Source organism: Ovis aries, chromosome 3 (assembly GCF_016772045.2).
Source record: "Ovis aries strain OAR_USU_Benz2616 breed Rambouillet chromosome 3, ARS-UI_Ramb_v3.0, whole genome shotgun sequence".
NCBI classification, from domain to species: domain Eukaryota; kingdom Metazoa; phylum Chordata; class Mammalia; order Artiodactyla; family Bovidae; genus Ovis; species Ovis aries.
In genome coordinates this window covers 200881446-201124023 of record NC_056056.1, presented here as the reverse complement: position 1 = coordinate 201124023, position 242578 = coordinate 200881446, and the positions used below count along the sequence as shown (strand labels likewise).

The following is a 242578-nucleotide window of genomic DNA, read 5'->3' as shown; positions in this document are numbered from 1 at the left end:
CAAGAAGATTTATGTTCTCTTGTTTTATATTTCTTTTATTTTTAGTATATAACCTCATGATTGTAATGATCTCATAATGGGAATCTGTATATATGACTCCTTCCTGATTAGAGGCAGTGTCATTTCCTCTGGGCATCTCTAGTGCTTCGGAAAGTGTGTGAATAAAGAATAAACGATGTACTTGTTGATTGAAACAATGAATGATTGGTTAGATTAATCAGCAGGTAGAATAGCTAAAGCGCCCATAAACATGTCATTGAGGATATATGGGGGAAGATTAAAATACAATAAAACTAAGTGGAGTTTTGGGGTGGCAAGTCTAGAATATGAGCAAGAAAGAAAATTGCCCAATTGGTGAGTTCATGTTCAAGTATTTGTCATTAGCCAAGACAATTAAGAATGAACTATTATGAAAATTATTCCTTTTTGGTTGCTTATAGAAGACAAAGAGAAAGCTAATGAACTCTACTATACCAACCTCATTTCTTATTATAGAATTTTAAATATTGATAGATTTGTAATTTGCTGAGCATCTATTTTATAATTGAGCACTATGTGTTAAATTATAATACATAATTTGTTATAATTGAGCCTCTATTTGTAATATATTGAGCACTAGTGTACTATATTCTGTGCTAAGGACAGAATCAAATTATAGAAATAAATATTAACCACCCCACATTAATTTCTAATTATTTACAAAAACTTCCTGTTAACTTTTTTGTCTTCTCCACTGTAGTAGAGATTTCTTAAAGACAGGCAAAGTAATATAGGTCTGGAACACACTCATTGCTAAATAAATACTGAATGAATAGATTAAGCATCACGGTTTACTAATGATATTAAAAAAAAAAAACCTCACTATCCATTTGTCAGTCTGCTTTTGCTTTGCAGAACACATTTACATTTATCCAATCATTTAGCCTCCTCAACTGATTTGAATTACAGTTATTATCATTTTGGAGATGAGAAAACTGACTAACACTTATTCCAAGTAACAAGCAAGTAAGCAGGAGTAACTGGACGTAAGCCCAGATTCTTCAAAAAACACGAGCAGCTTTTTTTTTTTTTTTTAATTGCACTCTGTGGCCTTCATGAGGGTTTGGCTCACAGTAAAAAACTAAGTAACAGGGATACAACAGGTTGAAAGGTACAACTGGAAGCGCTTGTTCTGGCAGAGAACAACTGAAAAAAAAGATGTTTGCGCCATTCTCTCGTGACTTACACAGTTTAAAGTATATTTTCCGAGTTTTTAATATACACGATAAAGTAACATGCTATAGTCTTTTTCGAAAACCTTGCCCTAGCTCTTTTAACTTTCACCCACCTATTTCCTTCCTTCTTTACTGAGGCTCATAGAGGGCGCTCACAAAGTGCTACTCACCGGTTGAGCGATGCGCCACTCAAAAAACACACCTCACTGCAACTAAAGGGCGCAGCGCCACCACCTCAGACTAGCTTCTCTTTTCCACGGCAGGAGGCGGGGCCAATATTTCTCATTCAAATAAAAACCCTGGAGATTTGCATGGGGAACAGCTAATCCGGGAGCCTATTGGCTGAAAGCACGGCGGGCGTGGCCAATATTACGACCACGGAGCCCCGCCTACAATAATTTGCATAACGGCCCCGGCGCGTGCAAGGGAGAAGCGGGTTTGTTTTTGAATCTGCGGAGGCGGCGGCGGAGGCAGCGGCGGCGCGGCGAGTGGGGAGCGCGAGACTGAGGCGGCAGCGGTGGGGACGGCTGCGCGGGACGACTCTGTAGGACGGAACTTGGTTCCTCCTGCCTCATCTCCCGCCCCGAAAGGTATATGTGAGTCCCAGGGGCTGTTATAACCACATTTTGTTAAATTACTATTGTATTTCTTAAGAGTCAAGACCGCATTATGGCGGCTGCGGGAGTTGTGTTTGCGCCTGCGCGGTTGCGGAGCTGCGGGCGGGCGCTGCATGGGAGCACGTGATCTTGCGGGGTCGGGCTCTAGCTGCAGTTGTGCAGCTGGCGGGGCGGTGGCTGCGCAAGCGCAATATTCATTTTCAAGATCTAATGTTCTTGGACGCCATTCGGGTTCTAGATTTAATTTTTTTTCATTCTTGAGGGGTTTCGTTTTGTTACACGGGAATTTCTATATTTTTCAAAGAAAACGTTTCTCTTATGCTGTATTCCTGTAGCGACCTGAGAGTTTTTTTGTGTGTGTGTATTTCTCCTATTTTCTGAGAAGCTGTGGACTTAATTTTGTGTAAAAATGATTGTCCATTTGTGGTTCTCGATTTTAATTTCACTTTAAGTGTATTGCTGGATTCACGTTTATATTTAGGGAGCTAAAGATCAGCACCTAGTGGTGTTCTCACGGGAAGTGCAATTATTTGAACTGCATATTTGCAAATACATTTTTAACCCTATCCTTACCAGTTCTATTATGGAATGTTTTCAAAATAGGAACAGTTTGAGGTTTGGAAATATGAGAGGGAGGGGACATTGAAAGAATCTATATAATGTTTTAAAAAGAAATCTTAATCTCCTTAAGTGTTTATATTTTTTTAAATAATTGGATCTTCAGTCGGTGGAGTTTTAATCAGTGGTGTGCCTCTGACCTTGCTTGCATTTTTTCTATTTTTGATTGCATGTCTAGTACTGCTTCAGTTAGATTATATTTGTTACTTTGACTTTTAAAATTGTAATGATATGTAAAATATAACTCAAACTCGGTAAATTTTCCTGATAAAGAATTCTACAAAGAACTCCCAACTACCCTGAGGCCTTTATGAGGAGATTGTGAATCATCAATAAATCAGTTGATTAAAAAAACAGCCTGCTATATATAAATGTGTGTAAGATACAGTTTGTGTTTGGTTTTTAAAGTTGTCTGTTCCTGGTTTTAGTTTCTTAAAGTATCCTGATTATTTTAGTTTAAAATGGTAGTGTCACTATATTTAAATCTTAGGTAAGCCTTTGGGAGAAGTTTTATACGATTTAATAGAATTCTACCATTGTGCAAATTATTTCTTACTGGCCTGAAAACTTGTAAATGGTTGTCATAAATGTCATCTTTGTCTTGTATATGCAACAACTGTTTTCTTGGTTATGTAACTCTTAAATTAGTCACTTGTCAAATGAAGAAGTGGCTGTCGCTTTATAATCTTCGTTGGTTTAGGGACTTTATTGCCTACAGGTACTGTTAATAAGATTTAAATAGATGTAGTTGAAAGGAATACTTTTGGTTGATGGGTTTTTTAAAAAATGACATCACACAGGGCATAGAATGCAGTGATAGAAATAATTCTTTTTTTCTGAACAGAGTACTTGTTGTTGTGATATAATTTTTGAACCTCCAAGTCTTTTACACAGAAATATATTTAGAGGGCAGTTGTGTGATTTTTTTTTCCCCCCTTTTATGCTTCCAGGTTGATTACCCAGCACACCCCTTCCATCTCCAGATATAATTTCAAATATTTAAGAGTTGAAACATGTTTTTTTCTGTGTCTGTGTATGCGTACATAGTTAGGTTAAGAAAAGAACTTCTGTCTAGAACATGTTTCATTCTGCACTTCTCAGAAAAGTGAAATATTTTGTTTTATATATTTAAACTTATGTTTTCATTTGCATATACAAATGATTGCCTCAGGTTAATGTTGAAGCTTACAAGAGGCACTTGACAACACTGAAGAACATAACGAACTAGGTAAATATGTATTGGTAAGACAGTTTTGCTGTTTTGTAGTGATGGGCACATTGGTTAGAAAGGCAAGTATAGTTCTATAAACTTAAACTAAGAATAATGTACTGTTTGAACGTCTAATATTTTTTGTTCATTAGTACTCTGAATAACAGGCATGATTTGGAATTTAAGTTACTATTAAGATTGAATAAATACTGAATTAATTCTGTTACTGGGAGTCAATTAAAATCCTTTTAGATTTGTACATTTTAAACAAAAAATTCAGGAAAAAAAGATTTGAATACTTAAGCCAAAGCCATTAAAGTTTTTTTCTTTAAATTGTGATTTTAATATTGATATTTAAAACTTTTTACTTGTTTTAGCACGTTTAGAAGGTGTCAAAAGTTAATTAGAAATAAACACACTAAATGTTTTTGTGACTTTCCTATTTATTGATTGATCAATTAGTTTATCTTTTGGATCATAATTTCATTCCTGCCCCTTAACCTAAGCACATGCGTACACACATACTGCCGTATTGTGGCTATTTACTTTCCTGGTGGCTCAGTGGAAAAGAATCCGCTTGCAATGCAGGAGATGTATAGGAGACATGGGTTTGATCCCTGAGTCGGGAAGATCCCATGGAGGAGGAAACACATTCCAGTATTCTTGCCAGGGAAATTCCATAGAAAGAGAAGCCTGGCAGGCTACAGTCCATGGGATTGCAAAGAGTTGGACACAACTGAGCATGCACACACAACCTATTGTTATATTGTGGATATTTATCCATTTCATTGTTCTTTAGAAGTATGTTTTTCAAAAATGATTGCATGATATTCATTTTGTGAAAATATCCTAAATTATCAAATGTTCTTGAAACACATTTTTAAACAGCCACAAAATACCAGTGTTTTTAATAAGAATGTACTAAGACTTTCCTTATTGAATATTTTGTTCATTTTGCGTTTCTCTATTATAAATAAAGTTACAGTGAATATGTTGTACATGAATCAGAGTCTGTATCTTATTTCTTTGAAATTGCTGTTTCAAAGGGCTTTTAAAATAATTTACAAAATAGATAAAAACTTAGTTTTTTTGAAAAGCATTTCCCACGCCACCATGATTTTGGTGGTTGAGAAACAGCAGCTTATTTACTTTTTTTCCTGGTAACTAGTGAAATTGAACTTATAAACATTTAATATATATGCAACTTTCTCATTTTTCTTGACTTTGCTGTTTGAGGATATTTTGTGTATCTTTTTTTGGGGTAAATGTTAATATTTTTCTTATTTGTAACAGTTATTTGTGAATATGAAAATTGCTTTTCATATTTTTTGCAGTTTTTTTGTTTTTTTCCAGTTAAATTTTTTAAAACAATTGCTATGGGCTTCCAGGTGGAACAGTGGTAAAGAATCCACTTGCCAATGCAGGAGACACAAGGGATATGGGTTCAATTCCTGGGTTGGGAAGATCCCTTGGAGTAGCAGTGGCAACCCACTCCAGTATTTCTTGCCTAGAATGTTACATGGATGGAAGAACCTGGCTGTCTACAATCTATTGGTTTGCAGATTTGGACATGGTGTTACCTACTTAGAATTGTTGTATTTTAATGTAGTGATATGCACTGCTTTTTATTTATTATTTTTCCAAGACTTCTCTGCATAAAAAATACTACTTGTTATAAGAGGAACTAAATGATTGATCTGTTTATTTTTTCCAGGTGTTTTAATTATCTTAAAAAATAGGTTTGCATCTGCATAGAGTTTATTTTGACATTGGGTAAAGATGGGTTGCTAGTTTCAATCTTTTCCAAATATCTAATTTTCTTTGAATTTTGTGTCGGTGATTCATTTCTTATTGCTTTAAGATGCTTCTTTGACCATAGCTTGCTAGGTTTGAGCTGTCAGTTCTGCTTCATTTACTAGGGCTATTTAATTAGGCCCATTGACCTTTGGGGGATCTATAGATAGGTTTGAAAACTTGCATGGGTTCCATGATATACACAGTTTTATGTGAGTGAACATAATTTGCAAGTTTTTCTGGGGAGAGAGTTGCAGTTTTTTCAGCTTCTCACGGAAATAGTTTATGTAAAATTTAAAAGCAGGTTAACAGCACTGTAACTGGGACTTGTTTATGTAGCAGTACTGCTTTGTTTTGTCTGCTGTAGTGCTATAGACTATATAAATATATGGAGGGACAGTACATAGCATTCCTTTTCATAATTTTCTAAGTGAGTTTTCCCTGCCTTTGTAATAAATTTGGCAAAGTTTTAAAACAGCCAAATATTTAAAGTTTTGTTTAGAGTTGCATGAAACCTAAATTAGGTTAATTTACATCTTTATACAGTTTTTTTAAAAATTCATGAATATGATGCATTTCCTGTAGATCCCACAAAAATATACTGTTTTTAGGAACTCTAGGAAAAATTGTGGTACTTGTTACTTTTTATTAAGGTGTTACTTTACTGGTTTCCTATAATGGTATAATGTTAATAGGGATGCTAAGGTAGAGGATGTAGGATTTCATTTTCATTTTTAGTCTGCTTTAGGATATAACATCATGTTAATAGTGCAGGTATGAAGTTAGAAGTAAGAGAAATAGCTTGCTGAGGTAAAGTGTTCTACAATATTTAAAAACAATTTTTCTTCTTTGTTTAACATAGACTTTTTTTTTTTAATGGGAAAATTTTGAAACGTTATCTGATTCATTTTTGGGTCAGCATGGAGCCTAGTAAATAATATGTAATAAAGATGAAAATTTTTTCTTTTAAATCTCTTTGGTAACATTAAATATTTCTCTCATAAGGATGTTTCCCTAATTATTAGCATAAATTAATTCTCTATTAAATCTATTCTTTCTGCTGATTGCAGTGAAAAATATAATATTGTGTATTTCAGTTGTAATTCTTTTAATAATATTTTTATAATAAGTACAGGAAAGACTATAAAATAATTGCCAAAATATTTATGTTGAATATAGTGAAACTTGAAAATTCATGTCATGTGTGTAAAGGAGAAATCAAGGAAATAGAGATAAAAATCAAATGGTAAAATATCGGCTTTTAAAAATGAATCTAGGACTAGTTAGAAATCATGTTAAGGTACTAAATTACTTATCTTCAGTATTTTCTTTTTAATGAGAAATTTTGTCTTTGGGTATTTTTCAAGCAAATCCACTTCTAGAAGTTTGCATATTTTTACTTCTTTGCGTATGATCTTTGCTCTTACTTGAGAATTTTTCCTAGTTCTCAATATTATGATTCTTATGTTTCCAGACTATAGTAGATAAGTTGCAGTAAATTAAAGAGTCTGCCTACAGTGCTGGAGACACAGGAGACATGGGTTTGATCTCTGGGTCAGGAAGATCCCCTGGAGAAGGCACTGGCAACCCACGCCAGTATTCTTGCCTGAAAAATCTCACGGACAGAGCAGCCTGATGGGCTACAGGCCAAGAGGTCTCAAAGAGTTGGGTGCAACTGAGCAACTAAGCACACAGCACAGTAGAAAATTAGGGAGAGGAGAGAAACACTACTAGAAAATTCCATATGGATAGGGTCAGGAAGTGATGGCTGGCATTTTGATTGTGAATTGGGATTAGGTATCAAGTGTGAGAACAAAAATTTGCAAAGTTAGTTTTGAGGTTATTTCGCTTGGGAATTGTTACTCCTAGAGGCAAATCATTTATTTATAGAGTGTTCATTATGGTAACTAAGGATCTTATTAACAGTTCTGAATTATAGAGGGTCTCTAATGATGTTAAATTTGTTCAAGAAGGCGAAGAGGTTTAGATGTTATTTGGCTTAAAAAGACTTCTATTACTTTAAGTTTTGAGGTATAGGGAAAATTCATATATTATCATACCTCGTTATTCAAAGGAGTCACATGCAGAAAGAAGTTTGAGAGTAAAGATCTTAGTTTCGAGTTCATAACAGCTGTGAGGCATTATAGGGAAAAATTGGGTGATGTTTTAACAGTAAATTATAAGTATCATTGAGTAATTCTGGGAGTATTGTCCTTAGTTTCCTGTTGTATGCAGAAATTGTTTATCCATTAGTGGAGCTTCTCTTTTCAAATTCTTGCCCATTTGATCTTGTTATGTTCTTTAGAGATTGCAAGACTAGAAATTACTTCTCAGTATTCTTTCTCAGACTGTCATGCCATCTAGGGAGTAACTTCAGTGTCTTTTCTGTCATTATAGTTTTCTTCAAAACAGAAAAGTGAATTCCAAAGTTAAACTATGTTTATATATGCTTCAAGTTGTACGGTGAAATCCATTTTGTATTGGAGACAGTATGAGTGCTGGGCAGCATTTTCAGTGTTTTTAAGTGCTGCAAAATGAGAAAACCAGGGTATTAGTATTGATTTATAATGGAATGTTTCCAGGTTTGAATTTTGATCTTTGGGTTTTTCAATCTTTAAGAGAATGACTAGGACATCTCATTGGTCCCCCTCCTAAAAAATGTGGCTGGCCTAAGAGAACAGTTGATTGTGTGTACTTGACAGTCTTTATATAATAATTGGACTTATATAAACATAAATGTCTGGGAAATGAAGATGATCTATTAACTTTACTGTCAGAAATACTTTATTCGCATCTGCAATTTTTCATTGTTCAGAATATTATTAAAAAGTTTTGTGTTATTTTGTATCAGATAACTATGAATAACTGGCTTTATCCCTTTTAGTTTGGGAGGGAGGGCGAGCCCCTTTCTGTGATGATGATGTGAGGTAGTAGTGTCATTATGTCCAACTGTATAATCCTTTCTCCCTCTCTTTGTTGTTTGTGTAACCCTATGCTACTTTGTGAAACATTGTTTTGGTAGGTACCCAGGAGTTATGTGTATGGCTCTTTTACATTCTAATAGAGAGCTTGAATGGGATGTAAAAATGAAGGTTCTTGGAACTGAAAGAGCTGTGAAAGAATCTCTCCTTGAGTCAGTAATTGTCAACGATGATGTCTTCCATTTTGTAGAAGAGTAAACTTCGATGTTAGGAAAAGATTCTGCTCTTTTGAGGACCAGGGACAAAAGAAAGAGAGATTGGTGAAACAATAATGAATGACTTTACTGCTTCAGCGCTTTCTCAGTTAAGACTTTTCAGCTTAGGTGTGTACCTGCCCTGTTGCCCTTATTAGATTAAATGTCTAAAGAAAAGGAATAAATGGGGAAATGAATGGAAAAGAGGCTGCTTTTTGAATCTCCTTTGTTTTCTTTTGGGGCTTCCCTGGTGGCTCAGAGGTTAAAGCGTCTGCCTGCAATGCGGGAGACCTGGGTTCTATCCCTGGGTCGAGAATATCCCCTGGAGAAGGAAATGGCAACCCACTCCAGTATTCTTGCCTGGAGAATCCCATGGATGGAGGAACTTGGTGGGCTACAGTCCACGGGGTTGCAAAGAGTCGGACACGGCTGAGCGACTTCACTTTCACTTTCACTTTTGTTTTCTTTTAGGTAGTAAATGTCAGGAGTTGTTGGAGTACAGTACAGGCTAAACTTTATCAGAAACTGTTAGTATTCAGGATAATGAATGTTTATTTCTCTTATAAAGTAATACAGAGGAAAACTTCAGGTGTGTAAGTGGCTTTGGCTTAATATTTGTGGTTTTCGTATGTCGAACATGGTTTCTAGGTTGAACATGGATGATTTCACCAGCCAGGGGCAAAGGAGAAAGAATGATGGGAGTGCACAATCATTCTTTTGAGAGCCTCATATGGATGTGGCATATATCGGTTTGATTCATGTTTTATGGGTCTGTATGTAATCATTGGAACATACATAGCTGGGAGAGGAAGGCTGGGAAATGTAGTATCTGGCTGGACAACCATTCATTCAGCTAAAGTTAGAAAATTTTATAAAAGAAGGAAAGAAATGGATATTAGAGAAGTTAGCATTTTCTGCTACTAAAGGAAGCTGGAGAAATGGTCTCTGATTCATAATTTGATATTGAAAACTGACTCTGTTTTAAAACTTAAATCCAGTTATAACTCTCTATAGCTTCCTTTGAAGGGCTTCCCTGATTGTTCAGTGGGTAAAGAATCTACCTGTAATGCAGGAGACACAAGAAACATGGGTTTGATCCGTGGGTTGGGAAGATCCCCTGGAGGAGGGCCTGGTAACCCACGCCAGTATTCTTGCTGAGAGAATCCCATGGACTGAGGAAGCTGGTGGACTGCAGTCCAAAGCTTCGCAGAGAGTCAGATGTGCCTGACTGTAAATACACATGCACTTGCACACACATCTTCCTTTGAAATGAAATTTTGAGAGCTTTACAGTCATGATTCCTGACTGAAGTTCTAGTTACTATGAATATCTTATTAGGTAGAATTCTTTCTCTTTCTACTTGCCTCTGAAGCCATTAAATCATGATGAGTTTTGTAAGAACTCAATGTAATATCTTTGAATCTTGCCAGTTTACTTACTTTAAAAGGATGAAAGACTGTAGGTAAACTCTGAGTGACTGTTTGAACTGCTTCTTTTAGCTTCAAAGTTGAGTTTATGTTTGAATTATCCAGATACTATTTTTCTTCCTTTACAACTATATAAGTAAACTATACTTTTTTCAAGATAGAAAATGTCATTTTTGAGGGCTTTGTAATATATACAGGTAAAAATAATTGTGGCCATAAATTCTTTGCTTTCAGGTAAAACGTAACTGGTAAGTAATAAGTAAGTAAGGAGAAGGCAATGGCACCCCACTCCAGTACTCTTGCCTGGAAAATCCCAGGGGTGGAGGAGCCTGGTAGGCTGCAGTCCATGGGGTCTCTAAGAGTCGGACATGACTGAGCGAATTCACTTTCACTTTTCACTTTCATGCATTGGAGAAGGAAATGGCAACCCAGTCCAGTGTTCTTGCCTGGAGAATCCCAGGGACGGGGGAATCTGGTGGGCTTCCGTCTATGGGGTCACACAGAGTTGGACACGACTGCAGTGACTTAGCAGCAGCAGCAGCAATAAGTAAGTAAGTCAAAGTAGTTGTTTACAGATGATAAATATAACAATAGATATTTGTGTGAGGCACAAAAAGTGGGATTCTGTTAGATGGAGGTCAAGGAAACCTTAGAAGAATTGTATTTTAAAGGAAGAATTAGAAGGATATTCTTAGTAAAGGGTATTCAAAATCTCAGAGGTGGGAAAGTAGTATGTTTAGGGGAATATACTCACAATGTGCCTAATAAAGGATATTGTTATCCTGAGCTAGGAGTCTCTAATTTCTCTTTTTACTTTGCTCTACTTTGTATCTCTTTTAAAGGCTTTTATTCCTTTCAACTTTTATGTTTATAATTACTTCTGTAGAACTTTATAAGCGTCCTGCAGTGAGGAATTTTATCTTATTGATGTATTTGACAAGTATCACATTTTAAAGACAGATCACTTTTAATTAGGTATAAGACTTTTATTAAAATTATAAAGTTGCTTTCCACAATACCTACCTTATTATTCACTAAATATTTGCTTATTGAAAGAACAGAACCCTTTTGTTTTAGGTGCCAAATAAAAAGGAGGTAAGGGGGCGAAGAAGGTATTTTAACTCCTTTCATTTAACTCATGATAATCCACAGATGTCAGAACGTTTCAGAGAATAATTAACCTTGACGTTTCAAACCCACTGGATGAATTGTCAAAAGATTTGACAGACACTTTGCATCTGGGAAATTATAAATAGTGAAATAACTGGGAAAAATAAACTTCAGTTTCATTCATTAAGAAATAGAAAAAAATTTAAAAAACACTTTTGCTTACCTATTAGTTAGTTCTTAAAATATAAATCTGAAGGACAGATGTATGCAAATTAATAAGAGCTTGATGAAAAGGTAGAATGACTTAATTTTATGTTGTTTGTGTGATGTCTTCTTCCCCCTAAAACTTAAGTGATATAATAGTTGGAAGATTAAAAATACCAAGCAAATTAAGAAGAAAAAGCAAGGAATTTTCCTAAAACCATTTAGTAATATAGTGAAATGGAACGTATAATAATTTTGTCTTGGAGTCTGGCCAGCTAATGTCTCAGAGCAGTATTTCTTACACATAAAATGGTAATACCACCTACCAGGTAGGCTTATTTTGAGGATTAAATGAGATTAGTTATATAAAATGCTTAGCAATTGTTGCTGACATACTTTTCAGATTTGACTTCAATCAGTTGATGAATCTTTTAGGAAGACATGAATATTTACTAAGAGGCAACCATGAGCAGCTTTAGAGAGCCCGTGGAAACAGTGTCAGATTTTATTTTGGGGGGCTCCAAAATCACTGCAGATGGTGATTGCAGCCATGAAATTAAAAGACGCTTACTCCTTGGAAGGAAAGTTACGACCAGCCTAGGTAGCATATTCAAAAGCAAGACATTACTTTGCCAACAAAGGTCTATCTAGTCAAGGCTATGGTTTTTCCAGTAGTCATGTATGGATGTGAAAGTTGGACTATGAAGAAAGCTGAGCACCAAAGAATTGATGCTTTTGAACTGTGGTGTTGGAGAAGACTCTTGAGAGTCCCTTGGACTGCAAGGAGATCCAACCAGTTAATTCTAAAGGAGATCAGTCCTGGGTGTTCTTTGGAAGGAATGATGCTAAAGCTGAAACTCCAGGACTTTGGCCACCTCATGCAAAGAGTTGACTCATTGGAAAAGACTCTGATGCTGGGAGGGATTGGGGAGGAGAAGGGGACGACAGAGGATGAGATGGCTGGATGGCATCCACCGACTCGATGGACATGAGTTTGAATGAATTCCAGGAGTTGGCGATGGACAGGGAGGCCTGGCGTGCTGTGATTCATGGGGTCGCAAAGAGTCAGACATGACTGAGCAACTGAACTGAACTGAACTGAACTGAAGTACAAGGAGGTATATAGAAAATGACAGTATTCTTGATTACTACAGTTAGAACTTTAAAAGTGTTTAAAAAACAACTTAAAAGAGTAAGTTTGATACTACCACTCCCTAGTAGGAAAGAAAAGTAGTTTATTTGCGAAGGTTTGTGAGAGAGTCCAGATTTAGGACTTATTCATTAAATTAAAACAAAAACAAACAGAAAACACCACTAGAATATTTAAAGAATAAAAGTCTTTCAGGGATATTGAATTCACCAGCCTCATGATGAAAAAGCAGCCATTTTCTCACATTAGTTATTTATCTTCAAGGTTTATCATAATTCTTCAGACTCTTGTCATTGTCAAAGTTAGAAATGAAGTCATTTATTTCGGGGGCTAGGTCCATACAGAATTAGCCTGTTTTCTTTTTGTAATTTTAGGGTGCAGTGTGATCCCTCACCACTTATTTACCTTGCTGGACATGCTGATTTAAAATTGAGGCAAAACAAAGTGTCAGGTTTTCTTCCATAACACTTCCTGTGACCAAGTTTCTACTCCATAAGGCATAGACTTGACCATATAAGTTTGTTTAATGATTTTTTGATTCTTTATTTTATTTTGATGTTTTACTTAACTATTTTATTGATCTAACGAAGTACTGTTAAGTATAGAAGGGCTTCCTTTTATCTGCTTAACAAAACTATATATGTTTGATATGAATTAACTTGTCTAGTTTTATAAAGTATAATAATTTACTTATTTATTTGCTTGATTACAAGATTAGGAGCTAAGAGCCATCTAATTTATTTCAGTGAGTTTTCACCTGGAGTACTTAAAGCTGTACTGTGTCATGGTTCTTTAAGATTCCCACATTTTTCCTTGTCTGTCAACAAGTGATATTCTTTATTCCTCTGAGCTGGGAATCCATTAAGTTATAAAAGACATACTATAATGATTTCCTGTGAAGACCTACAAGGTATCATTTCTACGCTTGAGGTGCAGTACTTGTTCCCTGTCATAGTTAATTAAAAGAGATTTGTTTTTAAATATCACCTGTCTCTGTGGTCATGGTTACAAATTTGATTTATCCAGTTTTATCCTGGAAGGAAGGAAAACAAATTCTTATTGAAACTATGTATGTGAATTCATATAAAGTAGAGAGACTCAGTTATGCTACTTTATACAAGATTTAATCATTCTTCTAAGTAGTTTTTAAATAAGGCCAATCAGTATATTTAGTATTTTTCTATAGAATTGTGCTTAAAATAACCTGATGGTTTATTAACTTACAACCTATATTAAGATCTTTCATAGAATATTTTTTTCTCCTGAATTCTGAGGGTATTGGATCAAGAGACTATTTAAATAATCATTTCTACAAAATATATCTTAAATTAAGAGTTAAAGATAGATTAAGAAGATAGTGCTTTTCTTATATGACCATTAAAAATAAAACGTTAACTGCAATTAGTTAGCTACAGTGTAAACTAAATTAAACTTTAGTCCTAGGTAATTCTTACTCTCCGTTCTATGGTTAAGTAATCTACTTACATAAATTTGTCTACATTGAACTAATAGAATTGTGGAAATCCTGACTCATTTTCTTGATACAGTTATGACAGAAGTTGATCATGAAGATAACTTTATACTAGGATGTGTGTATCCATGAATCTCATCTGTATAAAAGTTGAGATGTAGTCCAGTCTAACTGGGCAACCCTACAGACTGTAGCCTGCCAGGCTCCTCTGTCCATGGGATTCTCCAGGCAAGAATACTGAAGTGTGTCACCATTCCCTTTTCCAGGGGATCTTCCCCATCCAGGGACCGAACCCACTTCTCTTGTGTCTCCTGCATTGGCAGGTGGGTTCTTTACCACTAGCGTCACCTGGGAAGCCTGATAGTACAATTGGTACAGTTCTTTACTAAGGACTTTTTGATGTTTGTTAAAAAGACACCCCTCCTCCCCTACCCATCCAGCTTCAGTGGCAGGAAGGATCACGATTCATTTTTGTTTCTTAATTCTCATTGCTCTGGGCTGCCTACTCACTTTCTATATCTGGTACACTACTTTCATCCTTAAAATTTTATTCACCATTGTGGGGATTTCTCTCACCCCTCTTTTGTGTAGGTCTTTTGTTTTCTGTGTGCTATATTTCTTTATTGATTTACTCTGTCATTAGGAGGAGTGGACCATATTCTCTAGTAGCTTTTTGAGAAAGCATATATGGGAAATATGTTTCTTGAGACCATGTGTGTCTGAAAATTGTCATTTTATATTTTTAATGCTTGATTGATAGTTTGGCTAGGTATACAAGGCTAGGTTGGAAATCATTTTATTTTAGAATTCTAAAGGCACTCCATTATCTTCTTGCTTCCGTTACCACTGAGAAATCTGAGGCCATTCTTATTTTTGATTTTTTTTCCCCTCAATGGAAGCATTTAGAATCTGTTATTACTTTCCAGGTGTTCTGAAATTTCACTTTAATTCCTTGATATTGATCTGTTTATTATTGTGTCCTGGAATTCATCAGTCCCTTTCAGTTTAGCAGCTGTTGTCTTTCAATACTGGAATTTTTCTTAAATGATTTTACTGGTGATATCTTCTGCTATTCTATCATTCCAAGGTGAATTTTCGGGTAGATACTCACATTTTCTTTTCTCTCCTGTTTACAACTTTGTCTTTTTGCTCAGGTAGATTTTTTTTTATCATGAGGTCCTTCTGTTGAGTTTTTCTTTTTATCACGTTCTTAATTTCTGTTGTTTGTTCCTTGCCTGTAGTAGTCTATTCTTGACACATGAATGCAGCATCTTTTAATATATGTGGATATTAATTTATTTTTGAAGTGTTCTCCCTGTGTAGTCTCTGGCTATGTGTTTTATTTTTTGTTTGTTTGTCTTCCATATTAGACTTTTCCTAGTTGTCTTTCTTTTCCTTGCCTGACTGTATAATATATTGTGGCAGAGTAAAAAGTTGATTAGAATATCTAAATTTGTCAGTTTTAGACTTCATTATGGGCTGGTCTGGATGGGCTGTTTTTGGAGAGTTCCCAAGACCTAAGGTCTTGTGTCCTGTGCTTGTTAAATACCCTTAGAAAGTAGTCTTTCATTTTCATACATGGAGAGTAAGGATATTATTGCCAGCATTCTGGAAGATAAATGGAGGAAGAGGATTGGGTTGTCTTCAGTGAGCATTCAGTCCCTCTCTTTTTCATATGCTACTCTCAGTTTTTTAAAAAAAGTTTTTATTTTATGTTGGGGTATAGCTGATTAACAATGGTGTGACAGTTTCAGGTGGATAGCAAAGGGACTCAACCATATATATACATGTATTCATTCTCCCCCAAACTCCACTTCCATCTAGGCTGCCACATAACATGGGCTGTGCTGTGGTTAAGCTCAGTCATGCTTGACTCTTTGCGGCCCTATGTACTGTTACCCGCCAGGCTCCTCTGTCCATGGGGATTCTCCAGGTAAGAATACTAGAGTGGGTTGCCATGCTCTCCATCAGGGGATTTTCCCAACCCAAGGATTGAGCCCAGGTCTCCTGCCTTGCGGACAGATTCTTTACCGTCTGAGCCACCAGAGAAGCCCAAGAATACCAGAGTGGGTAGCCTGTCTCTTCTACAGGGAATCTTCCTGACCCAGGAGTCAAACTGGGGTTTCCTGCTTTGCAGGCAGATTCTTTACTAGATGAGTTACTACTCTCCTTTTAAACTGTGGATGTTGTTTTCAGATCTTTACTAGGATTGGGGAGAGCAGGTATTCAGTAGAATGTGGGAAGGACATCTAGAGATTTCACTGCTTCACAAACAGCTTTCACTAATATTCTTGTTTTTAGTCATGCCATCTTACTATTTGCTTCCTTCACCTCAATTTCCAAAGTGCTTAGTTATTCTGGTTTCTACGTCTTTTGAAGTTTCTGCCATGTAAATCAAACTGGTTCCTAACTTATTCCTTACGCAACTTAGAATGTAGTGTTTTGGGAACTGCTTAGTTAGTTACCAGTGATTCTGCTTATTTTCCAATTCCCAGAAATCTTTGTAGCTATTGTCCCTCTTACTTTTCTCTTTGTACTTGAGAATTCATGCCTTGAAAAAATACCTCCAATGTAGGTTAATGGGATTTGAGTGAGTGAAGTTAGGTGTTTTCAGTTTACCATCTTAATAACCATCTAATGTTACTTTTAATGTTGATAGTAACCTGTGTAATTAAAGTATATTAACAAAATTAATAAAAATGTATTTTATACTTAATACAGTGAAGCCATTTGTTTAGGTTCCATGGAAGTTTCAACATTCTACATATGCAGAGTTTTCTAATAGTATGATATGTGATACATTAAAAGTATAGTAGTTGACTAAAGTTAATTCTCTTATGGTTCTTTTTCATTACTACTTGTGTGACCCCTGGCAAATGATTATATTCTGTAGTCATTAAGTGTTTGAGATTATAGTACCATTATTTTACATGTTCATAGTAAGAGTGAAATGAGAGTGCTTGTTTTACTTAGGAAAAGGGTAGAACATTGAGTAGTCATGGAGATGTTTACCTTACATTAGAAATGCCTTCCAAATGTGTTTGCTTTTGCAAATTAACATTAATTGGGTTTATTAAGACTCTCTACCTAAAACAAGTTGATTATAATCTCTGACATTATATAATCAAGTTGTACTCTTTCTTAGTAGTATTGAAATTTTTGAAAGTAGATAATATGATTATATTTGTAATTTTTTGTAGACTTTTTTTTCCCAGAATTCAGCTATTCTAAGCATATGTTATCTCCTGTATAGTACCTATTTAAAAAAAAAAAACACACACACTTCAAAAACTGAAAAATGCTCTACAAAAGATATTTTTTCCACCTTGGATTTTGAGGTGCAGAGTTTTTTAAGTTGACAGTTAAAAACTTAGCTGACATATTCTCCTTCCTAGAGAATAAGAGTTGAGATCCTAAAAATGAAGGTTCTTAAAGATGTAAAATTTTCACAAATTTTTGTGAAAGAAATGAAAACACAGGGAATTACCCTGGATATGTTCGAGTGCCTCCTGGTTTGTAGTCTATGGGAACTTGAGTAGAATTTGTATCCTGCTGTTGTGTGTAAAGTTGTGTAAGTCTTTTAATTATGTTAAATTGGTTCATAGTGCTTGTCAGGTCTACTATATCCTACTTTTCTGTCTATGCTGTTAATTTTTGAGAGTTTGATATTGAAACTCCAGCTAAAAATCTTCATTTACTTAAAATAATTGTAATATATAATGGAACTGTATATAACTTATGTTCTGTATTTTCCAAGTCTCTTGTAAATGTCTTATAGTACTTTCATAATTTAAAAAACAAGAAAAGAGAAAGACAGGTACCATGAGATCGCACTTATATATGGGCTTTGAAATTTGTCACAGATGAACATATCTACAAAACAGAAACAGACACATAGACATTGAGAACAGACTTGTGGTCGCCAAGGGAGTAGGGTGGGGTAGGGGAGGGATTGGGAGTTTGGGATTAGTAGATGCAGACTGCGTGTTATATAGGGAATGGATAAACAACAAGGTCCTACTGTGTAGCACAGGAAACTGTATTCAGTATGCTGTGAAAAACCATAATGGAAGAGAATATGAAGTTGTATATGTGTATGACAGTCACTTTGCTGTACAGTAGAAACTAACACAATGCTGTCAATCAGCTATACTTCAATAAAATGCATTTTAAAAAAATTTAAAAACACAAGGAATTAATCCCAACTCACCAAATATGGAGCAAATAAAAACTGTGTTTCACACTATGGAAGTGAGTGGAAAATGAATTAGGTTCTGATTTCTGTCCTGTAAGGACTCATATGTAAAGATGTCAATGACAAAAGATGCTGAGTATGTTGGTACGTATAAAAGATCTTGAGAGAGCCAAGTACACTTGGTTTGGGGTTTGTGCATAATAAGGGGAAAGGAGAGCAAAAAAAGGATTGTCAGTGATAAGATAATTTAGGTTGAATTATGAATAGGATTTATTGGGTAAACCAGCATAGTTTTTTTGGGATAAGGAGTGAAACTGGCAATGACACCAGTTCTCTGAGTAGCAGCCTAACCATTATTCTAAGTTGTTTACGTGCTGCACAGAAACAGAACCCATGTGGGAAGGGATGGACAAAGCTCAAGTAGGCAGGCTGAATGTAGTCTAGAATATATTTTAGCTATTAGCACTTTCATGAAGTTATTTAATCTCTGAGCCTGTTTCCTCAATCACAAATTGGAGAAAAACCTACTTTGTAGGGTTAGTGTGAGAATTACTTTAAACAATGTATATAAAACTTACATGAAATCTTGATTTATGTTAATATACTTTTCTACTCCTTGTCTTCTAAAGTCCCTTGCATGTAGACAATCAATATATTTATTGATTCGACTCAAAGTGTCTTGGGATAATAGAATGCAAATACATTGGTGGTAAATTGGTTGTAGTGGCTGGAGGAGGATTGGTATAAGGCGGGAACTTAGATTATGTTTCTTATTTTGAAATCTAAATTAGGTGAAAAGATAGCTCTTAAAGGCAATAAGAGCTATTGGGAAGATCCCCTACAGGAGGGCATGGCAACCCGCTCCAGTGTTCTTAACCTGGAGAATCCCTATGGACAGAGGAGTCTGGCAGGCTGCATACAGTCCCGGGGATCACAAAGAGTGGGACACAAGTAAGCGACTAAGCACAAATAGCCAATAGCCAGCAGCTTAGCTTGCTCTGGAAAGCTTAGATTGAGAAAAAAGTACTTAGTATTTCCATTGGAAAGGTATTTGGCAAGACATAGGAGGTTTAAGGAGTGCGGGGGAGCACCCTACACTTGAAGGTATGTTACATAATGTAAATCTTTGTAGAACAAGCTTCCAAAAGAATCTGCTGCTTGAATATCAACTGCTGTTCATAAGGCAGCTCAAACTGTTTTGGTTGGTTGTTTTGCCATTAACCTTAGCCACATTCTGGTGCTACAGTAATGTCTGTCCTGTTAGAATCTTTCCCAGTTTACCAATTTCTTGCTTTTAACAAATAGATCTGAGCCACCCTCAGAGAATCCATTATATTTTTGAAGAATTAATGTGGCTTGGATCAAATATTAATATCGACTTTTCTTCCCCTAATGCACTACTTAAAGCAGTTTACATTGTCTGACTAATCTCATGGAGGATAAATAAGGACTTTTAAAAAGCAGAATGTTTGTTTTTAACCTTTAATATGGTCAATTTCAAATGTATACAGAAATAGAATGAAATAATGAGCTCCATGTGCCTATCACTCAGCTTATGCAATCATTAGTTTTGGGGGCCAATCTCCTTTTGGCTAATCCCTACCACACCCTTAGCAAGTTTTCATAAATACCTACCTTTAGTGGTGGAGAGAGACAAGAGAGCACAAGGCAGCTAAATTTAGGAAGGTAAACCAAGTAAGAGAAAAGGAAAAGATGGATTTCCTAGCTGATGTGAGTTATCAAGCAAACAGGTTCTTTCTGTGCTTTTGTCCTTTTTCTTTTAATGGTTGGTTATGAGATGGCTGGATGGCATCACTGACTTGATGGACGTGAGTCTGAGTGAACTCCGGGAGTTGGTGATGGACAGGGAGGCCTGGCGTGCTGCGATTCATGGGGTCGCAAAGAGTCGAACACGACTGAGCGACTGAACTGGACTGGAATGCTAAAAACGAATTCTTGTTGTTAATATACCCACTTTCAGACTGAATTTTACCCTTTTGTTCTTCCTATTTGTTTTTTCTCCTGAGGGTGTCTACATTCTTTATTTTTATTTGCTTTTCATCCATGTCAAAATGTTGAGAGGTCTGTGCCAGGGCATGAAATTAAATTTGCCCTGGGACCAACCACTCACCTGGAGATGTCTTTGTGACCATCTGGTCTACAGACTAGAAGAAATTTTTTTTACCTTTATTGCAGGTTACACAAAATAAGCTTTGTTGCCATTTTAGCTGTAAAGTCTCTAGTCCTCCCCAGTACTTACTTAAAATTATTGTCAAGAGTCAAAAATCTGATTGCAAGGTTTAACCATTGGCTAGATTTGAGCACTTTGGAGCTTAGATTCTATGGGAAAATCTTTAACTAGCTTTCTATAAGTTGAAATTGATTATTCGGATTTAAAAAACTTAATTTTCTAGGAATTATAAAAATTGGCACTCTTTTCATGTAAAAAGTACTATAAAAGAGTTAAAAAAAAAAGACCTTGAGCAGAGTTTGACTTCTTTTTTTTTTTTTTCTGGACTGAAATGGAGGCTTTCTTTCAAGCGAATTCCCTGATGTTTGCTGTGTGTGATTTGGCTCTATCTCTGTAACTGCTAATATGTGGCATGGACTTTCAGCTGTTTGGGATCAGGATGTACCCAAACTCTGTATTGCAAGTCGGGATCTGCAGGCATTATGTTACACAACTGGCGTGCTGCCTTCTGTTCTCTGTGTTCTGAGTAGCTGCATTGTTTGTTGCATTAGCTGTTGTTAGTGTTCACTTTCCTGCAGGCTGACATAGTGGGAGGGGCTTTGTTTGATACATAGCTGAGTTTCCACTGTGTGAGTTCTTGAGTGCACATTGCAGCCATCTTAATTACACTTTAGTGCAACTGAGACAGTGCAGCTGTCTCAAAATGGCTGCTTACCTAGTCTTTGTAACTGCTTAGGCAGCCACTATGCCACTAAGGAGACCTGTCACTTGCATCAGGACCAGAGGTAAGAACCAATTACTCTTTATCTCTGAACATTTTAATTAAAAAATATTTGCATTTTACTAAGTTTATATAGGAAGGTGAACTTAGAGCTTGCTTGTTAAGAAGTTGAAATGTTTGCTGATAGAACCTATAAGATTCTTTTATGGAAACAGTACATAGCATAGTGAGGTCAAAGGTTAAATTCCTGTAATTTCTCACCATCTTATGTTCTGTCGTTACCAGAACATTTGATCACCACAGTAGTGCTTTTCTTGCTCTGATTAACTTCATGTTCCCTTTATGTTGGAAAATTCAGTGTGCTTGTTATTTATTTGTAGAAACAAAGAACAATATATTATCTCACATTTTTTTTTAAAAGAAGCCATAAATAAGTCTTGTTTTGCAAGAAAATTGTGATTTTTCTAAGTTTGTATGTGTGTATCTGTTTTGGAGGTATTGTTTGGTTGCTTTCTGGGAAGAATGTTAATTTTCTGGATATAAATCACAGTTACAAAAATTTAAAAAAATTTTTAGCACTGTTACTTTTTTTGTACTGTGCATTCCAGTTCTTTATTATTATTATTATGCTGCCTCCTCCCGGCCACTCAGTTCTTTCACAGTTTTGAAGAACTGAGTTTCGAGCTAACTTTTTATCATTATATTTTTTGCTTAAATTGACATTCAGATTCAGATTTTAAATTTAGAAATAGCTCACATTTTCTAGGTCTGGATACCCTTTTTCTTTGTACCTAATATATTCTTATGCAACAGGACTGAAGTAAGTCTCAGTTTTTTAGTTAATTAAGTGATATTAAGTGTGTCCAGTTTAACTTAGTTAAAATCTGTAGTATACTTAAACTAAGACTCAGTAACTTTGTTAATTTAGTTTCAAAATTTTCAAACGGCTTTTTTAACGTTGTTCTGAAGTAGAAAACTTTATTGAGATATTGTAAGTCGGTAGTGACCCAGAAAGTAGAAGAATTAAATTTTTGTTACTGTATTATTTCAGATAGCAGAACAGTTATTTATAATTAAAGCACTGATACTTAAATCGCAGTACGTAATTTTTTTTTCTAAATGATATAGTGCATCCCTCTATCTTTATTATTAAGAGTATTATGAATATATCCCTGACTAATATGACATAGAACAGTAAGTTTTGAACTTTCTAAATACAGCAGCTTCTAAAAAATAGCAACTTTTTGCACCTTAAATTGTTATGAAGAATCCTAGCATATAAAAGGGATATATGAATGGTGTATTTATTGTGTAAGTATTTTATAATGTAAACTTATGACATTTACTTATTATAAACTTAATAAAATGAGAACAATTAGGCTGTTATGATAAAAATGAAAGTTTGAAACCAGATCATGTATGACAATTATGGTCTTTAGGATCTAGGTCACCTATTTGTAGACATCTAGGTGCTAAGGGACTGTGGAATTCAGCTTGAAAAGTATTCTAGAACATACATCCTTCATTTCTTTTCTGATATACAAATTTTCATGAAAGTAGTGTGTAAGACTTATATTTGCATGATTTAACAGTTTAAAATTGCTGCCTTGCCCTGAAATTGTTTTTACTTGTTCTTATTTTTAAACTTTTTTAGCAACATTATTGTTTTTCCTAGCTTAATCAGTATTTATTCAGTGGCCTAAAATGTATTTGGGATCATTAGCTCAGTTTTATCAACAGCTGCAGTATGTTCGTTTTATGTATTAATTTCTTTGTAAAGTTATTAGGACTTATTTTGTGTGCCGTAATAAATTCTCATAATCTGAACATTTCTTTTTGTAAATGTACATATGAGCTTGCCTGTGAAAAAGTAAAAGAGCTACGAATCCAATATGTGTGACAAATCCAATAGATGTGAGCGATTCTATCCATTGTGCATTTCATTTCAGTAAGGTTTTGCCCTAGAGTATGAAATAGGAAAGTGAATGTGCTATGACTCTAATCATTCTTATTTTTTTGGCTTCTTATAGTACAAACAGCTCACTGTATTTCAAAAATTGCATATGATGTAAACCAGCTACTTGGTTTTATATTCTTTATTGCTGGAGAGAAACTGACTAGGTTGAAATTATTGATCAATTTCTGTTAACCTTCAGAGTAGGGCCTCAAGGAAAGTTTAATGATCCATTCTTCTTGCCTTCTATTGTGGACTATAAAATTTACATCCATCTTACCCTCCACAAGATGAATCCACTGATTATTACTTAGACAAGAGGAAACACCAATACACTGTGGTTACTCATTTCTGATTCTTTCAGTGCCGTGTTGTACTTTTGCAGCTATGAACATAAGCAACTATAAACATAAACTTGACCTCACTGGGATTATTACTTTTAGGATTGGTGACAGTTTTTAAATTTTCTATGCTGAATTCCATGTTAGCTATTATGCTCAATAATTGAGGGCATAATAAATCTGGGTGCTGGGTAATTAATGTGTTATATTATTATTTTGTCACTTTTTGCCCTCCTCATTTGTTTATCCCTTTTCACAAGCCATTTTGCTAGCATAAATCTTCGAGAGAAATGTTGAGGTAGCAGAAAGAACATTGACCAAGAGTTCAAACCTATATTTGAATTATACTTTTGCTACCTTTTTCTTATATTGGCTAACTTACATTTTTTGACTCTCATTTCCTTATGTATGAAATGGAAGAAAAAATCCTATCTATTTGGCAAGGATATGTTGGCGATTTACATAATGTTTTTGAATAATACCAGAAAATACTCCACAAATATCTAGCATACTAACTTTCCTGTAGTACTTGAATGCTCTTCAGTTTCTTTTCTCAGGTGTCATATACCATATCAAATACGATTGGATCAGGGAAAGTGTTATGTTTAGAAAGAATGGGAAATTTCTCATAGAACTCATGCTCAGAAGTGGTAACTAACACCATTGTATCCACCTGGTAATTGATATGTTCATATTTGTACTCCTGGGTCCTCTCTGTTGAATAAATTAGCCTTCCTTTGCTGTATGTGGGTAGTGGCAGATGTATTTATTAAGTCAAGCCAATATAGAATGTTGTCATTGCAGAAATTAGAGTAGGAGAATGTTTCGGTTCCAGTCTGGCTGAGTAGTCCACACATGCGGTGAGAAAATAACTTTTTCTAAAGAGATAACTTGAATTCAGGGCCTAAGAGTTTTATGTTTCAGTACAGATGAGAGTCCTTACAGTATGTATAGCTCTGTTTCAGTGGCCACAAACTGGCAGCGAGCATACTTCTTTAATGTTTTAACCACTGCTGTATTTCTCTAATACTTAAAGCTGCCAGATTTTACACAAAAATCTGCATGTCTCATCTTTTAGAAAACAGAATATTGGGTCATGCTAGAAATGTATTTTGCTTGAGAAAAATAATCTACATTTGAGTACATAGTCTCCTTCAGATAAGGCCTCCTCCTCACAGCTGGTCCTCTTCGTTGATTCACATTACCTTCTGGGCTCCTGTGAGCTGTTCCTTTTAAATCCCTATCCTGCTTACTTCACAGATTGTTGGCAGCCATTAATATCTAAAATACAGCTTCTCATCTAGAAGAAAGTAAACATAAGTAAGATCTAACCTACTTCATGTGGTAGGAGACATAGCATATGTAAAATCAGCTTACTGTTTAGAAGATACGACACATTTGTCTTGTCCTGGATTTTATATTAGAGTACCATGGTTACTGATTGAAGGAGATCCACTGACATCAGCAAAAAGTGACATTCATTTGAAAGTTAAGTGGTTAAAAAATACAAACTAGGAACATGTTCCTCAAAGTCTTTTAATGTGATAATAAATTCTCTTTACATGTTATCACTGTATTAAATCTATTACTATACTTATTTGTTATATCATTACTGATGTTTTTAATGATGATATTGAATAAACAATGTTAAATTATATTCACAATGTGCAATTTTCTGAACAGGTAAATGGAATGAACTTTATAAAAGAGTTTTGCTTAAATTGATTAAGAAATACTACTACTAAGTCACTTCAGTCATGTCCGACTCTCTGCGACCCCATAGACGGCAGCCCACCAGACTCCCCCGTCCCTGGGATTCTCCAGGCAAGAACACTGGAGTGGGTTGCCATTTCCTTCTCCAGTAAGAAATATTAACACTTAAAATATATAAGTTCCTAATAGAAAGTTCTCTTCACTGTACTAGACTAATTTCGTAGGCCATTATATATACTTGTTTTTGTTAATATTTTACTTCCATATATAAAAGATTTACCATCTCAGCTATGTGAAGACTTCCTTGATGATCCATGAAACATGGTAGTGTATAATTGTGATCTGATGTGAATTTGAATTCCACGTTTTCCAGTGTAACCCAGCTTCTTAGTGTTCATGTAATGCCATGACATTGGTAACTGCAGTGATGTGCTAGAAGAATGTTACTCATTTTTAGAAAGTGAGTTTCAAGTTAGAAAGCTTTAGGGAAAGTTGAAAATCCAGTTAACTTGCACAGGAAACATTGATTGACTCCCTAGTTTTCCCACTTCTTACCCTCCTGAAAGAGAAAGTCATTTGGAAGAAAGAATAAAGTTTATTCACATAAGGGATTTTTAATAAATTGCTCAGGTTAGAACTTTCACTGAGTGTTCTCTATTAGTAATTTGTAAGTCTGTTATTGGACATTAACGTGAAAGTATGGAAATAATGAAAATAGTGTTTACTCAATAAATCTTTGAATTTAATGAGAAGGGGGAGTTTAACACCAGAAAAAAAGTCTAGAGTTGCTTCTGCATCTGAGGGTGTCTACCTTCTCTGCTGAAGTAAACCAGACAGTACTGCCCAGAGGAGTCATCTGACTGATGTTTTTTTTTTGTTTGTTTTTTTGCTGACATACAAGCATCATGGTATGAAGAGCAGAAAGTATTAGTGTAGAAGGCAGGAAGTGATTGTTTTCGTGCTGCTAGTGAGTAGTTACATAGTTTGGATAAATTATTTAAGCTCTAGATGCCATTTTGTGACCATTAAATGAGGAAGGTGGTTGGACTACGGATAAGAATATGAACTTTAGCATCAAACGGTCAGGGTGAATTCATGTTCGTCCACTCATTTGTTAGAATAGTGCTCAGAGTATCAATATAATGCCTATTTAGAGTAAGTGCTCAATTGGTCCTATTCATTATTTTTTATGGGATGGAGGCTATTTGTTTTCAGAATTACAGTTTTCTTTAAAATGGGGATAAAGTACCATATAAAGTTGATACTGGGATTTAAATGGGCAAAACAAAGTACCTAGTGTAGTGTATGATGCAAATAAAGTATGAGTAAGATCCGTTCCTTGTTCCTCACAAGGTTCCCTCCAGCAATTGTTTTGCTCTGTGTTTCTTTTTTTAATCATTATGAGATTGAGAAGTCTGGGGTACTAGGTACTCTAGAAAAGGGTTTAGGGAGAGAGGATTGTTAGGGCCCTGGCTGATACACAGTAACAATGCCCAAGAGCAAGGTGTTTAAATCTCAGATTGAAGACCTTCAAGAGCCCAAAGGGGACAAAACAAAGAGTTTTTATTTGTGCTAGGGCAGCATGATACAGTGAAACAAAAATGTACTGTGAAATGATCAGTTGAATCAACAAATTTAATAAATATTTATTATGCCCCTCTTAATTTGCCAGGTACTATTTTGATGGCTGGAATACAAGATCACTTGCTCTCAAGGAGTTTACATTGGGGCAGGGAAAAAAGGAACATAGAAGTAAATATGAGATGCTCAACTGAAAATGCTGGAGCTGGGATGGGGTAGTGACTAGCTGGGTGAACCCTACTCAAAATGTGTTCTGTGAGTCAGTTCAGGGTCAGTTATCAGTTAATCTGTCCCTGGTCCTCCATTAGATAACTAAAATTAAGAATGTCTAGAAAATTTTACATCAATCTAAGAAAATAATTTTATATCATATCAAAGAATAAAAGTCATATATTTTATATGCTTCCTTCACCCCCAGATAACTCATCTTCATTGTGTTTTACAAGAGTACTAATCTGTAATGGATTAGAAATAAAACCTTGATTCTTTACCATTGTTAGTTTGAGAAACATTGTTTCTCAGTTTTAATTTTACTGTGGTAACTTCCATTCTTGACACTTAGATAAGCAGGCTGCAGAAAATTTGAGCTTCTTATGATTAATTAATTCACTGTTGAGATTAATTTATTTTGCTTTAAAAAACAGTCTCTACTTGTTATTAACATTATATTTTATGCTGAACTAAAGGACTTTAGGTCCTTTGATTTTAAAGTACATTTATTCAAAGAGTTGGGTGTATAAAGTAGAAAGAGAGAGGGAGGAATCAAAATTAAAACTGGAATGAATACAATACTTGGATGATTTCTGACTCTGAGATTTTATGATCAATTGTTCTTTTGGTATAAAATCTTTCCTCCCACCAAGTGTTAACTTGCACAGTGTCTGCTATATGAAGTCACACGATGTTATGTATTTGTCCCTGTCCCTTCATATGATGCTGGTGGAGCACAGATCCTAAGAGGGGAATATAGTTGTTTTTTTAGAAAATCTGCTACTGCTTATCAGAGATAATATGGGTAACATTTAGGATTATCTACGTATTAGAAGTCTACCAATTCCTGTTTTTATATAGCTTTATCATTTCCTTTAGAGCCTTATTTATTGCACAGTAGGGATAATTTAAGACCTGTGTTTTAAGACAACTGAACATAAGATTAAAAAAATAAGGAACATATTTTGGATAACCCTTAGTTAGCATATTAAATGGACTTCCCTGGTGGCTCAGATGGTAAGGAATCTCCCTGCAGTGCGGGAGACCTGGGTTCAATCGCTGGGTCAGGAAGATCCCTTGGAGAAAGGAATGGCAACCCATTCCCCTATTCTTGCCTAGAGAATTACAGGGACAGAGGCTATATAATCCATCGTGTCGCAGAGTCAGACATGACTTGAGTGACTAGCACTTTCATAGATAATGACTCAATTCTTACCCAGTCAGATCTGATCTATTAAAACAGTACATAAGTGATTTAAGTTCAAAAAGAATATGTCACACAAAATATGTTCTTATGTAGATACTTGTAATGTAACATGCCTAAGTGTTGATATTGAGTGCATACTTTTGTAATATTCACCAGTGGTAAGTATGTCGAATAATTTAAACATCGTAATAGTGACACTTGAAGATGTATTATCTTATTATCTGGTAAAACATAAAGCAATATGATTCTAAGAACACGTCTATTTAATGATCATTTACTATTTAAGTGATTAATTAAAACTTGAGAGGCAGCTGTAGAGTAAAATAAGGACAGCTTTTAGCTAATATGAATTATAATTTATATTTTTAATGATTGTTAAAGTAGCAATCATTGGATTTATGTAATCGTGTTGATCTATGCCACAAATTAAGGCTTTTGAATATCTCTGGAGGTGAAAAATATTTTTGATGTAGTGGGGTTAGAATTTCAGTTATATAAGAACTCTAAGTTGGTTTTTTCTTATTACCTGGATTTTAATCATGTTAGTAAATAGATAACTAGATATATTCTAGAACCAGTCAGTGCCTGTTGGGGAACAAATGGGGGAGGTTTACTCAGCAGTATTCTTCAGTTTGGTCATCAAATGTGGACTGCTTTATGTAAATTGTTCTTACTGGCGCCAGCTAGCTGTAACTGCAGTCTGGCTGTGCTAGGGCAGCAAATAATATGTGTCATGGATTTTCTGTTTGGAATGTATAAGAATGCAGCCTTTTGGACTGAAAGAACAGAGTTGATGCCTTAGAATAGGAGTACTGAGACCTCCACAATTGCCAGTGAATAAGTGAAATAGTAGGAAGCTATAAGCCTTTTAAGTTTCTGTTCTGCGTTTATAGATTTGTACCTATTGATACTATTGGGTAATATGTGGGAGGTACTTAACTGCACACAGTTGCTGCAGACCTAATAGTTGGCAGCATAGAAAGCTATACAAAAGAATTCTGATTCTAGGCATTTTCACTTGCAACAGTCCTTTGGAAGATGTACGTTGAGTGTTCTGTGAGCTTCACTGACATGCTGTCTGATGTTTTCTGGCTTTTGTGGTTGATAGGATGTTTGCTGCACAAACTACACAACAGATGTGAACCACTGAAAGGAGTTTTAGTATGTAGCCAATCTACTGTATTCCTATTTTTTTTTAAATGAATATGTACCAAACAAGGAATTAAGGCTCTAAAAAAGCTGATCTAGAAATCTGCATTAGCTTTTATGCTTATACAAATGAACTGAGTAGCAGTGGTTAACAGAAGAGGAAGTCTTTTTCACAGTATCAAGCTGCCCACAGGTAAGAGATTCAGGTCCTTTTTCTATGATAACTCTTCTCCCTCCCCTACCTCCTCAGGCCTTATCTCTGTCTCTCTCTCACCTTTGGGAAGTTTTTTGTTTTTAGTTTTATTAGTACCAAGATTACTAGATTGTTTACTGTTAATTTTCAGGAGATTCTGAATGTCATGTTTGGATTTGATTTCTTAAAAATATTGTCATCTTCTCTAATTTATCTCAGGTTTAAATTGAAATTAACAGTAGGCTTCATATATGAGTATTATTCATGCATACAATATGTTCTTATTACATAGAAATCAGCTTTAGGTCTCTTCATAGTCCTGTTACTGTGTTCTCAGTTGTAGTGACACCAACTGGTACATAAAGAGCTATGACTTTTTGTAACCTTACTAAACATGAAGTTTTAGTTTAAATGTACCCCCTTTGACTTCAGAATCAGAATGCTTATGTTTTCACAAGTGACTCATTAACATACATTAGGTAATGTATGTTTATACATTTAACATGGTCAAGTGTTCCCTACCACCTTTATCATTTCCATTTCCACATATTTAAATTCATCACCATTTTATGATGTGAATTTAAGAATCTAAAACTAACAAGAATGTGTTAATTAGAAATTCTGTTGAGTCTAATATTTTATTTCTTAAGCTCGGTGAAAGGTACATGAGCATTTATTATTATTTTTTTGTGTGTCTGAAAAATTGCATACAAAAAATCTCACTGAAATAAAAATAAAGAACTATATAAAATAATGAACATGGTAACTGTTATTGTAAGTCAGGCATAACAGAGGCAACTCAGCATGCATGAAAAGATACGAAGATTTATGTTTATAAAGAAATGCATACTGATATATCAGTATTGTTCAGTTGCTAAGTCTTGTCAGACTCTTTGTGACACCATGGATTGCAGCGTGCCTTCTCCTGTCCTTCACTCTTTCACACTGTATCAGTATGGCCAATGATAAGATATATTACAGATTGATATAATAGTTTTAGAGGGATGAGAGTGGGGAGGTAAGAAAGTTGAATGAAGCTAAGAGGGGGTAGTGAGGCTAGTTTAGAGAAATGGAGGGAAGGAATTGGAGTAGGCAGTTCTCTGCCTTTGCATTCTTTTCTGAGAGTTAAATAGCAGGTTCTTTCTGCAACCTGAAAGTGCTAGCTTTAGTTGGGACTTCAGTTCTCTAGATGAAGGGTAGTTGGTCCTTTATTACTGTATAGTTGAATACTTAAAATCTAGAGGTCAACTGTGATAAAAGGCACACTCATGTTTTAGGGGCCTGAACTATTTCCCGTTGCCCTTTGACTGTATTGCTTGGGATTTTAAAAATGATTGTTTTAATATATGTTCTGTTGAAGTATAGAAATGTATATTTGTGGATATATTTCCTCCAAGTAAAGAATTTCACTAGAGTTGGAGAAATGGTGATAGTAGAAATTATATCAATTTTGAATAATGTACTTGAGGTTCAGTGGAAGAATGAGGCTGGATGTGTTCTCTTGGTGTAGAGAGCACAGCTGGGAAATGTTTTCAGACTTCTCTTTGAGGCAATGTTTGGGAGAATGTTGGGCTAGGAAGACAGTGGAGATAGACTGGTTTATATATGTATGTAGATAAAGAGGCAAGGAGTTGTTAAACCAAAACTGAGGCATTTATTGATTACTATTAGAGTTCGGGGTCACAGCAAAGAAAGATGATGGAAAATAGGAGTATTCTGTCTATAGAGAAGAAAACCTAATAAGAGGCATATAAGACAAAAATAAAGGACATGAGCATAATAAAGATGTGCAGTCTTTGAGACTGTTAAGCTTGAGTGTGCATGATCCAAAAATCTAGGGAATGAAATTTGAAGTTTTAGTTTTGGTGTTCCTCTTAGGCAACAACTTTTGTTTAGCAAGCAGTGTAGACTTAGAAGATCTTCGAAGTGAAACGGACGAGAGTAATCTAACATCACACCTTGCACTGGAATCTACTGTTTGTTATTTCTGATAGGTAGTTATCTGGCTTCTGCATCAACATTTCTAATGGCAGAAAAGAAAGGCTCTAATTTTATAAGGCAGTTCCTTCTTTTGTTGGGCATCCAAAACAATAAACGTTTGCAGATTTTGAGACAAAATTGGCCTTTCATTGTTTTGTTCCTGCCCTCTACCTTGTGTCTGTCTCTTTCTCTGTGTATCTCTCTGTAATTTTTACATGACAAATCTGCACTATTTAAAGAAAGCCATTGAAATTATCTTGTGTTTTCTAGGCTAAATGTCCACCACTTTTCTGACGTTTGCTCATATACTGCATTACTCTAGGTCATTCTTCAGCCTGGTCATCCTCTTGTTTATTCTACTGTTTTTATTTTTTTAATATAAATTTATTTTAATTGGAGGCTAATTACTTTACAATATTGTATTGGTTTTGCCATACATCAACATGAATCCGACACGGGTATACACGTGTTCCCCATCCTGAACCCCCTCCCACCTCCCTCCCCATACCATCCCTCTGGGTCATCCCAGTGCACCGGCTCCGAGCATCCTGTATCCGGCATCGAACTTGGACTGGCGATTCATTTCACATATGATATTATACATGTTTCAATGCTATTCTCCCAAATCATCCCACCCTCGCTAGTATTCTACTGTATTTAAAATTCTCTTTTTATCTGTGATGCTCATAAGTAAATACATTACTAAAAAGAATGTTCTTTTTTTCTGACAGTGTACTTCTGTTCTCCAGTTTTAAGTTTGCATTGACATTTTTGGCAGCCACTTTCCACTGCTGAATTTTATTGAGTTTGCAATAAGTTAAAATCCCTTAGTCTTTTTCATGTATTCCATTGATAACATGTAATATACTTAAATATTTGAACCAAGTATATTATCTTATAATTATATTTTCTTAATTTCTAATGTGGTTTATTATGCTTTCTTTCGATTTTCCTTGCTTGTTTTCCCCCTTTAGGAAGTCTTTGAAAGAGCTGGTTTTAGATTTCATTGATTGCTTGCTGTTTTATTGAGTTTCCCATTATAATTTTCAATTTTTATTATAGTTACTTTCTTTGGGTTTATAACTTTTACTAGCATTTTTGAGTTTGTGCTTCTTTATTAATATATGCATTTAGGTTTTCTCCTGAGTGTCATTTTAGTTGAATTCCCTGGGTGGTATTTTGTTAATACTTTGTTGTTTATATTGTTTTACCACTGACTGCTCCTTAATCTAAAGTTTGTTTGTTTTTTTTTTAATTTATAAGAAGATAACTTTCCCTCTCATTTCATTATTGTTTATCTAACTGTGTTAAGTTATGGCTAGAGAATGTGGCCTTGTGTGAATTATTTTGGAGGGGTTGGTCTTTGAATTTATTAATATTCCCTTGTCACCATATGCACAGTCAATATTGATGTATAGTTGATTTTTGTTCATAAAAATTTGTATTCTGGGGTTTTTGGATATACAGTTCTATTTACTTTTTTACTGAGAGACTTCACTTCTTCACTTCAGCATGTTAGTTGAGAAATGCATTTTTAATATTGTTTTTTTCATCTGTAGCATTTAGAAAGAAGTGTCTATCTTTCTGGATTTATTAGTTTTTCCTTAAATTTTTAAAAATACATTTTTGGTTTATGTGATTTGAAGTGGTATTATTTAGGTACATCAGACATAATGTTTCTAGTGGATTGTACCTTTCATTGATTAGAAATACCTTCTTTGTTCCATTACTGGATTTTAAATTTGAATTTGTTTCATATGTTACAGGTATGTTTTATACATATGCTGACCTTTTTTTTTGGTTGGCATTTGCCTCATGTATCATTTTTACCTGTTAGTTTTCAACCTTTCTATGCTATTTTATTATAAGGTAATACATAGCACATATTTATTTGATGATATTTTTGTCATTTTACCCAGTTTGAAGCCTAAGTAACTTTTAGATTGATCATTTTCTTTATTCCTTTGTTCCCTATTCGACAATCTTAAAGTCCATTAATTCCCATTTTGTAATCATCTTGTGTTTTGTTCCAGAATATTTGTTTTAAAGATGGTCGGTCCTCAATTATTTTAGTCTGCTCATGAGTTTTACTTGTTTTGTGGAGCATTGCTATTTATCTGAGTTATCTGAGTTTCTTCCTAGGGTCTTTTGCTGTCTTCTATCTGTAAGTATATCTTTATATATGTTAGCAATAATCTATTAACTCAGTCTTTGCTCATGAGTAATATTTTTATTTTTCCTATCCTTGTTGATTTTCTGGCAATAGGATTCTAGGCTAAAAATAACTGTCCCCCTGAGCTTTGGGGATATTATTGTTTTATTTTAGCATTTAATATTGCTGATGACAAGTCTGATGTCAGTTTAATTTTTATTCCTTTGTAGTTAAAATGATGTTTAAAAAATTCTGAGTTATTAGTATTTCTTCATATGGGTTTTCTGAAATCTTAACATAGTATGTCTATCTAAGTGTTAAAAAAAATTAATTTAGTCTGTTTTGGTAATTAGTTTTTCTTTGGAAAACTTTTTTTTTTTAGGTCTGTGAAGTTTTTTTCTTACTTTTCTCCTTTTGTCCCCCCTCAGTTCCTTTTTTCTATAATTCCTCTTGGATGAAAGTTGTTGCTTCTGGGTATATCCCTCATATCTCTTAGCTTTCTGTTTGCCCTTTGTATAATCTCTACCTCTGCCTGCCCTGAAATTTTTAATTGATTGTACTCTTCTTTGTGCTTGAGAGTTCCTATTTTACTTTGGGTATATGCTGACCCAGGTGATTATGAGGGAGCTGTTGCTTGCTGCTCATGGCATAAGCTGGGAATTTGTGGTTTCAGTGGTAGCCTTCTTTCCCTGTCTCTTCTGGAGCTTAGTGTCTATGTGAGTCACTACCCTGTCTACATTCATAAATGTCACTGCTGCCTTGGTTTAGCATTAGCATGAAAGAGATTGGGAAAAGTGGAATAAGCTTAACTGTTAAGATAAATCACACAAATATGTTGTCATTTGAAAATTGAAACTGATATATCAGGTCTAAGTAAAAGTTTATATCTGTTGTCTTCTCCTCAAGGGAACTGCTATAACTAGTTTGGCATTTATCCTTCTAGACTTTGAAATATCATTTATATGCATATATAAATGTTTATAAATATATTATTTTTCATTTTAAAGCATAATTGTGTAAAATTTTGAATACTTATTGACTACTTATATGTCTAAGAATTTTCTATTTATGTCACTCTCTATAACATTTTTATGAAGGCAGGCATTATAATAGTCTCAGTTTCATAGATAAAGATACTGAGGCAAGGAGAGGATAAGTATCTTGGACAGGTTATTTAAGAAGGAAATGATCATACCCGTATTCAAAGAGGTATGTCTGATTTCAAAGTTTATACTGTTAAGTACGTTGCATTCTGTAGCTACTTGTATACTTAATATTCACACCAATAAAAAGTATCTACTGTGTTCTTAATTTCTCTTATTGTTCTTTATTCTTTAGTGGATCTTCCAGTATTTTTTAACTATTAGGGATTGATTATTAATTTGTTTGTTTGCTATTATAGTACAGCAGTAGATATCCTGATACATTACCTTTTAAAAATATATTATTAGTAATACTTAAGATGGATATCTCAAAGTATTCTTTGGTGTGTGAAAGTGCAAGTGGCTCAGTCTTGTCAGATTCCTTGGGACCCCATGGACTGTAGCCCACCAGGCTCCTCTGTCCATGAGATTCTCAAGGCAAGAACACTGGAGTGCATTGCTGTTCCCTTTTCCAGGGGATCTTCCCGACCCAGGGATCTAACCCCGGTCTCTTGCTCTGCAGGCAGACTCTTTACTATCTGAGCCACTAGGGAAGCCCTTTGGTGTATCAAAGTGATACACAGTTCTGCTTATTTGCCCCTGAAAATATTTATGACACTGAAGTCTTATATCAGCAGTGTATGATGCTACTCATTGCTGTATATTATCGCTAACAATATTCTTTACTGTCTGAGCCACCATGAATCCCAAGTAGTTGCCAATCTGATGTAAACAAAGTATTTTCTCTTTGTTTTGTCTTTTTCTAATTATTATGGAAGTTGAATATTTTTTCTTATGTTCCTTTTATGAATTGCTTATTTGATTTTTTTTTTTTTTTGTCCTTTTGAGTTTTTTGTCTTTTTAATTCGCTAATACTCTCTTATTCTGGTACTAATCCTATTACCACTGTGCTTTTCTTTTTTTTGAACTGGGGGCTCTGCTACCACAGCTGCGCAGTAGGCCTGCTTCCTAGCCCCAGGTGACAAGCTCTGCCTATTTGGCTGTGCAGCCACTAGGCTGGCAGGCTGCTGCCCACTAATTGGCATGCCCTTGGTGCGAGGCACCCCAACTAAGTGCACTGTCCTCCCCAGAAGAGAAGCCGAGATTGGTGCCCACGGAAGACCGGCAGGTGGAGGAAAGGAAGGAGGAGGCCTAGCACTTGAGAAGGGCTGGGTGCGAGCCCGCCATGCTCTTTAGGTTTCAAGTGTTTCTTGAAACTTGTGGTTACGTGTTACTTTTCTGTGCCTTTGATATTTCTCTACATTGAGTCATATACCCAGCATAGTTCTAATATTTCACATACTTTCATAATTTTGTCAGGCTTTTTCTTATATGTTGATGTTTCTAGATACCTTTTTTCTTGCTAATCTGAATTAAATGTTTTGTTCTTTATATCTTCTCTGAGGTCTTACTCTTTTTGTTAAGATTTCTAGAACAGTAAATGTATGAGTATAGTACCACACTTTTTGTTTTTGCCTTTTATGGAAATGTCTGTCATGTTTTACTACTAAATATGAAGTTTCCTATTGGTTTGAAGTTGCCATTATCAGCTAAACAAGCAGTCTTTATGTTCTTAATTTTCATTTTTACCAGTGAATGAGTCAGGGAACATACTCAATGCCTTTCCAGTTTCTGTTGAAAGATGACAGTTAATTTTTAGGATGTTAATACATATCTGAATATGCTTAATTTTTAAGTTATTAGAGGTGTTTAAAATGTTTAAAAAGTGCAGTTGAGGATAGAAAATTCTTTTCATTTAGTAGTTAGCCACGCCTGTAGGGATAGAGTGCTTCTAATGAGAATGTATAATTTTTTGTTTCTGGGCCTTAAAGATCTAATAGGAAGTCTCAGTCATTTCATAGAGACTGCCCTCCTAGTTTCTCCAAGAACTGTTCTCTGCACACTATATTATTGAGAGAGTTGTTATTGCCATTAACAGTGACCTAGCTAATCACATGTCTTCTCCAGTAGAATAACTTTAGAATGTGTATTCCAACATTTAAAGGATGATAAAAAAATTTTATAGTGAACTATGATAAATATTTAAAAATACCAAAGTAAGGTCTTTGATCTGAATTTGTGAACCCTTGAAAAGAACTTGGTGGCTTATTGCATTTATGATTGTATTTATTTGGGTTTCCCTCCCCAACCCCTTCCTTTTCCTTTTCTTTCATTTTCTTTCTTTCTTTCTTTTTTTTTTTTTTTAAATTCTGGAGGCTCTAGGCTCAGTTAAATATTTTAATGTGGCAGACAGCCAGATTTCCAATAGTCCTGAACTCAGCATGTTGCTGTTGCTTAGCAACTACTTGTGAAGTCTTGTGGATATAACTGAATTATAAGTAGGGTTATGGGCAGAAGTGCAATTGAGATTGGTAAGAAAGGAATGCTCTTCCCCCCACCCTGCCCCCATCCCCCCCCCATTTGAATTTGAGTTATTCTTTATGCAGAGTCAGTTTTCAGAAATCTGGCTCATAAAAACTGGGTGTACTAACCCTATCAGGAAGACAGTAAGGCTTTGTAGAGGTCTTGTTTGTAATTACACATTTGAAAGTCTGTTTTTATTATTAGGATTAAATAGTCTATACCAGAGAGATAGCAGTAAATGGAAAATAAAGTACTTCTCCTAATTTTCATGGTTATTCACATAGAAAAGTTTCTACAGATTGTATTACTGCCTATATTTCTTTTCTACATTTATGTTAAAATTTACATGTGTAACAAATTTTTGGTTATATTTCTATAAAAGTTTTTAATCACATTGTTTCTTTAGTGTCTTAAAAACTGTCCTATAATAGTGACCATGTAGGCATTTGATAAATACACAAGTACTCTAAGCTATCTTTGCCATTTCTCAGTAGAGCAATGGGTTTTCGAGTGGAATTTATTAAAATTTTATTTAAGAGTCAAAATTTAAGGATCCTCTCAGTCCTTTGTTTTCCATTCATTCCAGATGGAAAACTTTAGACCTAAAGGTCTTGAATGATTTATCCAAGCCAACTCTCTCCAATCTGTTTTTTTCTGCAGTATTATCTTCTACTGATGCAGATCTAAAAACCTTTTTTTTTTTGCACTCATATTTCATCAGTTTATACAAAGTTTAATTGTAGTCTGTAATTTAAAGTAAAAAATTCAGTAGCAAGCACAACTAATATGAGCAGATTTAAATAAGAACAGAAGAACATGAGATCTCAGTAATACGGTCATCAGTCAATATGTTTATAGAATGGGTGGAAAACATTGGCTTCCTTGGTCTAATGGTTAGTAGGAGAGAGATTAAGAGTTTCCAAAGTATAATATTTTGGTGAGATTTGCAGATTTTTTAGGTTCTAACAGAAAACAAAGTGATAATCCTTAGTTTTTGGTAAAGGAACTGTGTTTTCTTAAAATATATCACAAGATTTTTGTAGTAGCTTCTGATAGCCCAACTTGTGAAGAAAGTAAGCTTTTTAGGAACATTTGCCTAATGCGAGTAGATTATATTCTCATGCATTGTTTGCCAGGGAGATTTCAGAGTGGGCATGTAATTTTTCTTTTTTTTTTTTGCTCCCTGGAAGAGTGCTGATCCATTCTGAGTTGTATGCCAAAGAGAGATCTTGTTATCAAAAGCAAAAGTTTTTTTTAAATTCTAACAGAAGAAAAACATAGATTTGCAAATAAGATCAATTCAAAAAGTTACAGTAAACATAATTTTAGTTAAAGCTATTCAGTGATAATATACTAGCAAATATTGCTTTGCTACAGAAGAGAAAAATTATAGGTACAGAGAAGAATTTGAGTTTCCTCTTTGAAATGAAAGATTAGGTTTATTTTTTTAATTTAGTTATGTTTGTTGTTAGAGTTAAACTTCTGTACACATAGGCTATGGCCACAGAATATTTGGTTGTCAGATGACATTTTGAATTCCTGTGGGTTGTAGGAGGGCAGGGTCTAGAGATGGGTAAGAGTATAGAGAGATTGAGGAGGGTGACATTTCTGGCATGTATCTAAACTTCTCTAGAGCATTTACTTGCTGTACTAATTTTTAACACTAAGGTGCCATTAATAGTTCAGTCCTCCCAAAATTCCAATTGGCGTGTGGTAAAATGTTTACTTTGAATAATCAGCAAATTTCATGCTTTTTCTGTTCTCTTGAAATATAAAATTGGTGTCAGTAAAACTAAAACATATAATAACTGCTTTAAATAATTTTAAGGAAATATGAAGTGCTAAGATATATATTTAAAGTGATCATTTGACTTACATATCTGGAATTGTAAAATACTTTTTCCCATTTGTGCCTTGTTATCAAATTTCAACCCATTTGTTACATTCTTCTTCTCTAATTATAACTCATAGGTTAATTCATATCTTTTCTTTTGATGAGGATCATAGTTTGTTCAGGTAAGTAAACAAGATGAATTTACATTTAAGATTTAAATTGTCTTAAAGATGTGGATACAGTTCTAAGTTAGATCTGAATATCCAAGTCACACGTGAATACAACATTAAGAAAAATAAGTAAAACAATAAGCTAAGTTACCTTTCATTCAGACCACTGCTTAAAATAATAATATTCATGTTTTTAAATGCTTGGTTAAACTTAATTTTAGAATCTAGCTACTCTTAAAAGGATATACTACCAATGGATTGCTTTTCTGATGTATTTTCATCCTTTACTGGAGCTCTTTTTGTTACTTAAAACTGTTCTGCATTTTTATGTCTTAAACACATTGTTTATAAGCTTTATTAAAAATAAGTCTTTTATATGTAATTTTCATAATGAAGTTTTTAGACTTTACTAATATCAAATACATGAATTCCTTTTTTGACCAAAGAAAACATTTTAAAAGTTAATTTACCACTTTATTAAAACATAATGGAGGCTTTGAGATATTTAAAACATGAACTTTGATAGGCCACATTTGTTTTAATATAATTTGATTGTAACCAACCTTTCATTTCAACAGCTATAATTTAAATTCTTGAAAATAAAGATTTTTTTCCCATTTTACTTTTTCTCTTTATTTTCCTTTTATTTAGTTATTTTTAATTTTGGTCATTCTTTAGTAGCTCATGAGCTTCATAGTTAATTATATTAGACTTCACATTGCTTGGCATCGTTATGATTCTTCAGAGTAAATGTGTTATATACATACAAGCATGCATACTAAGCATAATTGGGGCTTCCCTGGTGGCTCAGATGATAAAGAATCTGCCTGCAATGTAGGAGACCTGGGTTTGATCCCTAAGACAAGAAGATCCCTTGGAGAAGGAAACAGCAGCCCATTCCAGTATTCTTGCCTGAAGAATTCCAGGAACAGAGGAACCTGATGGGCTACAGTCCATGGGGTTGCAAAGAGTTGGACACCACTGAGTGACTAATGCTGAGAGAGACTGAAGTATAATTAGGTTGGAAAGTTAGAATGATGGCAAACATTTCTTTTATTTGGGTGACAGAAACGTGTTGTCAACTTTAATGTTATCCCATGTTAGACAAAACTGAAAAACCAAACATAGCGGTATTGTAAACATTAAATATTTATATGTTTAACTTTAACTTGACATGAGTAACAAGATTGTTTTCCTCAGGAATTGTTTTAGTTTGATTGAAAAAAGTTATTGAATGTTGACTGTGTGGAAAGCACTATATGTTGGAACAAGTTTGTGTCAAAAAAAATAAGGCCTAATCCCCACCTGTTTAGAGATCTGCTTTGATTAATATTTAATCTTTGTATTCTTAATACATAGTAAAATCTTTTACCCTTAAGTAAGATTCTCAAATGATTGCAGGGGAAAAGTGTTAGAAAAAAAATGCAGCACTATTCATATTTTGATAGATTTTAGAAGTTTAGAGATGTAAGAACTATGATTAAAGTGTTAACCTTTTCTCCTGAAAAAAGAACACTTAAATATTTAGGTACATATATACATGTGTGTATATATAAGTAAAATAGTATGGACAATGGCATGTAACTTGAAATTGGTCCATTAATTTAGCTTAGAATTCATTTTTCTTTAATTGCCACTTAGTAAGGAAAAGTTCCAAATTAATATTCTAGATGATGAAATGCAAGGTACATAATTTTCCCCAGGAAAATAAAGTGTTTTTGCTAGTGGTTTTCCTCTTATATTCACATCTATTCTGGGATTCATACCAGCATATTGTTTCTATTTTTAGGCTGTTGCCAGGCAGATAAAAAATTTCTCCTTTTAGGATTGCCCACTTTCTAGTTTTCTGATTGGTTACATGAACCTGCTTTCTTTAGCCAACCACAGTGACTATGCAAATTGTATTTCAGTTTCTGTTGCAGTGAGAGAACTGATAAGATGGCTGCAGGGTTTTCCTTTGGGGTATGTTTATTATTCTAAAGAGGATTTTCATCATTATGTAATAATAAGCAAAAGTAGATCTTTTTCAAAATAGTATTTTACTTTTTGAAATGTGAAATCAACTAATTAAACAAGTTTTATAAGCCTTGAAAAATGCCTCTTCTGTCAGATTAGGTTAATTTTAATGGAGTTCTGTATTGAACCTTGTTAGAGGCAGCATTTTGTGTCAGTGGGTAAATGTTACTTTTTGTTAGTAAATAAACATCCTGACTTCTCAAAGGAAGGTTGACTTCTGTGTAAACCTGATGTATGTGAACATGCCAACATGTTAGTGTGTAATTCTGTCAGATATTCTAGATTACTACCTTTGCTTTATAAAATAATTTCATTGTTTCGCTTAAGAATCATTTTTTATTTTAGTTATATGTATATAGCCCATTATTCTTTTAGTCAGTGTTCACTAAGTGTACATTATATTCCAGACACTGTGTAGCTTATTAATATTATTCCTGGGTATTTAGTTTATGTTTTATTCTTTTGTTAAATGACCTGTGAAGTACGTCATAGTGATACCAGCAGATTTTTAAGATATTCTCTGACAGCAAAACTTGGGCATTTAAAATGTATTAATCTTATACTAAATACTTGATGAGATGTGCCAAAGTATTTCATAAAATAGATATAAATGTAGGTATTAATAGTCCATTTATAATATTTTAAATATTGAAGTATAGTTGACTTACGGTTTTACATTAGTTTCAGGTATAAAGTGTGATTCAGTGTTATTATAGGTTACATACCATACAAAGTTACTACAGTTTTACTGACTGTATTCTCTGTGCTGTGACATTCTTTCCCTGTGACTTATTTATTTTATAACTGGTAGTTTGTACCTCCTGATCCCCTCCACCTGTTTCACTCATTCCCCACATTACCTCCCTGAATAATTATTTCTATAAAGATACATGTAACGTACTGGTAAATACAGTGGCAAGACACTTCATACTGAATAAAGACAGCACTGGTAAACTGTGACAAAGCATTATGTAACACCAGAAAGTTCAGTAAATAAATCTTGTTTATAAGCAAGTTTATCATTAATGACATGTAAGGCCTGTTGGTTATAATGCCAGTTTATAGTAAAAGAGAATGCTCCTGTTTCAGTTAAGACTCCCTAGTCCTTTTGGAAAAGGCAGTTGATTGCATTTTCTGTGTATAGGATACTTGATTCATGTATGTACCTGGAGTGTTCATTTGCACCATGCTCAGTACTGTTTTCTTGTTGGTAAAATTTGTTTTGTTCTTTTATCTTCTCATGCCCATTATTACATCCTGTGAGATAAACATACTACAGAATTATGTCCCATTTAGGACAGGGGGAAAAGAATAACTGGCTTATCTGAGAGGAACACATGGAGAACAAGGTTGTTGTTTTTTTCTACATATTGCCTTTTATAGAAGTATACTGGTGTAATTACAGGTATACTTGTTGACCTAGAAGTGTTAATTTCCTAAAGTGGGAACCAATACTCAGTTCTTTTTGTTTTTGTTGCTTTGTCTATGTTGAAAGTGTGACTCAGTAAAAGTCATAGGTTGAAAACAAATGAAAAATTATTCAACTCTAGTTTTGCTGTTAAAAAAAAATCACAGGCTTATTGAAATGTAATTCACATGCCATACAATCCACATGATTAAAGTATACAACTCATTGGTTTTTAAAACATTCACACAGTTGTGTAACCATCACTACAATTAATTTTAGAATGTTTTTTATTACATTATAAAGAAATCTTGTATCCGTCAGGAGCCATTCCTCATTTCTTCCCCAACCCCCAGTACTAGCCAGCTACTTATCTGCTTTCTGTCTTTATAGATTTGCCTATAAATAAAATTACTCAGTGTGTCGCCTTTTGTGATAGGCTTCTGTCACTCGGCATGTTTTCAGGGTTTATTCATGAAGTAACATTTATCAGTACTTCATTCCTTTTTATAGCCAGATAATATTTCATTTTAATGGATATACCACATTTTATTTATCAGTTACTGGACTATGCTGGACTATGGCTGTTATGAATAGAACACTTTTAGGAGGTTATCAGAAGTGCTTCTGTGAGTATTTATGTACAAGTGTTTGCATGGACGTGATTTTATTTCTTGTTGATATGTATACCTAGGAGTAGAATTGCTAGATTATTATAGCAGTACTGTTGAAGAAGTGCCAGCCTCTTTTCCAAAGCACCTGCTCCACTTTACAGCCCCATCAGCTGTATGAGGATTCCAATTTCTCTCCATCTTTTGCTAACACTTGTTATTTTCTGCTTTGGTTATAACCATTGTGTTGTGTGTGAAGTGTTAATTATGGTTTTGATTGGCATTTCTCTAATGACTAATGATTTTGAGCATCTTTTTATGTTTGTTGCTTATTGGCTTATCTTTGGAGAAATATCTGTTCAAGTCTTTTGCTCATTTTTAAATTGGGTTGTTTTATTATTATTGAGTCATAGCAGTTTTTATATAGTCTAATAGATACAAGTCTCTTTTCAGGTATATTTACACATGTTTCCTCCCATTGTGTGAGTTATCTTTTCACTATCTTGATGGTGACTTTTGCAGCACAAAAATTTTTAATTTTTATGAGGTGCTGTTTTTTTTTTTTTTCCGTTGTTAATCTTGGGACATATATAAGAAATCATTGACTGTTCTAAGGTCATGTAGATTTATATCTGTTTTCTTTTAAGATTAAAAATTTTAGCCATTAGATTTAGGTCTTTGACCCATTTGGAGTTAGTCTTTATTTATGGTATGAGATAGGGGTCAAAAGTCATTATTTTGCATGTGGCTATTCAGTTGTTTCTGCACTATCTATCTGTTGAAAACACTGTTTGTTCCTCATTGAATGGTCTTAGCACTCTTGTCAAAAATTATTTAACCATAAATGTGAGGGTATATATTTTGACTGTTCTAATCCATTGCTGGAAGAAGCACAAGCGGGAATCAAGATTGCTGGGAGAAATATCAATAATCTCAGATACGCAGATGACACCACCTTTATGGCAGAAAGTGAAGAGAAACTAAAAAGCCTCTTGATGAAAGTGAAAGCGGAGAGTGAAAAAGTTGGCTTAAAGCTCAACATTCAGAAAACGAAGATCATGGCATCTGGTCCCATCACTTCATGGCAAATAGATGGGGAAACAGTGGAAACACTGTCAGACTTTATTTTGGGGGGCTCCAAAATCACTGCAGATGGTGATTGCAGCCATGAAATTAAAAGATGCTTACTCCTTGGAAGGAAAGTTATGAGCAGCCTAGATAGCATATTGAAAAGCAGAGACATTACTTTGTTGACTAAGGTCCGTCTAGTCAAGGCTATGGTTTTTCCAGTAGTCATGTGTGGATGTGAGAGTTGGACTGTGAAGAAAGCTGAGTGCCAAAGAATTGATGCTTTTGAACTGTGGTATTGGAGAAGACTCTTGAGAGTCCCTCGGACTGCAAGGGGATCCAACCAGTCTATCCTAAAGGAGATCAGTCTTGGGTGTTCTTTGGAAGGAATGATGCTAAAACTGAAGCTCCAGTACTTTGGCCACCTGATGCAAAGAGTTGACTCATTGGAAAAGATTCTGATGTTGGGAGGGACTAGGGGCAGGAGGAGAAGGGGACGACAGAGGATGAGGTGGCTGGATGGCATCACGGACTCAATGGACGTGAGTTTGAGTGAACTCTGGGAGTTGGTGATGGACAGGGAGGCCTGGCGTGCTGCAGTTCGTGGGATTGTAAAGAGTCAGACACAACTGAGCAACTGAGCTGAACTGAACTGATTCCACTGCTCTCTATGTCTGTCCTTCTGCTAGTAGTGCATGCTCAGTTGATAAGTTGTGTCTGACTCTTTGCAACCCCATGGACTGTAGCCCACCAGGCTCCTCTGTCCATGGGATTTTCCAGGCAAGAATACTGGAGTAGGTTGCCATCTCCTCCTCCAGGGGATCTTCCTAGCCTAAGGATCAAACCTGCATCTCCTGCATTGGCAGGTGGATTCTTTACCACTGAGGTACCTGGGAAGCCCCAGTAGTACCACACTGTAAAGATTACTGTAGCTTTATAGTAAGTTTTGAAAATGTGAAGTGTGAGTCTTTCACTGTCTCTCCCCCCGACCCCCACCCCATATTGGCTATTTGGAATTTCTTGCATTTCCATGAGTTTTGGAATCAGCTTGTCAGTTTCTGCAAAGAAGATAGTTGAGATTTTGATAGGGCTTTGCCTTGAATCAGTCTATCAATTTTGAGAGTAGTGACGTGTTAATGTTAAGACTTCTGATTCAAGAGTATAAGATGTCCTGTTTATTTAGGTCTTTAATTTCTTCAACACTTTGTAATTTTTTAGAGTATTGGTTTTGTACTTTTTGTTAAATTTACTTTTTATGCTCTTGTAAATGGAACTGTTTTCTTGATTTCTTTCTGAAATTGTTTTTTGCAAGTGTTTTTTATTATATTTTTCAATATATTGATTTTATATGTTGCAACCTTCTAGACTCATTTACTGGTTCCAGTAAAATTTTTGATGGATTTCTTAGGATTATCTGTACATAGGATTTTATCATCTGCAAATTGAGACAGTTTCACTTTTTTCCTTTCAAGGTGCATGACCTTTATTTCATTTTCTTGCCTAATCGTCCTGGCTAGAACCTCTAGTCAGTGCCTAACAGCAGTAGTAAGAACAGACATTTTGTGTTGTTTCTGATCTTAGGGTGAAAGCTTTCTGTCTTTGTCAATTAAGTATGTTATACTAAGTTGCTTCAGTCGTGTCCGACTCTGTGTGACCCCATAGACGGCAGCCCACTAGGCTCCCCTGTCCCTGGGATTCTCCAGGCAAGAACACTGGAGTGGGTTGCCATTTTAGCTATGGGTTTTTCTTAGATGCTCTTTATCAGATTGAGGAAATTCCCTGTGGTTTGTTGAGCTAGTTCTATTGTTACTTGCTTGGATGACTTAATGAAAAGTTACTTTTAAAAAGATACTTGGATGTTTAAGAGCTTCTTGGTAATAATGTTGGAGCTAATATGTGAACCAGTCTGTAGGCTGATGAAATTGAGGGTGTAACAGTCAGAACTCATTCACTGTGTGAACAGGCCTTAGCGATTATATTAAATGACTTTTCCATTTTCAAAGAGAGAAGAAAATAGTGGCAAATACAGCATAGTTTATTGCTTATTGTTTTGAACACTAGAAGACCCCCATGGTTGCAAAATTTAAAGGATGAAATGCGTAAGAAGTGTACATATGCAAAGAAAGCAATTTCATGCTGAATCAAGTGTCTTTTTACTTTACTAAGTTAATTATTATCCATGTAATGAATGATAGTAGTGTGGCTATTGATGTATTATTTCAGATGTAAAGTTGAACTTGTATAACTTGTCACTTAAATGGGAAAAAATATGCCTTGGTATAGGGTCTGACATATAATTACCCCTTGATAAGTGTCAGTTTCTTTATTCCTTTAAGGAGGGTTGTTTCATTAATAAAATGGGGAGTTTATAATATAGAAAAAAGTATAAGACATACCTGGGAATAATGAACATCAGATTGAAGATTATGCTTATCTTTGAGTTAAGGAGTTGGGATGGGGAAGGAGTAGCATGCTATCTGATAGTATTATACAGGAGGCTTTGTTTTTAATTTCTAATCTGGATGATGGGTACACATATGTTCATTTTATTAGAGGTTATATCTTGCTGCATGTTCTCTGTATTTAATAACGAAAAATTAATTATAAAAGAACATCAGTATAGCTAGACTTTAGTAAAATTATTCAAAATTTAAGCTAGAATCAAACTTAGCAAGCATCTAGTCTAACCTCCTCAGTTTTAGTGTTGAGCGACATGAAATCAGGAGAGTTTGGGTGATTTATCCTGTGACAACTATTATGCTAATGTTGGGACACAGAATAGATTTGGTTTTGTTAGTTTAGAAATCTTTGTTTTGCCGAGCTTTTATAATAATGTATTTTGAGTTATGGTGGATTATATGTGCATGCATGCTCAGTTGTGTCTGACTCTGCAACCCCATGTACTATAGCTTCCCAGGCTCCTCTGTGTATGGAATTTTCCAGGCAAGAATACTGGAGTAGATTGCCATTTCCTACTCCAACGGGTAAATTATATAGTTCACTGTTATTCTTGTTTTGGTAAGATTACCTATCCCTGCATTTTGCCATGTGACCTGAAATGTTTCCCCATGAGAGCTTTTTTCTCTCTACCCTCTTAACTTGGGTTTAGCCAATGGGCTGTGAGTGAAAGTGGCATATAATGTGTCTACGAAAAAGCTTTAAAATCTATTCTATATTGTATGGTTCTGTCATTGTGGGCTTTTTTTACTCAGTTATTATGGGCTTTTCTCTATGCCACAAGACCTGGAATTGTGGGGGCTGGGGAAGCATTTGCTGCTTCTTCAGCTGATGACCTAGAATGAAGAAGATTGTTAGTTATTAGCCAGTAAAAAAACATCTTTTTCCTTACTGCTTTATTACCTAGTGAAAGCTGACTGACACAGAAAGTAAGCTCTCCGTCCTTTCTCCTTAGATTGAGTTGATAAGAAAAGTAAGTGCTATTTCCTATCATTTGAAGGATTTACATCTTTCATCGTGCCCTCCTAAATCATTCTGGGTATTTTAATTCATCCAAGTAAAGTGTGAAAAATTTTTGACAAGTGGTTCTTAAATTCTTGAGGAAATAAAATACATAGCCATCTGTAACTTTACTCATTGCTGCCCAGGTGGAGTTTGATGAGTTGGATAAGCCAGTGGGCCCTGACAGATAACTGGCTAATTTTCTGAGGGGATGTAATTTAATAAGTCTGTTCCATAGTTGAGTTTGTTGGATCAGGTCAATTAATTTGACTTTGCATATGTAACAGAATGATCCCCGAAATACACTGGAAGAAGTTATTTTAAGGTATCTTGCATTTGCATTTTTTCATGTAGACTATTCTAGTATTCTTCGAAATAATATCAGTGAATGCAACAAATTAGACTGTAGTGACTGTTCTGATGTGCTTATTAATCAATATTGATTTGCTCTTGCTTTGTCCAAGGGATTGTTGGTAAAGCAAACTTCTGTTTCCTTTATTGCTGATTAGTTCTAAACATTTAGTTAAGGGATATCCTGTTATATGTTTTGATATCTCAGCTGATATCATGAGGTTGCCGAGAGGCTGAAGGGGTTATTTGTTGCATCAAATATTATTAGCTTGTGAAACCATACCAAACTCATGAATATTATTAGATAAGGAACGGATTTCCACCAGTTAAAGTTTCCTTTTTTTTTTTTTTAAATGCAGTAGTGGTTTTTTTGCAATTGAGGGAAGAACCACAGCATAGTAGAATTGAAGAATTCTGAACTGTAAGGGATTCTGGATTCTCAAGTAAATATTGCCAGTGCTTTGTGAGTGACTTCAAGAGAAGTTTGGAAACAAGATGAAAATCCTTGTGGAAGTTTTAATAGGAGTAGTGATTATGTTTTACTACAGTTTTAGAAAAATAGTTATTGACAAAGTTGACAAGATATCTAGTATTTAAGATAAAAATTTAGAAACTATATTAAATCTGCACAGATAAATATCAAGAGGATGAATCATTTCACTTGCAGTTTCACCAGTCTTCCCTAATGAACAGTAAACAGTATGCAGATTATTAACATTTACTATGCAGCAGAGTGATTATTCTTTATGATTTTATTTTCAGGACTATTGCAGAATTCTCAAGTAAAATTTAGAAGTCCAGAGTAAAATCATGCAGTTCTCAATTGAGAATAGCATTCTTAGCACAGTAACTTAGTTGCATTTCTACAGAGGCTAGGAATCCTCAGCATAAAGTGATTATTTATGAGTAAGCCATCATTAGTCAAGCCTACTGACTAATGTTTGTTTAATCCATTTAACATAAACTCAAATCTGAAAAATTATTTTCAGCATCCCGTTTTTCAGAATAATGTTATAGTACTATCAGTTAAAAGCATGAGTTTAATTGGAGTATCTTTAACTGTCAAAGATAGAAATGTCAAGTCCACTTAAATGGCTTTGCTTAGCATTTTGCAAGTTTTTGCTAAAATTTTATTTTAAAATATATTTCATCACATATCCATACTTTGAATTAATATAGTGTTTATGTGTCTGTGCGCTTTGACCCAACAGTTTTGGTACTTCCTGTTGTTTTGTTAGTTAAAGCAGTTCTTGGAAAGCAGTAGTATAGATCCTTGTTTATTTAATCAGGAAAACCCTGCTATGGACCTGTTATTGAAATAAGAATCTGGGGGTATGTTACAAATATGTGTCAATTTCATCGTTCACCTTTAATTTTACCCCGTTTGGATTCTTGGTAGAGCACTTGCCCTCATCTGCTTCCCTTGTTGCCGGGCAAGGTTTGTGATGCTGATGTCTGATTGGTCTAGGCAGCTATGGCTTTAAGCCAATCAAACAGTGAATTTCAGTTCTCTCACAAGACTGAAGCATTCAAGCAGCTGCTGATTTATTTTTCCTATGGTGAGATTATATAAACTAAGAGTATGGCTGCAGCAAGCTCCCTCTTGGGTATGTTTGAAAAATTACAAGGTTCATCTGTAATTGAAAGAGAAAAAATGAAGTTTATTTTAAAAACTTACTACTAAAAATCTCATAGGTAGTGAATTTGAGAAAAAATATTCTGATGACAGATTTCCTGTTTTTATTTTATAATTTTATATTTAAAGGACTAGAATGATGTCATAAAGAAAAAAATTTCCCTTCAATTTATACGAATATTTATTATGTAGTATATATATTTGCTTTACTTCTTTAAAAGGGGAAAGCTCATAACCTTTTTGTAACCTGCTGCCAAAGGCAGTTAAGGTGAAAAGAATATAGTAATTGTACTTACAACACTTAATACAGGTTATTAAGAATCACATTTTAATTTCATTAAATGAATCAGACTAAGTCAGTTCAGTGCAGTAGACAACAAAACACTTTATAATGATACCCATAGTTAACCTTTGGGTCCAGAATACAATTAACTTTTGGAATTGGAAATCTATAACGATAGGAATAGATGGGTATGAAAATAATCTTGTTAGTTATTTGGATTTAAGATTTTGCTGGATTTTTAGTATAAATGTTTTATATACGTTAAAGACTATGGAATTTTAAAAAGAAATTTACAGTTGAATCTTGCAGATTCCAACCCATTGTGTAGAGACGTATGTTCTTGTTATGTATTGTCCATATTTGACTCATTCCCCAGGTAGGGCATGGATTTATATTTCTGGAAACATTCTTTAAATGAAGATAAATAAGATTTACACCTTTTATCCTATTTTATTTATGTGGTATATTTTGTGTATATTATAAGTTTAGAATTTTATGCAATTATGTTCTAGATTGCTTTTATCAGACAAAAGAACCTCACTGAAGTGTTGCAAATCCAGGTTTTAACTATATTTTTCTGACCTTATTGTCTGTCTCCTGTTGCTGGGCAGGAATCAGAATGCTGGCTGCTGATTGGCTGAGTTTGTGAACGGCTCTTGAACAGCCACTTAAATTCTTGAGCTTTTTGAGCAGGCAGATTGTAGGCTAAGACATTACAGCTTTGGGTAATACTTCTCTCTGTTGTTTCATAGCTATAATCTCTTTGCTAGAAAAAAGAGTGTGAAAGGAATAGGTGGAGGGGGATGAAGCAGAGAAGAAAATAATGGTTTCACTTAAAGAAGAGGCTTATTGGGCTTTCCTTAAAAATAATTTATCCAAAATTTGAAAAAAAAAAAAAAATCCCAAGCCATAGAGACTTATTTGCAGGTAACACACCCTTCTTGATTATTTAAATATAATTCCTTTAGTAAAGGTGAAATTCTTGTTAATGCTGTAGAAAAAAAAAATTTTTTTTTAAGTGGTGATATTTCCCCACAGTTCTTGAATCTGAACATTAAGGACTTAAAACATTTTTTTCTTACTATCTTTCTTATGAAAAATGTTTTCAGGAGAAAGTAGTTCATTACATTTTACACATTTACTTCTAGATATGGCAGACACTCTGCTGTAAAATATAAGTGCTTTTCCTATGAAAATAAATTGCAGTCCTGTGAGAGCTTCATAACTGTAGTGTTGCCACCTAAAAAAGTAGTATTTCTTTTGTAGTATAGTTTTGTGAATGATATGTCAGTTCCAGATGACGATATTTAAAATGATCTTTAGAAATGTTTTGTTCCAGTCATATAGTAATGGAGACTTGTTTGCAGGTAACACACCCTTCTCTCCTGTGTCTTTCTTAAATATACATTGTTTATGCAAAATAGATTTTAAAAAACTTACTGCTGGTTGGTTTGCATAGATATGGCTGAACTAGTTTGAACTGGTTGTTCATGCTACTTCCTTCTTGCTTTGTTATTTATTATATTTACTTAGAACCCTTAAAAAATCTTGTAAATGGCTGTAGTGTGCGCCCTTGTGGGTATAGATGGTAGTTATTCTGTAATTCTTTGTATAGTCTTTTATTTTACTGTATTGATGGCAATTTTGTTGATAAAACCAGCTTGCTTTGATAGCATTTATTTTTATTAAATGTTACTTGGTGGCAGTTAACATTGATCAAACATGATGAGTGCATGGTAGACTTTCTAATTCATATACAAACTACCAAAAATATTTAAGAGAAACTTGTTTCAGATTCTGTATGCCTAAAAACATCCTGAATATCCATAGACAATTACAATAATATTTGTTGAGTGCCAAGTGCCTTCCAAACACTTAATGTATAGAATCTCATAATCATTAGTGCAACCTCTGTGTCAGGTACTGATATTCCCTTTTTAAGGTGGCTGATATTAAACAATGAAATGCTAGGTAACTTGCCCTGTGTCACATAGTAAGTACATAGGAGAGTTAGAACTCAAGCACATGTTTCTGTTGGCAGAATTCATGTTCTTACTGGAATTACTAAAAATTACGAAAATATGGTTTTTAAAAAGGAAGAATGTTTGTTTTTAACGCATCTGGCAACAGCGACCAGTTATGTATATAACAACTGAGAAATGTGGCTGTTACAATGTCAAAATCCAGAAGAACTGCAGTTCAGTATTTGAAAATATTTAAAGGGTAACCACACCCCTAGTACTATAAATTTAATCATTTTTATGTTTGGAGTCAGCAAGGAAAATGTCTACAAAACTTGCATTGTATCTTCTTTGCAGAATATTTTTCAATAAGTGTGAGTTTAAAATGGATTGTAGGTGGCGAAAATTTTGAAGTTAAATTGTAGCTGCATTTAATAATCCTTAAAAATAGTGCTATGATAATTTTGCTTTGACGTTTCTTCTCATTTTAAGGTAATTTTTATAAATAGTTTTACTCAGCTGTATAACCTAAAAACCTACGAAGACTAAGAAATATAAGTAGTTGGCTTACAGTAAGAGTATGAATGCAGATTTTATACTGCAATCTAGAAGTGCTGTGACAAAATGGTTGGTTCTCAAGCTTTATTGGCCTCCAGCAAATAGGCTGGGCCATAGTTTTGTGCCTTTCAGCTAGAGGAACGATGGGATATCAGGAACATACCTGTAAATGAAAAGTTGGGTTTATTATTTGTTGCAGTGAGAGAGAATACTCACTATGGGGGAAACTGAGGCATATCAGTAGGAGGATATTAGAAAAAAACCTGGTAAAGGGTTTATTTATAGTATAGGTTGTGTTTTGCAGGAAGGGTTTGAGGCAGGAGACTTTACTCTGGATTAGGTACTATCGGAAAGTGGTGGGGTGAGGGGAGGAGCAGTTCTATGCTCAGTAACTATCTCAGTAACTGTTTTCTGTAAGGAAGACAAACTACAGTGAGGATAAAACTGCAAGTGATTAAAAAAAGTGTAACCATCACTTATTTAGTCAAGAGGGGAAGATATTTTATAATTTATGTGTTGCTGGGTTGCACAGTGACCTTGTCTAATTTAAATGCTGAGGTGGTTATGTCCAACATGGCTTAGCTATAAGCATCAGATCAATTTATAATAACACTGAGCTTTGAACCTTAAATTCCTGGATTTCAGAGCTGCTTTTTTCCCTTCTCCAAGCAAGTATATCCTAGCATCATTCGTACTAGTAATGGTGATATTTAGTGAATATCCATTTAAAAGCAATATTCATGATTCCTGTATATCTTAGTCCTTAAAAGGATGTTTGTTTTATTCCACTGTAGAGTGGCAACATTGTCTTTTTCTAGGACCAAATCTGAACTGGCCAGATGTTAACCCACAGAGAAACATGGATAGAGAACATCCTTATCTTAGTTCTGATCTATTTTACCTTTAAGTATGATATTTGCAATTTTCTTTTGTAGATAACCTGTATTAGATTTTAGTTGTTTACTTCTGTTAGATTTCTGAGAGCTTAATTATGACTCAGTTTTGAATTTTGTAGAATGAATATTCTGTGTTGAGATGATCTGTTGTTTATTTTTACCTTCTGTTTATGTGGTAAATCACATTGCTTGAAAAAGATTTTTTTTTTTTCTTAAATAACAGAATTGTATTGTCTTACATTTCTGGCAGTTAGAAGTCTGAAATTAAGGTGTTGAGGGGGCCATGCCCTCACTGATGAAGCTAAGGAAGGATCTGTTCCATATTTCTCTCCTAGCCGTGTTCTCATGTGTATGTGTCTGTGTCCAGATTTTCCCCTTTTAATAAGTGCACTCATCATATGGAATTAGGACCCAACCTAATGACCTCATTTTAACTTTATTATCTCTGCAAAGACCCCTATTCAAATAAGGTTACAATTTGAGAAATTATGTCTTAGGGTGCTAATTTATTTTTTTCAAGTGGACATCTTCATTAGGCCTAAAATCTGCAGTGCTCAGTGACTTACTTGTAAATCTACAGTGCTTCATTTTTTTATTAATGAAATCGACTTTATATATATATATATATGTGTGTGTGTGTGTATTTTAAAGAGCTTATTCACATAGTTGCATGTTACTACCTTTTAAAGAAATAAACTTTTAAATAACTCACAGATGAAAGAAGAAATCACAATGGGAATTAGAAAATATTTTAATAGAACGGTGAAAAATATGACACATTAAAACGTGAGATGCAGCTAAAGCAGCGCTTAGAGGGAAATTTATAGCTTTACATGAATACATTATAAAAAAGAGGAAAGATTTAATTTAATGCGTAATATTTAGCATGTTGTGGAACTGCCAGACTGTTTTTCCAAAGCAGCTGTACCATTTTACAGTCCCATTGCCATTGGATGAGAGTTTCAATTTGCTCACATTCTTAACTGACACTCATTATTTCTTTTGATAATAGCCATCCTGGTGTGTGTGAGATGTTACCTCATTTTGGTTTTGATTTGCATTTCTCTGATGACTAAATGATGTGAGGCATCTGTTTATGTTAATTGCTTATTGTCTTTTTTTATATCTTTCAGAGAAATGTCTGTTCAATTTTGTTGCCCATTTTTAAGTTTTTTTTTTGTTGTTGTTGATTGCAATAGTATTTTCATTTTCCAGATGTAAGTCTCTTATCAGATATATTATTTGCAAATATATGATTTGCAAATACAGTTGACCCTTGAAAAATGTAGGAACTAGGGGTGCTGAACCCCTGTACAGTTGAAAATCCTCATGTAACTTTATAGTTAGCCCTTTGTACCTGCAGGTTCAACCAACAGTGGGTCAGGTAGTAGTATAGTATGTATGTATCAAAAAAAATTCCAAGTTTAAGAGGACCCCTGAAGTTCAAACCACATTTGTTCAAGGGTTAACTGTATTTTCTTCTATTGTGAGTTGTCTTTTCACTTTCTAGATAGTAATCTGTTATTAATATGTTAATAGTTATTTATATATTTCTGGTTACAAATGTAATATTTTTTTATGTTCCTTAATTCTCCTTTCTTTTTTCCCCTACCTCTATACCTCTCCCCCATTCCTCTACTGCTTTCATTCTCTTATTATTCCTATGACAACTACCTTTTACTTCATGTACTTTTTTAACGCTCTCTCCTCCATACTCTGTGAATCCATTAGCTTACTGAGAATGAAAACTAGAAATTAGTCACTTTCCCCCTAACATTGCCTGGTAATTGATCTCTTATGAACTGTACCTATTATCAATTTTATGTTATATAAATTCAATAAATATAAAAATTAATACACAGTATTATAATTAGCATAAATAAGTATGCTTTCTATAATTACTTTAAAATTACATAAAGTGGTGCTTGCTTCTAAGATCAATTTGCAATAAGTCTATATTTAGGTGGCTTTGGTTTCAATTGTTAAACTCTTTCTTTTTTTTTTTTTTCTTTTTTTAAAGATTCAAAATGGATAGTATAGAAGAACCTCAAAAAAAAGTCTTTAAGGCTCGAAAAACAATGAGAGTGAGTGATCGTCAGCAACTTGAAGCAGTGTACAAGGTCAAGGAAGAACTATTGAAAACTGATGTCAAGCTGTTAAATGGCAACCATGAAAATGGAGATTTGGACCCAACCTCACCTTTGGAAAATATGGACTATCTTAATGACAAGGAAGAGGTGAATGGCATTGAGGATCTTTGTTTTGACCCTGAAAAAAGCAAAGCAGAATGGAAAGAAACACCCTGTACCTTAAATGTTCATGTAAAAAGCAAGCAGGATGATGACTTAAAGTGTGAACCTTTGTCTGCCAATAATGTAAGTCCAGATCTAGCCTCTAAACTGACTGCTGAACCATCTTCTGGTGATCCAGCTTCTGATCTGGCTACTGGAGGTCTGGGGTCTGGAGATTCTGTCTCTGGAGACCTGGCCTCTGAAACATTAACCTCTGGTGATCCTGCTTCTGGTGACCCTATCTCTGGAGATCTTGCCTCTGGTGAAACAGTCTCCAGTGAACTGGTCTCCAGTGAGCCAGTTTCTAATGAACTGGTCTCCAGTGAACCAGTCCCTGGTGAGTCAGTCTCCACTGAACCAGTCTCCAATGATTCAGCGTGTGATGATCTGGCCTCTCATGATCTTGCCTCTGAATCACTGGCCTCTGATGATCCAGGCTCTGGTGATCTGACTTCTAGTGATCCAGCTTTTGGTGATTCAGCCTCTGGTAATCCAGCCTCTGACGAACCAACTTCTGAGACAGCCTTTGACCCCACCTTTGACCCAAGTTCGGTACCAGCCTGTGAACCAGTTCCTGAAACTGATAGTACAGAGCCCAATAGCAATAATGGTGATGATTTTCTTCAACAAAATAGAGACAATGAAAAGTTAGATCAAGTTTTCTCATTTGATGAGAAAAATAAAGCTGATAGTAATAGTGATGCTGATGCAGAAGCTCTTGAAACAGATGATACAATTATTTGTTCAGATCTGTCTCCTGAAAAGAAGTTAGAAGAAGATACAATCACAGAATCTGCTCTTGGAGAGGAGGCTATATCTAGCAGTGTGGAGATTGACCACAGTGAAAAGAATGAAGAAGAAAATTCTGCAGACCTTATAGAAACCATTAGTGAAGATGTTATAAAAGATGACAAAAATGAGAATATCCTAGAAAATACAGATTCTATGGAGACAGATGAAATCATTCCTATTTTGGAAAAGCTTGCACCTGCTGAAGATGAACTCACTTGCTTTTCTAAAGCTTCTCTCCTTCCAATTGATGAGTCAAATCCAGATTTGGAAGAAAAGATGGAAGGTTCTTTTGGTTCACCATCTAAACAAGAAAGTAGTGAGAGCTTGCCAAAAGAAGCCTTCTTGGTCCTCTCTGATGAAGAGGATATCTCGGGTGAAAAGGATGAGTCTGAAGTTATATCACAAAATGAGACATGCTCTCCAGGTTAGCCTATTATTTATCTTTTAAAGATTTTGATTAGCTTTAATAAACTGCTTAGTTAAACATTCTCATAAAGTTTTAAGTTTCTTTTAGTTACGGAGGAAGTTGAGAATGGTGGTAACTAGAATATGCTCTTTGGAGAAGGCGATGGCACCCCACTCCAGTACTCTTGCCTGGAAAACCCCATGGATGGAGGAGCCTGGAAGGCTGCAGTCCATGGGGTCGCTAAGAGTCGGACATGACTGAGCAACTTCACTTTCACTTTTCACTTTCATGCATTGGAGAAGGAAATGGCAACCCACTCCAGTGTTCTTGCCTGGAGAATCCCAGGGACGGGGGAGCCTCGTGGGCTGCCGTCTAAGGGGTCGCACAGAGTCGGACAGGACTGAAGCGACTTAGCAGCAGCAGCAGCAGCAGCAGCAGCAGAATACTCTCTAAACTTGACAGGTTCTTAACTTCACAGAATTCAGAATTAACAAAGATGCACTCTGAGAGCAGCATTATGTAAAGTTCTGAGAAGGGAGATTAAAAAACGTAGAAAATATTACACTTGCTCATAAGAATCTTGTAGACTGGAAATAGAGATAAGATGGACCAATATAACACTGTGATATAACAATTTCCAGTACATAATTAATCAAAATTCTAAAAGTTGTTCTTGCTATCATTTACCAACTGAATAATTTTGAATCTATTATAAAAGCCTACATTTAATTTATTTTTTTCAAGTGTGACAAATTCCATTTTACAATTTTCCAATTGAAATCTGATTTTTTTAATATTCTTTGTCCAGGGAATGATACCATCATTGCTGGAATTCAGAAACCTGGAGGCATAATTATGTTTGATAAAGACTATCCATTTGCTTCCTAAGCATTCTAGATTCTACCTAATGTTTGATTCATTTTCTAAATGATCATTTTCTATTAACTTAAATCTCATTTGATTATGTTCCTCTCTTTGGTTAGATCCCTATTACTTTTAGGATCATTTCAGACTCCTTGTATAAAAACTGTATAAACTTCATGATTTGGTCAATGCTTGTCTTGTTATTGCTAGAGAAAAAGGGAGAATGAGAAAATCCTACTTTGCTTTCATGGTCAAACTCAAGCATCATTCCCATGTGAAACTTTCTCAGTTACTTTCAGACTGGCATGAGTACCTTTATGTTTCCATTGTGTCACATTCTCTTAGCCTTAGAGCCCTGTGAGTGGAGTGACCTTGTAATAAGAAACACAGCATTTGGTTTTAGTTTGTTTGAAGGAAAAAAAGAGGCAAGACACAGGATTCCCCCACCCCACCCCAGTATATCATACTTACATTTCTTTTGGAGATAGAAACTTTCCCCTTATTAAAGGTGACTTTATTTCCAAAGAGCATTCATTCATTTATTAAACCTGTATATATAGAAAGGCCAGGTTCTTCTTGGCTTGGTGATTTAAAGGTAAAATTTATTACTTGCCCTGAGGATTCTGACAAGAATTAAACCACAGGCCATTAAATACAAGGTTGTGAATACAGTAATAATGTTAAATTGGTAGGCTGGGAGTTTAGAGGAGAGTAACTTTATGAGATATAGATGTATTCAGGGAAGCACTTTCCTTTCACTATCTGTGTAACATAGAGTTTTAATGAAGATAATCCCTCTTAATTGCAATTCCATCCTACTTGCTCAGGTCAAAGATCTTGGAACGATTCTTTTTTTGTTTGGTTCATGTTCCATACCCAGTCTGTCAGGAAATCCTGTTGTTGCTGCCTGCACAATAGGTCTAGAATGTAGTCTCTTCACATCATCTTCACTGCTATCACTTCTGCTCTGAGCCATCATAATCAGGCCAAAATAATGCTTGGGTCACAGGTAGTGCTCAGTAAATGTTTGTGGAATTAAGTAAGTAATTCATAATATAAGAAATATAAGAATATTTTAAGTAATATAAAGAAAAGTATGTCATGGAGGACCTTGCATATAATGCCGAAACATACTAACACTGGGGAACCATTGAATGAGTTCAAGGAGAGGAGAATAACATGATCAAATTTACATTTTGGAAAGATAATAAGTAACAGTGTTTAGGGTGAACGTCACTCATTTCTCAGCTAGTATAGAGAGAGTAGTATTAAAAGTACCTTTTGTTAGTGAATATAAGAAAGAGCAAATTGAAGCTTTAATGGGTTTATACGTTTTACCTTTATTCCAGAATCTAGACTATTGGAGACTATCCCTCCCACACAGTGCTGTTAAATGCAGCAAGATGAATATTAAGCTACCCCTATTGCATACTTTGAAAATTCAGAGTTGGGTTTATTTTTGGTTACTTACTTTTAGACTTTTATTTGGTTGTATGCTGTTAACAGAGTAAGTTTAGTAATAGATTTAATTTCTTAGCTAGTAACTGAACTTTTATTTTCTGTCCCTGGATCCAAAGGAAATTTTGTTATTGTAGATTAAAGTATAGTTTCTTATCTGTTCTTTGTTCTTTTTATGTGGTGGTAGAATCTGTTTCATGTCGTATTTGTTGCTGTTCATCTGTCGAGGTATTACTTTCTTCAGATTCTTTATTCTTGACTACTTTTTAGTATTTTCAGAACACAGAATTGTAAATCTGGCTTTTCCCTCTAAGTACTAATGCTTGTGGCTGTACTAGTAGGAAAACATAAAACTCTTATTATTTCAGACACTTCTTTAGCAAATTTGTTTTAAATGTAGCAGTTGTGATGTATATTAGCATCAATAAAAAATAATGAATGATATCAGAAAGCAAATAGAAAAGCTGTTTCAGGTTTACAAGATAGAAAAACCTAACAAATGATTGCAGCTATTCCTACTGTATAATAACTGATACTAAATGTTTAGAATCATAGTCTGTGTAAAAAGACTAGGAAAAGAAAGGTTTCTCTGTGGGAACATTACAGCAACACTAGAGGAGGTATACACATTAGTTGTACCTTTCATGTATTTTCCACACTATACTCTCCTGGAGCTACTGTTCCATCTTTCCTGTCCTTCAGTGCCACTCTTCAGGTTACGTTAACAAAGCTAGCACAGTTTCATCTCTTCCTATTTACTCTCTAACTTAGTTGAATTGTGATTTCCATGTTGCACAGAGTCGGACATGACTGAAATAACTTAGCAGCAGCAGCCTCCTACTTAATTTTTCTCAGTGGAGTGACGTTGATGCTCCTGTTGTTGAATCCAGGGACATCCTTTTTTTAAATTTTATTCTCATACTTAAATGATCTCTTAATAACAATCCCTCCCTCTTGAGATTTTCCTTAGCTTTCAAGCTACTGCATTCTCAAATTTTTCCTCCGTTTTTGCCTTTATCATTCTGTTTCTTATGGAGAAATGAAAGGGAGAGCTCTTCTGACTACTTGGCTTTTTAAAATTCTTTAAACATTGTTATTTCTTAATATTTTTGAGGAGAATAATCTGTTTTAGAGTAAATAAGATTTTATACTAAGTTCTGACATAATTTCCTTCCAGATATTATTTCATATTTTAAAAATATCTGATTGATTTATTTTTCCCTCTTTGCTGAATCCTTAAGATAAATTCAGTTCGGTTCAGTCACACAGTCATGTCCGACTCTTTGCAACCCTATGGACTGCAGCACGCCAGGCTTCCCTGTCCATCACCAACTCCCGGAGGTTACTCAGACTCATGTCCATCGAGTTGGTGATGCCATCCACCATCTCATCTTCAGTTAATTTATTTATAAATTAATCTCATCCTAATTTATAAGATAAATTAAGTGATCATAAATGCTAATCAGGATAATTGCATGGGAATAGAATTTAAGATTTCTAATTTTGCTTTAGGGAAAGTGATAGAATTGCCATGGTTTAGGCAGTTAAAATTATTGTTAATTTGTTTTCACTGTTTACTGTATTCAGCTAAAATTCTTTATTATCTCAGCCCATTAATATTCATACCTATTCGGATTTTCTTTATGGAACCTCATATTCCTATACATTGGTGTGGAAGTTGCAGCATTTTTTTATCAAGAAGTTGAGGAAGATCAAAGATAAAACAAGTTTTGGAAAGGGAAATGTGAGAGTAAGGTCAGATTTAAATGGCTGTTGTTGCCCATGTTAGGGCAGAGGCTTGGACTGTCTAGGAATAATTAGGAGTAGATACATTACCATATGGCTGGAGTAGGAAATGGCATCCCACTCCAGTATTCTTGATTGGAAAATTCCATGGACAGAGGAGCATGGCAGACTGCGCTTCTTGAGTTCTCAGAGATTTGGACATGACTAAGCATGCACACATAGATAATGTCTATATGATCATATAGACATTAGTTGATGTCCAGTCAGAGTTGAAATCAGCTCAGAGTGAGTATAAGTGAGTGAGAGGAGGTCCAAGAACTGAGCTCTTTGTAGTCCAGTGATTAGAGACTGGGGAGATGAGAAAGAACCAGCAAAGAGTACCAAGAAAGAGCTTCAGCTAGAAAGAAAATTAGGAGATTTTGTTGTCTTAGAAAGTCAAGTAAAGAATGTTCTGAGAAGGAAGGAAGAACTAGCTCTATGTATGTATCAAATGCTGCTGTTTGTTTAGTTAAGGTGGAAGAGAAATATTTAATGACCTGGAAATCATCTGTCACCTTGACAAGGGGTAGTGGAGTTGAAAGCCTATTTGAATTTCAGAGAGAAAGGAAGAATTGAAGATAATAGAATGTAACTTTGCCCCCCAGTTTTGCTTTAAAAGGGAGTGCAAAAACTTACTGTGGAAGATACATTATTTGGAAATTTGTATTAGTTAAATGAAGCCTTTAAAAATGTTCTGGAAAATATATTTTACCAGTAATACCACATTTTTCTGACATTTAATATGTCTTGTGAGATTGACCTTTACATTGGCTATTTATGTTCCTGCTGCTGCTGCTGCTAAGTCACTTCAGTCGTGTCTGACTCTGTGCGACCCCATAGACGGCAGCCCACCAGGCTCCCCCGTCCCTGGGATTCTCCAGGCAAGAACACTGGAGTAGGTTGCCATTCCTTCTCCAGTGCATGAAGGTGAAAAGTGAAAGTGAAGTTGCTCAGTCGTGTCCAACTCTTTGCGACTCCATGGACTGCAGCCCACCAGGCTCCTCCATCCATGGGGTTTTCCAGGCAAGAGTACTGGAGTGGGGTGCCATCGCCTTCTCCGATTTATGTTCCTAGTATCTATAAATTGCTTGTTTTATCTTCTTTGCCCAATTTTTTTTTGTGTGTGTGGATTATATTGTCTGTAGTTAGTCTGTAGGAACTTTTTGTTTTAAGTGTTTCTCATAGGGCCATTCATCTAAGGTGGGGAGTTGGCAGACTATGACTGATAAGCCCTAACTGTTTTGGTTAATAAAGTTCTGTTGGAACATAGCCACATCTATTTGTTTATGTGCTACATATTTTTTTATCAGTAGTTCCCATGGTAAGTACAGAATCGACCAGTTGTGTCAGAGACCATAGAGCCCACAAGATTGAAAATACTTATGTTTTGACCATTTACAGAAAATGTTTGTCAGGTCTGACCCAGGGCAATGGTTTTCTCCATATTTTTTTGGAATAAAGTTCTATTCCATGTAATTCTAAAAATGGGGAAGTAACCCCTGATATAAATTGTGTCTTCTTATCCTCTACAACACAGTTTTCTACCATAATTTAAGTGAATTATATTAAAGATAACTCTCATCAGAAAGATTTGTCTCAGCTCTTTCCCAAGGTTTTTAGGATTACCAAAATTACAAGTTTTGGTACCTGCTCTTAATTTACTGTCTCATGTGGTTGAAAGAAAAGAATACCACAGATGGAAATGCATATGAAAGCATGTCAATATATGAGGCTATACTCAAGATGGGAGAGATTACAGCAGAAATTGTGGATGAGGACAGCTTCTAAAAATCAAAAACAGTCTTAACCTAAGTATTTGGATAAGTTTTAGGAATCCCAGAACCTACTCTAAGTTATATATAAACCTGTCTGTGTACATAGGCTTTTGATTATTATTCTGAGTTGATGCAAGTTCACTTAGATTCTGTCTAGGCTTTGTGAACAATAACAACAAAAAAAATTAAAGGAGTCAGACACAACTGAGCAACTTTCACAACATGTAATCAACATTTTAAAATAAGGTATTCTTCTTTTTCTTACAAAGTCCTCAAAATCCAGTTTGTGTTTTACTCCTGCAGTCTCAGTTTGGACTCGCCACATTTGAAGTGCTCAGTAGCCACGTGTGGCTAGTGGCTCTGCTACTGGATAATACTGAAGAGCCCGTCCCCTGAGAACCCTCAAGTTCATAACAGTATGGTTTTTTCTCCCTGGGTTATTGCCTTTTCCAAATTCACTGACTTCAGAGTGTCAATAAGGTGCCTGTGAGCGTTCAACCGAACATACTTTATAATAAACTATAACTCCAAAAGAAAGATAGGGCCTTACTCCTTTCTGTAGATACTGTTAATACCATTTTTTTTAATCCCAAATTCTTTATTAAGTCAAACGCGAGCCTAAATTTTAATTATCTTTGGCTATGTTTAAGTCCTAATAAGTGTTTAAGTAGTGAGAATATAGTCACATCTTCTAAACATATCTGGAAAATGGGAATTGGATGATAAGAGGAGTTTTTTGAATAAAATCAAGGAATTGCAAGCTCAGCTTGACATCTCTCTCAGAGAAGAGGGAGAGTAACATACACATAAGAGAGGCAGACCAAACCAGGCCAGTTTACTCTGCTGTTTTCTGACCGATTGAAGTTACAAGGCTAATTTTGTCCTTTGGTGGTATGATGGTTTGCTGAATAAAGACTAGGTAAATCTTAATCTTAAGCAACCCAGTTACTCTGGAAACTAGGAAACTATGGGAGTCACCACCCTTAGTATTAAAGACAGGAAAACTTGGAAAAGTAAATATAGTAAATGCTTTGTAATGAGTGTGTAGTCTGCAAGGGAGCAAAACAAAACTTTCATTTCATTGAACTGAGGTTCAGGGGTGAAATCTTAAAAACATTTCTCATGAGCATAGGGTGGTAAATGGGAAGTTAATTTTCTAATACTCATGTTAAAGTTTAAAAATAGTCTCAGTAATCTTTGTATATATTGTATCAACATTCTTGTTTTACTACTGTCACATTTTACAGATTTATTGTTTTAATATCTTAGTGTGAAAAATATTGTAATAGATTCATCAATGATCCTCATCTTTGCCTATTTTCACCTAAAAATTCTTTTTTTTTTTTTTTTTTAACCTCAGCTTCTACTTAGTATTATTGCCTGGAGAATTCCATGGACAAAGGAGCCTGGTGGGCTATAGTCAGTCCATGGGATCACAAGTTGGACACAACTGAGCGACTAACACACATACACACACTACTCAGGGCTGTTGAAACTAAAATCCTGGTGTTTGAAGCAGAAATGCTTTATCAGAATCTTTATATAGTGCTATATGCACATCATTGCTTATTTAATTTTGGTTGCAGTATATGATGAAATATGGCATGTTTTATTGAAGCTAAAGGATATAAGGGAGAAAAATAGAACCCAAGTTTATTAGTGATTAGTTCTTCTCCCCTAAATGTTTAAGTTAGTTGAGGAGCTATAAATTGATTGACCAAAGGCCATTCCTGGTGCCTCTGGAATTTTCTTTGTTATAACATTGCAGTTATATAGATATCTTTATAAATACTTTTTGGTCGCATTCTTTAATTGTTAGCTTTTATATGCCTCTTGTGAAAATTACTTGTGCTACATGGCTTCAGTCATGTTCTATTCTTTGTGAAGCCAGCCAGGCTCTTCTGTCCATGAGATTCTCCAGGCAAGAATACTGGAGTGGGCTGTCATTGCCTTCTCTGAATACTGTTTATAGTGTAGGATTATTTGGAGGATAAGAAGTAATGTATGTCAAGCACCTAGCTAATTTAGTTGTTGGCACTGGTATTGAAGTAGCTAATACTTTTCAGTAAAACTTTTTTTTAATCTATAGGATAAAAGATATCTTTAGGATAGACTTCACCTGTCCATAACCATTAAAATAGTGATTCAGCCTATCTGGTCAAAAATATTAGGTGTTTTGAGTTTGTCAGTAATTTGTGATTTTTTTTTTTGTATTTTTTTGTAATTAGTCACAACTAATGCTTTAGTTTTAATAACTGAATATAAAGGAGTCTAAATGCACTGTAGTAGCTGTTTTCACATCTATTGATGATGGTAAAGTATTAAGATATTTTGTTTTAAAATCGATATTTTTTTTTTCCATGTTAAGAGTTTATTATATACTTGCAAGAACATTTAAAGCTAGACTTGGTCATTGATTTCCACCGGTTCGTGCTCCTTTTTTTATTCCCAATATTTTACATTTTGAGACTGATTTCATAAAATATCATTAGCTGCATAATTATACCAAAAATGTAAATTATTATGAACTGTTGATAAATTATATTGGAAGAAATTTTCCTTTTCTATTTTTGTTACAGAACAAATAGAAAGCAATGAAAAGGACAGCAAACCTGAGGAGGAAGAGCAAGTAATACGTGAAGATGAAAGACCTTCTGAGAAAAGTAAGCATGTACAAGCAAACCTGAAATTGTTTTAAAAGTTGTTTCTGCTTTTAAGGCTGTAGAAAATACTCTTCTGTCCATGAAATGATTGTAAAATTTTTCAGTTTAAGTAAGCCATAGTAAAATCATTTTGTTGATGGTTAACTCAACTATCTTTGAAGGTGTTAATTATTTCATGTGCTTTATTGTTTTGCTTATTCTTTCCATTGTTCCATAAGAAAGATTTAAGCTTACTATTTAGTAAGGTACTATCTGAATATCTTGAGAGAAGTTTAGATTTTCTTTTAGGTCATGGGCCTATAGGAATTTTATCTGAGGTGATATGGCAAATGAAAGTAGGTATCTCAGTTTATTTAAAGTTCTTAAGCTTTGTGGGAAGGGGAAAACAGTGTTACTGAATGTCATTAGGTTTACGGAAAGATCACTGGACCAGAAGTCAAGAAATTGGTATTCTGTAACTCTCTGTCTTACTGCTCTCCATCTGTGCCTGTATAAGTTATAATACAAGAGAAGTTGTGGAATAGAATTGGACTCTAAATCAGGCATGTAGACATGGACATAGGGTGAGGTAGAGAGGAAGATGTATGGTCACATACTGCCATTTTTCTTTAATAAGTGTGGAGATTTTAATATTTTCCTTCTTACATATTCAAAAAGAAACCAGATAAAACTTGCTTATGATTTCATGAGTGTTGTCAGTATTTAAAGCAAATTTCTAAGTGAAGGTCTTTGAATATTTATTATTTACCAAATTACTTTCCTAATAACATTAATTTTATTATTTTTATCAATATATATTTGCAATTTCTTAAGATATGTTAAGAATAACTGTTGATATGTTATTTTCCTAAGGCTAATGATCAAGGAAGAATTTTTCCTAAATTTAGTGAGGAAAAAATTTTACTGAGGGGAAAGAATTAAGTACTTAAAGCTATGCACAGTTGTAGAAGTATGCGATGTGAGAATGCATACTGAGAAATCTGTGACTTGTGAATGAATGCTCTATTTTGTCAGAATTCATATTGTATATAGAATTTATTAAAAGGAATGAATTTAAGATGATCTCATATTGTTAGTTCATCTTCCATCCTAATGGGAAGATTTTGAGGAAAGAATGTTCTTTGTTCATGTTGTTCGTCCATTTGCTTATTTAGCCATTAGGAAGTTCTAGCCAAGAGGAAGTTAGCATATTGAAAATCACTTCAAGTTTAAAGCTAAAAGCTATCTACTAACTTTTCTGATCACAAAAGCAAATGATTGAGAATCCTGTTTTGTAGATAGAAACAATATTTTCCTGAGGGTGGAAAATAAACATTAAAGTCTATCTGTAATAAAAGCATCTGACTGGTGTTTAATAAAAACATCTACTTTTTCTTCTCAGGTGAATTCTTTAGAAGAAAACGTTCTAAGTCAGAGGACATGGACAATATACAGTCCAAACGCCGGCGATACTTGGAAGAGGAATATGAGGCAGAATTTCAAGTAAAGATTACAGCCAAAGGAGATATAAACCAGAAGCTACAAAAGGTGTTAGAGATTATAAGTTAAAACCATATTAAATAAAAGGCACCACCATCTTTATTCTTCTAGGTTTTTGACTTTACTCTGTATTTTATTGACATATTCAGATTTCTCATAGAAACAAAGAACTTGAAGCATGCTGCGATTCATGGGGTCGCAAAGAGTCGGACACGACTAAGCGATTGAACTGAACTGAACTGGGCTTATTACCCTTAATTTAATTCTAAAATTCCTTGTGACTCTTTTGAAGCTGAATTGTTTTTGTTTTTCTAAAGATATGATAATAATCATCAAAATGGGAGAGAAATTATGACTTCTTATTTGCTTTATACAAAACTGAGCATCAGTTTTCAGCTTTTTTTTCCTTCTACACTCCATTCTAGTAGGAACATTAGAGTCTCATATGTTAACAATTTTAGCTTTTATAATTTTTTTCATAAGCTGGTTTCATGACTATAAGTCCCTGCGTTCTAAGCTCTTTGTTATGTATTTTAGGCTTAGTATTTAAAAATGGTATAAACAAGGCTCTGGAAGGACTAGGGAAAAGGAATATTTAAAGTATAGGCATTGGAAGCTTCTCACTATATGTATTAGACTAGAGATAGAAATAATGAAAATATGAAGTATTTAATATATTTTTCAAAATGTGTTCATAAATGTTGACAAATCTTTTTTTTAAGAGAAGAATAGGAGACGTGGGTGAAATTAATTTTTCGAATTTTACAGATTTAATGGTGAAATTATAAATAACCTAGGCCATGTTCTTCTACTCAAAGTGTAAATATCCCCATTAGAGAAAGGAACAGAGAGACAGTAAAAAAGTGGCTTTTTTTCTCTCGGATCTTTTTATCATATGGTGATAATAATACCAGTTTAGTCTTTCTTTTAGAGCTATTAGAAATATGAAGATAGCTATGTGAAAGGATTTTGAAAACATCTGTGTATACTGAGGGTTTACTCCTCTAGGAAAGTGTTACTTGATTGTGGTCCGTGGATACACAACATGTGTCCTCTCTATGGGTCCATAATGAGATAAATATAAAAAATGTGAGTAAATTTCGTAGTGTAATGAGATTCTTAGTGTCTGCTAAAAATATCACCTATAACAGATTAGAAAATATTAAAATCTGGTCCTTCACCTTGTTTCCTAAATCACAATAGAGGGTATGGGAGGAAAACATTAAAACTTCAATTTCAAATTGTTTTAAAAATTTCACCCTCTGGAAATTTTCTATTTTTAGTACATTTTATTCTGTTATAGTAGATATTCTATATAGGCAGAAGTAGAGGATTTCAACAGATATCATTGTGTTATGGATGCCAGTATTTTTTTTAAACAAACTAGCTAATGTATTAGTACTGTCTTATTAGTACTTCAGAATATTTACTGTTTGCTGCTTGCTTGAAATTCCTTTTTTGTAACAAAGAAATATATATTTTTAGGTTGTACAGTGGTTACTGGAAGAAAAATTGTGTGCACTGCAGTGTGCTGTATTTGATAAGACATTGGCAGAATTGAAAACACGAGTGGAAAAGATTGAGTGTAACAAGAGGCATAAAACAGTTCTTGCTGAACTACAGGTTTGTACAGTAAATTGCATATCCACATGTCATCATATTCATAACTCACTTTCTGGTATATGTTTTCCAAGTTGACAATAAAGTATATTTAACTTCTAAGTATTAGGAATAAAAGGAATCTCTATTAGTTTGCTCAGGCTGCCATTAAAAAAAATACCATCAACTGGGTGACTTCCAAAACAGAAATGTAGTGTGTCATAGTTTTGGAGGCTAAAAGCCCAAGGTCAAGCTGCCACCAGGCTGTAAGAAAGAATTGTTCCATTTGTCTCCTCTAGCTTCCTACGGTTTACTGACAATCTTGGGCATTTCTTGTCTTGTGGAAGTATCATTGTGATTTCTGGCTCCATCTTCACATAGTGCTTGTGTCTGTATGTGTGTCTGCTTCCAAATTCCCCCCTTTTCTAGGGATACTAGTCACTCTGGATGAGGACCCACACTATTCTAGTATGACCTCATCTTAACTATAGTTGACTTTTGGACAGTGTAAGGGTTAGAGGTGCTGTCCCCACTGCCTGCAGTTGAAAATCTGTGTACTGGTACCTGCCTCAGAAAATGAAGAAATTCATAAATGACTCACCCACCTCAGTGAACAGTTCAGTTAGAATCAGAACTCAAACCCTAGTTCCTTTGATTTCAGTTATGGTGATCTCTAATTGAACACAGACTCTCACTCAATGTAAAGATCTGTAGAATGAAAATATGAATAGTATATTTATTGAAAAAAATTTCCATGTATAATTGGACCAGAAGCTGAATATAGATATATTCAATAAAAGATTCAACTCCATGTTGTTCAAGGGTCAACTGTAATTACCTCTATAGTTACCTATTTCCAGATAAGCTTGTGTTCTGATACTTGGGGTTCAGACTTCAACATACTTTTGAGATGTGTATCAACCCATGCCAAGCCTCAGAAATCATCTTAGTAGTGCATCTTCAGTGTTTTTTCAGTCAGTGAAGAGAGGCTGGCATCATCTAAATGCTGTTAAGTACTAAATAATGTTTGCTGTGATTCTTTTTATATTAATCTATTTCCTCCAATGAATTTTATTTTTAAAGACATTAGTTTGTTGGTCTGTGTTTATGAATGATTGCTACTTTTAATTTTTTATTGAATATATCTATATTCAGCTTCTGGTTAGTTGAAATGGGCACATGGTAGCATGCGTTAGTAATTAATTTGATTCCAAGATTAAGAAACTGGGAAATTTCATCAGTACATTCATTCTATCAGAAGAGAATGTGTGGTTTCTATTTGGTATAGGTTGTCTGAAATACAAGCATTGTCTCAGATGCTGACTTGAAAACCACTTATAGAGCCTTAAATAAGGGAGAAGTGGTTCATGACAATAAAGTTGCACAGTTGAAAGCAAATTGCAAGCAACTGTGACTAGATTTTAGGAATTATATATCTCAGCCAACAAGTTTAATTTTTTAAAATTTCATATTGTAAATTTTATTTAAAGTGAGACTTTGTTAATAATAAGGTAATTGTATAGTTATTTTATAATTCATCATTTAGGACAACACTATTTCTGTTTCTTACCTTTAGCGGGTCCTTATATAGTTAGTGATAGTGTTGTCTAATCATTACATTTTATTTTACTAGTACTATTTAGAATGTTGAATTAGAACCGAAAATGTTGGAAGATTTAAGAGAATAATTTCATTCATAGTTTGTTATCATTCCCATAGCTGCATCTATGATTTTGTGCTTTTAGAACCTGAGATTTTAACTCTCATATTTTTAAGCTACAAGTCTGTCTTTAACTTTTAATAAGACTTTGCACTTGAATATTTCTTTGTAGCCTTAGAATCTTAATCTTTCCAACATCAAACCAATCATCTTCTCCACAAATAAGTCATGTTGTGGAGTTTGCACATTGTTCCCCTTACTCAAAATTCTTGAATTCTTAGAAAAATCTTCAAGGAATACCTTCCCATTGTTCCTTTTATTCACAGTTTTTCAGTTCTTGGAAACTGATTCCTCTGTATCACTTCACATATACACAATGAGTTGCCAAATTAAAACTTTTTAAATTTCTTATAAAAGTCTGTCTTTTATATCTTTTAACTTTCTACAAGGCCATCATTACCCAGTTCCTTGATTATAATAGCAGCCTTTTACATGACCACTTTGGTACTGCTTTTTACGTCTTTACTGGTCCTTCTCAAGCATTGTATTCATCTTTCTAAAATGCTGCTTGTTAATTCTCTTCTGTTCTTTACATATTTTGGATATTGAATACTTTGAAGTACATGATTTATGACTATTTCACCCACTCTGTAAGTTTTCTTTTCACTTTCCTCTCTTGATAATGTCTTTTAATGCACAGAAATTTTACATTTTGATGAAGTCTTGTAGGCAGCGTAGAGTTGGGTCATGATTTATTATCCACTTTGCCAATCTCTGCCTTTTAATTGAAGAGTTTTTCATCTCTTTACCTTTAGTTACTGGTAAAGAAAGATTTAGTCCTACCATTTTACTTGTCTTTCACCTTTTTTGTTCCTTAATTCCTACATTATTACCTTCTTTTGTGATTTTTTTCTAGTGAACCATTTTAACTCTCTTCATTTTTCTCTTTCTATAAAGTTTTTACTTTTTCCTTAGTGATCACTCTGGAGGTTAAACTTAACCTCTTGAATTAATACCTATTATACAAAAAAGTATACAAAACTTTTCTTTCACAGTCTTGTCCTCCCATCTCTCTGGTGAATTTCTTAAATTTCAGTTATTGTACTTCCAGCTGCAGAATTTATACTTGTTTAAAAATATATAATATCTGTCTCTTTACTCATATTCTCTCTATTGGACATTTTTTTCCTTTTTTTTTTTTCCAAGTTCTTTCTCAATAGTATCCTTTAGTTTTTTTTAATAGATTTAAAACCGTTTATTTAAAGTCTTTGTCTAGTAAGTTCTATGCCTGAGCTATATTTCTGTTAATTTTTCTTTCTGTGACTAAACCATACTTTCTTATTTCTTTGTATATGTTCTAATTTGTTCATTGTTACTGTTTAAATGAATATTTTGAGTATTGCAATGTGACAATTCAGAAAATCAGATTTTCCCCTTCTATCCAGGGTTTGCTATTGCTACCTGTTGTTATTTGCTTGATTAGTGGGTTTTTTAAACAATTTTTGGAGAGTATATATTCATTATTGTGTATGGTCACTGAAGTCTGTGTTTTGTTAACTTAGTGGTCAGCTGATATTTTGACAGTTAACTTAAATGCTCAGACAGTAAGGAATCCACCTGCAATGCAGGAGACCTGGGTTCAATCCCTGGGTTGGGAAGATCCCCTGAAGAAGGGAACAGCTCACTCCAGTATTCTGGCCTGGAGAATTCCATGGACAGAGTAGCCTGGCAGGCTACAGTCCATGGGGTAGCAGAGTCAGACATGACTGAGCAACTTTCACTTAAATGCCTGGAGCCTAAAAAAGTAAAAAGATTACTGTCTCAAATCTTTGCAGATTAACATTGGGGGACTTGTTCAACACTTAGGTTAGACCATTTACAACCTGTTTTATCACACTTGCCTTATTCTTCTCTTCCTGCTTGCATAGATTCTGAAGGCTAGTCTGAGGTGACAGCTTAGGGTCTTTTCAGGCCACTTGTGAGCTAGCATTCTGTCCTGAACATTCAGATAGTCTTCTCAATTTCCTGAGATGGATGAGAGCTTTTAAAGCCCCCTTCTGCCATGTGTCTTCTTTCCCAACCTTTTCCATCTCGGACATTTCTTTTCTTTTTTTTAATACTTTTTATTTTATGTTGGAGTATAACTGATTAATACTGTTGTGTTAGTTTCAGGTGGACAGCAGAAGGACTCAGGTATATATATATATCTGTTATTCTCTCCCAAACGCTTCTCCCATCCAGGCTGTCACGTAACACTGAGCAGAGTTCCTTGTGCTCTCCAGTAGGACCTTGTTGGTTATCCATTTTAAATAGTAGCAATATGTACATGTCTGTCCCAAACTCCCTAAGCCTTTCCCATATCCCTTCCCACTGGCAATCATAAGTTCTTTCTCTAAGTCTGTAATTCAGTTTCTGTTTTGTAAATGTTGATTTGTATTATTTCTTTTTGGATTCTGCTTGTAAGAGATGTCATACAATATTTCTCCTCCTCCGTCTGACTTTACTCTGTATGAAAATCTCTAGGTCCATCCATGTGGCTTCAATTGGCATTATAACATTCATTTTTATGGCTGAGTAATACTCTGTTGTATACGTGTACCAGATCTTCTTTATCCACTTCTCCCTCAGTGGACATTTAGGTTGCTTCCATGTCCTGACTGTTGTAAATAGTGCTGCATTGAACATTGGGGTGACTGTGTCTTTTTGAATTATGGCTTTCTCTGAGTATATGCCCAGTAGTGGGATTGCTGGGTCATATGGTAGTTCTATTTTTAGGTTTTTTAAGGAACTTCCATGCTGTTCTCCAGGCTTCCCTTGTGGCTCCGCTGGTAAAGAATCTGCCTGCAATTAGGAAGACCTGGGTTCGATCCCTGGATTAGTTTAGGAAGATCCCCTGGAGAAGGGAAAGGCTACACACTCCAGTATTCTGGCCTGGAGAATTCCATGGACGGTATAGTCCATGTGGTCACAAAGAGTTGGACATGACTGAGCGACTTACACACACATAGATACCATTCTCTGCAGTGGCTGTATCAATTTACATTCACATGAAGAGTGTGAGGGATTTCCTTTTCTCCACACCTTCTCCAGTGTTTGTTGTCTGTAGATATTTTTTGATGACTGTTCTGAGCAATGTGAGGTAATATCTCATTGTAGTTTTGATTTGTGTTTCTCTAATAATTGGTGATGTTGAACATCTTTTCATGTGTTTTTTGTCCATCTGTATGTCTTTTTTTGAGAAACGTCTATTTAGGTCTTCTGCCCATTTTTTGATTGGTATTTTTTTTGTTTTGATATTGAGCTGGATAAGCTGTTTTTGTATTTTGGAGATTAATCCTTCATCAATTGCTTCATTTGAGAATATTTTTTCCCATCCATGTCTTTTCATCTTATTTATGGTTTCCTTTGCTGTGCAAAATCTTTTAAGTTTAATTAGTCCCATTTGTTTATTTATTTATTTTTCATTATTCCAGGAGATGGGTCAAAAAAGATCTTGCTGCTATTTATCTGCCAGTAGGTTAATTTTTGAAAAGAAGCATTTGAGTACTGTAGATGTAGCTTCCCTTGTGGCTCAGCTGGTCAAGAATCCACCTGCAATGCAGAAGATCTGGATTTGATTTCTGGGTTGGAAAGATCCCCTGGAGAAGGGAAAGTCTACCCACTCCAGTGCTCTGGCCTAGAGAATTCCAGACTCATATGTACTATTGGTTAGGGATCTTCTGTGATTTATAGATATGTTTACTATTAATATATAATTCTCAGTGAGAAAATTAAGTGTGGTCCCAATTATTTTAAATAATAAATGCAAGCACATATGTTCAGAAATATGCTGGTTTGTGAGCAAGGAGGAAAAAAGCCAATCCTCTAAAACCAAGAGTGTTTACTTTGAGTTTTGAAGTCAAGGATTATACAACAACTTGTCTTATTTTCTTGCTGTTGACTGGCTTCTGAGAACCCTATTACCCATAGATTTCTTATTATGTATGCACAGGTTCCTTTTTGATACTATAATGCCATTTGATTTCTGTCTCGTTTTTGCTTTTTTTAGGCGAAGATAGCCAGGTTAACCAAACGCTTTGGAGCAGCCAAAGAAGATCTTAAGAAAAGACAAGAAGTAAGAATTTCTATTCTTGCATAGTTGATATTTAGCTTTAAGTGGTAAACTTAGGAGGTGCTGACCTAGAAGGAAACAAGTCTGAAATTTTCTTTCATATTATGTACTTCCTGCATGTTGTTTCTGGAACTTCTGCTCTAGAACTAGTCATTAACCTTTTCTAATCCTCACTGTTTTCATATGAACATCAGTACATGTAATATGTATATGTAAGGCATTCTTGAAATTCTTGAAATATCCATCTTTAAAATTAAGCTTTGGGGATTTGCCTTACCATGTTTCTCTCTGGTATACCTTGGAGATACTGTGGGTTCAGTTCCAGACCACTGTAGTAAAGCAATTATTGTGATAAAGCAAGCCACAAGTTTGTTTAAAAAAAAAATCATTAAAGAAAAAAATACATAAATGTTACGTTAATTCTATAGTCTATTAAGTGAGCAGTGGTATTATGTCTGAAAAATCATTTAGATACGTTTTAATATACATACCTTAATTAAAAAATGCAAAACATAAAATAATTGCAGTAGCATCAGAGATCACTGGCCACAGATCGCTATAGACTGTAACACGGTCTCCCTAGTGGCTACATGGTAAAGAATCTACCTGCCAGTGCAGAAGATGCGGGTTTGATCCCTAGGTCAAGAAGGAAATGGCAATCCACTGCAGTATTCTTGCCCGGGATAGCACATAGACGGAGGAGCCTGGTAAGCTACAGACCATGGGATCACAGAGAGTCAGACACAACTTAGTGACTAAAATAACAACAAATAGCAGGATAATAATAATGAAGAAGTTTGAAATATTACCAGAATTACCAAAATGTAACACAGAGACTCGAAGTGAGGAAATGCTATTGGAAAAATAGTACCAAGCTTGACGCATGTTGCTGTAAACCTTCAGTTTTTAAAAAATGCAGTATCTGTGAGGTGCATAAAGCAAGGTATGCCTGTATTTGCCACTGTGGTAGTTTTAGTCTATTATGTCCTACAAAATAATTCAGTATTACACGGCCTCAAGTAGCCCAGTTCTCCTCTTCCTTTCTTCCTCCATGTAGTTTAGTCCAGGTGTTGTAGCATAGCACAAACTGTGGTCTGTAATTACACTTTGCTTTCTGTTGTTTCCTTAGTTATTCTGTAATATGGATTTTTAGTATAGCATTGTACATTGCAGTATTGTTTTTAGTTGAATTTCTTTTCCTCTTTTTTTCATTTGAGCAAGTTATATTTCTTTGTGTCTTGATAACTTTATTGCCTGGTACATAGTAATTTCCAGTAGTAGTTTTTTTCAGTAGTAGTCATTATTCCTATAGATATTTCTGTCTTGAATCATTTTCATATCTTCTTTACTTGACTTTTTAAAACAACTCATTTTGAAATGATAGATACATAAGAAATTGCAACAATAACACACAGACTCCTATGAACCCTTCACTCAGCCTCACTCATTGGTGAAATCTATACCCATAGTACATTATCAAAACCAAGAAATTAGTACAGTTCTATCAGATAGTTTTGTAGACTTTATCAGTTTGCTTCAGTTTTTACATAAATTAATTCTGTATATCTGTGTGTTTCTCTGCAATTTGATCTCATGTATAGATTTATGTAACCTGCCACCACAGTTCAAGATACAGTCCCTTAACACACAGGGACACCCTCCTGCCTCTCTTTTACAGTTTCAACCTTGCCTTTACCCTACCCTTACCTCCTGTATTCTGGCAGCTACAAATCTGTTCTGCATCTTTATATTCTTTGAACTTAATTTTTTAAGCTCTGACTTATCTTTTCTTGAACAACTGACAGTTGTTTACACAGGCTAATCATCAAATCCTTAATTTGGCCCCAGCCCATGGGGTCGCTAAGAGTCGGACACGACTGAGCAACTTCACTTTCGCTTTTTACTTTCATGCATTGGAGAAAGAAATGGCAACCCACTCCAGTATTCTTGCCTGGAGAATCCCAGGGATGGCAGAGCCTGGTGGGCTGCCTTCTATGGGGTCGCACAGAGTTGGACACGACTGAAGCGACTTAGCAGCAGCAGCAACAAAGATTTTTTTATTATGGTCTTCACTGATGTAATTACTTTTCTGATTTTAAACTCGAGTTTCTTAGCTTTAAGAAAAGGTGGTTTCTTTTTTTTGTCACACTATAAAAGCTATTTTTTCTATTAGAAAATTGGTATAAACCTTTATTTGCTATGCCTGAACTAAACATAGGGGTTTGAAATTTTTCCATTGTTTTTTTACAATATGATTTTCCATTTTTTTCTTTTCAGCCTGTGTCTGAACTAAGTAGTGTTGCCCACCTTGTACTTTTCCAGTGTTTGTGCATATCACATTTATTATCAGAACTGTTTTCCAGGTCTTACTTGTTTAGTTAAAGGAGATAGGCAGAGACCTTAAGATATACAGATGAAAATATTACGATCGCTGAAAAGTTTGTCTTGAAGAGCTACAGTAAGTATGGAAAGAAGGACAAAGACTGTGTAATTCCTAAAGATTGGAATAGATTAATTTGAACAGTTAGTATGTGTGGCACTTGAAGAAAATGTTAAGGTAGTATTCAGTCTTTTAAATTGTGTTACTTCTTTTAGTTTGTAAGGCCAGTTTTAATTTTCAAAACTTGGATATCTTTCTCACTCATTCTTATTACTGTTTTCTTCTTGTGAGAGATATTTCTAGAGAAATGTCAAAAGATTTTGTTCTTCCATCTTTTAATTTCCTTTAATTATGGTTTCCACTATAATTTTACATCTGTCTTTCTAGGCTTTAAAAACAAGACACAAAAGAATATTGAGAACTTTATCCCCCTTACCAAAATAACTAAACAAGCAATACCACTTCAGATTCTTTTCTTCTGTTTAGATTTGCTCCTTGGTCCTCTGATATTAATCAGTTAATAGCAAATCCCACTATTCAGATTTGTCTTTAAACATTTTCTGTTACTTTCTGAAAGAAAAGAAAATCCTCATAAGCAGTTTGCTATTAAGACCATATTCATGTTTAATCTATTTTAGGGCTTTATGACTGATATCTTTAACTTTCATCCTTTCTATCTTTTTTTTTTACTATAAAAGAAATATCAAGATACTTCTCTTCTTTATGGAAATCAGTGACATATAATTGATTCTCAAATTTTAGATTTAATCTAAATCCTCCATTTCAATTTTTTATTAAAAATAATTCTTTTTATTTTAAATGTGATAAAAACTTAACATAAAATTTACCATTTTAAATTCTACAATTCAGTAGTGTTAACTGTATTCACATTGTTGTGTAACATATCTCTAGGAATTTTTCATCTTGTAATACTAAGACCTCCATAGAACAACTACCATTTCGCCTCCCCTTTAGCCCCTGGAAATGATCATTCTACTTTGTTTCCATGGTTTTGACTTCTGTAGATATCTCATAAGTGCAGTCACACAGTATTTGCTTTGTTTATCTTATTTCACAAAGCATTATGTTCTCAAGGTTCATCTGGGTTGTTGCATATGACAGGATTTCCTTTTTTAAGGCTAACACTTCATTGTATGTATATACCACATTTTCTTTATCCATTTATTTATTGATGGATATTTGGGCTGGTTTCAACTTCTGGCTCTTACAAATAATGCTGCAATGACGTTGGTGTGCAGATACCTCTTTGAAGTCAAAGTTTTGGATATTTCTACCCAGAAGTGAAATTGCTGGGTCATTTGGTTATTCTGTTATTTTTTGAGGAGCCTCCATATAGTTTTCTTTTGCAGTCACATCACTGCTAACGTCACATTTAGGGCTTCCCAGGTAGCTCAGTCAGTAAAGAGTCTTGCCTTCAGTGCTGGAGACCCCAGTTCGATCCCTGGGTCTGAAAGATCCCCTGGAGAAGGAAATAGCAAACCACTCCAGTATTCCTGCCAGAAAATCCCATGGAAGAGGAGCCTGGTGGGCTGCAGTCCATGGCTTGCAAAGAGTTGTGCGCAACTGAACAAGTAACACTGAGGAACTGAGCAATCACATCATTTACATTCCCATCAGCATGGCACAAGGGTTCCAATTTTTGTATATTTTTGGGAACAGTTTTTTTTCCCCCTCTTTTTGTGATAGTGTCCACCCTAATGGATGTGAGGCCTTATCTCATTGTGGTTTTGATTTGCGTTTCTCTGCTTAGTGATGTTGAGCATCTTTTCACATGCTTATTTGCATATTTTCTTTGGAGAAATGTTTATTCAGATCCTTTGGCCATTGGTAAATCTGGTTACTTATCTTTTAGTTGTTAAGATGTAGTTCTTTTTATGTTCTGGATATTAACACCTTACCAGTTACATGATTTGTAATTATTCTCTGTCACTACGTAGGTGTCCTTTTCACTCTGTTGATTGTTTCCTTTCATGTGCAGAAGATTTTAAGTTTGATGTAATCTTCTTTGTCTTGTTAATGCTTTTGTTACCTTTTCTTTGATCCAAGAAATCATTGCCAAATCCACTATCATGAAGCTTTCCTCTGTGTTTTCTCTTAAGAATTTCATAGTTTTAGGTTTTTTGTTTTAGGTCTTTAATCCATTTGGATTAAATCCTATATATGATTTAATGGTCTGACTTCATTCTTTTGCATTTGGATATCCAGTTTTCACGCAGATTGTCAAAAGACTGTTCTTTCCCCATTGTGTAGCCTTTACACCCTTGTAGAAGGCAATGGGAGCCCACTCCAGTACTCTTGCCTGGAAAATCCTGTGGGCGGAGGAGCCTGGTGGGCTGCAGTCCATGGGGTTGCTATGAGTTGGACACGACTGAGCAATTTCACTTTCACTTTTCACTTTCATGCATTGGAGAAGGAAATGGCAACCCACTCCAGTGTTCTTGCCTGGAGAATCCCAGGGACGGGGCAGCCTGGTGGGCTGCCATCTATGGGGTCACACAGAGTCGGACATGACTGAAGCAACTTAACAACAGCAGAACATCATTTGAGTGTATGCATTAAGAGTTTATTTCTGGGGTCAGTATTCTGTTTCACATTTCTATGTGTCTGTCTGCATTCCAGCAGCATACTGTTTGGATTACTATAGCTTTGTAACATGTTTTAAAATTAGAAGTACAAGCTTTCAACTTTTTTTCTAAGATTGTTTTGGTAATTCAGAGTTTCTTGAGCTTTCATTTGAATTTTAGGATGCCTTTTCCTATTTTTGAAAAAAATGACGAATTTTGATTGAGATTGCATTGAAACTTTTGACTACTTTGGGTAGGATGGACATTTTAATAATACTATAGATTTTTTTAATGATGGCCATTCTGACGGGTGTGAGATGATATCTCATTATAGTTTTGATTTGCACGTCTCTAAGTTTACAACTGTTTTAAACTGGAAATAAATTCAGGTCACTTTTTCCCTCCCACCACTTCGTTGATATCATACATTATATCTTTTTGTATTGTGTGTATGTTAACATAGATTTACAATTATATTTTATACTTAAATTCTATATTAGAATTAGATGGGATTTCTGTTCCCACTTTCTAGTAATGCAGTATTCTGTATTTATTTTTGCATTTACCTTTACCAGAGAGCTTTATATTTTCCTTTGCTTTCAGGTTGCTGGCTAGTGTCCTTTGATTTCTGCTTGAAGGACTCCATGTAACATTTCTTGTATGGTGGATTTAGTGCTGTGAAATGCACTCAGCTTTGTATATACTATGAAAATCTTAATTTTGCCTTCATTTTTGCAATGATAGTATTGCTGGTTATGATATTCTTGCTTGGCAGTATTTTTCTTTTAGCACTTGAATATATCATTCCACTCCCTTGTGGCCTGTTAGGTTTCTTCTGAGAAAAAAGCACTGATAATCTTAAGGGAGCAGCCTTAAATGTGATGTATCCCTTTTCTCTTGCTACTTTTACAATCTTTGTGACTTTTCACAGCTTGACTATAATGTTTCTTAGTGTGGGTCTCTTTGAGTTGGAAGTCTTTCACCTTCTTGAATTGTCAGTTTTCTTTCTTAAGTTTGGGAAGATTTTGGCCTTTACTTAAGTAGGTTTTCTGCCTATTTTCTTTCTTTCTATTCATGTTCTCTCATATTTGTATATTGGCCCACTTGATGGTGTCTAATAAATCTCTTAGTCTGTCTTTACCTTTTTTTCATTCACTTTTTCTGTTTGATTGTCTTAACTCAATAATTTTAAATGATTTATCTTCAGGTTTGCTGATTCTTTCTTCTGCTTGATACAGTCTGGTTTTTATCCCTTCTAGTAAATGTTTAAATTCAGTTGTTGTAGTGTTCAGCTCCAGAATTTCTGTTGGTTCTCTTCTGAAGTTTCATTTTCCTCTTGCTTTGTTTTCTAATTTCATTTAGTTTTCTTTCTGTGTTCTTTTCTGTCTCATTGAGCATCTTAATGATAGTCATTTTGAATTCTTTGTTGGATAGTTCCTAGATCTGTTTCTTTAAGGTTAGTTTCTGGAGATTAATTTCATAGATTGGTCCATATTTCTCTGGTTTTTTTTTTTTTTTGGTATGTTTCCCTTTTGTTGAAATTAAGCATTTGAAAAAGTACACTTCCCATCTTTTTGGAATATCTTTGTACAGATGAAGACCTTTACTAGTTGGTCCAGTTAGATACCTCTGATCTCCTTTCAAACCTTTTTTCAGAGATGGCATTTTCTTGGAGTTTGTGTGTGTATCTCCAATCTGTAGAGTTTTGTCTGGTTCTGTTTGGGAACTTCCCATCCCCGACCTGGTATATGCCTTTCAAATTGCTGCTGCTTTAGCAAACCATTATATTGGAGTTACCCCTGCTGTCTCTGTATATTACTGCCAGTTTCCTGGTTTAGTACCAGGCCGAGAGGTTTGCCTTTCTTCTAATCTACCACTCAAGACACCCAATGTGTGCTGCTTCCAAGTTGGGTGAGACTGAAGCCAGTACCTTGATCAGTGTCCCCCGAAAGTCAGAGTGTTGCATGCAAATTCCAGTGTTTCTTTCCTGAAGAAGAAGAGGACACTTGTTGGGATTTTTTTTCCTTTTTCTTTTCTGTTTTACCACACTGTGTAAGGAAGGAGGTGGGATATGGTGAAGTGCAACAGACTTTCCTACCTTCTTCTATTGATCTCCTTGGGGCTTACTCTCAGTTCAGTTCAGTTCAGTTCAGTTCAGTTGCTCAGTCGTGTCCGACTCTTTGCGACCCCATGAATCACGGCATGCCAGGCCTCCCTGTCCATCACCAACTCCCAGAGTTCACTCAGACTCACGTCCTTCGAGTCAGTGATGCCCTCCAGCCATCTCATCCTCTGTCGTCCCCTTCTCCTCCTGCCCCCAATCCCTCCCAGCATCAGAGTCTTTTCCAATGAGTCAACTCTTCGCATGAGGTGGCCAAAGTACTAGAGTTTCAGCTTTAGCATCATTCCTTCCAAAGAAATCCCAGGGCTGATCTCCTTTAGAATGGATTGGTTGGATCTTCTTGCAGTCCAAGGGACTTTCAAGAGTCTTCTCCAACACCACAGTTCAAAAGCATCAATTCTTTGGTGCTCAGCCTTCTTCACAGTCCAACTCTTGCATCCATACATGACCACTAGAAAAACCATAGTCTTGAGAGTAAGTGTCTTTTAATTTCATGGCTGCAGTCACCATTTGCATTGATTTTGGAGCCCCAAAAAATAAAGTCTGACACTGTTTCCACTGTTTCCCATCTATTTACCATGAAGTGATGGGACCAGATGCCATGATCTTCATTTTCTGAATGGTGAGCTTTAAGCCAGCTTTCTCACTCTCCACTTTCACTTTCTCATTTAGGGTGCTCTAATCTCTCAGCAGGTTTCTTGACTTCTTACAAGTGAAATTTGATCCTTAAGTTATTAAGTCATTGTTTTCGTAAGGGAAGGAATCTATAGGATTTTCAGTTCTGCCATCTTGCTGATATTACCACACTGTAGTGTTTAAGGTCCGCCATCCAGTGACACTAAGCCATACTTGACTTATTTATACTTATTTATTATGCTTATACTCCTCCTTTTGTATTTTTTCCCTCTGAAATCTTTACCTTCATTTTAAGTGTTTTGAGTGTACTGATTACTCAAAGACTTATTAGAAGATGCAGCTCTTTCCCCTAAAATTTTTTTAAAACTTTTCCCAATGATGCTACAATGTTACTTTCATTTGCTTTTCTAGATATTTCAAAAGTTTCTGTGTCAGAGCAGTTTATCTTTTTTTCCTCCTCTACACAGATAAAATCATTCTTTTATCCTAAAAATGTAGCAAAATATATTTGTTGTTGAGAAGAGTGATTAGTGGCATCTGCTTGATGTGATTCTGTTTATCACCTTTTGTTTAATATGTATTATTTATTATATTTAATTAAGACTGGAGTGGACTTATTTTTCTCAATTTAAGAAACCGATGATGATAGTGGCGTTATAATGGAGGCCCAAATAATGGTAATTAGTATATAAATGTTACAACTCTATTTCTGTAGTCCCTGTTTTGGAGGATGGAAAAAGGCTTAGTTTGTTCTGAAGTTTAGAATTGGAGCATCTTTTTATGAAATTATAAGTCACATAGTGACAAGTAGTTTTTTTTTTAAACAAAAATTATAAAAAGAATTTTGATATTTGACCTAGGATACCACTTAATTGGTAATCATTTACTTCTCAGGATAAACAAATATTTTCCTTGTTTCTTGCGTTTCTGCTTGTAATCTGGTGCTTCCTCTGCCAGGTATTTAGTAGGCATTCACTAGACGTTTATTGAATGAGTATCTAGTTATTCTGTAGATTCAGATTGTTAATGCTTACTGAACACTTTTAGCATATAAACTATTTTTACATTCTTTATTTACTCGTAAAAAACTGAGGTCTGGGAATTATCCACTTTTCGTATGATAAGTAGTTGTGACAATAGACTAATTTGTGTAAGCACTTTAATATGTACCAATGCCAAGGTTTAATGTTTTTTTCCTTAGTAAGATTTTCTCCTGTACTATAGAAATAACTTGAAATTCATGTTTCAGTGTCCATACATAAAATCTTATTCAAACACAACCATGCTTATTCACTTACATATCATCTATGGCTAATTTCTGTGCTACAGTGGCAGAGCTGAGTAGCTGCAAAGCCTAAGATATTTACGATCTGGCCCTTTATAAAGTTCACAGACTCCTGATCTAATACCATTAATTCCCTAATCCTTTTATTTTACACCTACAAAAAGGCTTAAATTTTGCAACAGATTTGTAAGTAAGTGGCAAGAAACATAGGTTTCTAAGTCTTGTTTCATAGAATAGTGATGATTAATTTACACATTTTGGTCATCATATGCCCTATTTCCACAGTAAAGCAGTCAGTTCTGCCATTTCTAAAGGGATCTTATGAGGTAACAGTATTTATAACCATTCTTAGATAATAAGCTGAGAGAAGGCATTGGCAGCCCACTCCAATACTCTTGCCTGGAAAATCCCGTGGATGGAGGGCCTGGTAGGCTACAGTCCATGGGGTTGCTAAGAGCCAGACATGACTGAGCGACTTCACTTTCACTTTTCACTTTCACTTTCACTTTTGATGCATTGGAGAAGGAAATGGCAACTCACTCCAGTGTTCTTGCCTGGAGAATCCCAGGGACAGGGGAGCTTGGTGGGCTGCCATCTCTGGGGTCACACAGAGTCGGACATGACTTAAACGACTTAGCAGCAGCATAGAAATAACAGATAACATATTAACAAAGCACTTAGAGGACTGAAAGATTCCTTGTGAATTGGGCTTTATTTTACCTTGGTTATTTTTCTCCTCAGAACCCACCAAACCCACCTGTATCACCAGGAAAGTCTGTAGTTGATGTCATCAGCAATAACAGTGTGCCCTACAGGTGAGAATTGTAAACAGGCTGTTTATCAAGTTTTTCATTAAGAGAACAAGGTTCTGATTTTCTTTATTGTGCAGAAAGATCTTAGAATGTGATACTATATATTTTTGTAGAGAAAAAGTGTTTGGTATACTGTATTAAGTATATTTGCTTCTTTTTGCTTTGCTCTAATTGTTCTCCTATGGATATTGATTTTGCTCGTTTTTTTATAAGGCTTTCTTTTGTCATTGCAGATTTCTTTAACCACTTGTGCTAAATAGTATTACCTTAAGTATTTGAGAAATTCTTTGGTCAGAGTTGACAAAAGCTAATGTGTGCAGATATTCAGATCCATATTTGGTTTTCAGGTTAAAGTATTGAGGACATAGAATATAAAAGGAAGACTCTTCCCTAATGCCCTATACCCCAGCATTCCAGTGTTTTCATACCAGCTTTGCTTCACTGCATTCACTCCCAGTTTAGTGCTTTAAATTAATATCCAAGTCTAGCTACCCTTTCTCCCTATGCACCACTGCTTTCTGTATGCATAAGTAGATATCCCCTAGAATGGCATGTCCAGTGACTATTTGTGTGTGTATCTATTTCATAGAAATACAAACACAGTGAGACAGATGTTGGAGTCCAAAAGAAATATAAGTGAGAGTGCACCGCCATCTTTTCAAACCCCTGTGAATACAGGTAATATTCTTAACACCGAAATACATTTTGTTAGGAATTAAAGGCTTTTGTTCTCTTTTCTTACACACTTTTGAGCTTGAAATGGACTAAGAAACTGAATACAGTTATGTAAAATTGAGTGCTAAGAGCAAAATTTTGTTTAAAAAGTAGGATCACAGATGTGCATAAAAATACAGAAATTCAGATTTCTGCTGTAGTGATTGAGTGTTGACAACTTTTGAGTGTTGACATCCCTGTATAATCTTAAAAATTATCAAGAATCTACAGAGTTTTGCTGATGTGGGTATATTAATTGATATTTACTGTGGTAGAAATTAAAACATATAATTTTTCAATGTTTATTAATTCAATTAAAAATAATTGCAAACCTATATTTTGTACCATTATATACAGTCCAGTATTCTTGCCTGGGAAATCTCATGGACAGAGGAGCCTGGTGGGCTACAGTCCATTTGGTCACAGAAGAGTTGGGCATGATTTAGCAATTAAACAACAGAATTACACACCATAAGTAGCAAGTCTTGGTGAAAAGTAACTCTTTTCCAAAATTAAAAATATTAGCAAAAAGAGTATTATTATATTAAATTTTTATGTCTCTTTTATACTTCACTTAAAACATTAAGATGGCCAAACACACCTGGATTCTCATATCTGTGTCTGCGTTCAATCTGTTGCAGTTTGTTGTTTTAGTTGAAATATGTGAAGAAAATTCAGCCTCATACAAATGCGTAGTTGGAAAAAGCCTAGAGAGAATGTGGGTATTATTCTTTGACACAGCAAGTAGTGGTTTCTTAAAGGTTAGTTGCAAAGTGAAATCAGAAATCACACCAAGAAGTGTTTGTAAATTTCTCACTAAATTCTTTTATCTGTCTTGTACTTAGATGGGTCTTTTACTAATATCATTCATTGATCACTTGGAAAATATTCACCGAGTTTTCTAAGTCTTCCAAACACGGGTACATTTCATTAATAAATTTTTTTTAAATTGTATTTATTTACTTTGTTATCAGTTATTCTCAGAAGAGCCTTTAAAGATTTGGGAAGCTAACCATGCTCTCAGGGTCGCAGGCAGATGTATTTTCCCAAGTTCTAAGTTTGGTTTTTTTTTTTTAACTCAGATTTTACTGTTGCCAATCTATACTGTTCATTGTTTTCTTTGAAGTCTCTGCCTTATTTGGTTTATTTTCAAGAAAAAATTTGCCAGATACCCAAGTGAATAATCATAGTATGTTTATAACTCAGTCTTTCAAGTAAAAGTGGTATTCCATCAAATAGGCTGTGAGCTCAGCTTACAGCTCAGCCAGTTGTCCGAGCACTTTTCCTTGAGCCAGTCAGCCTTATTTGGTATGCAGCAGTAATGCTTTATGTGTGCCTGTGATTTTGGAAAGACTTTACAAATCAGTGAGAAGGAGACTTGGTCATTGATTTTTATTAAACCTGCTCAAATGAGAAGACACACAAATGGCTGAACTAAAAAAACTAAAACTCCAGTGACCAACATTTTTATTTACTCTGCTCTTTGTTGTCAGCTCCTTAATTCTTCTCCTATCTTCCCTATGTTATTTTCCATATCGCATAATGTCAATAGAACGTTAATAGAGGTAGTAGCCTCTCCTCACTAGTTCCTCCCAGGGAATTCAGTAAAATTGGATCCGCAGGTACAGGTTTCACTTTATCCATATCGTAAACTATCATCACTAAGTCTACCTATTATGAATTTATGATAATCTTTCTAGATATTCTATTTGAGTTTATATATTGCCAGTGTTCTAAGGCATTTTTAATGTACTTTCAAAATTGTCTTTACAATTTTGCCTAGTTTTCACTGTTTTTCAGTTGTATTTCCCGCTAGTTACTCTGAAGTAAGTTGCTCATTTTCAGAGACTCTTCATACAGAGATAGCAGTCCTCCATCTTAATGATAAAATGTGCTATTTTCATAATGTACCAAATGTAGATGCAGAAATCATTCTGCAAATAATCTAAGAATTCAAGGATTTAAATCGAAAGATATGAGAGACTACTGTGTATGTTGCAGTACATCAAATTTGTATTATATTATTTTAGCTGATAAAGATGGCTATTTAAACTGAAACTTCTCTTTTTTTTTTATAGTATCTTCAACCAATCTTGTCACTCCTCCAACGGTTGTCAGTAGTCAACCTAAATTGCAGCCTCCAGTGACTTCAGGTTCTCTGACAGCCACATCAGTTCTTCCTGCACCCAACACAGCTACAGTAGTTGCTTCAACTCAGGTGCCTAGTGGAAATCCCCAACCTACAATCTCTTTACAGTCTTTACCAGTGATTTTACATGTACCTGTTGCTGTATCCTCCCAGCCTCAGCTCCTCCAGAGCCATCCAGGGACTTTAGTGACCAATCAACCATCAGGCAACGTTGAATTCATTTCTGTACAAAGCCCACCTACAGTGAGTGGTCTTACCAAAAATCCAGTGTCTTTGCCATCTTTGCCAAACCCGAAACCAAACAACGTTCCTTCTGTGCCCAGTCCTAGTATTCAAAGGAATTCTCCTGCCAGTGCTGCACCATTAGGAACAACACTTGCTGTACAGGCTGTTCCAACAGCACACTCTATTGTACAAGCCACCAGGACTTCTTTACCTACAGTAGGCCCATCAGGACTCTATAGTCCATCAAATAATCGAGGTCCTATACAGATGAAAATTCCAATTTCTGCTTTTAGTACTTCATCTCCTGCAGAACAGAGCAGCACTACCACCACAAGAATTGGTAAGTCAACATGTGGATTTAATAATAGAAATGCAAACTTGTTAATAGTCTGTAGATAATTGAATTTGTGTGTGTATGTAGTTGACTAACATTATTAGAAGACAGAGTGAATAGAATTTCACAGATACTATTTTAGTTACCCAAGAGGAATGATGTTGTTAAGGTTGGATCTGAGAGTTTGAGTGAGAAGTTACCATTTGTAATTCATCTTTTACTAGTTTTCCTAACCTGGGCAAATTTTTCATTTTGGCTTTGTAGCAAGCATTGTGAATTACTTTTATAATACATTTTGCAGATATCCTAAATATACAGAAAACAGTATGTTGTAAAGTATCTAAGTGACATAATATATGCTAATAAAAGGAAAATAACAACCACACATCTCTAGTGAAAGTGTTAGTCGCTCAGTCATGTCCAACTCTGTGTGACCCCATGGACTGTAGCCTGCTAGGTTCTTCTATCCATGGAATTCTCCAGGTGAGAATACTGGAGTGGTACTCACTTGGGCAGCAGATATACTAAAATTAGAATGATACAGAGAAGATTAATATGACCCTGCACAAGGATGACACGCAAATTCGTGAAGTGTTCCATATTTTTTGTTCATGTTTGGCAGAAACCAACAAAATTCTGTAAAGCAATTATCCTTCAATTTAAAAATAAATGAATTAAAAAAAAAGAATAGTGGAGTGGGTTGCCATTCCCTTCTCCAGGGGATCTTCCCAACCCAGGGATCAAACTTCAGTCTCCTGCATTGAAGGCAGATTCTTTACCATCTGAGACACTAGGGAAGCCCCTGCCCATTACCCCGTTTGGGAAAATCCTTTGTGCGTTCTTCACGCCTATCTTCCAAATTTGGATGGTTTTATACTAGGTCTTTCCCTCTTTAATTTACTGCAGAACATTTCCTTGCTTCTTGTTTTCCCTTATATGTTTTCCCATATGGCATATTTTACATGATTATGTTTGTATATTTATATATACTTTGAAGTATTACAAAAAGGAGGACTTGATTGTTCCTGATTTAAAATCTGTAGATCTCTGTCTTCCTTGTTCTTAGAAAGCATAGATTATATATACATTCTTGAACTTGCTTATTCTTCATTTCTGATTTTATATTTATCCCCACTACTTTTGGAAAGACAGGATAGAGTACCTGGGCATCATGTATATAGTGAAATTGTTGTAGTAGCTGTCCTGTTGATATAGTTGATCTTGAAATATATTAAAAAAAATTATAAAGTATAAAGTTACTTTTTATAGGTGAGATATACAGGGCTTGTTTTTTTAATTTCTTATGTGGTCTTCAGTAGAGTACACTTGTCTTCTGAGTATATATTCTCATAAAATAGAGTTTCATAGAGTTACTGAGAATAAGTGAATGGTAGATAAAAATTCATACTGGAATGAAGCTGAATATCACCCTCAGACAATTAACATCTGGGATATAAGATTAAATCTGAAATTTCAAATACAGTTATTATTAGTATTTAAAATTAAATATTTGCATGGTACAGTAATGATATTTATTAGCATTATCTGCTGTCACAACATTCCTTAGATGCTTACTTTAAACTGAGTTCAGTGAATGAGCAAGATTTTGGGGGGGCATTACATTTCTTCTAATCATTACTATTTTTTACCATGTTAGGTGGAAGATGATTATCATGGACATTGTTTTCTGTGATTTTGGAGTTTTTCTTTTTTATGAAATTTTGAGCTTAGTTGACGTTGTTTTTAAATCATGGTTACAAGATAAGGTAAATTCTTAAATATACAACTTTCCCTGAAAGACCATAGCCTGAAAAGAAGTAAATAACTTGAGAGATTACTCTGTCTAATGTCATGATTGCAAGTTCCCTAAATACTTGTACAGTATCAGAATTATGAGCTCATTGGTAAAGTATCCACCTGTCAATGCAGGTAACACAGGAGATGGAGGTTTGATCCCAGGGTCAGAAAAATCCCCTAGAGGAGGAAATGGCAACCCATTCCAGTATTCTTCCTAGGAGAATCACACGGACAGAGAAGCCTGGTGGCTGCAGTCCATAGGGTTGCAAATAATTGGACCTGACTAAGCATACACACACACATCAGAATTATAATTCAATTTCATTATCCTGTTAACATTGTAGGAACATTTGTTGACCCAAAGGGTGTGTTTTTCCCAAAATTATCTAGCTTAATGTGCTTTATTAGTTGTAATGTCAGTCTGTTTCTGTTTAATTTCTTGACTGTCATTAATTATTTTTGTATATAAAATTAATAATTTTAGTAATTATTACTAGTTTTGTGATATTGCATTTATATGTAAGACTTTATATTTTAACATATATTTAACACATATACTTTAATACATAAATTATATTATGGAGATCTTCATTTTGAGTTCTATTTGGAATGCTTACATATATTTGAAATTATTAGATATTAACCAAAAATATTAATTATAAGCTTGGCTTTGTTTACCATGTTACTTAGAAGGAGGTCCTATGAGATGATATATTCTCTGATTATATATAATTTTAAGGATTCCATAAATGGTATAAAAGTAGGCATTTAGCTATTGAGACTTGCAAAAACCTAAGCCGAGGTCAAATAGTAATTGGCTGAATATGAAGGTTAAAACTAAACTTTAATAAATCCATAAAGTGTTAAATTAATTAGTTATTTAATTAAAACTTTTTGAAACCTATGCTTATGTAAGTTCTATTTCAGTTCGGTTCAGTTCAGTCACTCAGTTGTGTCCGACTCTTTGTGACTCCATGAAGTGCAGCACGCCAGGCCTCCCTGTCCATCACCAACTCCTGGAGTCCACCCAAATCCATGTCCATTGAGTTGATGATGCCATCCAACCATCTCATCCTCTGTTGTCCCCTTCTCCTCCTGCCCTCAATCTTTCCCAGCATCAGGGTCTTTTCAAATGAGTCAGCTCTTCGCATCAGTTGGCCAAAGTATTGGAGTTTCAGCTTCAACATCAGTCCTTCCAGTGGACACCCAGGACTGATCTCCTTTAGCATGGACTGATTGGATCTCCTTGTAGTCCAAGGGACTCTCAAGAGTCTTTTCCACACCACAGTTCAAAAGCATCAATTCTTTGGCGCTCAGCTTTTCTTTGTAGTCTAACTCTTACATCCATACATGACCACTGGAAAAACCATAGCCTGGACTAGACAGACCTTTGTTGGCGGAGTAATGTCTCTGCTTTTTAATGCTGTCTACATAATGTATAACTAGACATTATGCATTTGTATATATTTATATACCTATATCTCCATAGAGTAAGTCAATATTTTTAATAAAGTATAAAATAAAAGTTCTAAGGATTACTTGGAAATTTAGAGACCAAATTATAGCTTATCTCATTCGTTCATTGGAGAAGGAAATGGCAACCCACTCCAGTATTCTTGCCTGGAGAGTCCTGTGGACAGAGGAGCCTGGTGGGCTGCTGTCCATAGAGTCATACAGAGTTGGACACAACTGAAGTGACTTATCATGCATGCATTCATTCATAAAACATTGAACGCCTGTTTTGTTCTCAAATCATGCAGACACACAGATATGCACAAAATAGTCCCTATTCTAACTAAACTCATAGTCAAATAGGGAACTTAAATAATTATAAATGTGATGAATGTAAATTATGCAGGTTTCTGTGAGAGGATATGGGCGTTCTGGGAAGGTAGGAGAATGGAGTGAATGGCAGGATGGTGGGAAGTAGAGTTTTAAAGGATTTTTACAGAGAGGAAGGAGTGTGACATCCACGAACACTGGCTACAGGAGGGGTGAAAATGGAGTTACAGGCACTTGGGAATGCTCTAGATGAAAGATAGGGTTGTAAAAATGACCTAAAATTTTTGTTTTTACATTCCACTTATTTTCATTCAGTTATCCAGCACCTACCAATGTACACTACTAATGCACTCCTGTAAAATGCACGTGCAAATAATGCATGTCTGCTTTATGATGCTCATAATGTCCTGTGCACATATGCACATCTGTTTTTTGATGCTGGTGAAAATTCAGTGTTGGTTAAAAGTGACAGTGTCTTTTAAGAATAAAGAGACAGAGATGTTTCTTATATGATAGGAAGAGTTTGGTGTACAATTTTTGACTTTATGTCCTGCCAATTTTATTGCTTGATAGATTGATTTGTAACTTTTTACTTTCAAAATTCATCTGAAGTAGTAAAAGAAAACAAAAGATACAGTGAAACTATAAAATGTTACATTGAGAATCAAGACAAAAATCTAATAAAAGGGTAGGAGAAGTTAATGAAAAATCTAGGATAAAGAATATTATTACAGCTTTATGAATAATTAACTTAGTGTCCTGAGACAATTAAGTCAAAGAGAGAATCATGCTGGATAAGAAAACTCTCATATTTATCAGTATTTGTGTGTGTGTGTGTGTGTTTAGAAATAAAACCTTTCATTAATCAGTTTAAATCTTTCCTGAATCTTGAGAATAATTGTATGAGGATAAGTCCACAGAAAATTCCATGTTCAGAGGAGTCTGGTGGGCTACAGCCCATGGGTTGCAAGAGTCAGACATGACTTTGAAACTCCCTCACCTGCTTTGGTTCTTGACTTACCTTTTATTTTCACTTGAGAATGTGTTTTAAATCCAAATGAATGACACTGCATACATATTTTTAAAAATTGATAGTAAACTGCTTATGTTTTGCTAATGTCTTGAGTGTGTGTTAATACTCGCATATCAGTAACCTGGAATTAATTTTTTTTTATTAAGTAGTATTTTTAAGAAGTACTATTTTTAAAAAATTTGTTTTATTAAGTAGTATTTAAAAAGCTTTGCAGTCCAGAAATGAAGCTGATTCATTGTAAATGAAGTAATTTTAAGATATTAAAGATATGTATATGTATTTTTAAGTTACATCAGTTCAGTGCAGTGCAGTTGCTCAGTTGTGTCCGACTCTTTGCGACCTCATGAATTGCAGCACGCCAGGCCTCCCTGTCCATCACCAACTCCCGGAGTTCACTCAGACTCACGTCCATCGAGTCCGTGATGCCATCCAGCCATCTCATCCTCTGTCGTCCCCTTCTCCTTCTGCCCCCAATCCCTCCTAGCATCAGAGTCTTTTCCATTGAGTCAGCTCTTCACATGAGGTGGCCAGAGTACTAGAGTTTCAGCTTTAGCATCATTCCTTCCAAAGAACACCCAGGACTGATCTCCTTTAGAATGGACTGGTTGGTTCTCCTTGCAGTCCAAGGGACTCTCAAGAGTCTTCTCCAATACCACAGTTCAAAAGCATCAATTCTTCGGTGCTCAGCCTTCTTCACAGTCCAACTCTCACATCCATACATGACCACTGGAAAAACCACAGCCTTAAAGTTACATACATCTTAAATATACCTGGGAGATTCCTTAGGTTATATATACACACACATGAATATGTGTATGTGTATATATGTATATTTTCTTGCTATGCAAAGAACTAAGATAATTCAGATAGGGTAGGCAGAAATTGGAAGGGCCCCTTTTACTTACCTAGCCTGTATAACCCTCTTGTTAACAGGTAGATATTTATCCTCATTTTTTTTTTTAATGTATAGATAGAAATAATTGTATCTACCATTTCTGGTTTTGTCTTTTTAAATATATTGTTAAATGATTTACTTTGTATGTATGTTATGAAGATTTACAAATGAAAGGAGTGTCATATTTTGACTAGAGTTTTTTTTGACAGAAAGTGTGGATAGGATGTTTCAGCATTAGAAAACTTCTATTAATGTAATTGACCACATTACCAAAGAGAAAAAACTGATTAATCACCTCAGTAGATACTCAAGACATTTGACAAAACTTAATACCTTTTCTTTAGAAACTGAGGCAGAAAAACATATTTTGTTTCTTTTCTGTGCTGTTTTTTCATTCAGCTATCTTTTATACAACTATATAGTTGTAGTTCTATACATGCAAAATTCATATGTATGTTTGTGTGTGTGTACAAACTCAATACAAGTTTATTGAAAAATGAATAAAGGAAAATCATCTGTGATTGAGCTATTGAGATTATTCATGTATGTTTCATCAGGATCACTTTATTTTTCTAGTGAATTTATTACATTTTTGCCATGTTACTAAGTTTTTTCTCCAGAGGTATGTAGTATGGAAGGATTATATTTTATTTAACTTTTTGTGTTCTAGCATTTAGGTTATACACATCTTAAATTGCTTCCCTGCAATATTCCTTTGGTTAGAGTTAAAATTTCTGTTTAATGGATATATGAAGTGTTTGGATTTCTAGTATCAATTTGTCCTTCTGAAAGATTTGTAGCAATGGTCTCTAAGAGAGTAATTTACGTATATAACATGTTAACAGACAAAAAACTATTGGAGAAAATTAACGTGAATTGTTGTATATAAAGAAACCTATCCTTTCACATTTTGTAGGTTCCTTTAAAAATAGCTCTGAGTTTTGTTGTTTTTTTTTTTTTTTTGATTCCTTAGAAAACCAGACAAACAAAACAGTAGATGCTTCTGTTAATAAGAAAGCAGCTGATAGCACATCACAGGTAAGATGTTTGCTACTGTTTCAAAATGAAAGAATGGATTTCTTTTGATATTCTTTGATAAAATGAAAATTATTCCAAGTTTGTTTTTTACAACTGTCCAAAATTTTTCAAATAGCTTCTCTGTGTTGTTTGACAAGAATTGAAATTTTTTGATTAGTTTCTTTTAGTGATATTGGATTATGTATAACTGACAGTCTAGTTATTTTCTTTCATACAATGTGAAGTTTTAGTCTCCACATGTAATTTCTTCCTGGCCCATCTTTTTAAGAAGGTCTCACTGGTTTATCCCTCTCCCCACGCCTCCCCATCCTCTGTCCTGCCATTGCCAGCACACACAAAGAAACCATTTTAGTTTGTTCAGAGCTGATCAGAAATAAGTTTTATGTAAAGAAAATTTTGGTTTTTCTGGCCTATTAGCATTTTGCCAGTCTTGGTACTTTTTCATGTTAAATTTAAGTCACTCAGGAGTGGAGTGACTCCATTTTTCCTGTATTAATAAAGTTCATCATGATTATTCTTCTACATTGCTTTAGGTATAATAGATTCATAGGGAAGTTATTGCATGTTTGATGGTCTAATTTCTTCCCTTCCTCTTAATCATATCTAGAAACTCATATATTTTCCTAGTGAGAGAAAAAATCGAATAAGTCAGGCATGAATAAATGATGTGAATTTTAAAACAAGGGCATAGTGAGCTTTAATTTTGACTATTCATCTTTATTAAAATGATGGATTTTTGACTAAAGATAGATACATACCATGCTGTATAGCTCAAACTAAAGCTATTAGAAATATTTTATTTCTTACAGATTTTAGCAGGCTTTTTATATGATATTAAAGGTCAAAGTTTTGATTGTTTCTGAGGATGTCTTATAGCTATGTTTTTAATTAAAAGTATATGGAGTAATTTTTTGGGAGGCATGTAGTATAGCAAACATCGATATATTCAGTGACTTTTATGTAACATAGGAAGTCTAGCTTTACTTTATAAAGTAAAACCAAAGCTAAACAAAGAAATTACAAACATCCTCATTTCTCTCAGTAATTTTTTCTTGTTTGTTTGGACATACTAGGTCATGTTTTAGAGGAAGATGTACACTATTAATGGCTGTGTTTTCATCTTGTTATAAATGGTGATTCTTCTAGAATTGTGCTGTCTAATGTGGTAACCACTAATCACATGTAGGCTATTTAAATGAAAATGGATTTAATTTAGCCTTAAATAAAAAATTCACTTCGTCTATCACGTAGGCCCACTTCAAGGCTCAAAAGCCATATATAGATAGTAACTACCATATTGGAAAACAAAGATATGGAATATTTTCATCATTGTAAAAAGTTACACTTCAATGTTATATGACAGCCTGGATGGGAGAGGAATTGGGGGAGAATGGTACATGTATATGTATGGCTAAATCCCTTTGCTGTCCACCTGAAACTGGCATAACATTGTTAGTTGGCTATACTGCAGTACAAAATAAAAAAATTTTTAAGTTATATTAGATTGCTAAAATAAAGTATATGTAATATTGTAAACATTTCAGTGAAATTAAAATTTATATAAAAGTTTACCATACTTTTAAAATTCTTTACTTAAAAATATTCTTTTTAATTAAAAAAATAACAAAATAATATAAAATTTAGTCACACTCAGCTACTTATTATGTTCTAGAAATTCTAAAACATGTATTACCACTTCACAAGTTTTAGAATCCTAACTATTTTAGTTTACATTGTATTATATAACTTTTATTTTGATGAAGCAACTTGTTCCAGTAGATAGATCCAAAAGATACCTGAAGTGTCTGCATCAGATTAGCAAAGAGACTGTACAACGAAATTCTAAGTTCTCAAAGAATATTTTTTTAAAAATTCTTATTTATTTAATGAATTGGCTGTACCAGGTCTTAGTTGTGGCATGTGGGATCTTAACTTCCCTGACCAGGCATTGAACCTAGGCCCCCTGCATTGGGAGCCTCCCAATGCAGGGGCATGGAGTCTTAGCCACTGGACCACCAGGAAAGTCTCTCAATGAACATTTTATTTGGCTTAACAGGAATAGTAATTCTCTACCATTGTATGAAAAACACAAGTAGCGTTGACTAGGCAGGTAATCTGTTAAAGTCATGTCTGATCAAAGGTTTGAATGAGTTCCAGTTATGGATTTAAATAGTAACTATAATATGCAAGTTTTATTATATAATAAGAAATTATTATGGAAATATATATGGGCTGCTAGTTATAAATCGATGCTTTATTGGCTTTTTGGGTTATAGATAAAAGTTTTGTTGTGCAAAAATACTTTGATAATGTAACAATACAGTTTTTTTAAAACATGTTAAGAAATTGCTGTTAGCTTTTTACCCTGTATGTTACTTGGTAGCAAATAGAATCTGGTGTGAAATAGGTAGCCTATGATTCTTTACACTCTTAGCTCTCTAACCACTCAGATAACTTCTTTTTTCTATGCCAAGTCTTACTTAGTTGTACTTCTGAGCACTTCTAAGACTATCATAAGTTAGAAGGAATCTAGATGGCATGTATGGAAATGATTGTTGTTCAGACATAGCTAATGAGAAAATAATTAAAGATATATAAAATATTCTCTTTTTGTAGTCCTTGAATGAAGATTTCTCTAATGTCTTCCAAATAAGTATTTATTAGTATATTCCATATATAATTGTTATTATATATTTTATTCATAGATCTCATTTCATGTAGTACATTACTAATATATTTTATGTGGTAAAACATTATTTATTGAAACTACCATCATATGTTGTAAAACAGTGTAGAAATCATTTTCTGCTGTATCTATAGTTTTATATTACTGTTTGGAGGGACCTGAGATCCACTTCAATTTTGCTGATTTGCTAGAAGGACTCATAAAACCTGTGACATTATATTCATGGTTATGGTTTATCACAGCAAAAAATAGAGAACCAAACCAGCAGGGAAAAAAAGTAAGCATCAAGTGGGATCAAGTGCAGTCAGGCTGAGGCTTCCATGTTCTTCCCTAACCAGCACTGCACAGGAGGGGCTTTCTTTCTGGTTTTTACCTTAAGTAACAAGTGACAAAAGTCTTTGCCAGGTAAGCCTGACTGAGTATCACAGCCTGAGCTGATTGGACAACTGCTGCTTTCTGTGTAAACAGCTATGGCAGTCAAAATGCAGGACTCCCAACAGTGAAACCAAGTGTCCACCATCAGTCTTGGTGTTTGTGCAGATCAACCTTGATAAGCCAATATGACACAGTTCATTGTTTAAGGTGTTTAAGGTACATAAGAAAATTAATAATAATTTATGTAAACTCTCTAAGGGCCACATTTTTGGTAGCCAACCAAACCTTAAGGTAGTTCCCAAATTCCTTTGGAGAGATGTGTGTGGAGTGAACAGCCAAGTCTTCTGTACTGGCACTCTCTGCAGTTGTCCAAGTGCCCTATTCTAGCCTTTCAAATATATTCTTATTGCCTTTTAAATATGATCTTATTATTTGTTTTAGTATAAAAAAAATACCCTACAAAGCCAATATCTTTGCCTTCTTGAAATTTTCTTAGTGTTCATGTGATGGGAGTGGTCATTTGGGGGAAGGACACATGATTAAATTAACTTTTTAATAAAATAGATTTTTAGTATTAAAACCTGTTTGACACTAGATGTTTTTTAGCAGTTTCAGAACTTCGGTAATATGTATAAATGCAGGTATAGGCATGTAATGTCTCTTGATTACATAAGTTTTCTCAGAATTGATGGCAGAAAAGCATGAACCTAGTGACAGAAATAATAAGATCTAGAGTCAGACAGTCTGGCAGCTGTAACTTACCTAATATGTAAGGCTTGAGTAAGTTATCTAAACCTTGGATTTGATTTCTTACCTATAAAATATGGCTAATGCTGATCTCAGCCACAAATTATTGTAGATGAAATTTGTTAATGAATATAGAACACTGAAGAGCCTGATGGAAACTGTTCCAGCTATCATGACTATCTTTTATTTGCTGTTAATAATTATTGAAATAATTAGATTTTATTTCTTAAGAAAATTGAAACAGGAGACTACTGTAGTATGTGATAATAGATGAATTTTATCAGTCAAGTTACGATAAATAAAAATACAATTCAGTAGATTAGCTCATTGATTATAGACCTTCTCTTCCTATTACAGATTATAAACTATAGAAAAATATGCACCTTATAATAGAACATTAAAACAATAAAAAGAAATAGACAAATTGTCCCTTTTATCTTTATAAGACTTACTCTTTGTATCTTCTCTAACATTAATGTAATGCAGTTTTTTTTTTTCAGTATGCTTGTGTATTTGTGATTAAAGTGAGTATCTAGGAGGAAAAAACTACTTATTTCTTGATTTTTTGATGTGTTATTTTATCTAACAGTCCCTAATATTGATAGGAAATTTCACTCCATTTAGTTGGTTTAGTCATTGATATGGTTGAATTTAGGTCTGTTTTATAATTTTAAAAATATATCATCTATTTTTTGTTTTGAGGTACTTTTCTCCCTACTTTAATTTTGTATTGATTTTTAATACTCTTAATTTTTCTGTTGTCTATTGTCTATTCTTAAAAAATTGAAGTATAATTGATTTACAATGTTGTGTTAGATTGTGGTGTATAGCAAAGTGATTCAGTTACACATATGTATATATTCTTTTTCATTACAGGTTATTAGAAGATATTAAATATAGTTCCCTTAGATATATAATAGAATCTTACTGTTTTCTATTTTATATATAGTAGTTTGTATCTGCTAATCCCAGACTCTTAATTTATCCCTCCCTGCCTTTGGCCCTTTGGTAACCATTAGTTTGTTTTCTATGTCTATGAGTCTGTTTCTGTTTTATAAGTGAATCCATTTGTATATTTTAGATTCCATGTGTAAGTGTTATCGTATATCTTTCTGACTTTACTTAGTATGATAATCCTTAGGTCCATTCTTTTTTATGGCTAATTAATATTTCGTGTGTGTGTGTGTCTGTGTAAGAGAGACATCTTTATCTATTTATCTGTCAATAGACATTTAGGTTGCTTTCGTATCTTGGCTGTTGTGAATAGTGCTGCTGTGAACATTGAAGTTCGTGTATCTTTTTGAATTAAGAGTTTTCTCTGGATGTGTGCCCAGCAATAAGATGTTTGGATCAAGTGGTAACTCTAGTTTAAGTTTTTTAAGGAACCTCTATATTTTCCTCCATAGTGGTTGCATCGGTAATTTACATTTTCACCAATAGTGTACGAGGGTACCCTTTTGTCCACACGCTCGCAAGCACTTATTGTTTGTAGACTTTTCAGTGATGATCCTTCTGACCAGTTTGAGATGATACTTCCTTGTAGTTTTGATTTGCATTTCTCTGGTAATTAGTTGTATTAGCATCATTTCATGTGCTTGTTGCCCATCTTCTTTGGAGAAATGTCTGTTTAAGTCTTCTGCGCATTTTTTGATTGGGCTGTTTGTTTTTTAGTTATTGATTTGTATACTCTGTTTATATGTTTTGGAAATTAAGCCCTTGTCAGTTGTGTTGTTTGCAAGTATTTCCTCCCAGTCTGTAGGTTGTCTTTTTGTTCATGGTTTCCTTTGCTGTGCAAAAGCTTGTGAGTTTTTTTAGGTTTCGTTTGTTTATTTTTGCTTTTATTTCTATTGCCTCAGAAGACTGACCTAAGAAAACATTGGTGTGATTTATGTCAGAGAAAGTTTTGCCCACGTTCTCATTTGGGAGCTTTATGGTATCATGTCTTACATATTTAAGTCTTTAGCCATTTTTCAGTTTACTTTTGTGTATAGTGAGAGAATGTTCCAGCATCATTGATAGACATGTGGCTGTCCAGCTTTCCCAACACCACTTGCTGAAAAGACTGTCTTTTGTCCATTGTTATCATCTTTGCCTCCTTTGTCAAAGATTAGTTGCCCATCGGTGTGTGGGTTTATTTCTGGGTGCTCTGTTCTGATCCATTGATCCATGTATGTTTTTATGCCAACACCACATGTTGTTTTGATTGCGATAACTTTGTTTTATTGTTGATGTTGGGAGTGTTAGGCCTCCAGTTTTGTTCTATTCTCCCAGGACTGCTTTGGCAATTCTGGGTCTTTTATGATCCCACGTAAGTTTTGGGATTATATGTTCTAGTAATTCTTGGAATATATTTTTAACAGCTGCTTTGAAGTCTGTTAAATTCAACATCTGGCTCCACTTGGAGTTATTTTTATTGACTATCTTTTATTTCTAGTTGGTTTCTACTTTACTAGTCTTTGCCTGTTGTTCTAGTAATTTTTGATGAATTTAAAATTCAATTTTAAAAGTGGACCTTAGTTGGACAAGTGGATCTTACAGATCTGTTGTAGCAAGTGGATTCTGTTATGTTCTTCAAGGGTTTGTTAAGAACTTTTCAGTTTGGGTTTTACAGGTTTGTGATGCTTATTAACAAGTCATTTTCTGTGAAGTCATTATCGTAGAAAAGGTTTATAATTGTAAGATTTAAAGTTACATCATGGTCTTTGAATTTGGCCTATATATCTAACATCAAGATAACATTTTCTTTAATTTTGTAAAACTTTAGTATTGTAGATGAAAACCTTAATCATTTGGAGTTGACATGACTGTAAATATATCATAAAGTAATTATGATTAGCATTTATTGAGCGGTTACTGTGTGTCATGCCTGGTGTTAAGCTTTTTGAATGCATATTTGTATTAATCCTTATAATAGACTTCATATCCAATTTTTTGAAATTAAAACAAATGACATTTTAACATAAGTTCACGTAACTTGTAAGTGTCAGAACTAAAAGATTCAGTCATTCTTTTTGACTTGAAGATCTTGGCTCTTTATGTCTATGTTGTACTGCTTTCCTTTTTTATTGCCATTATATAGTTTAAAAAAATTTTTAACTACATTTCTAATAATTTTGGACAATGAGTCGATTTTGGTCAAATTGGATGTCATCTGATTATAGCACATTACATCCTGTGATACCGTACCATTCGTTAGGGAGAAAAATAGATTATTATATGTAACCTAATTCTGGCTTTAAAGTTGCCTTTGGTCTTTTTGTGAATTAATGTTGATAATTTAGTGTAGGTTTGGTCAACATTTAAATATTAGAAATGAATTATGTTTACATTTAATCACTTAAAGCACCTGATAGTCACTCTAATAGCTCTGTGTAATTGACAATATAACTAAAAAAGAAAATAATTTATTGTGGAAGATTTTTTTTTTTTTTGGTGGCAGATATTTGACTCATGAGTATCCTTGGGTCATTATTCTGACAAACACTCTTGAGGTAAAGTCATTTAGGGGTCCGGATTGAACCAGGCTGTGCATTATCATTGCTTCCCCTCAGTATCGTTTTATTTGCCTTATGCCCACCAGAGTTCCCATAGCAAAATGCAAATATTTTGTTTTTTAGAGTGGAAAAGCCACAAGCAGTGATTCAGGTGGTGTCATTGATCTCACAATGGATGATGAAGAGAGTGGAGCTTTACAAGGTACTTAAATATAAGTAATCGTACTAAGGAATGCTTTGGTACCATTTTTCTCTCTTAACTCATTATACTTAGTACAAATCTTGACAGCATTTTTTGTATCCTTTTTAGAAAGAGTTTTTAAGATTAGAATTAAAAAATAGAAATCAAATCTTGGGAGAATATTAACAAAGCATAAAGGAAAACAGAGCAACTAGGAGAATATTTAACTTATGGAATACTTCTCTTTTTATATCTGTTATTTCACTTGATCCTTACAATAATCCAGTAATGCCTGTTTTAGAATTGAGGAGAGATTCAAAGTACGAATTAAATCTAGGTCTTTAGACTTTAAACGTTTTTTTCATATGTGTATATGTATATTTTAACGTAGGTGTTAAATCAAGATATTGTTAAAAAGCATGTATACCCAGAATTCTCAGTATTATTCTGTTATGATATTTAGAAATTATATTGGTTAGCTGTTGAACAATATTCCAAGTTATTCTTCCACAGTGTTAATAGGTGTTTTGTAAATAAAAACTTTCATGGTTAAATATGCTTGGGAAATGCTGAGTTAAAATTATATGGGTGTTTTTCCTTCATACAGATATCTCTGAACCTTTACTGTGCTGATTTACAATGTAAATCTCCAAGAATGATTCATAGAGTATTTCTCAAACTTATTTGACTGTACAAAATAACTGTGAAAGTGAAAGTGAAGTCGCTCAGTTGTGTCAGACTCTTTGGGACGCCATGGGCAGTAGCCTGCCCCAGGCTCCTCCATCCATGGGATTCTCTAGGCAAGAGTACTGAAGTGGGTTGCCATTTCCTTCTCCAGGGAATCTTCCCTACCCAGGGATCAAACCCAGGTCTCCCACATTGTAGACAGACGCTTTACCATCTGAGCCACCAGGGATGTTTATTCATAGACATATCTGTAAAACTTTATGGTGGTAATTATATAATGCGTGTGAAAAATCTAGTAGAATCAGATGTTATTATACCTTTAAGACATTAATTTTTAAAAAAATACTAGCGATTTTAAGAAATTATATTTTAGGAAATAAGATAGTTCAGTTGGTTTTAGAAAAATAAAATTAAGTAGCTATACAATTCATTATGTGACAGAAAGGTCAGGTTTTTTGTATAAAACTGATATAAAATTAGAAGATTTATGTCATCATTTGTTGGGGTTGAATTCACGCCTGTCTGATTACTGTTTAAACCTTTCAAATTTTCTGTATTGCTTTTACTATTTTTTTAATACACAAATCTTAATGAAAGAAATTTTCTAGAGCACAAAAGTAAATACTGATTATTTGTAAGAGGACACAGATAGGGCTGGTTTTTGATAAAAAAAGTAAAATATAAGTTTGTCATCTGTACTCTTGCCATTTCCCTTTGTAGCACCCCTGCCTCTTAGAATCTCTCTCCATTGCCCCACCATTGAGTGTTACTTAACTTCTCCCATCTAATGTGCATTTTCTTCATCAACACTCAAATATTAAAGTAGCTGCTGCTAAAGCCGTAAGCTTGTTTTATTAAAAGTAGGATTCTTTTCATTTTTTAAAAAAAATTACAACTATATTTTCTTTAAATATGATTTAAAATCTATGATAGAACCAACAGTGAAATATTTAAGGTTCTGACTTGGTTTTCATATTGGCAGAAGTACACTTAATTAAAATACAATGAAATTGTTCTCTTAGTGGTAAAATGCAACTGAATGGCAAAGATAAACTTGTATATCTAATATTTTTCTATCAGTAATCATATTGCCTCACTTTTAATTAACAGACCCTAAAAAGGTAAATCATACCCCTGTGTCAACCATGAGTTCTTCTCAGCCTTTATCTCGACCGTTGCAACCCATCCAGCCGGCACCACCTCTTCAACCATCTGGAGTGCCAACAAGTGGACCATCTCAGACAACCATACACTTACTACCTACAGGTAAACTTGCTGAATCACTGAGCTGAAACTTTAGTTTTGCCTGTTGAGAAATATGACTGTGAAACTGAGTGGAAAGGTTAGACAGAAAATTAGCTCATTTAGGTAAGTACCAATGTATGTGATTACTGGATCATACAGGAAGAATGTGGTTTTGCAGAAACTGCCAGAGTAGAGTGGCTGTACCAGTTTGCATTTTCACCAGCAGTGTGAGGAAGAAACTGTTGCTCCACATCCTCACCAGCATTTGGTATTGTTAGTGTTTTAGACTTTCCCCATTCTAACAGGGATAGTAGAATCTCATCGTTATTTGATTTGCGTCTCCCTGATGATATATTATGTTGAGCAGCTTTTCCTGTGCTTGTTTGCCATCTATTCATCTTCTTTGGTGAGGTGTCTGTTCAGATCCTTTGTCCACTTTTTAATTGGGTTGTACATTTTCTTACTGTTGAGTTCTAGGAGTTCTTTGTATGTTTTGGATGGGTCCTTTATCAAATAATGTCTTTTGCAGATATTTTGTCCTTTTCTTCACATTCCCTTGAGATGAACTTGATTTTAACCCTAATTGTGTTAGTAATAAGTTATAAAGGCTACACTTTTTTTTAAAAGATAAGATTAAGAATAACCTTCATTATTATTTTTTATTTTTAAAAGAATTGTATTGGCATATTCCTCATTGTCATTTTGAAGACAAAGTGTGTTTTTGAATGCAGTGTGACTTAATTTTGCAGACAGTCTTTAAACTAGCAGCACTGATACAGAATGGTTATAAAGAAGAGTTAAACTATATATGTCTTTGTCATCTGACAGTGTAAACAGCAGAAATGAATACGGTTTCTCTGAAAGGGATGAATATAATGATTCATTCTAATTATAACCAAGATGTTAAAATTGATCAAATGAGAGTTTTTCAGTGATTCTTAACTAGAAATTGTTTTAACTGGCCTAACACTACTGTCAGAAGATAACCATTAATATTTTCCCTGCTACCTCTCAAGAAGCTATTAATTAGACATTTTCAAGATGTAGTTTGTATCTCCTAATCTGTTTGGAAGCCAATTAAGACAGGTCGTCTTCTTCATAAAATAGCCCATTGCTTAAGAAATTTATCTGTGAAGTGCTTTTCTCATCAAGGAAAGCATTGAGCTTACATGGAATTTTATCCAGTGAAATAAAATGACAGTCAATTTAGATGATTTAGAAAGAAGTGTTAATACTATAGATAATAAAATGGGAAATAAAGAGATGAAGAGCTAAGTATTCCTCCTTATATACTTCTTCTTTGTAAAGACTCACATTGAAAGTTAAGGCTAAGGAGTCTCTTTATCTTTATTGTATATAGTTTTTACCTCCAAATTTGTTTTATTATAGAACATATTTTTCCATAGGAAAGTATATTGATTATTGATTTGTATTATATAGCTAACACGTCATTTGTAAAATGTAGTTCTAATTCAGAAAGTTATAACAAAAAATTGTTAACTCCTTAAAATCATTGTTTGTACTCCATGCTGTCGGTGAACATTTTAGAACTCATTATTGATAAATATATGTTAATATCACTCAAGGCATTAATGTTCTCTGGAACATAAATTAGGGGGAATGCCATGATAGAGAACGAAGAAGCCTATATTTTAATAGGTATTTCATTGTTTGGAATAGGAGGTGATTTGACTCATCTGAAGAACCCGTAAGTTATAGTAGCCAGTCAGTTTTTTGAACTATGGGACCACAAGTTACTCTTTTGAATTTATACCCATCAGTAGAAGGCCTGGAGGGCCTAAAATTCCACTCTGCTAAGAATAATTTAACATTGAGGAAGGGAAAATTCACCCTTCTAAGTCACTCCTATCAGATCATACTCCCCAAAGTCTAAACCCTTTCTACATCTTCACTTGTTTATTTATCTAGACAGACTAGAGTGGGAAGGGCCTTGGACATGGTTGAGGTGTTCTTTTCTTCTGAAACTTGGATTGTACTAATATTAACCTTGGTTGACCCTGTCATTCTTAACTTTTTCACAATTATAAAAGGAAACTCTTGTCTATTATAGTAAGTTAGATTTTGTATAAAGTGAATTGTCATTTAATATTGCTTACTTAATGTAGAATTTACTGCATCTTAAATCTATTTTTCTGCTTTTCATTAGCTCCAACCACCGTGAATGTAACACATCGTCCAGTGACTCAGGTGACCACGAGACTCCCTGTACCGAGAGCTCCTGCAAACCACCAGGTGGTTTATACAACCCTGCCCGCACCACCAGCTCAGGCTCCCCTGCGAGGGACTGTTATGCAGGCTCCTGCTGTTCGGCAGGTCAATCCCCAAAACAGTAAGAGACCCTTTTCCTGTTTATGTTGTTCTTTTGCATGTAGTTGGAGTGGCTTATATTGATGTTAGATGCAGCAAAAAGTGTTCAATATCATACTAAAACTATTATTCATTCATTTTCTTTTCTTAGGAGAGTTAACCAGAAAAAAATGGACTGGTATCTAATTTGTGTTCTGTGTGTTGTCTTCAGTTTAATTATTTATGGCCTACTTGATTTGATGTTGGTCTGTACCATACTTTAGAGACAACTTGCCTAATTAAAGTGGGAATGATCAATTGTGACTTAGCCCATATGGAGATAATGGTAAAGGATAGCCTCCAATGAGAGTCTTAAAGGTATGGAAAGTGGCTGAGAAATAAAAGATGGGAAAATGTTTAAGGTAACTTGTAATTTCCGTGTGTGTGTGTGTGTGATGGGAAAATGTTTAAGGTAACTTGTAATTTCCGTGTGTGTATGTGTGTGTGTATGTATATACATACACACATATATATATGAAACATACATGTTTTCAGCTGCAAAATATACAAACAAGTTTATATAAAGGATATATTTAAAGCTTAAAGAAAAATAGCAAAATGAACCACATATGAACTCTCCACTAGGCTAAGAAATAGAACTTTATCAAAATCTAAAAATCTATGTATGCCTGCTCTTAATTTCATCCTATTCCCTTTCCATCAGAGGTAACCATCACCCTTACTTTCTGTTTTTCTGTATGGTTTTGCAATCTCTATAGGTATCACTAAAAATATTCAGTTTCGCAAAACTTAACAAGCAGGGACAAATCCAGCTGTTTATTGAAACTTCAGTCATGCCATTATTAGGTGATGGCTATAGGAGAAAATAAACTAAACAGAGTCTCTAGTTCACATTCTGGCTTTAGCTTTCTCAAGTTTACAAGAGCTTTCTCTGGGGAAATCTGTCAGCAGTGTCTTAAATGAATTCTGGGAAACAGGGCTCACCCCAGGCAAGGTACCCACAGTAATGGATATATGGCAGAAATATGGCTGAGCTATGAGTGGCTTCTAAATTTTCTCCATTTTTTAATTTTAAAAAAATTTTATCTTTGGTCACACTGGGTCTTCATTGCTGCACATGAGCTTTCTGTAGTTGCGGGGAACAGGGGCTACTCTCTAGTTGTGGTGTTCAGCTTTCGCATTGCGGTGACTTGTGCAGTGCAGGCTCTAGGGGCTCAGGCTTCAGTAGTTGCAGCTGTAGAGTAGACTGGGCTCCAGAGCACAGTCTCAGTAGTTGCCCCATGGCATGTGGGATCTTCCCAGACCAGGGATCAAAGCTGTGTCCTCTGCATTGGCAGGTAAATTCTTATGCACTGTACCACCGAGGAAGTCTGCTTCTAAATTTTCTGCTTTTGTTGCCCTGATGTCTGTATAAAGTTTTCTGTTGGATGAAATGAGTATCCTCAGCTGATCAGCAGAGCATGGAAAGGAAGAGAGGAACCTTGTTAAAATGAGGCAAGATTAACTTGCCTGTTCTGGAGGCAGCAGAGATCTTTGTGAAGAAAGCTTCATGTTTTCTATCTTTAGAGTCACAGTGCTCCGTTCTGGCCTATCTGCCTTCTGTGTTATGTGTACCTCCAGTGTTTCAGTGTGCTAGGATTTTGGGTATGGATTGCATTTCTTTCTTTCCTATGCTGGATCTCCTGTTCACTTTGTCTCCTATTGTCCTTTGTTAATCTTGTCTCTCGTGTGGCTACTTGAAGAAAAGTTCATGGAGGTAGACTATTTATTTTGGTAGCTTGCATATATGAGAATTTCTTTATCTTCATGCTTGAATGATACTTTAGATGAGTATAGACTTCTAGGTTAGATATATTTTTCCTTTTGAATTTTAAAAACATCACTTTACTGATTTTTAAATGTTTAATTCAGTGTTCTACCAAATTTAGAATAGAATTCGAATTCTATCACTTCATTTTCTTTTATAGGTGTTACAGTCCGAGTGCCTCAAGCAACTACATATGTTGTAAACAATGGATTAACCCTGGGATCAACAGGACCTCAGCTCACAGTGCATCACCGACCACCACAAGTGCATACTGTAAGTGAGGACCCTTGGCTTCACAAAATTCTCACGTATAACACTGTCAGATACCACTGCAGTTAGTACTTTTTCTTTAAACTAGTTATAGCAAAAGAAAATAACAGGTCTTCTGTTTTTCCAGCAGATGTTTATTGAAGAAAGTAGATCTTACCATTATATCTGTCAACATTACTCAGAAACACTTCTGGGTAATGATGGTTGGGGAGTATAGAGTTTGCTTGTGGTGGTGTGCAGCATATAAAAGAGTCCACGTCTGGGGCGTGAGAAGTGGAATAGACTATGTTAAACTTATGGTTAGGTTAAAGAGCGCATTCTTGAGTAGTGAATATTTTTTTAAAGTACTGAATATTTTACGAAATATTGTTGCAGGTTTAATTTTATTCTCAGAATTTTATACTAGTTCTATTACACTGCTATCGTTTTACTGGTTTTATTTTAAACTTTTAATTTAAAAAAATTTTCTAATTTAACTGTAGTTGATTTACAGTGTTGTGGTAGTTTCAGGTGTACAGCCTCAGATTCTTTTCCATTATAGTTTATTATAAGATATTGAATGGAGTTGCCTGTGCTATAGAGTAAATCCTTGTTTACCTATTTTATACATAGTGATGTATATCTGGTAATCCCATACTTCTAATTTATCCCTTCCCCTCTCCTTTGGTAACCATAACTATTTTCTGTGTCTGTGAGCCTGTTTCTGTTCTGTAAAGAAGTCCATTTGTATTATTTTTTGGATTCCACATATAAGTGATATCATATAATATTTGTCTTTCTCTGACCTATCACCTGCTACTTTTAATCATCCAGTGGTATTGGGAATTCATTGGTTAAGAGATAATAGAGAAAACCAAAGATTTCTCCTTAGTTTTAATCTCCAAATCAATGTCACATTATCCTGTGACCTGACTGTAATAGTATTTGGTATGATAGAGTGTGTGAATGGAAATGCTGGCTCTAATAGTGGTAGGAGATTGAGGCTGATACCACTTTTTACCAAGCAAAGCATCCTTTTTAAAATATACATAGTAATGGCTAAGTTTGTGAAGGGCTTTCTATGCACCAGGCACTGTTAATTTATGTGGTCCTTACACAGAAATTCTTTAGAACTCTAGCTTTCTTTTTTTATCCTTTATTATTGGTATGGCAGCTAATGTACAGAGTGGTTGAATAACCAGCCCCAGGTCATACCTCATAAAACCCAACACATTCCAGTTCCAGAGCCTGTGCTCTTAGCAGCTGTTATTTTACTGTCCCACTGCAGTTAAAAAAGTCGTGTTAATGGAGCACTTCACGTATACGAGGCACTCTACTATTGTACTTGTATTATTTTATTTACTCCTCCCAACCCTACTGTGTGCTTAGTCGCTCAGTTATGACTGACTCTTTGTGACCCCATAGACTAGCCCACCAGGTTTCTTTGTCCATGGGGGTTCTCCAGGCAAGAATACTGGAGTGGGTTGCCATGCCCTCCTCCAGGGGATCTTCCCAACCCAGGGATCAAACTCAGGTCTCCTGCGTTGCAGATGGAGTCTTTACCATCTAAGCCACCAGGGAAACCCTTGAGAATCAATATTCTCTGTTTGATAGAAGAGGCTACTGTGTCTTAGCGATATTAGGTGATTACTCAGTGTCACTGCCAAACTAGTGTCAGAGGCAGAGCCATTTTAAAACTCAGATTTTTCTGGTCCCAGCACCTCCAGCATGTTGGCACAGTGCTTCAGATCTAGCCTTGTAGGATCTGTGGCACATATCTCATTACTGTTGTTTGCAACTACAAACAACCTACTTCATCCCATATTCCTTCGAGAAATATATAGTAAAAATGTCCTATTTATGCTGCAGTTTTGCAAATGTGATGATCCATCAGAGCTTTTTTTAAAACAGGATTCCATATGAATTGTCTTATAATAAATACACTATATCTCATCAGAGAAGGCAATGGCACCCCACTCCAGTACTCTTGCCTAGAAAATCCCATGGATGGAGGAGCCTGGTTGGCTGCAGTCCATGGGGTCGCAAAGAGTCGGACATGACTGAGCGACTTCGCTTTCACTTTTCACTTTCATGCATTGGAGAAGGAAATGGCAACCCACTCCAGTGTTCTTGCCTGGAGAATCCCAGGGACGGGGGAGCCTGGTGGGCTGCCATCTATGGGGTCACAAAGAGTCGGACACAACTGAAGCAACTTAGCAGCAGCAGCAGCAGTATCTCATAGGAGAAACATTCTTTTAATTTAATTTTAATAATATTTTTAACTGGGAATTTTCAAATATATATAAAAGTAGAAAGACTAGTGTAGCAATCCCCACCTACCCATTACCTGTCTTCAGTAGTCATCAGTCTTCAGCAGTCATAGCCAATCTTCTTTCTTCTGTATTGCCACCCACAAACTCCTACAACCTGTGTATGCACTGGAATATTTTGAAGCAAATCCCTGATATATTATCTCTAAAACTTCAGTAGAAATCTCCATTGCAGTGGCAGAAACGAAGCAGTAGCTCAGTTGACTTAACTGTTTTGAAATATGAGAGGATTTGGTAGCCTCAAATTTTAAGAATTAGAAAGGGCTGTTATAGGCTGTAAGCTATTATCATACTCCTTAAATTCCTACTCTTTCCAGTCAAGTTCATGACTGCAGCCTTCTTCTCATAGATCTTACTAGTTGTGTGTTTATTTAATGTTATTTACTTAATTTGAGAGAAGTAATACAGTAAGATGGCCAGTATTCAAATCTGTTTTTCTTCAGCTTTTGATGTTTCATGTATTTGCATTTGCTTTTTTCCCTCCCTCTAACTTTATATTTATTTTAGCTTTTAAACTGTGTTTCTCCAGATGTGTATATGATTTTTTTCACTTCACATATAAATTTCAGCATATTTTCATTTCTTGAGATTATTTGGCAGATCCTTTTTTGAGTTGTTACTGCGTGCATACTACTAGCACTGAACTTTGAAAAGGCATAGAGATTTAGAAGATATCAGATCTTCACAGAATTCACTATTTAGTATATGCAAATTATCCATTTAATGAAATGCATATTAAAACATAATTTTGATAAATGAATTTCAGTTAAGGAGATCTTATTTTTTTCATGACTTCCAAACTAAAGTCATTGAGCAATAATGTTTCACTTGGGGGGAAAAAAAGACCACTTATATCTCTGTTTCCTGGCTCTTACTTAAATCTTTTTGAAGAACTGGTATCATTGTAATCTTAAAACCCAGATGATAATAATGTCTAGCATCAGGTCAGTTTGTAAGCTTAGTATTCATGCTTTTTCATTATCTGGCCTTAACTTACCTTTCCAAATTTGTGTGTTCTTCACATTCTCCGTGTTTTTGCCCATAAATCCCCTCGCTTGCCTATCCCCATGCCTTGTTCATGCTTTTACCTGTTAGCAGAAAGATTCACAACTATTTCTACATTTCTAAATTCTCTCTCTCACAGTCCAGTATAAATGTAACCTTTTTCATGCAGACTGACCAAGAATATAATATACAGTCAGTGTTATATGTACTTAACTTATAAGAATATGCTACTGTCTTTTTATGGAGAAACAGTCTGAAAATGAAAGTAGAGTTGATACTCAAATTTTAGATGATTGATAGACTGCCAACATATGTTATTAAAAAATATGTTATATTAAAACAAGAGTCTGTGGTATAGATCATTAAATCATTAATTATTTTATCAGAAGTAGATTATTATTTCAGTTTCTGTCAAGATGATGTTCCATCAGCCAGGGCTTTTGTTTCCCAAGGAAAACTCAGTATCTCAGACCCAAAAAGCACAGAGGGAATAATCTCAACACTCATCTTCTGGGTCATGAACTGGTTTCAAATCATCAGGGAGAACTTGCCAGATGTGTGATATTTGCTATTTCCCAGTATTCTTGATGTAAAATGAAGACTCTCTAAAAGTAAGTGATTTCTAGGATGTTATAGTTCTCGCATTAAGAAACAGTCCTTTCTCCAATCATTATCCATCAACATGACTCTTTTTTTGTTAGGAGCCCCCACGCCCTGTGCACCCAGCACCCTTACCAGAAGCCCCACAACCACAGCGTCTGCCCCCTGAAGCTGCCAGCACGTCTCTGCCTCAGAAGCCTCACTTGAAGTTAGCACGAGTTCAGAGTCAAAATGGCATTGTACTGTCCTGGAGTGTTCTGGAGGTGGACAGAAGCTGCGCCACTGTTGACAGCTACCACCTGTACGCTTACCACGAGGAACCCAGTGCCACTGTACCCTCACAGTGGAAGAAGATTGGCGAAGTCAAGGCACTTCCCTTGCCTATGGCATGCACTCTCACCCAGTTCGTGTCTGGCAGCAAATACTACTTTGCAGTACGAGCCAAGGATATTTACGGGCGTTTTGGACCTTTCTGTGATCCTCAGTCAACAGATGTGATCTCTTCTTCACAGAGCAGTTAAACCTTGGAGCCTTTCTCTCTTCCTCTTTCAGAAGTTCTACTTTTTGGTCTTGTTTTAATCTTGTGCATGATACCCATTGTAAAATGCACATTGTGCAAGATTTCTTGGACCGATGTATATATACACTACATTTGTTTATAATCAGAATAAACTCAGCCCATAAAGCAGGATCTTTTCCTGAACAATTCAGGCTTCAAGGTTTTGAAATGTAAATGTGCACCTTGCTTTAGTTTTGAGGCTGGGGTATATGTGTGGTGTGTGCTTTTCTGTATTTATATGTTTATTACAGTGGAATCTCCCATTTTCATTCTCAAATTTACCTCTCTTCCAGTGTGAAGTAAGTAGATCAAATGATTTGAGGTATGTATCTGGCATGATTCTGCTTCTACGTGATCTGTAGGTTTATAGATAGATGATTTAAACTGACTCTAAATGGAACCCAAAGAAAAAATAAAAAGCAAAATGGTCAAATAGTTTAAAATAGGTTAATTTGAACACAGGAAAAGATCTTTTCATGTTTTCTTTTGTCTTTTCTGGGTTGTCAATCGATGAAAAAGAATTGCAGTGGGCCCTCCCTTTTCTAATCAGAGATTTTTTTCCATTTATTTTTGTGCCTTAAGGATTAACTGCAGAAGTAAACAGGGCCATTTTTCCATTGTGGTTTACTCTTCTCTGTCAACCTTTCATCCTCATTTCTCCTTTCTCTCCACCAAATGTAGCACATTTCCCTCAAGTAAATTTTAGACCAAGGCTTTTATATGTAGTCTCATCAGTGACATCATTACATTTAACTTGCTCTTTTCTTCCAAGAAAATTAATGCTTTTTATTTCTGGTCACTATTTAACTCTGTGTAAAGTGAACCAAAAGAAGACCACATTGTATAAGCCAATTTCCCTTCAAATATCTTTTAATATCTATGTTGCACACTGTCTTAGAGATTATGAAAGCAATTCTGGTTTACCTTATCACCCAAAGCATACCTTATCACCCATAGTATTCTTTCAAAGAAAGTAAATAGTAAAATTCACAAAATACAGTAAGCTAAACTATCAAGGGAAAGCTCCATTTCTTCTTTATCCTCATATCATTCTTCCTGTATTAATCTTTTCTTTTGATGGTGCTAAGTTTTGTCTGATTCACCATATGTCAGCTTTGGATACGGTTTAAAGTATATCCTTTGGGGTCATTTATGTAAGAATGACTTTACAACTTCTGTGCATCTCTGTTCCTCTTCAAAGTTTTAATCAAACTTTGGTCATGGATTTTCTATTTGAGTGCCAGTTATACTGGTATCAGGTACATGTTGGAGTGTAGGTAGCTTAAGACAGGAGAGATGGCGTAATTTGGGGGATGAGAGTGGGGTTGGCGATGCTTGGAAAGGAATTTGTGGAGTTTGTGGAATACATTTTCAAGCCATCTTCCATATCATATTGGAAATCATATTCCTGCCTTCTTAAATGAGTTAGTCATTAATGTATGACTTATAAGAGGGAACTGTCACTTCCATATTAATGCTTCTTTGTTTGCATCTTCAATGGCTTGTAATAGGAAACATTCTACTTGTAAAGAAACTCTCTTTAGAGACTTTTACTGGTCACTGTACTGTCAGGTTGGATGTGAAGTTTGATTGATGTGGAGGAAAGCCTACAGATTGCCTAAAGTAAATGCTCCAAAATCTTCCTTTTGCTTTCAGAAAATATACCACAGTGAGAATTAAAATTTCCATGAGTCATATTTGCCAACCAACTATGTAGGTGTTACTCATTGTGGGTCTAATGATGATGGTAAAGAAATTGCCAATGTCATGCCAATGAAAAATTTTAAAGGGAGAAGCTTATGATCTTCTAGATGTATGTGAGCATCTGTCTTATATCTGCATGTACATATGTTTTTACCTGCAATGGTTGCAGTGTTGATTATGTGTTGAAGATCATTTCAGTTGACAGAATAGAAAGCCCATGTTCAAAATTGTCCTTTATTGACCGGTTTTATGGTCATGTGATAATTTGCTTACCTAGCCTAGAAAGCTTCCCTTGGTGAGTACTTTGTTTACTAATCCTTTTTTTTTTAATTATGCTTTTTTAAAAAAAAAAAAATTATGCTTTCATAGCATTATATAATCAGGTGAAGAAAGCCCAGTAGAATGAAAATATTATTTTGACCTATACTGTGTGATTTCTGTCAGAGAAAAAAGAAATAACTTAAATAGTAACCCTAAAAAATAGATTTACTACAGTAAAATAAAACTTTTTATTCCAAGTGGTGGAGGGAAGGTACAAAGAGAGATTGTAATTATTTGAGGGAAAAGATATTATAAGATGGTTTCTTTCAATTAGCCTGCCACAGAATTTATAGGCAACAATTATGTTGGAGTTACCAGTGGGTGCTACTTGAACTCTAGGTTTTTATTTCAGGCAGGTTTTTTAATGTTGAAGAGAGCTTTCTGTTTGGTTTGTTTCTTTAGAGACAGAGAATGGAGGGCTCAACTAGAAATAGCTACTGGTCACATATTTTTTAATAGCAATCACACTTCATGGTACCTTTTTTAATTTCACAGTATCTTTTCTCAGAGTATTACAAATAAGCTTAATAATCCCATTTTGGGAATGCAAGTTTGCTACTTTTTTAGTCTGACAATACTTGTGTAAGTATTGCCTTATTGGAAATCCTGGAAACTTCTGATACTTCAGCCTGAAATAGAGGATGTTTATATGACATTTAAAGGTAATGGTGATGTTTGTTACTGTCTACTTTGTACTTTGTCGGAGTAATTTTCACCCAATTTTAAGTGTGACTAAGCCTCACATTTTAAAATTACATTCTTGCCAGTACATTTATAAAGTATATACAAAGACATCTGTTGGTAACAGGTAACTTTATGAGGTAACTATATCCCTCTATTTCTCTGGACTCACTTTTTAAAACATGCAGAATACTGTGTGCCATTTAACAAAGTCGAAGTTCATGAGAGAAATGAAGAGCAGAGCTTGCTTCCTTGAAAAGTGAATGTTTGTTGGGTTGCCATTTGCCTCACAGACATGTGTTCCCCACTGTCCCAACCCCCATTGCCAGATAGGAAATGAAAAGTTTGATTGAATAAAATGACCTCAAACAAGGAGCTTAGGACCACCTGTCAGCAGAACTCCTTAGGCAGGCTGCACCATACAGTTATCTTCCTGTGGCCGATAAGTGTTAATGTGGGTTTTTTTTGTTTGTTTGCTCTTTTGCTTGTATTTTCCAAATTATTGTTTATGCAGCAAGGTGTTAATATTGCATGATATGCATTTATCTTGTTCCACAGATTTTCCAGTACTGTAAAAGATTAACAGAATAATGCCTGCGTTATCCTCTTCTCTCACTTGTATACACTGTGATGTTGGCACAGTACATTATTGCAAAGACTTCCAAGTGTTCTCCCAGACTTTCCTTGTGGGGCTATTTCAATATCCTGTGATTTATTCATTATTTTAACTTAATCATTGACCAGTCATTGGCCTGTTTTATTCTGATTTCCAGAAAGACCATGTCCCAGTATTAGATTATTGCAAATAACTCTATTTAAAACCAGTGTATAATTCTGCCTGCCTTACTCTCTACTGGGTAAATGATGGCCCCTCCCCTTTCTGAAAATTTTGGGACAAACAAAAAAGGTTAGAACAATTCCTGTAAAGTGTTTCATTAGTGTGGCAGGTTTATCCAATTCCAAAAACTTATTTTCCTTGAGCCAGCCAATGGGGAGGAATAGAATGATACAAACATGTGTTTTGTCTTCTCATCTTCAGTTTTATCATGCTAAGTTTGTCATTCTTTATTTTTCACTTGTAGAGTCAAATACCCACCCTTTATATTTAATTGCTATCTTAAAAAAAATTATTTTTTTGTAAATAAGATAACTGGGCAATCAGACATCATTTGGGGAATCCTGGCTTTAGAATTTTATCAGCCATTTTCAAAATTAAATATAAAAATAATTTCCTTTGTAGGAAACTTGCATCCTAATATTTCTTTATTACAGTTGAAAGTGTAAATAATGACAATGTAAGACCTTCTGATGTCTAATAGAGACTGGGCTGTAGCAAGTTGCCCTATTTTTATTAGGTTTTGAAGGTTTTTGTGGGTTTTTTTTTTTTTTCTTTTTTTTAATGTACAGTAGAGTGGTGTCTGTATAAGTGTTAACTGTAGTGGGATTTTGTCCAGCAAGCCTGAAATTTATACTTTGAAATAAACTACTGGGTTTTTAACATTCTGAGTACTCTGATTCATTCTGTTATTCTCAGACCTTATGAGTATTCTTTTCTTCTGCGAGTCTCTCACCTTGTTAAGAGTCACTGTTACACTGTTCAGTATGGTTTACTTAATTTGACAGCACCATGACACTCAAACAACATATAACCCTCCAGCTTTGAAACGTTGTTAGGCAGAGCTGCTGCTAGGTTAGATAAGCTGTTTTTAACTAACAGGTGACAACATTAAAGTCTGCTGTATTATGTTTGTGCACCACAGAAAGACTTCGACTGTTGCTTGTTAATAACCAGAAAAAAACAAAAACATACAACTGCATTTCTGTTGGAGGTTCCACCATCCCCTAGGGCTTTGTCATGAAGTCCATCCAGCGAGGAGAAGGGGAAAGAGCATGAGGCAGTCAGGGTCTGAGGAACGGGGCCTGGGAGTAGCACTCAACTCAGAGTCCACCCCAAGGACTCTGTCACATGGCATAGCTGCCCAAGGGAAGCTGGGAGGTGCGGCCTATGCAGCCAGGCATACATGGAGACAGTGGATCTCGGGGTGAGGGAGCAGTTTCTACCGTACTTTCTGGTGTATAAGCTTGTGTGCTGAAATGGTATTGTTTATTTACCATATGTTTCTTATATGGTGCCCCACCCAATTGTAGGCGCTTGTTTTAAAAATGACAAAATCAGCAGCAGAAAATGAAAGTGATAGACTGAATTGAATATATTTCATTAAAACTAATTCTGAATGAAAAAACAGCTAAAATACTGCCTTTGGTATCTTACTTGCAGCCTTCTATTCCCTTATCTCCCTCCATTTTATGTCAAGTTACAAAATAGGTTTCATGGTAATAAAATCAAAGTTGTAGGCCTCTGGCAGGCCCTCATGGAGAGTTTTGTTAAAACGGCTCCAGTGAAAAACAGGGAGGCCACCTTGTACAGTGGGCCCACTGATGGCATAGGCTTTGTACTTGGATGCCAGGTAGATGTCTGCCACCTGCAGAGAGAGAGGAGGGGGATGTTTTAGAAAACCATTGGGAAAAAAACACGACTAAGCCCCTTTAGGTGTGGTCCCTGCTCTTTGTCCAAAGTCACAATATTAGCTCCCCTTAAAATAAAATCCTGCAAGCTTCTACAATATGCTCTTCTGTATCCATTTGGCATCCAAATGTGAATTGACTAGTTGTTCAGTCACTAAGTCATCTGCCAGGTTCCTCTGTCCATAGGATTTCCCAGGGAAGAATACTGGAGTGGGTTGCCATTTCCTTGTTCAGGGGCGGGGTCTTCCAACCCAAGGATTGAACCCATGTCTCCTGCTTGGCAGGTGGATTCTTTACCACTGTGCCACCTTGGAAGCCCTGCACTGACTGGTAGAAGAGTATTAAACTAACAGCCCAAAGTGTGAGATCTGGAGTCAGGTTACTCATATTTAGAATTCAACCTCCAAAATTTATTTTGACTCAGTTTTCTTATTTGTAAAATTATACTAATAACCCTACTTCATAGAAGAGTTGTCATGAGGATTAATGAGAGCAGTACCTAGAATGTATTAATTCCTCAGTAAAAGTTGTTATTAATCAGGGCAGTAACAAGAGTATTAAAGTAGATGGAACTTGATATAAAAAAATAAGGTCCATGGTTCTTAAAAACACTTGAACATTGGATCACAGCAGAACTTAAGGTTAGACAGGAAAGCAGAAAATGTCTTATAACTTCAGATTTTCCTCATTCAAAATGGCTCTAGAGAAGTGATATTTTTTAAATATGTGCTTCAACAGAACCTTTTTTGATGAAAAACTGGCAGGCTTTTGTCTCCTGAAAAAGGTAAAATTTGGCAGATGAAAGCTTGGCTTGGTTTCTCCCCAGTTCAAGTAATTCTCTTTGTGTACTCTGGAATGGACATAACACTTTTTACACACTTTACTGAATGTTTGCAAATACCATTAAAAAGAAATAAATACAAAAGCATTCACTGGGGCTTCATGTGTGCCAGGCTCAGTACATCCACTGTTTTTTGTACATTATACAAAATCTTAGTCATTAAAGACTAAAGCTTGGCTCAAACCATTCTAAACCATCTTCTGTTTAGCCATTAGGCTGATAGAAAAAATAATGTGTTAGGAGGTTGGCATTTTTAATAGTTTTCAGAGCTTCAGATAGAATAGTTAACTCTTAAATCTAACAGATTTCTTCAGAATTTAGGACCATAGATGGAAATGAAAAGACACATGCCCAAGCCCAAAAGTACAAAAAGATGTGGTAGAATGATTCTTTTCTACCCACTAGATAGTTAACGCATAATCTTGGACACTCCAGGTGCAGTCCTGTGCCAATAAGTTGTTAACAATTAGCTCTCTTAGGAAAAAAAAGACCCCAAGTTGTAGTGTTTGCTGATTTCCATGATGTAAATATTCTGCCATTTCAGGCTATCAAACTGGTGTTGACATTTTAAACAACTGGTTCTTACAAGCCTATATGAGTGGGCTTCAACCCCACTGTAAACTTACTTATTACCTATATTGTGAGACACATTACAGCACTTAACAATTGTAGTGAAAACCCTTTAGTGCTTGAGCATCTGGCCCAATACTTATTCCTTCAGCTCAATTCAATTTCTGTTTAAAGTGACATCACTGTGCTCTCAATATGTTCTTTGGACTTTGGGCCAGTCTGGTAAAACTTAAGACAGCAACACTATCACCATCATCATCATCATTATGGTTATGCACATTCACAAATAATATGCTAAGTACTGTTGTAAACATTTTATAGATATTAAATATTCATTCTTCACAACAACCCTAGGAAGCAAGTACTCTTCTTTCCATTTTTCAGATGAGGAAACAGAAGCACTGTGAGATGATGTGATGAAGTGACGGAGCAGGGACTGGAAGTTAGTCCAAGGGACCTACCACTATAACCTCTGAAAAAGCTGATTCCATAATTGAGTTCATGTTTAAGAGGCATTGGGCTTCCCAGGTGGCTCAGCAGTAAAGAAGCCTCCTGCCAATGCAGGAGACACTGGTCAGTCCCGGAGTCAGGAAGATCCCCTTGAGAAGGAAATGTCAACGCATTCCAGTATTGTCTGGGAAATTCCATGGACAGAGGAGCCTGGCAGGCTACAGTCCATGGGGTTGCAGAGTCAGACACCAGAGCACAGGCACAATAAGTTAAGAGACATTATTGTGATTTATGCCACAAAAATTTCTGCAGCTCTGCCTTTGAATAGGCCTAGGCACTGGAAAACCAATAGGGTGGGGCTTCCCTGGTGGCCCAGTGGGAAGGAGTCCACCTACCAGTGTGGGGAATCCCTGGTTCAGGAAGATCCCACTTGCCGTCAAGCACCTAAGCACGTGGGCCACAACAGAGCCTGTGCTCTAGAGCCTGGGAACTGCAACTATTGAAGCCCGTGAATCCACTGCAGTGAGAAGCCCAGGCACTGCAACTAGAGAGTAGCCTCTGCTTACCGTAAGTAGAAAAAAACCCCAAACAACAAAGACCCAGCACAGCCAAAATAAAGCAAACAGAACCCAACAGCACATTACCTTGGTGTCATAGCAACCTCCAGGACTCGGACTGTGTGAGTTTAGGTCCTCACGGCAACAGATGGTGTTGCAGGGATCACCCTTGCTATAAGGATCCTCCTTGTAATCTAGGGAACAGTGATGGGACAGAGTGAGCACTGGCCATTCCGAGATGCATTCTTTCACGGTAAGCTGTGTGGCCCTATTCCAGCCTAGGTGTCCAGATCTGCTCAGCCTGCTCCCACATACGGAAGGCCCCTGTGGCTTGTACAGGGAGGAGGCAACATCGAGCCCCTACTCCAGGCTCAACCTGCGCTCACAACCGCAGTGATGACTGGACAGAAGAGAACAGAGCACAAGTGTGTGTCCAGTTTTTTTTAACAAAACAAATACGAATCTTTGATATTGTTCATCAAAAACAAAGTGTTTACGGGTAATTTTTGCTTTAGTAGCTGCTTTTGTCCTTGGAAGGAAATCTGTGTTTGGGATGGTAGGGTAAAAAAGAAAAAGAAAAAAAAAGTTACCCTGTATGGGTTATTTCTTTTGTGTTTTACATAAGACTTTTTTCAATTAAATCCATAGAATCTTCTTCCCTATCATTTTCATAAAGAAGGACAAAATTCTATTTGTTGAATATATATTATGCATAGTATCAACTGAATACTAAATAATTCAATAACTTCTTAGACTGCCTTCTAGTACAGAGGTGATAAATGGATTCTTTATCCATGGGGAAGAAAAAGAGTTTGGAAGAATGACTCTTGACAAATGTGCTACATACTGTTATATCGCATGATATATTTCATGGATTCCATATCCGTCACTTTTCCTTGATCACGCCGGAAGATTTTAGCTCGGGGAGCCAGATCATAAGAGTAGTCCAAACCCAGCTTCTTGACCAGTATTGGATAGCCACTCCAGTTGTAAACTTTTTCATGAAAAGGAATGTTGTAGGAGGGCCAATATCCTGATTTGGAATGGAAGGGAGAGAAGGGTGGGATTGACAGGGAGGAAGACAGAAGAGAGAGGAAACAAAAGAAGTGTCATGAACGGTACTTTCTTTTGAACATCGGCACAGCTGTGTAATTACGAAGTAACATTACACAGAAAATAATGGCTGTGAACCCTGGTAACCACACAGATCCTTAGAAATTTACAGAACCAGTATAGCCTAGATTATTCCACTAGGGGGAGAAGAGCATCAGAATTCTTTGGTTTTTCACCCCAGATTCCTTTTTTTTTTTTTTAATTTTTACTTTATTTTACTTTACAATACTGTATTGGTTTTGCCATACATTGACATGAATCCACCACGGGTGTACATGAGTTCCCAAACATGAACCCCCCCCTCCCACCTCCCTCGCCATAACATCTCTCTGGGTCATCCCCGTGCACCAGCCCCAAGCATCCTGTATCCTGCATCAAACATAGACTGGCGATTTGTTTCTTACATAATAGTATACATGTTTCAATGCCATTCTCCCAAATCATCCCACCCTCTCCCTCTCCCTCAGAGTCCAAAAGTCTGCTCTACACACCTGTCTCTTTTGCTGTCTCACATACAGGGTCATCATTACCATCTTTCTAAATTCCGTATATATGTGTTAGTATACTGTATTGGTGTTTTTCTTTCTGGCTTACTTCACTCTGTATAATCGGCTCCAGTTTCATCCATCTCATTAGAACTGATTCAAATGTATTCTTTTTAATGGCTGAGTAATACTCCATTGTGTATATGTACCACAGCTTTCTTATCCATTCATCTGCTGATGGACATCTAGGTTGTTTCCATGTCCTGGCTATTATAAACAGTGCTGCGATGAACACTGGGGTACATGTGTCTCTTTCTATTCTGGTTTCCTCAGTGTGTATGCCCAGCAGTGGGATTGCTGGGTCATAAGGCAGTTCTATTTGCAATTTTTTAAGGAATCTCCACACTGTTCTCCATAGTGGCTCTACTAGTTTGCATTCCCACCAACAGTGCAAGAGGGTTCCCTTTTCTCCACACCCTCTCCAGCATTTATTGCTTGCAGACTTTTGGATCGCAGCCATTCTGACTGGCATGAAGTGGTACCTCTTTGTGGTCTTGATTTGCATTTCTCTAATAATGAGTGTTGAGCATCTTTTCATGTGTTTGTTAGCCATCCATATGTCTTCTTTGGAGAAATGTCTATTTAGTTCTTTGGCCCATTTTTCGATTGGGTCATTTATTTTTCTGGAATTGAGCTGCATAAGTTACTTGTATATTTTTGAGATTAGTTGTCAGTTGATTCATTTGCTATTATTTTCTCCCATTCAGAAGGCTGTCTTTTCACCTTGCTTATATTTTCCTTTATTGTGCAGAAGCTTTTAATTTTAATTAGATCCCATTTGTTTATTTTTGCTTTTATTTCTGGGAGGTGGATCATAGAGGATCCTGCTGTGATTTATGTCGGAGAGTGTTTTGCCTATGTTTTCCTCTAGGAGTTGTATAGTTACTGGTCTTACGTTTAGATCTTTAATTCATTTTGAGTTTATTTTTGTGTGTGGTGTTAGAAAGTGATCTAGTTTCATTCTTTTACAAGTGGTTGACCAGTTTTCCCAGCACCACTTGTTAAAGAGATTGTCTTTACTCCATTGTATATTCTTGCCTCCTTTGTCAAAGATAAGGTGTCCATATATGTGTGGATTTATCTTTGGGCTTTCTATTTTGTTCCATTCATCTATATTTCTGTCTTTGTGCCAGTACCATACTGTCTTCATGACTGTGGCTTTGTAGTAGAGCCTGAAGTCAGGCAAGTTGATTCCTCCAGTTCCATTCTTCTTTCTCAAGATTGCTTTAGCTATTCGAGGTTTTTGTATTTCCATACAAATCTTGAAGTTATTTGTTCTAGTTCTGTGAAAAATACCGCTGGTAGCTTGATAGGGATTGTATTGAATCTGTAGATTGATTTGGGTAGTATACTCATTTTCACTATATTGATTCTTCCAATCCATTCTTAAGGCAATCTATTAAGCAGAAGAAAACCTGACTTCTAGGCTCAGAGTTGAATAATTAGGCCTTTGTCAGTTAACCTCATTTCTGCCCCCCCCCCCTTTTTTTTTTAGTAGGAAGAGGGAAAGGAAAATTTATACTGTGAAGGGATTAGAGATGATCTTAAGATTCCAGTAGACTTTTAACTCCTCTGACCCTAAACATTCATAAGGCTCAGCTTCATTTGAAGCTTCACAGTGTGCCAGCCCTTCATCACTAGGCATCAAACGTGACACAACTTTAATAAAATCGCCATTTCAGGAACATCTCAGATTATGGTAGCCTGGGGTATTGCAGCAGGACTGTCAGCCAATATAGGACCACCTTCACCATTCAGGGTTTAGCTTCCACTCACATCTTCTCTTGGCCCTTGTCTGTCTTCCTTTCTCCTTACTATTTTGTAGGATCCACTGCTCGGGGTGAAGTTATTAGGACAAAACAAATGATAAAACATTCAACCTCACTGATTCTGGGGCATGGAGCCAGCATCAAGGTGAAGGAAGACAAAGACAACATTGAAAGTACAGGCTAAAAATCACATTTATTATTGCAGTATATCTAGGTAATTGAGACTTGGAGGTTAGACTGCCTGGTATGTGACCTTACAGAAGTTACTTAACCTCTCTGTGGCTCACGTCTTCATCTGTAAAATGTGAACAATGATGTCTTACCTCACAAGGATCGCTGCTGTGAGCATTAAGTGAGTTCAAATGGATGGCAGAGCTTACAACAGGGTCTGGTACTTTGTAAGCACTAGATGAACATTAACTATTACAGTTCTCTACGTGAATAGCTCAAATGAATAATAAAAATCATTGCTCTTTAAATTTTCATAAAGCTTTATGATTAAAAAAGCATTTAAAAGAGTATCTTGTATTGGGTTGGCGAAAAAGTTTCTTCAGGTTTTTCCATCACAGTGTATAGAAAAACCTGAACGAACTTTTTGGCCAACCCAATATAGTATCAAAACCACCTACTGATGTATAAATATGACCATTCTTCCTTCTAAAGGAAGAAACAGAGGTTCAGAGAGGTTGAATGCCTTCCTTCTGACTAAAAGCACCCAGGACTTCTATTGATATATCACTGCGGCTTCTAAATACTAGGTTTGTGGGGCTTTTTAAAAAATGGCTGTACAACATCACTTATTTAGGAAAATCATATGTTTCTTCCTCAGCTTTTCTCCCCTTTCAGTAAGATGGTAACAATACTGCTGCTGCTGCTGCTAAGTCGCTTCAGTTGTGTCCGACTCTGTGCGACCCCATAGACGGCAGCCCACCAGGCTCCCCCGTCCCTGGGATTCTCCAGGCAAGAACACCGGAATGGGTTGCCATTTCCTTCTCCAATGCATGAAAGTGAAAAGTCAAAGTGAAGTTTCTCAGTCGTGTCTGACTCTTTGCGACCCCACGGACTGCAGCCTACCAGGCTCCTCCGTCCATGGGATTTTCCAGGCAAGAGTACTGGAGTGGGTTGCCATTGCCTTCTCCGGTAACAATAATATTTATCTGGAAATATGTTGTGTGTGTGCTCAGTTGCACAGTCATGTCCAACTCTTTGTGACCTCATGGGCTGTAGCCTGCCAGGCTCCTCTCTCCATGGGATCTCCAGGCAAGGATACTGGAATGGGTTGCCATTCCCTTCTCCAGGGGATCTTCCTGACCCAGGGATTGAACCCAACTCTCCTGTGCTCCAGCATTGGCAGGCAGATCCTTTACCACTGTGCCACCTGGGAAGCCCTTGGAAATACATTATGAAGGTCAAACAAAAGAAAATAAATAAAAGATACATCAAGTATATGGTAGACACTCTGAATTTAACTCTGTATTTTCTGCCTCTGGTGGAAAAATAAAACATAAGCCCCCCCCCCCACCCCCCAAACTACAGACAGGTCATCATCAATTTATTTAGTACCAGGGTAGATTTCTTCATGGGATCTAAAAATGGGATTGCAAAGAACCCAGATCCCAGCATATCATCAGCAGCAGTCCAAAGAAGAAAAGGCCTGGGGTAACTGGTCCCCTTTAACAAGCATCTCCCTCTTGAGGTTGGCTATTACTATCAGGCTCTTTGGAGCTGGATGGACCAGTCTTCAGAGTCAGATAGCTGCGTCCTCAGTTTTGAATTGTCGTGCTAACCAAGTAACCACCTAGTGATCTGACTTCTCAGGTGGATTTCCCAAGAAGGAGTGGAGGTAGGCCCACTGCTTGGTAGCACCTGATCTTCTTGGCAACTGAAGTTTCCACCTTAGTCAACTCTGTTTTATGCACGTGGTGGGCATTTCACTGGCTGGAGCCACTGTGGAGTGAGGCATCTCCCCCTGGGTGTCATTACAAGATGAATGTGAGGACCTGGGAAATGAAGGACCAGCCCTGATCCCCAGGATCCACACGTTATCTTGGTTCTGTACCTACTCATCTCTCAGTGGACCTATTTCAACAGTTTCCTAATTCACCTCCTGTCTTCTATCTGTCCTTCAGTGTGTTCTCCCTTTTCAAAGACTCCAGTTTTCTGAAGCAAGGTCCCCAACCTCCAGAATCTAATCCCTGATGATCTGAGGTGCAGCTGATGTAATAATAACAGAAATAAAATGCACAATGAATATAATGCATTTGAATCATCCCCAAACCCAAATCATTCCCACCCCCCACCCCAGGCTGTAGAAGAAATCATCTATGAAACCAGTCCCTGGTGCCAAAAAGGCTGGGGACTGATGCTCTAAAGGATAAAGGCTAAACTGCTCAGCAGGATCTAAGGGCTGTAGTTTTCCCATCACAACCTTATCTTCCACATCACAGCCTCATATCCAGCCATCCTGGGCTAATACATTCTCCTTCATGCCATGGTCTTGTGTCTCTATCTGTTTGATTTGTCCCCTTGTCAAACTGCTGAGCTCCTTTCTTGCATGTCTCTTCATTGTTTCTGGAGTTGTTTGTCCACTGATCTCCAGTAGCATATTTGGCAGCTACTGACCTGGGACGTTCAACTTTCAGTGTCCTATCTTTTGCCTTTTCATACTGTTCATGGGGTTCTCAAGGCAAGAATGGTGAAGTGCTTTCCCATTCCCTTTCCCTTCTCCAGTGGACCACATTTTGTCAGAACTCTCCACCATGACCCGTCTGACTTGGGTGGCCCTACACAGCATGGCTCATAGTTTCATTGAGTTAGACAAGGCTAACTTGTGGTCAGTTTGATTAGTTTTCTGTGCTTTCTGTGGTTTTCATTCTCTCTGCCCTCTGATAAGGATAAGGATAAGAGGCTTATGGAAGCTTCCTGATGGGAGAGACTGACTGAGGGGGAAACTGTCTTCTTCTGATGAGTGGGGCCATGCTCAGTAAATCTTTAATCCAATTTTCTGTTGATGGGCAGGGCTGTGTTCCCTCCCTGTTGTTTGACCTGAGGCCAAACTATGGTGGAGGTAATGAAGATAATGGCAACCTCCTTCAAAAGGTCCCAGGCATACACTGTCACACTCAGTGCTCCCAACCATGCAGCAGGCCACCACCAACCCACACTTCTCCTGGAGACTCCTGGACACTCATGGGCAAGTCTGGGTCAGTCTCCTATGGGGTCACTGCTCCTTTCTCCTGGGTCCTGGTGTGCACAAGGTTTTGTTTGTGCCCTACAAGAGTCTATTTCCCCAGTCCTGTGTAAGTTCTGGTGGCTCTATGGTGAGTTTAATGGAAACCTCCTCCAAGAGGGCTTATGCCATACCCAGGTCTGCAGCACCCAGAGCCCCTGCCCCTGCTGCCCTTGGTCAGCAGGCCACTGCTGACCCATGCCTCCAGAGGAGACAAACACTCAAAGGCAGGTCTAGTTCAGTCTCTGTGGGGTCTCTGGTGTGCACAATGTTTCATTTGAACCCTCCAATCAATGGAGAAGTAACTCCAGAAAGAGTGAAGAGACAGACCAAAGCAAAAACAACACCCAGTTGTGGATGTGACTGGTGATGGTAGTAGAGTCTGATGCTGTAAAGAACAATATTGCGTAGGAACCTGGAATGTTAGGTCCATGAATCAAGGTAAATTGGAAGTGGTCAAACAGAAGATGGAAAGAGTGAACATTGACATCCTAGGGATCAGTGAACTAAAATGGATTGGAATGGGTGAATTTAATCAGATGACCACTATATCTACTACTGTGGGCAAGAATCCCTTAGAAGAAACGGAGTGGCCCTCATAGTCAACAAAAGAGTCTAAAATGCAGTACTTGAATGCAATCTCAAAAATGACAGAATGGTCTCTGTTCGTTTCCAAGGAAAACCATTCAAAATCATAGTAATCCAAATCTATGCCTCAACCAGTAATGCTGAAGAAGCTGAAGCTGAATGGTTCTATGGAGAGCTACAAGACCTTCTAGAACTAACACACAAAAAAAGATGTCCTTTTCATCATAGGGGACTGGAATGCAAAAGTAGGAAGTCAAGAGATACCTGGAGTAACAGGCAAACTTGGCCTTGGAGTAAAAATGAAGCAGCACAAAGGCTAACTGAGTTTTGCCAAGAGAACGCACTGTTCATAGCAAACACCTTCTTCCAACAACACAAGAGAAGACTTCATCTTCTTTGCAGCCAAAGATGGAAAAGCTCTATACAGTCAGCAAAAACAAGACTGAGAGCTGAGTGTAGCTCAGATCATGGACTCCTTATTGCAAATTCAGACTGAAATTGAAGAAAGTGGGGAATACCACTAGACCATTTGGGTATGACCTAAATCAAATCCATTATGATTATACAGTGGAAGTGATAAACAGATTCAAGGGATTAGATCTGATAGACAGAGTGCCTGAAGAACTATGGCCAGAGGTTTGTGACAGTGTAGAGGAGGCAGTGATCAAGACCATACCCAAGAAAAAGAAATGGAAAAAAGCAAAATAGTTGTCTGAGGAGGCCTTACAAATAGCTGAGAAAAGAGAAGCCAAAGACAAGAGAGAAAAGGAAAGATATACCTATTTGAATGCAGAGTTCCAGAGAATAGCAAGGAGAGATAAGAAACCCTTCCTCAGTGATCAGTGCAAAGAAATAGAGGAAAACAACAGAATGGGAAAGACTAGAGATCTCTTCAAGAAAATTAGAGACATCAAGGTAACATTTCATGCAAAGATGGGCTCAATAAAGGACAGAAATGGTATGGACCTAACAGAAGCAGAAGACATTAAGAAGAAGTGGCAAGAATACACAGAAGAACTATACAAAAAAGATCTTCATGACCCAGATCACACTTACCTAGAGCCAGACATCCTGGAATGTGAAGTCAAGTAAGCCTTAGGAAGCATCATTAAGAACAAAGCTAGTGGAGGTGATGGAATTCCAGTTGAGCTATTTCAAATCTTGAAAGATGATGCTGTGAAAGTGCTGCACTCAATATGCCAGCAAATTTGGAAAACTCAGCAGTGGCCACAGGACTGGAAAAGGTCAGTTTTCATTCCAATCCCAAAGAAACGCAATGCCAAAGAATGTTCAAACTACTGCATAATTGCACTCATCTCACACACTAGCAAGTAATACTCAAAATTCTCCAACCAGGCTTCAACAGTATGTGAACCCAGAACTTCCAGATGTTCAAGCTGGTTTTAGAAAAGGCAAAGGAACCAGAGATCAAATTACCAACATTTGTTGGATCATTGAAAAAGCAAAAGAATTCCAGAAAAACATCTACTTCAGCTTTATTGACTACAAAGCCTTTGACTATGTGGATCACAACAAACTGTGGAAAATTCTTAAAGAGATGGGAATACCAGACTTCCTTACCTGCCTCCTGAGAAATCTGTATGCAGGTCAAGAAGCAACAGTTAGAACTGGACATGGAACAACAGACTGGTTCTAAATAGGGAAAGGAGTACGTCAAGGCTGTATATTGTCACCCTGCTTATTTAAATTATGTGCATCATGTGAAATGTCAGGCTGGATGCAGCACAAACTGGAATCAGGATTTCAGAGAGAAATATCAGTGACCTCAGATATGCAGATGACACCACCTTTATGGCAGAAAGTGAAGAACTAAAGATCCTCTTGATGTAAGTAAGAGGAGAGTGAAAAAGTTGGCTTAGAACTCAACATTCAGAAAACTAAGATCATGGCATCTGGTCCCATCACTTCAATGGCAAACAGATGGTGAAACAATAGAAACAGTGAGAGACTTTATTTTGGGGCTCCAAAATCACTGCAGATAGTGACTGCAGCTTTGAAATTAAAAGATGCTTACTGCTTGGAAGAAATGCTATGACCAACCTAGATAGCATATTCAAAAGCAGAGACATTACTTTGCAACAAAAGTCCATCTAGTCAAAGCTTTGGTTTTTCCAGTAGTCATGTATGAATGTGAGAGTTGGACCATAAGAAAGCTGAGTGCTGAAGAATTAATGCTTTTGAACTGTGGTGTTGGAGAAGACTCTTGAGAGTCCCCTGGACTGCAAGGAAATCAAATCAGTCAATCCTAAAGGAAATCAGTCCTAAATATTCATTGGAAGGACTAATGCTGAAGCTCCAATACTTTGGTCACCTGATGCGAAGAACTGACTCACTGGAAAAGACCCTGATGCTGGGAAAAGACCCTGATGCTGGGAAAGATTGAAAGCTAGAGGAGAAGGGGATGACAGAGGATGAGATGGTTGGATGGCATCACCAACTCGATGGACATGAGTTTGCGTAAGCTCCAAGAGTTGATGATGGATAGAGAAGCCTGGTGTGCTGCAGTCCATGGGGTTACAAAAAGTTGGACACGACTGAGCGACTGAACTGAACTTTCTAGCCTGTGAACTTCCACCCAGACATCATCTTTTCTTTCATTTATTCAACAAATATTCAGTGAGGACTTCCTGTGTGTGCTGAGTGGTATGTTCAATGCAAGATGCTAGGACTTGCTGTGGACCGGTAATATGCTTAAGAATCAATAGAAATTATCTCAATTCATTTTCATAAAACCCAGTAAAATCGCAAAGGTGGGCTTCCCAGGTGGCGCTAGTGGTAAAGAACCCACCCACCTGCCAATGCAGGAGACCTAAGAGTCTCTGGTTCAATCCCTGGGTCAGGAAGATCCCCTGGAAGAGGGCATGACAACACACTCCAGTATACTTAGCTGGAGAATCCTATGGACAGAGGAGCCTGGCAGACTACAGCCCCTAGGGTCACAAAGAACTGGACATGACTGAAGTGAAGTGGCTTTGCACACATGCACACACATGTAAGAGTACCCTGTCATGGGACTTCCCTGGTGGTTCAGTGGTTAAGACTCCACACACCGAGGGGTGCAGTTTCAATTCATCCCTGGTCAGGGAACTGAGATCCCTTATGCCGCATGGTGCAGCCAAAAGAAGTATTAATTGAGCTGCTACTCTGTACCAGGAAAAATCATCACTGTGACTTAACCCGTGCGTGCAACAGAGGTCATAAATAAATAGTACAAAACACTTAAAAAAAAATAAATAGTACAAAAAAAGAGTACATTGTCATGTAAGAGTTTGAGGTGTAGGTTTTACATGTGATGAAACTTGTCATTCTTTCCCTGTGTGACAAGCAACAGCATTCCCACCCCTGCATCCCCACCATACACACCCCCCCATCATACGTTCACACACCACACATTATCCATCATATATGTGTGTGCGCGCACGCGCACACACACACACACACACACACACACACACTCATCAGACTTCTAGCATGAAGAAAGTACCTCTCCGCAGAATAGCAGTTTGTTCGGAATATTCTACATATGTAGGAATTTGCTCCACGATGTACAGAGTGCCTTCGTCAAGGCTGTGGTTCAGATTTACCTTCTTCAGATCCAGGACCATGTACTGATTGTTATATGTGCCTGAAGCAGAGAAGACATGAAGACAGGGCATGGGTATTGCTGGCTGGTTAACTCAAAATCTAAAAAAAACGTACATGCCTAAATGTTATTCTAAAGGGCCACTTACCAGAGTTGTATTTTGAAAAGACCTCTGCCCACTGCTTGCCATTATTAGCCATCATATTGGCCACCCGGACTCTTTGCCAGGCCAGGAGAGACTGGGGTACCACGTGCTGCAGTAGGGTTTTGTTATACACGCTGTTTGTGGTCTGCAGCAATACCAAACCACTGCTAAGAAGGTAAAAGTCATCCAGAGACTCCAAAAACCCTACAGGAAACATGAATATATGAATCAGCATACATATATGCAAAATACAAACCATCATTGTTGATGTAGGGCATTGTATATACGATGCATTTTGCAGATATTAGTTATTATTTCTTTTGGGGGTTTTTAAAAATTTATAAGTGGAGGATAATTCCTTTACAGTGTTGTTGGTTTCTGCCATACATCAGCATGAATAAGCCACTGGTATATACACAATGCAGAGTTCCAAAGAATAGCAAGGAGAGATAAGAAAGCCTTCCTCAGTGGTCAATGCAAAGAAATAGAGGAAAACAACAGAATGGGAAAGACGAGAGATCTCTTCAAGAAAGTTAGAGATACCAAGGGAATATTTCATGCAAAGATGGGCTCAATAAAGGACAGAAATGGTATGCACCTAACAGAAGCAGAAGATATTAAGAAGAGGTGGCAAGAATACACAGAAGAACTGTACAAAACAGATCTTCACGACCCAGATAATCACGATGGTGTGATCACTCATCTAGAGCCAGACATCCTGGAATATGAAGTCAAGTGGGCCTTAGAAAGCATCACTAAGAACAAAGCTAGTGGAGGTGATGGAATTCCAGTTGAGCTATTTCAAACCCTGAAAGATGATGCTATGAAAGTGCTGCACTCAATGTCAGCAAATTTGGAAAACTCAGCAGTTGTCACAGGACTGAAAAAGATCAGTTTTCATTCCAATCCCAAAGAAAGGCAATGCAAAAGAATGCTCAAACTATAGCACAACTGCACTCATCTCACATGCTAGTAAGTAATGCTCAAAATTCTTCAAGTCAGGCTTCAGCAATATGTGAACTGTGAATTTCCAGATGTTCAAGCTGGTTTTAGAAAAGGCAGAGGAACCAGAGATCAAATTGCCAACATCCGCTGGATCATGGAAGAAGCAAGAGAGTTCCAGAAAAACATCTATTTCTGCTTTATTGACTATGCCAAAGCCTTTGACTGTGTGGATCACAATAAACTGTGGAAAATTCTGAAAGAGATGGGAATTCCAGACCACCTGACCTTCCTCTTGAGAAACCTATATGCAGGTCAGGAAGCAACAGTTAGAACTGGACATGGAGCAACAGCCTGGTTCCAAATAGGAAAAGGAGTACGTCAACGCTGCATATTATCACCCTACTTATTTAACTTATATGTAGAGTATATCATGAGAAATGCTGGGCTGGAAGAAGCACAAGCTGGAATCAAGATTGCCGGGAGAAATATCAATAACCTCAGATATACAGATAACACCACCCTTATGGCAGAAAGTGAAGAGGAACTAAAAAGCCTCTTGATGAAAGTGAAAGAGGAGAGCGAAAACATTGGCTTAAAGCTCCACATTCAGAAAATGAAGATCATGGCATCTGGTCCCATCACTTCATGGTAAATAGATGGTGAAACAGTGGAAACAGTGTCAGACTTTATTTTTGGAGGCTCCAAAATCACTGCAGATGGTGATTGCAGCCATGAAATTAAAAGACGCTTACTCCTTGGAAGGAAAGTTATGACCAACCTAGATAGCATATTCAAAAGCAGAGACATTACTTTGCCAACAAAGGTCTGTCTAGTCAAGGCTATGGTTTTTCCAGTAGTCAAGTATGGATGTGAGAGTTGGACTGTGAAGAAAGCTGAGCGCTGAAGAATTGATGCTTTTGAGCTGTGGTGTTGGAAAAGACTCTTGAGAGTCCCTTGGACTGCAAGGAGATCCAACCAATCTATTCTGGAGATTAGTCCTGGGTGTTCTTTGGAAGGAATGATGCTAAAACTGAAACTCCAGTACTTTGGCCACTTCATGCGAAGAGTTGACTCATTGGAAAAGACCCTGATGCTGGGAGGGATTGGGGGCAGGAGGAGAAGGGGACGACAGAGGATGAGATGGCTGGATGGCATCACCGCCTCTATGGACATGAGTTTGAGTGAACTCCGGGAGTTGGTGATGGACAGGGAGGCCTGGCGTGCTGCGATTCATGGGGTCGCAGAGTCGGACACGAATGAGCGACTGAACTAAACTGATACACACATCCCCTCCTTACTGAACTTCCCTCCCACCTTCCACATCCCACCCCTCTAGGTTGTTACAAAGCACCAGGTTGAGCTCCCTGCTTCACAATGCAAATTCCCACCGGCTATCTATTTTACATATAATATGTATATATTTCAGTGCTACTCTCTCAGTTCATCCCACTGTCTCCTTCCCTCGCTGGGTCCACAAGTCTGTTCTCTGTCTGCGACTCTATTCCTGCCCTGCAAATAGGCTCATCCCTACCGTATGTCTTGATTCCATATGTGTGTGTTAATATGCAATATTTGTGTTTCTCTGGCTTGCTTCACTGTTTATAACGAACTCTAGGGTGCCAGTTGCCATTGTCCTCCCCCAGCTTTTGTTCACCTCGGCAGCAGATCCCGGTGAACCTCCATCCCTGGGCTCTCCATTGAAAAATTTTGATTTTATGATTTGATGAAAATACATTAAATCAGGAACCAGACCTAAGGATGCATGATATTAATGACTATATACAAGCAAATTTTAATGACTATTCATTTACCACTTGGGCTGGAGTCATTTTGCAGTGTTTTATCTGAACAACCATACTGGCAGTCTTGAGCAAGCTTTCTGATAGGAAATCTCCACAGGATGGAAAGCTGTATTTCTGGCCTGATACTCTTGCTAATTCACTCTTTATTGTAGCAGCCTCGATGGACACAAGAGGGCAGGCGTTCTTTAATATGTATAAGTAAGTGACTAATACTAACATGAAAGGAATAGTATTTCATTCAAGAGCAAGACTGTTTAAAGAAGACCAACAACAACAACAACAAAAGTAGGCCATCCAGAGTTCTGGAACAAAGAAGATAAACTGTCTTACAAAAAAGACTTTAGTCAAGGAGTCTAATTTTATAATTTGGAGTTTAAAGTTAAAGAAAGGAAAAGGCCCAAGGAAGGGACAAAGTCCTGAAATATAGCATTATAAGAGAAACAAGTGTTCTTTGAATATGTAAAATTGTATTCTTGCTCTAATCTGTCACTAGGAACTTTGGAAGGCACACTATGTTAGACAAGGACAGAGTGAAACACTCTGGGATGAAAGCCAGCTGGCAAATTACATTTCATAGTAAGCATCTTACTAAATTTAATTAAGAGACAAAAGAGAACACTTACAGTTAATAAAGCATCTTCCAGGACTTAGAAAATAGCCACCTGAGGTCTTCCCTGGTGGCACAGTGAATAAGAATCCGCCTGCCAATGCAGGGAAATCAGATCAGATCCAGCAAGATTCCACATGCCGTGGGGCAGCTAAGCCTGTGCACCCTAAAGCCCGTACTCTGCAACAAAAGCAGCCACTGCAATGAGAAGCCCTCGCACCACAACAAAGAGTAAGTAATCCCAGCTCTCTGCAACTAGAGAAAGCCTGCACAAAGCAACAAAGATCCAGTGCAGACAAAAATAAATAAAATCTTTTAAAACATGGACTTTCAGAAGGTTTTTTTAAAATAGCCATTTGAATGATAAACAATGACCACTCTCCTCTAATTCTATTTAGATCTCTTGCTTAGTACAACCCAGAAGAGCTTATCCTTATTATCCTACCAAGTGTATTTAAAATGTGCCCCGTTTGGAAGAGTGACATCAGCATCACAGGGGTGTGAGACACTCCCTTTATCTCTCCCCCTCAATCTACAACCAGTAAAACCAGTAAAGCATCCATAACTCAACAAAGGTGACTCTGCCCCACACAGCAGGATGCTGGAGAATTCCACACATCTGTTGTCTAAAGGTGGGCGGACTGGACCACACGGAGGAGGAAGAACCAGAGGAACGATGAAGGCAGTACCTGTAGTCCTGAACGCCTGGCCACAACAGCTGGGCCCAGAGCCCGGGAGAAGCCCGTAACAGCTGCGGAGGTGGCACACAGGAGTCTGATGGCCTGGTCACAGCACCCCCAGCCAACAAGGAGCTGGAAGGCAGCGGCAGCAAGCCCTGCAACCCTGTTCCTCAAGCTACAGGGGCACCACGACTCAGCCTCCCCTCCCCCACTGCCTCCAGCAGCAGCACCACAACCCCAGTCAAGGCAGAGACACCTGCGACCCCGGTTCCGTTTCACCCTCTCCCTCCCCATACGCAGGGAACTGCACACAGCCGAGGAACCTGCTATCTCAGAGGTGCCCCACCAACAACACCGGTGACAATGAGGATCCAGGGCAACATCCTTGACAGAGACAACAGAGGGTGGGAAGTGACAGCTCTCAAAAATAACCAGAGGCAGCTCTGGGAAAAGAACCACCACCACTCCCCGTCGCAAAAAAGAAAAAAGAAAAGGAAAACCACAACAAAACCAACTTGCGCTATATCGCCACCTACTGGAAAGCAACAGAAAGGCATCTAATTACTAAACATTGCAGGCGGATTCTTGACCAACTGAGCTATGAGGGAAGCCCCAATTACTAAACTACTGAACAGTTACTCAAGTGGGGAAAAAAAGTTTTACCTAAAGAAGAAATATTTGACACTTCAAATTCACTGGATGAAGCACAAGCTGAAATCAAGATTGGCAACAGAAATATCAACAACCTCAGATATGCAGATGACACACCCTTATGGCAGAAAGCGAAGAGGAACTCAAGAGCCTCTTGATGAAAGTGAAAGAGGAGAGTGAAAAAGTTGGCTTAAAGGTCAACATTCAGAAAACGAAGATCATGGCATCCGGTCTCATCACTTCATGGGAAATAGATGGGGAAACAGTGGAAACAATGAGAGATTTTATTTTCTTGGCCTCCAAAATCACTGCAGCTTTGAAATTAAAAGACACTTGCTTTTTGGAAGAAATGCTATGACCAGCCTAGACAGCATATTAAAAAGCAGAGACATTACTTTGCCAGCAAAGGTCCGTCTGCTCAAAGCTATGGTTTTTCCAGTAGTCATGTATGGATGTGAGAGCTGGACTATAAAGAAAGCTGCATGCCGAAGAATTGACGCTTTTGAACTGTGGTGTTGGAGAAGACTCTTGAGAGTCCCCTGGACTGCAAGGAAATCCAGCCAGTCAATCCTAAAGGAAATCAGTCCTGAATATTCATTGGAAGATGATGCTGAAGCTGAAACTCCAATACTTAGGCCACCTGATGTGAAGAACTGACTCACTGGAAAACACCCTGATGCTGGGGAAGATTGAAGGGGGGAGGAGAAGGGGACGACAGAGGATGAGATGGTTGGATGGCATCACCGACTCGATGGACATGGTTTTGGGTGGACTCTGGGAGTTGGTGATGGACAGGGAGGCCTGGCGTGCTGCATTCCATGGGATCTCAAAGATTTGGACATGACTGAGCAGCTGAACTGAACATTATATAAATTTTTGTATATATAAATATTATATTTCTCCTGTATACACTCCAGTGTGCTCATTTCCAAAATGCCCTCCCCCTGCCACCCTTCCTCTCTGTTCACTGTATCTATGTGTTTGTGTTTGTTTGGTTTGGTTTGTTCATTTATTTTTAACTTATTTCTGTATTCCACATATGAATGAAATCATATGATATGTGTCTTTTTCCATCTGACTTACTTCATTTAGCATAATACTTGCAAGGTTCCCAAATAGCCAAAGCAACCTTGAGAAAGAGGAACAGAGCTAGAAGAATCATGCTCCCTGACTTCAGACTATACTACAAAGCTACAGTCATAAAACAGTATGGAACTGGCACAAAAAAGACACATCAGTTGCTTAACTTAATAGACTTGTATGTCCAGTTTTTTCCCCAGGTTTGGGTAGTCCTCAAGTGCTATTTCTCTTCATTCTCCCTTCTCCTTGCTGGGATAACCATTACCCTAATGATGCATTTCCTAATGGAGTCAGGTAGTTCTATAGGATTTTCTTTTTTGTAGACCTTAATCTCCTCTCTTCTATCTACATCATTTCTAGATTTGTCTTCGAGCTCACTAATTCTCTCTTCCATGTGGTCTCTAGTATTTCCAGTGCTTTCTAATTCAGTCTTCATTTCACTTATTAAGTTCTTCAGCTTCCGAGTTTCTATTTGGTTCTATTTTTGAATTTCAGTTGGTATTCAGAAAATACCAATTTCTCTTTGTTATTCTTTCTGTTCATTAATTTGATTTCTGAGCTCACTGAATTGCCTTTCAAAGTTTTCTTGTAGCTCATTGGGTATCTTCACAGGTATCTGCATTCTCTATCACTTAGATAATGTTATAAACCATTAAAAATTTAAAATGTGTTCATTTGCACATCACATGCATTAACTGCTCCAAAGCTTTTGAAACCATAAGCCCCCATGTCCTTGTCTTCTGAAGTAAAATATTGACTCAAGAGTTAATCACTGGAAAATGTGAAGATGTAGAAAGAAAGAATAGCTGTCAGGCTGGGGAACTGGTAGCAGTTTAGGCTATAATTCTGCCACACAGAAGAATCACTGAACTCTCAGTTCTCTGAAAGACATAGATAAAGGCCTGACACATATTCCTAAGTTTTTTTTACAAGAAGCAGACGCCCTCTCCCTTTCATCTGGAGAGATGGAAACTCCTGGCCGCAAGGACAAAGACCCTAGACTGGTTGAAATCAGAAGACTGATGGTGCCTGAAGCTTCACCTTGATGCCAGCCAATCCAAGAACTGTCAATTAGCTGATCATGCCCTGCTCCTCACACTATGAAACTCATTACCCTCTTCAGGGTGGGTCAAATAGTTTTGAGGGCATTAGCCCTTTATGGCCCTCTTTTCCTGGCAAAACAACAAAAGCTACTGTTTTCTACTTCACCCCAAACTCTGTCTCTGCACTTCTATTCGGCACCAGTGAACAGAGGATGAATTTCAGCAATACTCTGAAGACCAAAACCTTCCTTCCTTCCAAAAGAGTAGATTCATTGTTGATCAAGGACATGAGGACCAAGGCATGAGGATCATGACTGTAAAAATATCTGTGCTGCATGTCTTCACCCCTCGCTTTTATCCATACTTAGCAATGGGATGTTGCAGCATCTCCCAGCAAGAGGCATTGTCTGTTTCCCCACCCCTTAAATCTGAACTTTTTGGCTTACCAAAGGTGCCAGTTCTAGCCTAGGCCTCAAGAGACCTTGCACACTTCTTCTCACTCTCTTATAATCCTGAGAAAACTGGTGCAGCCTAGCCTAGTGTCTGGGATGGGAGGCAAAGTGCAGGAGGGCCAGCCTCTAGCTGGGCAGCTCCCAAAGCGACAGAGTCCATCCAAGATCAACAGAGCTGCCCACCCAACCCCAGCCAACCACGGATGCATGGATGTGCCCAGCTGAGACACTGTCCTGTACACTCAAAAGCAATACTAATCACGTATGTGTTTACAGCGCAAACTTTTGGAGGTTCAGCAGTAGCCAGTATAATAACAGTAATCCAGTTACACAACATATTTTGTTTTCAAATGTCTTACCGCCATTTGATTTTTACCATAGATGGATGTGACACTTCAGGAATAGTTTTCTTTTTTAAAAGGAAAAAAACACAGTAATATCTTGGCACCATACTCACCTTTCTGCTCAGGTTTTTCCCACAGCTAAAGAAGAACAATATCACTTCTCAGACCTTGGGGAAGGCAATCACCTATGCTGGGCTGTCTGATGTCTCAAAGCCTATCTGATACTCATTAAAACTTTATTTAACACCTAGACTCTGATGCTGGGAGGGATTGGAGGCAGGAGGAGAAGGGGACAACAGAGGATGAGATGGCTGGATGGCATCACTGACTCAATGGACGTGAGTCTGAGTGAACTCCGGGAGTTGGTGATGGGCAGGGAGGCCTGGCGTCCTGCGATTCATGGGGTCTCAAAGAGTCGGACACGACTGAGCAACTGAACTGAACTGAACTGAACTGAGATTCCAAGCACTGTGCAATGACCCCAGCCTGGAGACTGTAGTAGAATTCCTTCAGCTTCAAAGGTCACATGCCCGACTGCTCTCCCTGCCCACCTCTGCTCCACTCCGAGTCTCCACCGGGAGCCCTGCACTAAGGTGACTGCAGCGGGAAAAACCTCTGCTTCCTCCCTAAGAAAAGGTGCTCTCCATGTCATCCCTCAACATGAAATCTTCCAGTCATTTGTTCTGTCTGCTCTACAATGGACTCAGTCTTCCTACCTTACAGAATGGCATTCATTTACTTCTCTTTCTGCTAAGAACCTAACTGGTACCAACCAGTTTCCCCCTTCACTTTTCAGTAATTATTCTTCAGTCAAGTATGGCTGGGTTTTTGTTTTCGTTTTTCAGCACATTTCTGCTTTACCCTGCAATAAGCATGTGATCAATCAAAGATTCATACTATTAGATATTCAGGCACATGAAAACCATACTCTGGAGTCTGAAGTAGCTCAAATAAAACAATAAGTATAATTCTTATTCTAAGGTAATAATAATCTCTTGGGCCATAAAATGGCTGAGCACTGAAGAAATGATGCTTTTGAACTGTGGTGGTGGAGAAGACTCTTGATAGTCCCTTGGACTACAAGGAGATCAAACCAGTCAATCTTAAAGGAAATCAACCCTAAATATTCATTGGAAGGGTGAGGCTGAAGCTGAAGCTCCAAAACTTTGGCCACCTGATGTGAAGAGCCACCTCATTGTAAAAGACCCTGATGCTGGGAAAGACTGAAGGCAGGAGGTGAAGGGGATGACAGAGGATGAGATGGTTAGATAGCATGTCGCTGACTCAGGGACATGAGTTTGAGCAAACTTGGGGAGATAGTGAGCAACAGGGAAGCCTGGCATGCTTCAGTCCATGGTATCGCAGGGTTGGACCTGACTTAGTGACTGAACAACAGCAAAGATTATACAGAGTATATATGAAGAGATAGGTGTACATTTAATCAATGTTCAATCTAACAATCAAAATTGTCTGCTTTTCTTCAATAATAAGTTATTTACTTTAGGCTATATTGTTCCTTTCCCATCTGTCCCATAGCATGTAAGTTCCACCAGGGCAGGAACTTTTCCTGTCTTGTTCACTCCAGTGGCAAGAAAAAGGATTTGACATGTAGTGTGTTTGTGCTCAGTCACTCAGTCGTGTCCAATTCTTTGTGACCCCACGGATTGTCAATGGAATTCTCCCAGGCAAGAACACTGGAGTGGGTTGCCCATTTCCTTCTCTAAAGGATCTTCCAGACTCAGGGTTCGAACCTGTGTTTCTTGGGTCTCCCGCATTGGCAAGCTGATTCTTTACCACTGTGCCACTTGGGAAGCCCCTTGACACATAGTAGGTGCTCAGTAAATAACTGTTACGTACAAGAGAGAAGGAGAAGATGGTGGTGACTAACATTTATAGTGTACCTACTGTACATCAGACACTTTGCTTTAGAAGGATGGATACTTTCATTTGATCTTCACAAAAAGAGTGCTTAGATGAGGGGTTTTTTTGTTTTGTTTTGTTTGTTTGTTTGTTTTTAAGTATTTAGCTTTTTAAAGCTTATAAACAGCATTGTCAGGGATAAATCTAGAACTGAATCTCAACACATGCCTTTTCCACCCTAACATACGTCTGACAAAATTGAGGGGATAGTCATACATATGGCAACCACACGTATGCACAATGGAGCAAATACATTAGAAGCAGTTAAGGAGAGGGTGAATCATGGGGAGCTGCATGTTTGATCAGGGTGGAGGTGGGGAAAATCACCTTATGACCAGTCAATCAAGAAAAGTGCGGAGAATAAGGTGGAATTTCTGGAAAGATAGAAGGGAAGAAGCTTTCTTTGGCTAGGTGGGGAAAGATTCAAGGCAGGGGTGGCCTGGCAGAAGTTATCAGCATCCTGGTGCTAAGTTGTCTCAGCTTGTCCGACTCTGCAACTCTTTGGACTGTAGCCCTCCAGGCTCCTCTGTCTATGGGATTTCCCAGGCAAGAATACCAGAGTGGGTTGCCATTTCCTCCTCCAGGGGATCTTCCCGACCCAGGGATTGAACCCACATCTCTTACATCTCCTGCATTGGCAGGCGGGTTCTTTACCACTAGCGCCACCTGGGTGGCGACTCAGTATCCTGGGATGGTACCCAAGAGGAACATGAAAGAAAGGTACATAGGAAAGCAGGAATGAAGTGCCAGAAAATCTATCTACAGTCTTTGGAATAGGTGACCGAGTTCTACTTTTATTTAATTCTACTTTTATTTCTTCTCCTCCTTTGGTTCTCCTGCTTTTTAAAGGCGGAAGATCTAGATCTTGGCATGTGTTAAATCATAGTTTGTATATATTTCAGCCTTATGATCAAAGTATCTAAGATAAAAGAGGCAACATGAAATTAATAAAAGTAATTGTACTTCATTAAAAATGTTTACAACTATCAAGGCAACTTAATAATGAATGAAAGTAGTAATATTATGGATTATGAAGGAGACTTGGCTACATTTTCCCCAGGCCTTGAGAGTATTCTTTTATCTTCCTACTTTCAAGTATTGGAACGTCAAACAGGAGAAGGCTGAGCAAAATCATGTCTACCCAGACCCGAAGGGCTGCCAGAGTCTAAAAGGATAGACTTGGAAACCCAATAAGTTAGAAACGCCTGGGGTGCTTGTTCAAATGCACCAACCCAGATCAACTGGTTAAGAATTCTTGTGGATGGCACTTTAGAATCTGCATTTTTAACAAGCTCCTGAGGAAACTGTAAGGTGTATGTAGCATGTGTGTGGGAGGCGATGGAACGCCCAGATGGAATGCAAAGTAGGAACACATGCATGCTTGGTGAAACATACTGGGTGCGCTCTGGAGCGCTCCACTTACAGATAATTAAGCGGGAAGCCTAGGCCTCATAGGCATCAGCATTATTTACTGTACCCCTCAATTAGAACACTTTGAATAGGTTCCAGCTTTGGTTCCGACACAAAAGTTCCACCCACCCACATCCCAGGAGGCCCTCTGAGTCCATGGTCTCTTTTAGTTTTAACCATTTAACTTAGATACAAATGGAACCATTTCTGAAAACAAACAAAAAATGGGTATTTTGTAGTCAGATATGTTTTACTTGAACCGCACTGCCCAACCTCTGAGCAGTATGGTTCTGAAAAGGCTATTTAACTTCTCTGAGCTTGTTTATTTGAAAAATACCGACCCAATACCCTCCTTGTTAGGTCTTTATGAAAATTAAGTGACATAAAACACACCAAATGTGAATTATGCATACACTGATTGTCAGTTATAATGCCGGACACATAGGTAGGAATTAAACAAACGTTAGTTTTGGGGGCTTTTTTTTTTTCTTTTTATTTCAAAGACAGGTTAAACACAAATGAGTTTAAAGTAACTCACTTAAAATTTGGGTGCTGCCTAATTCCCATACAACTAGTTGGGTCCTATTCATGTCATTCCTATTAAGGTCCTAACTTGCTTCAGTTGTGTCTGACCCTTTGAGACCCTATGGACTGTAGCCCGCCAGGCTCCTCTGTCCATGGGATTTTCCAGGCAAGAATACTGGAGTGGGTTCCATTTCTTCCCAACCCAGGGATGGAGCCCACATCTCTTCTGTCTCCTGCACTGGCAGGCGGGTTCTTCACTAGCACCACGTGGCTGGCTACAAAGGACCAACTTACAGGTCCAGTCCCTACGCTGTCCAGGTGTGCATCTGAGATGCCTGGATAACAATTCCTGAACATCTTAGACTCTTGTTTTCAAATCAACAGTATAAAGGGAGGGTGCTAAATAAATTAGTTTTAAAATCATGCAGTTTATTAAAAAAATAAAAGGGAGGGCAGGAGGAAGAGAAGTCAATGAGATTGTGATAGAGATGATGATCTCTGCAACAGGCCCTTCTCCACCTCTCACTGAATCTCCCATCTTTCTCTCTCCAGTTTCCACATGTCCACATCAGGATGGGTTGTCTGTAATCTGTCTGCTGTCTCCTTTCCTTTTTCTTTCCATTATCTTTTTTCTCCTTCCTTGCCTCCATAAATATTTATTCAATGATTACCATGTGCAAGCCTCTGTACTGGCCCTGGGGATGCAGACATGAATACAGAACATGGGCTCTGAAGAAGTTACCCACAGGCATCAGGGAAGCTGAAACGAGGGGTAGCTGGCTCTGCCTGAAAGTTAGGGAAGGCTTTGAAGAGGAGCTCTTGTGAGACTTTTGTTAATATGGAAAACATTTGGGTAAGATGCATTAAAAGGCAATAAAAATGCTCATAGGTTGAACATTCCAATAGCAATACAAAGAAATTGGATGATTCCTCCCACAAGTAATAATGATAAACTGTATGATAGTGATGGCTTAATCACTCAGTCGCATCTGACTCTTGTGACCCCATAGACTGTAGCCCGCCAGGCTCCTCTCTCCATGGGATTTCTCAGGCAAGAATATTGCAGTGGGTTGCCATTTCCTTCTCCAGGGTACATTATGATTAATTGGGGCTTACCCAAGGAATGCCAAGTTGATTTAACATCTGAAAATCAATCAATGGAACTCACTATATTAATACAAGATGAAAATCAGATGATCATTTTAATAGAAAATGAGAATTGCATGAAGTGCAGCACTTATTCATGATAAGAACATAAAGAAAGACGGAATCCTCTTTAACCTTATAGAGGATATCTACCAAAAGCCTACAATTAACATCATTCTTAACGGTGAATGACTGCATACTTTTTCACTTAAGATCAGGAACTAGGCAAGGATTTCCATGCCACTTCTAGTCTATAGTCTACGGTCCTGGAGGTCTTATCCAGTGCACTCATGGAAGAAAACAAAGACAGACAAGGTAAGGGGGAAGTAAAACTGTCTTCCTGCAGAGATGGGCTGATGACGCATTTAGAAAAATCCCAAGAATCTACCAAAAAAAAAAAAAAGCTATTAGAATGATAAATGAACTTAGAAAGTTCTCAAGATAAAAAGTAAATATACAAAAAATAGTATTTCGATATTGTGCTGGTTTTTAAATTTCCACAAATTCCTTGGCAATTTTCCCTTGAAAGGATAGATTCTAACGTCCTCTTCTTGAGTGTGGACTAATCATAACAACCTCCTTCTAATAAATAGAATGTGGTGGAAGTGACAGCAAGTGACTTCTGAGACTAGGTCATAATAGTCACTGCTGTTTCTGCCTTGTTCTTTTGGATCACTTGGTTTGAGAACCAGGAGCCCTGTTTCAAGGATACTTGAACAGTTCTACAGAGAGGCCCATGGAGGGGAATTGATTTGTCAGCAGCATCTTGTTGACCACGGAAGTGAGTCACCTTGGAAGTATATCCTTTCACTTCAGTTAAGTTATCAGAGATTTCAGCCCCTCAGTCCCTGAGTCTTCGTAGACACCAGCCATCCTAACTGGGCCCTATCTAAATCCCTTATCCATAGAAACTATGAGGTGCTGAACAATTACTGTCATTCCTTCAAGTCACAAATTTGGGGCATGACTTGTTACATGGTGATAGATAACTAATGCACGCATACAAGCAATGAACAATTGGAAAAGGGAATAAAAAACTGATTCTGATTACAGTAGCATCAAAATTCACTTAGGATTCAAATTAGTTTAAGGTATGTAAAACCGATATACTAAAAACTACAAAAAAAATTGCTCAAATTGAAGAAGCCGTAAATAAATAGAGAAACAATATTTGTGGATGGCAAGACTCAGGTTTACTGACATGTTGATTCTCTCTGATTGATTTAAAGCTTCAATGCAATAGAAATCAATAGATCTTTTTTTTGACATGAACAAGTTTTATTTTTAATATAATTTCTAAAGGTTACACTTATTACAAAATATTTGCTTTATTCCCTGAGTTGTAAAACGCACCCTGTAACCTATCCTACACCCTATAGTTTGTACCTCCCAGTCCCCCTGTAAGCCCTCTCTCCTCCCCACTAGTAACAACTAGTTGGTTCTCTATATCTGTGAGTCTTCTTTTCTTGTTATATTCACTAATTTGTTATATTTTTTTAGATTCTACATCTAAGTGATTTCATATAGTATTTGTCTTTCTCTGTCTGACATAAGTGAAATAATTCACTTAGCATAATGGCAAAATTTCATTCTTTTTATGGCTGAGGAGTATTCCATTGTGTGTGTGTGTGTGTGTGTGTGTGTATATAAATAATATATATATACCACATCTTTATTAATCATCTGTTGATGAACACTTAGGTTGCTTCCATGTCTTAGCAATTGTAAATAATTTTGTAGATTGTAAATAATTGTAAATAATTGTAAATTGTAAATAATTGTAAATAATTCATCTGCTATGAACACTTGGGGGCACATATCTTTTCAAGGTAGTGTTTTTGGCTTTTCTTTTGGATATGCATCCAGGAGTGGAATTGCTGGGTCCTATGATAGTTATAGTTTTAGAGGAACTTCCATACTGTTTTCCATGGTGGCTGCACCAATACAGATTTCCACCAACCAGTGTACAAGGGTTCACTTTTCCCCACATCCATTAGAGATATTGAATAGAGGTCCCTGTGTCATACAGTAAGGTCCGTATTAGTCATCTATTTTACATATGTGTTGTCTGTTTAAGTCGTGTCTGACTCTTTTGCTACCCCATGGACTGTAGCCTCCCAGGCTCCTCTGTCCAGGAATTTCCCAGGCAAGAATACTGGAGTGGGTTGCCATTTCCTCCTCCAGGGAGTGCCTAGTGATGGTGGCAGAAACTAAGGATCCAGACAAGTATATAAGCTTTCTTTAAATTGTTTTTCTAATTAGTTAATTTTTGGCTGTGCTGGGTCTGTGTTGCTGCAAGCAGGCTTTCTCTATTTGCAGTACATGGGCTTCTCATTACGGTGGCTTCTCTTGTTGCAAAGCATGGGCTCTAGGCACGTGGGCTTCAGTAGTTGTGGCACACAGGCTTAGCTGCCCTGTGGCATGTGGAATCTTCCCGGACAAGGGATCAAACATGTTGCACCTGCATAGACAACACATTCTTATCCACTGGACCACCAGGGAAGTCCCAGTGTATAACCTTTTATCCGGGAAGTGTTCCCGAGCTATAGTGAGGCCAAGGGGGTGTGCCAGCATGATGTCTCCCAGCTTATGTTCCCTGGCTATGTCTCCTTAGCCTCTAGAGGGGTGGAAAACCTGAAGCCTGTCTGAAGCTGAAGCTCCAGGCTAAGTAAATAGGTCTTTTTCACAGGAATACTTGGGTTTTATTTCCACTTGCTGTCTGTGCAGTGCCCTGGGGGTGTCTGCCTGCTGAGAATTGTCTTTCTGATGGTTACAGCCCTGTGGAGCTCAGGAATGCCAGTGTCCTTGGCCAGCAAGGCCAAGGGATCAAAGGGTGTCCCTTGTGTGGATTGCACGTGCTCAGCGACTTTAGCAAGACTGCTGGGGAGTGTAGTGGGTGGGGCACGCTCACTGGCCTCAGAAAGACAGCTCTCCAGCCCCAGCCAGGAGGTGGGAGAATGGCGCAACAACTGTGCCTGCAGACCTCAGCAAGGACGTGGGACGCTGTCACCACGATTCACCCCTGTCTGCTTAGCTAGGCAGTTGGGAGGCTGTTGTATACAAGCTCAGCAACCTGTTCTAGCATGCTAGGTGGAGAGTGCAACAACCAGGTCCATCAGTGCCTCTGCCTTCAGGAGGGTTTGGGGATTTTTTTTTTTTTTTTTCTGGCTCTTATTTATTTACTTTTGGCTGTGCTGGATCTTGGTTGCTGTGCGAGCTTTTCTCTAGTTGAGGCGAGTGGGGGCTACTCTTTAATTGCAGTGCATGGGCTTCTCATTGCTGTGGCTTCTCTAGTGGTGGAGCATGGGCTCTAGGGTACACGGGCTTGGTAGTTGCGGCTCCCTGGCTCTAGAGCGCAGGCTCAGTAGCTGTGGCACACAGGTTTAGTTGCTCTGCAGCATGTGGGATCTTCCCAGACCAGGGATCGAACCCGCATCCCCTGCACTGGCAAGCAGATTCTTTACCACCGAGCTACCAGGGAAGCCCAGAAGCTTTTCAATTGTCCTCTGCCTCTCCAGCTGATGCCTTTAGATTGACAATGAATCTCCTTCACGTATGGCCCTTTCCAAGCTACTGATATTCTGCTCACTCTGGGGGTAAGACCACATGCAAAATCCTTTAATAGGGGAATTTCACATTCCTATAGCACTTTGGAATCCTTGGAGCTCAGCCCTGTTGGGTCTCTAAGGCAGGAGTTTTGGGGGCTCATCTTTCTGGGGCAGACGCCAAGGGTTGGGGTGCCTGGGGTGGGGCACCAATCCCTTACTCCTCCTGGAGAAGCGGTAGGCTCATGAGAGTCCTCCTTGTCCAGTGTTGCTGCATACAATAAGGGGAGGTCTTTTGCAAGACCATGTCTCTACCTCTCCTACCTGCCTCAATGTATTCCTTTTATTTTGTGTTGTGGGAAGCATTTTGTCTAGTTTTCTGATCTTTTTCAGAGGGAAATATTCCACACTTAGCTGTAGATTTAGTGTGTCCATGAGAGCCCATGGGTTCAGAATTTTTCTACTCTGTCATCCTGGACACTGCCTTAAACCTTTCTAGATTAAAGTGGGGGATATTATATTAATTTGTTTCCTTGAATAAGCTCCTCTATTTTTATGAAGTCAGCTGGGACTCTTGGTGAACACAGAGCATGAGATTGGCTTGAATAAGTCTGGGTGTGCTGGGGTAAGCAAATCCTTTTGCAATATTGACCAAGGCACTGTGAAGGATTACTAATGCTCTTCCTATCCCCCTATGCTGGAGGACAGTTTTGAGAGTGCCCTTGTAATAATTCTTACTAGGCAATTATCCCTTAAGGATTTTGGCAAGAACAACAGGAATACACAGAAAGCCAAGATCTGCTTTAGTAATTCAGCAGTCATATTTTTTTTTCTTTTTGAAGATGAATATCAATCTTCTAACCATATATTGAGCTATAACGTGTTACATGGTATGAGTTGCCTGGATTGTTGCCTCAGCCTTCTACACATTCTGTTGGAAGCCTCTTTTGTCCACTGCTCAGGAAGTTGGCATTTTGTAATTTAAAATGCAAATCTATTCATGTTACTTCCACTTGTCACTTTAATTGTCTTGCATTGCCCTTCATTCCCTCCCTCTGGGCTTCTCTGAATTTTTTCTTGCCGACAGGCTTTTACATGTTCTATGTTCCATGTGGAACATTACTTCACATTCCATCACATATCCCGATTGGTCTGCCTAATTTATACTTGCTTTTGTGTCTTAACATAAACTTTACTTTCTCTTAAAAGTTTTCTCATCCCCAAACTACTCTTCCCTGTTATTACACAAATCACACTTGAAGCATTATTTTCTTTTATTTGTCTCTATTTTTTACAAGAAGGTAAATTTTGTTAGAATAGAGACCGTTTGTCCTGTTTTTCATCAGAAACACTCTGTCTAGCACATTGTAATGGAAAGTCATAGATGAATAAATTATATCATGACTTGATCTATCAGTTCTGACTCAACAATTCTTAGTATATTTATCCATATTAGGAAGACCTTCCAGGTCCTGCTACTCAGAATACAAAACCAACATCACGATCCTAATTCACTCAATCTACCGTGGCATTCCTCCTCCAAAGAAAAACAAGTCACCTAGCTTCTTTTCTGGGATCAACAGCACCTTCACATGGCACAGAGTTCACGGCAAAGCTTAGTTCCACACCTATTGAATGAATCCGATGTGACTGATCCCTTAATTAAACAATTCTTTGTAATATAAATAAAATTCTACATAGTTTTCATGTTTGCTGTTGAGAACAAAGCAGTTTAGTTAGAGAAATTATGAATTACACTGCCTCACTGGCTCCTATAAAAACATCTTGGAGTAAGAAAGATGTCTTTTGTTTTCTCTCAGTTATATATATACTTCTGTATCTGTCTATTCTGGAAGGAAATCAACCCTGAATATTCATCGGAAGGACTGATGCTGAAGCTGAAATTCCAATACTTTGGCTGACTCGAAGAGCCAACTCACTGGAAAAGACCCTAATGCTGGGGAAGACTGAAGGCAGGAGGAGAATGGGGACAACAGAGGATGAGATGGTTGAATGGCATCACCGACTCAATGGAGATGGGTTTGAACAACCTCCAGGAGATGGAAGGACAAGGAAGCCTGGTGTGCTGCTCGCAAAGAGTCAGACACAACTAAGCGACCAAACAACAATAATATATGCAAATATTGGCAAGCCGAACGTTTTCATACGAAATTCCTCCATGTCCTTCTCCCTCACTACTTTTGGGATCCAGGACTGTTAAGATAGAGATTTGAAAGCAAAGATTTCAGGTAGCAGTTGAATTTTGCATTTTATCAAAAATAGGAGGGAGAGTAGGAATGGTTCATTGTCTCAGTATCTTGCTGTCCTTAAATTTTGGAACAAAGAATCAAAGCATGGTCTAACTTGAAGAAAGGAGACCTCATTCCCCCTCGATACTAAAACAATTCAGCAAACAACAACAAAGATGAAAGCCAAGTAGTCTCAAAGGAAGGATCAGATCACAAGGACAGTAAAACAGACCACTATTCCCCTGGTCAGAATTCCTAATAGGGTAAAGCTAGTATTATCAAGAACAACAGAACCAGAGGAGGCAATAATACTCAGATAAAAGTACTCTTTCAAAGGTAGATATGACAGGTGGTTGGTATAACCACCCTGTAAGTTGCATATTTGTAATTAGAGGTTAGTGTCCACATCATATCCGTGTAGGACACTTGGATGTTTGGTAAGAACTTCCCCCTTGTCTTTTTGCTGGTGATGTTTCCTGAAGAGGTTGCAAACCAGCTGTTGAGGGCAATTCCAGCTATCAGATACAATTTTAGGGGTTTAGACAGTGGCTTTTGTTTTTTAAATCCATATTTCTCTCTTGAGAAGCTAGAGGACATGGAAATACTCCAGGACATGTCTGGGTGGGTGACAACAGTCAGTAGGTGCTGAACAGCTGACTCCCTTTCAATGGACCCTGTCTTTGCTACAGTTGTTTTCACTTTGGTTTACTTTTACTGATCCCTTTTATTCACTTATATCACCTTCTTGTCTCCTTTCGGCATGCATATGTGCATGCTCAGTCTCTTCAGTTGTGCCCAACTCTGTGGCTCCATGGACTGTAGCCGACCAGGCTCCTCTGTCCATGGGATTCTCCAGGCAGGAATACTGGAGTGGGTTGCCATGCCCTCCTTCAGGAGATCTTCCTAACCCAGGGATCGAACCCCACACCTCTAATGTCTCCTGTATTGGCAAGTGGTTCTTTACCATTAGCACCACCTAGGAAGCCCATTGCAGGCATGAGCCCCCTGGGAAGCCCCCTGCTTTAGGCACAGGAGTTTGCAATTCCTACTCTACAAAGACTGTCCCTTCTCATCCATCTCTACTTCCTCAAATTCTAGTCATCATTCATGGTTTATCTCAAAAGTCAACTTTTTTCCTTTTCCCAACAATCAGATGTGAGTTATCCCTACTTTAAGTACTCGCAACATTTCTAACACTTCTTTTGTAGCCTATACAGTATTCAGCAGTAATATTATTCTTATCTGTATTTTATTTATCTTGTTAGTATAAGACCTATAAGCTTGTACATTCATTCACTCATTCATTCAGCAAAAATTTATTAAGTACATGTTGCCACATGCTAGGTAAAGTCCTGTGGATATTGCAAAGAATAAGAGAAATGGGTATATCAACCATACTTTGACTAAAAAAATCATAAAAAAGAGAACTGGAGACAGGCTCCCAAGGAAAAACTGCAATCAGGATCTTTCTTGCTCATCTTTGCTTCCACTGCAGAGCCTCAGAAAGTGACTTGTACTTAATACTCAGTTGGCATTTGTAGAAGTGAATTTCTGGCAATCCTCTTAACATAGTTTATGACATAGTACTTTAAGTAAAAGTAATAGAGTTATATTTATTCAAACAGCACTCTGAAAACCAGTTTTCATTAATATATGCTAATCACTAAACATTTCTTCATCCATTCCAGTTACTCTGAATCACCAAGGTTTCATCTAGAAATAGGACTCAAAAGTACTGAGATGTCCCTGTAAATTTAGTTACCTGGGTAACTGCTGAAAGAGAGGCGACTGCTGCTGGTGTCCTTATCAACGATGTTGAAGTCCCAGTGTTTATATATCCTGAGCATGGCTGCATATGTGTACCAGCTTGAGTGAGCAAAAAAGATGTTCTCAAATCCAGGAAGAACCTAGAGCCAGAATCACAGTGAAGTAAACAGATAACTGACTGCAAATGTGGGACATGTACAGGGAACTGACATCTACTGACGTGTTTATTGCTATATTTGATAGTGGAAAATTAACCTTTAATGTACACAAGGCAGATTCCATCCTAGCTTCCAAAATGGAAGATCCTGGAAGGTAGGGGTGGCAGGTACATACGGCATGAGAAAAACGATGGAAGAAACAGAAGTGCTGTGTGCATGCTAAGTTGTTTCAGTCGTGTCTGACTCTTTGTGACCCTGCGGACTGTAGCCTGCCAGGGTCCTCTGTCCATGGGATTCTCCAGGCAAGAATACTGGAGTGGGTTGCCATGCCCTCCTCCAGGGGATCTTGCTGACTCAGGGATTGAACCGGCAGTGGTAGGTGGGTTCTTTACCACTAGCATCCAAACAGAGGTAACATCATGTACATCCAATTCCGTCTATCAGTTCCTTACAGTTCTTAACTTCCATGACAGAGGAACCCATGAGGTGATATGTAACTACAGCAGGGGTGATGAGGAGCCATGTTTGGGTGACATATAGAAAGAATCTCCATGGACCAGAAGAAGGACAAAGAAGAAGGCTACCAAATGACTCACCTTAATAAGGGCAGAGCAATGTCCCATGTCCCATCTCTTAAAAAACTTCAGGCTGGAGTTTTTTGTGGGAGAAAGTGAGGGAATCAGATCCAGCAGGTCTCCAATAGCATTCAGGAACTGAATCTGGAACAGGGTTATGGGCTGGGGAAAGACAAAGACTGTACTTAACACTGACTTGTTACTATCATGTCATTTTCTATTGGGAGGGTTCCCCTTGTTAGGTATCCACTACATCATTCCTTTGTGAAGAGTCCATCATGTAGATACCAAGATATTTTTGTACTTTATAAAATAATTTTTATTACTTTATAGTTTATGAGACATTTTGGCCCGTTATCCACAGATTCGAGGAGTGGGTCCCGGGAGAGGAAAACAAACAGAGCACTCTGCTTGTATTTCTCTACCCCAGGGTTTTTCAGTCTTGGCACGAGTGATACATATGTACATGTGTGCATGCCCAGTTGTGTCTGACTCTGTGACCCTATGGACTGTAGCCTTCCAGGCGTCCCTGTCCATGGCACTTCCTGGGAAAGAACACTGGAGTGGGGTGCCATAAGATCTGTAGTGGAAATTCTTTTCACTCCTGTTCTCTGTTTGCTCAAACCTCAGTCCTATCTCCAGTTTACCACTTGAATTGGTTTCTAGGATAACTCTCTAGACTTTTTCAAATGCCTTGTGCTGTGCTAAGTTGCTTCAGTCGTGTACAACTCTGCAACCCTATGGACTGTAGCCTACCAGCCTCCTCTGTTCATGGGGATTCTCCAGGCAAGACTACTGGAATGGGTTGCCATGCCCTCCTCCAAGGGATCTTTTAAAAATGCCTTACAAATACATTTTTTAAAACATGAATGACAGTGTATGTTATGTGCTTCTTTTCACCTTGATTTTTTTTTCCTCCTCGTATCTTTTGGTATCTTGGGGACCTTTCCATATTGGATGTAAAAATCTTCCTCATTCTTTTAAATAGTATGTCAATGAATGGATGTGTTATAATGTTTTTAATCAGTATTTATTTTATTGATGGGCTTTTAGGTGGTTTCTAGTCTTTTACTATTAAAGACAATCTTCCAATAGTCAGCCTTGGACACATTATTTTCTACGTGTGTGACTTTGTATAGAACAGATTTCTAGAGATGATTTTGATTTTAATAGATATTTCCATATTATCTTCACAGGTCTTATTTCAACTATACTATTACAGCCTCAACAATGAATTAAACAATTAGTTTATTTTCAATTTGATAAGGAAAAAACAGTATCTGGTAGCTACATTTAATGTAGACCATTTTTAAAGTCTTTATTGAGTTTGTTAGAATATTGCTTCTAACAATATGTTTATGTGTTGTTTTTTTTGGCCATGAGGCATGTAGGATCTTAGTTCCCCAACCAGGGATCGAACTCCTCTGCACTGGAAGACGAAGTCTTAGCCACTAGACTGCCAGGCAAGTCCCCTCACTGTAGTTTATCTCCTAAGTCGCTTTAGTCGTGTCCGACTCTGTGCAGCCCCATAGACAGAAGCCCATCAGGCTCCCCCGTCACTGGGATTTTCCAGGCAAGAACACTGGAGTGGGTTGCCATTTCCTTCTCCAATGCATGAAAGTGAAAAATGAAAGTGAAGTCACTCAGTCGTGTCCGACTCTTAGCGACCCCATGGACTGCAGCCCTACTAGGCTCCTCCGTTCATGGGGTTTTGCAGCAAGAGTACTGGAGTGGGTTGCCATTGCCTTCTCCGTAGTTTATCTTGGCATTTACGAATACATCTGAGTATATGTTTAAGAATCTTTGGATTTACTTTTTGTGAACTATTAACATGCTTTATTTTTCTACTAGGTTATTCTTTTTCATCTACTTTTAAGAGCTCTTTAAGTCTGATATGAATTGCAAGATTTTTTTCAGTTTGTAATTTGCCTTTAAATTTTGTGCCTTTATTTTAAAAATCAAGAATCACATCATACATATGAAAGAATGAAGATGTATATGCACATTTTAAGAAAAAATAATAAAAATAAACTCCTGTGTACCTGCATCCCAGTTAAAAAATAGACTATTTTAAATAGAATATTAGCCGTACCTTAGAAAGTCACCAATCTCATTTCCGTTCCCCACCAACAGTAACCACTCTGCTAAATTTCATGTTGTTCATTACTTGCTTTCCTATCATTTTATCATCTATGTATAAATCTCTAGGCAATATATTTTAAAAACTTAGCTGGTTTAGAATATGGATAAATAGAATCATACCATGTGCATTCTCTTGCTCAAAATTATTTTTTGACATTGATCAGTGTCGATAGTGTGGAAATGGTTCGTTCATTTTCATTCCTGTATGGTATCGCATTACACGAACATATGGTATCACAATATACTTAGGATAAACATTTGAGATGTTTACAGTTCACAGTAAACAATGGTGCTGTGAACTTTTACATGTGTGGACCCCATGTTCAAAACTGTATCTAATCTCTGAGTGGATCTGCCAGGTTGTAGAATATGCATTAACCTCAAATGTTTCAAGTAATGTCCAATCCTTTCCCAAAGTGGTTGTAAGAGTTTACTTACACCAGTAGTGGTTTGGATTTCCCAATGCTGGTGTGTAATAGGATTTCACTGTGGCTTTGTGATGCATTTCCTTGAAGTTGTGCATTTCCTCGCATGTTTACTGGGCATTTGTGCTTCCTCTTCTGTGAAGTTTCTGTTGGCATTTTGTGCCCGCCTACCCATTTCCCTACTGGGTATGTTCTTTTTAAAAATTTCTTGACATTCTTTATGTATTTTAGATACAAATCCTTTGTCAGTTAAATGTTTGAAAATATCTTCCCTTGGTTTGTAGCTTATTTTTTCACTCTCTATATTGTTTTTTTTTAATAAAAAGATATTGTTATTTTAATTAGTCAAATTTCCCAATCTTTTTCTTCATGGCTAGCACTTCTATGTCTTGTTTAAGATAGACCGTATTCTCCTAGGAAAGACTAAATGCTGCTGGGTCAAGGCTGTTGTCATTACTTCTAGGCTTTTTCAAGGGACAAAGAAAGGAGATTTTTTTCTTTTTAAGGAAGCTCAAAGTAATGATTTCCTACCTATATGTTAATTAAAAAAGACACAGCATGTTCACTTCATTAACTTTTCTTGTGCTGAAAATCTTGTTATCTGATATACTTCTTTGCTTTATCTTTATCTATCAAACTCTATCAGACTTCAAAATAGCAAAATCAATATTTTTTACTAAAGTAAGATTACAAGTCAAGGCTGTCTATTTTTGTTTTGGTGATTTTCTTATCCTTAGCATCTATTCCACTGAGGATGCACTGTTTTTTGAGGATAACTGTTTTTTGCTCATTTGTTTTGCCATGCTGTGTGGCATGTGGGATCCTAGTTTCCTGACCGAGGCTTGAACTCATGCCCCCTGCACCGAAAGTGTGGAGTCCCAACCACTGGACCACCAGGGAAGTTCAATAACTCTGTTTTGACGTCATCTAACTGTTGCCCATATGGTTATACCATGAACTTGATGTACCATTAAGTATATTTGTGTGCATTTGTTTTCAGGTCTTAGGAATCACTTTGCTTTCAAAAATTTTGTTAAGTATGAACAGCATTTACATGGTTTCAAAGTTAAATGGAAAAAAACAAGTTATATCCAGAGAAATGTAGCTTTCATTTCTGCTCCCTCCATTCTCCTTTCATTTATCTTTAGTTATTGGTTTACACTTTCATTGCTGTTTCTCCTTGAAAATATGAATAAATCTATCATCTATCTATCTATCATCTATTATCTATCTATCATGTATCTATCAATCATCTATTATCTATCCAGCTCAATTTCTTATGCAGAAGGCAGCACACGATATACACTGGTCCTCACTTTTTACACTTAATAACAGATTCTGAAGGTCAGTCCAGAGCAGCATATGGAGATACACCTCATTCCTGTTTACAGCCACATCATTCGTACAGCCAGTCTTCCATGTCTTTGGCGGTTTTCAGTCTTTTCACTACTGTAAATTATCTGCAATGAATAGGCTTACATTGCTGCCAGTGAACCTTTGCGATAATCCTGGAAATCTTGTGTCAGAGGATAAATGAGTATGTGATTTTGGTGCTGGGTGCCAAACTGTCCATAGCAGATATGCCATTTTGTATTCCCACCAGTCTTTCAGGAAAATATCTTTTCCCCCCATTACCTGTTAACACAGTACGCTCTCACACTTTGGAATTTTTGCCAAATTGATAAGTAAGAAAATATTTCTCAGCATGGCTTTCCAGGTGGCTTGGTGGTAAAGAATCCACCTGTGAACGCAGGAGACATGGGTTCGAACTCTGGGTCGGGAAGATCCCCTGGAGAAGGAAATGGCAATGCACTCCAATATTCTTGCCTGGGAAGTCCCATGGACAGAGGAGCCTGGTGGACTACAGTCCATGGGCTCACAAAGGGACTGGACACAACTTAGTGACTAAACAACAGCATTTCTCAGTATGGTTTTGATTTGCATTTCTAATTTATGCACACATAAGGCCAAGCTCATGGGATTCAGAATGCTTTTTGCACCTATTTTCTATAAACTGCCATTGTATCTATTTTGTCCCATGTGTGCACACGCGTGCTATGTGGGTGGTAATAAAATCTTCCTAATTTTTGGAAGTATATTAAACAGTACATTTCTATCCTCAATGATTCAGTAAACTTTTCAGAAAAAATTATGATGTGTGGGCCTGGGTTTGGTGTGTGTTTGTGTGTGTGTATCTGTGTGTGTATGTGTGTGCACATGCTATGGAAGATGGAAAGCATAGTACTTGTACACTTTTTTAAAACTTATACATTTTTCTTTATCATATTGCCTAAAACTCTAGCTTTAGTAGGTTAATCAAATAGCCAGTACGTTCATATCAGACTTTAACCTGACCCAGAGCACATGAACGAGACTGAGAGGATACAGAAACAAGCTGGTTTATTTGTGTGTTAAGCTTGGATTTTGTGTCAGACGTTGAGTCAGGTTCTAGTAAAGAGATAGATAAGACAGTACTTCTATGTAAGAAATTTATTCTTTAGTCCTAATTTGATCTTCTCTTTAATTGGAATGTAATTTTAAAGACCATTTTCAGTATTCTTGCCATACCATATAAATCCTGAGTAGCTTTCTAGAAATCTTACCTTTGTTCCTTCTAATATAGCTCTCTTTGTTGCCCCTACAAACAGCCCATCCAATTGTGCCATAACATAGCCTGCGTGTTTCCAAAATGGGTCATTCTTGTAATATTTGATGTTCTCCCGGGTCCACTGATCTTGCTTCCTGGAAGACAAATTAGATTTGTACTAGTGGTCTCTACAGTTGTTCATCTAAAGCTGAATTAAAACCAAGCACTTAAAGATTATATATTCATATTCCTGTGCTAGTATACATCTTCCCTGGTGTCTCAGATGATAAAGAATCTGCTTGCAATGTGGGGGACCTGGGTTTGATCCCTGGGTTGGGAAGATCCCCTGGAAGAGGGCATGGCAACCCACTCCAGTATTCTTGCCTGGAGAATCCCCATGAACGGAGGAGCCTGAAGGGCTACAGTCCATGGGGTCCCAAAGAATCAGATATGACTGAGTGAATAAGTATACACAAAAGCTAGTATAATTTAAATTCTGGCTCTTGTAACATTCCAGTCATTTTGAAAAGATATCAGAGCAAATCCTAAATGATTTTTTATTTCTCCCAAGGACTGTGAAAGTGAACATGTTAGTCGGTCAGTCATGTCCAAGTCTCTGTGACCCCATGGACTGCAGCCTGCCAGGCTTCTCTGTCCATGGAATTCTCCAGGCAAGAATACTAAAGTAGATAGCCATTCCCTTTTCCAGGGGATCTTCCTGACCCAGGGATTGAACCCAGGTCTCCTGCACTGCAGACAGATTCTTTCCTATCTGAGCCACCAGGGAAGCCCCAAGGACTATGACTCTTTCTTTATAACTCTGCATGCTTTACCTAGAACTATCTAGAAACACAGATGTGATATTTATTTATTTATTTATCTGTGATATTGAGACCTAAGAAAGCTGAGGACAGACTATTCAAATGCATCTTATATAACATTACAATGTTTTCACTAAATCCATAAGGACAAGTTGAGTAACTTACTTTTGTAGATATAAGGGGTAAAGTTAAACAGGAAAAAGTAAAAGCTCTTAAGGACATAGTGGTTTGTATTTGCTTATACGTCTCTCAGATCATTTTCATAGTGTATGGTTTGTTCTGTTCCAGTTTTTGCCAATAACTGCCTCAACGACTGTCCTGCAAAAGAGTCTTTTTGTTGCTGTTTTTCACTCCTTTCATTCTCTCTCGTGTTTTAATTGTCTGCACTTTATGCAAGATGCGTTGGCATAACTTTGTATACTAAGAGCGGTTTCTGACTTGTTCAGGCTATCTCCAGATCAATTTAAAAACACAGTATCACTGCTTTATGAGATCTAGCCTAGATGCTCTGAAGGACCTTCACATCCGACAAACAGGTTGCTAGGTATATATTTTAGAGGGCCAAACCAAGAGTTCTTCTATTCCCAAATTAGTCTCAGTCTGTCATTCCCACAAATGTAAAACAAATTCTGAATATTGAGAATTATTAGCCTCCAGAAAGGCTAATAAATAAAAATATTTTCGAAGGATGTTAGGAATTATAACTTAAGATTTGCACTAACTCCCCAACTAGGATGAGTCACCAGGTCCATGAAAAGGGACCGCCTTAGAGAGGGAGGAGGGGGATTTCTGAAGGAGAGGAGCCCCCAGGTGGAAGGGATCCAGGGGCTTGGTTTTGCCTGTCTTGTACTGTGAGGTTTCCTCTAGCTGTGTTGCAGCTGACAATGTGATATATTAACCTGACCTCTGAAAGGGCATAAATTAGAAGGCATTTGTCTGCAACCAGTTTTTATGCTATTACCAAAAGGTGCTACACTTAACTATAAGAACCACTCCAGAGTCCTGCCTTAGAGATGGAAAAGAAATTGGTGAAGGAAAAATGGCTGTTTGAAATGACAGACTCAATCCCTGAAGCCTCAGTAGCGATGAGAAGAGGAATGCTAATCATACGTACGTTAAAAAGTCCTGCACTTTATTCAACATGGAACGTTCCTTAATCAGCTGTGGGTAGAGGTTTGTGAAGTGGTCATCCATGTGTCTGAAACGAGAGATGAAAATCGTTACATTTTGATTTTTCTTCTGGGATTCTCCCATCACAGTAAATTACTTGATATTTTGGCCAAGTGAGATGTTCCCTATTGTAAACCTTCCCTATCTTTTTTAATAACTCAAACACACAATTTAAAATTGGAAATATTTTCAATGTATAGAAAAGCATAGAATATAACAAATACCCAAGTATCCACTAGTCAACTATATTAAATCATTCATTATATTTTACTATATTTCTTTCATATTTTTAAAAAAGATATAAAACATAAGAGTTGAAGTGCTGACATTAATTGTCCTCCCTTCTCCCTAGAGGCAACTGCAATCTTGAATCAGGATTTATTATTCTCATACATATTTTAATAACATATATACTTAAATATTTAATCATAAATAATGTAGAGCAATGCACCCAAGTACTGCATTTCGGAGTCTTTTGTTGACTATGAGGGCTACTCCATTTCTTCTAAGGGATTCTTGCCCATAGTAGTAGATATAATGGTCACCTGAATTAAATTCACCCATTCTAGTCCATTTTAGTTCACTGATTCCTAAAATGTCAGTGTTCACTCTTGCCATCTACTGTTTGACCACTTCCAATTCGCCTTGATTCATGGACCTAACATTCCAGGATCCTCTGCAATGTTGTTTTTTATAGCATTGGGCTTTACTTCCACCACCAGTCACATCCACAGCTGGGCATTGTTTTTGCTTTGGCTCCATCTCTTCATTCTTCCTGGAGTTATTTCTCCACTCTTCTCCGGTAGCATATTGGGCACCTACCGACCTGGGGAGTTCATCTTTCAGTGTCACATCTTTTTGTTTACAAGGCAAGAATACTGGAGTGGTTTGCCATTCACTTCTCCCTTCTCCAGTGGACCATGTTTTGTCAGAACTCTCCAGCATGACCTGTCCATCTTGGGTGGCCCTACATGGCATGGATCATAGTTTCATTGAGTTAGACAAGGCTGTGATCCATGTGATCAGTTTGGTTAGTTTTCTATGACTGTGGTTTGCCTTCTATCTGCCTCTAATAAGGTTAAGAGGCTTATGGAAGCTCTGAAGAGAGACTGACTGTGGGGTTCCAAAGAATAGCAAAGAGAGATAAAAAAGACTTCCTAACTAATGGTGTGATCACTCACCTAGAGCCAGACATCCTGGAATGTGAAGTCAAGTGGGCCTTAGAAAGCATCACTATGAACAAAGCTAGTGGAGGTGATGGAATCCCAGATGAGCTATTTCAAATCCTGAAAGATGATGCTGTGAAAGTGCTGCACTCAATATGACAGCAAATTTGGAAAACTCAGCAGTGGCCACAGGACTGGAAAAGGTCAGTTTTCATTCCAATTCCAAAGAAAAGCAATGCCAAAGAATGCTCAAACTATCACACAATTGCACTCATCTCACACACTAGTAAAGTCATGCTCAAAATTCCCCAAGTCAGGCTTCAGCAGTATGTGAACCATGAACGTCCAGATGTTCAAGCTGGTTTTAGAAAAGGAGAAGGAACCAGAGGTCAAATTGCGAACATCTGCTGGATCATCAAAAAAGCAAGAGAGTTCCAGAAAAACATCTATTTCTGCTTTATTGACTATGCCAAAGCCTTTGAATGTGTGGGCCAGAATAAACGGTGAAAAATTCGTCAAGAGATGGGAATACCAAACCACCTGACCTGCCTCTTGAGAAATCTGTATGCAGGTCAGGAAGCAACAGTTAGAACGGGACATGGAATGACAGACTGGTTCCAAATAGGAAAAGGAGTATGTCAAGGTATCACCCTGCTTATTTAACTTATATACAGAGTACATCATGAGAAACGCTGAGCTGAAAGAAGCACAAGCTGGAGTCAAGACTGCTGGGAGAAATATCAATAACCACAGATATGCAGATGACACCACCCTTATGGCAGAAAGTGAAGAGGAACTAAAAAGCCTCTTAATGAAAGTGAAAGAGGGGAGTGAAAAAGTTGGCTTAAAGCTCAACATTCAGAAAACGAAGATCATGGCATTTGGTCCCATCACTTCATGGCAGATAATTGGGGAAACAGTGGAAACAGTGTCAGACTATTTTTTGGGGCTCCAAAATCACTGCAAATGGTGACTGCAGCCATGAAATTAAAAGACACTTACTCCTTGGAAGGAGAGTTATGATCAACTTGGATAGCATGTTGAAAAGCAGAGACATTACTTTGCCAACAAAGGTCCGTCTAGTCAAGGCTATGGTTTTTCCAGTAGTCATGTATGGATGTGAGAGTTGGACTGTGAAGAAGGCTGAGCGCTGAAGAATTGATGCTTTTGAGCTGTGGTGTTGGAGAAGACTCTTGAGAGTCCCTTGGACTGCAAGGAGATCCAACCAGTCCATCCTAAAGTTGATCAGTCCTGGTGTTCATTGGAGGGACTGATGCTGAAGCTGAGGCTCCGATATTTTGGCCACCTCATGTGAAGAGTTGACTCATTGGAAAAGACCCTGATGCTGGGAGGGATTGGAGGCAGGAGGAGAAGGGGACGACAGAGGATGTGATGGCTGAATGGCATCACTGACTCGATGGACATGAGTTTGAGTGAACTCCAGGAGATGGTGATGGACAGGGAGGCCTGGCGTGCTGCAATTCATGGGATTGCAAAGAGTCGGACACAGTTGAGCACCTGAACTGAACTGAACTGATCAATGCAAAGAAACAGAGAAAAATAATAGAATGGGAAAGACTAGAGATCTCTTCAAAAAAATTACAGATACCAAGGGAACATTTGATGCAAAGATGGGCACAATAAAGGACAGAAATGGTATGGAACTAACAGAAGCAGAAGATATTAAGAAGAGGTGGCAAGAATACACAGAAGAACTATACAAAAAAGATCTGCATGACGCAGATAACCACAATGGTGTGATCACTCACCTAGAGCCAGACATCCTGGAATGCAAAGTCAAATAGGCCTTAGGAAGCATTACTATGAGCAAAGCTGGTGGAGGTGATGGAATTCAAGTTGAGCTATTTCAAATCTTGAAAGATGATGCTGTGAAAGTGCTGCACTCAATATGACAGCAAATTTGGAAAACTCAGCAGTGGCCACAGGACTGAAAAAGGTCAGTTTTCATTCCAAACCCAAAGAAAGGCAATGTCATATAATGCTCAAACTACCATACAATTGGTCTCATCTCACATGCTAGTAAAGTAATGCTCAAAATTCTCCAAGCCAGGCTTCAACAGTATATGAATGATCAACTTTCAGATGTTCAAGCTGGATTTAGAAAAGGCAGAGGAACCAGTGATCAAATCGCCAAGATCTGTTGGATTATCGAAAAAGCAAGAGAGTTCTGGAAAAACATCTACTTCTACTTTATTGACTACCTGAAAGCCTTTGACTGTGTGGATCACAACAAACTGTGAAAAATTCTTAGAGATGGGTATACCAGACCACCTGACCTGCCTCCTGAGAAATCTGTATGCAGGTCAAGAAGCAACAGTTAGAACTGGACATGAAACAATGGACTGGTTCCAAATTGGGAAAGGAGTATGTTAAGGCTGTATATTGTCACCCTGCTAATTTAACTTATATGCAGAGTACATCATGCGAAATGCTAGGCTGGATGAAGCACAAGCTGGAATCAAGATTTCAGGGAGAAATATCAATAACCTCATATGCAGATGACACCACCCTTATGGCAGAAAGCGAAGAGAAACTAAAGAGCCTCTTGGTGAAAGTGAAAGAGGAGAATGAAAAAGCTGGTTTAAAACTCAACATTCAAAAAACTAAGATCATGGCATCTGGTCCCATTACTTCATGGCAAATAGATGGAGAAACAATGAAACAGTGAGGGACTTTATTTTGGGGGGCTCCAAAATCACTGCAGATGGCAACTGCAGCCATGAAATTAAAAGGTGCTTGCTCCTTGGAAGAAATGCTATGACAAACCTAGACATTATATTAAAAAGCAGAGACATTACGTGGCTGACAAATGTCCATCTAGTCAAAGCTATGGTTTTTCCAGTAGTCATGTATGGATGTAAGAGTTGGACCATAAAGAAAGCTGAATGCCAAAGAATTGATGCTTTTGAACTGTGTTGTTGAAGACTCTTGAGAGTCCCTTGGACTGCAAGGAGATCAAACCAGTAAATTGTAATGGAAATCAGTCCTGAATATTCAGTGGAAAGACTGATGCTGAAGCTGAAGCTCTAATACTTTGGCCACCTGATGCGAAGTACTGACTCACTGGAAAAGACCTTGATGCTGGGGAAGATTGAAGGCAGGAGGAGAAGGAGTATGTTGAGGAGAGGATGAGCTGCCTGGACGGCACCCCAACTTGCTGGACATGAGTTTGAGCAAACTCTGGGAGTTGGTGATGGACAGGGAAGCCTGGTATGCTGCAATTCATGGGGTTGCAAAGAGTTGGACGTGACTGAGTGACTGAACTTAACTGAATGTATAGCATTATTTATCATGTTTCAGAACATATATAAACAAGTAAATAATATCATACTATCTACCACTCTAACTTGTTTGTTTCCACATGACATTTTTAAATTTTTTTGCATTGAGTGTCATAATATTTAATACAAATCTATAGTATTAAATTATATTAATATCATTTATTCTGTAAGTGGTCTAAATGACATGGTCAGTTCTTTTTTAAAATGTTTTAATTGGAGGATAATTGCTTTACAATATTGTGTTCATTTCTGCCATATATCAGCATGAATCAGTGATAGGTATACACACATCCCCTCCCTCTTGAAACTCCTTCACACCTACCACCCCTCCATATGACATTTTAAAAGAATTATCTATGTTACTATCAGCTTAAATTTATTCTTTTCATGTGCTGATGGTATTCCATGCTATGACTATGTAAAAATTCATTTATGCAGGCCTATGGGTGGCTCAGACGGTAAAACGTCTGTCTACAATGTGAGAGACCTGGGTTCAATCCCTGGGTTGGGAAGATTCCCTGGAGAAGGAAATGGCAACCCACTCCAGTACTCCTGCCTTGAAAATCCCATGGATGGAGGAGCTTGGTGCAGGCTACTACCCATGGGGTTGCAAAGAGTCGGGAACGACTGAGCGACTTCACTTTCACAGGGTAAACATTTAACTGTTTTTTAAAATTTTTCACTATTATAATACAACTTCAAACATTCTTGTAAATATCTCTTTTTACACATTTGTTTTTCTAGGATATATACATATATACACACGCACACATAAAAACGCTGGGGTGAATATTCTATATACCTAGAGTTATAGATATTGCCAAATTGTTCTCCACAGCGATTGTACCAAATTACATTCTTCTGAACTACATGTTAGATTTCTCTTTGCTCCATAGCCTCACTAACACTTGGCATAGTCAGACTTTCAAATTTTCAACAATTTGATGTATTTGAAATGATATGTTGTTTTAATTTCCATTCCCCTCAGGATTATTTGAGCTTCTTTAAAACTTATTTAAAAAATTAAATGTCCCTCATATGATATACAGTAAGCATTTTTGGTGAGCTGTACTCGACATATAACATTGTGTAATGATTTGATGCATTTATCTGTTTCAATATGATTGCCACCATGGTATTGTATTAGTAACACCTCTATCATGGTACATAATTATAATTTCATTTTTTGTGATGAGAACAATTAAGATCTAATCTCTTAGCAGCTCTGAAGTTTATAATCAGGATGGCTGACTACAACCACTATGCTGTGCCTTAGATCTCTAGGACTTATTTACCTACTGGTGGCACGTTAGTGTCCTTGACCAACATCTCCTCAATTGAACATTTTTTAATTCATGAAAATAATCCTTTTACATCTATTGTGATTTTAATATACTTGGATTCATTTTTATAATCTGTCCTGTTTTCCAATTACCATCCCTTTCTTCATCATTCTTTTATATTTTCCTTATTAGATAACATTTTATTATTCTTCTTTTAGCTTCTGCCAATTTAGAAGCCATAAAATGTACAATTGACTTTTGAACAACATGTGTTTGTACTACAAGGGTCCACTTACATGTGGATTAAAAATATATATATATACTCTTTAAATATGGAGGCCCAATTATAAGTCTACATGAGGGTTTTTGATTGCATAGTGCTGGGTATGGGTGTACCAATGCCTCTAACCCCAGCATTGTTCAAGGGTCAGCTGTATGTCCATCCTGAGGGCAACCATCATTAAAAATTTCAAAAACATTCATAACTATGCATTTTATTATAAAATCTAAGTGAATTTTTGCTTGTTTTTGGCTGCGCAAAGTGGCAGATGAGCTCTTAGTTCCCTGACCAGGGAGCAGCCTGTGCCCCCTGCAATGGAAGCACAGAGCCAACCACTGGACTGCCAGGGAATTCCCATATAAAATCTAAATGAATTTTCTATTTCTCTCCTCCTCCAAACATACACATCTTAGTGAGCTTTACCTACCCATTGACATCATCCATCATGTTATTGTTCGAAGATTTAGTTTTACCTTTTCAATGAAAAAAATTAAATTTTTTCAAAGTTTTACAATTAAATCTTACTAATTTCTTTCTTTCTTGTGTTAATGATTGTTCCTTATATCCCAAATATTCCCTCCTGCTATTCTTGTCAGTGTGTGTCCTATAATGTCAATAGGTTAATAGAAGTCTGACATGGTGAAATATTTTATTTATCTAAAAATATCCTTATTTTGACCTTGCTCTTGGATAATTTAAATAGTTTTAAAACTCTAGTTATTTTTCCTTAGTACTTTTGAAATATTGGGCTTCCCTATAGCTCAGTTGATAAAGATAAAATTATTCCCTTTATCCTCAGTTCTCTGTAGTTTCACCCTCTGGGTTGTAGCAATGTAACAGGCTGTGTCTTCTAACCAAGGACTCCTTTGTTTATTTGTTGTGTGTTTTGCTCCACTGGACTGCTGGGGAACTCTGAAAGTGTTTTTTTTTTTTTTTTTCCCCTTTCTTTGTTCTGGCTGCACTGGGTGATTTGCAGGATCTCAGTTCCTCGAGCAGGAATTGAACTTAGGCCATGGCAGCGAAAGCCTGGAATCCTAACCACTAGGCCATAGGGAATTCCCTTTACGTCTTTTTCAATTTTGATCAATTCTCAACTACTACTCTGTTAACTCTTCCTTATCTGAAATTCCCTCCAGTTTTTCTTTTTCTGGGGCTTCTGATAGACATATGTTGGAGTTTCTTAATCAAATCTCTCTATTTAATAACAGCTCTCTCATTATTTTCACCCCTTTCTCTCTCTGGGCAGTGTACTATGTAAATCCCTCAGTACCAGTGTTTGATTCAGAAATTATTTCTCTGACTTTATCTCGACCAAGGTTGCCCACTTATGGGGAGGGAGGTGGGAGGGGGGGTCATGTTTGGGAACGCATGTAAGAATTAAAGATTTTAAAATTAAAAAAAAAATAAATAAAGTAAAGGTTATCTCGCCCTGTGCCTGCACACTGTATAGTCACTAAATCATAGTGCTTGGCAACTTGCCCTGTAGATTGTTGTGCAAAAGATATAAAGTAAAGCAGCTGTAAGAAGCAAGGAGTAAAAATAAAAAGATTCAAACCACACACACACAAAAAATTAATTTCCCTAATTTTCATTTATGATATTTCAAACAAGTTCTTATAAAATATCTACCTATCTCATCTTCCTTCTTGTTGCACTAATTTTTCAAGTTTTCCTTCATTTATAACTTAGAGTACCTTAAGCATATTTAAAGTGTTTGTTCCAAAGACAAGGGCCCAGTTAGAGGCGGAGGAGCTGTGGCTGCCTGAGCTGCGCACAGCAACTCACTCCTCCCCACTCCCCCACACTGGCATCGGCCTGCTAACTGGCAGGTGGCAATGGTGAAAAAAACCACTCCCTATGATGTCTGGGGGTCAAACCCAATGCCACCCAAGAAGAATTGAAAAAGGCTTACAGGAAACTGTACCACCCTTGATAAGAATCCAAATGAAGGTGAGACGTTTAAACGGGTTTCTCAAGCTTACGAAGTGCTCTCTGATGCAAAGAAAAGGGAATCATATGACAAAGGAGGAGAACAGGCAATTAAAGAAGATGGAGCGGGTGGTGGTTTTGGCTCCCCCATGGACATCTTTGATATGTTTTTCAGAGGAGGAGACAGGATGCAGAGAGAGAGAGGGAGGTAAAAACATTGTGCGTCAACCTACAGTAACCTTAGGAGAACTTATATAATGGTGCAACAAGAAAACTAGCTCCGCAAAAGAATGTGATTTGTGACAAATGTGAAGTCTGAAGTGGTAAGAAAGGAGCGGCAGAATGCTGTCCCAGTTGCCAAAGTACTGGAATGCAAATAAGAATTCATCAAATAGGACCTAGAATGGTTCAGCTAATTCAGTCTGCCTGCATGGAGTACCAGGGCCATGGGGAGTGGATCAGTCCTAAAGATAGATGTAAAAGCTGCAACGGAAGGAAGATAGTTCAAGAAAAGAAAATTCTAGAAGTTCATATTGACAAAGGCGTGAAAGATGGCCAGAAGATAACGTTCCATGGTGAAGGAGACCAAGAACCAGGACTGGAGCCAGGAGATATTATCATTGCTTTAGATCAGAAAGACCATGCTGTTTTTACTCAACGAGGAGAAGACCTTTTCATGTGTATGGATATACAGTTGATTGAGGCATTGTGTGGCTTCCAGAAGCCAATATCTACTCTTGACAACTGAATCATAGTTATCATTTCTCATCCAGGTCAGATTGTTACGCATGGAGATATCAAGTGTGTGCTAAATGAAGGCATGCCAATTTATCATAGGCCATATGTAAAGGGTCACCTAATCATTGAATTGAAGGTAAACTTTCCTGAGAATGGCTTTCTCTCTACTGATAAACTCTCTTTGCTGGAAAAACTTCTGTCTGAGAGGAAGGAGGTAGAAGAGACTGATGAAATGGACCAGGTAGAATTAGTGGACTTTGATCCAAGCCAGGAACGATGGCACCATTACAATGAGAAGCATATGAGGATGATGAACATCATCCTCGGGGTGGTGGTCAGTGTCAGTCCTCTTAGTAGGGCCCTGAATAACACTCGCTGCTGCTGTTTTATTTGCAGTAGTGATTGAGTAAAGGACTATAATCATAATTGCTCACTACTTGCTTTTGTTTTAATATTCAACTATAGTGTTTTAAACATTAAATGAAGAATAAACTTGAATATAAAAGCTCTGACTTTGCCCTGTATGTATGATGACTTCAGTGTGCAAGATAAATTTAATACTTGTAAAAACTACTTTAAAAAATTTCCCCTAGCATTTGTTAGGCCATACTTTGTAATTGATTTCAGCTATGTACATGGAATAGCTTAGACTGAAATGCCAGGTATATGTATTGACTTCAGGGTATGACCCTTAATTGTTAAGCTATGAAATTAAAACTGTATTTAATGAGCAGTCAGACAAAGAACTTAATTTGTAGAGAAGTGTTGGTCTGTATAGTTGTATTAAGTGGGATTCATTGTGATGCTTCTGTATTTATTCTATTGCCTCAACTATTATTTGAAGATGGCATGCTGTACAATTTAATTTAGCCTGTGGGATCAGTGATAGAAATGATACCTTCCTAAAGAAGGGGTTTATCATAACATGCTGCTTCTTGAGGGCTTGCATTTGTAGAATTGCATTCTCTTCTGCTGTGTTGTCTTTTATTTATATATATAGCTATTGGTCCTTGTTATTTTTTTTCTCCCCCTTCTCTTCGGACCACAGTAAGCCTTAGAGTAGTGACTTCTGGAGCAGGGAAACTTAGAGGTTAAAGTGATGAGAACTTTACATGGAGAAGTAATTTGCATGTATGAGATAGGAAGGTTTTTGTAGGTATGTTACAGGCTTACTTTAAACCATTTAACATGCTCCAGAGTAACTGTAATTTAATGTCGGTACTATAGCAAATTATGATGAATAGCTTTAATTGTATGTTTAAAGTCATATGTTCACAAGCTTAAATCCGTGTATCAGAATTTAAGCAATTCTTGAAATGTATGAATGTCTCTTTAATATACTGATTACAAAGCAAAAGAAAAAAATTCTTCAAGTTTTCCTTAAGCATATTTAAAGTGTTTGTTCCAAGGACAAGGGCCCAGCAGATGCATACTCCCTCTCTTTGTTTTCTGCCCCATTTCTGGTTCAAGAGTTGTTCAACCCTGTTTGGGGGATCAGCTATATTACCACGAAGCTCTCTTGCGGCACATTTTGTCTACCATTTGCTCTAAATTTAGAGCAAAGTGGGTCGAACTGTGAGCCCCTTGCACTCTCTGGACTGGAAGTTTACCTAAAGTCTGAGTTCTAGTTTTCATTTGATGCTTTTTTGTGCTGTGCTGTACTGAGTCTTGTTCGACTCTTTGTGACCCCATGGACTATAACCTGCCAGGCCTCTCTGTCTATGGAATTTTCCAGGCAAGAATATTGTAATGGGTTGCCATTTCCTACTCCAGGTAATTTTCCCGACCCAAGGATTGAACCTAAATCTCTTGAGTCTCCTGCATTATCTGGTGGGTTCTTTACCACTTGCGCCACATGGGAAGCCTGAGGCTTTTGTTGACCTAGAGTTCAGCACTGTAACCAGGCCATGACTCAGCTTTCAAAAATGGGAATTTGGCCCTCAGCACAGTGGAAATCTAGATATCCCTTATCTAAGAGTTTCCAGCACTGCAACTGACAAGATGGGAATAGTTTTATTGCCTGTTAGGCAAAAAACATTAAAATCCTTTGAAATCTCTTATGGTCCTTGACTTCAACAAACTTCATGAGGCCGTTTCCTTCAAAATATTTGTAAGTATTTTTTTTTAATTGAGGAATTGCATTTAACTTTTATTTATATATCTGTTATGCTGCCATATTCCTCTATCAAGTTGATCCCTTTTTTATCACCTTTAAAATGGAGGGAGAGAACAGCAATAAAGCTAGACAGGTATGTGGGTGACAGGGAAGAGAACTTCTGCCCTGGCCTCATAGATCAGGGGAATGGAATGCAGAAACTACAGATAACGCTGGGTGACTTGGTATCGTTGCTTAGAAGCAAAAGCCCTGAAGATTCCCCTCCAAGGTTGCTTGGGGAAGCAGAGATGGCTTCCTGGACTGTCTGGGCTCATGAGCTAAATGCAGCAAACCCTGCACCCACCTTGAGTTTTAGCGGGCAGCCAGAGTTGCTCTTGTCAGGTCTAGGGAGGAATAAGAGGACACTGGGAGCTGATGAACCTCCTCGGGGCAGAGGACTAACACTTGGGGTGACTACTGCAGACTCAGTGGCATTGATTGTGCAACTGGAGACCAGGGAGACCATGGAAGCCTCATCTGACATCAGGTGGGGAAACACCGAAGCTAAAGACTCAACGAGATCCTTCCACTTCAGTAGATGCTCCAGAGAAGGACACAAGACAGACGATCACTACTGAAACATCTCCCCGGCCTCCATGATGCCTCAGTAAAACCAGTCCATTCTGGAGACAAGTGTTTGGGACAGGAGTGTAATATTCTGAACTGCTTGTGTGTGCGTGCTCAGTCAAGTCTGATTCTTTGTGACCCTCTGTCCATGGGAATCTCCAGGCAAGAATACTGGAGTGCGTTGCCATGCCCTCCTCTAGGGGATCTTCCCAACCCAGGGATTAAACTCATGTCTCTTATGTCTCCTGTATTGGCAGGTGTGTTCTTTCCCCTAGGGCCACCGGGGAAGCCTATTTTGAACTGACTTAGTCTCAATGATAAATTATTTTGTTCTTACTGAGATAACTACGGTCACATTTCTTGCCACGAGGAGGAATGGGCTCTTAACATTAAAATGATTTAAGTGAAAATGAAGTTCTATTTTTTGGAAAAAAATAATCTGTGGGCTATTGACACACAGTGGCCACTCGGGTAAAGAAACAAAACTCATACTTTTTAGCCGAACTGTCCACCACTGCATCTTGCCCAGCTCCATTCAGAGTTCCAGATCCGCTCTACTTTTCAGTCTATTTCAATACAGGGCCATGTTTCTCAACTGGAGTGATTTTCCCATCCATTTGGCAATGTCTGGAGACATATTTCGTTGTCACAATAGGGGGAGGGAAGGTGTAATTGGCATCTAGTGGGTAAATAGCAAGGATGTTGCTAAACATCCTACAATGCACAACAAAGGATAATTCAATCCCCGATGTCAAAGTGCTGAGGCTGAGAAACCCTGAAACAGAGGAACATTCATCCTGACCTGGGGTGGAGCTGAGGAGGTCCACATCACAGTAGACAGGACAGATGGAGATAGAGGAGGGTAATTAGGCTAGAATTATTAAATTGCTTCTTTCTTTTTTGGATGAGGGCTACATTTTTTTGATTCTGACATTCAGAGCAGGTGAAGAGAAACCTGTACCTTGAGATCGGAAGTGGAGGCTTCGCCTGATTCTGCCCCATCTAGGGGCCCTGAGGAACATAATCCACTCACAGCCCCCTCAGAAGGCTGAGGCCCTTCTCTGACCCTTGGCCCTGGGACTCTACACTTTGTGTGTGTTATAGCAACACAGGACAGCAAATAAGAGCAGAGGCTTTGAATTCTGAGCTCAAAGCTCGACCCACTCCTTCTGGGCTCTTCGGGCATATGAAAGACTCCCAGCTTCTCCATGTCTCTGAATTCTCATCAAACAGAACCCACACCAGTCTCCAGGTCAAGGATATGTTAGATTTAGTTCCAGCTCCCATGGTGTGTAAAGTCAGTAAGTTTCCTCCTAAGCTGGCGGAGACTTCACCCACCTTTCCATCTCTCACACACTCATATGCCCACTTTTCCTTGAATCTATCTGCATTATGTTAATACCATATCACTTGTTATGGTATAGCCCACTCCAGCATTCTTGCCTGGAAAATGCCATGGACAGGAAAGCCTGGTGGGCTACACTCCATGGGGTCGCAAAGAGTCGGACACGACTGAGTGAGTTCCACTTAGTGCTTATCAGGAGCTCTCTCCTACTCTTTCCTAGCTGTTTTGATTTCTTACTTCCTTTAGTGGGAATGAGCTCCTTTAGTATTTCCCATTGATTAATCTATTCGTGTTGTGTGCATGTGTGTGGACTCCATAACCAGATAGCTTGTTTCCAAACCTGGCTTCTGCTTACTTGATTTGTGACTTTCAGCTAGTTACTGAACTTCTCTGTGCCCTAGTTTTCTCATCAATGATATGGAGATAATAATAATATATATCTTATAGCACTGTTATGGATGAAATAATTTAATGGGCTTCCCAGATGGCTCAGTGGTAAAGAATCCACTTGCCAATGCAGGAGACACAAGAGTCGTGTGTTCAGTTCCTGGGTCAGGAAGATCCCCTGGAGGAGGAAATAGTAACCCACCCCAGTATTCTTGCCTGGAGAAGCCCATGGACAGAGGAGCCTGGTGGGCTACGGCCCATGGGGGTCGCAAGGAGTCGGACACAATTGAGCGTACACACACCTCATACAAGTAATATAACATATATAAAATGTTTTGAACAATGCTTGACATAGTTTAAATTATATATATACATATATATATATGCTAGTCGTTATCATCATCATCACCATTTTGTGGTTCATGTTAAGTTCCAAATAATTACTGGTTAATGTGTCATTTGATAATTTTGAGGGTGGAACTGTGTCTTACTTATCTTTGCTGTGTCTACAGCCTTGACCTGAAGCCATAGTCAGTTTCTAATATCAGAAGGAGCAAGTTTGGGGGTATGGAGGAGATTCTTGAAGTATCTCTTGATGGTAAGACAAACATCGAAAAGGTTTCACCTTTTGACTGCTTTCTCTACTTTCTCTGCTTATGTCAAAATCTTGCTAGAATATCTTTTCATCATAGTTTCAGCAACTGTTGTGTCAACACATTAACTTAAAAAGAGTGAGGAAAGTACTGAGGAACTCACTCCCCACTGTCTCTCTGTTCCCAGAGCCCAGCACAAGGTAGTATTCACAAGTGTTGGCTGCATGGAATTCACTCACCCAAGCTGGGTAAATTCTGAAGAAGTCATTTCTCATGCAGCTGCTCCAGCAATGCATGAGATCAATTGCTTTGCTAAAAACTAGAGCAGACCAGGTCCCCACACCCTCATCACCATTTTTTCCAGAAAGGTCTCATGACTCATTTTATTAAAAACCAATCTATGGCTGTTTATCAGCTTTTACCTCATTAGTGAGCCATCAGAAACTCTTAATTTGCAACTCTTAGGGAGCCACCCCAGCAGAGTTTAAAAAAAAAAAAAAGATAAAAGGAGGAAAAAAATTCCATCTGACCAAGACAGGGCATTACATGGAAATGGGTAGCTCACACTTCTGATTCATCTCTAATAAAACTGGAACAACAACAAGATTCAGTTCAACTTAACAAACCTGTTAAGTAAGTGCTGGTGGCAGAAGTGCTGTGCTGGGCTTCTGGGGTATGCACAGATGAGAAATGGGGACCCTGTCCTCAAAGCATGAACAGATGGTGGAGGAGAAAGATGGAGCTTTGACCCAGTAGAAATGGAGTCAGAAAGAGCTTCATCAAGGAGACAGCGACTGAGGCGGGTCTTGGAGGTTGAGCAGTATTTTGATCGGTAAAGATATGAAGAGCAGCATCTGGCTCTTAGGAATCATAGTTCAAAGAGTTGCTAGGAAGGGGATGTGCAAGAGGCAGAAGGAGATCACGGCACGGCTCACAGGCGCATGTGAAATGCGTGGTGCACCACACAGGGAGAGGGTTCCTCGGGGGATGGGAGCGGGACAGCGAAAGAAGAGGAAGGATAGAGCGCGAAGAAGAGCAAACCAGTGAGAGAAACCCCTGAAAACACTGCGTGCCCGCTCTAAGCTGGATGTGCCGCTGCTCCACACAAGATCACCCTGCAGAAGCAGCGCAGATGGATGGCCGTGAGCTTCAGGATAAAGTATTGATACAAAGGGCTGGACCCAGGAGAGTGTTGTAAAAGTTCAGAGAAGCAGCAAATTGCTGAATGCTTCCAAGGCGATGATGGAGCATATGAGGATATGTCTTTGCATTTTGATTTGGTTTCTTAAATATTTCATATTTCAAGTGATATTTTCCGAGGTTGTCAAACCAACATCCTTGTTTATCTCAAGTCGTTCATTCCACGATCTCCGACCTTCCACACACCTCTGCCCCTAGGAGGTTCAGGAGACTATAAGGAACACTCCATTTTAAAAGTGGAAGAAAGTGGTAGGCCTATACCTTCCACTGCTCTTGGTAGCTGCCTGAGCAACTCTGTAAAATGAGAGGGAAACAAAGCAGCTCTTTCTTCTGGCCTCTGGCACAGACTCACCTTCTCTGCCCTAGCACCAAGGCTGTGTCTGGGTACGTGGGACTGTACTTTGCAAAACAGTCTCCAGCAGTATATGTTTTAAGTGGATGAAATGATGGCCTGGGTAGAAGATGCTATTGCTTCTCATATAACTCCCCTTGTGTAGCTGAAAACAGAAGACTCTAGCCTGTGACTTGTTTCTCCACCATTGGTTTGTGGCTACAGTCCTTCCAGAGGGTTGATATTTTAAGCTACTTCTGCTTTGCTTCAGAGAATGCTGGATACTTTTGCTCAGAGGGAGCCCCACTGCCTCCTGGCTCAGCTGAGACAGTGCATGGGCAGTCCTTCTATGATGGGGCCTTGGGTCTAAGAGCCTCAATTCCAGGAATCCTTCCAGTTGCCACTCACCAACCACACCCCTCCCTGCCCCCCGCCTCTCCCACCCTATCTCCCTGCCAGAGCTCTTGTCTCTGTGAGCCCCAGCTCTCTACTCCATTTGGCACTTCCTCCAAATTAAACTCTTGCACCACAGAGTGTACTAAGCCTTCACCCCATGGATCATATCAGAGAGGAAGCAGGAAACTGGTAACTGTTTCCCTCTCCTCCCTCTTCCCCAACTCATTGCCAGGGGTCTGTTTGACATTTGCTGCATCGTATCCCATGGCTCCAAGCTTTGAGCAAGACATAGAGCAGAGCCTTGGAATGTGTGCTGATTCAGAAATTCCCTTACTTACTGAACTTCTCAGTAATGCAGTCAGGATGACAGCCTCTGAAAGGAGCTTATGGGAAATGTCATTCTAAAGATGGGTTTGGGGGACTTCCCTGGTGGTCCAGTGCTTAACAATCTGCCTTCCAATGAAGGGAACCTGTGTTCGATCCTTGGTCGAGGAACTAAGCTGGTGTGCCACAGTGAAGACCCAGCGTAGCCAAAACATACATTGAAAAAAATAAATAAAAAGAGGGTTTTGGTTACAATTTAAAAAAAAAAAAGTAGCATATATTTATTTGTTTGGTCGCGCAGCTCATGGGCAATTTGTTACCTAACCAGCAATTGAACCTGGGCCCTCGGCAGTGAGAGCACAGAGTCCTAACCGCTGGACAGCCAGGGATATCCCTTGGGTGTAATTCTTCCTCCTCCTCCTTCCCCTCTTTCCTGTTCTGTTCCATCCTGCCTTCCTTCCTTTCCTCTTTCCTTTTTGTCCTCTCCTCCTCTCTTTCTCTTCTCCTTCAAACATATAAATACTGATCTCACTCTTCCTTCCACCCTCTTTTATCCTTTATCAGGCAACTTCCTGCTCACCAGCATCTTCTCGAGCCCCGTGAGATACAACGAAGTCCTGCGCAGAGCAGAGCTCCTCTCAGACTCCTAGTACCGCCTACAGGGGAAGCCCATGATGAGCAGCTGGGGAGTTTCCACACTCACGAACCCTAGATGGAGATGAACAGAGAAGCTGTCTTTCCAGTTCAAGAAAACTCTGCTTGAAGTAGAGAATGACCACCGTCACATGGGCCTCTACCCAGAGCTTCCACAACATGGCTGCCATCTGCCTTTTCAACCAGATGTCCCTGCTTGCTCGATTGGAGCCTCCACTCCTGGTCACTGTAAATGCAACTTCTTCAGACTGAGTGCCTTTCTTCAGTGCTCCCTTCTGTTACCTTCCACCTTGAATAATTTTGGCTAAAGCCCAAGGGTTCTCATCACTCACTGCTTCCGCAAAGCCTCCCTTGGCTGCTCTGGTTGATGGGGGTGCCTTCCTCTCAGACTCCCATGGGATTAATCATTAGATCACTTTTCCTGTGTTCTCTGCAGCAGAAATGCTGCCAAGAATATTTCCCAATGTTTCCTCAAGGATCCTGTAATGAGTGAGCTTCCTAGGCTGGCCCCTCCCTCACTCCTGATCCTCGGTCCCCGGGCCGCTGCTACAGGATCCTAGGGAAGGCGGATTCAGAGTCTGAAATCAGGAGCTCCTCTGGTGGCTCAGTGGTAAACAATCCATCTGCCAATGCAGACGGATTCCATCCGTATTCCATCCCTGATCCAGGAAGATTCCTCAAGCCGAGGAGCAACTAAACCCATGTGCCTCAACTACTAAGCCTGTGCTCTCGAGCCTGGGAGCCCCAGCTACTGCAGCCTGAGGGCCCTAGAGCCTATGCTGTGTAACAAGAGAAGCCACCACAATGAGAAGCCTGCCCACCACAACTAGAGAGTAGCCCCTGCTCACCGCAACTAGCAACGAAGACCCAGCACAGCCAAAAATAAATAAATCAATTAATTAAAATTTTTAAAAAGAGAATGCAATGAGAATTCAGTGGATCCAGAAACAGATAAGGACTTGGAGGGAAAAAGGAAAAAGTCTGGATTGTTACAGGCAGAATAACAGTTTTAAACATGTTTTTAAACATCGCATTCACTTTATAGTTTTCTACATCTCCAAATAGAGAGTTCCCTACTACGGGGACTTGTATGACAAGGTAATAAAAATTTGGTAGAAAGATAAAAACAGGAATGTTTAGTTTAAGTTAAAAAAAAAAAAAAAACACAGCAGCCAGAGCCCAGTAATTAGCCATTCAACATTTGATATAATTGCCAGCACTTAGAAACAGATTAAGACCAGCACTGTGTTTACTATGACTAAGGCTGTAACAGGGGAAAATGAGGTTTGGTTAAACTTGCACTCAGTGATCTAGGTCAAAGAGCATAAAAAGAAGAAACCCAAGTCCTCAAGATATTTTATATCAAAGGAAGAATGAGGCTTGTTTGATAATTTGCAACTTTCCTTTCCTCAAGGAAGAGTTCTCCAAAAAGGATGCATCATGATTGCATTATTATAACTATTTTTTTGTTATTCTCATTAAACAAAGGAAGAACTTAAGAATCAAACAATAGAACATTCATGATAAGACATCAAAATTTCAATTTAAATATTTGCCCACTTGAAAGTATCATTCTAAGTTGAAAATAAATGCTCTTATATTTTACTTTTAATTAATTTGTAATTAATCCTATCTGTTTTGTGCTTCTCAAAGAGCCACTCCACCTCCCTTTGCTTTCTCCCTGACAATAAATGACTAGTGAGATGAAATGGCTTAGCTGTCTTTACAACAGTTTCGTGAGAGGGAAATGTTTCAAAATGTTTTCAATGTCACAACTGGGGGCTTTCCTCCTAGGCAGCATGACTATAGATACAAATGTAATTGTGATTTTTTTTTTAAACTTTTGGCCGTACTGCACAGCACTTAGGATCTTAGTTTTCTGAGCAGGGATTGAACCCAGGCCCCCTGCTCGGAGTCTTAGCCACTGGACTACCAAGGAAGTCCCTGTAAACATAATTCTGACGTTTCTATCCTATGAGAAGGACCACGGTGACTTTTCAATTCTAGTGTACAATGCTAGGAAGAAAAATGTTACTGCTGAAAAAAGAAAGGGACAGAGGTTGCCTTGCAGTTCACTACCATGACTGGAGTACTTACGGGGCAGTGAGGTAACCCTCCAAAAAGCCGGCGGCAAACATGATGATCTCATTGCTCAGGGACTGAGAACCGTACCCTGCTTTGATCTCCAGGATACCCCAACCTGTGGTTTTCACAGAGTTATTGTAAAAGCCATAGGCATCCCCTTTCCTGTCTAGGACATTTTTGACTTGTATTCTCTTCTCCGTAGGCATCCAGTACGCAGTTGCATAGTAGACCCCTGGAAGAAAAGAAAAAGGAATAATGCTAGGATGTGATTGAACTGAGTGGCTAGTGGCTTTCTTTTTCTGTGTAATCAACAATTCTAGTACATCTGCTTTTAAAGAGTTTCATTCTATTAGAGTCAGGAAATCTGTCACACCATAGTTTGTCCTTGTTATTGTTGTTGTTCAGTCTCCAAGTTGTGTATGACTCTTTGCAACCTCATGGACTGTAGCCCACCAGGCTCCTCTGTCTATGGGATTTCCCAGGCAAGAATAATGCAGTGTGTTGTCATTTTCTTCACTGGATCTTCCAGACCCAGTGATCAAACCCATGTACCCTGCAGTGGCAGGCAGATTCTTTACCAGCGAGCCACCTGGCAAGTCCTTGTCCTTGTTACAAATGGGGGAAAACCAGAGCCTTGATCAAAGGCAATTAGCCTAGAGCACAAAGAACCAGGTCAAAAGTAGGGGTGTAGTTGGAGCATCAGAAAGGGGGTCTAAGTGCTTCAACCTTGGGGATGGAATTCTGGGCAAGGCACGAGCTGGACTTCTCACCCTCCTTGTCATTCAACCAAGAATAAGATCTGGGATTTCCCTGGCTGCGAGTCTGCCTTGCAATGCCCAGGACTTGAGTTCAATGTCTGGTCAGGGAACTAGGATCCCACAGGCCTCAGAGCGGATAAGCCTGTGCTTTGCAACTACTGAGCCCAAGTGCTGCAACAAAAAAATCCCACACTACACACTGAAAATCATGCATGCCACAACTAAGACCCAGTGCAGCCAAATAAATAATAAATAAATATAGTTTTTCAAAACAGAATAGGGTTCAGCCCTGGTCTGCAGCCCTCTTCATCCCCCTCAATAGTTGGGCCAAAGTATCCACATTCTCTCACTTTCTACCCTATTTCTCCTGCTTAATTCTTTTTTCTCTTATCAAAAATATTACAAAAAATTCAATGGAAATACACTGAATAATTGCTAAAATAAATTCAGGCAATTCATTCATCTTTTATAAGAAGGAGAGACTTTGACATTTGAATGTTACTAAAGCTTAACTTTCACAGCATCATCTTTCAGGGTTTGAAATAGCTCTACTGGAATTCCATCACCTCCACTAGCTTTGTTCATAGTGATGCTTTCTAAGGCCCACTTGACTTCACATTCCAGGATGTCTGGCTCTAGGTGAGTGATCACACCATCATGATTATCTGGGTCGTGAAGATCTTTTTTGTACAGTTCTTCTGTGTATTCTTGCCACCTCTTCTTAAGATCTTCTGCTTCTGTTAGGTCCATACCATTTCTGACCTTTATTGAGCCCATCTTTGCATGAAATTTTCCCTTGGTATCTCTAATTTCCTTGAAGAGATCTCTAGACTTTTCCATTCTGTTGTTTTCCTCTATTTCTTTGCATTGATCGCTAAAGAAGGCTTTCTGATCTCTCCTTGCTATTCTTTGGAACTCTGCATTCAGATGCTTATATCTTTTCTTTTCTCCTTTGCTTTTCACTTCTCTTCTTTTCACAACTATTTGTAAGGCCTCCTCAGACAGCCATTTTGCTTTTTTGCATTTCTTTTCCATGGGGATGGTCTTGATTCCTGTCTCCTGTACAATGTCAAGAACCTCCGTCTATAGTTCATCAGGCACTCTGTCTTATCAGATCTAGTCCCTTAAATCTATTTCTCACTTCTCCTGTATAATCATAAGGAATTTGATTTAGGACATACCTGAATGGTCTAGTGGTTTTCCCTACTTTCTTCAATTTAAGTCTGAATTTGGCAATAAGGAGTTCAGTACTTTGGCCACCTCATGCGAAGAGTTGACTCATTGGAAAAGACTCTGATGCTGGGAGGGATTGGGGGCAGGAGGAGAAGGGGACGACAGAGGATGAGATGGCTGGATGGCATCACCGACTCGATGGACGTGAGTTTGAGTGAATTTCGGGAGTTGGTGATGGACAGGGAGGCCTGGTGTGCTGCAGTTCATGGGGTCGCAAAGAGTCGGACACGACTGAGTGACTGAACTGAACTGAACTTACTAAAGATAAATGAAGAAAGGGACTTCCCTGCTGATCCGGTGGGATTGGTTAAGACTCCTTGTTCCCAATGTAGGGGGCCTTGCTCAGGGAACTAGATCCCACATGCCTCAACTAAAGATCATACGTGCTGCAATGAAGTTGGAAGATCCCGTGTGCTGCAACTAAATAAACAGTTACAAGAGCTCCCAAATAAATAAATATTAAAAAATAAAATAAATGAAAAAAGTTAAAATATTGAAAGTTTAAGCACCTTTTCACAGAAATAAACTATTCAATTTTAAAGGTAGTCAGAAAGAAAAACACTTTATTCTTTCTATCATGAATAATATCAGTCAACCAAGCTTCACATTTTGGGTAGACATTTTTCAAGTATGAATTCTTTCAGAATCTATTTTATTTTTAAAAAAGGAAGAATAGGTGAATTTTGGCAGAGGAGTAAAATATAAAAATATGCACAATTTGTTTTAAGATTGGCATACAAACTCCTAAAACAGCACAATTATATAAAAGTATGGCCTGTAAAATATCCTTTGGCATTTCACTTGGTAGTTAAACAAAAAACTTTTCTGAAAAAAAAAAAAAAAGTAGCTATCAACACAGTCCATAAGTTAGGGTTGTATATGTTGAAAGAAATTTCCCTTGAGTTTCAAAATCCTTTTCTTCCATAATAAACTCAGTGGACATGGGTTTGAGCAAATCCAAGGAGATAGTGAAGGATTGGAAAGCCTGGTGTGCTGCCATTAATGGGGTCTCTAAGAGTCAGGCACAACTTAGCTACTGAACAACAACAACCCATGTAAGTCATCACTAGTGAGGTATATAGGGCAGAACTGCTGCTGCTGCTAAGTCGCTTCAGTCGTGTCCAACTCTGTGCGACCCCACAGACAGCAGCCCACCAGGCTCCCCCGTCCCTGGGATTCTCCAGGCAAGAACACTGGAGTGGGTTGCCATTTCCTTTCCAGTGCATGAGAGTGAAAAGTGAAAGTGAAGTCGCTCAGTCGTGTCCGACTCTTCGCGACCCCATGGACTGCAGCCCACCAGGCTCCTTGGTCCATGGGGTTTTCCAGGCAAGAGTACTGGAGTGGGGTGCCACTGCCTTCTCCGATAGGGCACAACACTGTTAGGCAAACGTAAAGTAAAAAAAGTGCATGAACAAAGAATTCTTCCCATGTTCATAGAAATATCAGGTTAAATCTGACTCATCCTGCTTGACTCTGCCTGCTTGGCAGAATTAAAATAAGCCCATACAAATGTCTTTGTTCAAGTCCTAGTAGCAGCGATATGTCTCCTTTGGAGGCATTATTTGATTCCAAGACACCGCGCAGTCCCCTGGAGGGGTGAAGACTGTGTGCATGTGTCTGCATCTATAACTGCAAGCACCAAATACGAGATCATACATCAAGCGCCACGCTGTACTGTGGTCCTTTCCTCCGCCTGCCACACTTCTTGATGACAACCACATACAGTGTCAAAAACAGGACCCAATAGCATACATACAGCAATGTTCCTACAATTACAACTGTCTGTTTCGATGCTGAGAATGGCTTTTTAGATTCCACATAAATGGTGAAAACCACACCACCCAGGAGGATTGTGAACCAAACTGTTACGGGGATGAGTCCTATGAAATTAACAACAATGGTCTTCCTTCCAGAAGTACCCCACCCAGCTTTGTTAATCGTTGCAATTGCAAACATCTTGGCGGGAAGTAAACTTGACATGTATAACACTGAGTAGAGGGACATGAAGACCATGACGGTGTTTCCTCTAAGGCAGCTGGCAAAAGATGACTTTATGAGACCCACTAACTGGACAGTTAACAAGAAGAGGAGTATGTTCCAAGTTTTACCCCTGTAGAAGAGCTGGATTACTGTGGCAATGAGAAAGAAAGGGAAAAACCCAGTGATGACGGCTTCATAGGTCATCCACAGGTGATGTTTGTGGAACCACATTGCATTGTACAGCCACTCTCGGAAGTAGGACTTGCTCCAACGGGTCTGCTGGTTTAACCATCTGAGATATTCCTTAGGTGTTTCCGTAAGGCACTTGGATCGAGCTGTGTATTTCGTTGCATAGCCCAGACTCAGCACTCGGTTCGTTAGGTGCCTGTCATCTCCAAAACTACAATGGCTGCCCATAAATTCTTGATTGTACCAGTCTTCCACAAATTCCTGCAGTAAGGAGTTTCGGTACATTCCTAGGGGTCCGCTAATGCACTGGACACACCCAAAATAAGACTGACAGGCCCTTTCTATGTTAAAAGCCATCCAGTATCTCACGCTGCTGAGGAAAGAGATCCAGGAATCATACTTGTTTAAAATCTGGACATCTCCTCCAACACCGCCAACCATGGGATCTTCTTCTAAAACCTTTACCATCTCCACCGATGAGGCAGGGTCAAGTATGGTGTCTGAATCACAGACCTGTACATAATCCACACTCCGTCCCAGTGCTCTGAAAGCCGTGTACATGACTTCTCTTTTTCCACCCCATTTTTGCATGATGCAGATATTCTTGTTGGACAAGACCAACTGGGTGACATGCTGTGAGCTCTCTTTATGTGACTCATCCATCTCACCAGGACCCTTCATGTGGAAGTTGCTCTTCCAGATATACGTGGCTGACATGTCCCTGCCCATGACTTCACTGAAGATGTCCATCATGTAAAGGTCATCTTCTGAGTTTCCATCTATGACCATGACAACTTTAATTCTGGGGTAGGTTAGCCTTTTCACAGATTGCAAACATTTCCGTAAGTAGCCTGGATCTTCTTGATACGCAGCAATGCAAAGAGCAACAGTTTTGTTCAACTTAACGGGGGTTTCTAGAGATTTTTTCATTTTCTTGTGCTCCAAAAAGGCAAACAGGCTTTGGATGAGGAGGTGTGATACTAAAACTGCACCGTATAGCCCAAAAGAGAAATAGTAATTGTCCGTTTGGAAAAATTGGTAGCCAACAATATAAGCAGCTGTGATTCCAAAGAGGAGAGAAACTCCAAAAAGTATGGTTCCAATTATTCTCAGGATACATAGTAACCTCCCACAGTGCATCTTGTTCGGCTCTGGGTCATAAAGTTGTCCTCAGCCTGTCTGTCCTGGAGGGTCGGCGGCAGTCAGTATCCAAAACTGAGCTAATAGGAGATCAGATGAATTTGAGACAATGGACCAAAAAAAAAAAAATTTTTTTTTAAACATGACATTTAAAAAAGATTGAGGAGTTTTTTATTTTATGCTCTAGTTCCCCACCCTTAATACTGGAAAGTCTCTTCTTTCTTTTGTATTAAAAAAAAAAAAGAGAAAAAAGGCCTGGTGAAAACTCAACAGAACCCAGGAAGTGTAGAACTGGGAGAAAGTCTTTGGCGGGGCCTGGTTTAAGTCCTGAGTCAGTGGGTTGCTGGAAGCCAGGTCTGGTTAACTCTTTTCAGATGCCTTGATTTCATCCTTCTGACTGTTGCCTTTCTGCCTCCTTCAGTGGAAGGGGAGGCCTCCTGCTTAATTCTTCACAAATGACATTAGATTCTTACTTTGTAGAAATCATAGAAGCTATCACCTGTGGATTCCTCAAGTTCTTGATAATTTTGTGAATTGATCCTCACAGCTCCTGTGTCCATCTCACCCTTCTTGCTCTTCTCCATCCCTCCACCCATGCTCTGGGTCCCACCACTTTCCTTAAGTGGATCTGTCACTTTTATTAGGAACTTCACTGCACCCTGTATCTTCTTTATCATGTACCCTAAAACTCCCTCTCTGCAGTGGCTCATCCCCATTCAGGATATCAACGTGCTCCACTGTCTTGCAGCTCAAAGCTAACCAACCACAGCAGCCCTCTCTGGATCACAAATGAAATTCTTAAATCCTAACGTCACATGAACTTCCAAAAGCATATGACCCTGGTGACCACTTATTCTTAAAGCTCTTTCCTTCCATGGCCTCTGGAATAACAATCACTCCTGAATCACCACCTCCTCTACTTTCCTTTTCCTTACCTTTCCCAGGAGTTCCACTTTATCCCCAACAGCACAATGGATAATACCTTCTAGATGATTCCTTTAGCACTAGGAATTAAAAATATCCAAAGCAAAATTCATATTCTCTTCCATTACATCCTCCACCCTCTGCTTTCTAGCTCTGTGTCTTTCAGCCTAAAACCCAAGTCCATCCAGGTCTCTTCTCTCCTCCACAACTCATATTTAATAAAAACCTCCTAAATAGTGCTCCCGTTAGTAAGTGCCTCCCTAGCTCTACCTTTCTGTGCTAGTTTTTAAACAATAAATTTATTTGGTTTTGGCTGTGCTGCGTCTTTGTTGCTGCACACAGGCTTTTCTCTAGCTGCGGCAAGCAGGGGCTACTCTCTAGTTGCGGTGCGTGTGTTTCTCATTGTGGTGGCTTCTCTTCTTGCAGAGAACAGCATCTAGGATGCTTGGGTTTCAGTAATTGCCACACACAGGCTCAGTAGTTGTAGTTTCCGAGTTCTAGAGCACAGGCTTGGTTGTTGCCGTGCACAGGTTTAGTTGTTCCACAGCATGTGGGATCTTCCAGAACCAGGGATTGAACCCATGTCTCCTGCATTGGCAGGTAGATTCTCTACTATTGAGACACAGGGAAGACCATTTCTATGCTAGTTTCGATATCACAACTAGTCTAAATTATGAAGAGGCTTTTTTTCCCCCAAGTCTCTCTGACTTTTAATCCATTTTTCATACTTTGCCAGAGTGACCTTTCTAAAATGCAAAACTAATTTGTTTACTTGACTACCCCCAATTGTCAATGGCATCTACTTCCTAGAATTAAAATTCTTTGACTTATCCTCTTGGGCCTTCATGACCTGGTTTCTGCCTACCTATCTAGTTTCATCCACCACCTCTTTCACTCCATGTGATCTCAAAACCATTACACACAGTTCTCCGGCCTACCATGAGCTGGTCCAACACCTCTGACTTTGCATATGCTGTTTCCTCTGCCTGAGATTTTCCCCCTTGTTGACTATCGAGTAATCTCAAAACCGTTATTTAAGACTCAGGAAGCAGCACCCCCTTTATAGGGGCTGACTTGCTCTACAAGCTCTATGTACCTTGTATGTAGGTCTGCTGGTCTAATGTAATTTACACGTCTGCTCCTGCTCCCAGCCTATGAACGTGTTTCCTCAGTACCCAATACAGTGTCTGGCCCACAAGAACTACTCAATTGTTGCTGTTTAGTTGCTAAGTCATGTCCAACTCTTCTGCGACTCGATGGATTGTAGCCTACCAGGCTCCTCTGTCCATGGGATTTTCCAGGCAAGAATACTGGAGTGGGTTGCCATTTCCTTCTCCAGGGGATCTTCCAACCCAGGGAATAAACCCATGTCTCTTGTATTGCTAAGTGGATTCTTTACCACTGAGCTACCTGGGAAGCCATAAGTATTCAATAAATATCTATAAAAGGGAGGAGGACATAGGAAGAGAGAGAAATGAAGAAAAGAAACGGTATGTACAGCATTCATTTCTCTGCCTAAGAAACCATTGCACAGCCGCTCAAGTTAAAGAGAAACTTTATATTCAGGTCATCAGGGAGGTGGGAGGAGGCCAGAATGACTCAGATTCTGGGCTGCAACTCAGCAGATGGGTATTGTATCATTACTTGAGAGAGGGAGCAGAAGGGAAACATGTCTGGGAGGGAGCATATGTTTAGTTTTGGACATACCACGTTTTTAGTGGTTAAGATACTAGAAAGCTCAGATACGATATTTAAATACAGTTGTCTGCTTTCAAGATTCAAAACTGACTCAGTATTTTATTTATTTGGCTGAGGCATGTGGAATCTTTGGTTGCAGAATTCGAACTCCTAGTTGCAGCACATAAGATCTAGTTCCCTGGCCAGGGATCTGATCCCGGGCTGCCTGCATTGGGAGTGCAGTGTTTTAACCACTGGACCACCAGGGAAGACTGTCTATGAAATGAGCACTAAAATTAGAATCTTAATGTTAGAGCATCATGGCACCTTGGCCCAAAAAGGTGATAGACTGGGACTGGGTCAAGCTGCACTAATCAGCTAATGTTATAACTGTTAAAGAAAGATCTTGAGCAGGAAAGTCAATTTATTCTCAGTCAAGTCATGACCATAATGGTGGGCTTTCTTTAAAAATGGTAAAGTGGAAGTAAGGGCAGTGATAAACACAGGCAGGTGCAGAATACCTATTCACCAGGTTTCTGGGGATGAAAGAGAGTCTAATTGTTACTGAGTCAATTGACCACAGTTGGATAATTGTGGACAACATCCACAGAAACGTCCTTTCTGCTCCTCTCCTCCCAAATATAATAAATGTGCTTTCCAAACTGATCTTGGACCATGAATGCTACTGCCTCCAGCCCCTTCCCAGCTTTTCTCCTGCATTCTCGTCCACCCTTACCACCAGTGAACTTGGAGGGAAATGAGAAAGGATGGCTGTTTCACTGTTACTGGTACTACCCCCTTTTCTTACCACAAATAATAAACTTCTGCAAATCTGTGCTTTTTTTGACATTCATGTGCCCCCATATATGGGGAAAAAATTTTCTTTTTTTATCCAGTCCTTGAGAGAATTCAATGAGAAAAATTTACTGCTAACACACTGACCAATTTAGCAAGTGCTTTGAGAATTAAGCCAAAATCTGAGTTTCTTGTGCTACCCCTAATTGATGTCCTCTATTCCTCAATGTTTTCTCCATATATCAACTCTTCCTGGTTGTCCAGTCTCATGCCTTAAAAAAAATTTTTGTCTTAAATACTTGATTAGTTTAAGCCTTATGTTTTTCTATTAAAAAAGAAAATCTCCATGTTGTTAAGTGACTGGTGTGGAAACTGTAATAACAAAAAGGTAGAAAAATATCACATAATTCTAATCTCAACCTTGCTCTATGCAGGCTCTGTGAAGGTAGGGGCCACTTTTGCTTATGACCCCATATCCTGGGAATGCTAGAGCTGGCACAATAATGTTTCTGTGATGGATCTAGATTACATGTGTGTGTTCCTGACCCCAAAGTGAAATTTATCTGAACATTCACAGAAGTTAGTCTAAACTAACTCAAGTTGTTATGTCCTCAAGCTCAGGTAAGAAGCCTAGAGGACATTCAGATGCCCAAGGGGCAAATGCCATCTTTGTGAAAATGAGATTTAAACATTTCTAACAGTAACATCCTTAGAATCAATGCACTTGATAAATATTGAACGATTGAGAATATTATTTTCTAAAAAAAGTTTTTTCTTCCACAAATAAAGATGAAAAGAAGCCCCATCAATTTTTGATTTCTAAGTAAAAACCCAAACACCCAAATTGAATTTCTTTTCTTTACCTATGTATTCTAATATTTTCTATAAGTTAATTGTTTTCAGTTGAAAAAAAATTCATCACACTGTCTTAGAATTTGTAAAACGGTAATACATGGCCGAAATCACTTTTTCCCATAGTTGGAACTTAAGTTTCATTTATGAAAGAGGAAGTGGTTTTCAACCCTGAGCAATACAATTTTACCCTAATATAGTCAGTCAGATAGAGGGAAAAAAGATACATGAGAAAGCAGAGCATATGTCAGAGAAAATATAAACGCAAAACTTGCAACTTAATCTATTCAGATTAGTTCTAGCTAATAGTTTACTATGATCCTCGAATTGCTTTTCTCTTTCAATGAGCACAGTCACTCAACTTCCTTCTCTGAACCCTAGCTTTGCACCTTTCCTTCTCTGAAAGGACTTAAAATAAATGGATACCTGGTTTTTAGATTTGCTTTGTCTCTTCATCAGAGTCACTAAGAAAATAACTAACTAATGAATAATCAGTCTCCAGGCAACAAACTCATAAGTTGGTATTTTAGCTCTCACTCTCTCCATAAATCAGAGCCTGGGATTCTGAATGGAAAGAGAATCATTTGGCAAAGTGCTCCAGAGAACAGCAGTAGGGGGCTAGGACAGTGAACCACAGAGGGAGGGAAAGCAGCAGGGTGCATTTAAGATGGTCCAAAGGGGTGTGCAGAATAAGCCTCTGAAGACCACACCCCAGGGATGGAATGAGGGAGCATTTATCCACCCACTCACATCCTGCATAGGTCAAAGGTGGCCTTTGGCCATTCCCAGTTATGCACATGCTCCAGTGCTAAACAGCTATGATTTCAGAGGAGCTCTGAGTTAGAAAGTGGGGGCTCTTGCAGTTTGGCTAAGGTGAGGTGCCTCAGCTTACCTGAGTGAAGCTAGAATAAAAGGAAGAATATGAGATGGGTTGAATAATGTGTCTAATACACAAAGAAGGTTGAAAGGGATTAGTTTTTTAAAAAATGGCTTGAAGGAAACAAAATACTGGTACATAAAAATGCTGCAGGTTTGCTTGGCTCTGAAATGATCTCTTTCCTTCACCTCCTAGAAGTGTACCTGGTTCTTCACTGCTGGCTTAACTCAGAGTTCTTGTCAAAAGTCTCATCAACAGAAAGTCAACTTTGCCCCATTTTGATTTAGCACTAAGCTCACTGCTCATCTAGATCTCTCTTTAGTTATATGAATTTGGGTGTATTTGTCGCAGTAAACTTGACTATAAACTTCTTAAGAATGAGGGGTGGCATTATGTATCTCATTGTATTGACTCCCTTGGGCTTAATATAATGTTTTACCCTATGGCCACTCAAACCCTCAGCCTTTACACTAGCTGGAAGGTTACCATTGGAGACAGATTCACATCACATCTGTGGTATATTAATTCTTGATTTCTCACTGTAAATTAGAATTTTGATATCTTAGGCCTGGTTTGAATAACTTGACACTACTTTATATTAGAACTGTAGCTGTGTTTGCAAGGCTGCAGGACAAACTTCAGAGCAAACCTCTCTCTCTCAATCAAGAGACTTTCACAATTTTCCCAAGAAGATTATAACATATCTGCTGTCTATACAGACATGGAGTTGCAAGTGTTAGACTCAAGTTTCCTCATAATTTCACTACCTCTATTAGTTTCATTTTTTTAACCACATTAAGTAAATTCCTGTTTCATAGTAGTGCAAGAAACCTACATAATAACATTATTAATACATTTTCTAGTCACATCTTAAAACTAAGTTATCAAAAAATTGTGAGACCTAAGTTGTAGAAGCAACTGGAACCTTCTCTATTTTTTTAAAAAAGGTAAAACAAACGTATTCGTAAACAATTCTTAAAACCTTAAACAAAATTAATTCCTTGAGATTCACTACATTATTGCTGCTACTACCTTTTTTGCTATTTCAATAGTTAATGCTTTGTAATTTGGAATCCAAACAGGTGACACAAGTGAAAATAATGTCTAAATAAGTGTGAAAACTAAAGTTTCTATTTTGTGTGTCAGAACCAAGACCCAAGATGAAGTTCACAGATAAAAATTTCATATATTATGGAAAGTAAATCACCAAGAAATAGTTATTTAAAAATTTCTACCCCAATTTTGGGGCTTCCCTGGTGGCTCAGATGGTAAAGAATCTGCCTGAATGCAGGAGACCTGGGTTTGATTCGTGGGTTGGGAAGATTCCCTGGATAAGGGAATGGCAATCCACTCCAGTATTCTTCCTGGAGAATCTCATGGACTGAGGAGCGTGGTAGGCTAGTCCATGGGATTGCAAAGAGTCAGACACAACTGAGCAACTAACACATACACATATGCCCCAATTTCAGGACTGAAGGAGGAGGGTCTTTTAAATTTTCTTCTGGAGAAAGTTTTTGATCTTTTCTATAAGTTTCAGGACCAGGAAACAAAATTTAATAATAAAGATTAATAAGTATTAATACTTCTCCCAGAAATTCTTCTGAACTTATCTATTAAAAAAATGTTTTTAGCTAAAGTCTAATCAATAAATGTGATGCCATGCTTGTATTTGCCCTGTCAGAGTCTATAATAAATGTTCAGTCAAAATATTTGTATGTTAGTCTTTATGAGAGAACCTCCCTAAATTTTCTCAAAATATCCCAAACTCCACACATCCCAAACTAAAATCACCCTATTCCCAACCCTCAGATAAGCACCTTTTCCTTTAGTTCTTACCTTGATGAAGGCAAGAAACATCTACCCGCTTTGATCTGGGTATTCTCAACTCAACATTGCTGAGTATTAGAGAAATGCAAATCAAAACTACAATGAGATAACACCTCACACCAGTCAAAATGGTTATCATCAAAAAAATCCACAAACAATAAATACCAGAGAAGGTGTGGAGAGACAGGAACTCTCCTGCATTGTTGGTGGGAATGTAAATTGATACAGCCACTATGGAGAACAGTATGGAGGTTTCTTTAAAAACTAAAAACAGGTCTATCATACAACACTGCAATCCCACTCTGGGCATATATCTGGAGAAAATCAGGATAGGAAAAGATACATGCACCCCAATGTTCTTACCCTAAAAAGGAAACTGATGTTGTTCCTTCAGGCCATTTACCAAGTCCTCACACTTCTATCTACTTCCTTTCCTCACTATGTATCACTTTAGCTGACGCTTTCCCCATTTCTGGGAATTACCTTGTATATATTCTGATAAACTGGTAAAGCCCTTGAATTGGTTCAGGATGGCAGAGTAGAAGGATGTGCACTCACTCCTTGAGAGAGCACTGGAATCACAACAAACTGCCGAACCATCATTGACAGGAAGATGCTAGGACCAACCAAAAAAGATATCCCACATATCCAGAGACAAAGGAGAAGCTGCAATGAGATAGTAGGAGGGGTGCCATCATGATAAAATAAAATCACATAATCACCATGTGGGCTACTCATAAACTGGAGATCAGTTATATCACAGAATTTCTACTGGAGTGAAGGTTCTGAGCCCCATGTCAGGCTTCCCAATGTGAGGGTCTGGCAACAGGAGAAAGAATCCCCAGAGAACCTAACTTTGAAGGCCAGTGGGATTTGATTGCAGGACTTTCACAGGATTGGGGAAAACAGAGTCCACTCTCGGAGGGCACACACAAAATCTGGTGCACATTAAAAGCCAGGGGAAGAGAGCAGTGACCCCATAGGAGACTGAACAAGACCTTACCTGCTAGTGCTGGAGGGTCTTTGCAGAAGGAGGGGGGCAGCTATGGCTCACCATGGAGACAAGGACACTGGTAGTAGCAGTTCTCAGAAGTACTCATTGGCATGAGGCCTCCATGAGGTCACCATTATCCACACCAAACAGCCTGTAGGCTCCAGTGTTGGGCTGCTTCAGGCCAAACAACCAAGAGGGAAGGAACACAGCCATACCCATCAGCAGACAAGTGAGTTAAAGTTTAACTGAGCACAGACTTGTCCACAAGAGCAAGACCCAGCTCTACTTACCACCAGTCCCTCCCATCAGGAAACTTGCACAAAACTTTTAGATACTCCATCTGCTAGAAGGTAGACAGCAGAAGCAAGAACTGCAACCCTGCAACCTGTTGAATAAAAACCACTATCACAGAAAATTAGAGAAAATGAAAATGTGGAGGATTATGTCTCAGATGAAGGAACAAAATAAAACCCCAGAAAAGCAACTAAATGAAGTAGAGACAGGCAATCTTCCAGAAAAAGAATTTAGAATAATGATAGTGAAGATGATCCAGGATCTTGGACGAATGATTTAGGCAAGGATTGAGAAGATGCAAGCAATGTTTAATATAGACCTGGAAGAACTAAAGAACAACAAACAGAGACAAAAAGTACACTAACTGAAATTAAATAGATACTAGAGGGAATCAAGCAGAATAAATGAGGCAGAAGAAGGAATAAGTGACCTAGAAGGCAGAATGGTGGAAATCACTGCCACTGAACAAAATAAAGAATGAAATAAAGACAACCTAAGAGACCTCTGGGACATATTAAACACACCAACATTTGCATTATAGGGGTCCAAAAATGATAAGAAATAGAGAAAGGATCTAATAAAATATTTGAGGAGACTATAGCTGAAAACTTCTCGAACATGGGAAAGGAAACCCCTCAACCAAGTTTGGGAAGTGAAGAGTGTCCCAGGCAGGTTAAACCCAAAGAAGAGCACAGCAAGACACATGGTAATCAAATTGGCAAAAATTAAAGACAATGAAAAAATATGAAAATCAACAAGGGGAAAATGACAAAAAAATACACCGGTACTTCCATAAGGTTATGAGCTGACTTCTAGGCAGAAACTCTGCAAGCCAGAAGGGAGTGGCACAATGTATTTAAAGTGATGAAAAGGAAAAGCCTACAACCAAGAATACTCTACTCAGCAAGCATATCATTCAGATTTGAGGGAGAAATCAAAAGCTTTTCAAACAAGCAAAAGTCAAGAATTCAACATTATCAGAAAAGCCTTACAGCAAATACAAAAGGAACTCCTCTAGGTAGGAAAGAGACTAGCAACCTAAATCAACCTGCGCAACTATAGACTGCTATAGCAAAGTCTCACAGAAGCAGCAGACCTAAAAACTACAGTGGATATACCCACAAAAAAGAGAAAGCAACCCAGCATAACACTAAAGATGACCATTAAACCACAAGAGAAGAGAACAAGAGAGGAAAGGAAGAAAAAAGACCTACAAAAACAAACCCCAAATAATTAAGAAAATGGCAATCAGAACACACATACTGATAATTACCTTAAATGCAAATGGATGAAACGTGCCAACCAAAAGACAGAGACTGTTTGAATGGCTTCAAAAACAAGACCTGTACATATGCCGTCTATAAGAGACCCACCTCAGACCTAGGGACACATACAGACTGAAAGTGAGGGGATGGAAGAAGGTATTCCATGCAAATGGAAATCAAAAGAAAGCTGGAGTAGTCATACTCCTATAGGACAAAATAGACTTTAAAGACTTATAAGAGACAAAGAAGGACACTACATAATGATCAAGGGGTCAATCCAAGAAGAAGATATAACAATTGCAAATATATATGTACCCAACAAAGAAACACCTCAATTCATAAGACAAATCCTAACAGCCATAAAGTGAAAAATTGACAGTAACATGATAATAGTGGGGGACTCCAACATCCCACTTTCATCAATGGATACATCATCCAGTCAGATAGTCAATAAGGAAACACAGGCCTTAAATAACACATTAGACTAGAGGGACTTAATTTATATTTATAGAGCATTCCATCCAAAAGCAGAAGAACACATGTTGCTCAAGTGCACATGCAATACTCTCCAGGACTGACCACATGCTTGGCCACAAAGTGAGTGTAAACTTAAGAAAACCAAAATCATATCACGCGTTGTTTCCCAACGACAACACTTTGAGGTTAGAAATAAAGTACAAGGAAAAAAAAAAAAAACAATAAAACACAAACACATAGAGGTTAAGCAAAATGTTACTAAACAAACAATGGATCACTGAAGAAATCCAAGGGGAAATCAAAAAATACCTAGAGACAAATGAAAACGAAAGCACAAGGATCCAAAAGCTATAGGATGTAGCAAAAGCAGCTCTAGGAGGAAAATTTACAGCAATACAGTCTTACCTCAGGAAACAAGAGCAACCTCAAATAACCTAACCTCACACTTAAAGCCCTTAGAGAAGGTAGAACAAACAAAACCTAAAGTTAGCAGAAGAAAAGAAAACAAGATCAGAGCAGAAATCAGTGAAACAGAGACAAAGAAGGCAACAGCAAAGATCAGCAACACTAAAAGCTACCTATCTTTGAAAAGATAAAACTGATAAAGTCTTAGCCAGATTGAGAGAGGACTCAAATCAATAAAATTAGCAATGCAAAAAATGTTACAACCGACACCACAGAAATACAAAATATCATAAGAGACTACTACAAGCAACTGTATGACAATAAAAGGGACAACCTGGAAGAAATGGACAGATTCTTAAAAAGATGCAGACTGAACCAGGAAGAAATAAAAAATATGAATAGCCCAATCACACGCACCGAAACTGAAACTGTGATTTTAAAACTCCCAACAAACAGAAGTCCAGGACACAGGTGACTTCTATTAAACATTTAGAGAAAAGCTAACACCTATCCTTCTGAAACTGTTCTGAAAAAATGGCAGAGGAAGGAAAACTCTCAAAATCATTCTATGAGGCCACCATCACTCTGATACCAAAATCAGACAAAGATACCACACAGATAAGAAAATTACAGGCCAATATCACTGTTGAACACAGACACAGAAATCCTCAACAAAATATTATCAATTCTAATGCAACAATACACTAAAAGGCTCAAATACCATGATTAAGTAGGATTTATCGCAGGGATGCAAGGATTTTTCAATATTCACAAATAAAGCAGTGTGATAAACCACATCAACAAACTAAAGAATAAAAACCATATGATCATCTCAATAAAAGTAGAAAAAGCTTCTGATAAAATTCAGGACCAGTTTATGATTTGAAAAAAACTCTCCAGAAAGTGGGCATAAAGGAAACACATGCTCAGTCACTCAGTCAAGGCTGACTCTTTGCAACTGCATGGACTGTAGCCCTCCAGGTTCCTCTGTTCATGGAATTTTCTGGGCAAGAATACTGGAGTGGGTTGCATTTCCTTCTCCATAAAGAAAACATACCTCAGCAGAATAAAGGCCATACAAGACAGCCCTAACAGAATGGGAAAGACTAGAGATCTCTTCAATAAAATTAGAGATACCAAGGGAACATTTCATGCAAAAATGGGCTTGATAAAGGACATAAATGGTATGGACCTAACAGAAGCAGAAGATATTAAGAAGAGGTGGCAAGGATACACAGAAGAACTGTACAAAAAAGATCTTCATGACCAAGATAATCACGATAGTGTGATCACTCACCTAGAGCCAGACATCCTGGAATGTGAAGTCAAGTGGGCCTTAGAAAACATCATTACAAACAAAGCTAGTGGAGGTGATGGAATTCTAGCTGAGATATTTCAAATCCTGAGAGATGATGCTGTGGAAGTGCTGCACTCAATATGCCAGCAAATTTGGAAAACTCAGCAGTGGCCACAGGCCTGGAAAAGGTCAGTTTTCATTCCAATCCCAAAGAAAAGCAATGCCAAAGAATGCTCAAACTACCGCACAATTGCACTCATCTCACAGGCTAGTAAAGTAATGCTCAAAATTCTCCAAGCCAGGCTTGAGCAATACGTGAACCATGAACTTCCAGATGTTCAAGCTGGTTTTAGAAAAGGCAGAGGAACCAGAGATCAAATTGCCAACATCCGCTGGATCATGGAAGAAGCAAGAGAGTTCCAGAAAAACATCTATTTCTGCTTTATTGACTATGCCAAGGCCGTTGACTGTGTGGATCACAATAAACTGGAAAATTCTTCAAGAAATGGGAAAACCAGACCACCTGACCTGCCTCTTGAGAAACCTATATGCAGGTCAGAAAGCAACAGTTAGAATTGGACATGGAACAACAGCCTGGTTCCAAATAGGAAAAGGAGTACGTCAAGGCTGTATATTGTCACCCTGCTTATTTAACTTATATGCAGAGTACATCATGAGAAACGCTGGCTGGAAGAAGCACAAGCTGGAATCAAAATTGCCAGGAGAAATATCAGTAACCTCAGATATGCAGAGGACACCACCCTTATGGCAGAAAGTGAAAAGGAACAAAAAAGCCTCTTGATGAAAGTGAAAGTAGAGAGTGAAAAAGTTGGCTTAAAGTTCAACATTCGGAAAACGAAGATCATGGCATCTGGTCCCATCCCTTCATGGCAAATAGATGGGGAAACAGTGGAAACAGTGTCAGACTTTATTTTTGGGGGCTCCAAAATCACTGCAGATGGTGAACTTAAAAGAAATTAAAAGACGCTTACTCCTTGGAAGGAAAGTTATGACCAACCTAGATAGCATGTTGAAAAGCAGAGACATTACTTTGCCAACAAAGGTCTGTCTAGTCAAGGCTATGGTTTTTCCAGTGGTCATGTATGGATGTGAGAGTTGGACTGTGAAGAAAGCTGAGTGCCAAAGAATTGATGCTTTTGAACTGTGGTGTTGGAGAAGACTCTTGAGAGTCCCTTGGACTGCAAGGAGATCCAACCAGTCCATTCTGAAGGAGATTAGCCATGGGATTTCTTTGGGAGGAATGATGCTAAAGCTGAAACTCCAGTACTTTGGCCACCTCATGCAAAGAGTTGACTCATTGGAAAAGACTCTGATCCTGGGAGGGATTGGAGGCAGGAGGAGAAGGGGATACAGAGGATGAAATGGCTGGAAGGCATCACCGACTCAATGGACATGAGTTTGAGTAAACTCTGGGAGTTGGTGATGGATAGGGAGGCCTGGCGTGCTGCGATTCATGGGGTCGCAAAGAGTCGGACATGACTGAGTGACTGAACTGAAAACAGCCCTACGGATAACATCATAATCAATGGTGAAAAGATGAAAGCATTTACTCTAAGATCAGGAAGAAGGCAAGGATGTCCACTTTTGCCACTTATATTCAACATAGCTTTGGAAGTCCTAGCTACAGCAATCAGAGAAGAAAATAAAAGGAATCCAAATTGGGGGAAAAAAAAAGTGACACTGCCATGATACTATACATATAAAACCCTAAAGATACTACCAGAAAACTACTAGAGCTCATCAATGAATTCAGTAAAGTTGTAGGATACAAAATTAATACAGAGAAATCTCTTGCATTTCTATGCACTAAAAGTGAAACATCAGAGATAGAAATTAAGGAAACAATCCCATTATCATTGCTTTAAAAAATAAAATAAAACACCTAGGAATAAATCTACCCAGGGTGCAGAAGACCTGTACATGGAATACTATAAGACACTGATTAAAGAAATCAAAGATGACACAGATGAAAAAATATGTTCTTGGATTGGAAGAATCACTATTGTCCAAATAATTACATTACCCAAGGCAATCTACAGATCAAATGCAATCCTTATCAAATTGCCAATGACATTTTTCACAAAACTAGAACAAAAAATCTTATAATTTGTATGGAGACACAAAAGATCCCAAATCATCAAAACAATCTTGAGAAAGAAAAACAGAGCTGGAGAGACCAGGCTCTCTGACTCCAGATTATACTGCAAAACTATAGTCATCAAAACAGTATGGTAGTGGCAGGAAAACAGATATATAGATCAATGGAACAGGATAGAGCGCCCAGAAATAAACCCATGCACTTGTGCTCAATTAATCTATGACAAAGGAGGCCAGACTACACAATGGTGGGAAGATAGTCTCTTCAATAAATGGTGCTGGGAAAACTGGACAGCTACATGTGAAAAAAAAAAAAAAGAAATTAGATCATTCTTTAATACCATACACAAAAATAAACTCAAAATGGATTAAAGACACTACACAGCTCCTAGAAGAAAACATAGGCAGAACACTCTCTGACATAAATGGCAGCAATATCTGTTTTGATTCACCTCCCAGAGTAGTGGAAATAAAAATGAAAACAAATAGGAACTAATTAAACTCAAAAGCTTATGCATAGCAAAAGAAACCATAAACAAAACCAAAGACAGCCCAAAGATTGGGGAAAATATTTGCAAATTACGTGACCAACACGGGATTAGTCTCAAAAGTTTATAAACAGCTAATGTGACTTAATACCATCCAAAACAAACAACCCAATCAAAAAATGGGCAGAGGACCTAAATAAACATTTCTCCAAAGAAGACGTACAGATGGCCAAGAGGCACATGAAAAGACGTTCAACATTGCTAAGTATTCAGTTCAGTTCAGTCGTATCCAACTCTTTGTGACCCCATGAATTGCAGCACACCAGGCCTCCCTGTCCATCACCAACTCCCAGAGTTCACTCAAACTCATGTCCATCGAGTTGGTGATGCCATCCAGCCATCTCATCCTCTGTCGCCCCCTTCTCCTCCTGCCCCTAATCCCTCCCAGCATCAGAGTCTTTTCCAGTGAGTCAACTCTTCGCATGAGGTGGCCAAAGTACTGGAGTTTCAGCTTTAGCATCATTCCCTCCAAAGAACACCCAGGACTGATCTCCTTCAGAATGGACTGGTTGGATCTCCTTGCAGTCCAAGGGACTCTCAAGAGTCTTTTCCAGCACCATAGTTCAAAAGCATCAATTCTTTGGCACTCAGCTTTCTTCACAGTCCAACTCTCACATTCATACATGACCACTGGAAAAACCACAGCCTTGACTAGATGGGTAGCTGGTATATTCAGATGCCCACAAATTCATTACTACTTTCTTACTGCACTTGCAATGATACCTTGCTGTTTTTATGCCCCAAAAGAGTCAGCAAGTGTAACCAAACTACTAGGACAAAGTTCCAGTCATTCCTAAAAAGGAAAAACAAATCAGAGAATATTGCTTCATATCCTTCTCCCTGACTTCTGCTTAGATGGACAAAAGGAGTTGCAGGTGGACTCCTGAAATTCCAGGGGTGAAAGGAGTCCGACATGACAGCCTGGGACTTGCACTTACCCATGTGATGGGGGTAGCATGTGGAAGTTCACAAACCATGACTGTGGGCCAGCAAAGCCCTTCTGATGCTCTTAGTCCCAGAGAGCATCCAGACTGCCTGGGTGGGCCCAACTGCCCTCACCTCCCATGCTCCCCTCAGCTCCTGCAGCTTGGAGGGGCCAGTGCAGCCCAGTGAGAAGGAGGAGCTGCATTAGGAAGACTAAGAGGTAGGTGGCAGTGTCACTTGTCCACGCCGACAGCTAGGTCGAAAATGAGCAGTTAAGGAAAGAGATTTTTTCTTCAAATGAGTTTGGAGATTTTCACCATTACAGGGAGTAGGGTATTGATTGCTATTATGAACAGAGTGACAAGAAAAGTCGAAACTTGCTCTAGATTTCTTCCAAGAGACAAGAAAGCTTCTGGCTCCACTGAAGAAGCTTGATGGGACTGGGGGAGATAAAGATGAGATGCTTTTATGCTTGCACCCTGCATCTTTCCTAGTCAACGTGGCAGGTGTGGAGGCATCTGTGGTCACACAGCTGTCACTCATGATGCTCTAATTAGCACAGGACTGACTTCTCAGACTTTGCCTGATTCAGTTCAACAACTGAGATGTGAGAGTTCAGTTCAGTCGTGTCTGACTCTTTGCAACCCCATGAACTGCAGCATGCCAGGCCTCCCTGTCCATCACCAACTTCTGGAGTTCACCCAAACTCATGTCCATCGAGTCAGTGATGCCAACCAGCCATATAAGAGAAACGCAAATCAAAACTACAATGAGACATCACCTCACACAAGTCAAAATAGCTATCATCAAAAAATCCACAAACAATAAATGCTAGGGAAGGTGTGGAGAGAAGGGAACCCTCCTGCACTCTTGGTGGGAATGTAAATTCATACAGCCACTATGGAGAACAGTATGGAGGTTTCTTTAAAAACTAAAAATAGGTCTACCGTACAACCCTGCAATCCCACTCCTGGGCATATATCTGGAGGAAAACATGATCGGAAAGGATATATGCACCCCAGTGTTCATTACAGCACTGCTTACAATAGTCAAGACATGGAAGCAACCTAAATGTCCATTGACAGAGGAACAGATAAACAAACTGTGGTACATATATACAATGTAATATTACTCAGCCAATAAAAAGAATGAAACAATGTCAAATGCAGCAACATGGATGGATCTAGAGATTATCATACTGAGTGAAGTCAGACAGAGAAAGAGAAATATCATACGATATAGCTTATATGTGAAATCTAAAAAGAAATTATATAAATGAACTTATTTACAAATAGAAACAAACTCACAGATATAGAGAACAAACTTATGGTTACCAGGGCAGAGAGTGAAGGGAAGGGATAATGAGGGAGTCTGGGGGTTGACATGTATACACAGCTGTATTTAAAGCTTATAACAAGGATCTATTGTATAACACAGGGAACTCTGTTCAATGTTATGAAACAGCCTGCATGGGAAGGAGTTTGGGGAAGAATGGATACATGTATATATATGGCCGAGTTGCTCTGCTGTGCACCTGAAACTATTACATTGTTAATGGGCTATATTCCAATGTAAAATAAAAAGTATGTGTGTGTTTTTTAAAAAGATAATACATTACCACATTAAAAAAAAAATGGAACAGAAAAACAGGAAGTGAGGTGAAGTGAAGTGAAAGTCGCTCAGTCACGTCCAACTCTTTTTGATCCCAAGGACTGTACAATCCATGGAATTCTCCAGGCAAGAATACTGTAGCTGTTCCCTTCTCCAGGGGGTCTTCCCAACTCAGAGATCAAATTCAGGTCTCCCACATTGCAGGTGGATTCTTTACTAGCTGAGTCACCACAGAACCCCCCAAAACAGGAAAGTATTGGGAAATTGTAAAGCAGCCATGGTTAATAAAATTGCACTTTGGCAAAAATAATCATGATGACTTCAGACACTTACAACCCAGGAAAGTGCTTTCTGAAAGAGCTGCTTAATGTACTGGTATGCACCCCAACTCCCCAAAATGTTAGGCCATGATTAAGGAAATCTGTTTTTATAACGAGTTATTACTTCACTGAACAAGAATTATCATCAGCAATTCTGTTGCCTTATCAAGTGGCTCAGAGGGTAAAGCATCTGCCTGCAATGCAGGAGACCTGGGTTCGATCCCTCAGTCAGGAAGATCCCCTGGAGAAGGAAATGGCAATGCACTCCAGTACTCTTGCCTGGAAAATCCCATGGACAGAGAAGCCTGGTAGACTACAGTCCACAGGATCGCAAAGAGTTGGACACGACTGAGCGACTTCACTTTCACTTTCTTATCAAGAGATCCATGAACTTTCTTATCAAGAGATCCATGATGCCTTTTCAGAGAAAAGCAACTCCCATGGCTGGTCATAATAGACAGTCAATTATATAGCCCCTACTATGTGCCCTAGCTAGTTAAGCTTTCCTGATAGCTCAGTTGGTAAAGAATCCGCCTGCAATGTGGGAGACCTGGGTTTGAGCCCTGGGTTGGGAAGATCCCCTGGAAAGGGAAAGGCTATCCATTCCAGTATTCTGGCCTGGAGAATTCCATGGACTGTATAGTCCATAGGGTCGCAAAGAGCTGGACATGACTGATGGACTTTCACACTATGTGCCAGGCACTGTTCCTCATAACAAACTTACGATATAGGTATTATTATAATACCCATTTTACAGATGAGGAAATTGAGGCATGGAGAGATTAGATAATTGGCTAAAAGTCATGCAGTTTGTCAGTATTGGAGCCAGGCTTCAAACATAGGCGGTCTGGCCCCATGGCTTCTGTCTTGCAATTCCAACCCATCTCTCTAATATTTGACTTCCAAGAATGAAGACCTGCCACGGAAAGAGTGAACATATGGTGCAACTTCCACAGGGAATCTGGAAATAAGGAAGCCCTCAGAGATCAAGGATCTATTGAGATTGGCCTCAACCACAAGTCTGCTGTCAATTAAGGAGCCTGAACAACTCCCAGGACTGTAGACTCCTTGACAGCCACTTAAAGGGATTAGCTAGTCTAGACAGGCAGTCACTTAATCTCAAGTGGTACTGGTAAACCATGGAAGAGTGGAAAAAGAGTCTGTGACCAGCTGTTTTGGGCAAGCAGTAACTGGTAAGGAGCAGTTATGTACTGCCTGAAGTGCCCAGTCCTAGTAAGAGGCAGATGAATCAGGTCCTCAGCCTGAGAATCCCTGATATATTTTTTATCCCAGGTAGTTTGACTACAGTGAGAATGTGCCCAGAGCAGGCTACACAAGTAATCGGATTGTTAAAAATCAGTTTCCTGTATCTGATCAACTCTGGAAAACTGCAAAGAATGAATTTCTAGAGTCTATCCCAGAGAAATCCAGGGCCAGATCTGAAACTCACTTTACCAAGGCACATGCCACTTATGAGTGTCTTGGCAGCCAACCCATCTCTTTCTCTAGTGACAACCTGACTGCCCTATACATATGACTAGGAAAACTGGTAATTCCCTGGTTGTCCAGTGGTTAGAACCCCATGCTCTTATTGTCAATGGCTTGGGTTCAGTCTCTGGTTGGGGCCACAAGCCGCTGGGCAAAAAAAAAAAAGAAAAGAAAAGAAAAGAAAAATTTACAAGTCATCCTAAAACACACGTGGGGATTTCAGTCTGGAAAGATAAATGCAATGTGATTATGTTTGAAGCCTATAATAGACTGAGGCCAGAATCGGTGACTCAGTTTAAGAAGCAATTTCTTGCAGGGTGATATTTTCCTAAATAAACAGTGCCCCATCTTCAGAAAAACAATGTCTCCCACCTCATTCTTTAGGCTGCCCACTCCATCTACCGGAACATTTAAAACAATTCCGATAACATAAAAGGAGACCAGGAAAGGGAGAAAAGTTTCTGCCATCGTTTCAGACACAACCGCCATTTCCGTTTCCGGGGCACTCCCCAGCCTGTCCCAGGTGTGTTCAAAACTGAGCAGTTTCAGTGCGGCACAAGGCGACATCGACACCACCGCCTCCAGAACGTGCAAGCAAATCACGGGTCAGGAGCCAGGGAGTGATCAATTCTGAGCTCAGAAGCTGAGGCAGCTTCAGAGACTGGAAAAATTTAAGAGTGATAAGTGGGCACATTGCTAAAGCTAAGGCTTTGAAATCTGGTAACTGCACACACTGGTTGATGGAAGACAGTAGAACAAGAACCCATAAGGCGCTTTTAGGAAGGGATAGCCCTGCTGAACCCCACCCTAGTCTTGTGCAAGGTCAGCACAGAAAGGGGATTAGGAAATAAAATGAATCCTCTCTCGTTTTAAATAAATTGTCTCTTATGCGTTACTTTTGAAGTCTTTCAGGTGTTTTTTTTTGTTTGTTTGTTTGTTTTTTTAACTTAATCTTAGTTTTACTCGTTGGGAGTGAAACAGACAAAACCCAGACCTCCCCCCACCTCAACACACACACACACACACACACACATACACACACACACACACACCCTCCTTTTGCTTTTGAAGCAAAGGGTACAGTTCAGTGTCAATACCTGTAGGGATAAAACCTTGTTTAAAACCTGTTTTATTAAGAGGGGAGTAGCCAAGTACATGCCGTTTTGCATTTCAGCTCTGCCTCCACTTGCTGTGTATCTTTATGCAAATCATTGAACTTGCCCAGTCTCAAACTTTCTCATCTGTAGAATACGGATAATAAACCTATTTAGGATCGTGTTATTGTTGTTGTTTACTGGTTAAGTCGTGTCAGACTCTTTGCCACCCCATGGACTGTAGCCTGCCAGGCTCCTCTTTCCATGGGATTTCCCAGGCAAGAAAACTGGAGTGGATTTCCTTCTCCAGGGGATCTTCCTCACCCAGGGATCAAATCCACGCCTCCTGCGGTTTCTGCATTGGCAGGCGGATTCTGTTTTACCACTATGCCACCTTGCAAGCCCATTTAGAACTGCAGTGAGCAGTAACTGAAAGAACATAAATCCTTGGGTACACTGCCTAGCACATTTCAAGCTAACAATACCAGGTTGCACTTCTCAACACTTTAAACCAAAGCCATTGTCCAAAAAAAAAAAAAAAAAAGTGGCAACCTGGATCACACTCTATGATGAGAATAAATATATTTAGATGTCCTTTGGCTAACGCTTTTAGGATCAGCCAAGAATCAGCAAAGCCAAGAGCCGTACCGGAGCGAACCTATTTGTCTGCCAAGAATTCCGGCCAGCACTTTCCAAATTCGGAGAAACACACCCCCAAGTCCTCGTCCGGGGCCATGCCCGAGCGCCAGCAGGGCTGGAGCAACCCGGGCCGTCCCCCCACCTCCCGGCAGAAGCGCGTTCCTTGGCTTCCATCCAGAAAACAGACGGACACCCGCGGGAAGTCAACTTGAGTGGACTCGAGCGCACAGGGCGGCACGCGCGCAGAGGGGAGCACGCGGGCTCCCAGGGGTCCCTCCCAGGGCCCCCAGCCGGGGCGGCACTCTGGGCGCGCGGCTCACCTGCCTGGCTCAGAGGCACCGCGGCGGCCAGAAGCAGCAGGAGCAGCGGCAGCCGGGCTGGCGGCGGGGGCAGCCCGAGGCGCTCATCCCGGCGGTGGCGGGGCATTGCTCGGCGGCCGCGATCTCCGCTCCGCTCGGCAGGACGAGGCAGCTGCTGGTAGAGAGGCTCTGGGTCCGGCAGCGGGGCGCCCAGACGCGGAGTTTCGGGCGTCCTTCTTAACTTTCCTCTCTCATAAGCCCGGCCTGCCTGGGGCTTTTTAGGGGCGAGGAGGCCTCACGTGGTCTTGAGGACAACCTTCGCCCTGCTGGGCCCGTCTGGGAAGGGCGGGTCCTTTCTGACCCTCTAGCGCCCCGTGAGCCGGGCCGGGCCGGTTCCCCTCCTGCACTCCTGGGACGTACGTGCTGCTTTCTCCGCACTCCGTCGAGCGGTTTGGCGACCCAGGGCTGGGACAGATCAGTTCACGTCCACACCGCTGGCTTCCAGGGCCGGCCACTGGTCTGCAGCAGCGGAGACGGGGCGTCCTGGGCAGTGTAGAAATGCATACCCCTGCCTACACGCAGCTCCAATTCCTCGCCCTTTCGGAGAGGGCTTCCCAAGTGCTTGCAACTCAGGGTTTAGTACCCCTCTCCATCCCCGCTGTTTAACCTAAATCCATTTGCTGCAGCTCAGGACTTCGGATCGTTTGCTTTTCAAAACTTCATTGGCTGGAACCACCACTGGCGAGTGATTCAGATTAGATGGGGCTGAAACCAGTGATATCCCAGAAAACTCCTGTGAAGTCCCCATTTCTGTGCGGGGTCAGGTGAAAGTGACATTGTGAAGTAGGCAACACCGTGCCTTGGGGGACATTGTGAAGGCGGCAGACGGTGCCCTAGGTGACATTGTGAAGTAGGCAAAAGGCATTTTATTCATCCAATAAGACCTCTGTTGAGCCCACCTTGTGCGTCCGGTACAGCTGGTATAAAGACCACTAAGACCACGGTCTACAGCAGGCCAGGAGCGACAAAGCCCTACAAATAAACAGGCACCGGAAGTTGCCATCAGTGCTGTAACAGAGCCCTGCTTACCTATGATTGCATCCACCTGGGGACCAAGGCACCGCCTTCTCCATCTTTCTTCTGAGCTTAACCGAGGTCTAGGGGAGATGGGAAGGGAGGGAAAGAGGCACCTTTCCTAGAGGGCGAAACACATTTGTCTTGCTAGGAACGATATAAAACAATTACATCAGATCTCTATGCAAATTGTTAAACACATCACCATAAGCCTGTTTCTTTTCCAAAAGGTGTAATTAACTTAGCATTTAAACACTTATGCACCGATGGCAAAAATTTGAGCATGACGAATTTGTTACTCAATCTCATTTGGGCTAAATTCTAAGCATTCTTCACCTCCTCCATATTCTTTGCCCCTTTATTTAGGGTTCATCTTTGTTTCAGGGGGCTTATGTACTGACTGGGTAGAGCGCATCTACTCTGTGAGTCATCTTTTTGGCTTGGTGGCCTCCAGGGAGATGTAGTTCATCTCTTCTGGTCCTCCTTGTGGTAGAGCAGTGGCAGGAATCCACTGTTGACATCTGAGGCTCTTGTCCTCACATCTGGATTCCTACATGCTCTGTGTATTAGTTAGGTAACGACAAACTCCCAAAGTTCAATGGTTAATGCCACTGAAATGTATACCTGACTCATATACCAGTCTAGTGTGGGAGCTCTTTATTGGTTGGCGGCTTTCTGTCATGTGGGAATTAAGAACCTGGTAGCCTTTCATTTGTGGTTCCACCATTCCCTAAAGCAGATGTCCCCATCTTTCTTGGTTCATAGTGCCCTGAGAATCTTGGGACTGCAGGCCAAAAGAAATATCTAACAGTTTCTTTTATTAATTATTTAGGATCAAACAATTTATAAGTAGTAATTTACTCAGTGTCCTAGATGGTACTATGTTTTCCTCAAAGATTTATATCTCAAATGTTCCCTTTAGTTCATTGTGGTATGTTCCACTGATACTATTATTTCCTGTGAATATTTAGCATATCCTAGGTCTTCTGCATTGCAGGTGGGTTCTTTACCATCTGAGCCACCAGGGAAGCCCATATTCTAGGTAGCCCTTGGTGAATTCACTGTGGTTCTCAAACTGGATACGGGAACCATCACCCAAGGGACTTGGAATGTTTTCTTCTAACCAGAAGAAGAGGAAAGAATATGGGACAGCTCTTTTACTTCTTATTCACTTCCACTCCCATTCCATCAACAGTAACTAGACATATTGCCATACCTGGATGCTAAAGAGACTGGGAAGCGCAGCCTCTGGCTCAGACGTCACCTCTCAGAATGGAAAGAAAGTGTACATTTTTGGGGAAGGAACCTGGCTGTCTCTGGCACTTTTGGCAACCTCTCCATCCAGACTTGGATTCTACTGGATCCTCTGGCTCATTCTTAGACCCCTCCGATTCCTCTACATGTGTGTGTGGGGGGGTGGTGGTGGTAAGGGTGTGGTGGGGGGAGGTGGGGTGGGCCTGTAGAGTAGGGACTCAAAGATCCTCTGACTTGGGGTGTGTTAGTCAGCCTCCCCAAACAGGGCCCTCTATCACTGCTTATCTGCAATTCACATGTCATTGTAGGGCACATAACTCCTTGCAAATTCATGAGCTACATTCTGAGAAGTTTAAACACAGCTTCCTCTGCTCTGGTAACTCTAGACCTATTTGGAGTTTCTATTACCAAATGCTCCCACATCCCGCCCCACCCATCAAATAGGCGACTCATCTCCTAGAGGAAGGGTGGTGCTGGCCCTTGCATCAACCCACTGAGTCTTTCTCTTATCAGCTCTTCAAACTTTGTAGTTGTTTGCATAAGAGTTATTATACATTCTTATACTTTGTCTTTTAAACATTTATTATCTACTATATACCTTTCATGTATTCTTCTTATTCCAATTTATTGTTCTTGAATATTTTTACACCACTTTATTTCAATCCGTGCCTTTTAATCAACTGTTGACTATTTCAAAATATTTTTCTCTCAAATTCACACATCTGACATTTGAATGACTTTGAACACTATGGTTTGTGTCTACACAAGACCTCAAAAAGCCACAAGCTTTACTCTTTGGCTTTTTCATTGCTTTTGTCTCCTCCTTCCTTGAGAAACAAGTCTTAGCTTCTTGGATTTAATCTACTACTGGAAAATTTACTAAGTTTTACTAAATGTGTAGGGTAATATTCAACTTCCTCCTGTATATTTACTTCTGTAGTTAATTTTTCTTGTATTTATTTATTATTTGCCTACGTTCATTTTTGTGCAGGTTGTTTTGGTAGCTGAACTTACCATTTGCTACTCTGAGATCAGATTATTGAGTTCAGACTGCTGTATAACCAAGGAAAAGTTGGGCATTCCTGGGCTCAAGCTTAATGCCTGTGGAGCTTGTTTTGCTCACTTATAACACAGTTCTGTACTGAACATCACTGACTCAATGGACATGAATTTGAGAAAACTCTGGGGGATACTTAAGGACAGGGGAGTCTAGTGCGCTGCAGTCCATGGGGTAGCAAACAGTCAGACATGACATAGCAACTGAACAACTGTACTATATCCCTATCCTCTCTTCTATTCACTTGCTCAGACTTTATATAAGCTACCATCCACTGTAATTTCCAGACTGCAGGTGTTTTGTAAATTGGTTACATAAAAGAGGAGCTGCCATTGGTCAGCAATTGTAAGGCTACTAGCACATCTTAGCTTTGGGACCACAGTAGAAGGGTGAGACGTGGGTTGACTGAAGCATGGGTTCGGTCAGACATGAGGCATGGGTTGACTGAAGTAGATGAAGCAGAGTTTAAAAGAGAGGTTGCTATACAAGTTGAATACTGATTAGAGTAGATGCTTAGTAGAGTACAGTAGATGGGATAGAGTAGATGATTTAGTATCATTATCTTTCTCTACAGATAACTGTAAACTTTTTACCCAGGTGATAGGCATCTTGGTCCCCATCTTTACATTCCAAAGAGGCTGAAAAAAAGACTGAACACCCTTGAGGCCAAGCACAGTTTCTTCATTGTTTAAGAGATGTAATTTTTTTTTGCCTAGGGTTCTTTTTTCATAATTTTTCTTTTTCTATTTCTTTTCTAAATTCAGTGGCTATCTCCTGGAGTCAATTCAGTCACTTAGTCATGTCTGACTCTTTGCAACCCCATGGACTGCAGCACGCCAGGCTTCCCTGTCCATCACCAACTCCCAAAGCTTGCTCAAACTCATCTTCATTGAGTTGGTGATGTCATCCAACCATCCCATCCTCTGTTGTCTCCCCCTCCTCCAGCCTGCAATCTTTCCCAGCATCACGGTCTTTTCTAGTGAGTCAGTTCTTCACATCAGGTGTCCAGCGTACTAGAGTAGATGCCACCAATTTCTCTATTTACTTTCCTTCCCCCACTCTTAATTATCTTAGTATTTTCTCTTCTTTCTACAGACAGAAATACCAATGCAAAGTAAAAACAGTTAACAAACTGCAACCCTTTTTTAGTTCTGTTTAATCTTGACTACAGATGCAAAATATTTCTGTATTAGATGTCCCAGATCTTCTTTCAGATTATAAAAAAGGATTTAAGCCTAAACCATGTGTAACAATGAATAAGTGAAAAGTATTTGATCAAGATTTGGTTGGTCTAGTTGCTATTGATATTTTTAAATGAAGACAACAAGAATACAAGTCTTAGGCAATGAATTCTTGGAAAGTGGATAGGAATTAACATGTAAATGAAACCCAGGGTCAAAACCCAAGAAAATGTTACTAGGAAAAGATCCTATTTCAGTCTAGCTGAGTAAACTAGATGAACATCCCCTGAATACAGAGAATTGTGTTCTCAACTGTGCATATCAATCTTCCAAAAAACTGCTGTCTGAGAAAGGAATACTAGGGAGCATTGCCAAGAGAAATTTGAATACTCTCTCTGTTGAGAAACACATTGTCTGCTAGAACTTTCAATGTAAAGATGAGTAATCAGAAACAAGAACCAGCACAGCATGGAGTCTTTTAGAAATAGTGCCATATGAGGGAAAAGGAACATCATCCTGAAAGCTCAAATTTCTAAAAACCATCAGTTTTAGGAACCCAAAGAAATTTTAGGAAAATAATATTAGCATCTTCTATAGGATATGAGAAGATGGGCTGTCTCTATCAAGAGAAGAAAATTTATAAAGAAAAACAGGTTGAGAAGAAAAGACATGAGATGAAATGGGAAATGGATAGAATAGGAGAGGGTTGATAGAAAACTAAAAATTTCATTGTATTATTGACTTTCCATTGGAAGCTATGAATGAAGAGCAGAAACTGACACTGTTGAAAATGGAGTCAGGAATTTGATGGAAAAATTGATGAGGCCTTCCAAAAAATAGAGGCGAAAGACAGAAATGAAAAGGAAGGTAAGGGTGAGAGACACAAGAGTCTACAGTCCAACCTAAGAATGATATTCTTACTGAAAATTAAGATCAAATAAAATCAAACAGAAGCACTGATCAAAACACTATCAGGAAAGCTTTCCTGAGCTGAGTGCTTTTCCTGATATGATATGATGGGAGGTGCCCAACATCACTTACATTGTAGTCTCGGCAATATTTTTTGCCTAAATAAAATCATGGGGATCATATCTGGCTGGGGCCAGCTCCATGGGCACATGACCTGTGTGGTGAAATATCCCCCATCCTCAATGGTGAGAGATGCACAACAATGTGGATGTACTTAGTGCCACTGAACGGGACAGTTAAATAGGGTTACAACAGTAGGTTTTCTATTTTGTGACTTTTATTGCATCCGGACTACAGATGCAAAATATTTCTGCATTAAATGTCCCAGATCTTCTTTCAGGTTATAGAAAAATAATTTAAACCTAAACAGTTTATAACAGTAAAAAAAAAATTTTTTAATAGCAAGATGTGTTCTAAATATAAATTATAAATGAACACTATAGTAAGTTACCAGTTTATAATCTTACAATATCTAACTTGCTCTAAGCAAAATAAAAAATAAAAGTTTCAGCAATCTTTCCTGCAAAAAAAAAAACCACACACACATCATCATCATCATCATCATCATCATCCTTGGTTTAACGTCCTGCTGTCACTTGTCCTGAAATTCTTACTAATTTCTGAACAGACAGTCTTGTATTTTCATCTTGTGCATTTTCTTGCATCACAAATCATACAGCCATTCCTGAATCTGCCAAATCCACATTGTGGGACATTCTGCAAGACAACAGGTCTATATTATTTTCTAAAATGTCAGTTACGTAATAGATATCTCCTTCCCCACCCCTCAAAAATCCACTGCCCTAGAAAAAGCATGAAGAAGTACTCTTCCAGGTTAAAGGCAGTTAAGGAGACGTGATGACCCAAAATATTAATAATGTGCAAGCTTTAATTGGATCTTGAGTGGGTATATGTGTATGATGGGGGGGATGTCTACAAAAGACATTTTAGGGGAGAATATTTGGAAAAATTTAAATAAATAAGTACTATACATTAGATGGCATTGTACATTTAAACATTTATTGGGCATGAAAATTACATTCTGTGTATGCAAAAGGAGGTCCTAGTTTTTAGCCAATACAGGCTGTGGTCAAGTGTCATGATGTTTGCAACTTACTTTCAAATGGTTTGGTAAAAATAAATGCATGTAGTTTGGTCTAAGTCTTGTCTGACTCTTTTTGCAACCCGATGGACTGTAGCCCTCCAGGCTCCTCTGTCAATGGGATTCTCCAGGCAAGAATACTGGAGTGGGTTGCCATTTCTGTCTCCAGGGGATCCTCCCAGCTCAGAGATCGAACCCATGTCTCTTGCATTGGCAGGCGGCTCTTTGAGGCACCAGGGAAGCCCAAATGCATAAATGGACACAAATAAAATAAATATGACCAAAGAACTCCCACAATAATCCTCTCAGCAAACTTCTTTTCTAAGGGGGAGTTTTTAATGAGTATTTGTCCATTGACTTTCTAATTGGTTTACATCTCCAGAGTCTCCCTTTCCATGGTGCCAATAATACCTAAGTCCGGGCATCTCCTCCCTGTGCTCTTTCAGCAATCAGCAGATGACTTCTCTTAAACACAGATGCTCTCAAGCCTGAACTCATCAATCTACGGGCCCTGGTCCTGGAGGTTAAAACTTTATTGAGTCTTCACTCAATAAAGGTAAGTCTCTCCCTAGGGGTAACTGCCTATCAACTATTAAGAAAACAGGTTCTGAATGGTATATAAGAAGAGAGAGAGAGAGAAAAAAAAAAAAAAACCCACTAAGAACTGTGATTGTTCCAGTGAAGGGAAAATGGAAAATGTTACCTACAAAGTAGTAAAAAAAAAAAAAAAAAAAAAAGCAGATCAACTTTGCCGTTCAAGAATCATCTACAGCCTTTGTTGAGAGAAAAGGTTGTGGCCATGAAATTTTATATTGAGTTAATTTTAGTTCATGTGTTAAGGTAACCAGTGTTCAAGGACTCAGAAAATAGAACTTGCATGAATCATAAAATCATTTTTGAAAGAATTGCTTTGATACAGTTCAACAGACTGGATGACAAGTCAAAATTAAGAAAAATGGGGAAGTTATAATGTAAAAATTTAGAGAATCTTTTACATGGTTTAATAACTTCAGGACCCCACCACATTCAGGAATCGAGTGGGTTCTGTACTCGCCAGTGAATTTGTCTAGGAAGGTGGCAGCTTGCCCTTCTGTGGTTCGATTAGCAAGACTGTGTTTTTTTCCTCTTCCCTTTCTTGCCCACTGACATAAGGTGGATTTCTCAAGTTGCATTTTCCACTGTGCAATGTGGATTGAGTCCCTGCTGTGGTTGATAGTTTGTAAGTGCTTTTCTGCTCATCTCTCCCTACCAGGCAATTTGATTGAAACACTGTGTCAACAAGAATTACCTAACAGAAGTCAAGTTGCATTAAAAAAAAAAAAAAAAAAAACCACAATGGCTATTTTCATTGCCAAATAAATTGAGCAATGATTTTTCTACATCCTGGCAACTCCTCTTCAAAAATATGTTGTTGTTTTTTTTTTTTTTAACTGGCTATGAAAAACAAATTACTCAGGGGCAATCGGTTAGCAGTTATGAAGCCCATCCTCTTATTGTTCTTCTAGGGAATGATCAGTCTTACTCACTACACAGTGGTGTGGGGTCTTGGCTAAGCAAAACTAGGATTCATATTTGAACATGTCTTATGAATGCATGTGTCCACATGTATCCATCTACTTGAACTGAGTTGTACTGAGGAAGGAAACTGGAGAAATAGGTTTGTGTTGAGCACCTGGGGGAAAGCAGAATAGGTGGGGAGAAAGAAGAGTGGGTGGAGAGAAAAGCTTGGTGCCTCTTTCATAATTTGCCTGCCTTGTTAACTTGGTTTCAAAGCTTGAAGAGAAAGGGGCTTCAGGCAGAAGGAACAGATTTCAGCGAGCTTTTGAGATTTGGAGCCATTAGAGCATCGTTCTGATGCCGGATGACACGTGGGCCATGGAATAGAGAGAAGAAACATGGATTCCACAAGTAAAAACTGCAAGGGAGCCAAACTGCACTGACACTGGTAGAGATAAAGTGCATATATATGGAAAAACCCTAAGATAATGAAAGTGAAAGTGTTAGTCACTCAGTTGTGTCTGATCTTTGTAACCCTATGGACTGTAGTCCGCCAGGCTCCTCTGTCCATGGGGTTCTCCAGGCAAGAATACTGGAGTGGGTTGCCATTCCCTTCTCCGGGGGAGGAGGAGGGGTGTCTTCCTGACTGAAGGATCAAAACTGGATCTCCCAAATTGCAGGCAGATGTTTTACCATCTGAGCCACCAGGGAAGCCCTCCCAAATTAAATAGTTGAACATCACGGACACACTTTTGCAAGGTTGTTGTTATTGTTTGGCCTCTATGTTGTGTCCAATTCTTTTCTGACCCTACAGACCAAAGCCTGCCAAGTTCCTCTGCCCATGGGGATTCTCTAGGCAAGAATACTGGAGTGGGTTGCCATGCGCAGCTCCAGGGGATCTTTCCGACACAGGGATCAAACCCGTGTCTCCTGAATTGGCAGGCCAGTTCTTTACTGTCTGAGCCACTGAAATGAAAATGGTGACTGGGAGGAGGAAGGGAATCAATCACCAACTGTATTATAACAAAATTTGTCTTACTGAATGCATATTCTTATATTCAGTTCAGTCGTCGATTCTGTCTGACTCTTTGCGACCCCGTGGACTGCAGCATGCCAGGCTTCCCTGTCCATCACCAGCTCTTGGAGCTTACTCAACCTCATGTCCATTGAGTCGGTGATTTGATGCCATCCAACCATCTCATCCTCTGTTGTCCCCTTTTCCCACCTTCAATGTATCCCAGAATCATCCCAGGGTCTTTTCCAATGAGTCAGTTCTTCACATCAGGTGGCCAAAGTACTGGAGTTTCAGCTGCAGCATCAGTCCTTCCAAAGAATATTCAGGACTGATTTCCTTTAGGATTGACTGGTTTGATCTTGCAGTCCAAGGGACTCTCAAGAGTGTTCTCCAACACACAGTTCAAAAGCATCAATTCTTTGGTGCTCAGCTTTCTTTATAGTCCAACTCTCACACCCATACATGACTACTGGAAAATACATAGGTTTGACTAAATGGACTTTTGTTGGCAAAGTAATGTCTCTGCTTTTTAATATGCTATCTAGGTTGGTCATACCTTTTCTTTGAAAGAGCAAGCGTCTTTTAATTTCATGGCTGAGCTCAACATCTCCAGTGATTTTGGAGCCCTCAAAAATGAAGTCTGCTCCTGTTTCTGTTATTTCCCCATCTATTTGCTATGAAGTGATGGGACCAGATGCCATGATCTTAGTTTTCTGAATGTTGAGTTTTAAGCCAAATTTTTCACTCTTTCACTTTCATCACGAGGTTCTTTAGTTCTTTTCTTTCTGCCATAAGGGTGGTGTCATCTGCATATCTGAGATTATTGATATTTTTCCCCACAACCTTGATTCCAGCTTGTGCTTCATCCAGCCTGGCATTTTGCATGATGTACTCTGCATATAAGTTAAATAAACAGGGTGACAATATACAGTCTTGACATACTCCTTTTCCTATTAGGAGCCAGTCTGTTGTTCCAGGTCCACTTCTAACTGTCGCTTTTTGACTTGCATACAGATTTCTCAGGAGGCAGGTCAGGTGGTCTGGCATTCCCATATCTTGAAGTATTTTCAACAGTTTATTGTGGTCCACACAGCAAAGGCTTTCGAGTAGTCAATAAAGCAGAAGTTTTTCTGGAACTCTAGTGCTTTTTTGAAGATCCAGTGGATGTTTGCAATTTGACTGCTGATTCCTCTGCCTTTTCCAAATCCATCTTGAACACCGGGGAGTTCACAGTTCACGTACTGCTGAAGCCTGGGTTGGGGAATTTTCAGCATTACTTTACTAGCATGTGAGATGAGTGCAATTGTGCAGTAGTTTGAGCATTATTTGGCATTGCTTTTCTTTGAGATTGGAATGAAAACTGACCTTTTCCAGGCCTGTGGCTGGAGTTTTCCACTGCTGAGTTTTCCAAATTTACTGACATATTGAGTACAGCACTTTCACAGCATCATCTTTCAGGATTTGAAATAGCTCAGCTGGAATTTCATCACTTCCACTAGCTTTGTTTGTTGTGATGCTTCCTAAGGCCCACTTGACTTCACATTCCAGGATGTCTGGCTCTAGGTGAGTGATTACACCATCGTGCTTATCTGGGTCATGAAGATCTTTTTTGTACAGTTCTTCTGTGTATTCTTGCCACCTCTTCTTAATATCTTCTGCTTCTGTTAGGTCCAGACCATTTCTGTCCTTTATTGAGCCCATCTTTGTATGAAATGTTCCCTTGGTATCTCTAATTTTCTTGAAGAGATCTCTAGTCTTTCCCATTCTGTTGTTTTCCTCTATTTCTTTGTATTGATCACTGAGGAAGGCTTTCTTATCTCTCCTTGCTATTCTTTGGATCTTTGCATTCAAATGGGTGTATCTTTCCTTTTCTCCTTTGCCGTTAGCTTGTCTTCTTTTCTCAGCTTTTTGTAAGGCTTCCTCAGACAACCATTTTGCCTTTTTAAATTTCTTTTCCATGGGGATGGTCTTGATCGCTGCCTCCTATACAATGTTACAAACCTCCATCCACAGTTCTTCAGGCACTCTAAAATCTATTTGTCATTTCCACTGTATAATCATAAGGGATTTGATTTAGGTCATACATGAATGGTCTAGTGGTTTTCCCTACTTTCTTCAATTTAAGTCTGAATTTGGCAATAAGGAGTTCATGATCTGAGCCACAGTCAGCTCCTGGTCTTGTTTTTGTTGACTGTATAGAGCTTCTCCATCTTTGGCTGCAAAGAATATAATCAATCTGGTGCCTGACCTTGCTTCTGTCACCAGTCACATACGCAACAATATTGCATGGGAACCTGGAATGTCAGGTCCATGAATCAAGGCAAATTGGCAGTGGCAAACAGGAGATGGCAAGAGTGAACATCGACATTCTAGGAATCAGCAAACTAAAATGGACTGGAATGGGTGAATTTAACACAGATGACCATTATATATACTACTGCGGGCAGGAATCCCTGAGAAGAAATGGAGTAGCCATCATGGTCAACAAAAGAGTCCAAAATGCAGTACTTGGATGCAATCTCAAAAACGACAGAATGATCTCTGTTTGTTTCCAGGCAAACCATTCAATATCACATTAATCCAACTCTATGCCCCAACCAGTAATGCTGAAGAAGCTGAAGTTGAACGGTTCTATGAAGACTTACAAGACCTTTTAGAACTAACACCCAAAAAAGATGTCCTTTTCATTATAGGGGACTGGAATCCAAAAGTAGGAAGTCAAGAAACACCTGGAGTAACAGGCAAATTTGGCCTTGGAATGCGGAATGAAACAGGGCAAAGACTAATAGAGTTTTCCCAAGAAATTGCACTGGTCATAGCAAACACCCTCTTCCAACAACACAACAGAAGACTCTACACATGGACATCACCAGATGGTCAGCACTGAAATCATATTGATTATATTCTTTGCAGCCAAAGATGAAGAAGCTCTATACAGTCAACAAAAACAAGACCAGGAGCTGACTGTGGCTCAGATCATGAACTCCTTATTACCAATTTTAGACTCAAATTGAAGAAAACAAAGAAAACTGCTAGACCATTCAAGTATGACTTAAATCAAATCCCTTATGATTACACAGTAGAAGTGAAAAATAGATTTAAGGGCCTAGATCTGATAGAGTGCCTGATGAACTATGGAATGAGGTTCGTGACATTGTATAGGAGACAGGGATCAAGACCATCCCCATGGAAAAGAAATGCAAAAAAGCAAAATAGCTGTCTAAGGAGGCCTTACAAATAGCTGTGAAAAGAAGAGAAGCAAAAAGCGAAGGAGAAAAGGAAAGATAGAAGCATCTGAATGCAGAGTTCCAAAGAATAGCATGAAGAGATAAGAAAGCCTCCTCAGCCATCAATGCAAAGAAATAGAAGAAAACAATAGAATGGGAAAGACTGGAGATCTCTTCAAGAAAATTAGAGGTACCAAGGGAACATTTCATGCAAAGATGGGCTCGATAAAGGACAGAAATGGTCTGGACCTAACAGCAGCAGAAGATATTAAGAAGAGGTGGCAAGAATACACAGAAGAACTGTACAAAAAAGATCTTCATGACCCAGATAAGCACGATGGTGTGATCACTCACCTAGAGCCAGACATCCTGGAATGTGAAGTCAAGTGGGCCTTAGAAAGCATCACTATGAACAAAGCTCGTGGAGGTGATGGAATTCCAGCTGAGCTATTTCAAATCCTGAAAGATGATGCTGTAAAAGTGCTGCACTCAATATGTCAGCAATTTTGGAAAACTCAGCAGTGGCCACAGGCCTGGAAAATGTCAGTTTTCATTCCAATCTCAAAGAAAAGCAATGCCAAAGAATGCTCAAACTACTGCACAATTGCACTCGTCTTACACACTAGTAAAGTAATGCTGAAAATTCCCCAACCCAGGCTTCAGCAATACATGAACCATGAACATCCAGATGTTCAAGCTGGTTTTAGAAAAGGCAGAGTAACCAGAGATCAAATTGCCAACATCCACTGGATCATCAATAAAGCAAGAGAGTTCCAGAAAAACATCTATTTCTGCTTTATTGACTATGCCAAAGCCTTTGACTGTGTGGATCACAATAAACTGTGGAAAATTCTGAAAGAGATGGGAATAGCAGACCACCTGACCAGCCTCTTGGGAAACCTGTATGCAGGTCAGGAAGCAACAGTTAGAATTGGACATGGAACAACAGACTAGTTCCAAATAGGAAAAGGAGTACGTCAAGGCTTTATATTGTCACCCTGCTTATTTAACTTATATGCAGAGTACATCATGAGAAACACTGGACTGGAAGAAGCACAAGCTGGAATCAAGATTGTCGGGAGATATATCAATAACCTCAGATATGCAGATGACACCACCCTTACCGCAGAAAGTGAAGAGGAACTAAAAAGCCTCTTGACGAAAGTGAAAGAGGAAAGCAAAAAAGCTGGCTTAAAGCTCGCCATTCAGAAAATGAAGATCATGGCATCCGGTCCCATCACTTCATGGTGGATAGATGGGGAAACAGTGGAAACAGTGTCAGACTTTATTTTGGGGGGGCTCCAAAATCACTGCAGATGGTGATTGCAGCCATGAAATTAAAAGACGCTTACTCCTTGGAAGAAAAGTTATGGCCAACCTAGATAGCATATTGAAAAGCAGAGACATCACTTTGCCAACAAAGGTCCGTGTAGTCAAGGCTATGGTTTTTTCAGTGGTCATGTATAGGTGTGAGAGTTGGACTGTGAAGAAAGCTGAGCACTGAAGAGTTGATGCTTTTGAACTGTGGTGTTGGAGAAGACTCTTGAGAGTCCTTTGGACCTCAAGGAGATCCAACCAGTCCATTTGAAGGAAATCAGCCATGGGATTTCTTTGGAAGGAATGATGCTAAAGCTGAAATTCCAGTATTTTGGCCACCTCATGCGAAGAGTTGACTCATTGGAAAAGACTCTGATGCTGGGAGGGATTGGGGGCAGGAGGAGAAGGGGACGACAGACGGTGAGATGGCTGGATGGCATCACTGACTCGAAGGACGTGAATCAGTGAACTCCGGGAGCTGGTGATGGACAGGGAGGCCTGGCGTGCTGCAATTCATGGGGTCGCAAAGAGTCGGACATGACTGAGCAGCTGTACTGAACTGAACTGAACTTAACTGATGTAATATTGTTCTTTACAGCATCGGACTTTACTTCCATCACCAGTCACATCCTCAACTGGGTGTTGTTTTTGTTTTGGCTCTGTCTCTTCATTCTTTCTGGAGCCATTTTCCTACTGATCTCCAGTAGTAGATTGGGCACCTACTGACCTGGGGAGTTCATCTGTCAGTGTCCTATCTTTTGGCCTTTTCATACTGTTCATGGGGTTCTGAAGGCAAGAACACTGAAGTGGTTTGGCATTCCCTTTTCCAGTGGACCACATTTTGTCAGAACTCTCCAGCATGATCTGTCCATCATGGGTGGCCCTACAGAGCACATAGTTTCATTGAGTTAGACAAGAGAGTTCCAGAAAAAACATCTATTTCAGCTTTATTGACTATGCCAAAGCCTTTGACTGTGTGGATCACAAGAAACTGTGGAAAATTCTGAAAGAGATGGGTATACCAGACCACATGACCTGCCTCTTAAAAAATCTGTATGCAGGTCAGGAAGCAAAGTTAGAACTGGACATGGAACAACAGACTAGTTTCAAATAGGAAAAGGAGTACATCAAGGCTGTATATTGTCACCCTGCCTATTTAACTTATATGCAGAGTACATCATGAGAAACGCTGGACTGGAAGAAACACAAGCTGGAATCAAGATTGCCAGGAGAAATATCAATAACTTCAGATATGCAGATGACAGCACCCTTATGGCAGAAAGTGAAGAGGAACTAAAAAGCCGCTTGATGAAAGTGAAAGTGGAGAGTGAAAAAGTTGGCTTAAATCTCAGAAAACGAAGATCATGGCATCTGGTTCCATCACTTCATGGGAAATAGATGGGGAAACAGTGGAAACAGTGTCAGACTTTATTTTTGGGGGCTCCAAAATCATTGCAGATGGTGATTGCAGCCGTGAAATTAAAAGACACTTACTCCTTGGAAGGAAAGTTATGACCAACCTAGATAGCATATTCAAAAGCAGAGACATTACTTTGCTGACTAATGTCCTTCTAGTCAAGGCTATGGTTTTTCCAGTAGTCAAGTATGGGTGTGAGTGTTGGACTGTGAAGGAAGCTGAGCACCAAAGAATTGATGCTTTTGAACTGTGGTGTAGGAGAAGACTCTTGAGAGTCCCTTGAACTGCAAGGAGATCCAACCAGTCCATTCTGAAGGAAATCATCCGTGGGATTTCTTTGGAAGGAATGATGCTAAAGCTGAAACTCCAATCCTTAGGCCACCTCATGCGAAGAGTTGACTCATTGGAAAAGACTCTGATGCTGGGAGGGATTGGGGGCAGGAGGAGAAGGGGACGACCGAGGATGAGATGGCTGGATGGCATCACTGACTCAATGGACGTGAGTCTGAGTGAACTCCAGGAGCTGGTGATGGACAGGGAGGCCTGGCGTGCTCCAATTCATGGGGTCGCAAAGAGTTGGACAGGACTGAGCGACTGAACTGAACTGTGGTCCATGTGATCAGTTTGATTAGTTTTCTGTGACTGTGGCCTTCTGATAGATAAGGATAAAAAGCTTATGGAAGCTTCCTGATGGGAGATACTGACTGAAGTGGAAACTGTGTCTAATTCTGATGGGTGGGGCCATGCTCAGTAAATCTTTAATCCAATTTTCTGTTGATGGGCAGGGCTGTGTTCCCTCCCTGTTTGACCTGAGGCCAAACTATAGTGAAGGTAATGAAGTTCAGTTCAGTCACTAAGTCGTGTCCGACTCCTTGAGACCCCATAAATTGTAGAGCGCCTCCCTGTCCATCACCAACTCCCAGAGTTCACCCAAACTCATGTCCATCGAGTCAGTGATGCCATCCAGCCATCTCATCCTCCGCCATCCCCTTCTCCTCTGCCCCCAATCCCTCCCAGCATCAGAGTCTTTTCCAGTGAGTCAACTCTTTGTATCAGGTGGCCAAAGTATTGGCGTTTCAGTTTTAGCATCGGTCCTTCCAAAGAACACCAAGGACTGGTCTCCTTTAGAATGAACTGTTTGAATCTCCTCGCAGTCCAAGGGACTCTCAAGAGTCTTCTCCAACACCACAGTCAAAAGCATCAATTCTTCAGCACTCAGCTTTCTTCACAGTCCAACTTTCACATCCATACTTGACTACTGTAAAAACCATAGCCTTGACTAGACAGAACTTTGTTGGCAAAGTAATGTTATACTCAAATGGGTATTACTTTTAAATGTGGTTGGGAAAACAAAGCTGGCTAAGGAAAGGAAAGAATTACATGAGCATAGTATAGTGAATGTCTCTGCTTGTGGACTTGGGGTTGATTTTTTTCCCTCACCTGTCAGTATTTTCCCTAAATTTAATGACAAGAATATGGTAGTTTTCTCATCTAAAATTTGTATTTTGAAATATCCATAAGAAATATAATTTCATTTTTAAAAGTATTTGAAGGTGTCTTGGTTGAACAAATCCTCTTATTCACATCCAAATTGAATCAGGAGTTTTAAATTGGCTATTATACAGTTTGAAACATATATTTCAGATCAAGCCTTTTCACTTTGAATAAGCACTTTAACAGTTCTGTTCATATAATTTCCGTAGTTTTTCTTTTCTTTTCTTTTTTTTCCACTAAAGCCCTTCCATTACCAGAAGCAATAGTTATAATGGTTGCTTAATACCCTATCAGCCTGATCTTCTCTGGGCTGGGATTTCAAAACCCACCTCAGATTTGAACTTCCCCTGGCCTGCACTGTTAAAAGTCACCAGCTGACATGAGAAGGTTAAAATTTCATAACTTAGCCTTTACAGATATGACTCTGTATGCCTTTCTACCTCATTTTCCCTCTCCTGGGTGAATCCCCTCCTGTTTGTCCGAAATATCTTCCCTTTTCCCTTTTTGACGCGATTTCTCTCCTGGCTTATCCTTGTTCTCTCTATCTTTAAAAAACAATCTATTGGGACTTCCCTGCTGGTCCAGTGGTTATGAATCCTTCTTCCAATTCACAGGTCATGGGTTTGATCCCTGGTCAGGGAACTAAGATTCCACATGCAGTGGGGCAACTAAGCCCATGTGTCACAACTAGAGAACTCAGTGCAGCCCCCAAAATAAATAAAACAAAAACAATCTCTCATGTAAGGTTCAACTCTAGGTCCAAATCAGATACTTTCAATAAGCATTTTGGAACACCTGGTAAAAAAATAGGTTTATGCTAGATGCTATAAGAGCTCCAATTAGAAAGTTTGTAGCTACTGTTCTGGTTAAGAACTGGTTAAATGGCCTGTCTGGTCAAGGCTATGGTTTTCCAGTAGTCATGTATGGATGTGAGAGTTGGAGTATAAAGAAAGCTGAGTACTAAGGTCCAGCCTCAGCAGAGTCCAGGGATATCCTCAGGATGGACAATGTCAGCAAATGAAGAAAGATAGAGAAAAAGATAAGGACAGAAAAACACGGGGAGACCAAGCTTCTTCAGTGAGCGAGGCCCATTTACTTTATTTTCAGAGGGCTTTTATACCCTGAGTTGTACATACAGCAAGGTTAAAAATGCAGAGTCAACTCAACATTCCATCAGTATTAACTTTTGTCGATTATCAGGTTCCTTCCTGCAAGAGTCTTATTTTTTGTATATTATCTTCTGGCCCAGAGGCCTGTTGATATTTTATGACCCTTTTTGATAAAGATTGGTCAGCCAGAACAATAATTTTCCCTTAAAGTGTTTCTTCTTAAATTCCTAGCCTGCATCACCCTTAAAGTACAGAGTTACATTTTTATGGAGCAAAGATTCAGCGGGTTACAGCAAAGAAAGAACTTATTAACTCAAAGTCTAATGTTGCTAATGCTAAAGTTACTGCTTGTTATTTCTACATCCTGACAATATGCACTCCCGGGAACACAATAGATAAGGGATGTGAGAACTTGGCAGCAAGTATTGGTTCAACAATGTTGCAAGAGTCTGGATAAACCTGCCAAGTAAGCTAGAATGCTAACGGGGGTTTGAAACACTCCTTTCATGCCCAGGAGATTTATCAACTAGAGCCCTAAGTTAACTCTTTCCAGAGAAAGGTGGTCAGGGTCAGCCCCCTGTTAGTCAGATGAGTTGGTGAAATACTTAAAATAGTAAGACAGACAGATTCTGGTTTGGGGGTAGATGCTCGAGCAGGTCCAAGGGGTCTCTTGAGTCTTGATCTCGCCTTTGCCCGTCAGGCCTCTTCCTCATGACCTTTGCCATGGGTGGGATTTTCCACACTGGCTCCTGGCAGCTGAGCACTGAGGAACTGATGCTTTTGAACTGTGGTGGTGGAGAAGACTCTTGAGAGTTCCTTGGACTACAAGGAGATCCAACCAGTCCATCCTAAAGGAGATCACTCCTGAGTGTTCAGTGGAAGGACTGATGTTGAAGCTGAAACTCCAATATTTTGGCCAACTGATGCAAAAAACTGACTCATCTGAAAAGACCCTGATGCTGGGAAAGATTGAAGGCAGGAGGAGAAGGGGACAACAGAGGATGAAATGGTTAGTTGGCATCACTAAGTCAATGGACATGAGTTTGAGTAAAGTCTGGGAGTTGTTGATGGACAGGGAGGCCTGGTGTGCTGCAGTCCATGGGGTTGCAAAGAGTCGGACACAACTGAGCTGAGCTGAACTGAACTGAACTGAAATGCCCCAAGCTCTGAAGAAGAGACTCCATTAAGCCTCTCCAAATAAACAATCAGCTTGGTAAAAACAATGAGCTTGCTCTTTGATCTCCAAGACTGGTCCCTGGCTCTTCCTCTCGGCCACATTGCTTCACTAGCTCTGTATGTATATATTCTGATGCTCTTAAGAGCATGATTCTCTCCCTTTTAAGACATTATATTTTCTGTCAAACAATTCTTCTTGACACTAGGGTCTGAAAGCCTAGGGAATGACTTATTTTTACTTTCCTTCTTAACTCTCTTATTCTGGTTAGTGACATATAATGTAACCCATATGGGTATGTTGTTTCTAGAACCAAATCAGATGGTTTTAAATTTTCACTTTGCCACTAACTAGGCAAATAACTTCATAGCTCCATATCTTTATTTTCTCACCTTTATAATGGGAATAATAATGCTAGTACCTGCCTCACATGTGTATCATAAGTATCAGAGTGAATAGACTTAAGGTGATTTAACAATACCTGCATGATATAAGGGGCTTCTCTGGTATCTCAGATGGCAAAGAATCTGCCTGCAATGCAGGAGACCCAGGTTCAATCCCTGGGTCAGGTGATAGAAGATTTCACAAGTGCTCTCTTGATCCAGTTTCTAAGTCAGGGCTAAAAGCTCTCCATTTGTGTGAAAGAATTAGAAGTCTTAAGAGTCAAGTTTCTAGTCTACCTGAATAAACCAACCTGATTCTATATATAACAGTCTTCATTATAGGCTACAGTCCACAGGGTCACAAAGAGTTGGACATGACTGAGTGACTTCACTTTCTTTCATTATAGCTAATGTGATTTTATTTTTAAAAACTTTATTATATCTATCAGTTTGTACTTACTGGAAGTCTACTCAGTTGAATTAATGAAAATTTTGACTTATTCTTAAGAAACATTTCTATATTTTATTATAAACTATAATATGACTTGTATTATTATCAGTTCAGTTCAGTTGCTCAGTCGTGTCCGACTCTTTGCGACCACATGGACTGCAGCATGCCAGGCCTCCCTGTCCATCACCAACTCCCAGACTTTACCCAAACTCATGTCCACTGAGTCAGTGATGACATCCAACCATTTCATCCTCTGTTGTCCCCTTCTCCTCCTGCCTTCAATCTTTCCCAGCATCAGGGTCTTTTCAAATGAGTCAGCTCTTCACAGCAGGTGGCCAAAGTATTGGAGTTTCAGCTTCTACATCAGTCCTTCCAATGAACACTCAGGACTGATCTCCTTTAGGATGGACTGGCTAGATCTCCTTGCAGTCAACATTGGTAAAAAAAAGTTTACAATTAGCATAGGTTTGGAAACCTTCTAATGGATACTATATCATTCTGCACATAGTTTGAATGATAAGTTCTTAAGGATTGATTCTGATTATGCTCCTAATGTTCAGTAAAGTAAAACTGTCTCTAAAATAAAAAATAAAAAAAACCATCCACTCCTTTTAGAGGCAGTTTTCTAAACCCACACTTCAACTTCTTTCCTTATCAGGAAACCCCTGTAAGACCCCTGGGTTACAGTATTCAATACACAACTGCAAGAGGCCTCAGATATTTAACACCCAGGAATGGCCTCTTCTTCCAGCCCTCAGAAGTATTGAAAATTTCCAGTCCCTGGAAGCCACAAAACCCAGCTAACCTCACCTCGTTTGCTACGAAACTACCATTACAGCTCCAGCTTGCTGACCATGCCTCTAGGCAAAAGCTGCTGTGCAGCCTTGCATGGCATCCTTCCCTAGTTTGGAACTGTAAAAAAAAAAAAGTTCAGCCTTTCATCCAAGTGTCACTGGCTATGTCTGGCTATGCAAAGAACCTATAATTATACCTAATATCATGTAATTTTGAAATAACCTGATTCATGTTAAGAACTCAGTAACTTTTACCTTTTAAAAAAAGGGCTTTCTATTCCAAATTTATGTAAAGTTTTATACATGAAAATATTGCAAAACTATTCCTTTTGAGAATTCATGGGGGCTTCCTTGGTGATCCAGAGGCTAAGACACCCTGCTCACAATACATGGGCTCGGGTTCAGTCCTTGGTTGGGGAGCTAGATTCCACATGCCCCAGATAAGAGTTTCCATACCACAGCTAAAGATTCCGAATGCTACAACTAGGACAGTATGCACAATTATAAAAGAAAAGAAAAAAAAAGAGTTAAAATTACTTAACCTTTAGATTGGAGCTAATCTTGATCGAAAAATCTTTACAGTTTTAGTTTGACTTTATTGTATTCGAATATTGCATTCCAAAATATACTGAAGAAGCTGAAATGACAGCGTAAAATATGCCTTTTTTGACATAAAAATTATTTTGGTTCAATCTCCATGCTCCCACATGCTGCTGGGGCACTGAGCCTGTTCACCACAACTAATGAGCCTGTGCTCTGCAGCCCACAACCACAACTACTGAGCCCATGCCCTACAACGACTGAAGCCTTCTTTCTAGAGCCTGGGATCCACAGCAAGAGAAGCCACTGCAATGAGAAGTGAATGCACTACAACCAGAGAGTAGCCCCCACTCACTGCAACTAGAGAAAGCCCATGCACAGCAACAAAGACCCAGCAAGGCCAGAAAAAAAAAAAAAAGAATAATCAGTGAATGTGTTAGGTAGGTAGAATAGGGAAAAGGAGTCCAAAATGGCAGTGGCTAAAAAACAAGGAAGGTCAAAAGAAGGTCAGAGGACCAGAATGAAGACTTCAGGTAGAACAAACAGCACTCCTGGCTGAGCCCAATTTGCACAGGGCAGGCCCAGGGGGAGGAGAAAACATACAAAAGGAGGGGCCAAAGCGCTTTCTCTCTCTCTTTCTCTCCTGTGCGTGCACTCTTTCTCTCTTACCCTCTCTCTCTCCCTCCCCCACATGCTCCTCCACTCTCTTCTCTTCAAGTCTTTGCGTTGGCATGCCCTCATGCTTCGAGGATGGATTTTCCTGCTATCTTCTAAATAAAATAGAGCTGTAACACTGATTTGTCTAAGAGCTATAACATGGCCCATTCGAGACCTGAGAGCTATAACATGGTCTCTCCAAGACCTAAGAGCTGTGACACACCAAGGGGGCTTTAATGTCCGTCACTCCAAATCTTTGTTGTGATGAGACAAAGAACCGAGGAACATACACTCTCATGACAAATGGATGTATTGAGAGAGTAGGGATAGTCTTTCTCAATAGAAGACAGACAGCCAGAGTAGAGAAATCCTAGGTTCACCTTGTTCCATAACCAAATCAAAATTACGAGTACATTTGAAGACTGGGGAAACCCACTAGACCATTCAGGTATGACCTAAATCAAATCCCTTATGATTATATAGTGGAAGTGAGAAATAGATTTAAGGGACTAGATGTGATAGAGTGCCTGATGAACTAAAGATGGAGGTTTGTGACATTGTGCAGGAGACAGGGACCAAGACCATCCCCAAGAAAAAGAAATGCCAAAGAGCAAAATGGCTGTCTGGGGAGGCCTTACAAAGAGCTGTGAAAAGAAGAGAAGTGAAAAGCAAAGGAGAAAAGGAAAGATATACACGTTTGAATGCAGAGTTCCAAAGAATAGCAAGGAGAGATAAGAAAGCCTTCCTCAGTGATCAGTGCAAAGAAATAGAGGAAAACAATAGAATGGGAAAGATTTTCTCTTCAAGAAAATTAGAGATAACAAGGGAACATTTCATGCAAAGATGGGCTCAATAAAGGACAGAAATGGTATGGACCTAACAGAAGCAGAAGATATTAAGGAGAGGTGGCAAGACACACGGAAGAACTGTACAAAAAAGGTCTTCATGACCAAGATAATCACGATGGTGTAATCACTCACCTAGAGCCAGACATCCTGGAATGTGAAGTCAAATGGGCCTTAGAAAGCATCACTATGAACAAAGCGAGTGGATGTCATGGAATTCCAGTTGAGCTATTTCAAATCCTGAAAGGTGATGCTGTGAAAGTGCTGCACTCAATATGCCAGCAAATTTGGAAAACTCAGCAGTGGCCACAGGACTGGAAAAGGTAAATTTTCATTTCAATCCAAAAGAAAGGCAATGCAAAAGAATGCTCAAAAAAAAAAAATCAAAAAAACAAAACAAACAAACAAACAAAAAAGAATGCTCAAACGATCACACAGTTGCACTCATCTCACATGCTAGTAAAGTAATGCTCAAAATTCTCCAAGCCAGGCTTCAGCAGGACGTGAACCATGAACTTCCAGATGTTCAAGCTGGTTTTAGAAAAGGCAAAGGAACCAGAGATCAAGTTGCCAACATCTGCTGGATCATCAATAAAGCAAGAGAGTTCCAGAAAAATGTATTTGTGCTTTGTTGACTATGCCAAAGCCTTTGACTGTGTGGATCACAAGAAACTGTGGAAAATTCTGAAAGAGATGGGAATACAAGACCACCTGACCTGCCTTTTGAGAAACCTGTATGTAGGTCAGGGTTGAACTGTTAGAACTGGACATGGAACAATAGACTGGTTACAAATAGGAAAAGGAACATGTCAAGCCTGTATATTGTCACCCTGCTTAGTGAGTACAGAGTACTCACTTCTATGCAGAGTACATCATGAGAAACACTGGGCTTGGAAGAACCACAAGCTAGAATGAAGACAGCCGGGAGAAACATCAATAATCTCAGATATGCAGATGACACCACCCTTATGGCAGAAAGTGAAGAGGAACTAAAAAGCCTCTTGATGAAAGTGAAAGAGGAGAGTGAAAAAGTTGGCTTAAAGCTCAACATTCAGAAAACGAAGATCATGGCATCCGGTCCCATCACTCCATGGGAAATAGATGGGGAAACAGTGGAAAGGGTGTCAGACTTTATTTTTGGGGGCTCCAAAATCACTGCAGATGGTGATTGCAGCCATGAAATTAAAAGACGCTTACTCCTTGGAAGAAAAGTTATGACCAACCTAGATAGCATATTCAAAAGCAGAGACATTACTTTGTCAACAAAGGTCCGTCTAGCCAAAGCTATGGTTTTCCCATTGGTCATGTATGGATATGAGAGTTGGACTGTGAAGAAAGCTGAATGCCAAAGAATTGATGCTTTTGAACTGTGGTGTTGGAAAAGACTCTTGAGAGTCCCTTGGACTGCAAGGGGATCCAACCAGTCATTCTAAAGGAAACCAGTCCTGGGTGTTCATTGGAAGGACTGATGCTGAGGCTGAAACTCCAGTACTTTGGCCACCCGATGCAAAGAGTTGACTCATTGGAAAAGACCCTGAGGCCGGGAGGGATTGGGGGCAAGAGGAGAAGGGGACGACCGAGGATGAGATGGCTGGATGGCATCACCGACTCTATGCATATGAGTCTGAGTGAACTCTGGGAGGTGGTGATGGACAGGAGGCCTGGCGTGCTGTGATTCATGGGGTTGCAAAGAGTTGGACACAACTGAGTGATTGAACTGAACCAATGCAGGGGACACAGGTTCAATCTTTGGTTCAAGAAGACCCTCCTTGGATGCAGAAGAACTAAGCCTGTGCACCACAACTCTTGAGACTGTACTCAGAGCCCAGGACCCACAACTACTGAGCCACGTGCCTAGAGCTTGTGCTCTGCAGCAAGAGAAGCCACTGCAACGAGAAGCCCATCCATTGCAGCTAGAGAGTAGCCCTGCCAGCCGCAACTAGAGAAAAATCTGTGCAGCAATGAAGATGCAGAAAAGCCAAAAAAAAAAAAGAAGAAGAAGAAAAAAAAAAAAACCAAAGCAAAGACTGTAATAAGAGACAAACATGGCATTGCTGAGGTGTCACTGACACACAATAAACTGTACAGATCTAAAGCGTACAATTTAGAATTTAAACATGTTTCGACCTGTGTCAGTTCCACCCACACTCTGAGACAGGTGAGACTGAAATCAGCCCTCAGGCAGCCTCCTGAAAAGTCTGAATGTCATCTGTGTGTTTAGGTCTTCTCTTTCTCTCCTCAGGGATAAGCCAGGAGCTGAGTCTTCCTGGTTGGGCTGTGCTGAGTCAGGGCAGGGACTCTGTTGGCGGAGGACATGCTGATTCAGGCTTCTGCCTTATTCTCAGCAGCCTCTAGGCTTTGAGAGTACACTGGCTCTCATCAGTGCTCTGAGACAAGCAAGACAGAAAGCTGTCCCTTGAGAAGCCCCCATCTCTCTCTCTCTCTCCCTCCCTCCCCAGGGAGAAGCTAGGATAGGAGGATTTTCATTTGCTCACCCTACACGAAGCCAGGAGGATGATTGATGCCAAATGCCTGCCCGCTTGTCCAAGCTGTTGTCTTTGTTCTCTGTGTCTCTCGATCTGGGATCCCCTGCGGTCTGGGCTCAGATTCAGATAAGACAAAAAACAGTGCCTTGGGCAGTCTCCAGAACAACCAACATGTTGGCTGTAACAGCCATTCCTTTCCTTCCTTCCCCGGGGAGAAGCTGGGAGCTGATAGTGTCCTCCCAACTCATAAAAAAGAAATAGGAGCGATAAACCAAAACCTAGTAATAGTCTACCCCAGGGGATAGACTGGGATGGAATGTAAAAAATGTGGGAACTGGAGCAAGGTAGAAGGGAAGGGAGGGCTTTCCTGGTGGTTCAACCGGTAAAGGATCTGCCTGCAACGCAGGAGACCGCGGTTTGATTCCTGGGTCGGAAATGTCCCCTGGAAAGGAAACGGCAACCCACTCCAGGATTCTTGCCTGGAAAATCCCAGGGACAGAGAGGTTGGTGGGTTACAGTTCATGGGGTCTCAAAGAGTTGGACACGACTGAGCGACTAACCCACGCACTAGAAGGGGAGGGAGGCTGGGTGTGACATTTCTCTGGGTATAACATTCTATGTCCTGAACTTTAGAACCACATTAAGGTTTCATCTACTCACAAAATATATATAATTTACAAACCAGGATTAGGGATGCAGGACAGACCAAAGCCAGAATAACAACTAGCAATATAAGCAGTATAACCTACGTGTGGATTTGGAATCAGTTTCTCTATTTGAAAATTTAAAATAATAACAGTTTCCTTGAAGCACTGTTTTGAGAATTAAATGAGCTAATGGGTTCATTGATTCAAGGACATGAGTTTGAGCAAACTTCAGGAGGTAGTGAAGGACAGGGAAGCCTGGCATGCTGCAATCCATGGAGTCGAAAAGAGCTGAATATCACTGAGCAACTGAACACCAACAGTAACAACAAAATGGATATAAAGCTATTTACCATGCTATATGCCCAGTAAATATGACCTATTATTATTTTTGTGAGTGTAATTATGTTGTCAGAGGGGTAGGTTTTTGCAACTAAATATTAAAGTATATATATTCAATATGGAAATAAATATAAAGTAATACAGCTGTCTTTGACCTTCAAGTTTGACTAGTACTGGAAGTCCAGTTATTCACTTACTGATTCATAAAGAAACATATGTATCAGGAGCTTTGTTAGACTTTAAGGATTACAAAGAAGAATAAAACAACATCTCTTTTTTCAGTGGTCTCACAGTCTTAGGGAAGTCAAGGGATAACCACATAACTATAATACACTGTGTTAAGCGCAGTGACTGATAAACACAGGGTACTTTGGGAAGTTCCAAGAAGGAAGTATGTAGCTAGGGAAGAAGTGAGTCAAAGCCATCTTCCTAGTTGCGGTGAACTTGAGCTAATTCTTAAAATGAATAGCTGGGAGCAGAAGAAAGAGAGGAGGCAGACAGGGGAAAGGGTTTGAAGCGCCTCTGTCTATACAATTCAACTCAAAAGCAAAAGAATTACATGCTTTAATTAATTTTTTTTTTAATTGTAGGGCTTCCCTGGTGGCTCAGTGGTAAAGAATGCACCTGCCAATGCAGGAGACACAAGTTCGATTCCTGGCCTGGGAAGCTCTCCCATGCCATGGAGGAATGAAGTCTGTGCACCACAGCTATTGAGCCTGTGTGCCTGAGAGCCTGTGCTCTGCAACAAGAGAAGCCCTGGCACGGCATCTAGAGTAGCCCCCACTCTCTGCAGCTAGAGAAAAGCCTGAGCAGCAGCGATATCCAGTACAGCCAAAAATAAAGAAATAATTTAAAAATTTTAAAAATTTTAAATGGAATGTCAGCTACAGCCCATGGGGTCTCAAAGAGCAGGACATGACTGAGTGACTAACAATCTCTTAAGGACTGGTTCAATTTAAAAACAGGAGATGAAAATACATTCATGACAATACACTCATGTAGAATAAAAATAGGAAATTCATGCAAACTGAAACACTCGTGTGGTCATGCTTGGTACATGTGCTCCATATAGGCAGGCTGAACGATTGTCTTGAGAGCCTGGAGTCAGAGCAAAAGGAATTAGCTGGAACAGGGAGCTGCCTGGTTGGGAACATGGGCCTGATTTCCTGTTCTTATCTATATGATTCCCTGGATTTTAAAATCCTCATGACTGTGGTTATGTGAAAGACGAGCTTGGGAAACAGGCCCAGGTCTTAGACTGATAAGCATCAAATGAGAATGCCTTTTGGAACTGACACAAATAGTCCCTGCTGAGCAAGCATCATGAGCTGAGGTCATGTTAAGACATCAGGGGAAAGAAATTAGCATGGGAACATATACCTGCCAAATTGTTAGTGCAACATTGGCTGTGACATTGGGATGTCTCTGGCACCCCACTCCAGTACTTTTGCCTGGAAAATCCCATGGACGGAGAAGCCTGGTAGGCTGCAGTCCATGGGGTCGCTAAGAGTCAGACACAACTGAGCGACTTCATTTTCTCTTTTCACCTTCATGCATTGGAGAAGGAAGTGGCAACCCACTCCAGTGTTCTTGCCTGGAGAATCCCAGGGACAGGGGAGCCTGGTGGGCTGCCATCTATGGGGTCGCACAAAGTCAGACACGACTGAAGCGACTTAGCAGCAGTAGCAGCTGAACATTTGAGAGTTAGATAAGCCATATTAACATAAACTCAGAGTATTATGCAAATTGGGCTTCTCAGGCAGCACATTGGTAAAGAATCCACCTGTCAATGCAGGAGACCCAAGAGCCATGGGTTCCATCGCTGGGTTGAGAAGATCCCCTGGAGGAAGAAATGGCAACCCTCTCCATTATTCTTGCCTGGAAAATTCCATGGAGAGCGGAGACTGGCAGGCTACAGCCCATGGAATCAAAAAGAGTTGGATACAACGGAGCACTAATGCATGCATGCATTAGGCATATCATCCACTTAAATAAAATAATCGCATGCACATGCATAGATGCGTAAGTGTGGATGTGTACATAAAATATTATGAATGGTTTTCCTACATAAAGAAACCTAGGTGGAAGCATGGGGTATTCTTTATTTTCTTTTCACTTTATCTGTGATTTCAAATTTTTTTAGAATAAAAATGCACTACTTATACAATAAGTATATTGTATAAGAAAGCTTGAAAAATTAGCATCAGAGAAAAAAGACTGTCTTCTACATTCATTGGAACGACTAAGAGTGGTGCAGCCTGGATGGTGTTAGATGTGAACAGGTTAAGATCGTAGGGAACACTGAGGAGAGTGGCACGTAGAGAGGGCCGTGGTGCTGCACAAAACGGAATTTCTTTTCAGTTTGGACTAAAAAACAGGAAAGGACTATTTTTGGTAGAAATGTTTTAAATGCCCCTCCCACTGGCACATCTGGTACAACAAATGTTTATCTTGCATAAAGAATGCACAGGCTATGTTTCGAGCACACTCAAGTCATTTCTGTTCTAGGCTATAAAGCAAGTATCCACAGCTTACAAAAAGTTAAGAGTGTATACATCACGACAAAATGAAAACAGAATCAATTAGATAAAGGTAACAAAAAACTCCCTCTAACATTTAAAAAAGTTTAAAAATACACATTTAATTAATTCCGGGATGACAGAATAAATCATGAGGGAACTCTGACAACACTTCAGTTCAGCTCAGTTGCTCAGTCGTGTCTGACTCCTTGAGACCCCATGAATCGCAGCACGCCAGGCCTCCCTGCCCATCACCAGCTCCCGGAGTTCACTCAGACTCACATCCATCGAGTCGGTGATGCCATCCAGCCATCTCATCCTCGGTCATTTCCTTTTCCTCCTGCCCCTAATCCCTCCCAGCATCAGAGTCTTTTCCAATGAGTCAACTCTTTGCATGAGGTGGCCAAAGTACTGGAGTTTCAGCTTTAGCATCATTCCTTCCAAAGAAATCCCACGGCTGATCTCCTTTAGAATGGACTGGTTGGATCTCCTTGCAGTTCAAGGGACTCTCAAGAGTCTTCTTCAACACCACAGTTTAAAATCATCAACTCTTCGGTGCTCAGCTTTTTTCACAGTCCAACTCTCACATTCACACATGACCACTGGAAAAACCATAGCCTTGACTAGATGGACCTTTGTTGGCAAAGTAATGTCTCTGCTTTTCAATATGCTATCTAGATTGGTCATAACTTTCCTTCCAAGGAGTAAGCATCTTTTAATTTCATGGCTACAATCACCATCTGCAGTGATTTTGGAGCCCCCCAAAATAAAGTCTGACGCTGTTTGCACTGTTTCCCCAATCTATTTCCCATGAGGTAATGGGGCCAGATGCCATGATCTTAATTTTCTGAATGTTGAGCTTTAAGCCAACTTCTTCACTCTCCTCTTTCACTTTCATCAAGAGGCTTTTTAGTTTCTCTTCACTTTCTGCTATAAGGATGATGTCATCTGCATATCTGAGGTTATTGATATTTCTCCCGGCAATCTTGATTCCAGCTTGTGCTTCTTCCAGCCAGTGTTTCTCATGATGTACTCTCCATAGAAGTGGCAGGGTGACAATATACAGCCTTGACGTACTCCTTTTCCTATTTGGAACCAGTCTGTTGTTCCATGTCTAGTTCCGACTGTTGCTTTCTGACCTGCATATACGTTTCTCAGGAGGCAACACTTAGAACTCAATAATACTGAAAATGTTGCTTCTCACCACCTGTGGGATGCAACCTTTTATTACGTGAGCTTCCCTTAGGGAAGCTGTGGGGTGGAACCTCCAGTATGTCCTTCAGTCCAGTTCAGTTCAGTCACTCAGTCATGTCCTATTCTTTGCGACCCCATGGACTGCAGCATGCCAGGCTTCCCTGACCATCACCAACTCCTGGAGTTTACTCAGACTCATGTCCATCGAGTCACTGATGCCATCCAACCATCTCATCCTCTGTCATCCCTGTCTCTTCCTGCCTTCAATCTTTCCCAGCATCAGGGTCTTTTCTAATGAGTCAGTTCTTCACATCAGATGGCCAAAGTTTTGGAGCTTCAGCTTCAGCATCAATCCTTCCAATGAATATCCAGGACTGATGTCCTTTAGCATTGACTAGTTGGATCTCCGTGCAGTCCGAGGGACTCTCAAGAGTCTTCTCCAACACCACAGTTCATAAGTATCAATTCTATGGCACTCAGCTTTCTTCATGGGGCTTCCCTGACAGCTCAGTTGGTAAAGAATCCACCTGCAATGCAGGAGACCTCAGTTCGATTCCTGCGTCGGGAAGACCCTCTGGAGAAGGGGTAGGCTACCCACTCCAATATTCTTGGGCTTCTCTTGTCATACAGCTGGTAAAGAATCTGTGTGCACTGCAGGAGACCTGGGTTCGATCCCTAGGTTAGGAAGATCCCGTGGAAAAGGGAAAGGCTACCCACTCCAGTATTCTGACCTGGAGAATTCCAAGGACTGTATAGTCTATAGGGTCACAAAGGGTCAGACCCGACTGAGTGACTTTCACTTTCACTTTCTTTATAGTCCAACTCTCACATCCGTACATGACTACTGGAAAAACCATATCCTTGACTAGACAGAACTTTGTTGGCAAAGAAATGTCTCTGCTTTTTAATATGCTGTCTGTGTTGGTCATAGCTTTTCTTCCAAGGAGCAAGTGTCTTTTAATTTCATGGCTGCAGTCACCATCTGCAGTGATTTTGGAGGCCAAGAAAATAAAATCTGACACTATTATTGTTCACCCATTTATTTGCCATGAAGTGATGGGACCAGATGCCATGATCTTAGTTTTCTGAATGGTGAGCTTTAAGCCAACTTTTTCACTCTCCTCTTTCACTTTCTTCAACAGGCTCTTTAGTTCTTCTTCACTTTCTGCCATAAGGGTGGTATCATCTGCATACCTGAGGTTATTGATGTTTTCCCAGCAATCTTGATTCCAGCTTGTGCTTCATCCAGCCTAGCATTTCTCATGATGTATTCTGCATATAAGTTAATGACATATAAGTTAGTGACAATATACAGCCTTGACATACTCCTTTTCCTATTTGGAACCAGTTTGTTGTTTCATGGCCAGTTCTAACTGTTGCTTCCTGACCTGCATATAGGTCTCTCAAGAGGTAGGTCAGGGGGCCTGGTATTCCCATCTATTGAAGATTTTTCCACAGTTTGTTGTGATCTACACAGTCAAAGGCTTTGGCATAGTCAACAGAGCAGAAACAGATGTTTTTTCTGGAACTCTCTTGCTTTCCTGATGATCCAGAGGATGTTGGCAATTTGCTCTCTGGTTCCTCTGCCTTTTCTAAAACCAGCTTGAACATCAGGAAGTTCATGGTTCACGTACTGTTGAAGCCTGGGCTGGAGAATTTTGAGCATTACTTTACTAGCGTCTGAGATGAGTGCAATTGTGCAGTAGTTTGAGCATTCTTTGCCATTGCCTTTCTTTGGGATTGGAATGAAAACTGACCTTTTCCAATCCTGTAGCCACTGCTGAGTTTTCCAAATTTGCTGGCATATTGAGTGCAGCACTTTCACAGCATCATCTTTTAGGATTTGAAATAGCTCAACTGGAATTCCATGACGTCCACTAGCTTTGTTCATAGTGATGCTTTCTAAGGCCCACTTGACTTCGCATTCCAGGATGTCTGGCTCAAGGTGAGTGATCACACCATCGTGGTTATCTGGGTCATGAGGATCTTTTTTGTATAGTTCTTCTGTTTATTCTTGCCACCTCTTCTTAATATCTTCTGCTTGCCCATCTTTGTATGAAATGTTCACTTCATATCTCTAATTTCCTTGAAGAGATCTCTAGTCTTTCCCATTCTATTGTTTTCCTCTATTTCTTTGCATTGACCACTGAAGAAGGCTTTCTTATCTCTCCTTGCTATTCTTTGGAACTCTGCATTCAAATGGGTATATCTTTCCTTTTCTCCTTTGCCTTTAGCTTCTCTTCTTTTCTTAGCTATTTGTAAGGCCTCTTCAGACAACCATTTTGCCTTTTCCATTTCTTTTTCTTGGGAATGGTCTTGATCCCTGCTTCCTGTACAAGTCACAAACCTCTGTCCATAGTTCTTCAGGCAATCTGTCTATCAGATCGAGTCCCTTTAATCTATTTGTCACTTTCACTGTATAATAGTAAGGGATTTGATTTAGGTCATACCTCAATGGTCTGGTGGTTTCCCCTACTTTCTTCAATTTAAGTCTGAATTTGGCAAGCATTCAAATTAGGGCACATCAGTTTCATTTTCTACAGTATTTATATTTAGTATGGAGTGGAACCTAGAATCTACTGCTTTGCCAAGTTAAAAAATGAATTTTAGAGACTTCCCTGGTCCAGGGTTAAGATTCCTATCTTCCACTGCAGGGGCATGGGTTCATTGCTGGTGGGGGAACTCAGATCCCACCAGCTGTGTGGCACGGCCAAAAAAACAAAAATAATTTTAATTTAAGGGTCAACTTACAGACGTTAGTTTGATTTCAGTTAGAAGTTGTATGACAATTAGGTGACTGTTGAAGTTTTTCATGAGGAGTCAGGGTGGGGGTGTGTATTCCCTTAGGACTCATTTCTAAAGTAGTATAGCAGCCTGGCTGGAGTGAGTGAGCACAACTGTATCTCAGACATCTTTCAGAATTTTTCAACAGGATTCATTGAGAAAATCTAGTCCTAAATGGCCAAAGACATCCTTTGTACGTAACGAGTTAACCTCTCTTATGCATGTAGACTAGAGTTAGTTATGTATATCTTTGGGGGAATTAAGAAAAGAGTCAAATAATTTTCTGCATCCTGTGATTTGGATGAGGAAGCCAGGCTGTAAAGGGCTGTGTGGCATCATGGTCTTTGTAGACCCGGACCTGGGGATTGGAGTTGATGAGTAGAGGGACGCAGGGGACCCGAGTCTCAAGTGAAACAAGGGTGCTTTATTTGCAGAAATGCGTGTTTCTATATCTTCATACAAGGCAACTTTAGGCAGTAAAAAAACTGAGCAAAAACAAAGCCAAGCAAATAACAATCTTCAAAGGGCCAGAAAGCATTCAATATCCTGCATAAGAGGGGCATAACTGAAAAGGTCACTGAAGGGAGTCACTGAAGGGAGTCACTGAAAGGAATCCAAGCAGGTGCCTTCTCTCATGATCTCAGTCCTGAGAACGGCATGCAGCTCTGCTCATTCCTGTTTTCCAGGAACTGATAAGGAATAGAGAGTCCTTGAGAAACAGTACACACACAAAAAACATATTGGATCCGTTAAAGTTGAACGTCCCCTGACAGTGTGGCAGTGGAATAAATCCTGTGTTGGCCCTTCTGGGCCCTCATACCTGGGGTCAGCCCAGGGGATCCTCATCCTGGTGAAAAGGCAGGTGACCAGGTAGTCAATGGGAGTTAGGTAAAACGTCTACACCCTGGGCTGATGGAACTCATGCTTGAGCTCATGCTTGAGATATTTCCCTTGTCCTTAGAGCCATCCTGTGTTTTCCTTTAAAATCCCCTCCTTGGCTTTGGAGCCAACTGAAAATAATCCAGTTGCCTTGGATAAAAAAAAAGAGGACTCTACAGGACACAGGAAAGAATGGTCACTGAACTAAGACTGAAACTGTAGCAAGAAAATAGAAGCTTAGACACAACTGTCAGGGTATGTTTCATTTAAAAAATAAGAATCATTAGGAAATTTCTGATCATATCACAAATATCAGTTCTAACAACCACCAGCATCACAATCACCTGAGATCCTTAGAAAAAATGCAGAGTCCTATGTACCCACTGCTATATTTAAAATGGATAGTCAAGAATGACCTACTATATAGCACAGGGAACTCTGCTCAGTGTTATGTGGCAGCCTGGATGGGAGGGGAGTTTGAGGGAGAATGGATACATGTGCATGTATGACGAATCCCTTCACTGTTCACCTGAAACTATCACAGCACTGTTATATTTTGTCTATACCCCAACACAAAATAAAAAGTTTAAAAATACATATATATATATTTCAAAAACTTTATAAAATACAGAGTCCTCATCTCTATGACATCAGAATTTCTACAGCAGGGCTTGGGAATCTGATTAAATATGAAGACTCACTGACTTAAGATTTGTTGGGCACGTAGCAAAAGCCTTTACTCAATGTGGCTCAGACAGCAAAGAATCTACCCGCAATGTGGGAGACCAGGGTTTGACCCCTGGGTTGGGAAGATCTCCTGGAGAAGGGAATGGTTACCCACTCCAGTACTCTTACCTGGAGAATTCCATGGACAGGGGACCCTGGCGGGCTATAGTCCATGGGGTCACAAAGAGTGGAACACGACTGACCAACTAACACTTTCACTTTCATTCCATGTAAGATCTTAATTAGGAAAATCCAAAATGGTTTCCTTTGATATTCAGAAGACCTCTGTTATTTGTGGATTTTGTAGTCACAGTTTAGATGAACAAAGAGAGGTCCTAAGTATCCATGACATGTAGCCGTTAGGAGTTTCCCTGAGGCACAAAGCCTAGATCAAATGGAATGAGGTCAGCAGATAACTCCAAAGACATAGCCTCGCAGCATGAATTTGTGATTCTCTTCGCCAGCCTGCATTCTGCAGGAGAAATTATTTGCTAAAGTTGAAACTATATTAATAACATTCATCTATATAATATAACCTAAGGTTGATCATCACTTATTTAACAATGTCTCTCATATAATTTAATATGCCAAATAAGCCTAATTAGTGTAACATCTCTCATTTTATAAAGAGAAAGAATTACTCTTTTGAGATGTTCTCACTTGGGTTTTTCTACGTTTGCAGCCAGGACAAACAGTACATATTTCTAGCAGAATTAAACAACTTCATGGACCCAGAGGTATCTTCAAAGAGAGTGAAAAAGTTACTACCTTCTCAAGATCAGAGCCATTCCCAAAGATGGCCAAAAGAAGGAGCCAACAGCCTGCCTGTCCCAGGGAGGCAGAAAGTCAAGCCAAGCTATTACTTTAAAGGTAACTGTTTAATAGTCTTTTCAGTGTAGAAAGGCAATTCAGACAGAGGATTGTTAGAATAAGGACTCAAAGGAGCACTAAGGAGAGCAGTAGGAATTATATCGGTCCTAAGATCTTTTGTTTTAGGTATCTTTTATGTCCTTAGTGTTTTCATTCTGGCCTTTTACAATGAATCTTCTAATGAGCTCTTTTGGAATTTTGAGACATGTTGGAGGCTTCTTCCTAGCAATTAAAATATGTATCCCTTGTGTTTAAACACACTTCTGAAATAAAATTATCCAACTGGAACATTCCTCATAATGGTCACTACCAAGTTCCCTGAGTGTTGGTAGCAGTTTGGCAGGACACTTACCAAATAAGTTCAACTCACATTTCTGTCCAGCCATATCTGGCCACAGATTCGTGCAACCCAGACTTCTGTCTGGCAATATTTTTGAGGCCCGCTAACCTGATAAGTCCTAAAGGAAATCAGCCCTGAATATTCATTGGAAGGACTGATGCTGAAGCTCCAATACTTTGACCACCTAATATGTAGAGAAGACTCACTGGAAAAGACCCTGATGCTGGGAAAGATTAAATACAGGACAAAAAGGGGGCGACAGAGGATGAGATGGTTGGGTGGCATCACCAATTCAATGGAGATGAGTTTGAGCAAACTTCAGGAGATAGTGAAGGACAGGGAAGCCTGGAGTGCTGCAGTCCACAGGGTCCCAAAGAGTTGGACGCACTTAGCGACTGAATAACAATGAACCTGATCGTTACTAAGGCAAGTTCTCAGAACACAACATTTAGATTGCCTTTAGTAAGATTTTGACCACATTTGGTAGATAATTACAGCTTCTAGGACCTTGGCTTTTAAGCAGGTGTGCTGGAAGGTGGCATGCTTAACTCTCTGGATTTTTAAGGATTCCATTATTATTATCATGACTTTGACTTTCACTGCACAGAAGTCTTCTTGAGGTTGTCAGGTAACTGAGTGCTGATTTATCCCCTTTTGTGACCAAATTGTCCTAACACCGGACTCTTGGGTTATTAACAGCTTTTAAATGTGCTTTCCACATCCACCAAACTTGTGACTTTTCTCTTCTGAGATTCCTAGTAGCAATAGCCTTTACATAAAATCTATCCACTCAAGGCCACACACTTGAACCCAGTTCGGTTTAAATCAGACCTAGTCTGAATCCAGACCAAGCCTGGTTTTTAAAAGTCTGACCCAGTCTGACTCTGGTTAATAACCACCCACAGTTTGATGTGGAATCTGGGAACAAAACCAAGACTGGGGTTTCCAATCAAATAAGTAACTATAAAAATCTAATTAGATTAGCAGCTTAATGCAAAGAGGGCAGAGCTGAGAACCAAGAAGGGACTTACCCATGGGCCTCAGAAATAGTGAGAAAGACAGTGAACTCAGGCAGCTCACAGGGTACCACACCTGTGTCTCTTGCTGTCTTTGAAGATGTTGAAAGTCTCCTTCAGTCCTGATGCTGCCATCACACTGTTAAATAACAAAAATTCAACTGAGTAAAGTTACGGATCAAATTTGCTTTCCTAAACAATTAATGAATTGAGCAGTATCCATCCTTGAAAATAGAAGGGACCTCTTCTAAGGTATAAAAAAGAAAAGACCTTTAAAGGCAGAAAGAAGGCAGAAAGGGGAGATTATCAGCAAAGAATGCATTATTTCAGGCAAGATTACCCTCTGAAAGGGAAAGAAAGAGCCTACAGGGCAGATTGTCTCAGTGCTGACCAAGTAATTCTGGGTTGACTGGTGGAAGATTCCTTAGGGGTTGGGGCTATAATTAGGATACATATTTAGTTTCACTTTGGTGTACATGGGCTTAGAACAAGTGACTCCATTTTGGGTCTGTTGTTTCTTTTAAAAAAGCAGAGACATCACTATGATGACAAAGGTCCATCTAGTCAAAGCTATGGTTTTTCCAGTAGTCGTGTACAGATGTGAGAGCTGGATCATGAAGAAGGCTGAGAGCTGAAGAATTAATGCTTTTGAATTGTGGTGCTGGAGAAGACTCTTGAGAGTCCCTTTGGACAGCAAGGAGATCAAACCAGTCAATCCTAAAGGAAATCAACTCTGAATGTTCATTGGAAGGACTGATGCTGAAGCTCCAATACTTTGGCCCCTGATGCAGAGAGCTGACTCATAGGAAAAGGCCTTGATACTGGGAAAGAGCTCTAGTCTTTCCCATTCTATTCAAATGGGTATATCTTTCCTTTTCTCCTTTGCTTTTTGTATTTCTTTTTTTCACAGCTATTTGTAAGGCTTCCTCAGACAGCCATTTGCTTTTTTGCATTTCTTTTTCTTGGGGATGGTCTTGATCCCTGTCTGCTGTACAATGTCATGAACCTCCATCCATAGTTATCAGGCACTGTGTCTATCAGATTTATCCCTACTTCCACTGTATAATCATAAGGGATTTGATTTAGGTCATACCTAAATGGTCTAGTGGTTTCCCCCACTTTCTTCAATTTAAGTCTGAATTTGGCAATAAGGAGTTCATGATCCTTACTGATCATGAGTCCATGAGCCACAGTCAGCTCCCGGTCTTGTTTTTGCTGACTGTATAGAGTTTCTCCATCTTTGGCTGCAAAGAATATAATCAATCTGATTTCGGTGTTGGCCATCTGGTGATGTCCATGTGTAGAGTTTTCTCTTGTGTTGTTGGAAGAGCGTGTTGGCTAAGACCAGTGCGTTCTCTTGGCAAAACTCTATTAGCCTTTGCCCTGATTCATTCTGTACTCCAAGGCCAAATTAACCTGTTGCTCCAGGTATCTCTTGACTTCCTACTTTTGCATTCCAGTACCCTATAATGAAAAGGACATCTTTTCTGGGTGTTAGTTCTAGAAGGTCTTGTAGGTCTTCATAGAATGGTTCAACTTCAGCTTCTTCAGCATTACTGGTCGGGGCATAGACTTGGATTACTGTGATATTGTAATGGTTTGCCTTGGAAATGGACAGAGACCATTCTGTCATTTTTGAATAGGAAGGAGAGAATAGAAAGTCTTCCTCAGCAATCAATGCAAAGAAATAGAGGAAAACAGCAGAATGGGAAAGATTAGAGATCTCTTCAAGAAAATTAGAGATACCAAGGGAACATTTCATGCAAAGATGGGCTCAATAAAGGACAGAAGTGTTATAGACTGAACAGAAGCAGAATACATTAAGAAGTGGCAAGACTACACAGAACTGTACAAAAAAGATCTTCACGACCCAGACAATCACTATGGTGTGATCACTCACCTAGAGCCAGACATCCTAGAATGTGAAGTCAAGTGGGCCTTAGAAAGCATCACTACGAACAAAGCTAGTGAAGGTGATGGAATTCCAGTTGAGATATTTCAAATCCTAAAAGATGATGCTGTGAAAGTGTTGCACTCAATATGTCAGCAAATTTGGAAAACCCAGCAGTGGCCACAAGACTGGAAATAGTCACTTATCATTCCAATTGCATAGAAAGGCAACGCCAAAGAATGCTCAAGTTCAGTTCAGTTCAGTCACTTAGTCATGTCCGACTCTTGCGACCCCATGAATCGCAGCATGCCAGGCCTCCCTGTCCATCACCAGCTCCCAGAGTTCACTCAGACTCACGTCCATCGAGTCAGTGATGCCATCCAGACATCTCATCCTCTGTCATCCCCTTCTCCTCCAGCCCCGAATCCCTCCCAGCATCAGAGTCTTTTCCAGTGAGTCAACTCTTCGCATGAGGTGGCCAAAGTACTGGAGTTTCAGCTTTAGCATCATTCCTTCCAAAGAAATCCCAGGGCTGATCTCCTTTAGAATGGATTGGTTGGATCTCCTTGCAGTCCAAGGGACTCTCAAG

The 242578-nt window shown here is 38.4% G+C and overlaps 3 protein-coding genes, 1 non-coding gene and 1 pseudogene across 13 annotated transcripts; 3 read left to right on the top strand and 2 right to left on the bottom strand.

Annotated features, from left to right (window-relative positions):
- The first annotated feature begins 1617 nt into the window (after positions 1–1617).
- Positions 1618–116500, top strand: ATF7IP (activating transcription factor 7 interacting protein). 10 transcript variants are annotated; one of them, XM_060413381.1, is made up of 17 exons: positions 40996–41049; positions 43069–43137; positions 55352–56838; positions 65282–65365; positions 66747–66892; positions 68330–68467; positions 74152–74217; positions 83964–84037; positions 84624–84712; positions 86827–87462; positions 93937–94001; positions 101427–101505; positions 103282–103437; positions 105584–105766; positions 105896–105922; positions 107712–107824; positions 111837–116500. In XM_060413381.1, exons 3-17 carry the CDS (start codon positions 55359–55361, stop codon positions 112254–112256), a joined length of 3756 nt encoding a protein of 1251 aa, XP_060269364.1. In that variant the 5' UTR covers positions 40996–41049; positions 43069–43137; positions 55352–55358; the 3' UTR covers positions 112257–116500. The 10 variants fall into 10 exon arrangements, with proteins under 10 accessions (XP_042103439.1, XP_060269366.1, XP_042103440.1 ...); XM_042247505.1 differs by lacking the exons at positions 40996–41049; positions 43069–43137 and adding an exon at positions 1618–1804; XM_042247506.1 differs by lacking the exons at positions 40996–41049; positions 43069–43137 and adding an exon at positions 21042–21161.
- On the top strand, positions 87957–88062 carry LOC114114168 (U6 spliceosomal RNA). Its single transcript, XR_003589007.1, has one exon. It is a non-coding gene; the product is annotated as a U6 spliceosomal RNA (small nuclear RNA).
- Positions 116501–117186: 686 nt separating the features above from the next.
- On the bottom strand, positions 117187–203994 carry PLBD1 (phospholipase B domain containing 1). The gene is made up of 11 exons (XM_004006839.5): positions 203763–203994; positions 177729–177948; positions 158926–159009; positions 157007–157145; positions 151858–151998; positions 151099–151243; positions 130941–131141; positions 130694–130834; positions 120792–120977; positions 120032–120138; positions 117187–117483 (listed from the first exon to the last, which is right to left on the bottom strand). The coding sequence occupies exons 1-11, from the start codon at positions 203866–203868 to the stop codon at positions 117316–117318; spliced, it is 1638 nt and encodes a 545-aa protein (XP_004006888.1). The 5' UTR covers positions 203869–203994; the 3' UTR covers positions 117187–117315.
- On the top strand, positions 159003–177340 carry LOC121819200 (dnaJ homolog subfamily A member 1-like; annotated as a pseudogene).
- On the bottom strand, positions 180242–191204 carry LOC105611231 (hyaluronan synthase 2-like). The gene has a single exon (XM_060413402.1). It carries the CDS (start codon positions 183014–183016, stop codon positions 181358–181360), a length of 1659 nt encoding a protein of 552 aa, XP_060269385.1. The 5' UTR covers positions 183017–191204; the 3' UTR covers positions 180242–181357.
- Positions 203995–242578: the final 38584 nt, after the last annotated feature.

Excerpts from the sequence above, each read along its gene's own strand:
- ATF7IP (XM_042247505.1), top strand. The coding sequence starts at position 55,359 with ATGGATAGTATAGAAGAACCTCAAAAAAAAGTCTTTAAGGCTCGAAAA. Across the intron at positions 56,839-65,281 it reads AAATGAGACATGCTCTCCAG|AACAAATAGAAAGCAATGAA; the intron begins GTTAGCCTATTA and ends TTTTTGTTACAG. Across the intron at positions 107,825-111,836 it reads GACCACCACAAGTGCATACT|GAGCCCCCACGCCCTGTGCA; the intron begins GTAAGTGAGGAC and ends TTTTTTTGTTAG.
- LOC105611231 (XM_060413402.1), bottom strand. The coding sequence starts at position 183,016 with ATGCACTGTGGGAGGTTACTATGTATCCTGAGAATAATTGGAACCATA.
- PLBD1 (XM_004006839.5), bottom strand. The coding sequence starts at position 203,868 with ATGCCCCGCCACCGCCGGGATGAGCGCCTCGGGCTGCCCCCGCCGCCA. Across the intron at positions 151,244-151,857 it reads ATTGCTCTGCCCTTATTAAG|GTTCTTCCTGGATTTGAGAA; the intron begins GTGAGTCATTTG and ends TTCTGGCTCTAG. Across the intron at positions 117,484-120,031 it reads GAGGTTGCTATGACACCAAG|GTGGCAGACATCTACCTGGC; the intron begins GTAATGTGCTGT and ends CTCTCTCTGCAG.